Source organism: Halichoeres trimaculatus, unplaced genomic scaffold (genome assembly GCF_033239565.1).
Source record: "Halichoeres trimaculatus isolate MK-OKI-2021-1 unplaced genomic scaffold, fHalTri1.1 fHalTri1_scaffold_8, whole genome shotgun sequence".
Taxonomy (NCBI): Eukaryota; Metazoa; Chordata; class Actinopteri; order Labriformes; family Labridae; genus Halichoeres; species Halichoeres trimaculatus.
Window position 1 is genome coordinate 22,864,226 of NW_027437186.1, and position 241,596 is coordinate 23,105,821.

The 241,596-nt window shown below is 40.4% G+C and overlaps 12 protein-coding genes across 21 annotated transcripts; 9 read left to right on the top strand and 3 right to left on the bottom strand.

Annotated features, from left to right (window-relative positions):
* Positions 1–10,893: 10,893 nt before the first annotated feature.
* Positions 10,894–65,231, bottom strand: ccser2a (coiled-coil serine-rich protein 2a). 5 transcript variants are annotated; one of them, XM_074675570.1, is made up of 12 exons: positions 64,409–65,231; positions 49,029–50,535; positions 48,744–48,955; positions 37,853–37,946; positions 34,806–34,914; positions 34,487–34,667; positions 32,780–32,845; positions 32,558–32,677; positions 29,507–29,653; positions 20,202–20,286; positions 18,170–18,209; positions 15,159–15,368 (listed from the first exon to the last, which is right to left on the bottom strand). In XM_074675570.1, exons 2-12 carry the CDS (start codon positions 50,491–50,493, stop codon positions 15,305–15,307), a joined length of 2,583 nt encoding a protein of 860 aa, XP_074531671.1. In that variant the 5' UTR covers positions 50,494–50,535; positions 64,409–65,231; the 3' UTR covers positions 15,159–15,304. The 5 variants fall into 5 exon arrangements, with proteins under 5 accessions (XP_074531669.1, XP_074531668.1, XP_074531670.1 ...); XM_074675568.1 differs by lacking the exons at positions 18,170–18,209; positions 20,202–20,286 and having other exon boundaries at positions 10,894–15,368; positions 64,409–64,558; positions 64,682–65,231; XM_074675571.1 differs by lacking the exon at positions 18,170–18,209 and having other exon boundaries at positions 15,137–15,368.
* A 2,204-nt stretch (positions 65,232–67,435) lies between these two features.
* sparcl2 (SPARC-like 2) lies at positions 67,436–77,795 on the top strand. Its single transcript, XM_074676255.1, has 9 exons — positions 67,436–67,552; positions 67,975–68,071; positions 68,927–68,999; positions 70,886–70,997; positions 71,234–71,352; positions 71,447–71,601; positions 73,044–73,156; positions 74,525–74,619; positions 77,033–77,795. Exons 2-9 carry the CDS (start codon positions 68,009–68,011, stop codon positions 77,086–77,088), a joined length of 786 nt encoding a protein of 261 aa, XP_074532356.1. The 5' UTR covers positions 67,436–67,552; positions 67,975–68,008; the 3' UTR covers positions 77,089–77,795.
* Positions 77,796–84,767: 6,972 nt separating this feature from the next.
* On the top strand, positions 84,768–96,817 carry ndnfl (neuron-derived neurotrophic factor, like). Its single transcript, XM_074675124.1, has 4 exons — positions 84,768–85,291; positions 87,915–88,148; positions 91,034–91,158; positions 94,744–96,817. The coding sequence occupies exons 2-4, from the start codon at positions 87,982–87,984 to the stop codon at positions 96,156–96,158; spliced, it is 1,707 nt and encodes a 568-aa protein (XP_074531225.1). The 5' UTR covers positions 84,768–85,291; positions 87,915–87,981; the 3' UTR covers positions 96,159–96,817.
* Positions 96,818–98,112: 1,295 nt separating this feature from the next.
* On the top strand, positions 98,113–100,053 carry dnajc9 (DnaJ (Hsp40) homolog, subfamily C, member 9). Its single transcript, XM_074676335.1, has 5 exons — positions 98,113–98,481; positions 98,809–98,949; positions 99,139–99,393; positions 99,483–99,569; positions 99,655–100,053. Exons 1-5 carry the CDS (start codon positions 98,308–98,310, stop codon positions 99,763–99,765), a joined length of 768 nt encoding a protein of 255 aa, XP_074532436.1. The 5' UTR covers positions 98,113–98,307; the 3' UTR covers positions 99,766–100,053.
* fam149b1 (family with sequence similarity 149 member B1) lies at positions 100,002–108,213 on the bottom strand. 2 transcript variants are annotated; one of them, XM_074676333.1, is made up of 16 exons: positions 107,702–108,213; positions 107,243–107,332; positions 106,633–106,777; positions 105,871–106,019; positions 105,602–105,745; positions 104,900–105,052; positions 104,604–104,782; positions 104,368–104,510; positions 103,698–103,766; positions 103,202–103,314; positions 102,744–102,968; positions 101,779–101,902; positions 101,566–101,691; positions 101,338–101,419; positions 101,057–101,194; positions 100,002–100,901 (listed from the first exon to the last, which is right to left on the bottom strand). In XM_074676333.1, exons 1-16 carry the CDS (start codon positions 107,746–107,748, stop codon positions 100,819–100,821), a joined length of 2,010 nt encoding a protein of 669 aa, XP_074532434.1. In that variant the 5' UTR covers positions 107,749–108,213; the 3' UTR covers positions 100,002–100,818. The 2 variants fall into 2 exon arrangements, with proteins under 2 accessions (XP_074532434.1, XP_074532435.1); XM_074676334.1 differs by lacking the exon at positions 103,698–103,766.
* A 218-nt stretch (positions 108,214–108,431) lies between these two features.
* ecd (ecdysoneless homolog (Drosophila)) lies at positions 108,432–113,199 on the top strand. The gene is made up of 14 exons (XM_074676622.1): positions 108,432–108,678; positions 108,790–109,018; positions 109,109–109,226; positions 109,384–109,471; positions 109,737–109,915; positions 110,054–110,246; positions 110,407–110,535; positions 110,695–110,820; positions 110,948–111,033; positions 111,143–111,246; positions 111,611–111,881; positions 112,106–112,173; positions 112,247–112,464; positions 112,558–113,199. The coding sequence occupies exons 2-14, from the start codon at positions 108,814–108,816 to the stop codon at positions 112,795–112,797; spliced, it is 2,025 nt and encodes a 674-aa protein (XP_074532723.1). The 5' UTR covers positions 108,432–108,678; positions 108,790–108,813; the 3' UTR covers positions 112,798–113,199.
* Positions 113,200–113,243: 44 nt separating this feature from the next.
* On the bottom strand, positions 113,244–117,777 carry LOC141795652 (uncharacterized). Its single transcript, XM_074676623.1, has 5 exons — positions 117,561–117,777; positions 116,014–116,079; positions 115,429–115,630; positions 114,599–114,899; positions 113,244–114,492 (listed from the first exon to the last, which is right to left on the bottom strand). Exons 2-5 carry the CDS (start codon positions 116,037–116,039, stop codon positions 114,086–114,088), a joined length of 936 nt encoding a protein of 311 aa, XP_074532724.1. The 5' UTR covers positions 116,040–116,079; positions 117,561–117,777; the 3' UTR covers positions 113,244–114,085.
* A 574-nt stretch (positions 117,778–118,351) lies between these two features.
* LOC141795444 (serine/threonine/tyrosine-interacting-like protein 1) lies at positions 118,352–121,868 on the top strand. Of its 3 annotated transcripts, none has more exons than XM_074676324.1 (6): positions 118,352–119,563; positions 119,691–119,773; positions 119,910–120,040; positions 120,140–120,308; positions 120,490–120,626; positions 121,060–121,868. In XM_074676324.1, exons 2-6 carry the CDS (start codon positions 119,703–119,705, stop codon positions 121,710–121,712), a joined length of 1,161 nt encoding a protein of 386 aa, XP_074532425.1. In that variant the 5' UTR covers positions 118,352–119,563; positions 119,691–119,702; the 3' UTR covers positions 121,713–121,868. The 3 variants fall into 3 exon arrangements, with proteins under 3 accessions (XP_074532425.1, XP_074532426.1, XP_074532424.1); XM_074676325.1 differs by having other exon boundaries at positions 118,352–119,007; XM_074676323.1 differs by having other exon boundaries at positions 118,352–119,773.
* A 1,345-nt stretch (positions 121,869–123,213) lies between these two features.
* On the top strand, positions 123,214–136,524 carry p4ha1b (prolyl 4-hydroxylase, alpha polypeptide I b). 3 transcript variants are annotated; one of them, XM_074675889.1, is made up of 15 exons: positions 123,216–123,795; positions 127,744–127,826; positions 127,932–128,028; positions 128,164–128,315; positions 128,827–128,964; positions 129,137–129,376; positions 129,722–129,939; positions 130,017–130,193; positions 131,896–131,966; positions 133,462–133,561; positions 133,712–133,765; positions 133,853–133,918; positions 135,267–135,335; positions 135,723–135,819; positions 135,970–136,524. In XM_074675889.1, the coding sequence occupies exons 1-15, from the start codon at positions 123,782–123,784 to the stop codon at positions 136,038–136,040; spliced, it is 1,647 nt and encodes a 548-aa protein (XP_074531990.1). In that variant the 5' UTR covers positions 123,216–123,781; the 3' UTR covers positions 136,041–136,524. The 3 variants fall into 3 exon arrangements, with proteins under 3 accessions (XP_074531988.1, XP_074531990.1, XP_074531989.1); XM_074675888.1 differs by lacking the exon at positions 131,896–131,966 and adding an exon at positions 131,190–131,260 and having other exon boundaries at positions 123,217–123,795; XM_074675887.1 differs by having other exon boundaries at positions 123,214–123,795; positions 133,712–133,918.
* Positions 136,525–137,355: 831 nt separating this feature from the next.
* On the top strand, positions 137,356–156,365 carry actn2b (actinin, alpha 2b). The gene is made up of 21 exons (XM_074676186.1): positions 137,356–137,679; positions 141,681–141,795; positions 141,891–142,010; positions 142,282–142,368; positions 142,624–142,711; positions 142,910–142,988; positions 145,241–145,322; positions 145,537–145,622; positions 145,828–145,920; positions 146,264–146,494; positions 146,884–147,031; positions 147,318–147,468; positions 151,603–151,711; positions 152,469–152,609; positions 152,860–153,042; positions 153,224–153,358; positions 153,624–153,803; positions 153,944–154,090; positions 155,014–155,079; positions 155,183–155,341; positions 155,518–156,365. The coding sequence occupies exons 1-21, from the start codon at positions 137,551–137,553 to the stop codon at positions 155,671–155,673; spliced, it is 2,685 nt and encodes an 894-aa protein (XP_074532287.1). The 5' UTR covers positions 137,356–137,550; the 3' UTR covers positions 155,674–156,365.
* On the top strand, positions 147,884–151,184 carry LOC141795354 (uncharacterized). Its single transcript, XM_074676197.1, has 3 exons — positions 147,884–147,971; positions 148,066–148,124; positions 148,219–151,184. Exons 1-3 carry the CDS (start codon positions 147,949–147,951, stop codon positions 151,059–151,061), a joined length of 2,925 nt encoding a protein of 974 aa, XP_074532298.1. The 5' UTR covers positions 147,884–147,948; the 3' UTR covers positions 151,062–151,184.
* A 1,327-nt stretch (positions 156,366–157,692) lies between the features above and the next one.
* Positions 157,693–221,204, top strand: ryr2b (ryanodine receptor 2b (cardiac)). The gene is made up of 104 exons (XM_074675785.1): positions 157,693–157,826; positions 159,512–159,631; positions 159,846–159,950; positions 160,980–161,054; positions 161,179–161,257; positions 161,450–161,562; positions 162,370–162,493; positions 162,677–162,773; positions 162,851–162,925; positions 163,836–163,992; positions 164,159–164,323; positions 164,461–164,582; positions 165,826–166,009; positions 166,086–166,221; positions 166,415–166,510; positions 166,665–166,783; positions 167,060–167,193; positions 168,835–169,076; positions 169,611–169,803; positions 169,892–170,111; positions 170,447–170,551; positions 170,647–170,750; positions 170,876–170,959; positions 171,093–171,252; positions 171,501–171,648; positions 171,909–172,117; positions 172,690–172,864; positions 173,031–173,239; positions 173,412–173,598; positions 173,874–174,006; positions 174,128–174,242; positions 174,504–174,664; positions 174,888–175,047; positions 175,258–175,344; positions 175,633–175,859; positions 176,151–176,364; positions 176,462–177,085; positions 177,197–177,397; positions 177,481–177,592; positions 177,726–177,866; positions 178,042–178,318; positions 178,464–178,578; positions 178,742–178,874; positions 179,379–179,482; positions 179,684–179,819; positions 180,268–180,454; positions 180,910–181,018; positions 182,302–182,422; positions 182,665–182,834; positions 183,953–184,173; positions 184,627–184,717; positions 184,803–184,931; positions 186,365–186,528; positions 186,715–186,793; positions 186,976–187,065; positions 187,334–187,471; positions 187,594–187,671; positions 188,786–188,861; positions 188,941–189,064; positions 189,375–189,490; positions 189,858–189,934; positions 190,758–190,879; positions 191,133–191,182; positions 191,382–191,442; positions 191,796–192,043; positions 192,509–192,590; positions 192,864–192,994; positions 193,135–193,455; positions 193,531–193,768; positions 193,991–194,078; positions 194,176–194,262; positions 194,415–194,576; positions 194,668–194,730; positions 195,297–195,425; positions 196,754–196,866; positions 197,613–197,709; positions 198,614–198,744; positions 199,555–199,606; positions 199,911–199,964; positions 200,337–200,436; positions 201,452–201,531; positions 202,019–202,095; positions 202,231–202,304; positions 202,568–202,648; positions 202,832–202,920; positions 203,113–203,241; positions 203,609–203,713; positions 205,604–205,685; positions 205,763–207,051; positions 207,134–207,195; positions 207,337–207,472; positions 207,582–207,668; positions 208,019–208,231; positions 208,401–208,531; positions 208,691–208,733; positions 212,201–212,337; positions 213,200–213,260; positions 213,601–213,747; positions 213,922–214,056; positions 215,404–215,560; positions 215,845–215,909; positions 217,889–217,989; positions 219,087–219,138; positions 220,931–221,204. Exons 1-104 carry the CDS (start codon positions 157,779–157,781, stop codon positions 221,024–221,026), a joined length of 14,853 nt encoding a protein of 4,950 aa, XP_074531886.1. The 5' UTR covers positions 157,693–157,778; the 3' UTR covers positions 221,027–221,204.
* Positions 221,205–241,596: the final 20,392 nt, after the last annotated feature.

Genomic DNA, 241,596 nt, shown 5'->3' on the forward strand with positions numbered 1-241,596 from the left:
GCAGATTTAAGACATAGGAGGAATTTAAGGATGGTTCCATTTGAGCTAAATGAGCAATCTGTAGTCAAACAGAATCATTTCAGAGAGCGTAAGGAAGGAGAACAAGCAAGCACGAGCAGATCAAGAGTTGAAAACCTACTTTGGGTTGGTAAATTATGTTAAAGCTTCTTTGTATTTCTGTATCTCAATTCTGTGGTTTACATTACCATAAAAATACTCATATTTAGGTTTAAGTTGTTGTTGTTGTTTTTTTAAAGAAGGGAAGCCTTATTCCAGCATTTCCTTGCACTCTGTAACCAAGTGTTCATCACAGAGACTCAAAGTCACAAAAAGTCATGCTGGGGAATCTAACCCAGGTATAAAAAGTTGGAATATCTATCAAAGGTTCTTGATGGATTGGGAGCTACCATAGACTGTAAATAAATATGGACGTCCGCTTGCTCAAAGTGAGGTCTTCACAAAAAATGCTCCCCCTGGTGGCTGGCTGCAGTATAGGTTAAAAAATCCGGCTTTCCAGCCATTCCAGATGGGCTGTGGTCAAACTTTAAAAAAATAATACACTTCGTAGAAATGTTTCTCACATCCGATTGTTGTGGTGATTTGTAGATATCATTTGGCGGTCTTGTATTCAAGTCCTCTTTTTTCTAGAAAGTTTCGTTTTCATTAGTTATACGAGGTTAAAAATGAGGTTTTAAGTAACATTTGACGATGATTGACAGCTGCCGTTCTTGTGCATTTTTTTCGGGGATTGTAAAAAATGTCAGAAGGTAGAGTCAAGAAATGATTAGACTCTCGAAAGAAAAACAATGATTATTATTTTTGTCACCCAGCTCCACTCAGATTCTCCCAGAATCCCTAAACATCCTACTGCGCAGACTCTGGCTGCAAACTGTTACAATGGCTGCACCTGTGATGGAGGAATTTTGGCTTCAAAACCGCACATGATAAATGGCGGAGCCACGCTGTCCACTCTATATACAGTCTATGGGAGCTACACTTCCACGAACACAAGCAGACTGGCTGTAAAACCCATCAATCCCTCCAAAAAAGAAGATTCACTGAAACAGAAGCACCGCTGAGCTCTGAGAATGTCCACAAAATGTGGCCTTTCTGGCAGGTGTTGATGTAACCCTGAATGTCAACACTCATCTCAGTTGCACTCGAACCCACAATGGGTTTGTTTAATCCTTCGAGCTGTCTGACACATTCTTTGCAACCGAAGGCTAACGGAGCAGCGAGCGTCTGGTTTACGATTCAGCTCTCAAGGTCTCTTTTTCTCCTAGCTCTCTTTTCCTGTTGTTTTTCTTTTTACCTGCCTATGTTCATTCAAATAGAGGAGATCTTGACACGTGCACCAGAGCACTGTCCTTAATTGGCTTTTAAATGATGAGACACAGCTAATTAGTTGGTAAGAAGAATGAGCAGTTACACAGTGCAAAGTGAGGTTGAAAAGAAATGTGGTAGGATGTTTCTGGATGTTATCTTGTTGACCATGATGGGAGATATTTGCTTCAATGAATTTAATATTTTTCCAGGTACAACTCACCTTGAGCTACTGTTTCAATGCAGAAAAAGAAACAGCGTCAAATCGTACAGAGCCAACACATGTCCTTTCAGACTCTATTTCTTTCAAACACCACCGTTACAGACACATCACTGACCACCTTGTCTGACTTCATTTTGTGTAGAGGGTGGCCGAGCCATCTGCTTTTGTCTCATCAGCCTTCTACCAGACAGGAAAAGTCTGACAAAATGAAAGGACAGACCAGTAGAAAAAAAAGCAAAGCAAGCCTGTTTTTCATGTGCTCATTATCAGAACGCCAAGAACCCGACACTCAATTACCGCCTTTTCACTCAGCCAGATATTTAACATAGACTTATGTTTTATCAATGCACACAGTATGACATAAAAGGAGAAATTATAAAGATAAGAAAAGACTACATAGTTCCAATAGAACAAGGATACTGTGGCTCTCAGGCATCATTTAAAAGTACGAGTAGGAGAGGTGAAACTAGTGGCTTCATGGACATGATTCATACAGTTCCTCTCCAAGAGAGAGTGAAAACTCAGTAGGTCAGCTAACACCCTTGAGCTGCTTTAATCTGAAATGTTTTTCAGAAGAATGATGCTGCAATTTCAAGATTAAAAAAATGAGGCACCTGGTTGTATATCACCCGCTTAATAAGTCAAACCAAGAAAAGGCAGGATACAATCTCTGAGGTGCAACATAAGGCAAATTCCGTGGTGCAAAAACTGCAGTTCCACAGGTGGCCACTGGAGGCTGGCTTTAAAATCTGGAGTTTGTCAAGTGTCTGCTTGAGGCTGGCCTCTGAAGTACTATAAGTTACATACTGTACACACCAAGCCACAAAAAGTAAGTTTCACAGTAGAAAACAACATTCACTGCCTGGTACAAACATGTGTCCCATCTTTTTTTTATCTTTGGCAGTTTAATAGACACAAAGAATGATGAGTTCACCCAATCAGAGGCACAGCTCACTTGACTGACAGGCAGGTGTCCTAAAGCTGTTGGTGTGGTGACCAAAATCCCGCCTTACCCCTAAATTCAACCGCGCACGCCGTGCAGTGCAGCGGAGTGCCACAGTCTTGCTCTGATTGTCAAACTCCACTGGAAGCAGCGCGCTGCGCCGCGCTGCGCTGCTCAATCCGGAAAGGGAGGGCTGGTCCTCGGAGAGTCACAGGCTCTCGTGTGAGTAGCGATATCACACAATCACCATTCACTCCCATAACTTTTGATATGTCAGTCCACACCTTGCCCTTTCTGCCTGTATCCTTATAAAACAATGTTTGGGATCATACAGAATGTTGAACTTATCCACTTCAGCTTCTCTTCATCCATAACATCGTGTTGCATCTGGGACCCTCTGATCGACTGTTTACCTGATGCACGTGCCACCAGATGTGACATATTAATAACATATTGGGGAAATTTACATTCAAGAGTTTGTGCATTGTTTTATTTTGAATCTTCTGGGTACTTCACACGATGACTTCCTGTCTAGTGCTTTCTTATCGACAGTGAATTTATGAGGTTTGGAAGTGGCTGTGCAGAAAAAAGACCTGAAGCATTTTTCTCGCGCCTGGGCCCGCACTGGGTGCTTCAGCAGCGCGTGCAGGAATTTAGGGGTTATTATGTAACATGTATGTAACAATGACCTGAAATGTAATAAACAGTGTAATAAAAACCAAAGTGTCTTTAGTGACCCAATGGTAACAAAATGCTGAGCCCAAAAAGTAACCAGTTGTTACATTTTGTTAGGGGGGTTACACATTTTTTTTTAACTCCTTTTCAGGTTGTTGTTACAAATCAGGCTCTAACATGCCTTGATGATTTGCTTTGAAACATTTTGCTTTTCAGAAACAGACAGGTGACACCACAGAGACTACATCCACTTGTTATACAGTCTATGGTTTTAACCTTTAGTTTAACAGAATGTGTAAAATATTTATTCCAATATGAAAAAATAACATTAACTCCACCATGAGAAGACTATCATACTGCTGTAACTGCTGTTGGTAAACCATCTAGTTAGCATCCAATGTGGCAGTCACGGGATAAAACTGCTTAGCCTTGGTGACATTTTGAAAATGAACCACTTTTCTTTCTGAGCTATCTTCGAACTCCACTTACTTGAGATGTAAGTATCAATTAATCGGGTTAGTTCTTCACCAGTCCCCAGTTTGTGTCTGCTGTGTCACTTAAATTCCCTGTGACTTTCTTTCCAGCAACCCTCTGATGCCAAAAAGCCTGAGTGCCCAGCAAAATCCCCAGCAGCAAACCTCGATAGCTTCACAACAGCCCTCCACCCATTCCCTCATCAAGCCTCTACCAGCTCCAAGTATATGACCCTTTTTTACTCAAGGGCCCCCTCTATCTGTCCTTCCCAGGGGACTGTAAGTTCCTTAGTTCCTAAAGCATCGCTTGTTTTGAACCATCAGATGTCAGATCCTTTCAGATAAATAAAACCTCTGCCCAGCATTTCATTGACAACAAGGTGAACACGGGCATCAAAACACCTACCTGCCTACATTCTGAAATCATTTTTTATAAGTCACATCCAGTGGCCACATGTCTTAGCTGGATGCTGGTGAAACTCATTAATCTCCCTGACAAGCCAGACAAAAATTGTCAGCATTTTGTAAATAAACAAAGCAGCAGAATCTCAGTGATGTGGTGACAGCTTTGTTTTCTGGTAACACGTCTCCAAAGAACTGTCATTGTGGGTTTAAGTCACCTAATCCCAATCACAAGCATTGCCACAACTGTTGACTTTTGGAAGTTTGGAAGCCAATTAGCAGGCTGATGTCAGCTGGGTTCCAGACCTGTGGGGGAAAAAAAAAAGCCTGACATTTTGCTCTTTGATATGCAAGTTTTCAAAACAAGGTTAGACAATTAACAGGGATCAAAAAGAGCCAAATCATCTGTGCCCAACTGCAAGAGCATCAGGCTGAAATAAATGAGTGAAATGAAAGCAATGACGAGTCAGACACAAACTGCCGGTATCAAAAGAGATCAGACGCATTAGGTCTATTAATGAGGTGATGATGTCTGAAGTGAACAACAGACATGACAGGTAGATAAAAAAGCATACTGGACATCAACTAATGTGGTTTTCCTCTGTGCTGAATCTGGCACTTGTTTTGAACTTTGGACCGTTTTGGAAAGAAAAATATTTTTGCATTTCCGACATTAAATGTAGCGTTGAAACATTTGACTCATCTTCCATATTCTTTACCAGTATAATTTGAACCTAAAGCATATAATCTGTTTTCTTTGTTTACTTTTTTTCGTAAAATTTTATCTTGTGGAATCACGAACCAACCACAAATCTGTCAACAAAAATAATTGGAAATGTATAAGACACATTCTACAGACAGCCTTTCATTACCTTAAAAACAGAGCTTTCAGTGGGGTTTGTTGGGTTTAATTAGCAGAATCACTTGTAAGTCATCCCCATCCACAGAGGTTGGCAGTATCGTCTTTGTTCATCGCCCACTTTATCAGTAAAGGGGATCAGTATCTCCTATTGCATTAGTGAACTTACTATTGACATGATGGCTGCTGGTGGAAATACTGTAGGTGGGGCTACACTGTGCAGTTTTTAAAGCTATCCCACTACGATTTGACACAAACTGCAGGAAACAAGTGCTTTGTGAAAAAATTATTAATTCCAAACAAAGGGGTTTCATAATTGCTCTTTGAAAATGATTTTCTATGACTGTGATTTGCAAATTCATGTTAATATTCCTGTAACACTTGTTTTCCACATTTCCAGTAAACATGATTTGATGCATTTACATCTTTTTATTTCAAGATATTACATATTTTAACAATTTTGTTAATATCAGTTGGTGTCTTTAAATAGAATTGAAATAAAAACCCACCCTCCACTTTGGATGGGCGGCATCCTGTCGCCCTCTATTGGCCAGTCACCATTGTATTGACAAGTACCCCATACAAGCCCATTAAAAAAACACCAAACTATCTTTTCATTATTGAACCAAACATTACCTATGGCTATAAATCCTCAAGCAAACCCCCTCAGGTCAGCAGTACCCCAGTGTTCCATCTTAGGTAGGGATGGGAATTGATAAGATTTTGTCAATACAGATGCCCTTTTCGATTCTGCTTCTTCTGCATCGATCTGATTCTATATCGACTCCCTTATCAAATCTTGTTGTGAATTTTCTTGGTACAAAAAGTAGCTTCTTTTCAGGTTTTCTAGTTCAACAACATTTAACTGAGTTTATTCTGTAAGTGAATACAATTTAATTGGTCCCTGAGTCTGGATATTTCTGGGCATAATTATACAGAAACAGGTAAAAATTGCCCACAATGTGAGGATATAGTGTGTTGTAATATATCAATAATTCAAGTAGGCCATCTAGTGTCTCAAAGTGGTTATAGCAATGGTTTAAGTTGTTTGGAAGCTTTCTGTAGTTAGGAAGTCAGCCATGAGCCTTTTAATTGCCTGTTAGCTTTTGACATTTGAAATTCTCAGTATTTTTTACAAAGAGTTGATGTGATGTTTCTGTGATGAAAGTTAAAATTCTATTCTGAAGCTGAAGTTATACTGATGTATGCTAACTGCTAGCATATCAACGCAGTTTCCTATCTACGTTAGCATCAAGCTTGCACTATTTTGTTATTTTGGTAAATAAGGTGATTTATACCATTTTGAATGTACTGAATATGAATCTCCTGAGAGAGAGTAATGTACATTTCTTTATGAAGTCAGTTCTTTGGTAAAACTTCAACCTGAAAATCCTGAATGAGAGTTTTCTTTGGAAATGTTACCTAACTGCTAAGCTAAGACAGCTGCAGCAGACTAGTCGACGTAAGGCCAGGCGGCTCCGGGCACAATGTAAAGAATTGATAGGCAAATCGTTAAGCACAAAGGCTTGCGATATCAGTGGATTGAAACACTTCTTATTGATTCTCGACGGGAACCGGTTGTCTAATTTGTTGTATTTTGTGCAGTGGGAGAAAAGTTACATTTTCTGGTTGACAGAAAAGATTTTTGTTAATGTCTGATTCAGCTTTCAGAAACAGGAACCAAACTGAGTTGTTAATATGTTTGTCAGGTAAGGCCTTGCCTTCTCACAGACTTAAGTATTTTATTGCAAACCTACCCAAGGCCATTATTTTTTACTTCTATATTCTGTTGTTTGCTTTCTTACTAAGCCCACAAATCTCCTCAAGAGTAGACAGTGTGAAGCAAAGACGGGTTATCTGTAGGTCATTGAAGGTGATCACTGCTGTGTTGTTCTGACTGATCAGGACAGAGATGCATAGCAATGAGAATCAGTGTGAAAATTAAAGCACGGAGTGAGAGAGCCCCATCCTGGAGGAGGCAGAAGTCAAACAGCTGTCAAGGGATCCAATTATGGTCATGTTCCTCTGCCAACCCATGGTGCGCGCTACGATGTTGTGTATTCCCCTCCAAACCCTCTATCTACACTCAAGTTAAGCCGCCTGGCCTGCAGCGTTTGTGAATATTTGAAAGTATTGCCGCAGGAAGAGAATGAGCCTGGCATTTCTCCTTCAAGAGACACGGCCGGATACCCTGGTGGCAGAAAAGACCGACAACAAGTCAAATATACAAAAGGCCTGATGTGTCTTTGTCACTGCCGAACTGTTTAAGAAACTCTCCTGCAGGCTGTCACAACATGTTTAAGATTTTAAGTAGCAGTGACAGAAAGGTGGATGAGGAGAATGAACTGAAAACACAAAAACAAATCCTTTATTAAAAGATCATCTGGCACAAACATCTGGTATTTTTCGATTCATCTCATTGGGACCCAGCACTTTAATCAACAGTGACAACTCAATGAAGATGTGAAGACGCTAGATCCTCAAATTTCATCTTTTTTGACACTGAAGTTCCCCAAGTGTGCAGAGAAATGTGTGATATGCTGAACAATGAGGCCAGGACAGATATGATTAAGATGCATGCAAAGTTTCAACAGACCTTGTATTACTGCACTAGGAAATGCAGTGAAATTTACTGGCACACATCTACCTCCCACACACCATAAAAAAGGTCCTTCAACTCAGAAAAAGAGTTAATGAGGAACAGGGGAACCTGTGGCATATACAGACAATGAGCTATATTAATGCACCTACCCTGTTAAAAATGATTGAGATGTAAAAACTCCAGCTGTCAGGTAAGGCTTCAGCAAAGGCGTTCTGCTGCAAAGTCAAGTAAACTATGAAAGTACTCATTAAGCAGAGTGTAATCCCTACATTAACCCTGATACAACACTCCAGGGACTAAAATCACAAACTGTATAATCATCATTAACAGTGTCCTGTTTACCTTTTACGCACCTCTCACTGGAAGAGACACTGTGTACAATAACAGAAACAGAAGCAGAAGAAAAGAACAAAAAGTACAATTTGATTCAGAGTTTTAGATCTTCAGAGGGGGGCAGCCCCAAAGAGTTTGGGCAGTGATGGCGAAAGCTCTGTCCCCCAAAGAGTGGAGCTCAGTCTTGGTGATGGGGGGCAGGAGGTTCATATCAGCTGATCCGAGGTTGTGAGATGGAAAGTGGGGTTTGAGAGGATTGATCAGGTATGAGAAGGAAGGGGCACTGAAGGTTTTGCAGGTGAAGTGGATTAAGTGCTGTACGGGGGAGTCAGTAAAGGTGTTCAAGAACGGATGCGAGAGGCTGCAGTTTGTGCTTGTTACACTAGAAACTCACGCAATAACTTACAAAATGTGCAAAGCCAATGTTTTGAAGGATGGCAGTAGTAGAGCTGCAGATTACAATTCAATCAGTTTAATCTAGCCTTTCACAATCATTGTGCACAAGAAAACTACTTACAGAGATCAAGACAGGAGCCAAGACACAGTTCAGTTCCAAGAGCTCAAAACTTTGTAAGAGCACACAAATGACAACAACAACTGACATCAAGGATATCCCAAGGTATTGTTAGTGCTACCGATATCAATTGCATGATTTAGATATTTGGATTGATTCTTCCCCTCAGTTCCACCAAGCGGACTTATATTCAGATATTTTGCATACTGTTTAGCTTGATGAGACTAAATCAAGCAAAACAACACTGCATCATGAGAAGTTCAGGACGTTATCTACAGGACATGTCTACCTGTCAGACAAAGATACAGGATTATTTCTCCCAAAGTAAATCCCCACTAAAATTTTTCCATCTACTGCAAACCTGAAAATGTCTGTGGGACTTGAGAAGTGTTGTGAAATGCTTTCTATTTTATTAAAAGTTACTGCTTAAGGAGAGACATGACATTTAGTCTGGCAACATTAGAGACAGTGACAGTAAAATAGCTTTCAGGTTCAATCCCAATTCACCACAACCTAAAAAGCCCTATCCCTAAATTCTGCACATGCACACACACAGTGATGGGTGAAATTTCCAAGAGCACTCCAAGACAGGCCGTTAAGGTTAAGGCGAAACCCTCAAACATTTTCACCAAATCCACTTTTAAAGATATACTTGATTAAATTTGTAGAATGCCTTTTGGACCAACCCAGACCACCTTTGACCACTAATTGGGTGCATTTTGGATGTCGTGCCCTGTATAATCTGTTCATTTAATGCATAAATTCATAAAGTAAAGACTTATTTGAGGTCATTCAGACTGAGGTTATTTCATAAAATGACATAAAAATAAAGCTATGTAGAATATAATTATTAATGTATACCCTTTAACCCACAAATGAATTAGTTAAGACTTCATGTAAACGATGACACGTTGTATAAAGGCTAAAGGCTGGTAATGGATGCAGAAACAGCTTTAACAGATGTTTAATGTGCACAAAGACCCGGTTAGCTTGATGTTAAGTTGTGCTAATATTACGAGCACATAGCAAGACATCACTGAAGTAAAGTTAAGTCAACCAGTTTAAAACCTCTGCAAACAGAAACAACAACTCAATCATGATGAGGTTCACTATAAAGCCAGAATCAGTCAACAACAATTAATCTCTAACATGAGCCCATGTAGGCTACTTACTCCCAGGAAAACTGATATGCAAGCTTGCTAAAAGCAAACTCCACACACGGTTAGATACTGGAAAACAGCAGCTAGCAGAAGCCAACAAAGCAGAGCAATACAACTGCCAGCAGCCTCACTGCAGGCAACAGAGTCCAAACATGAACACACAATGTGCAGCTTAGCACAAACGGCAGCAACTTACCTTGATGAGGTAATATCAGTGGAAACTGCTGCTGAATTGAAGATTTGTTTGAGGGCACTGAGGAGAAGATTAAAGGTGAACCAAAGTGCACAGCTAAACGTCAATTCTACTCAGAGACAGCTGAAACCACATGTTGGTGGCTGAGTTTGTGTTCAGTTAGCATTTTAGCATTCGAGCCTGTTTGCAGTCAGGTGTGTTGTGGGAAATGTAGGCTTCAGGTAACAAGGGTGTAAAAGCCATTTCTATATCTGGTGTACATTTCACAGCCATATTCATGATTCTGACAGTTTAAAGGACTGTTTGAAACACAGTCAATGCTTAAGTGCTCAATGTTAAAGAGGTCTGACATTAACAATTCACCCTTCATTAACAGCAAAAAGCTTGAATAAAGTTTGGAAAGAGCCTGTATATGAATTAACTATTTATTCTCACACTATATAAAGAAAGCATGGGAAAATCCCACTCCTAAAACTGAAAGCTACCAAGAGATGAATTTCGCAAAAGAAAACTATCAGAGAACTCATTTTAAATCATAGTCTGACTGATGAGCCGTTTGTACAATGTGACATTTTTATGTCTCTGGAGAATTTGTTCTTACTTTCCTCAGTATTCACACAATTACTCATAAAATCCTCTTTTATTTAAGAGGCAGCCTGCAGCACAGTAGCATTGGAAGAGTTAAAATCTTAATAATAATAAGTAAGACACTTTATGACTAAGGAGCCTGGCTTCCTTTCAGGAGAAAACCTTTTGCACTCCGTCTTACACTTTTCCAAGTTAATGACAGTGTCATGCGGCTCCCGCGCTCGGCTGGCTGTCATCCACCCATGGTCTCTGAAGCGCGTAACCTCATTAGGAAGTGGACTTAATGCAAGGTGTACTGAGGCTGCATGGTTTGTAATGAAGAGAGATGAATAATGCTTCCTTGTTAACGTTCATTCAACATGAGGAATGTCCCGGCTTTGAGGCTTCTGGCACAACAATTTCATATTCTTGTCGAAGCTTTTACCCGTTTTGTTATATTTTTGTGTTATCAAACAGATTTGGGGACACCTTCTATCCACTTTGGAGCCTAAACATCACTTGAACATCTCAGACATTTATGGGAAAGTATTTAATGCGGCTTTGGCGTATTAATTTAAATACAAACACATTTTTTTACATTTCTTAATCATACTTTATTTTCACATAAATACAACGAGTATACAGTGAAAACAAGAAAAACAATCTTTGAATAAGGTTTCTCTTTCATGTTGAACTGAGATCAGCAGCTTTAGAATTCAGTCATAAGCATTAGTAAGGTTATGAACAGCGACTGGTAGAGTCGTACCTCCAAACACAGGACCAGATTTACACTTGCAAATATCCTGCTTCTATTTTTTAACCTGTAACCTTAAACTTCCAGTACATTTAAAAGGAGATACACACATCAAGGTTACTTCATTAAATGTGAGTGGAGAAACAAATCAACCAAATGTGGGCAAAGTTTAAAAAGCCTCAACAAAAGGAAACATCCTCGTCTGATTTTTGGTTTGACCTTTATTGCTGTCTCACATGGCTTCCTAGAAAAATACTGCGCAAATAGACACACTGGAAAAAAAAAGATATTAACAGTTATCTCCAAGCCAAATGTTTACTAACTTTGTCTAACTTCAGTTTTTACTAACATCACATAAAGTGCATCAGATCAGAATTCACACAAAGCTCCATTTGCTTGTTTTCATTTGCATAAAAGGTCGCTAGAAATATAAGTAGCGATCCCCATCTTTTTAACAATTTTCTGGACAATATTGCACAGGATACTTGAGATAGTGCCTTACATGTGAAGCCTGTCAGTATGAAAGATTACGCTGTTGAACACTTTGCATATTAGAAGACGATGAAGGAAATGTGAAGAGCTACATTATGGTGCTAGTACTTGTGCAGTGCAGCATGATAATCTGTCAGTGTTGTAATGAATTAAAAATGATTAAGATTCTGCATTTGAATTGATTTATGTTGCTGTAGAAAGTTCTTGGTTGTGGTTTTGTTATCGTGCAGCAAGCAGCTAGGAATGAGTGAGTGATTGGCTAGACGGCTAAACTGAGCAGGGACATTGATTTTGAGATAGGGATTACAGCGCGGGGAGAGAAGGATGGCGCTGCCCTGCTTTCCCTGGCATGGCTTTGACTTTGGCCTGTGGGCAGCTACATCTCTCACACTCTTTCTTGCACACACACACACACACACACACACACACACACACACACACACACACACACACACACACACACACACACACACACACACACACACACACAACACACACACTTCCTGGCAGGCAGAGGTGTCTGGAGATGCACATACACACTCACAAAAGAGATACACAAACACATTCAGCAGCGGGCAACATTGATTTCCTGTTTGGCATTACAAAGCATTGAGTGGCACAGCTGAGGGGATCAGGCCAAAGTGCACGCAAACAAACATGTTAGGTATTCGTAGTCCCTCTCCTCTCTTAGACACACCTGCTTGACATTTTGTGGACAAACATTCAGAGAAAATCTGCAGAAAAACAGCTGGTCACAACAGCGGCTTCTTCACAATTCCATCTCTACATCTCTTATTTGTTTTTGCTCTTGCTTCCTGCAGCGCCTTATTGTTTTTCCCTCTGCGTCTTCCTCCTCTGTATCTATCTCTCTGTCTCGTTTCCGTTTTCATCAGTGTTATTTTTTGTCCTTGTGCTTGCTTCACACAGTGGTGTTGAATGCTTGGCTGATTTGGCACAATGTTAAACCGGCTCACAGGTAAACACATTTTATCAGCCACATGGATCCACAATCACAACATGGACTAGACTAGCAATTTCCAGAGAGAATAAGAGACGGCTATCTTCTTCTTTTTCTTCTTTTATTTGGCCACAGAAAACTCTGAAAACTCAAAAAAATACCCACACTTTCATGGACTTTGTTATAAAATTCAAAGTCAGTGTGTGTTTGTGTTTGTGTGTGTGTGTGTGTGAGTCGGTGGACTTCTGTGGCCACTGAGAAGTGAGAAGTGATGTGTGTGTTCACTCTGAGTTTCGTGTCTCTTTGAGTTTTGTCTGAGTTCCCATGCATGTGTGTCCGTGTAACTCTTGTGTCCGGATGTCTGCTTGTTGTGTGTGTGTGTGTGTGTTTCTCTCTCTTTCACTCTGTCTATGTAGGGTGCATTATTGGACGCAGTAGACCGGACAGTGCCAGAGGCGTACACCAAGCGGTCACGCGGCGTGACAGAGAGGAGAACAGAGTTGCTGTCAGAAGGCCTTTTTAACACACTGCTGCTCTCCATTCGGGGACATTTCGGGAGTGTTTGACTGCAAAAGGGGCTCGGCGAAGAGAAGATAAACACAATCCTCCAAAAGTCCCACAGAAACACGGCTAAACCCCCCCAAGGCTGCCTACCTGAAAATACCGTGCTAATACCTTTGATGTTGCCGAGGAGATGTGCAAGAGAGCGCGAGCGGGGTGAGAGAGAAAAACGGGGTGGGGGAAAAGAACAACTCAGACAGTCAAATACACACAGAAACACACACACACACACACACATCAGGCAGCAGCTTTGCTTCTTTAATGAACCCCTGTTAGCTGACGTTTCTCTGTGTGGGTCATTGAGGGAGAGGAAAATCAGTGCACTTGATAAAAATTTCCCTATTTACAAGTTATTACATTAACTTTTCACCATTTTTTTATTTTCATCTAACTCTAACACTCAAGTTTTAATCACTGATATTTGTTTTTGTGTTTTTCTGTCTGATAAAGGAATTAAATTAGCCATGTTATACAGTCTCCTCTTCCACATTATACTTTCTTTTCCTCTTTACTGTTACCGCACAAAGTGACCCTGAAATACCAGTTTCCAGAGCGCCTGAGTACATCCTGTGTGCTTGTCTATAGCTATGATTTATACACTGTGTCCGAGTACACCTAAGTATCTGAGTGCTTCATCGCAGAGCTCTTCAACACTGCATTATGAATCTTAGCTCCCAACTTGAGTGCCATATCTGTTAATTGTATACATGATTTCCATCAGCAGTATGTTTCTGTCTGCGTAAGTCTGTCTCGGTTTGAGATGAACTCAAGTCAGTGACCCCTTTAGCTCATATGTACTGGACTCAAAGGTTCACAGGATGCAAGTACAGCAGACTAGGAACACGGACACATCTAGAAAATGAAGTGCTGTTCTTTTCGTGCCTCGTCTCTCACTTGCACACAGACACACACACACACACACACATACACACTCGTGCAAATATTTTTTTCTGGACGTGTGACAGCTCCAGAGCACTTCAACGCATTTGCTTCTCAGTCTCCAGCCACCACCACCACACTTCTGCTGCTTTTTTTTCCCCTCCCCGTCTCTTTCCCACTTCTTATTCTTGCCTCTCTCTTCCCCTGGGCTTTCTAATACGCGGGAAATGTCACATTCATGTCACCTCTGTGTTTAAAACCAAATGCACCTGTGTGTCAGAGGGCACAGCTGTGTGAGGAAAAGTGAACTCGGACTTTAGAACGTGATAACAGCCTGAGGGTATTACAAAAGGACACAGAAAGTGGACTTCTCTGAACAGGAACACTCTCTGCTTTACTTTTGCAGTTTTCGTGTTAGGCTGGAGAACTGGACATTTACTCTCCAATAGTTGCCCCTTAATCTGGAAATGTATAAACTGCGACGGGCTGTTATGAAGCAAAGATTCTGCTACATGCTTTATTTCTATGGGTCAGTCAGGCTGGAGTGGTAGACTCAGTTTTAATAACAGGAGCAGTCCCTGAATGTTCATGTGTGTGAATGAGCTCTATGCTGTGTCCCTAAGACACTCAATAAGTAAAACAATCATCCTGTGTTGTGGCTACAGAGGCAAACAGATGAGTTTGCATGTCAGAGTAATTCCGGTTTTAAGATTTAAAGTGTTGACTGAAGCTCCTCACGGGATCTTTGGCTTGGGAAGGCACGAGCGACTCAAAGGGATCAGGATCTTAGCTGACCCAGGGTTTTTAAGCTCCCCCTGTTCAGGCTCCTCCTGGCAGGAGTTGGTTCTCTGTTGATCCCTGCAAGGCTCTGATGCTCGGCGAGGCTGAAGCAGTGAAGTGCGACAAAGACTTGGGGTATGCGCCTGAAGTCCGGCGTTAAAGCAAGGAAGGCCTCTGGTCGGAGGGGGCAGCTGTTTGCCGTGTTTAGCCAGCGGGCCTGAGGGACATCCTGAGCTGCCAGTGCCTCCTGGCTTGAGTGCTGGGAGAGACATGCGCTTGTGAAGGCGAGGAGGCTGCAGCATGCGAGGGCACGTCGAACCAGCAGCAGGTCTGGGAGTGATAGAGTTCGGCAGTCTCGCAGTGGGAGCTCTCCGCTCATGCTGCGCTGCAGACTGAGCTCCTGTTACTGGACTGTCTCTGTTTGTCACCCCCCGTGGAGCCTCAGAGTCCAGGCAGTGCTGGTGGGTGCCGAGCTGATGACTCAACTCATCTGGGTCTGCTGGCCCGGACATGTCCACCATAAGTTCTTCAAGAGGACGGTCGGCATCTTTCTGGTTTGCTTCTTCAGATCTGCTGGGTTTGCAGTCACTGCGGCCCTCTGTGCGGGGAGCTTTTAGAAGTTTTGCCTGGTGGAGGTGCTCGCTGAGGCAGGGGCTGGAGGGCTGTAGTATTTGAGGCTGGTGAGAGAAAAAAAAGATGAATCAATATTTTTACAAAATGGTACAAAAAAAATCAAAGTAAGAGTTTTGATAGAGCAGGACTTGCTTTTATCATTTTTTATGATTCACTCATTTTTAAAAGTTTCCTTTTTTAGCCTCTTTGATCCCATCGGATCTGGGCTTTTGAATAATTTTGCAGCTGCAGAGAAAAATCTGAACCATAAACCCATTTGAAAAATTCTGCTTCTCTTTGACTTGTTTATTTACTCTTTAATATCAAAGCCTGTTCCCTCTGCCTGCCGCTGAACTACTCCCAGAATTGGAGAGGCAAAGTCACAGAGGAAGCCCCTGATTCAGCACTTAAAAACAAGCATAGGAGAATAACCTTGCCATGCGAGCGTCTGAAATCTACTGAAGTCTTTGAGTCACTGTGTGATCGCTGTTAGCAGAGAGGCTTCAAAACATCCAAACCGAGCGCTACGATGCCTGGTGCCAGCATAAGAGCGTGCTGAGCGGTTAACAGCATGAAACGGAGACCAACCACGGTGTCGTCCTCCACTGGGGGACATACTGTACTGGGTATAAACACAAAAACATCAACACCTGATGCAATCCCATTACAACCCAGCAATAAATACTGTTCAAGTAAGACTTGAGGTGCTCCATGTGCGCGTCCAAGAACTGCTTCTGACAAGAGAACAAACTAAAACGTCTAATGAGTTAAATCAACACTCTTATAAGCGTCAATAAAATGTCTTGTATTTCACAAGAGTAGATGTTTTTATGCAGTCTGAAAAGGTCGAGATAGTACAAGTGTTTATTACGTGTCTCCTGTCTTCCCACTCATTTTATTTTAAATTAAATGAATCACACATTTGAAATACTTTCTGCTTAAAGCACCAATTTAAAAGAAGGGATGCTAAAGTTTGTCCATACACCATGCACTACTGCAAGCCAGGATAATAAAAGACGCCAAAAGATAACTTTTCAACAACTATTTTGGACGGCATTTCCAGATATGCAGAATACAAGATTAACTTTCATTATTGTTTCAAACATTGATTCAGTACAAGGGAGCGATTTCTGAAGAGCTTATAAACTCAACATCCATAAAAACCCTCGATACTGATGCTTCTGTCAGTTTGAGACTTATTCTGTGAGGCAGGCTCATCACAGTGTAGTCACTTTGTAGCATCATTTATCAAAAGCCGTGTTTACTTTCATCCAGGAAGATCACAAAACACAAGAATTTACACAAACCTCCTCTTTAGCAAGAGCATAAAGGCTGGAGAATAAATGGCCTAAGATGATGTGAATATATTTAGTTGAGGAGGTCATGCTGCTTTGCCTGTTTTCACCATCAGTCACTAAAGCAGTGAGGGGGAGGATATTCGAGGCCACAGCTCCATCTCCTGGTGCCCTGCCACACTGCATCCACTGGCCCCTTATAAAACCCTTGTCCTCATCTCACCACTAGGTCTTTTTTGTATTTTTCTTGAAGCATGAAGTACTTTTTTTATTATTTCAAAGTTTGACTTCAAAAATATTCCTAAATAGGACTATCTTTCCGCTTCTTTTAAAAGCTGTGATTAGTCTGCCACTCAAATCATGAGCATGTTATTAAGCCTTTTCTTAGCACTGACGTATAACGTCTCATTACTGATGACTCAGTGTGTAAAACTAAAGAAAGAAGGAACAAATTACAGGTGTGAAGGTAGATCAACAAAAAAGGCATCAAAAAGTCCAAGTGTCATTTTTCACAAGACTTGTTTTCCAATAATAAAGTAACCCAAAGACCTAAAAACAAGGCTTACCATAAGTGCATGAACTGAAGTTAGCTCAGCTTTAAGTGAGAGTAACATGTGGCATCAATAATAAAGTCCCTGCAACAATTATTCACACCAACAGCTGTCAGCTACAGATACTAATAATTATCAGCAATCATTCTGAGCCCTGCTTTGCATTGCTGAGGAGTAAATGCCTCTGCTCAATACAGGAAGCAATCACTTTAACGCAAAGTCTAACCAAGAAACAGCAATTATGAGCACCTGGCAGGTGTCAGAGCTCAAACTACTAATCTCATTGTCAGCCTCTCTCACTGTGAAAAGTGACGGTGTGATCAGAACATGTTGTAGACGCTGGAATAGGGTGTGAATGATCCCCATTATGTGTGCTGGAGGAGGAAACAAGCTATTCAGATCATATTTACATGAACTGAATCTGAAGAGATGTTCGATTCTACATATTTTTCTTTTGCTTGCTCTGCTTGAACATTTTAGAAAGCCGAGTTGGAACAAGGACAACCGAACAGGACAGCAATATGCATTCACGTCCAACAGCAGAAGGGCAATCTCTAAATGCTCTTTCAAAACACCTCACATCCAAATCCTTCAAGGCAGACAACTCAATAATAAAATGGCCGTTTGATGAATAAAACATAAAACGATAAATCCACACGGAGAGATTTACCACTGCATGCATATCACTTCTTACGCACTTAGTTTGATGGTATGGGAAGAAGAAACACAACTCAAAGTGAGAAAAACAAAAACACCAGAATAAATGAATTAAACAAGCATACAGAAGATGAAGTAATGAAAATGTGACAAAGGTGGCTTTTTCATGAAAACAGAGTCAAAAACGATGAACACATCAAAGTTCAAATTAAAGATTCATGAGCTAAAAATCAAAAGTAGAGGCATGCAACCGCACATGTCCAAAAGCATGCTTCTGTCATGCCACATGACGCCAAACCACAGCCCATCGTGCAGGAGTGTCAGGCTTCATATTGACTTCATGTTAAGAGAGTGTTACTGTACCACGCTGTGTCATAGAAGTACACCACTAGGTGCTCCACTCCTTGCAAATAGGCATTGATTGTGAGGAGCCAAAGGTACAAGAGAGAGAACATTTGAGAGTTTCTGTGAGCAATGGAGCGAAGCAACGAGATAAACAGAATAGAGGGCCAGAGGACAGGAAGCTACTGGAGGAAAGGATGGAAAATTAGAGCATACAAACCTGTGAAACTGTCTCTTGTTGAGGTCATGTACTTTAAAATGTAGAAAAACCAATGCTTTCAGAAAACATCAGACAGGAGACCAATAAACGAACCAATTCATGTTAAATAAATGACTTGTGCCAAGATGTTCTATGTGAGAGCACTTTAACTCTGGCAAGAACACTTAACTGGTTTGTTTACAGCCCCAGCTCCCAGTGGGTGGTCAAATCATCAAAGGGTCCAATGCCATCCAGTATCAAAATATGACTGCATACATTCCTCTTTCACTTACTTAATTGTACATCGTAAGAGAAAAGGAAAAAGTGCACTTTTAACTAAAAACTGAGCTTTCCTAACAAAGTTGGCTAAATTGTTGACAAACACAAAAGTATTCGATGGTGAAATAACAAGAAATGCACAAACAGAAATACACCTGTGCCACATTTTTCACCTTCCCTGCTGATACAAAACTGAGCCCCGCTGGGATAGATATCACAGGAACAATGCCTGGGTTTCTTTCTTTATGTTTCTGCTCTGCACTTTCTCACAAATGTGCCTTCACTGAGGTCTATTTACTTGTCATCATTCTCTCTACCTGCCTCCTCTGATATCTCCCCTTGACGTTACACTGTGGGGCAAAAGCTTTGTTGTGTGATTCACTGAGATAGGCAGGCTTGTTGTGATTGCGCTGTCATTATTTATGCACTCATATCTGGCTCAAAGATTTCAGTGAATCATCCGCTTACAGAATACAAAAAAAATGTTGTTTATTCCACTACTTTTTTTGTATCCAAAGCCAAGACCTGGTTATACCACTGTTTGTTGTGAAAATAGAGATATGACCTCTGTCATCACACGTTTACACATCATACACCTCAACTTCCCCACTGCAAATAGAAGAAGGTTTATATATGTCGGGGGCAGGAGTGCAGAGGTAACACCAGACTGGTGTGCATCTATCTCCCCACCGTTGATGTTGCACTCTCATTTATCATTTCACAACAGCTACATGTCCACCATGTAAGGGACTTCCGAACAGCTGGAGTCATGAGGCTGAGGACTTCCTGCACTTCCTACCACAAATAATGAGTCTCACCTTGCTCATGTTAAGCTTTAAAACCTCAAACCTGTTGATTCCAGGCCTGGCTTCACTCATTAAAACAATTTGTTGTTGTTGTAGAGTGAAATAAGAGCTGATGACACATTTTACTTCATTTTGAAAGACAACCGGATGTTTCAGTGTGGTTTCAGTCCCCATCTTCCTGTTTCACTCAGTCTGCTCAGTGCAAATTGATGCTTTGTAGCTCTGGCGTTCTGTAATAACTGAAATCCTGTGTATCTGATCTGAAATGTTCCAACCTGCTGGATCAGATATACAGCTGCAACGGAGCCAGTGTGAGTTGGCACATTGACTTTATTTGAAACCTGTCTGACTAGATGAAGCAATGGAGCAGAGATGGATTACGAGTGATTACTAGTGTGTTTCCTTTTACTTAAAAGAATGGCTCATTTATTGTGACAAACATCTAAAGGGGTTTTGTGAGGATAAGAGCTGAGGTATCTGCAGCTTTTGGGAAGTATTTAAAAAAAACTGATGCAGTAGTACGTAAGCACATAAAAAAAGAGTCAATCCAATTCATTGTAGAGAGTCACAGTACTAGATCAGATCATCTTTTTCTAAAATAAAAAGAAACAAAAAGCTTCAATACTCCCTTGAATACTGCAAAGTGGAACACATTTCAGTAGTTTTAATAAAAGGAGAAGCAAGTCCATCTCATGCCAACTGGCACTACCTTGATATGTTGTGTTATGAAAAGATGCAGAAGAGGCAGCAAAAGATGTTAGTGACTCACTCTGTCTGCGCTGGGGCATGCTGGTACGGGTCAAGCCCTGGTGCTGTGCCTGCCATGGGGACAGCAGCGGGGCGGGGAGCACACCCTACGCAGAGAGAAACACAAAGGACAAAAGGCATGACATACCCCCACACGCACACGAGAAGCATGCTGACATGGAGAACACACTCACAGGCATTCATAGAGTCGTTGTTAATGAGAATGGATAGCCCAATTAACACAGACAGCACACAGGCGAACATGCTCAGGCATAGAGACACAGAGAAACATACACTATCCATCTGTTCCATTCTTAAATATCAATACATGTTACAGAGGGAAAATAAAGACCTCACTAGCAACACTTCCTTTCTCCTGCCAAAAATGGGTGAAAAATCCATCTCCTCCCACACTGTTTAATTGTCCCTTTTGTTCATTGATATTTTTACCGAGTGAAATATTGAACCCTGGGTCCCAGTTTTTCAAGGTAACACAACGCTCTTAAATAAAAATGTGCTGCACATTCACTGCATGTTTCTGCAACCATCTCTGAAAAGAACATTCAGACAGATTTCCTGTCATGGCACACAGAGTGGCTCTTTACAAGTTTCAAGAAAAGCACCATGATGATCTATGATGGCGTTCAATTCCAACATAGTTAATCACAAGACACAGGAGTACTGTGTTTGATGTTCAGGTTAAGAAAGTCGTTCAAATGGGTTTCAAAATGCTTCGGCCTGACTGTTAACTTGTTTAAGAAAATTGATTGCATGACTCCAATCCTGACTTCCTAGCATTGACTCCCAGTATTGATTTTAAAACTGCACAACTAACTTTTAAAGCACTGCATGATCAGAATCCTCAATATAACCCTGACCTTCTTACCTCTGTAAGCCCACATGCCTTCTCAGATCAGCTGGAATTGGTTATTTTAGCTGCACCCTGAGACCATTAAAAGACTACTGCACTTTAGCAGTCCTGCTTCCAAACTCTGAAAAGATCTATCCGCTGCAATAAGAGATTTTTTTTTCAAACATTCCTTTTCAAAAAAGTGTGATATCTGAGTAAACTTGTATCTTTTCCTGTTTCTGTATGAAAATAGAACGATCTGAAGAACCAAGTTAGGTAACACTTTATATTAACTACACCATGTTTAGCATAGGTTTAGCATTAGTTAACATTAGTTAACACTCAACTCATCATCTGTAAAGTGTGGTTTATACATTAATACTCATTTTTACATCATGTGCAAACAAAGTTTTAAATGTTTTACTGCTGATTACTATGACCCTCTTTAATGTATTAACTAATGCAGCCAAACTTTGTAAATAATTGATTCAACGATTTCAAATGAGCTGGTCTTTATGAACCAGTTATAAGCCATTTACAAATTTTGATTCTACCATTCAGTAAGGGTTAGTGAACACCTAGTTACAGAACAAATCATGATTAATTAAGGGAGTCACTATCTGTTCAATTGATACCTAATATTTGATTTGAGTTTTGCCACTTAAAGTTTGAGAGATTTTTTTTGTTGTACAGTGCCTTAAGTTTATATGAAGAGTTATTGTGATAAACAGTTTTATACAGAGGCTATTTCCTTTTAATAAATACAAGCTTAATTGTGTGTTGTGTCTACGCCCTTATTCTGTTTAACTGATATCTGTGACTTCTGGGTTTTAGAGCGCTGCTGGTCTTAAATCTCATTAATAAATTCTTTGGAAAGTCCTTCCTTTAGATCAGCTTACAAAACAATGCAGAAAAGCTTATAAAGCCTTTGTGACGACCTTAATTAATCATGATTTGGTCTGTAACTGGGTGTTCACCAACTCTTGCTAAATGATAGAATCAAAATTTGTAAATGGCTTATAACTGGTGCATAATGACCATAATAGCTCATTTGTAATTGTTGAATCAATTGTTTACAGAGTATGAACAAAGAGTTAACACATTGAAGAGGCTCATATTAATCACTAATAAAAACATTTATAAATGTGTTTGTACATGACACACAAATGAGTATTAATATATGAACAATGCTTTACAGATAATGAGTTAACTAATGCTTAACTAATACTTAACTAATGCTTAACAGGGTATAGTTAATATAAAGTGTTACCCAAAGTTCTCACCAGTGAACTGACTGAACTGACTGCCACATAGTTTCTTCAGTCAGTTCACTTTAAAAGTTGTGTCTTGTTCCATAAGATGTGTTTTAGTCTTGTTTTTCCACAGCAAGACTATTTGCTTTTATGACAAAATAACAGGTTATAATTATTTTCAGAAAAAGGTGTTTCAACCAAAGCCTGACGCGACAGCTTGCATTAGTCTCCACTTATCTCATTGTGTCTGTTCTATACATTATATTTTCCACCTACTCTCTGAATGCTCTGCTTTCTCTTTTTGCTGCCTTCAGGTGCCTTTGAATTTCTTTAGCTTCCACCTGTGTGCACAAACACAACCTGAAAGACTACAAGCCCTTTTCTTGACACCAAACCAATCTTCAGGTTAGGCAATTCAAAGATCCAAGACCCCCCACTGGAGAGGCAAAGTGAAGGGGCGGCAGGTCCATCACGATGAGCACACAGAAAGACTAAAACCTTATCAAATGCTACTTTTACCCCTCAGCTGTGTAGAGGACAGCCGCACAAAGGGGGCTCTGTATAGAAGAGAGGGGTGCTGAATCTGTAAAAGGGGATGAAGAAAACCAGAAAGTAGACGGAGGGGAAGGTAGTAAGTTCCCAGCAGGACCAGCCCAGGCTATTTCAGAGCCCTCCTAGTGAGACTGCTAGAGGAGGAGAGGAATGAGTTTCCCTGATCTGCTCTCACCCATGTCCTTCCCTGAGCAGCAACATCTGTTTCAGCAGGAGGTCTGCGCTAAAGCCTCCCGTCGAGGCGTCATTTACAGAGAGGAAAACCTTAGGCAATGAGAACAAGAGGGCACGTTGGACGGCTCTCGGATAATTCTGTCAGTCAGGCAGCTTTATTAGAACTCAGCAGCAACTTAGCCTGTCAGTTTTTACAGTTTTTCACTGCAAAGACCCTCGAATGAAGGGCTGACAGAGCTTCTTGAGGGCAGTGAGACAGAAATTGGGAAATATAAAAAGTTTTCATATCCATCAATTTCAACAAAACTTCTTACTTGTCTTGGTCACTTGCACAGAAACCCTGGGCTAGAGGAACCACAGTTTTGAAGTGTTCAGCGAAGGGGGGAAAGTACAATTCTGGTTGGTGCAATCGAGACTCCTTTTGGTTGTCAGTTTCTGCAAAATGGGGGATAAACAGCCTGTTTCTCATAATTGTATTTATTTCATTTTTCTGTAAATATTCCAAATTTTTTATTAATATTTCTATTCTATTTTGTTCTATTTATTATCATTATTATTATTACTGTTACATATATATATATATATATATATATATATATATATATATATATATATATATATATATATATATATATATATATACATATATATATATATATATATATATATATATACATATATATATATATATATATATATATATATATATATATATATATATATATATATATATATATATATATATATATATATATATGTATAATTTATATCTTAACTTTTTCCATATTCCATCTTGCACTTTAATTATTTTCTTGTTGACTGTTAGCAGCAACACACCAACACAAAAATCCTCGTATGTGCAAATGTTCCTGGCAATAAAACCTGATTCTGATTCCAATTTTAAAACATTTGTGTATCGTACCCTACTGGTTCCAAGCAGTCGTCCAAATTCACAAACTCTACAATTAACCCGAAGTTGAATATCTCACAATTTTTTTAATTTTAAAGTATTTCAAAATAAGTCATTGCTAAAACAGTGGTGTATCTTTAAACAAAGGGATAATCAGACTTGTGCCCCAAATAACCTTTGAGTGATTGAAGAGAAGGATAATTACAGTCAGAATTATGAGCTTAGCCACTAGGTTGAAGAAAATGAGCTCCTTTTCTGTTTTCCTTTTTTTCAACCTATCATTAAAAAGGTGTGTGTTTATAAAGTTAAATTGGATGAAACTTTGTGAAGAAAACAAAGGAATAAAAGGAAAGTACAATACTGAATAAAAATGAAACAGAGCAGCTGCGTTTGAGTTATCATTCTCCATAGAAATAACAGCCATACCAGTAATGGTAGTGGCAGTTTGTTCACAAGAGGCCCATTTTGTAATAAAACGGACTCTCAGGATTCGTTAAGCTACTTCGTCTGTGCAGAGCCCCAACAGCAGATGGTGAAACTTGGCAAACTAGGACGAGAATGTAAAAGTCAAGTAAAAGTTGTTCTTTTTCCCATCCTGAAACCTTTTTCGTCAAATAACAACAGCATTTGGAGGAGAGACCAAGATACTGTGCCCCTAAAACAGCCTCTCCCTGCTTGAATCCCCTAATCCACTTCCCAGAGCTCCTTGTGGTCCAATACACCTAATACCTCAAGTCTAACCGCGATGTCTCATTTCACTGACTTTAGCGATTAAATCCTCACCTGTCCAAGATCACTCTGCTGTGTGTTGTGTGTTAATGAGTGTGTATGTGTTGGTAAGTGTGTGACAGTGTGTGTGTGATGCAAGGGGGCAGACAGGGAATGTGGGTGGAGAAGTAAAGCCAGGATCTGAGAGTGGAAAACTTGTTCTTTCAACGGACAGCTTAACACCGATCACTAACCTTCAATCCCTCTTACTCCTTCCTCCCTGTCCTCTCTTTTTCTCTCTCTTTTCCCTTTTTCTCTCTCCTTGGAAGAAAATTGATCTAATTACATTTGAGGTAAGACGTGGAGAGGTTATATCAAAGAAAAAGAGACAGAAACCAATCACTGGGGCAAGACGAAAAGAAAAAAAATTAGCACATTGGGCAAGCATGAATGATGAAAAGACAGGGAGGAGGAGTGAAGGAAAAGAGGATGTTTTAAAAGGCAAAGAGGGAGTAGGAGGGGAGCTGTAATTATCTTTTCTGTCTGCTACTGATGAAACACTGCCTTTTGTGTTGCCATTGCTGCACCGCTACAGCTCATCTGTTTTTGTTTGTTTATCTGGGTTATTAAGAAGGTCGGCTCCCCAGTCCTCAGTCTGCTGAACTCATTGTTCAGTCACGCTGAGTGTGCCCTGCACTTCAGTACAAAAGATGCATGTGGCACATCCCACTCACACGCACACATACAATCAGCGTCTCCCACTCTCACACAAACACAGAACAAAAACATAAAAACATACACACACAAATTTAGTGTGCTTTTCAATTTCTACATCTGAAATTACTTAAATTGTACCGCTCATATTTATTTGTTGTGAAAGGAAGAAAGAGGAAGAGAAAACATTCCTGCTGCTATGATTGCTCTGGGGATCTATTCAAAAAGATTATTTTCCTGCAAGTGAAATTCAAGTATTTTCTTCTGTCACACTAAGTATACATCTCACCGCAACAAGTGCGCCCCATATATACACATCTTTATCTTGAGCATTGGAAGTCATAAACAATATTGCGAGGCTTTCATTTTTTTAGCATGCTCCCGGACTCAAATTGAATCGAACGCAGATTAAGAAGAGAAAGCTGTAGGAGCTGATGCCCAAAGCAGTTGGTTGGGATATGTTGCCAAAGCCTTCCTACAGACTGTGGAGACTAGCAGATAAGCTCAACAACGCTATACCAAAAAGAAATATGTCAAAGCAGACTTTAGAGAGCTAGCCCACAGTGCTTTTGTATCTAGGTTAAAGAAAAACAAAGATAAAAAGAATGTCTTGTTTATGGGAAATGCATTAGCCTTGTAAAATTTTAAACTGCCAAACAAGGGGTATATTTCCTTGAATTTCCAAGGATCAAAGGCCACAAGGGTGCTCTTTTGTATCCTCTTAATCTGAGTTCAATGCATGGTAAAATTTCCCCTGAAGTTCATGTTCAAGTTGTTGGCAGAGCTAAGCCAGAGCCTCACCTCTAGACCTCACAGAGTCAGTGAGTAAAGTTTACCCTCAAGGCTACTGATAAGGAAACGAGATAGCAGCTTTAAAGCTTAGAGGAAAAAAAGAATAAAAAAAGACTTCAGCTTTTGGCCTCTGACATCAAAATTATTCTTGGCTGATCCTTTCAGCTTAGTGCACAAAAATACTATCATAGGGCAAGAGGCACTCCAGAGCTCTGATACAGCCGCACTTTAAATGTCAGAGAAGAGGAAAATCAACAGAAAAGGGCATTTTGAAGAGCAGGAGGGAAGGAAACTATAATGATGACACTAGATTATGAATTTGAGTGTCTGTGTTTCTGTCCGAACTAAAAAAAATTAGATGAAAAGTGTCAGATTCAAGACGTGGTAGAAGAAAAAAAAGACATTCATACACAAATTGGAGGAGTTGGAGAGCATCAAAGGAAAAAAAGTTGTGCAGCACTGTATGAGAAACACTGTGAACCTGAGCTTGCTGTGGGTGCCAAACCTGTCAGAGTGACACCAGCAGCTTTGATAGCATCTAAGAGTAAGAAAAACAGGGTAAACACAGCCCTTTCTCTTTGTTATTTGTTTACCTGCTGCTCTCTTCTCTTGTTGGCTTGTCAAAATCTGAAAACAAAGAAACCCGCAGCAGAGCAACTGCATGCCCTGCAAAGTAAAAGGTAGCTAACATAATGTGTTTGTGCTTACAAAGCTTCAGAAGAGAGTGCAGGAAATAACCTCGACTCCGGTGATGGAACAGGAAAGTAAAGGGGAATAGAAAGATGGTGGTAAGACGAGTAAAAAGAGAAAAGAAAAGAGATATGGAGAGATGAGACAGAACAGCTCACGAATACAGTATTAATGTTTTTTTCATGTTTAAGAGTTTTCCAACAGTGAAAGTACTCACAGCGCTTCACTTTTTCTGCATTTTGTGTTACAGCCTCATTCCAAAATAGGATCAATTCATTTTTTCCTCACAATTCTACACACAACACCTTAAAATGGCAATGAGAAAATAGCTATTTTGATTTTTTTGTAAACTTATTAAAAAATAAAAAAAACAAAGAATGAAATATTCACAGCCTTTGCCATGAAGCTCAAAATTGAGCTCAGGTGGGTCCTACTTCATCATCCTTGAGATGTTTCACAGATTTACGGGGAGTCCACCTGTGGTAAGTTCAGTTGATTGGACAGGATGTGGAAAGGCGCACACCTGTCTATATAAGGTCCCACAGGTGACAGTGCATGTCAAAGCAGAAGCCAAGCATGAAGTCAAAGGAACTGTCTGCAGACCTCTGAGGCAGGATTGTCTCGAGCCCCAAATCTGGGGGAGGGTACAGAGAAAATTCTGGAGCTCCCAAAGAGCACAGTGGCCTCCTTCATCTGTAAATCCGAGAAGTTCAGCACCACCAGGACTCTTCCTAGAGCTAGACACACATCTAAACTGAGCAATTGGGGAGAAAAGCCTTAGTCAGGGAGGTGACCAAGAAAACCAATGGTCACTCTGTCAGAGCTGCAGCAGTTTTCTGTGGAGAGAAAATAACCTTCCAGAAGAATACACTGTGCAAACCACTAATTAGTCCTGTATGCTAGAGTGGCCAGAGAGAATCCACTCTTTAGTAAAAGACACATAGCAGCTCACCTGGTGTTTGCCAAAAGCCACCTGAAGGACTCTCAGACCATGAAAAACAAAACTCTCTGCTCTGATGAGGCAAAGATTGAACTCTTTAGTGTGAATGCCAGGTGTCATGTTTGGAGGAAACCAGGCACTGCTCATCACCTGGCCAACACCACCCCTACAGTGAAGCATGGTGGTGACAGCGTCGTGCTGTGGCGATGTTTTTCAGAGGAGATCAGTCAGGGTTAGAGGAAAGTTGAAAGCAGCAGTGTACACAGACATCCTGGATCAAATCCTGCTATAGAGTGCTTTGATCTCAGACTGGGTTGACCGTTCATCTATAGGCAGGACAAATTTCCTAAGCACACAGCCAAGATATCAGAGAAGTAGCTTCAGGATGACTCTGAATGTTTTTGAGTGGCCCAGCCTGAGCCCAGGTTTGAATCCAATCAAACATCTCTGGAGAGATCTGAATGTGCACCAGCATTCCCCATCCAACCTGATGGAGTTTTTCGAGGGACTGCAAAAAGGAATGGGCCAAATTGCCCAAAGATAGGTGTGCCAAGCTTGTGGCATCATATTAAAAAAAAAGTTTTGGGCTGTAATTGGTGCCAAAGGTGCATCAACAAAGTGTTGAGCAAAGGCTTACGTTACAAGTGATTTCTTTCTTCTTTCTTTTTTATTTTTAATAAGTTTGCAAAAAATTCAAACATACTTTTTTCACATTGTTATTATGAAGTTTTGTATGTAGAATTTTGGGGGGGGAATAAGTTTATTCTGTTTTGGAATGAGGCTGTAACAAAACAAAACATTAAAAAAGTGGAGCGCTGTGAATACTTTCCGGATGCACTGTACGGATCAGGAACAAGAGGTCAGGGGTAGATGTTCGCTCTGTGGAGAAGATGATTCTCATCCAGAGACAGCTAGCCTTGCTTTGCTGGTAACCATAGCAACTGTTAAACCATATGTCTTGTGGTAAGCAGCAGTCTGCTGTAGTTAGATGTGCACTACATTTAAACCTATTTCTGACCCGTACCTTTCCAACACATCTGATACACCCTACTGACCAGGCTTGTTTTTAACATTGATTATCATAATTCAATGAATAAAAACAAAGCATCCCTACAGTTTAATTTATTTATTCCTCCTCTATTCTCTCTGTAATCTCCTCATACAGCTTGTGTCTACCTCTTTGTGAGAGTGCGAGTGCTTGGAGCTGAGAGCAGGTCAATTACGGGAGTGTTTACTAGGCACCCTGCCTGTGGCACTCCTGCCATTGAATCAATACTTGGCTGCCACACAGCACGCTATTATGGCATGATACCGAACACATTGAACACAAATCTACCCATCTCCCACCTTCTCTCTGCCTTTGTCTCTCTACTTCCTCTCCAACAGTTCTCCTGGGCTTCTCTCCTTTCTGTATCACTCCAGCATTTACTCCAGACTCTGTTTGGAATTGTGTGTGAGACAAGCTTACTGAAAACCTCATGAACTGTATTCCAAAGAAAAGAGATGGTGCAGTCTTAAAAGAGATAGACTAGACAGCACGAAAACCAAGAAGTGGATAACTTAATTATGTGGAATGAGTCGACAAAGCATTGCTTGTGTCCTTCACAAGTGTGTTCTGTTTCATAACTTTTCGTGGTTGCAGGAAAAAAAAAGGTGAAAGACAAAAATTTGCTGCTCCACAACTTTCAAAAGCCCTGGTCTGGTCAGGTGTGTTGTTATAGATGTTGTGTATGTTTGGACTCACAGCATGGCTTGCTGGTCTCCAGTACGTCTGGGTGGTCTTGTCATATTGATTCTGCAAACGTTTGTCCATCTGTCTGTCATTCTGCCGCAGTGAGGAGGGAGCCCTCTGCTGGTGACACTGGCACCTGAACTGTCGACCCTGAGCAGGCTGAGAGAAAAAAATGAATGAATGAGAGAAACTTTATTCAGCTAATTTTGCACAGCCCTGAAATGGCTGCCCTCATTTGGAAGACAGCAGAGACTCATGCAGGTTGTAATATAACAAGCATTACAGCAAAATCCGAGAAAATTCAGCCCAGGTAATGAAGAGCTAAAATTACCTTTAAATGGTTCAGCGGTAAATTAAACTAGCTGGCATTTACTTTAAGCAGACATTCACTCAATATTCCCTCCGTTTTCGTAGAGTAAATCAACTTCGACTGACTACTACATTCAAGTTATTAACTTTCCTCAAACTATTACCTCAATCAAATATTGAACCAGAATGTCAGAGCAGGTAATGATGTGCCTTCACTGAAGAATTCGCTGCTAACTCTCATACATTCCCTCTTATAGCACAGCAACTTGTACTTGGCTGCTAGGACCGAAGCAGAATCTGACAGAAATTGGTTCTTTTTGCCAGCCTTGGCGAAAACTTCAATAAAGCTCAAACAAGCAGAGCGCATAATCATGAGCAGTCTGCCCCGACAGCGGTGGAAGCAGCATCCCAAAACTGCATTCTGTCTAGGAAGACAGAGAAATCAGTTTTCTCTCTTTGATAGCTCCACTATTTTTCCTCTTCCATTACTTCATTTTCCATTCTCTCCTCCCAGCCCTAAATACAAACACAAATGCTGCCTATAGCTTGAACTTTTCTCTGCCTCACACACACAGAGCCTGTGTATTGTTTTTTCATTACTCCACTATGTTCAGCTCAGTCAACAGTTCTCACCGTTCTGTCTCTCAGCGTTTTTTTGTCGGACACTTTCCCTCTCTCTGTTTAATTGACTCTTTACTAGTGATATTATTTTCTAATTGGTTTCAAGTACAAATAAAACTTCTCGGATACTACATGAAGCAGATGACTGGCAGTGTCCTGATTGCTACTTTTAAGCAGAAGAGCTAAGTATGCTTGTTTTTGGGCTTCATTGTTATGCCGTCCTGTGCTGCAGGGACGTAACAGGCCAGGGGAACAAACCATCCTCTGCATTGCTCTAACTTAACTCTGGTGCCCACATAGTGCTTCAACACAAAGTCAACCCAGTTAAAACTGTTTTCTTCTTATCTTCCTTTTTACGTCCCACAGTGTCTCTCCACTCATTAATGTCAGCTGCAGAACTGAAAACATACCCTGGCTCTTTTTTGGACTCTCTTTGCTTGTCAGGGGCACGAGTGCAACAATATTTTGCAGGACCGCAGAACCTCCTGTGGGTGGGTGCTAATTCTAATTGGAGAGACATTATGCAGCAGGGTGGCTGGCGAACAGGACTCCCTTTGACATTTTGGTATTTCTCAATACAGCAAGGATTTGAATAATGTCAGAGAAGCGCACGGCTGTTTGGATAACAAGGGGGCTATGTCAAGGCACTAATGAATGTTAGAGTGGAGATGGAGCAAACTTAAAGCAAACAGAATGGGACAGTGCTAGTAGGTAGTAGAAGCAGCAGAGTAGAAACTTAACTCCTTCTCTAATGGTGAAAAGAACTGTATGTCTTGACTGGTCACGCGTAAGCAAAACGGTGTGAAACTTGCCTTCTGCATGGTGTGTTTTCTATCAATCATCCATTGTCTTTACTTGCCTTGAAGCACAATGCTACAACATAGATTATGAAAATCAATTTCTTCTGTTTTCCCTCTTCCCTTTCCCTTTCATGCTTTTGCTGTGAGATCTGATAAACCTAAAATTTTAATCAACAAAAGAAAAAAGGACGTTATATCCCTTGGTATGTGTTTAAGATCAGTCTCAAAGAACAGAGCGCTCACAGGGAAAGCTACATGCCAACAGCATATGAAAGGTACATGAAAGCAATATGTACTCATGTGCACAGGATTCATTACAGCCTTCGAGGAGTCTACACAATGCATATGCCTTGATCCTTCACTCCCTTACATATATGAGCCTCTCCATCACATCTGACTTCTTTCATAGGTTCAGTACTTAGAGTTAAGAGGCTCTCAGAGTATGTACCATATTTCCAATCTCATTACAAAGAGAAAGCTGCTATCTTCACAATACAGGAGCTCGCTGATGAAAGACCTGCAACACTTTCTGTGGAGTTAACTAAAGAGCAAAGTATGATTGTGTTGTTTCTCTATGTCTTTTCTGATCAACACTGTAGAAAATTTAAAGAGCATGTCAACACTTAGAGAGTCTATTAATGTCATCTTGTTTCTTCATCATGTAATAGCCTCACTGTCCTTTTCTGTCTGGGTTGTGTATGATACAGCCCTAAATGGATGTCAACCTCATTCACCTCCCTGAGATTTCTACACCTTTTATTTTCCTTTGCTTATAAAGGCACTTGTTTTAAAAAAAGGTGTTAAATATTCTCCTCTTTCAGGTAAACTTGTGGTTTTTTAAAGCTTCCATTCCTTCTAGCAATTAACCCTGTCTGTGTCTCATGTCACGTCTGAATCATTATTTACTTGCCTTTTTTGCTTTTACCTTTCAGGATGTGTCTCAAAAACACTTTAGTTGATGAAACACTTAACTATAATTCTGTCTGGTTCCAAACAAGACAAAAGATCTGCTTAATATAATGACATTTTTCAGAACATTTCCATTTATCACTGTAATGTTTTGATCAAACAGAGACCTTCACTAGTGACCATGAAACTTGTTTGACAATAGTCAAATTTGCTGTGTGTTTCATTGAGCTGGTAGCTATTATTGCAAAGTGCAGATCTATTGTGTGGCTTGTTGTTTTCAGATCCAGCACTTGTAAAAGTTTCACAATTTTTAGCAAAGTCTCAAACAAAAGAGCTGAATGACAAAGCTTTATCTATGCATCCCAAGAGTATAACATGAATATAACATGATATAACATGTATGAGTCCTGTTCAAACTACTGACCATTGGCTCCCGCTGATGTTGTTGTAGTTGCTGGCACTGCAGTGTGAGCTGAGCGATGGTCTTGTCTCGTATTCTCAGCTCTTCTTTTAGCACCTGCACTTCCTTAATCAGCTCCCCCAACTAAAAGCACAATCACACACAGAAGGTGTAAGTTGTAGCGGACTACCTCAAACACACACAACCGATCAATCATCGCTGTAAAGCTGGGGCAGAGTTTCATACTTGTGTTGCAGTGGTATTGTCTTCAATGTCCTCAGGAACTTCAGTTGGTGAGTCGGTATCCTCAAGCTAGAAGCAAACACACACACAAACACACCCGCAGAAAGCAGCAGGCACACACACAGACAGAAAACATTGAGAGCAAAATCAATGACAAATGCCTCTGGCAAGACTGAAAAGTAAATTTCACTACGATGGGAGAGGTTTGCTCTTAAGCACAAACACACTGCTGACCATGAACTAGCACACAGTGTTAGAGACCCGAAGCAGAGTTGTTGAGCATATTCTTTAACATCAAATATATTTACTACTTCAAGTTCATACTTTCAGAGGATTTATATTGAAGTGCATCACTGGTGTTGTATTTTTCCCAAAGCAGGCCAAGATTTCAATTTGCTCAGACAGAATGTTTGATAAAACAACTGATGAAAGTCTAAAATTAAAGTTAAAATTATACACACACTCAGCTAGATCTAGAGACTGGTTCTGAGCTGTGTATAACAAGTTACACAAGCATTTCAATTTTTTAATTGTGTTCAACTTTTTGCACTGTAATTGTGCTAAATCTTTATTTTTGTCACAACAACCAAATTTAAACCTGCTACCAATTCAAGTCAGGTAGATCATACCTGTTCAAATCAGCATGACTTAACAGAGTTGCTTTGGATGTCTGACTGACATGAAATAAAGCAAAGATTGATCAATTAGGATTCAGCAAGGCTGGAGGCTCATTGCACAAACAGTGCCTGGAGCCCAACAACCAATAAGAACAAAGTTACAAATGAGCTAACAAAATATTTCCCCACCTGGAGCTAAGCAGCTGGAGTGTTTGGCTAATTGCAGAGAGCAAATCGACTACATCTGAAGGAGATTCAATTTAAATGCAGCAGCAAAATTTTATAACACAGAGCATGAAGTGTGAATTGCATGTGCTTTGTGCACCTGAATAGTTTTCTAGATTTGAATGAGTGTAGGTTTTGTGCGTTCATGTTTTGTTTGTCTGAAGGTACAAATTTCTATAGTAGGTGTCGCTTCTTCTTAACCTTCCATCTCTTATTTAGATTTAATGCTTCTCTCAAGCTGGCAGAGAAACATTTGTTCAGTGATACGTTTCACAAAAGCACAAATATGTTGTGTTTTAAAGACCAACATGCAAGCACAAAAGCACAATGAATTAAGTGTTGTGCAGGAACCAATGAATTTGACAACACAGTTGCCATAGTCTGCAGTCCACCTCTAAACATCTGCACCTTCATGTATTTTTGCACAGTGTAAACAGCAACACGTTTTAAACATACATAAAACGTCAACACATTACAGAGATGAAGTGCCAGCAGGTGTTTTTTAATCTTACTCCCCACTGGGCAAAAAAGCACCCCTCATCTCAAGGGAAATGCTGTTGGGCCAACTACAGTAGAACTATCTCTGATGAGTCCCCATTGTACGGTTAAAATAAAAGCATAAGGCTCCTACATGTCACACGCATTTTACATAAGCTGATGCTACCTCAGCAGAATAATAGCTGAGGCATTTATGGGTCCATGCATAATGCATACATTTTTTGTTTTTAATGTCGCTGTTTATGCATCTGCAAATGTAATGCATGAGCTCTGTCTGCATCTGTATGGGCTGCAGCCATGTGCAAGTATAAGTAAGTGCAAGCATGCAAGTTTATGTCGAATTACATCTCCTTTTCAATACGAGCCAAACCTGCAGTAATGTTTTGAGCCTGAGCAGCTGGTTCTTCAGGGAGCTGCAGTCCTGACTCATATGTCTGAGAGTGATTTCATCCAGAGCCGACACGTAGCTGTGCTGCCTGTCTTCAGAGGGGACCGACTGAGAAGAGATTCTTGAAGCCTTGTGACCATCATAGTGCTGGAAGACGTTGGCCCTGAGACAGAGACAAAAAGTCAGTGAGAGAAGAAGTCACAGCGGGTAAACAGACAGAAAGGAGGTTGATGTTTATACTCCTGAATTTCATTTTTTGCTCCTTTCTTGCACCATTTTTCATCTTTACCGCCCTACCAACCTGCTGTCATTGTGGAAGTGTTCCGGTCCACTCCATCGGTGATGTTTACGTCGCTGTCCCTGCCGACCAGCTCTCTCTGAGCGTTCAATGTGGGACATCCTGTCAAGGTCTACAGAGAGAGAATTATACAGTAAGCCAAAGTGAAGAAACTAAATGTTTGACACACAGAAAATGGAAGTTTTTAAATCTGGTCTTTGTGACACACTATAGGGGCAGCATAGAGGATGAAAGCCCCACTTCTGTTTCTGCTTTTCTTGTAGAAAACCAAATGCATTCTTGTGGTTGAAGATCAACAGTATTTTCCAAAGGTTACAATTTACTTTTTTTTCCATATTTTTCTCTGCCTGCCTTCTGCCAACACTCACACAGTAAATAGAAAAACGATGAATCAATATTTCATATCTCGTGGCAATGAATACTTCTGTGTATATTCTAAATATATCTGAAGTATCTGCATATAAATCAGGATCTGATTCATCTCATTCCCTATTTCTCGCAACTCCTGCACCCTTTAAATGCAAACACAGGCTCCACACAGTGACGGGCCATTTCATTTTCAAGGGGCTAAAAGGACACAGTACTTGGCGACACTCAATAGCATATAGCTGTGAAATGAACCAGGACGGCAACAGAATTGACAACTATCAGAGCGCAACCCTTCCGGAAATCAAAAGGACCCTTGAGTTTTATACGCCGGACAGTCTTTGTAATGGCTGGAAAAGGGGGAAAAATGAGGAAATAAAGAGAAATAAACAAAGAAAAGAAGAGCCCCAATAAAGGGCATGCGGCAAAAGTGGTTCAAATACTTTACCCTGAGTGTCAACATATGGCACAGTAGCTGGAGCAGTTACATTCCTGGAATAACTTCTTTCACTTCGAGAGGAGTCATCTAAAAAGTAACATTCCGGCTGGAAAAAAGTACATCCATAAAGGAAGACACGCTCAGACGGAGAGCAGAGAGAAATGATCCCTTGTCCAGTCAGCTGGTGAGCAGTTAAAGGGGCCAGAGTGAGTTCTCAGCTCCAACACTGCCTGGGTCTGTCTTTGTTGACAGCCTTGTTTTTGTGGATACTCCCTAGGAACTGGAACTGGGGAGAGATGACTGTGGTGGGAGAGCAGCTGAGGTGGCTGGTTTGTTTCCAAGCTAAAGAGTCACCAGCTGAGGCAGGCATGGGAGAAAAACTGGGGCCTCTTTCCCATCACGGGGTCTGACAACTGGATGAAAATGTCCAATGAGGCCCCTTCAACCCTCCATCTTTTTTTTTTTAAACTCTTCTTCTCCCCTTACTTTCTTCCTGCTTTGTGGCAGCGTCAGGATGTCTTTGGAAGGAAGGAAACACCCTTCCGTATCCCATTTCTCAGAGCCTGCCCTGTGGGCTGGGTCTAACCGGACACTCTGTCATGTCTTGCTTTCACTGGAGCCTTGTGACACTTACTCCAGCCATGACATAGAGTGCTAAAAATATGACCACTTCCCAAAAAGGAGCAGGAAGCTACGAGGCTCCAATTCACATTCCTTTGGTGTGAACATTCCTCTCTCTCTGCCTCTCTCTCAATCTCTGTGCCTCCTCTCAGAAACAAGGAGATCAATGTTTACACACAGAGGAATTACACCAGAGGTGTAAACCTGCCTCACTAACATATACCCACCTGAGAGTTTATTACTTACACCCATCTCAAGCTAATGCTGCCTAAGCAACAGCCACAAGGTAAATTCCTCTTTTTATGATGGTTGTAATGTTCAATATTTGAGAGTTGGTTCAACTTTATGGTCCTTTTGACAGCTGCAGTTTTTATCAATCAGGGTTGACTGGATATTAAAAAACATCTCAGAGTGAATCAGATTGAAACAGCGATACATGCTCCAAAATGACCATAAAGTTAAATCAACACCTCTCTAAAATCCTTTCAATGATAACTGAACATTACAGCCTCTATAAATTTGGGGCTGCTGCAGGAGGACTGTTGCACTCGCCTGCTTTGTAAAGTGAAAGATGTTACTGTGCAATTACATGTGTCCACAGAAGCAAATGGAGCCTGGGCATGTAACATTATGCGGTGTTTGTTGCTTCATAGCAAGCCTGTCAGGGGGAGAACCACCCCATATTACCTCACATTAGCCAGGACTGCTACCCTGATAGAGCTGCCGTCCTGACTGACAAGAGAAAAATTCTCTTCCTGGAATTCATTATATTTCACGACAGGTGAGGTCAACATTCCTCCCCCCTTTTTTCTCCATCTTTCCTCCCTCTCCCTGTTATGTGCACAACTCCCACTATCTGATGAATCCGTAATAACCTTGTCAACACTATCATTATGTGGAAATAATGTGACCTGATTACCTTAAACTCCCTACAAAGAAGCCATTTTACTGATTGGTAATTGATTGCTTTTTAAGAAGTGAGGAGAGATGACAGAGAAAACTCGCAATGCTTCAATAGATACGTTATCAAGATGAGAGTGGGTGGCTTCATGTGGAATAGAAAAGCTATTAAACTAATCATGCTATCACCATACTGCTGTTGTCAAGCCAATCAAATGTAAACCCTGCTCCTGGTGCTGGTAGCACTCCAAACGGAGTTAGACAGCTGGCTTCAAGTTACTGCAAAGCTATTATTCAAGGTCAGTTTGTGTGACAGTGTCGAAGCTGTAATTGAATATCTCTTCAGCAACTAAATATTAAAAAAAACAGCAGCAAATAATGTGAAATAACATGTCCATTAAAAGCTGTAAATGGATGTTGCAATGAAATAAAAAAAAAATCTGCCGCCAAAGGCAAGGCAGGATTCAATTTATTCAAGTCATTATATGCCATATGAGGATTTTTCTGGGAATAGTGTGCTCAGACCTTGGTAACACATTAATTTACAATTATGATCAGGGCCGGAGGTGTCTGCTTATAGAAAAATAATGGACAGCCTCCAGCCTATGAAACTGAAGCATTTGTCATGGCCATAGAATAACCTTACAAATTTGAATCCAGTGCAGAAAAAGTGCTGTTACATAAAATGTAATGCATGTGTGTGTGTGTGAGTGTGTGTGCTGACCAGGCAGTCCATCCTCAGGCAGGTCTACATCCAGCATGAGGTCATCATCGTCCAATTCCCCATTCCCCTGGGGGTCCAGGTTGTTCAGGATATCCTGAGAACCACAACAATAATCACAGGTAAAGCCAACTTCATTGTAAGGCATTAGATAACAAAACTGGCACATTATAGAAACATTACGAGTGCATTAGAGTCATTTTATCATTTTGCCTCGGGGAGAAAGTGTTTTTCTCTGTTAGACCAACTGCTGGGAGTGAAATATCCAGACCTCAGGGACCAGATACATCAAACTGTGAATAGGTTCAGGAACAAAATGAGCACACAATGCACATAACCACAAAATACACCAACACACTGTTTCTCGGCACAATAAAACCCTGAAAGGATATTTTTTTTACATTGTGTACACAAATATGAATCCCACTTCACCAATTAACTGCAAATGCACAGTGGCATACCCCTGTTATATCTTGTTTTGGCATATTTTGGTATCCTTCTGTTAGTCTGGCTTCAGAAATATTCTCCAGCATAGCTTTTAGAGATATGAAACACTACTTAACACAGGAATTGAATATGACAGAAGGAATAAACTACCCTAATGTAGGAAAAAATAATCACAAGTTTAAACCAAGACATGTTCAATAAAGTTACTAGCATTTCCACTAAAAGACTTTGATTTTAACTTGTTGCATTTTAATGAAATTGTTGGCACTCTGACTGTAGTTTTCTTTGCTCTTTATTTACTAATATTTTCTAAGATTACCTGAAATTAATTACTTTTGGTGTTCAGAGCAATTATCAATAAAGCATTGCCATTTACCTTTCAAGAAACTATCTGATTTTCTCCCTCCAGCAGCAAGTGTTTCCACATAAAAACTACCTTGGGAACTTTTATTTTATCTTAAATTTCTTAAAGAACACAACAAAACCATTCTCACAACAGCCCCTGAGTACACAGCTAGTCTGTCTGCTAAGCTGCGGTCTACCAAATAATTCAAAGCATACCCAAAAGAAATGATGAATTGAATGAATCAATAGTTCTCAGCTTTATTTTTCAAGGCAATTTAGTGCTTCACGAAACCAAATTGTCAGGGCTTTGACAGGAAGACACAAACATAAAATAACTCATTATAGAAATACTCACATGTTGCGCAATTACCGACTGCTACTCAAAGTTTCAGGCTTTAAAAAGGAAAAGATAATGAAGGGAAAAGAACAAACAAAAATCTTCTGCTTTCCCTTCGAATGCTCACAACCAGGATGTGGGTGGAATCTTTGTTTGTACACATCAACCTGTCTCATCAGTTTTATTATTGCCAGATTTCTGTCTCCCCTCTCCCACATTCCTTAGCTCTTTTTCCTCTAACCTTGTAAATCCCGTCTTCAGATGTTCAAGATTTTAATAGAGGAGGTCAAACAAATATTTGATGAGCTTTTTTTAAGAATATTGCTTCAAGCAGAGTGCTCTCACAAGGCTGGATGCTCTTTCTTTATTCAGAAATGTCTAAACAGCTCTGGTAAAATTATAAATATATACTAGCACTGAAATTCAGCATCCTTGGATCCAGACATTTGAAGTCTAAAACTTTTTCAGCTGTTTGTGGCTCACCTGTATACGTGTTTAAAGGACCTGCAGCCTCTTTTCAGTAAACCAAACATATCATAAAAGCTGTTCAACAGCAGCTGCTCCAAGTCCTCCATCAGTGTCTACTCTGTGTTTGTTCAGCCAGTGAACTGATGTGCACTTTGGGTGTTTGAAAAAACTCACAGCTCTGTTCAAAATCATACACCTAGGCGTGTGAGTGGAAAACTCTAAAAGGCTCTTCAGGTCACACTTCTGCACATTAGCAGGTGCAAGGTTGGTGAAGATAGCTGCTGCAGCCAGTAAATGAAATCATTTGAGTAAACCCAGCACCCAAGACTGTGTGTGTGTGTGTGTGTGTGTGTGTGTGTGTGTGTGTGTGTGTGTGTGTGTGTGTGTGTGTGTGTGTGTGTGTGTGTGTGTGTGTGTGTGTGTGTGTGTGTGTGTGTGTGTGTGTATATCATCTCTATTTTGTGGAAAAAAGTAATTCTTACTTTTTGTGCCTCAACAAACCTACAGTTTTAACACATCCTGTTCACATAAAAAGCGTAAACTTGGTATTGGAGCTCAAGGTTTCTTTTAACAAGTGAACACAAGGAGCCAGAGACTGAAACGAACAGCACACTTGGACACCTGAGCAGCAGCCAGCCTTATCCTCGTAGCTATGTCTCGTCTGTGTCTTTTGTTACAGTGTGTCGATCGTCTGAAGAGCTACACTGGCAGGACACAACAGCTCGGAGCGTCTAATTCTGGATAATCTCTCAGAGACGTGAACAACTCAGTTTGTGTGTGTGTGTGTGTGTTTACATGACAGAAAATGTTTGGAGGGAAAGTCTGTGAGTGTTAGGACAGAATACAATGGGACAGAATGCAATAGGATATGATAGGAAATATGATAGAATAAACCATGATAATGTATGGTACAACACAATACGATAGTATATAGTACAGTACAAAAATTACAGTACAGTACAATACCATACATTACTATGTACTATCATGAAAACTGATGTAATATGAAATGATGGAAATGATAGGACACTATCAGATGTGATGCAATACAAGAGGAAATGACAGGATACATTATAATATGCATCTTTATCTTGCTCTGCTGTTTGTATTTTGCTGCTTCAACAGAATTATTCACAAATAAGATAAATGAATCAAAAAATAATGTTTCATATAAAAGCACCATGACAATACCAGATCATCTATTTGGCCATAAAAGAATTAAGGCACAAATGAGGATTAAATTGATATACTGATTACTCGGTTGGCTGATTAAAAGCATTTTGAAATAATTGCTTACCTTAATATCAACCCTGTCCCAAAATCTTAAATGTGACCTACTGTTTTTTTTGTTCTTTTTTTATTAAATCCATCCACACACTCATGTTTCCACCTATGATAACAATCTATATATTGGACTGTAATGTGCATGGAATATTGGTATAAAAAGTAACTGGGTTTTTTTTCTATTTTCATCCACATATTAACCTTTATTTCCATTGCAATAGCTATGGATGGCAGACAAAAATCCAGAGGTCCCTTGTAGCACACACATTTTTTTAATAAACAACAGCATGAAGTCAGTGTTGTATTGGCCAGTAATGGACCTATCTCTCTACTCCAGTGAACACATGTATTCAGCCAACCTCTAGGTTTTATAACAGTTCAGTTTACATTTAGCAGCTATATATTGCCTGCAAGACCGTAGGAGCAAACATTTTGTGTCTTGTGCATTTCACTTCTTCTTTTCTAAGAGCTGCTGACCAAGATGTTCACCATACATACTTTACTGCAATGTATTGTTTTTAGTGTGCCTACAGTTTGATACCTTATCAAGACAAACCAATCTCTTGTTCAACTCTTCATAAGTGAAATTACAGTTTTAGTAATCAACAAATTCCCAAATTTTCACAAGCTGAGGAAGATGGGTTACGTTTTTGATGTCGACAAGTGGTGTCATCATTATGCATCATAACAGCAGCTCTGAGAAAACCAAATTGTAGCTGTTGTTTTTGTTCTCACTGAAGAGATAACGATTTAGCGAGTAACAGAGCATGAATCTGACACATGACATGAACATTATTGATTTATCTAAGACACCCAGAAGTGCCATATCAATCCAAACCCTGCAGCAGGAGCAGTATCTGGATTTGGAGCAGTAATGAGAGGGTCTGTTTCATGGCATCTACTCTGCTCCTACGTGGCACCGGCTGAGTAATCCAGCAAACATGGCTGGATCAAACACTGATTAACACCTTTGAGTCACTGGGAAGTTTTGATGCTGAACTCTTCTCACTCTGACTGTTTGCCCCAGAATGATTTTGGCAATAGCACAACAGACTTGCAAACTGAAATAGCTCATTACTTGAAAAACCTCAATTCTTGCTTTCTTTGTGAGAAACTTTTTGAAATTGGCTTTTCATGGGTTGAATAAAAATGAGTGACATGGCGCACATCTGGGAAAAGAGAAAGTAGGTAGCTCATTTTCAATTCAAAAAGAACTTCCCCCCTTTTTTTAGAGTTTAAAATCAATAAATGCCAGAGAGAAGTTTAGACTCCCTGCGCTTCTTTTGCAGACATCCTCCATCTTTCATTATCTTTTTCCTTGGTCTCACATGAAGCAAGACACTTTTTCCTTTTCCATTGGTTTGGACTGAAATCTCAGTCGAGCTCCTCTTTCAATGTAGAGGGCGAGATATCACAAAATACTTTTTCGCTGGGTAATTTATTTCTTGAAGGTCAGAGGCTTCAAAAATAATGTTCTGAGAAAAACAGAAATAAAATGTGATAGCTGAAGCAGTGTCTTTACACAGAAATGTACCGGCAATGGGGGGTGAGGTGCTCTTTTACCACTGCTGAGTGTGTGTGAGTGCATAGAGAATGTATCTCTTGTGAGACATTTGCACCCCTACTTAACAGGATAATTCTTTAAACTCTGTATCCAAGGACTCGGTGTTGGGTTTGATGGAGGGTATGTCCTCTGCCTGACATCATTCCTACACGCCATTATAATCCATTTGCCCGACTCATTTGCAGCTCTTGAACTGGGACTGTTTTCAACAAAAAAGTCCATTTTCAGCCTCTGTCTCATCATTGTAAGACGTGTGCAATGTAGGATAATCTTAATCTACACCCACTGTAAAAGACTGGATGGTCTTATTGGCTTTTACAGGGATAATGAGGTGTGAGCTTTGAGCACTCATTGTTTAAGAAATGTTTGAGGACATTCAAAGAACTAGACCCAATTATAGGTTCACAAAGAAAAATACAGAATGTCATAAAATCTTAAATTAAAAAGCACTTCCTTTTACATTGATTCTTCTTTTATTCTCTTTCCTTTACCCTTGTGAATGAGTAGGCATTATGTCAGTAAAGACTGGTAAGCTTTGGGGAAGGAAAGCAACGACAACAGGTTAATAGCATACTGAAAACTGTCAACAAAGCCTGGTACTGGAATGCAAAGGACTACAAACCAATAAAGACTCAAGAGAAATGTGTAGGAGGCAAAAGAGGCACTGCTTCCGTTCCTGCATAACACCATCAAGCCATATGAATCACTCTATAGCTGTGCTATATTCTAAGGCTGACACAGTTACCGATCGATTCTGATGATCTACTCAATGTAACATCATGTTAATAAACCTCCAGGCTTGCAGTTGTTTAACCAAAGTCTTTAAATAAAGGAAAAACATCCACTAGTGAAAGGCAGGTCAGCTCTACTAGTGAGACTTACTGAGAAAATGTTGACTAGACTTAAAAGGTTTACAAAACTGGAGATAAGAGCCTGTCTCAATCATTTGATCATAACCTCTCTTAAACAATAATAGCCTGTCTCTTCAGGTGAGTCCCTGTTGAAGGAGAATTTGTAGTAAAGGGTCATGTTTCATTACTTCTGTATTTGTTCACACTCCACTTCACTGCGTGACTTCTTGACACTTGTTGCTCATTTTTATTGCAGCTCTTGCTGTGGTTAAAGTTTAATTACGCTTGCTTCGTGTTGAACCAGGAAAATGGTATAAATATATTATTTCCATAAGGATATCTGCTGGTACTGCTGTGCAGAGCTTACATCAGGGGAAAACACAGAGGCGGTTTGGTGGGGCTAATAAAGTAAGAGGACCCTAAAATCAGTCGGATGTTTTCCAGAGCGTATAACCGACAACTGGTATTTTTTTGGCTATCTGGCTCCACCAACCCTAACACCTTGCTTAGAAATCACACATAACTGGTTGTTAACTAGGGTTCCCATAAGCACATTTGCCCTAAAAAGAGGAGAGATAACAACATGTGACAAATCACAGACATGAACAAATCTCTCCAGAAGATCATATTTCAAGAAGAGTACACTTGGATATGAGAAATATAAAAGATTAACAAACTGACAGGTAAAGAAAAACAGCCCAGTGTTAACATAAACATTAAATCTTCTGTTTCTTTTCCATGGTGCACAAAACATTCAACCATGACATGAGCATGAAGCTGTATCAAAGCTCATCAAAGAGCTCTGTGATCAAGAGAATTGACTGGTCGGTAAGCAGAGAGTTCTGGAAACAGATCTCATAACATGATTATTACTTGTGCTGAAGCTTTCCCAGTATTAGATTTCAAAATGATTGATATCTGTATTAAAATAGTGAGTGCATCAGAATCAGATCTTAATGAAGAAGAGATCAAGTATCAATAAAAGACCAGGCACTGAGTTGCATCAGCTCAGTTGAATATCATGATGGGTGGCTACAGTTACCAACATATCGATCTCCTATGTCTACTCTCTGTAATATTCATAAGGCTACTTATAAAATACCACTGTTTATTTTATTTATCTGAGTAAAGGCATTTTTTGTAAAAAGAAAAGCTTTCTCTCCTGTTTTGTTAAACTTCCTGCAGCTTACCTGAAAGTTTGTGCAGGGACTACAGGGACAGGGTGTTCTTTTTGTAGGGAAATAGCTTTTACAAGTACGAACTAAAATGAAGCTTTACCGTGAAACAGCGCAATGAAATTCAGCTATAGTTGTCATTTTTAACAGGATCTAATACCTTGAAGCAACAATACGCTATGAGCAAACTAATATGTTATTTATTTCATCCTTCACCAGAGGGTCAGTCAGGGAAACTTTCAAATACGGGAGGTCCAAATGAGGAACATCACTGGTACCAAAAGAGAGCAATTTTCTGTAGCAAAATACCCAGTCAAGTCTGTAGTCGGAAATCAAAGGCAGCTATGGTGGATAATTATATAGATGAAAACAGCTGTAATTTCAGCTATAACTCAGGCTACACTCTTAACAAGGAGTAACTTGTGTTGTGTGTCTGTGTAATGGTCTCTAATGAAAGTTCCGTATGCACCAAAAGAGGTGCACAAAAACAGTGTTTACCTTGAAGAGCTGTTGTGGTCTGTTTAAAATCAAGACCAACAAAAGCAGCAGAGCTACAAGCCTCATTAATGCAGCAGCATCACCGCTTCACTGGCAGCATGTTCTATAAATGGATAGGCACTCTGCAGACAAAAGGCTTAAGCACCTCACTCATTTAAACACTAATGAATTGACCTGTCTTCACCTGGCTTCACAAAAGCCTAAAATTAGAGGCAAAACAAACAAATCAGGGATAAGAAGCTGTGGTACCGCCGCAGCTTTGGGGAAGCAAAGGGAGAGAAACCAAAGGATTAAAGATCCGGCAGGATTTTGTTTGTTGAAGAAGGCATAAAGAAGACAGAATAATAAGAAGACACAGGTAAACATTCAGGCTTTTTTAAGGAAAGTTTCAGGCAGCACAGAGGGATATGAGGCTGTTTTTGAAGGGAAATTCATTCCTTTTAATAAGGGGAACTGAATGGATAATAAAATCAACACAACAGCTCTAAAGGAACCAGGTCCATGAGAAAACACACCATATCACTTCAATTTAAAGGGCTCGATCTCTTTTTAAGGAACCATAACATTTGAGTTCTGAGGATGAAACCTGGAACCTGGTGCAAAATGTGACAGACACTATAATGGAGTACAACATAGTGGCCCTGCAAAACTAACAAAAATTGAGCTTGTACTGTTGACTGAACTCTATGATTGTTTTAAAACATTGGTTTCTTCAATATCATAGTTTTATCACTGGGGCTCCTATGTTTTGTTACTCCTTGTATTTAAGGGTAAATAAAAAAGTAGAGGAAAAACAAATTGGAACATATAGTTGAAAAAAACAACACAGACTCCCAAATCCTTTCCTCTTTAGACACAGAAAGCTTCACTTCAATGTATTTGTCTCACAGGTAATACCCAGCACAAATGGGTCTATTCTTCCACTTTAAGTTCTCTACCGTGTTCTGTGACGCCCTGGTTGCCTGTAGGCTGCCCAACAAAATAAAAGAAGTTCTCTAAAATACTTAAACCATTTAAATTTTGCCTTGTTGCACAGCATGATGAATTGCACTGAGGCCAGGGAAACATTAACAGTCACTTTGAGAAGTGGCCCTCTATTTCACACCACTAATTTTGTAAAGCTGGTACAGTACCAAGCTGCACGGTGCATTATGGGGATGTTATTATCAGCCCAGGTAGCCCGCTTCTTGATTTTGCACCGAGACATAAGAATGCGGATGGTGCCATATATAGCTAGGAAAACACTGGGACACACAAGCTGGGGAGGCTTTGGCCGGCACATGCACATTGTGATGTCTTGAGGATGCATAGTGCCTCCAAGTGGACTGAGCTAGGCACTGCAGGATGGAGAGCATAACCCTGCTAGCCACTGAGTACATCACTGATACACCAATTCTAATGAGTTACATGATTCAACTTAAAAATGAGGCTTTAATTTACAGAGTGATGCACATTGTTTGATGTCCCAGTCTGTCTCTGCTGACTCAAGTCTCTCAGTGGGATAAATCCTAAAGAATAACTAATTATTTTGGACACAGAAGCCGCTTTGTGACAGGATTATACTCATGGTTTTTCTTTCACGATCATGACACACGATTAACTCAGTAAACAAGGGAAGAATATTTAAGAGAGAGATGCAAATAAATGGAATGACAGCAAAAAACACAGCAGAAACAGGGGCAGGATAAAGAGAGCTCAGTACATCCAATTACAGTATAAGTGGACTCATTTCCTCTAATCAAACAGCTCAGACTAATATCTGAAAGGCAGGTTCCCCAAAGAGCTGATCTTCACACATCAGCAATCAGTCACTAAGTCCCTCTCATCTCTTTCTGCTTTCGCCCTTTTCCTCTCTGCTCCTCTAACTCTCATACACAGGTCTTTAGACCTTTCCTCCTTTGACAGTAAGACCTGTCATGATAGCTCAGACAAGACATCAGACTGTAATGAATGTTATGCTCCTCAATGCATATATTCAAGGAGATCTTTTTTCACAGAGAGGGTACACTCAAGCCTAGAAACATGTATCAGTCATTTCTTTTTCACAGACTTTAAGTGGTTTTGTTGCACCAGCCAAAGACAAGAATAGCGGCTGCCACTGCTGCTTTTAGTATGTGGATTCCTATACATGACTGGACTGTTATTCTTTGACAAAGTTGTGTAATATTATAAAGACATTTTCAGGAGTCTCCAGGTAAACATGGTAAACACATGCTTTCACTGGCCATATCATAAGGAAACACACACATGTACACATACACACACAAAGGGCTCTTTCCTCCTGCTTTTAGTGCTCTGGTAGTTTCTATAGATCAACTCTGTAGGATAAACATTAAAATGTCAGTGACTGGAACCTTGTGTCAACATCACATGGCAAAAGTGGTAAACACATTAAGCTCATTTTTCTTCTAATCCGGCTCATTTTAAGCTCTTTGCAAATTCCGGGGCTCAGATGCCTTGGTACTGGAATACAGAAAACCAAAGCAAGGCCAGCGATGCAATTAACACACGGTTGGTGGCCAGGTCAGCATTCCTCTCAGGGAGAGAGGGGCCTTGGCATCAAAGTGGTAGTAAGAGCTGGCAGAGAACTACAGACAATTTTACTCTCCCTTTCAGCCTTTGTTCTGCTCATTTAATCCCTAATTATAGAAGGAAAGAGGAATTATTTAAAAGGAGCACTGGTTAATGGACTAAAGAGTACAGTGCAAAATGCTAAAAGGCTATAAGTTGTGACCGGGAGCTTTGTCTGAGCCCTGCAAGTGTTTTATGTTGTATGAGCTTGGTAATGACCAAAGAGTATATGAGGTGAATAAACTTACACAAACTTGTAAGGCACTTCTACGGCTTTAAAGTACGCACACACTTTGTTACTGTATGTAGCACATAGAGCACTTTAAGGTACCAATTCTAGAGGATGGTTTGTTTTTTTTTGATAGAGAAAAAGAGAAAGATCTTAATGGAATGAATATACCATAAACTTGTTACCAGTGATGCATGGCCATAGAATCTCTCTGTAGCCCAACAATCCAGACTCTTTTTTAAGGTGTTATTTGTGCACTGTTGTCAAAAAAAAATTCTCTACAAACCGGCATCAAGTTGTGGAGGAATGTAAAGGCTTTCAAGCTAATTAGTTTCCACTGTAATTCCTGTATGTGTTTCTTCTTTTTGTACAAAAAGTAGGGGTGTGATGAAATAAAGTGCCACTAGATCTCATTTTATTTAAGTGTGACAACATTTCTCATCTCATGAGGGTTTTTCTTGCATATCAAACAACTGGCTGCTTAGGTCTAATTTCTATTTTCCATACTGCCCCCAGCCCTCATCAAAATCTGAGGCTGAGGTACACCACTGTGCTAAAATGTTGACAGGGCTGTATCAAAATGAGTCCAGTTCAGAGAGAGGGAAGCTGCCAAAATTTTCAAAGAAGATTTGAAGTAAAATCTTTTCTGCAAAAGACATCTTGTGTATGGTACAGGCAAGCGCGTCCCAGTAAATAACTGTGGTCAGGAATGAAAATTAAATACACTAATCGCTGAATGCATGTGCAATCTGCAGAGGAATCATTTATATGCGACAGCTGTCAGCATTTGTTTTCAGTTCATATCTTCACATACAGTTTTCCTAGCTATTGTGTTCTCTTTCTTTCTCTCAGTGTAACACAGTACCCTTCCTCAGCACCCAAGATGTAAGCTTACATCATGGTTGTAACAGATGAGACAGCATATGTTACAAGAAGAAAAAAAGAACATAGTGTAACAGGAAGTGATTGTTTTTGCTGCCAATCAATAAGGTCAAAAAAATTCTGGAAACCTTGGTTAAGTTCTTTTTAGAAACACTAATTTCAGCACTAAATAAAATCATTTTGTTTCTTCAAATAGTGTGTGTCTGTTTCTCAGTTCAGTTCAGCTGCAAAGGCAGGACTCACCATGCTGTTGATCTCTGAGTCATCATAGCTGTCACATGGAAGTGTCCCTGGCCCTCCCAGGGGTTCTAGACCATCCTCATCCCACATGTAGGTTCCACCAGAGCTGTTAGAGGGTGACAGCTCCAAAGAAGAAGCCTGAAGCCCATCAGCACGCTCTGAAGACAGCCCCAGTGGTCCCTGCGAGTCCTGCATGGGGCTCTCATCTTTGTGTCCTACATAAATCAGATAAACAGTTGAATACCTGAAGCAAGAGTGGCATAAAATTATTTGAAACAGATTTCATACCTTCAATATCCATTGAGTCCCAGTCAAGAGTTTCATTGAGGAAGCTGTGCAGGCTGGTTTGAGTCGTCTTGCCAATTTTCCTGTCATCAGGCAGGTCCCCATCACTGAACATGTCTCCCACACTGTCAAAGTCATCTAGAAACTCTTCACTGATGTCAACTCTTTCTAAAGACGAGGCAGATGATAAAGACATGTCCTCCAAAGTCTCACCTACTCCCTGACCAGCGTTCTGCATAGGCACCCCATTCTCTCCTCCTTTATCTCCTTCATCTCCGAAGCATCCATCACTGTCACTCTGCGGATCTTCTTTATCAACCTCACCAGTCAGCTTATTGCCTGCTCCTTTTTCTACAAGCCCTCCACTTTCAGGGGCTGCTGGAGTTTTGATATCACCTTTGACTTTACCCGGAAAAAGAGGCTTCTGCTGCTTGACCTGCCCAGAACGAGCCAGCCTGTAGCCCAAAGACCCCCCAGTGGTGCTCAGTGGCTTAGTCAGGACACAACTTGGGAGCAGAGGCTTCCTCAGAGCTCTGGGAGTACTGGGGTTGCTGGGTGCTGGAGGGATGGAGAGGGTGGGCAGAGAGGAGGCAGATGGAGGGGTTCTACTATACTGAAATCCTCCAAGTCCTCCACTTCCTGAGCCTCCATGGTTGCCATTCATGCCTCCAATTCCTACACTCACTCTTCCGTTGCTCAGCTGAGGGGGTTTGAGGAAACTACTCCTTCGAGGTCGCAGCTGAGTGTTTGCCAGAGGCTTGGCTAACTCCACAGCCCGGTTGAAGGAAAAGGAGCGTTTCATAGGTTGGCTGGTGGGTGAGGGAATCTGCTTGAAGTGAGTGAAGCTGTTTGAGCGAACCATGTTGTCCAGTGCTAGAGTCTTCAGGCTGTCACTCGACTGGGACAGGCTGTCCTGAGAGCTGCTTCTAGCAGAGTTGGAGCCTAAAGTTGGAGATAAGAGGTGGGATTCTGACCCTGTTCTTGCAGAAATGCTGGAGCCATTGAGGCCCATTTTAGGGCCTCCATTCAATGGACTTTGGCCTGGCTTGGTCCCCGCTTTGGAACTCATCTTTAAGGATTGCTTTGGAGTAGTGGTTGGACTAGAGACAGCCACAGACAGAGAACTGGACCTTGGTATCTTGGGTGTTCCTGGAGCGCTATTTCTCACCTCTTTTGTCACAGGGGGATGCTGTTTTGAAGCCTTATCCTCTACACCATCCACTGGGGTGATGGGGGTAGAGGGGCTGGGGGTTGTTGGCCCCTCTTCTTTCTTCCATTTCATGGAAAATTGAGATGCACGGATCACGCCATTCAGGCGTGTCCCTGGCGGAGTGGTCTTACCATCCTGTGCAGTGGTGGGCTGTGTAGAGCCATTGGGCAAGGGGCTTGAGCCACTACTTGAAGAACGTCCACCAAACTTAGGCAATCTGGACACCATAGTAGACCTGATGGGTGCTTTATCTTCCATTAGACGCCAACAAAGGCATGGGGAACATGGAATCACACACAACTGTGAAAACAGAGAGATGAAAAGTTTTAGTGTCGGTGTCCTTTAAAGCTAGCTGACAACTACATCTGGCACCTTCTTAACACTACATTAAACTGTAGATCAAACGAAGATCAAAAGAACAAACCGATGCACCTTACCATAGTCATACTCTTTCCAGGACAGTTGTTCAGCGTGAGCTTTATGTTTGAATACAAAGAAGTAATACAAGCTAACATCTCTCAATCAGCCTGTTGGACCAGTCAAATATGCTACACTGTCCAGATATGGAGTTCTGGACAAAGAGTCTATCATACCACCACACACATTTGTAATAACTAAGAGCTGCCCGTTACAATGCTACAGGTAGTGGCTTGTCTGTCTCTTTTCAAAGATCAGTGACTATAAGGAGCATTGCGGATTTATCGAACAAGCTTAAGGGGTGACTTGAGGCTTCGTCACAGCAGGTTTGTCTTGTAGTCATGTGAGAGACACAAAGGCTACATAAGCCTCTGTCTTTGTGTGACTGGAACATGGCTTAACAGCTACAAAGTTCAATCACTCATTACAAATCTGACGTCTTTCCCCTACTGTTAGTAATTTAGGCATGTGCCTGTCCTCCAAGCAGAAAGAAAAACTTACTAAACTAAACAAATAAGGCAATAGGTCATAAGAATGACGTATATGAAAGTGTAGTGGAAAAAACATCATGAATGTGAGATTCTCTCAAAGACTCTCAAACAAAACACAACTGGCGTAGCGCTTTAGAGGATATGGTGCCAATACAAAATAGGCAAACAAATAGACAATGCCTGGGGAACAAGGGGAAACCAGTGCTGGGAAGGTTGCCAGTACAATGTGAATAGTGAATAGTGGATGTACAACATGTAGAACCAATGGAGTGAGAACACAAGGCTGTTTTTTGCACTCATTGTTAGATTAATTCAATTGCAATCGCCCATGTGACAAGTGTACATGTGTTGCTGGTGCACCTGTGTGTTGCATCCATCTGGCCTTTTCTGGAAGATTATGAATAGAAAAGTTGCTGAGCTCCAGATGGCTTGTGCAGTGAGCACAAAAAAGAAAAAGACTTGTCTACATGAAGCATCAGTTATTAAAAAGTGTCAGCAGATATGTCCCAAGAGAAAAATAACCTATTGTTGTGTCAATTATCATCAATGCTCACAGATACTAATGAGCTTTTGAGAGGTGGCAGCTAATACAGCTGGCTGATCAATAGATCAAGCAGTTTGTCCCATGTGAGTCGAATCCATTGATTAACCAGTACAGAGACACAAAGACAGATACAAGAGCGATGATCTATTCAACTTTTCAGGAGAAGGGGGTGGGGTGTTTTGTCAGAATGTGGGTCTCCTTCACCACGTTGCCCCACATTCCCATGCACAGACACACGTGTCTACAATCAAAGAGACACACTCATTGCTGCCTCTGAAGTGTTTGGCTCTGCCACCATCTTAATCTGCTTCATAAACACACATTGGTACGAACACAAAAAACACACACTTCTTTACTCACAAAATCAGGTCAGCATGTGCAGGCATGGCAACCAAAGCCTCTTTGCCCGAGGGAGGGGGTGGTGACTGTGTCTCTATGTGTGTTTAATAGGCAGCAATTAGATAAAGGTTTATTCACCACTGTCAACAGTCCCAGAACCTCTCAAATCTAATTCATATCCAGCGTAGGGGATCACTGTTACAAAGGAGTAAATCAACACACTGCTGCGAGGAATGGTTCTTCATGTGGGTCATCTCACACATCACCAGGTCACGAGAAGTAATCTGTCTGCAGTTCTGATGTTGTTTTTTTTGTTTTGTTTTTTTTACTTGAGTCACTGTTGAGAAATTCCACATGTAGAGCTTGACTTCTAGTGTTATAAATACTGTTACTCATCTGATTGTTGCAAATAAATCTAACAAGAGAATTGTTCAAGACTTTATAGTTTAAATCAGGCTATTAAAGCCAAAATTATTTAAGCATTTTCATGTCTGAAAATTACATTCTGCGCAGCTTTAAAACATAAACAAAGGTGAATAATGTGGTACTCCAGTGAGCTAGTTGAAAGCTCAGTAGCTGTATTGATTTGTCTACACCAGTTCCAGTTCACTAATCACATTTTTGTACCTGTGCCAAGATGTTTTATATACCTTATATTTCTGAGTATGAACAAACTGGCCACTAAAATGTATTCCAATTGCTAAAATAAGCTTAAAACACATGATAGGAAAACAATCTTTGACCATGTGGCACAATTAAATCCCTAAATCTACTGCTGTTGTTTCCTGGTGCAACCTCATGATTGTTATCCCCCTGTTCCTAATGCTGGAACAAAAACACAGGTCAGCCAGAGAGGTCCACCAATAAATAACAAGATCCCAGCAGACTGACACACATTCAGAGGTAGGGCAGTAAACCATGCAGGCCATCTGTCAAAGACTCATCTGAAATCCTGCCCCTCCCCCCAGAGTTGGTACTGTAAATAAATACCCCACAGCTGCATAACATTGAATACAAGCCCACGTTAACCCAGGTGACAATCTTCTTTCTATGGCTCATGGATGTTTGTGAAACAGCACACAAAACCTTGATAGTGAAGGATTAAACCATGTGACAATAACAGACCAGGTGGACCACTTTTATCAGGCTGGCAATGGAAATACAGAAAGTGACTTAAGAACACTGCACCAACCAGAGAAACCCTAAAGAAGTCTTAGTTTAGCTGATCTGATTTTAATGTAGGAGAAACATATGACCATGCACTTTTAATTACTGAAAGAAGAGAGAGAGAGAGAGAACGAGAGTGAGTCAAGACTTAAAGCCTGCTTCTTCTGCAATACCCACAGCTTAGCAGTGATCCCAGTGAGTGAAATGAGCAGGAAACTAAGATGACATCCTTTCCTGCTCTATCTTAAAGGGAATGGGAGCTTTCTGTCTGCCAAGAAGGCTATTTGGGATCACTTTATTTCTGACTCAGAGGACAGAGAGACAGAAAGCACCTGGCAGGCAAGCAGGAGGGCTGAAAAATCCGATTTGAGAGACTGAGGTTGTTCATAACTCTTCTGGCAAAGCTTTCACTTTCGAGCTGCATGGGCACACTCACTACAGAGAGGTGCATTCTTCGGGGGTAACAGGATGGATGCGGATAGGATGCGACAGCCGGGGGGCGATGATCTATTGGGTCATTGGGGTTACGCATGAATGGAAGTGCTCCACTACACACAGTAAATCTCTGATCATACTGTTTAACCTCACAGACGGTCTGGCCCTAATTCCCACTGCTCGTAGACGCCTATCGCCACTGAGCCTCAACAACATCTCTCAGTGTAAGTGTCAGGATACACCGAATCCTTCATCTTGGTTTCAAAAAACTGAAAGGAGCAATCTTATCAATTTTATCTTTCACCCAAAAAAACCCATACCTCAAAATCCAAACATACCACTGAACCTTGCCTTAGTAACACAGTGAGTTTCTTTTTAATTGTTTTCTAAGTTTTGTTGTGGGGATTTTAAACTAAAAGAACAGATGGAAAATAGTGCGACCCTTAAGGAATTGGGAAAACAAAGAGACAATAGCGTTTTTCAAAAAAGGAACTTTGTTTTTCACACTTCAAGAGTCATTTGCTGAGGCAGACTTTTGTTTGACTACCATCAACAAACTATTCTCTGGTAGCATCCTTTGCAAAAACCTTTTTACTGGCGTTACCCCTTTTTGTTTCAGACACATATTATGCCACTTTGACTGTCCATTTCTTTATGAAAAGTTGTGCTACTATGGCTAAAACTGCTAGAAAAGTGTGTATTGGTTCAGTAAGAAAGATAGGTCATTCTCCAGTGCCCATGCGTAAGAGCAGTAGAATCTGAGCAAGGACCTGCAGATGATGACTTGGTCCCCTGATTGGATTGAGCATGTGTGAGAAGTGCTGGAAGTCTGTTCTATTGAGGCCCCAACCAACTACTTTCAGGACTTGACTGCTGCTAACTTCATGGATCCAGATACTACAGCACACCTTCAGAGGTTTACGAGATGTTTCATTAGGTCAGGGTTGTATTGGTCCAACACTAATGGGGGGGCTTTTCTAGTGTAGATGGGACCAGTATTGTTTGGCCCTTCTTACTTAATCGATGAAAAAAATCAACAGAAATAAAAATAATAATAAACATGATTTTTTTTTTTTTTTTTTCTGAAAACTTTGAAATATGACGAAGTCGATAATGCTATGAGGCTAACAGTTTGATTGAGAAGCTTGGTGCTAAATTTTTTTCTGTGTATTCACTAGGGCTGCAGCTATTGAATATTTCAGTATTCGAGTATTCTACTGAAAATCCCATCGATTAATCGAGTAATCGGATAAAAAACATTTTTGTTTAGTTAAAGAGCAGTTATTTTTCAAATGATTTTTTTTCTCTTTAAGAAGTAGAATTTTCTGATACAGCATGTCAGTAAGAGCACTTGCTTTGGTAGCTCCAAAATTTGTAAACACACTTTGACACATTTTTTGTGCCTTGTACATCTCATCAAATGTTGCGGACCCAAATGGCACCCGTTTCGCAGAATGACCCATTAGTCTCCAAACTCCAGAAAAGAAGCTAGATTTGTTGCTAGGTGCTATTTTGTATAAGAGGTAGCTTGAGGGGTCTGAAAACTCTCTTAATATGGCCCCAGCTCTATTTGAAATACCACTCTTTGATCTTTTTTAAAATTAAACGATTCCTCAAGGCAGAGAAAATTACTAGAGTATTTTTTGTAATCGATTACCTCGAATCATTCGAGGAATCGTTTCAGCTCTAGTATTCACATTCTCTTTTGTCCTCAAAGAAAGCTCTACAAAAAGCTAAACAGACTTTTTATAGCCTGCAAGCTAATCTAGGCAAACACCTTGATGGTGATAGCAGTTTCCCTGTTATCACCATCCAAAATCATACAACCAACAACTGACAGTTTTAGTTATTTAGGTAAAAGTTTTGATGGAGCCACTCATACCTTAGGACCAGCAGAAAATCTTAGACATTTTGAAACTGGCTTTTTTCAACACGCAGCACACCTTGTAACCGGTAACCAGCCCATGCCTTCATTAAAATCAAATGAAAAAGCTCACAGACAAATGAGGCAGATGGGAGAACAGCCTAAAAACATAATGCCTCCACCCATAGCTGACACCAGCTGTCACCAGCACTGGGCCATAAAGAAAGGATATCTGAGATCCACATGAACTGAGCTTAAGCTGCCTCCTGAAGAGAATTTATGAAAGGAACATGATGCTAAAAAGTGAAAGTAGAGCTAAGAGGCTGACTTCCATCAGCAGGATATAAGTTTGATAGGCATCAAACCACCACACATTTCAAAATCTACTATCTCAGAGCAGTTCCCCTTTGACAGAGTTCTGAAATGGATCCAAGGGCCGCTGTTGTAAGGCCACAGCAGAGATCAATCTCAAAAAGTGCATTGAATCTGTGCGGCCTCATTTGCATATTGACAGATCCCAGTGTCTCTGTGGAGTAATAAGTAGGCCAGTCATCTGGACAGGGCAGTAGTGGGCCATGGCTCTCTCCCTGAAGAGATTAACAGAGTGCCATTAGAGCAGGCTAATAGAATAAGACAGGGATGAAAGCAACACTGACGCTAGGCTAATGTGTATTGAGTGAAAGCAATACTGTGCTGAGCTGCACTGATGCTAGGAGATGCTAATCCAATGAGACAGCATGGATGGTTTAGTAATGCTGTATACTAACTGTGCTAGATCAGATGACAAAAACAAGAGAGGGAACAGTTAGTAGAAGGAAAGTTAAGGCGTGGCAGCATGCTACATTATGAACTGTGAATAAAGATACTGTATGGTGCATCTAGTATAAGACAGAAGCACCAAAAGCACAGGCACAAGTACACACACAACAGCAGATTTAAGAAATCATTACCTTAACTCAGTGAACTTATGCTGATTAGTCCAACCACTTTCATCCCACAGTCAATCATTAGGATAAGAGCTGCATCCTGCCAAGTCACTCTGCAATTTGTTTCCTTCATCATCTTTACTGAAAGTAAGGTAACGCCCTGAAGAGAGAGCAAGAGGGGAGAGTACAGGAACAGGAAGACACTCTTCTGAGGTTGATCTGTCTACTCTCTCTCCTTGCATGTGTGTGTGTGTGTGTGTGATGTGACGTGTGGGGTGTGTGGTGATGGGTGTGTGGGCGGGGATAACAGAGCCTTCATGGGTGCGTTTAATATTTGATGGGGCGACTCTTTAAGGAGCCCTGTTTCATTTGTGCAAGAGAAGTGAAGAAGGGAAGAGGAGATGCTTTTGGGAAAGAGCCAAAAAAGAAAAAGAGGACAACGTTACAAAGACTTGGAGATTATTTGCAGTAGGAAAAATCTGTTTATTTATCCACAATATGGTTCAAAGTCTAAATACTAAGGCTATGTAATCCCTATGACACATTAAATGTATCTACAAGCAAAAGTAGCAAATATCATTTTGCAAGCTGCTGTCCAATGAGATCACAAGTGAGGATGAATATGTTGTGGCTTTCATTTGCATTTAGGGTGAATCTGAAATCCTATACTCATTTCACAGTTGACAGCCTGCTGGTCAAACTTAGTCAAATATTTCTGCTTACTGCTGGCAGTAAAACAATTGATATTTCTCCATCATCAGCTGTTTGTAGTCATATGGCTTCATAAATCACAGCATGGAGTTGAAACCTAAAAGGCAAAAACAATGGGTTTTAAGGGAGATTAAAGCTTTTTTTAATAGTTTTACTACAACAAACTGCTCAGCATGTGATATTTCTGAATTGGATTCAGCGCCAAATTATTATTTTTTTTTTTTTTACATTTCAAATGGTATGAAGAAAAATGTGCATTAAGTCAGAAAATGTTTGCAGAACTTAGATAGTGAGAGAAAAGGTATGAGCCAAAATGAGTCATCCTAGCGACCAGTCACGACATCGAAACACCCTTAAAATGTTCCCATCATCCTCCCTGAGTCATCCAAAAGAATAATCCTGCTGCTTCACTTCTGAGGTGTGAAACTGAGCAGCAGACGCCCTGCTACAAGACTTATATAAATCCAATTATTCTGACTGTTATATAAACCCAGATTTCCACACTCCTCTCATCGTAATCACATTTTTCTTCACACCCTCTTCTCTGCTTCCTTTTTTAAGAGTTTAATGGGTATCTGTGTGAATGACATGTCAGACATGTGACTATCTGTTCCGGCTCTAATTCGTATGACCTTCACTTGAACTACACTGTGTGAGCCTGCGATGTGTTTGACAGTCCCGTTTTATTCTCACCTCCTGATTGGCCACAAGGGCTGACAAAGGATGATGAGTGTCGTCGAGCGGCAGCAGAAGTGTCAATCACTGCCAGCGATGTCATTAGATCCATTTTTAAAGATGGGATCCAAAAGCAGGGTGGAAAAAGCTGCCCAAGGCTTGCTTTTCTCTCTGAATGATAATCACTCTTCACAGGAGCCACCGTATGTGGGATTATTGATTTATCACAGGGGGGTGACGTCAGACAAGTTCTGCTGTCGGTGATCCAATTTCCCCATCAAAGCATCAAATTTAATGGCAGTAGAACCAACCTTTACAGGTGCTAACTGCAGGATTACTTCATCTGGGCTGTTTAAAGGATGGCAGGCAGCGGATGCTGTGCTTTTGCGTTACTGGTTAAGTCGAAATTAGGGCTGCAGCTGTCGAATATTTTAGTAATCAAGTATTCTACTGAAAATCCCATTGATTAATCGAGTAATCGGATAAAATACATTTTTGTTCAGTTAAAGAGCAGTTATTTTTCAAATGAATTTTTTTCTCTTTAAGAAGTAGAATTTTCTGTTACAGCATGTCAGCAAGAGCACTTGCTTTGGTAGCTCCAAAATGTGTAAACACACTTTGACACATTTTTTGTGCCTTGTACATCTCATCAAATGTTGAGGACCCAAATGGCACCCGTTTTGTAGAATGACCCATTAGTCTCCAAACTCCAGAAAAGAAGCTAGATTTGTTGCTAGTTGCTATTTTGTATAAGAGGTAGCTTGAGGGGTCTGAAAACTCTCTTAATATGGCCTCAGCTCTATTTGAAATACTACTCTTTGATCTCTTTTAAAATTAAACGATTCCTTGAGGCGGAGAAAATAACTCAAGTAATTTTTGTAATCGAGTACCTCGAATCATTCGAGGAATTGTTTCAGCTCTAGTCGAAATATGAAAAGAGATTTAATATCTAAGGGTTAAATGAAACCTTTGGAAAGTACAGCGATGTCAAGATAAAAAGTGAATGAAGATTTAGGAGACACTTAATTTTTCCAATTTTGTGGCTGTTTATGTAGAGTTCACATGTGCAATTCGAATTTGGTAAATAGGGATTTTTCACTAAGTTACCTGGACATATGACATATTCCAGTTTTTGGCAGTCATGCATGCAGCTAACACTACGACCAAATGGGCCACTCCACAAACAGCATCTTATGACTAATAGTTCTGTTTGTGTCACAATTGGACAAGCATATGCACTGCAAAAACTGAAATCTTATCAAGTGTTTTTGTCTTATTTTCAGTAGAAAATTCCTTTTTAGACTCAATATGAGCCAAATTCACATGACCAATCCAGAAAAATGTCTTGTTTAAAGTTCTTTAAGGACAAAAATGAGGTCTGAATTGCTCGTAACCAGTAAAAAAATCTGCCAATGGAACAAGAGAAAAGTTACTTGTATTAAGACATTATTCTAGTCTCCAGGAAATTTTCAAGCAATTTTTTCATGTTCCATTGGCAGATTTATTTACTGGTTACAAGCGAATCAAACCTCATTTTTGTACTCTGATAACTTGAAACAAGACATTTTTCTGGATTGATAAGTTGAAAGTGGCTCATATCGAGTATAATAAGACAATTTTTACTTAAAAAAAGACAAAAACAGTTGATAAGATGTCAGTTTTTTGCAGTGTGGGCCCAGGAAATGCTTTGCTTTGTTTTTTTTTTTTGTGACAGCATAGAAATATAATTTTCAGACCTCCATCAACTTCTACATTTGGCTGCTAATCTTCCTGGTGTTCACAGAATTCAACATCATGGGACAAGGCTTGTTGTGGTTTGGCAGATTTCATGAGACAATCTCAAACAGCCATGAATTATCACAACAATGCATTTCAAAACAAAGTGTCTTTGGCATAAATATGAGGCCTCTTCACTTACAAGGTGTTCAACTTTCTTTCACTGAAAGTTCTTTCTCCCTGCTTTCAGCTTTTTCAAGCTGGACAGGATAGCATTAAACGATTTGTGTGCACGCGCTCATGATCTGGATTTATGAGTTCTCATGTTAAGATTTATTGGTTTGTAGGTCAGGCAAACACCAGAAGTAGGTTAAAAGTGGCTGGGAGCTGCAAAGAAATTCAAAGTGGATGTTGGTTTTTGGAGGTTTAGTAGCACAAGTAGCACATTTAACATCAAGAAGAGTCTTTGAAGCAGTAACAACTCATCACAATAACAGTATAACGTCAACTGGCAGAACTCTGATCAGTCAGGCTAATCACATGAGATAATAAAACCTGAGGCAGTCATTTTTCACAAATCATTATAGAGTCATAAAATGTTAACAGGGTCTTCAACAAAAATATGACGTCTTTTCAGGTGCCATGTGATATGACAGTAAGGTACTCTGGCCTATCCCAAAACAAGCAGAGGTTGAAGATTTACTTCATCACATTTCTCTGTGGCTTGTAAAGAAAAACTTCAGAGTAACATTACTTCAATAATATAAATGAGTTTTATTTTTTACAAAAAGACTCGGTGTTACTGGTAAGTTTATAATAAATCATGTTCCCTAGTGGATTTATCCGCTGTGAATGGACAAAACACTATGATTAGGTCAACTTCCTCTCTCCCTCTTTTCCTGTGCCTCCTTCCTTCCCACTCTACCAGGCTGTTACTCTCAAAATACACTCCTCTGGATCTTTGCTTTATCTTTAGGCAGCACATTATTGTACTGTAACCAAGATACAGTCTCACTGGGAGAACAAGGCCTCCCCACATCCAATAAGGCCACAGTGGGAAGTTAACATTCATCAAGTACCGTGTCTTTGAGTCTATTTTTTCCAGGGTTCAGAGCTGTTCGGTCAACTGATTTAAGCAGATGGGAACCTATCCAAAAGAGGGTCAGATACAGTAGAGTACACTTCTATTCACCTTAGGAGCCCTGAGGGATTAACAGACTCACTGCTAGGTTTCGTCCAGGCATACATCTGCTGTTTAAACTGCTGTAAACACAGGGAGGCAGCATAAGACAGTAACGTGGTGAGTGATCTAGGATCCTGCACTTGAGCCTGCCATGCAAATCCAATATTTGGGTATCAACATCATGTCTGAGCTGGAGATGACATGAAGTGACACTATGGAAAGCATGTGGTTATGAGCTTCAAACAGGAAACAAGTAAAGAGCAAAAAAAAACAACTAGAATAATCCAGATCAAGGAGTTAAAGTTGAGAATGACTCAGCGCTTTTTGCCTAGTTATATGTTAGAAGTTAACTTTAGCCTAAAGCAGACACATGGCCAATGTCTGATCCCCTAAAGAACATACAGACCATTATATCACATGACTCAAAGCCAGGAGGGATTACTGACTTAGAGTAAGGGTTCTAAAGGAAAGTGACCCTGTGACCTGGTGAAGTAGAAGCTTAATGGAGTTAAATCACCTGTAGCTGAAGAGACACGAAAGAGTTTAATTAAGTGCACTGGGTAGTATGGTGCATTCTGTATGAACCACGGGTACAGTTGCTGAAAAGCAGACACATTACACAACGTACAGTCTGTAAAAAAATCATCTGCTTTGAATTTAGGAATATATCTTTTATCATCCTTTCTCCACAATCTCACAGGTGTTTTCTCTTAGAGCTACGTAGGCCACTGTTCAGATGGTGGGCTGAGCAATCTAATCAGGAAAATGTAAAACACCTGTTTGAATGAATAATTTTATGGAGGAGCTTTGTATTATGCAAATTGTTGTTCCTAACATTTTACCTACTGCAGTAGCACTGGGGCTATATCTATATTTACCTTGGCTGGAGGGTTGTTACCATAGCTCTGGTACAGTTTGTTCAATCAGAAAATTCAAACAGCATCAAAAACCTAAGAATTTGCCCATTTGTTAATATATGATTATAATTATAACCATAAGCATGTGACATAGCAAAACAAAGCAAAACACACAAAAATGCTGTAACTGCTTGAGATTTTTATCCAATCAAAAAAATTCCAACGCTGACAGAGAGCTGAAAAGCTGTGCCTTTTCAAAAAGCATTTTCAAAATATGTCAAGGCAGCTAGTTCTAGCCTCAGTAGGTAAGGGTTTAAACATAGCAGCTGACTGCCTTTAAAAGAAATATTTCATACCTTAAAACACTACTCTAACATATTTAAGGCTACTGTTAAAGTGTTTTTGCTGTAAGTGGCTAATGAAGAATCCATATTCCACTAAGCTGCTTCAAATTCAAGTTCATGGTGCTCTTAATCTTAGCTCACAGTTTAGACTACGTAACTTGTACAGCCATGAGTTTTTTCCTGCCATGACAAGTTAAAAAGCACAGGTGCAGGCAAAGTTTTCATGTTGAGTCAAAAGTTTCAGACCTTTATGCAGCTGCTCATTGTGCCTTGACAATAAATGCCATCATCCAGGCACTAAAGACACATGCTTGCTGCTGTCACCCTGCATTGTGTTTGTGCAGACACCTGTGCAAACACACAGGGCAGAAGAGTATATATGCACTTACAAAAACACTTGACCTATTTTAAACATCTTTCTTTAATCTTATCACCATGCAAATGAGGCTATTGTGAATGATTCTGTAATGAAGATGTTTAATAAAAAGATTCAGGATGAAACTAAGAGCTTTTGTGGCATATTTAACTTTGTAACGCGCAAAGGAAGGGATGTGCTGTTTATTTTTTTTGCTGAACAGCTTTTTAATTTCCTGTTCCCTTCACCTGCTTTTAGTTAAGTTTCCTTACCTGATGCAGCACTGTAATATATACCCTGAGTGTCATGGACATGAAAATCAACTGTGAAGACAATCTGAATGATTTAACATCCTTTACTTCAAAGCATCTCTTTGACCTCAAAGGGTGTTTCACAATATCTCTACAGGCCGCTGTTTCCCCAAGTGATGCTCGGTTTCTGACCCTGTGCGAGTGCACCTGTGATCCCGTATCTCCACTCTGCTACACACTAAGCTATTCTGAGCGCTAAAACATCTGCGGTCTTACCAAGGCAGTGACAGAACTGATAAGCGTGGCTAAGTATAGCTCTAATGATAGACCACATACAGAGAGACTGAGAGAGAGACAGAGAGACTGAGGGGAGGGCAAGGAGGATCAGAGAAAAGTCAAAGTCAAATCGAGTCACTTGGCTCCACAACGACACCACAACACGCACATGAAAGCAACCACAATGCACCGCGAAGAATGAGCTCATCTCCAGGCATTTTAAATACTCAGTAATTTGATGCCCCATTGATTATGAGGTAGGGCAGAGTGTGTGCAAACAAAGTAAAAATAGAGAGGAAATGGGATGAAGTGCCCTTTTTACACGATTCAGGAGAGATGAGAAAGAAACAGTAATAGAATACACTTCTAAACCAAGAGATTTTAAACATGTAACATGCTCTACTACGACTTTATCAGCCTGAGATTTCTGCCATTGTGATACAAACAACTTGTCAGGGGCAAAATATTTGCTTTTAGTATCATTCAAGCATGTTTATTTCTTATCTATGGGTCTCAAGGTTTCCCTTACGGAGCCTTTCAGTGTCTAGGAATGACTAAGATGCAAGTATAAAATGTGTATCTCCCTCCACACAAGGCTAGATTATGTGCTTCTGCAGTCAGACAGTCAGGAATGACACAGGGAAAAACCCCAACAACTACAATTAGGGGGGTCCTCTGCAGACAGATGCACATTTGAGACATTCAGCTGTTGTTGGGGGGGAATCAGATTGTAAACACACCCTCAGCCAAGGTGGCGCTCCAAGACCCACAAGAACAGGTGCCCAAGGAACACACACATTGATTTGCTTGTTGTGTGTGTGTGACTGCAACCCCACCCATACACCAGCTAAGCATCTATCTCACTTACACTAAAGGTAATAAGTCATGCCTTGTCCCAATGTGTAATGGTGTGTTGATGTCATGTGTTTATCACCTTCTGGGCTCTAATAGATCAGCAGCCATGATGGTACAAGCATGCTCACATAGTTGTGTGACATGACAGACAGGAACTCCAGTTGTGGTATAAAAATATGATTATTTGATACTGCAATGTATGGTATTAAAACCTTGGTTAAATTTGAACTCCAGTCAAACAGGAGCAGGAGGGTGTGTGTCATCTAAAGTTATCATTTAATCCTTTCATGGGCATGAGGAAGTCATGTTTCTTCAGAGTAATTTAAACAAATCTGAGTCCTGTCAGATTGTCATGTGATTGTCCTGAAAGGATGGGACGAGTTTAACTTCTTGAATCACAAGATCAGTGTTAAAAATGCATATCAGTCCCACATGTTATATAAGAAGATGTTATTTTATATACTGTCAAACTACATAACGGCATGACCATCCTTATTTATGGTCCACTGACTTTTTCCAGTGCATCTTATGACTGTGTGAGGGGGATGATGCTGTGACGTCAAAAAACATGGCGTTTTCAGGTCACAGAGGAAGCAGCATTAACAACATTAAACCTCTGTTGGATTGTTTTTTTCTGTAGCCATGCTTTGTAACAACACATGATCAATAAAAAAAAACCCCACACAGATTCTTTATGAAGATTTTGTGCAAACACAGTAACTTAATAGGAAGGCTTGTTTATATCGGTGAAATGAGACTTTTCTTACCTGAATTATGCCTTTAAGAGCATTTTACAGCTCCCACGATGGGTCAAACAGACAGTCCACTTGTTTGTCTTGTAGATGACAATACGTTGTAAAGTAAGCGGCCAAGTGGAGGTACGGTTTCACTTTCCCGTCGTATCAGTCCTGTGCACCCTTATACGTAAAGATTCATTCATAAAGTGACAGCTCGACGCAAAAGTACTGAAGAAAGCGTTACGCTTTATAATATACAGTCATGTAGCCTATAGTAAATGAGACTGGAAATAGCCTACTCACACTTCATATCTGGTGGTTTCTCATATAACCTCTTAAACATAGAAAACAATCATAAGTCGAAGCAAAAGAATGAGCCGCTATTTTTCCGCCGTACGGTGTCAACTCCAACCCACTGATGATCCCGAGCGTTACTTACTGAAAAAAACGACCCATGCAGCAGCTGGGAATCCTCCGACAAAATGTAACCATACATTGGTTTTCAAAAAGCTCACATGGAACAGTAACACATGTTGTCGATAAACCACAACAGTCGCCCACACGGTTCGAGACTGACTTCCCACAGCAGTTTATCATTCCGACATCGTCCTCTCGCTTCCAGCTAGGCGGAGCGAGTACATGTCACCTGGGTCTCAAAGGGTAACACTGCATGCGAATCTCTGAGTGCTCCCAATTCTTGCCCCCTTAGCTTATTCTTTTTATTTCCCAATATGTTTATCAGAAATTAAACTACTTTATCAGAGAGAAGCCGTATTTTGACCTTATCGCTCCGTTCGATGCGGTTCACTGACTGCAAACTAGCTAGAAAACTACATCCTCCCCACAAGCTTAATGTGTGACGTCACACTTTGATGAGCGTGCCTTGTTGTGCCCATGTGTGCACGCGACGGTGCTTACTTGAACGGGAGGTGATCTTGTTACTTTGTACCTAACTCAAGGCAAAATCGCTCGCATGTATGTCCAGTGAGTTGCTTGGAGTGAAAGCTGTTGTGGAGTGATGTAGTGGACAGTAGGCTGCTTGGATCCTTTATTTAAAGTAACCTAAAATACCGAACCAAATGTTAAAGAAGGCCTGGAATAGTGGAGCAATAAGTGCAATAAAAAAAAAGTCAAAGTGCATCCTCAGAATATTATATGAAGAAACAAATATAAGGTCATATCATAATTGTGAAGTTAATTTAATGTGAGAACAGTATTAACTCTCCAGCTTTCAAATGCACTTTACTTTTTTAATTGATCACTTTAAGCCTATAGGCTTCACTATCTTTCCTTGAACTTTTAAGCGTGGTGTAAAACAGTTTATTAAAATGTATTCCAAAATGCCGTAAAACATCAAAAAGCATAGATAACAAATGAGTTGGGAAGGAGAACCCTGAATTAGAGTAAAACCAACTCCATACAGCTAGAGATGGTTTCACTAAGGATTTTTTCAAAGCTTTGTAACCTATAAAACGTTTTATTTCTTCCTTTTTCAAAGGGGGTGGGGGGGTAATGATGCTACAAGGGCTATTAGCTGTCACCTTAAAGTGCCTTTCAAATGGGAAAATAGTGTGCAAGTACTCTTTGAGCTTTATACCTCTCTAAAGCAATCTGTTGTGCTGCCATATGTGCTATGTAGCTTTTTACCATTATCTTGGACGACTTTATACTTCAGGATAACTTTTTGACATGATTATCCAATAGAAAATGTTGAGGCTGTAAAAGTTTACCAGTACTTTGCATTTCAGAATTCTGGCAACTGAGTTGGTGTAAATCATTCCAATGTAGTAAATCCTGTATGATCAACCTGAGTTACCCCTTAATCCAATAACTGATAATCCCAAGTGTCCTTTTAAGTAAAAGTCCCAAAACCAACTATTGATCTGATGTGATCTATTGAGCTCTTATATTTCTCACGTTATTTCCTTGTTCCTTGTTCCTTGTTCCTTGTCTGCACCAATACACCAAGTCATATTCTTTGTATGTGCAAATGTGCTTGGCAATAAAACCCAATTCTGATTCTGGACCAGTGGTCATTTGTGGGACAAGTTGTCAAGATAAGTGAAAGCAGGATCTGCCCTAAGGCTACTACTTAATCTAATGAAGGGATATGAAGGTGTGTGTAAACAAACAAACAAACAAACAAACAAACGTGTAGGGCACAAATCTTTTAACATGAACCCACAACAGGGCTTAAAAGGCCCTTGAGGGACAGGAAGCAGTTGCTAGCTCAGCACAGTCTGCAATCCATACTTGACTATGTTACCCGTATAACAGTAAACATGAAGCAGAGATTCAGCAACACACTGCTCCTCAATAATATATCTATTTAATCATCTTGAAACTTGTATTATTCATGTGTTTTGCTTTGTGTTTTCTCCCCTTGCCTTAAAATTTAATGTTTCTTCCATATCACCAGAGGAGCTTACTCAGGAAAATTGTTAGAACTGCTCCATTAAATATTTCATGAAAGGAATGAGTCAAAATGCCAAAATTAAATCCAAGTGTTTTTGCAAAATTATTAATTATATTTTGTGAGTTACATTTGTCAGCTCTAGGTGCCGGTGAAACTGTTATTAATCATTATCCCCACCAGAGGGCAGCCTTTTCCATGTTGTTGTCTGTGGAAGTTAGTAGTTTAGGGAGGCATCACTTCTAGAGAGAGAGAGAGAGAGATGAATGTAACAGGGAGAAGAAATGTGACCACATGCTTTTACTGGCTCGTAAATCTTTCTGTGGGTCTGGGCCAACTTCAGTGAAAACCATTGTCTCCCCCCAAAACTCATCCCCTCCCTCCTCTTCTTCAACATCTCTCCCATATATTTGTCCCATATTTATCATCTCAGCAACACTCAATAGCTCAGTGTCTTGTGGGATCACTGAAGCCAGGTACCTGTGCTCTCTTGCAATCTACAATAAGCTAATGTGAGGGAAAGAAAAGTGATACAGACAGACTGGAGAAGGCAGGGAGGAGGGGTTAGATAAGGGAAGAATGTAAAAATAGATGGATCAAATAAAAAGATAAAGTAAAGACTGCTGGAGAGGGCTGTAAGAAGAGTACACCCTCACAGGCGCCGGTGAGACTGGAAAAGAAAAGTATCCTGCAACAAGGAGAAGACAGAGAGCTCTAACAGGGGAATTAAGCAACAGAGGAAAGCAGTGACAGAAACCCTGGTAAGATGTTTCCTTTTTTTGACAGACACAAATGGAGATAGAAAACGTTAGACTATAATAACTTCCTCAGCTAGTAGTTGAATATCCTTCTAGTGAAATTCAAACCTCTATTTCCTCTGTGATGAAGACTCATTCTTTCCTAAGACTCAATAAAGGGCATTGTTTTTCACTATATAAAGGGGTGATTGGAAATATGGCATATTACACTACAGACGACAGAAGAAAAAAACACTTTAACTAAGTTACTCCTATACTAAATTATTCCATGAAAGTAAAAGGATTGTAATATTGACTTAAACTGCATTTTCGTTTGATTATCATTATATGGTCTCATATGGTATGTTTACAAATGGAAGAAACACAAGCTATGTTCACAGGATCAGAGTGATGTGCTCATTTATTCCACTGCTTCCCACTTTCAGGATTCTTCCTGAAAGCCTTCTGGATGTTTCAACCATGAACATGAGCTTGACCTTTGACCTGTTTCTGTGTCTGAGTCTTTACATTTGGGCAGCCGAAGTGAGTCCAACTTTCCTCCATATTTTTCCTTTAATTTGATGAGCAACAGATATAAATTCATGTCAGAATAAAGCAAAGGGAAATACATTGAAAAACATCCACTTTCTATGTGCAAATCTTCATAACTGTAAATGACCCAAGGTTTTTCTAAGACTGGGCTTTTGACTGCGCATACACCACATGTTTTGTGAAATACTTTGCGCAGTCTTCCCTCACCTGTTTGCCGTTACAGTCATCAGAATTGTTCTGTATGAAGTGTTAAACTCACCATTCCTGAACTATGGAAGCGTGGCTTATTTTGGGTCAGCTCTGCACCTGTTTCCCATCTGATCTTGGAGGTCTTTGAGGGCAGATGTGGAGCTGGCTCAAACTACAAAGTTAGAAATATAAGTTTGGAAATTGGAGTGCATGAAAGGAGAGTGATGTTATGTACTATAGAATGCATGCCATTTTGGTTTCCCAGTTTGCACAATGAAATGGTTATACCATGAAAGACAATACAAAGACTTGGAAAAGTTTTCATTCTTGATTGTTTACACTGAAGAGCCATATGAGGATCTTCATCTGTGATGCATCACACTGATTTCAATCATGTGTATACACATCATGATCTAAAGCATGGGACAAAGCTTTGAAATAACTGACATGTTTTTACATGAGTTTGGTGCATGCCTTCGGAATTACATGAAAAGAAAAGCATATGATTGTTTCATTCTCTCAGCCCTGCCAAGAAAAAATTCAGAGCTCTATATCCATGTGTGTGTGTGTGTGTGTGTGTGTGTGTGTGTGTGTGTGTGTGTGTGTGTGTGTGTGTGTGTGTGTGTGTGTGTGTGTGTGTGTGTGTGTGTGTATCAGGGAGGCAGAGCCCAGCGCAAACAGCGACAAGCAGAGGAGAGCTTAAGACCGTACATTGGCAGGGTGGATCCAGGTAAGACTTATATCTAAAGTAGAGACTTGCAGACCCCTGACAGCATGCCTGTAAATATCTGTTGTAGATAAAACAGGTTTCGTCTACAAGTATAAGACATCACTCAACCTTTGGAGAGAAAAAAAATGCACATTTGCTGCAACTAAAACAGATTTTAAACAACCAATATAGCAAAATACACTGATCAGCCATAACATTTTGACCACTGACAGGTGATGTGAGTACTGTGTTTTCTCTTCACAACTTCACCTGTCAGTGGGTGGGATATGTATGGGATATATGTTGTATTATTTTTTTCCACATTGATACTTGTTGAAAGCGTGAAAAATGTGTCAGTGCATGAATGTGGCCAACTCTGACAAGGCTCAATCTATGGAGATGCATTGAAAACTGGGTCAGAGTGTCTCCAAAACTGCTGCTCTTATGGGATGTCCCGGGTGGGCAGAGATCAGTACCAGCCTGAAATGGTCCAAGGAAGGAAAATCAGTAAACTGCCATTAGGGTCATAGGCATCCAAGGCCCAATGATGTGTGTGGGGAGTGAAGGCTGACCTGTGTTCTTTTAACAGAAGAGTAATTTAACAGCTTAAAAAGTTATTGCTGGTTCTGACAGAAAGGTGTCAGAACATTTAGTGCATCACAGTTTGTTGTGCGTGAAGGTGTGTGGTCCCATGGTGTCCACACTGACACATGTCCACCACTGAAAACCCCCACATTGGACACAAGAGCCTCAGAGCTGGACCATGGAGGAATGGAGGAAGGCTGTCTGAGGGAACTGGATCCCCAGATCTCAGGTCTACTGACCATCTTAGGATGGGATGGGATGGATGGGATGAGATAAGATGCAATGGGATTACATGGGATGGGATGGAAAGAATGTGATGGCATGAGATGAAATGGGATAGGATTAGATAGCATAACATGGCATGAGATGAGATGAGATGAGATGCGATGCAATGAGATGCGATGAGATGAGATGAGATGAGATGAGATGAGATGAGATGAGATGAGATTAGATTAGATTAGATTAGATTAGATATAATGGTTTGGGATGGGATGGGATGCGATGCGATGCAATGAGATGCGATGAGATGAGATGAGATGAGATGAGATGAGATGAGATGAGATGAGATGAGATGAGATGAGAAGGGATGAGAAGGGATGAGAAGGGATGAGAAGGGATGAAAAGGGATGAGATGAGATGAGATGAGATGAGATGAGATGAGATGAGATGAGATGAGATGAGATGAGCGGGATGAGATATAATGGCTTGAGGTGGGATGGGATGGAATTGTGAGTATAAGATGAGATGGGATGAGATAGCATAGAAAGACAGGATGAGAAAGGATGGGATTTGATGGGATATAACAGTATAAGATGAGATGAAATGAGATTAGATGAATTTAAATGAGATGGAATGGTATAAGAGGAATAACCAAGTTCAATCCATGAAGACCACATTTCAAATTCCACAGCACACTTCCAGAGGTCTGGAGTCAATGTCATGTTAGGTGAGGGTTGTTGTCTTTTAAAAGCAAAATCAAATTCCAAGAAATGTCTCCTACTGTGGGCATGTACTTCCCCTTTTGGTCACACATGTGCACAACATGCATTCTGAAGCATAAACAGGGTGTTAAGCAATCATTGAAATAGAGTTTGTGGTCTTGGTCCATTGGGTCAACCTTTTTCACTCTTATAGTTTTTATCTGCTTCTTTGTGCAATGCCATTATCCTAAATGAACCCTTTTACATATGATTCTGTCATCCCCAAAAAAACTGTAATCTGTAAAAAACTGTAATCTCATTAGAGCAGGCCTGTAATCAGGTGAGGAAAATGATTTAAAATTTGGGGGGCATACGTGGTAAGATGGATCCTTTATGTTTCAGAAAAGCTTTGTGAGCTGCTGAAATGCCATAGTCCAGTGGGATCTTGGTGCCAGGTCATTCAGGAAAATGGTGTCCTCATCCCAAAGTGTGTGTGTCCTCAGTCCTGTTCACGGTAAACAACTCTTGCATGCAAACCAAGCACATTGGACTTCAAACATTTTCCTTTCCAGCACAGGAAATGTACATCAATTTAGCTTGTGAAAAATGTTTGTTGTCTTTGACTTCTCAACAACAGGAGGATATGAATTCTTGCATAAATCATTTCAAGTACAGTAGTTATTAAATACAGCTGTGTTCACTGTGGGATCTGTGGTCTCTTTCTGTACGGGCACTGGCTCATGCTTTCAGGCAGAGGGCACCAGTGTGCAGCGTTCTGGGAAAAACCTATGGGAATGAGTGCTTGCTGCATAAAGAAGCCTGCAGAAAGAGACATCGAATCGGACTGGCACACTCGGGACCCTGTCTGGGTAAACACACACACACACACAGCATATGATATTACAAACTCATTTCACCGTGCCATTCAGCTTGCCAAAAAGCTCTGGTATCCCTCTTGATCAGTCCCAGGGGCTAAATGCACTGAAGAGGAGTTCAACCAGTTTCCATATCGTCTCCTCGACTGGTTTCTGCTCTTGAGTCGTATGGGGGAATCTTACGCACCTGCTCCCCCACCCCAGAGCTGCCTCAGCCACGCCCAGAGGACACAGCTGGCACAGGTAACCAACACTTCACACTTTGAGTGTGCCTACGGAGTAGACCAACTGAGACAAAAAGACCATTCAAAGAGAGAAGATGATTTAAGCTTTAAAACATCAATCTTATCCAGAATGACCTCAGCTGATAATGCTACAAATGAAACCAATACCTACAACACAAAGTGTCGTAAAAAGAGACTTCAGCCTAAAGAAAAATACACAGAGGGATCACTTTCACTCTCAGCGTAATCTTACACTGAACACATAAGTTGTTTTTGATACCAGACACCACCATCGTGCTAACATACAAACTGCTCTGCACGGACTGTCTGGAGAGAAATCAATATTAACAACCTACTGTAAGTGGCAAGTTCTTGTGTTGCTTGCGGTGTGGTCATCCACAAAATGAGACAGTGTATCTGAAGAACACCACGTATAAATAGGAACTGGTCAATAATCACTGAATTATTTAATGAGGCGGTGAATGGAATGATAACTTAATATGCTGCTGCCACTCACCTTGACCTCCTCACTCCATGAATTAAAAGGACTCATGTATTATTTTGATGCTATGAAATGGAATACAACCTACAGTGTATAAAATAAAACACTTCTAAGGGTACTTGATAAGCCTAAACCACCTCTAGCACAATTTTATAGATATTATGTTTGAACAATGATAGCAATAGCAAGGAAACTCGTGCTTATGAGCAGTAACAGAAATAGCTGCTAATATTAGCATGCTAACTTTCTCATGATCATGACGCCAACTCCTTTTTAGAAGTTACTGCTGAGAATGCTACATTGTGTAAATTAGCACTCCTGACTGATTTTAAATGCAGACATCTTGAGGCTGGTCAAATAAGAGTGGGGTTAGTGTTATTGATGTCCTAAAACCAAAATACGCTTAAAAAGAAATAGAAAGATAAACTAAAACCAGATAAAACAGCAAAGATCCTTCAGTCTGGTGCAGTCTGCAGGTCTACAGCCTTTTGTGCTGGTTTGAAGGCAACATGCATGCTCTTGAAGACATCATGTAACTATTTAAAGCAAAATGTATCAGAAAAATAAGGACTTCAACAACAAAACTATGCTAAAAATAGCTGTAAAGACAGAGACCATATTTAATAATAATAAAATAATGTAGTTTTGGATTTCCTGGTTTGACTCATATCCCATTTGTTCACGAGGTAGCAAAGTAGATGGCAAACTGAGGCTGAGACAAACTGTGAGGGTGCTAAGATTGTTTTGGCTTCACTTTTGGGGAGCTAACATGCAGTTTGTTTGCCATATTTTTAAAAGAGAATATGCTTCTTATGGTAATTGAAAAAACATATCATTATTTAATTGCCATTTCTGATAGCTCGCAGTGTATGCTACTGTCATGTTTTGGGATGAAACAACCCCAACAAAAGTGCAACTGCATGAATAATAAACTCATATTTTATTTCTCTCTTATGTAGCAAAGATTTACTCTACTGGACAAGAACAAGGACAGCAAGTTGAGCCGCAGGGACCTGAGAAAGTTGCATTACAAGAAGATGCCTCTGGAGCACTGTGCTGCTGAGTTCTTTAAGTGAGTGCTCTCCTAGTTGCTAGTGCTAAGGGTTAGCAGGTTATGACAAAAATTTGAGCCACGAGAAACGGAAGCATATTCTTCTGTCTAAGTTTACTTAGATTTGAATGAATACAGATGCAAAATAGTTTTCACATACAGTGCATGTAAATTGATGACCCAAAGTTTGGTTTTATGGTTGCATGCATTTTCATTAACCCAGTAATGGGAGGCAAAACTCTTTCCAACTTCATGGTATTTTAGATTGGTAGGTAAATTCCTATTAACATTAACTCAGAGACATCTACCTGAATGTCTTGTTTTTTTCACACATAGCTCTCACAATCAGTTTCAAAATAAGCTCAAATGTGTCAGACGATGGCAGATGGCTTCAGAGAACTGTCATATTTCAGGCATTTCTACCAATACATTACGCTTCTTTTGCTCTCTGCATGGGTTACTTTCCTGCATGCAGGCTGCCAAAGCCTAATACTATTCAGAATTTAAAGTAAAGCGTAACAACAAATGAAAACAATATTCTTAAAATAACAAATCTTATCCCTGCACTCTGCAGTCATTTGCAGATATTTGTATTGTAGAGATTAACTATAAAGTGACCAAGTGATCCATCTGGGAAGGACTGTAGCTCAGCATGCTCATACCACCATCACCGTATGCCACACATAGGGTCCATAAGGTCAACCTTCTGTCTCCTGCAGTACATTATTTTTCAGCTAATTACTGAAGCACCAAGGGTTAAAAATGTCACTCCAAGGTTTGTTTCGCATCCGCTCTGTGACCAAGATGCACCTCCCACCATGCTGCTCTCTCTGCACGCCATCCATCCATTCACCCTCCATGCCAATACCCACTTCCTGTGTCCTCCTCCCCTCAGATCTCATGACCACACCATCTCTCCATCATCTTTCTCCTCCTCCATGCTGAAGCACCTCTCCTCCCCATCTGTGCTTCCTACTTTACCACAAATAGACCTACCCTCAGGCTCGCTTTCTGTCAATCCCTCCTTCATTTCCACTCTTATCGCATTCTTTTATTCGTCCATTTCCCCCTTTTTTCTCTACCATCCATTTCCCCACCCAACCCCCCTTTTCCCCTGCCAGTCTGCAGTGACAGGTTTTGTGGGAGCAGGGCTGGCTGTGTCAATGTCAAGCCATTCCCAGCAATGATAATGTTTATTACCCACTGTGCCTCCCGCTGCCCATGGATTAACACAAATTGAAGGAATACCCTTCAGAGATAACACTGCAGGGTGAACTGAAAGACGATGAGTGTTATAGAGACACAATGCAGTTTTTAACATGCAAGCATGTAACAAGTGAGTGGATGCACATGTTTCACCATTCTTTTTAATATCTGCTTTATTTACAGGTCATGTGACCTTAACAGGAACAGGAAGGTGACCCTGCAGGAGTGGACAACCTGTCTGGTGGATCGTTCCGAGTCTTGGTTCTTCCATTTTATGTGTACGTAACAAACTTTGCCAAATGTTACTATAATATCCTATGACAGAGGTTATTTTCAGATGGACTACAGAAAGTGAAAGTCCTGTATTGTATTTATACAAAGACCTACCTTAGCTTGCACCATATAATGCATATTTTTTAAGGATCATCCACCGTCCTTCAGCACTGAAAAAAGTTTGAAACATGACCCTTTTTCCTCCAAAAATAATTTCCTGATGATAATTACCTTATTCATTAAAAGGGCGATTAAATATTACACACTCATAAAATTGATGGACTAAAATGTGAGGTGGTAAAATAACCCAAGTGATCAAAGTAGCTGCAGTGCAGGCCAAGATGCTCTGACTCTGACCAACTTCAGGCAAATTAATCTTCATGTTATTACTAAGGTTTCATTTTCACAGGCCCAAATGTCAGCTAAATTACTGTGTCTTTTCACAGTATCTTTCCTTAGGAAATGACTCAGACACTTACCTGTCAGTCTTAAATTTCAGTCTACAAATTTGACCAATGAGATGGGAGAAGACTAGAGATCTTTCAAAGTTAATAATTTCCCAGCTGTGCTGACTAACAAACTAGGCTGAAGGTAAGAAACTCAGAAAATAGTCAATACACACAATTTATTTACTCTGGTAACCATTAGATTACAGGGTGGCTACGAGCAGAGCTAGGACTACCATCCTGCTGTCTTCCCTGGTTACACATTGCTGTGGTTGATAGATTTGTTTGCTAGTTTTTACTAGCCAAGACACAGCTTTGTCTTCAGTTTTTAGTTTTAAATGCTGCCTAACAGCCCTGCACTACACACTTGTAGCTTTAACAAAACATATGTCAAACAATCCTTGTGTAGACCAGGGAGTATGACAACATGTGATCATGTAGTCAACTGAACATGCACTTACTTAGTCAAGACCCAGAGAAACTTATCGAATTATAACATCTTCAGTCTGGGAAAATAAGAAGTTTGGAGTTTTTGACTTCTTCAGTATCACTCTGACTTTGAGTCCTGAGAATAACCTTGAGTTAAGATTAGGTGTTCAAAACAGCAGAGTTTATTACTCGTCATTAGGGATGATTACATTGACAACAAAGAAACACCAATCAGAGTTAAGATGCAGAGTTAAATACCTTTATTTGGAAGGGTTATTGGAAGGGTTCATATTATTGGAAGGGTTCATATAAACACTTTATCAGATCAGTTTGTCCCCACTGAGGTTAAAACAAGCCTTATTGCACGCCTTTTGTTATAATTCAAAAAATATTCAATATTTTGCTGATATTCAATGTGTCGTTATTTTACAACTCATTTAGCTGAGTATAGATACCAATATTTTTTCTGCACACCTAAATTCAGGGGTCATCGACTCTCTTCTGTACTGGAGGCAGCTTTAGCCACGTTTCCACCAAGCAGTCCAGTTCGGTTCGTCTCGGTACAGCACACATTTTACGGAGTTTCCACTGACTTATTCCGGGACAGATCCCTAAACAACCGAGACGAGCCATCCCACTTTTTGGGACCCACCCGTATGGGTGCCAAGTCTGCTGAGTCAGTAGCCTTTTCAAAATCAATTCATTTATTGCTATTTATTACAGACTGCTGCATAAATTCAAATTTAACTTGAACAGGAGCCAAACATGTGAACAATCAATCTGCACTTTGTAAACAAAATCCCATAAAGTGCAAAAAATATCTGCAGCTTCAGTTCTTAACCAGAACATAAACAAATAGATGGACTTTTTCCAACACTGTGTAACAGAGAGGTAATGCGCAAACAATAGAAAAATACAAACACATTAGCAGGAGCTTCCATTCATGGTGCTGAGGTTGGGCAATGAACCAAGTGAGCAGTAACCCATTATTTTATCAGTTTGTTTAATAGTAGATATCAGCTTATTGGTTGATATCAATATCTGGAGATACAAATAATGTGCTGATAATATTGTGCATCCCCAGAAGGAAACACTATGAGGGCCAAGAAACCTTTTTTCTTTTTTGGCCAACAACTTTGATTCTCAGATGTGAGGAAGGAGGGGAATGAATTTAACATCAGCTGTGCTTCATTTGTTTTTTGTTTTGTTTAAGTTGTAAGGGTTCAAACCCATTGACAAGTGGCCAGTCCCCCTAAAGATGTTTACCCAGCTCCAGGCTTCACTTCTTCTTCAAAGCTGCAGAGACTTGTCAGTCTAACCCATACTCACTCTAGTTGGTTTATTTTCTTGTTAGTATACCACTGTTTAGATATTTTTTACAAAAAAAAAAAACTAAACAGAAACCTTTAAGAGTTTGAATATTTGGAAAGAACTTGTTAAAAGTAAGCCTTTTACAAGTCAATACAACCTTCTTTATACCTTTTTCTCACTTTTATCCAAGGTAATTATAAACCAAATTGATTTTTTTCCATTTTATCCTCAGCAATGAAAATGGGCTCCCGCAAGCTGTGTCCTACAATCAAAGACAACAACCTCTGACATGGAAGAAAAAAAAAACATCAAGGAACTCCTGAAGGTCTTTAGCTCTGCACACGATACACTGCACACAAGTTATCTGATTCAAAAGCTACAAGACAGCATCTTTACTGCCCTCCCATTCAATCTCCAACTGTAGTTCACTCCACGTTGTAGTGTGATGAAGTGATATATCTGCTTATCAAAGAGGGGTGTGCTGGTAATCTGTGCACTCATGTGTTCTTTAAATGAGACAATAAATGTCTGGATGGACTGACCACTGCAGTGTTAATGACATTAGCTGACATTTGTACATTTGTGCTGTAAAAGAGCTGAAGCAATAGTTAACACGGAGAAGTTAATTGCATGGCATGCTTTGAATGACCAATTAAAACAGTGTAGACAGAAAGGGTGACGTATGCTGAATGATAATTGGAATTAAATACAAGGAAGAAAGAGATCCTGGGCATTGGATGACGTGACCGGGGAAGAGACAAAGAGATAATAAAGAGGGAGGGGGAGAAGGAGAAAAGAGGAGTAAAGTGTCATGATGCACTGGAGGAGAGCAAAGTGACTAAAAGGAAGACGAGAGGAGGATAAAGTGTGTTTGTGGAAGGAGGAGGAAGGAGGTAATGCACTGCAAATGGGAGTTGAGAGTGATGGAGTAATGCATAAAAAATGGATCAGAAATGAGGGAAAGACTGAGATCGGAGAGGGGGGGAAGGGATGGCTGGGGGGAATTGAGGAGAAGAAGTAGTGCAAGAAAAATAAAAGGTTTTGATGCCGTATAAGATTTCCTTTACATTCTTAACTCTGCTGAGGTCAAAGAACTTGAATGCCTTTTTGTATGTTTGCACCATCTATTATAAATGCTGCGATAAAAACTTGTTTGTTTGCCTCTGTTTTGCGTGTGATTTGTGTGTGTATGTCTGTGTATTTACTGGTAAAAGATCAATAAGAGGATGAGTGCCTGTGGCCCGGGGTGGCTTCTTTTGGTTCGACTGGATTCTCTGGACTAATTAGCCTTCAAATTTAGCCTGCCTGAAGGACAAAATGAAGAAGACACTGGGAAAAAGATGTAGAAAAAGAGAGTGAGAATTTAGTCGTCAATACAAGATGCAAATTCATACAAGACTGAGGCTGTTTGCTCTTCATGCCATGCGAAAAGAAAAAAAAGATGTTCTTAATCTGGTGGAATTTCACTCAAAAGTTTTGATGAAGTCGACTGGTTCACTGGAGGGCTGCGCTGTGAAAAACAAGTCCAAACTAGGAGGAGGAAAAAAGGGAAGCAGACACCAAGTCGGGAGCTTTGCTGTACTGTATGTTGAAACTGTATTTGCTAATGATGAGTGACCTGTGGATGGCAACTTGTTAGTGCTGTCTCTTCTCAAAACATAAAAGTATTGCTCTGAATTCAGAGTCTAACCCCTGCCTGCCTCCACCAACATATGCTCCCTTTCTAACCCAGGAGTTAAGAAAATAATATGCGCTGCCAGGGCCACCCCTGAAGGTCCAGCATTACACACCTCCTCCTCATCCTCCTCCTCTTTCTTTGTGTCTTTAGCCCCCCTCGTCTCTGCTAATAGATTCCCTCTCATTACCTCTGGACCACCACCTTCCTTCCCTCCCCCCATCCAAACACAGAGTTGTACATTGATCCGCCTAATCCTGCTTTACCTTCCCACACACACAGATCACCTCTACTCCCACTCATCTTCCTCTGTCACACCCACTTTGGATATCACAGGAGGGATGGAGGTATCCATGGGCCACCCATCTCTCTAACCTTGCTCTCTCCTCTTCTCCTCCTCCCTCCTTTGGGTTGTGATCAGTGATCTGATCTGTGAAGGCTCCTTCTCTCTTCTCTTACACTCTCTTATACATTTGCACATACACACACTTACCACACACACACACACACACTCCCAAGGGACTCTGACAGCACAGGAGCAGATGGGCGGCTGTTGATGACATGGTGTTAAAAATAAAGATTCCTGTTAACCCGTTGTCAGCTAGCACACCCTCTCCCTCCCTCTTGTCCCCCTTATTTCACCCTCCATCTCTCTGTGTCAATCTCTCTCTGTTGCTTCCTCTCACTGTCTGTCCCTCTTTGTCCTTTTGCTTTTACAACGCAGTGCATGAAAGCTATTACTCCACACCAAAGCCAACTAAGTGTGGCAGTGAAAGCACGCAGCCAAAGACCCCCCGACCCATGATATTTAATACATGGTTGTCATAAAGATGGCCCTCCTTGCATTATGCATGGCTTGTAAGCAGACATCAATAATAGATGAAAGGGCCAGTTTTGCACTTTCCTTTTCATGTAATTATACCAACTGAAATTTTTACCCTGTCGCTTTCTGTGCAGATGGAGTTTGTCCGGTCACTGTATGTATGTGAGGATAAATTATTAAACGACAGGCAACACAAGAGGAGAGAGGAGCTGTGGGATCAAAAGAAATATTCAGGCCAGTCACGACGACAGTGAAACAGACAGAGAGGATGTGTGCGTGTTAAAGTGTCAAGGGATGTGCATCAATTCCAGGGTTGACACATGTCCGACAGATGTCTTGAAGAAAAGTCTTACCGTGATTCTCAAATCAAATCCTGCCCCTTGAAAAACAGTTTGTTACGTCGTAGCTTACCCGTACACAAAGTTTTATGTGAGCAGTAATCTCTCTAAGGTTAATCACCACCCAATCTTCAAAAAGCAGCAGCCGTATCGAGCTCTGCCAGATTGCCGACTTTCAGAACTTCTTAGGGACTGTAAAGTGGGCCAGCGAATGCAGAGAGAGGAAGACTGGTGGCTTTGAAAGAGAGTCCAGCCGCAGCAAAGGGTCCTCACTCATAAAAAAAGACCAGTTGCGGCCAGTGAAGTGATACATTTATTAATAGCGCTCATGTGCCACATTTTTATTCCTCTTTGAAGTGATTTTGCATGAGCTGAGACAGGCAGGCTAAGATGGAGAAGGAAAGAGAGAAAAAGGAGGGGGGGTCTCTCAGATTTCAGCCTGCAGTCGGACAATATTCCCTCTGGGTGGAGTGGGTCCCATTCAGAGCGACCTCAATAGTCCTACACTGAAGTACCTGCTGAATATGTGAAAAAGGCCCCACTCCAGAGGGGGAAAAGGGGGACTTAGCGTACAATGTAGTGGGTCTCTTTCTATTTTTCTCATGATATTGATTAAAGCGCCCAGAAGAGAGAGCACCATACATGAGGCCCACCATTCAGTGGAGATGAGAGGGCTGGGTGGGGTATGAGAGCCACTGATATGAATGTCCAACCCCCTAATCCCCTGAGATCTACACTTGACCTATAGGTGGAGGACATAAAGGCCTCAAAATGGGCGGCTGTATACATACTTACATATAGTCTCTTTCCGGTAGGCGTCTGTTTCATTACATCCTGCCCTCACCATAACATGCAGGGTCAAGGTTTTTAATTTTAGCTTCCAAACAAGGGGAATCACTCTGAAACAAAGCCTGAGGCAGCACGTACAAGCTAGCTACTCAGTATGCTAGCTTGAATGCAACAATTTCCCCAGCTTTAACAAGACTTAAGGTATGGACAGAAGGGCTCATGAGAGGAGAATATGCAGACAGGAGATGCAGAGCTGAAGAAAGGTGATTCAAGATGTGAAAGTGAAGCTACAGCCAGTTAGCACAGCATAGAACAATAATAAAAAGTAGAAAAACTCAATTAACTTGACTCTGTCACTTCCTGCAAGACACTGTCCCATCTATAAACCTTACATTTTATAAGTTTGTTGAAATTGAGCCAACAAGAGCAGATGTTTCGTACAGAACAGCTTTCATACTATGGGCCAAGTGTCATATTTGCAGCACAAGTTCAAAGTGCTAATTTCTGTCTGTTTATTAAAGGGATGGAATCCCTGACATCACCTTTCTAATGATTCAGACAAGATACGTTTTTTTGTACCAGACTGTAAATATGTTTATTTCTGCAGTAAAAACAACTTTTTTTCACTTGGTGTGTATGACACTTCTGCTTCTTCCCGAGCCAGCCTCAAGCAGACACTGAAGAAACAGACGATTTTAGCACTTCTGCATTTTCTTAATTTTTTAGATCGGAGGTTGCCACGTGATTATGACATGCCTTTTTTTTTTTTGCTTTGCTTTTGAACAAATAACTCAGACGTAATTACAGAGCATACAATATGTTCTGCTTTTGGGTGTTAAAACCAGCAAAAGTTTGTCTGTCCCAGCAATGGAGGACCACATACAGAAGCAGTTGCTTGTTATTACAACTTGTCAGCTAAAGTTAGTGATAATTTATTTATCCCAACTTTTTCACATTGGATTGCTTCAGTCTTGAGGAACAACAAAAGCTGGATGCTTCAACACTGACCCTCATTAAAAAAAAAAAGATCTTTACCAACTGTTCATGACACCAGGAGTGATTTATTAGTGAGTGTCCCCACTTCATGATAATATTTACAGATTATTTCAAGAAAAAAGAAAAAGAAAACAGGGACGTGTTAGAAACAGTTAACCATTATAAGGCAACAAAGGTACATTTTAAGGAAATGGGAATATTAGTAATGTCTAATTGTGGTCTAAAACTTGTTCTGTGAAAAACTTCTATCAAGGCCCCAGGCTTGGCTAAGAGGTTATGTTGTGTGAACAACCTGAGGCCCTTCTCCTGTATGTTATTTCCCCAGTCTCTCTAAGTCTCCTGCTCTATCCAGCGGATTGCTCTCTTAACAGAAAAGAACTTTTATGTACTTCTTCTTTGACTTCTTGTCTTCTTGGTCTGCCAGCAGCTGACTGTCCAGCAGCCACTGACAAAACACAGAAACAGGTAATTGACTAGTCTGTCCACTCTGAGCTATTGTAGAAACACAGTGGTGAGAGATGGCTGCCTCCTTGGAAATAGCTGTGTCCCAACTCAGGGTCTGCAGCCCATGAAGGCCTTCGTAGCATGCGTAGACCGCAAAGGCCGAACTGAACTGAGACGGTCTGGTTAACAGAACATTTCCTTTTTGTCACTTTCAACGTCACACAGTGCCACCCTCACCTGTCAGGCTTACATTACTAACATCACATCTTTTAAACACAAGTAAACCAAAATCTTACATTTAAAACAGGATGGGGATCTTGACCACTACTGTTTTTACTATCTTACTTTATATTTTCTTATTTATTTTTTATCAATAGAGTATAGAACCACAGTCATATCATAAAATAAAGTTAAGTGAGGTCGTACATTTTCAATTCTTGAACAAGTGCCAGGGAAGTTATTATATCAAATCCAAAAAATTGTACAGAGTGCAAGCTGTTACAGTTTATATTGCTTTTTTTCAGAGCGCTGAATTGATTGAATGTATTGTTTGAATTCCCTGTTTAAAAAAAAGGAAGTTTTTTCTGGAGAATTTACATTTATGAACATAGAATTTGGCCTTAATGAGAAGATTTATAAAGAAGTGTTTCTTGGAACCCAAACAACACATTTTACCACAGTAAAATAAAAAACATCAATGTTTTCAGAAATAAAATCACAGTTTTTGTCTGAAATCCTCTTAAACTGGACAATACAAGAGTTGAGCCGAGTCCATCATCTTTGCAGGATTTACCGATTCCATCTTTTTGCGGCACCTTATTCATCAGCCACATTTTGGAGGAGCCTTCAAAATAGGACAGCCTTTAAAAGACTGCTGTGACGTAATCGGTCTTCAAATTCAGTCTTCGTAGGCTTTATGGGTCGTTCACTCCCCTCCTAGTTTCCCAGTCTGGCTCGTCCAATACTAGATATATTTATGGCATGTAGACACCTCCATGACATCCATGGCAGATGTTTGAGAGTGACTAGAGAGATCTGTGTTTTTCTCTGCTAAAAATAATTTCTTGGATGCATTTTCTAATAATGCCGGCCACTAGTGCTAAACTATTGAAAGAGAAAAAGGACAGAAAAGCAGAAGAAAGATAAACAGGAGAGTAATAGAGCACAGGCCAAAACATGGGATAGAGGCTAAAACATGGACTAAACTGTGATAATGTTCATTTCAGCCCACATACAGCAGTTATTCTGCAGTGGCCTGTTTAAACTTGAGAGTCTATCAATAAAAGGAAGAGTGAGGTTACATTAACTCTGAATGGTAAAATTGGAGTTGGTAGTTGAGCACTGGTAGGACATAACCAGGATTCACCGACGTTACATGTTATTGACACATTTGTCACATTTCAAGCACCAGCTCTACATAACTGTTACCTCATCACTTTGTATCCAGTAAAAAGTTGCTTGAACATAGAAAAGCCGTGTTGAAAAGATCTGATCTCCCTTCATTTGTTTCCAATCAAACGAACACCTTGGTAAGAGTCAGGTGATCACAACAGTGGGTGCAAGTGCTCATGGGAAATAGAGTCTTTATCCTGGAAAAACACTAGCTTTCCAAGATAGGTATCATAGCCCCTTTAATCCAGCAATCACTTTTATTGAAACGGTTACATACACCCAAAAGTAAGTACAGCAAGAGAAACAAGAGAAAGTGGCACAAACGGCTTCAAGTCCAGTCAGAACAGAAGTTGTATAAACAGTTACCCAAGGACAAATGGGACAGTGTCTCACTATTTTTATTAACTTATAAACACAAGAATACAACAATCCTTATTCAGCTTGACATATGTAATCTCCTAAAACCAGCTCCCTTAAATTCACAAATGATGTGTCGTCCACAGTTTTCTCTGCTCTGTTTCTCCCCTTTGTTACCTCTGCCAAGGAGGTTATGTTTTTAGGAGTTTGTCTGTTTGTCAGTGAACAACATGTTTAAAAAAGTTACCTACAGTTCTTGATTAAATTTTCAGGAAATGTTCAAAATGGGGTAAGGAAGAAGGGATTTAATTTTGGAGGTGATCTGGGTCACCACCTGGAAACGGGATTTATCAAAGGATTCTTTATCATTGTGAGATAGGGCTGTTTTCACCACATGTGTATGTAACTCCACAATAAATGGTTGGATTGCTTTGCAAAAGAATACAAGACAAGGTCACCATAATTGCTGACAGATGTAAAAGTACAGTCCAGATCCTGGCAATATTCTGGATACAAAGATCCAGAATATGAAATATGTACTGGGTCATCATAATTTTCAACGCTGTCAGGTAACAGATTATCATACAGACCTGCAACTAACACCAAATGGTTACATTCTGACACAAACATCACACAATCTCAGCATATTTTAATCAGAATTCTAACATCAATGTTCAGAATTTATATTTTTCATACCACAAGAAAAGGAGTACAACATTAAAGTAGGACTTAGCTGAGAATCGCAATGTGCTTTCTGGAGGTCTGCGCTCTCTGAGTGCCTTTCTGGTTCAACACGGTACAGTTTTTTAATTTGTGTAAAGCCAGAAAGCACACAAAATATTTGCATAAATCCATTATGTGCCTGAGAGGCCGCTCTTCCATTTAAACACGTTCATTTAGAGTCAGACTGAGCACCTGATTGAACAGGCGATAAGGCCACAAAGGCAGTGTAACCTCTAACACACTGTCTGCAGCCTGCTCCTAATACAGATGTTATCAGAGCAGCCACAGAATGGTTAATGTATTTAACTTTTACATCACCTCCCCTTTAGTCTCCCCACCTCCCTCCCTCTCTGTCTCTATCCTCATCACCACCCCCATTCAGCAACCTCACTAACCAGCCCCCTCACAACCCACTCCTTCACTCTCAGATTGCACATACGGATACACAAACACACATACACACTCACACACACTCACACATGAGCCTATTTGAATTGCAAGTGAGCTGCGTTCACTACCGGAGAAGGAGGAGGAAGTAAACAGAGGGAGAAGAAGAGAAGGAAGGAATAACAGAGGAGAAAACAAGTGAAGAAGAAGAAGGAGACCGGATGACATTCACACAGTGTTGAGCAGGACAAACCTCCACGTGTGAAGGACTAAGAGAGACGGAGAGGAAGAGTGAGAAGAGCGCCTGAGGGGGTAGGGAGATCGAAGAGGTGACGGGACAACCCTGAAGGGACACCTGAGCCCTGAAAGAAACACCTCCTGAAGTATCAGGGAGTGAGCAGCACCCCATGGGAGACAGAGTCAGAGGAACACCCGACAACAACCTGCTGTCGCTCCTCCTCCTCCCTCTCCCTCTCCTCCTCCTCCTGCTCCATCCTCACTTCCTCTCTCATCTGATCCCATCCCTCACTCCCTGCGCAGGAGTGGGAGAGCGTGCACGGAGAGGAGGTAAGGGGGATATGCATGCATGCATGTTGTTGTCCTTGCAGAGCATGTGAGCGTGTGCGTAAGAGTATCAGATTTCAACTCAATGTGGGGGTCAGCAACTTGTTTCTTTGGTTCACTTCTTTTCTTTTGCTTGTGTGTGTTTGAGTGGTCTCTGGAGGGTGAGACGGATGCGGAGTACTTTTTTATTTCTTGCAGGATTGCCAGTGTCACAACTTTGCACCTTTAAATGCTGTACTAAAGAGTTTTCTGTATATTTAAAACCCTCATTTTGTGCATTTGAAGTTGCAGATTTCAGCTTATTTCCTTCTCATGTAGGAACATGAGTGTAGAGTGGGACAGGGATCACATGGATGAAGCAGACATAAAGTGTGTGTAGAAAAGTGTTTCCAGGGGCAATGCAAGGGAAGTAGACAGGAAACCACTCTATATATTCCAACATGCACATGGGAGGTGGAAAATCAGCCAGAAAATCCTATCAACTTCCATGGTCACTGCATGTTAGAAATGCCATCATCTCATCAATCCCATCCAAGAACCAAGGCTGATTTTTTTTTCCCTGAGCATGTTTCGGGTGGGGGGGTGCAGTGGATCCTACAGGGACCACCCCATGCCATTTAATCTGTCCCTACCCTCAGAAAACAGAAGGCAGATGGTCCTGCCAGAGAGATGCAAGATAGTGAATACAATGTGCAGACAGAGAGCGCACACAGCACTCAACCTGTCCCTCTGAAACTGAGCCGCTTGTAACTTCTAATAAGACGGCGGAATGGAAAGAAAAGCAGACAGGAAAAGAAAGTGGAGAGAGGCAAAGAGAGGGGGGAAAGAGAAACACAATGTCTTTAATTAAAACCCAAGCAGAATCCAGGATAAACGCAGTCAGCTGACAGTCTGGGATAAACATAACGGAAAGAGGAAACTCATCCAGAAGAAGAAAAACAGAGCAGAGACTGAGCTGGACCATCAAAGTCGTGTTTAAAGAGGAGTGTGTATTTATTTATAGAGGCCGGTAGTTAAGTTCACCAGGCTTCCTCGCTCACTGAGACCCAGCCTTTTTTTTTCTCATGCCTTATGAAAATTCAATCGGCCGTAATTTGCTGAGGAGCCGTATGCATATTTTATCAGCAGGGCCCGGTTTGAAGAAGCAAGCCCGCCAAGCTTCTTTTTCCTCTGAGTGTGTATGTGTGTGTGTGTGTCCTCATCTTTATCAAGATTGAATGAGGGGGCGTGTGAGAAAAAGGTTGTGTGCTACCGTCTGGTGATATGTGGCACATTAGATTCCATTCGCCATGGGGGCTAAAGTAAACACCAATCAGCTGCATGTGGAGCTGAAACACCAAAACAAATTCATTTGAACCTCGTGGCTCTGAGAGTTTTATTTCCACCCCAGATTCACTTTCTTCTCCTTTCTCTCCGTCATCTCTTGCTTCTAATTACTCCAGAATCCAACATCCTCTTCTTCTTCTTCTTCTTCTTCTTCTTCTTTTGCTTCCTCCTCTGCCTCCCCCCTTCCTCCCCTCCTGTTTCAATCTGCCGCTCTCGCCCTGCTGCATGTCTCTCAGTTAAAGCTTTATGGGTCGTTCACTCCCCTCCGCTCTTTGCAAGGATAATGAGCAGGCGACTTTGTAGCTGCGCGTCGGGGTTTGCGAGTTTGGATGTGGGAGCGTCCCGGAGCCCCGAAAGACTCAGATGTGCCTTCTGTAGCCGCCTTCGTGGTTCCACTGTGATTGTCATCTGATCTATAGGGCACAGTGCTGACATAATACACCTTGTTAGAGGAAGGCGGGGAGTGTGTGTGTGTGTGTGTGTGTGTGTGTGTGTGTGTGTGTGTGTGTGTGTGTGTGTGTGTGTGTGTGTGTGTGTGTGTGTGTGTGTGTGTGTGTGTGTGTGTGTGTGTGTGTGGAGACCGGGTGACTTTGAACAAATGGGCTTTCTCTGGGGAGTAGGAAGAACAGTGAAACCTGTAATCATTCTTGCTGCTATCACTTAAACACAACCACACATGTGCAGCCGTAAAGAAGACACAAAGAAGAAAACGCTAACAGAGTAGTGAAACGAAAAACCAAGAATAAGGAGAATCTGATACAAGCTCCTCCAGCTGTGAAGTAGGATGATTGGTTTTGACTTCACAGGAGCGCCTCCAGGTGTTGTTTGTGTACGCCCCACACATCAGCATGGCGTCACTTTCCCCTGATAAAATGGCCGCCAAATTCCCCATGATGAAAGATATTTGGAGAACAGACCCATTTGAACTCCCCGGACTAAAAATAGAAATGTAGATGTAAAGGCATCGACTTCAGAGTGATATTAGCAGCCCACTTCACACTTTGAAAAATAGTGCAATTGGTGATTTTTTTTACAGCGAGTGTCAAGCTGTTCCACACATACACACATACACACACAGAGTAATATAACATGGCAATTTCTTTCCCCTCCTGCATGAATAATTCTGTCTGAATAGAATCGGATGATTCTTCATATCAATGAATCATCAGCTGCTACAGCTCTTTAGTGTCTGTGTGAATGGTGCTGTAGAAATTCAACTAAGTGTGTTTCAGTGTGTTACAGTCTGTGTGTGTGTGGGTAGATGAGATCTGATTGATGTTCCTGACCTTTCCACCATTAGAGCCGAGGACGTATCCAAGACGTGGTGACTGAAGGACAGTTAAAGAGAGGAAGAGAAGAAACCAGAGATGGCGCTCACGTCCCTGTCTTGGTGTCTCAGTGCAGCTCTGGTGCTGTTCTGGCCCCAGACACACTCTGCTCTGGCCCCTGAGAACGAAGTGCCGCTTCGGCCGACCACCTGGTTACCAGAGGGGAAGCTCACAGTGATTACTCTGCCCAAAGGACGGACTCGCAGGTACAGAAACACATGGGGGGGTCATCACCAGGCAAGTCAAAAGTTGTGCATTCTGATGTTTACTTGGTGTAGTTGTAAAAAGTGACATTACATGACGTCTTTCCTATCAGCCTCCTAGTATGATATCAGGGCGAAGTTAGGTTAAGCTGTAGGAAATCTGGTAAATTCACTGCAAGTGAGCTTTTTCCTAAAAAAAAATGCTGCCGCTGGTTTCAGTAACCAGTTTCTGTTAAGAATTGAGTAAAAATGGTTTGATCCATCAACATCATTAGCCTTTATGCTTAATGATTCCCAGTTTATTCTTCCCGTTACACCAGAGCAGCCAGACAGTATGTCAACATCACGACATGCCACATGTCAATCACACTCATCAGTCATCAGCATAGACTGTATAAAACATGGACGTAGCCTCCGTAACGTCACCCACCTGTTCCTGAAGCCATAAATGAAGCCAATCCGCGGATGCAACCATATCTGCTTTGATGCCGGCTGTGACTTTCCTTTTGAACAGCTACAAGGCACACTTCAGCCACGTGACCTGGGCTGTGTCTCTGATTGGACAATCAAACCATCTTAATAAATTCTAAACTCCCGAGTTAGAAACACATTCACTCACTGTACAGTGTGTGCCGATAGAGAAATCAGTGTTTAAGACCCAAGTCTAAAAGTCTGTTTTTATGGCTGGGTGTGTATGTGACTCCTGGTCTTTCTGCAGCCAGCCTCAAGTGGATTCTCAATGAACAGCAACTTTAAGCACTTCTGCATAGGCTTCATTTTTACTGACTGTACAGGTGGCAACATCACCAACATGTTAAAACATTTGTCACACAGGGTTCAGTACCAAGAGTGTCATGTCATATCTATTTACTTTCTAAAGAAAATGTTGACTCAGAAAATCTGTGAAGCCTACTTTTTGTACACAAAAAAAAAACCCCAAAGGGAATTGACAAAGAATCATTGATAAGCAGAAACAATACTGGGACTGGTATCAATAAGATCTCAAGTCTCAGTACATCAACTTACTTTATTCGATAACATCACTCTCTGGGTTAATACTGTCATGAGTTTGGGGAACACTTAGTGGGCTCTTATGTTTTGCCAGTTCAAGTTTGGATATTTTCACCCCTGTAACACCGTGCCTAAAATGAGTAATGTCTAAAGGTAGGACGGTGGTGGTGGAAAAGTCATTCCACCATCAGATGCAGTACCAGATGACGAACAGATTAGAAAGTTTCAGAGTTCAGTGTTTAAGTTCAGAGGCATTTTACCAGAAGCTGTTGTGAAACTGCTGTGTTCAAGCCACTGGTGACCAAAACAGTTTACTGGATATGTGAAAGTACAAATATGCCAGATAAACACTGAAGATCGGCTGTTTTAGTACTGAACCAGATTGTACAACTAACACTGTGAAGACAGCAGCATCTATTTTACATCACTTCCAGGCTCCTCCTTAGTCTGACTGGGAAGATTTCACACCGTGAGGAAACATGTGTGAACAATTCTGAAAGCAGAGCCTCTGGCATTTTCTAGAAAATTATCATGTCTGAAAACAGTTTAGTAAATCAGCAAAGAGGAGAAAAACGATATCAGGAAGCAGCAGTGTTTTAGGAGTTGAACTAGTCGTAATAGAATCATGACAAGTAGATGTGATCAAGGAGAACCAGAGCTCATCTGTTCGATGGAGGGGTTATCAAAGTACAACAAAAGAGGTTTGGGATAATAAGAACTAAAGTCAATTTCTGTAAATTCTTCTCTGATTGAAGGTTGAAACATCACCAAAAGCCCAGACGATCACATCAAGTGTGTTAAATTCTAGTCTGAAACAGAGAGGATGATCCTGCCAGAGCACTTTTGGAATAACTTGATTTGCCCTTGTTACTTCCACTCCAATAACAAGCCACCAGCCCTCTACCATCCACCTTGGTAGACAGAGCCTGCTTCCAGCACCACTGTAGAGCAAGCGAGAGGAAGTGGAGCCCATTTGGCCTGAACCTCACACACCGGTGCCAGTGCTCGCTTTCTGAAACCAGGAGCTGAAAATTGCGATCTGCATCTCCCTGCGTGCTGCAGTCTGTCCACCGGCACGGTCACGCAGTAACACAACAGCAAATAAAACGCAGAGAAAACACTGGTTCAGAAATTAATCACTCTGTTAAAATAAGCTGCAAAGCGCCCTTGAGAATGACAGTGTCGCACATCTGTTTGGAAACAAGCGCCATCTGCACAGAATCATGAATAATGATGTTTGTGAGGAGGGTAAACAAATATTGATTAATAAATAACAATGCAGTTGCTTAATTTTAATGAGGGGTAACTGGCTGTGAAAAGATGGCGTGCGACAGGACAGTTTAAAAAGACAGACTTTATCAACTCAAATCCCTTTTTTGGGCTAAAAAAGTTAAAGAATGTAATCATGAGTTCATTTAGTGTGATTATATGAATAAATCTGAGACAGAGCCCTCAGACTGAATGTGAAAGTTCCTTAAATCCTGTCTCATTTTCATCTACGTGATTAAACATGCACTTTGAAACACACAAAAAGGACATTTCTATGATTTGCACGATCCCAGATAGAGCAAACAGCATATATCAATCAAACACCGTCAGTGCAGCCTTACCATGTGACTCCCAGGTCACCCCTCCTGATCAACTGTCTGATCAGCATGAAGGCAAATGCAGGGCCAGGTGTGTGAAGGAGCTGTAAAGTTTCTAAGCGGTGGGACGGAAAATTATCTGTAAATCATCCAACGGAGTGAAAGGATGTTGCACAGTCTGCACCGCCCGATATCGTCTCATTCATCCGTCGCTATCAAACGAGATGTTATCTTTGCGACTTTTCCTGAGATAAATCAGACAACTTCTCGTGGTTATCTTTCTGCACACAGGCTGTACTTCACGCTGAAGAAGAAGACTCCCGGGATGTCAGTGACAGTCAGCCCATGTGACCTCCCCATCGAGTGGAGCCTGGCCGCGCGCACCCTGAAGGACAAACCCCTGAAGAGCCTGCAGTGTAAGTGAGCAGTAAGACCACGTGTGCATCTGTAGAAACACACGCCATCATGAGGAGTAGCCTGTTACTTCATGACACTAAAGCGAAACAATTATTCAGTATTACTCCTATGGGCAGGATTTGGAGGGGGATAAAGAGCTTCCAACTGTTTTTAGGGTAGAGCTCAGCTTTTTCAATAGAAAGGAATAACCTTAAAAATAATAATAATAATAACAAATAAATAATAAAAAATAAAATAATAATAATAACAATAATAATAATAATAATAATAATAATAATAATAATAATAAACAGGTAAAAAGTTCCTTACATGGGCTGTTTAATTTAATTTAATCTAATTTAATTCAATTTAATTTAATTTATTTGATTTACAGGGACAATGCATATTGATGGACATTTGCAGTAAATATGCCAGAGTTAGCAAAAAGGCTAATTTTCATCTGTAGTCCCCAGCCAGATGTTAAAATGGGCAACCCAAAAAACACAAGATGAAATAAAACAGAGCAGAATAAAAGAATGCAGAGTTAGTTATTTAAAAAAAAAAAAAAAAATCACACCTTAAAGTTAAATAGTACCAGGATCTGAGAGAGAAGGAGCGAGAGACACACAGAGAGAAAGAGAATTAAAATAAAAAAATTATAATACATAAGGGTAAATAACCACATATATGAAACCTATGCGAGATTAAGCTGCATAAAGTAAATTTCCAAATCATGCAAAGCATATAAAGAAACAACAGAAAAACACAAAATACAAGGCCATGCAGGTAAGACATAAGGTATACTAAGGTATTGTTAACACTGGACAGATCTATATAAAAGCACATGATTATTAAAATAGCTGTTCACATCACAGCTCTCACATTTTGACCCCAAACCTTCAGATGGATAAAATACTAGCTAGTTTTGTTTATTTACAAAACACTTGCTAATTGTACAAACATAGTTCAGATTTTCAGACTTCCTGGAATGCATTCAAGATGATCGATCTAAATTTAATGTCCAGCTCTCATCAAACAACCATTTTAAAGGTTGATTTTCCTCCACTGAGGACAGAAAAACTTAACTTTTACCACTCTGAATCATGTATGGTGTTATTTCAGAGAGCTTAGGATACATTTATTGCAAGTAAAATCACATAAAAATGGTTTATTTTTCAAGATCATACCACTAAAGTTAGCCAGAGTAAAGGGTCCGTGTAATCTCCTATTAACAATGACACCTACTAGAAACCGATGTTTTGCAGCTACCTCTGGAGGTGCATGATCAAGAGGGAATCTCTGGTCTAGAAATCTGAAGTCTATGCGAAACTGCCAAAAACAAACATCTCACAGCCTTGTTCTTAAAAGTTTGGCTCTTTGAAAATATTTTTTGTATCAACACACAGTGTATAGGGGTATATATTTTTTTATAACTCCTTTTTTAGGATAGATTTTTTCCCTTACAAGTGTTGTCTGTACAAGGCGATAGCTGACCTGACTGACAAAAAGTACCCTGCAAAGAAGACAAAGCTACACCATGTTTAGCATTTCCATTATGACCCATGGATGGGCTTCTAACCTCTGTATCAGAAACAAATGGGTGACATCATAGACTACTTGTGCATACTTACAGTCTATGCACTGCCACTTCTCAGTTTGCTAACTGGCAAAACAGATTCCAAGATTGATTAAAGCAAGCAGCACAGGAAATGTTATCCCTCTTAAACAACTTCAACCACCTCTGACAAGAAGAGAGACAGATATCATGGTCATATCTTGCTGCAAAGTTGTCAAAAGTTTAATAGAAATGTGTTTTGGATTATAAAATTTCATAAAACACTCGCAGTAATTTAAACAGCTCTGTTCTTGATTTTAAAAAATCCTAAGTTAAGAGGAATAAACAGAGCAGCCAAATGAACTGAAAGATGGGAAATGAGCGCTGAAAGTAAACCAGTAAATCAAAGTAAGCAGACATTAAAGAAAAAGTGTGCCCTGGAGTCTGTATGGGCTCTCTTTCAGGTGAACCTAACAAGCTTCTTCACTTGGTAAAATAACTTTGTGGAGTTGTAACATGACACATGAATCATTTAGACTGTGAGTGCGCGTGTCTCCATCACCAACCTGAATTATGCACTTTGATTCTTTAACATTTGGACTCATTTGGAGAGCATTTCTCATTTCAAGGAGAGATGAACTGTGTAGCAGTGTATTAGCATTTTCTTTGATTTGTTTGTTGTTGTTGTTGTTGTTGTTGTTTTTTTTGCTTGTTTGCTTAATGTGTCCCTTAAGTGAAGTGTGCACTTCAACTTGATAGCTTGTTAGGTATGAATGAAAAAAAAAACAAAAACATAACTATTTTGAAAGTGGCACCTGTTTGATTTACCTGCTTGTTAGAGTAACAAGTAATATACATTTTTAATGTTAAAGAAGCAATTTTTGTGTCCTCAGTTGCCCTTTGTTTGACTTAGATTTGAGTTCTCTTTGGGAAACAGGGTAACTCATTTTGGAAACAATATTAATAGACTGTCACAATGCAAGAAGGCTTTTTAAGGTCCTTAAAGGTTCAGTAAGTGTTTTGATGTTACCACGATACCATGACCATAAGGTCATAACATTTTTCACCCCTTAAAAAATATGACAATTCCAACAAAGAGTTTTGGCCACAGATTTAATTTACCAGATTTAGTAGAAATATGGTAGTAATGTACAAGACTAAAGTTACATCAAAATTGTGATTTTACAATAGTAAAGTCAATTTTTCAAGATTAAAGTCATAAAAGACAATGATATGATATAATACATCAAACAGCCCCATGCTCTAAAATACAGGACATGGATCGTCTTGGGAAGATAAATCTAACATCTGCAGATGAAGAGTTGTTGTTGAAGTGGACCCAGAATACCTGTTAGCTCACCTGTCTTCATAACATTATAACTGACTAGGTTCAGACCTAATTTCCTCCAAATTTCAATGCTGAAATCCTGATTCTTACTGGATATGAGTGAGAGTTTTGTTACAAATGTGGCAACAGTATATGGTTTTTAAGGTAATGAGAGGTAAGTGTTGTCCACAAGGTGTGCCAAAATTGACACACATCATAGTAGCTTTTTGATTACAGCGCATTGCTGCATACAGGATGAAGAACTTTCTTCAGCTCAAGTTTTAACAGTTGAAACACTAAATATCTAGTTTTGCTATTCTTGAACATCTTAAAAGCCCATTAACACCTCAATTATAAAGTTATATTGAAATTTGGCATATATTACCTTCATGGCCATATGGATAAAAACTCCTTCTAGCTAAATATAGAGGGATGGCTTGGAGATATCTGCTATCACAAAGGCTGGCAGCCAGCTGGCCCTGTTCAAAACTCAAATATAGCTTAAAAACACATGCTCTGTCTTTTTTTGTTTAATCTTTACATAACAGAGATTCAAATAAAACTCTTTGGCTTAAACGAGAAGTTCAACGTTGCATTTATTGGCATGCAGCTCCCTGAGGTCTGTTCGGTAACCTCACAGTGAGAACAGAACTGATGCCATCAAAGTTTTTGATCATTGTGAGGCTTTGCAAATAAACAGCATGTTCTCTTTTTTTTTCACAGGGAGTACCAAAAAGAGTGTGCCTGAGGTTTGGTGGCGAGGACCTGGTACAGAGGAGAAAATTCACAGCTACACAGGCAGCGCAATGGATGCCTACAGGGGTCCTTCCTATCCTCATACATCTGTGTACATCCTGAGGCTTCGCTCCAAACAGAAGAACAGCAGAGCTACAGTGTTCCTCCACGGAGGCCTGGGACCTTCAGGCACCTTCCCTCTGCTCCCAGCTGACCCTCGAGTTCACACGTTGGGTGTCGGTATGACCAGTGTCACCCTCAGCTGGGCTCCCAGTGCCTCCATCACCAGCCTCCCACCCACGCAGAAAAGTTACGAATACTGTGTCCTCACCAACTCTCAGCAAAACTACCCCAGTGTGTGTGCTGCACAACAGAGTGTGAGGAAAGAGAAGGATCAGAAGCAGGAGAAGAAGGAGAGGAAGAGAAGGGTGACAGCATGGCCCATTTTGAAGGAGTGGTGGTGGCAGCAGTGGGACTCTGAATCCCAGAGTGCACCTTCCTCCCTGGTTGATGAGTTTGCTGATCTGCAGTGCGCTTGTCAGGGGACAGAGAGCGTCTGCACTGTCTCCGAGCTCCTCCCTGAAACCCAGTATTACTTTGATGTCTTTGTGATCGACAGGGTGAATGGGACAAGTTCAGCCTACAAGGGAACATATGCTCGGACACACGAGGAGGCCCGGCCGGCCATCACCACCCTGAGAGATGGAGAGTTAAGGTGGGTGACCTTCCAAGACAGGGGCTCCCGCTCAGAGCAGTTCTTCAGTTTCCGTCCTCGGGGTTTGCAGCAGAGCGGCCTCCTAACCATGCAGAGCTGCGGCAAAGGTGAGAAAGTCAAAGTAACTGTTTCAAGTAAGGGGCAGGTTCTTACCTCCAAAGCTGTGGGGGGAGATCTGGAGCACATTTGGCTCCAGGGAAGTCCTTCTTATCTAATCCACCTAGAGAGAGAAGGAACCATGACAGAGCCAGTTCTACCTGGAGGTCTGACTGCTTCAGTTAAACTGCAGACATCCTCAGCCTACCACCGCAGAGGGGTCCCATCTCTACCCTCCACACTGCAGATTAAGTCATTTAACCGGTTACGAGGCTGCAACAGTGTCACCCTGGCCTGGATGGGGACAGAGGAAAGAAGCCTGTATTGTGTGTATCGAAGAAAGCTAGGGAACAGCGAAGCAGAGACCGGGGCTGTGACTGCACCCTGTCTGGGGCCAGAGTCCCGCTCTGACACCGAAAGAGTCCTCTGCAAGTATTTCCAGGAGCTGAATCCTCGGAGGGCCGTCACTACAGCTGTGATCGGGGGCCTGGAGCCAGGGATGGCCTACGTGTTTGATGTCTATCTAATGAGACGCTGGGGGATCCCTATCAAGTATGCCAGCAAGATGGTGAAGACCAGGAAGGAGTGCTGAGCTGCTGCCCCCTACAGGAGGTTTTAAGACTGTCCCAGTTAAAAGGGGAATGCATCGGCCATGGACATGATGTAAAGACTGACCATGAGAATGAAGCCGTTTGACTGTTGTGGAGAGACTGATACCAGAATAAGGAAATAATTCCTCTGGAGGAGCGATGGATGGGGCCAGAATATACTTGCACTGCTCATGCAAGTGGGTGGAAAGCATACGAGAAAGATCTGCACACCAGCAAAAGTTCATAACATTTACAATCCAACTCTTGTGTTTTTGTCATTTTGTTTTCCATTGTTGATCATGGTAATGATGTGCCAGTTGTCCAAGTGCTTATTCTGTGTGTGAGTACAAAGGACAGACAAGGTTTTTGATGACAGAGAGTCAATACGAAAACAACAACAGAGACTGTGCCAAATATGCAACAGAAACAGATGGGGGCAATAATTGGATAACATCTGAGACAGGGGGTTTGCAGTGTATATCTCCAGTGCTGCATATTGTACAGGCTTATAAACACAGATGGGTGCAATCTACAGAAGCTTAGTTCAAAGTCAGTGTGTATCTTTGTGTTCTGCTTTCGCATGAAGCAGTGAAAAATACTTAGTGACTTGCCTCATTGTCTTTGATGTATTCTTGTGCTGCTTCAAATGCACCAATAAATACTGGAGTATCTGTGGGTTTGTGACTGATCAATGCTAAATTTATGTTTAAAAAAAAAAAAAAAAAAAAAAAAAAAAAGCTTTTATTGCAAGCAAATCATTTTGAGGTGGCATCTTCTACTGCTGTCAGAGATAATCCTTGTGCTATTGGTTACTTCTGATTAAGGACTTAAATTTGAAGAAAAAAATTAAGACATTTATTTTGGTAACTACTTCACAGGAAAGAAAGTCAAATATAGTTTTCTTGTTGCAGTCTGCATTGTCAGACTGCAACAAGGACAAATAATGGTAAAAAAAAATTCAGACAAGAAAACATTGGTTATATTTTCCAAGAAAGCATCGTACAGAATTCAGCCTAGGACAGCATAGTATTTTATTTCATCCCCTGATGACGAGTTCCTTTCAGTTGCTTTCCTCAAGATCTCAACTTTTGTATCTCATTATCTCAAGATAATGCCTGGTTTCCTCTGATAGCACCGAATAATTTATGTTTAACAGAATAAACTACAAATTGTCTTAGGCAACCTTGAATACGAAAAATACATTGGTAATTGTGATTGGCCAAACCATGACACAGATGAGGTAAGTTAAGTTTGTTTTTATTTTTGTTTTGTGCTTTTGCAACTCTTGGGATGCAAGTGAAGGTGAACAGATGAATGTGCATTTAGGGCTTCATTAAGAGATAGATAACAGATGGATAAGAGGGTCAAGAGGAAAGACAGAGGTTGCTTGATAGCTGTGGCTCATTGGTAGAGTTATGATTTCTCAGTCAGAAGGTCCATCTCCAGTTGTCACAGTGTAAGATATCAGATATCTTGCCTGCAATTACTGGTGTGTTCTCACTTCAGTTATTTTTAGGTGATAAACCAATAAAATGAAAATTTAGGATTAGTCTAATGCAGCTAGGGATAGGTTAAAATAAATTAACTAGACATTATAATACATGGTTAATTTACTACAATTAAACAATAGCTAAATTGTAGTAAATTAACCAGGAATTAAACAATAGTTTCATTGTAGGCTGTTTTGGAGCAATACATTCTCCAAACTTTATTCACGCACGAGAAATAGCGCTGTTACTTACATTTTAACTAAATAAGTATTTTAATTAATACTTTTGTTTAAAAAAGTTAGGGTTTAAAGGATACGTGCTGGTTTTTTTTTGTTTGTTTGTTTTTTTCTTTCTTTTTTTCTGAGGATACGTGCTGTCAAAGGTCAAAACCGGATATTATAAGTCATTACATACTCTGACGAATACGAAGGTGAGAACCAATGAGAAGGCGTTTGAGACTGTAACGTAAGTACGTCACCCTACGTAAGGAAGTTTGTGACAGTCCAGCGCGCCAAATCGACATAACCAACAAAGACGAGGCAGATCGTCGGGCTTGACCAACTTCTGAACAATAAAACCACAAAACTAACCTAAATTGACATTCACGGGTCAATATTTTACCAATCAAATCCCTACGTCGAGTCAGAGCACCGTCAAGAGGATGGGTTTGCTCGAGCAGTGTCAGGAGCTCTTCAAGACTCAAAGCCTGTATGAGGTGCTGGGTATCAACAAAGAGGCAACCGAGGCAGACATCCGGAGGAGCTACTACAAAGTGTCTCTCAAAGTCCATCCTGACCGGGCTCCTGAAGATCCACAGGCCACGGAGAAATTCCAGGTTAGCTGCTTTAGCTGTTAGCTCGCTGAGTACACATATACACAAGAGTTGCATAAGCAACACGCTAACACGGACAAGCTAGGTAAAGAAGAATGAATTACCTGTTATCGCAGTTCTTGCGGTGATTGTTGTGATATTACGAGAGACCTCGTCGTGCAACTGTGCTGTCAAAGTGTCAGCGTTTCCCCACTGTTACTCTAGCAAGAGCACGTTATTCGGTGTTGTAATAAATCCTGCTCAAATGTAGCTAGCTGCAAAATGCAATGACAATAATGAGGTCATTTTCTTACCGTTCTCTCTCTCTTTTTTTTTTTTTTTTACCTCCAGGTGTTGGGAAAGCTGTATGCAGTGCTCAGTGATAAGGAACAGAGAGCTGTGTATGACGAGCAGGGGGTGGTGGATGAGGAGTCTGACGTCTTGAGTCAGGATCGCTGCTGGGAAGACTACTGGAGGCTGCTCTTCCCTAAGGTATTGCAGTAGAGCAGGTGTTGCCTTGTTCATTTATTAACATGACTCAATAATGAGTCACACATTTCTGTGATTTACATATGATGATGTGACGAGGGAGGGTGACACATTTCTTTTCCGGGAACTGTATTTGGATAATAAACTATTTTTGTTTTTTTCTTGTTTTCTGTCTGTCTCATCATCTCCAAGATCACAGTGCAGGACATCCTTGAGTTCGAGAAGAAATACAAGGGTTCTGAAGAGGAGCAGCAGGATGTGATCAAGCTGTATGTGCAGCACCAAGGAGACATGGACGCCATCACAGCTTCAGCTTTGTGCTGCTCCCAGGAGGATGAGCCCAGACTCTGCAGCATCATCCAGGCGGCCATCAAGAGTGGAGAAGTCACAGCTTTCCCAGCATTTACGCAGGAGAATGAAAAGAAGAAGAGGGCTCGTAGGAAGAGGGTGAGAAATGTGTTATGTTGTTTACATTTCTATATCTACACCTATCTTTAGAACATATCCCGTTTCAGTTGTCGCTTTTGACCTTCTAGGCTGATCGAGAGCGACAAGAAGCAGAAGAAATGCAGAAAGAGATGGGTCTCGGGGATGAGGACGACAGTCTTGTGATGATGCTTAAGGTAACAAGCGTTCACATGTGGCATGTGCTAATGTGTAAAAGTGGCGTTTCTCTCTTACTAACTATCCTTACTTTTTATTTTCCAGCAAAGACAACAGTCAAGAGAGAAGAACTTTAACAGTTTCCTATCTGATCTTGAGGCAAAATACTCAAAAAAGAGTGAGAAACCCCAAAAAGGTAAAAAAGGAAAAAAGTAAAGAAGACAAGTTCTGGTTTTAGTGGATGAGATGTACATAAATCTTCATTTGTTCAGACACCTTTAAAGATAGATGGGCTGGTTAACTGCTCTTTTATGTTTCTGTGGAATAACCCAACTAGAGAAGTTTCATGTAGTGCTTAATTCAGAATGTAAATGCATGTTTTATTTCTTGTCATGTATGTTGCTGTCGTGTTAAACACAAATAAATTCATATTTATGCATTGATTGTATACAGGTTTTTATTGTTTTGTATCAAAGTGAATAAAAGACTGAGAAATGCTTTGAATTCAAGCTTTGTAGCATGGCTTTCTGATAAATTCTCTGAATAAAAAATGACGGTAAAACTACCCTGATGTGACTTGTCAAAGCAACCCTGCTTGGCTTTGCTAAGGTGAGGGGGAAAAATGACCACAGAATGAGGTTACTTACTTCAACCCTCAATGACAGTTTCCTATTATTTCTTACTCCCTTTTACACAACATCGAAGTGCAAATTCAGTCAGTGCTTATCCAGGACGTTCCTGCTTAAGATATTATTTCAGTGGATTTATTCCAGGGGTAAAAGGCAAACAGCGTTCAGGCTTTGAGCCAGTTTATATATTACACTGCTTGAATATGAGTGCCCCTATAAAAAGATACAGTACTGAACCCTCTGTTGCAATATCAGAGAGAGAAAAGAGTGCTTTTTGTCCTTTGTATCCCTGTCCTGGTGGATGTGTTATTCCCTGCATAGGCATTTATAAGCACAACAACACACCACAGAGGATAATGTACAGTACATTCATAAATAAATAGATATTTACACATTCAGATCATTCACATATTCTAACAACACATCCATAAAGTCATGGATTTGGTGTTGTATGACTGTTAATTGTGTTTGGCAGCTGGATTAGCTGATTTACTAAATACAAAAACTTCACCAAAGCAGCGTGATGTGAAAAAATCTGCTACTTCCATTAAAAAAAAAAAAAAAAAGAAGTTTGGTGGGCACAAGTGCCGCAGAGAGTTGCGTTGTATAAAGGTGACTGGCGAATGAGTCCGGAGACAAACTACAAACCAGGTCTCTTTGCTCTTGATGAGATTCCTCCCCTGGAGTAGGAACGAGATGGTACTGACACAGGCACCAGTGGAGCTGCAGAGAGGGGACGCGGTAAATATTACGGAAGATAATGAACGTTTCAAAATACAGACTGAAAATAAGAACTAGGTTTTCCAGACGCTGTGATTCAGAGCTCATCTAAATCACCAAAACTGGCTGAGTTTCAACAGCCTCTTTAATCCACTGACCTGGGACCGGGGCTTGTGGGTCTGGCTCCTCTTCATCTTTGATGGTCAAATGCCCCAAAGGATGATGGGAATACGAGTCCAAGAAAGATGAGCTGCTGATGCCAAGACTGATGCCAGTCACACCAATGCCAAGAGAATCTGGTGGAGTAATGAATAATAACAGAGTAATGAGTACAAGGTTGGATAATGAGGTGCTTGAACTGAGGGAAAAATTCCACCATGCACAGGTTTTTTTCAAATATTTCTGCAATTTTTTTTATTAATATTGTGAAAGTTCTGACCTGCAGCCACAGAGGCTCTGCCTGGACGACCCTGTCCAATGTTGTCCAACACTGTGAAGGAACGACGGTACGGAGTGTCTGACTGAAAACAAAAGAAGGGCTCAAACTTTAAGTTTCTAACAGAAGTAACACTATCATAAATAATTATTAGCCATGTCACAGTATTTACAGCTTTACAAGTTTACAGTTGCTTTAGAGAGGATTCTGCGATGACACAGAGCATCTTACCCTGTATGTGTGAGTGGTGTTAGGGCGAGAGAAGGTGTCCAGCAGGTGGTGACGATCCCTCAGTATTGAACTGCCAGCTTTGTCATTAATAGCACTGTGAGCACGGCTGGATGTGCCTTTCTGTCGCTGCAGAAAATAGAGACTCATGAAAACTGTTTGATGCTTTCTGAAGAGTTTCAGTGTCAGCATGTTTCACTAAGCGTTAAATTTAACCTGTGAAAGTTTAGACCGCTGCCCTGGATGAGCAGACTCTGGTTCTCCAGCGCTGATGGGGGGCAGGAGAGTGTTCCTTTTCATTGGAGACAGCGGAGATGCCAGATGATCACTGGCTGTGATTCTGTAGAAAACCACAAACATTTGCACCTACTAACTAAAATTGACTTTTTTTTTAAGGAAATGGGAGCAGTAAAAAATCACAGTAAAGGAGGGAGGAAAATTCAAGATTTTGATTCAACTTCTTGTGATTGTAAAGACATTCTTGATGTTTTTATAACAAAGTCGATGACTGCCCTGCAAGAAATGAGATCTAGGCAATTGTTTGCCTCATTTTAAAAAGAAAGTGTCGATAAAACTTAATAAAAGCAACATTCACCTGACAGGTGTCCAGAAAAATGTCTCATTTTATGCTAATAAAAGACAAAAATGATTTCTTAATTGCTTGTAAAGAGGAAAAAATCTGCCTATGGGGGAAAAATGGGGGAACATGCTCCTTATATTTCTTATTTATAAGTTTTGTCTCAGTTGTTGGAGCTCTACAAGAGCGATAGCTAACAAAAATAAGTTTTAGCATCAAATATAAAGTATTATTTCATAACCAGGCCCAGTAACTTCCTAAAGTTGAGTCTCGCGCTGTCTCAAACACTTTGTTCATCTGTTCATAGAGAATACTGTAGTATTCTGCAGAAGACTTGACATTCACATAAAAGCCAAACATTGTGGCACATTTAATAAAAATTACCCCTCTCCCAGCAGTTCATGAGAAGTTCATCTGTGAAGTTGGTTTCATACATGACACCTCTATCATAACTCTGCTGCACACAACCCGGAGGCGTGAGTTGAAAGTGAGTTTCGTCAAAGTAATCTAACTCTGCCTGAAGGAAGGTTCAGAGACCGCAGGGAAAAAATGAGAGAGAGTTAAAAGTGGGATTTATGTTTGGGTGGAGTTGGCACAAACTCACAGACGTGTCCCTCTGATGACCTCATCCATGGATCCCGCTGCGATGGACTGGCTCGGGCTGGCAACCAGTGGCAGGAGATTTCGGGGATGAGGGTTTCTGCGTTGGGCAGACAGCGCCAGGCGGGATAGCGAGGAAGTGCTCTGCTCCAGGGTTCTACGTGGACGAGGTTTGCTGGAGGGGCCTACGCTGGAGCACGGTCTGTAGGAAGCCCGCTCCTCTGGCTCCCTGCACGAGAAGAGAGCACAATAGTGCATTTTTTACTGTTGCCAAATGACTTTGTCAATCAGTGTGTTCAGACCAGGGACAAAGACCTGGCATCAGGGAGGCTATGTTAATGTGTTAGCTTGTGTATGGAAAGAAAGAACTACAAGACACCCATGCCACTTTTGGTCCCATGTGTGGTGGATGTGATTGTGCTTTCTTTCTCAATTTGGAAACAAAAGAAACTGTGTCCATACTGGTTTCTGTCCAACACAGCCAGGTTCCTCTGCTGCAGGGGGATGCTGTGGATCATAATGAGGTCGTTCAGGTTGTGCTGGGTGGCTGCTGCTCCTACTGGTGCCCGGCCAGCCTGAGGAAGAGTATGAGAGAAGAAACTGGGTATATAAGGATTATAGACAAATTGAAATAAGACAGGACTGGACAGAAGATATGGTGAGTTATGGACGCCATAATGTCAATTTCTTAGACACAGCCAACTGTCAAGGGAACAGCTATCTATCATGCATTTAGGACATCCCACAGTAACATAAACATCACTCACAGTGCAACACAAGCAATAAAAAGCAAACTAAGCATTCCAATATTCTGGTTATTGAAAAAAAATCTAAAGGAGCACAATCAAACATTTGCAAAAAGTTGCAGTTAATCCAAAAGATAAACGTGTTAATCAACAGGCACAAGCACATTTATTCTACAAATGCCATTTCAGCTCTTAGGTGGGTAGTTACATACACTGGGAGGCCTTTTCTGCTTTTTGGATTTCCGTCTGGTCTTGTGCTTTGAGCCCCTTGACTTTGTGTTCTTTGAAAGGAAAAGGGCACAACCAACCGAAGAAAGTGGGAGGAAGAAATATAGAGAAGGAAAACAAAAAGAGGGGAAATAGACCAAAAAATTAGGGTTAAGAACTTGAAGGGCAGAGAGTGAAGAGGGGGTAAAAGGAAACAAGTTAAAGATGGACTGAAAGAGTGACAGGCAGGAGGAGGGAAAAGGTGACATTAGGTGTGTACTGTGGAACAGTTAGAAATGCTGAGGGAGGGTTATCTGTTTTTTTGATCTTAACAGATGAAGAAATAAATCCACTGAACAGTGTGTACAAAAATATTTTCTTTAACCAAACTGTAACCAACTTTTACAGTCATTAAGGAGTTGACTTTCTCACACTTCTCCACTGCTTTTGTTTTCCAATGCCTGAAGCAGCTGCTTGGTTAAAATGTCACTATTATTGTCTTCACTGAATTTGTTTCATTCTAACAGACAAAAAGCAAAGTAGATTTATTTTAAGAAAGAAAAGAGGGAGAAAGAGATCTCTGAATTAATATCCTAAATTACTAGTTGGAAAATTTAAATGGGACTTCTCCCTAAGAGGCACCCAACTGCCCCTCAGTCCCCTCAGACCACTGACCTGGATCTGCAGGCCAGCAGTGAGGGGGGGCACCCTGCCCTGGCCTGGTTTTGACAGCACTGTGGGCAGCATGGAGAGCAGCATAAAGGGATTCTGGGAGTCTTGCAGCACAGGGCTAAGGTTTCCAGAAATCTTGTCATCATCTGAAATTTAGAGATAGAATCAATTCAAACTCTGTGCTTGAGAACCAACCTATGATTACATCTGAGGCACAAAATATACAAATCAATAATCACTTGAGGTACAGCATTCCCAGTGGCGTTGAACCAGCTCTTTCATCCAGCCGACTAGCTGCCGCCACACATCATCAAACAGCAGGTCCAGAATGGCTTGACGGCGACACCGATATGGTGAGACTGGAGGCAAACAGTGGTGCCTTCGACTTGACCCAGAATCCTGCTCCCACTCGTCCTCCCTGGAGAAGACAAATGACTTAAACAAAACTCACAGCAGCAAAGGTTGAGTTTAAATCATTGGCTTTAATCATTGGATTAGAACATAAAGGTGAAGCAGAGGAAAGAGTGTAACTCACAAATCCCTGCTATCAAATGCCAGGTATTCCTCCATCTGACCCTCCACCTCAATTAATCTTGGCTTGTCGTGGCTGCTGGAGGGGTTAGGAGTCTCTTCCATGTCTGTTGAGGAGGACTTGGTGAGAGCTGCTCTTCTTCCCTGCACATTCAACCTGTAACCCAACATGAAGGAACATTTAATCAATACAGAAGCCCAGAAATACACTGTATGCCTTCTACACTTAAATCTATCTCCACATAGCACCAAGAATGGCAGCCTTGATTCTGTCTGGCATGACTGTGGCCTACAAAAATCATTAACAAGCCAAAGCATCTAGGTCACAAAACCACAGACTCCTCTATAATTAATGCAACAACCAGAGTCCTCTGGACAGCCAGCCAACAGCCTTTCAAAATGCAGACATATTATTTCGAGCCAAGTAAGAGAAATTACATATAGATGTGTTTGCAATGATTTAATAAAGTGACCCAGTCTGTTTCTAAGCCAGAGCCGCAGAGATCACAACAAATGGATTAAAAAATTGACAGCAGACCATCACCCCAGAAATATTTCAAGAAAATAACAGACATTTTTCATCCCAAAATGTAAGGCAAAAAAAGAGGAAATGTTTATTACATGAAGGAAAGTGTTTTCACAGGTGAGTTTTAACCTTGCTTGTCTTCCTTCTGTCAACAAGTGCATCTGTGAGGTTAGGACTTACTCTGTGCCGCCCTTATCTTTCTCCGAGGACTTCCCACTGCTCTCTCTTCCTGCTGATGGGCTGTTGGCAGAGCTGCTTACACCTGAAGTCGCATACCACTGGAAGCCTTCATCACTGGGACACACCAGCTGACTCCCAAGAATCCTAAGAGACCAACGGTGAATAAGTAGGCTAAAAGAATTGTGTTTTCATCCAGGCTTTTCTTTCAAATCAGTATTAATCTTTGATCCCACTGTCGCTTTGTTGGTAGAAGACTTTGGATAGCGTACCGAAGATGAGGGAAACGTGTGGCCCACTGCTGACATTCATCCTGCAGCCCCTGGAGTATCCCTCCTCCGCTGCCTCTCCCCTCATACAGCTCTTTGTCGATCTCCTCAAACATTTGCTGCACCTGCCGTGAAGCTGCTTTGTCGAACTCCTGCGGGACAGAAAAACAGAAAGAGTCAGAAACACAAGGAGGAAAGCTTGTCATTCTTCTACTGTTCTGCTCTGGCTCTGTAGGAGAAAGCTGTGACTTCTTCCACAGAGCCTGGAATTCTTCTTCCTTTTTAAAATCTAACCACAAGCTTCATCATGCATACCAATTAGCTCCTACAGCTTTTTGGGATGAGTACATGTATTTGTGGTCAGGCTGGACACTCTAGCGTTGTAATGAAACAAATTAGATTCTTCATATAACTGAAGATTTGAGAATTTCTCTGTTTCAGAAGCAGCTCACAGGGACCAAACTTTTATATAACTGAATCAGGGAGTTGGACCAGCTGAGGTTAGAAAACTCTGGACTAACACAAAGTTATTCACAGAGGGATGTGGATCTTCCTATAGAAGAAGCTGCAGGCAAATAAGATCTCTACTGTTCACTGCAATGATTGGTCTGTGGTTTTCCTCTTAGTTGCCAAACAGGGACAAGTCTTAAAGAGACATTGAGAAGTACATGAAAGTTTGTCCTCTGTGTCTCTTATTTGGGTCCACAACAGAACAACAGAAAAGAAAAATTACATTGTGTTTGATATTGTTGCTTCACAACTCACATCGTAGCCCCAAGAGAAGACAGAGCTTCTTTCTGTAGAGATACCAGTGCCAGTGGAGCTGTGGATACCTGACCAGGACTGGCTGGAGTCTACTGAGATGACAGTGGGGCAGTCGGAGTGACCTGATGCAGCTGACGTGTCAGAGCTACACAGACCAATGAAAAAGGTGGAGTTAGATTTATGTACAATGGAAAAGCATTTAGCTTACTCTTCTATGTTTCAACTGCAAACCCAAAATTTAAAGAGCCTCTGTGGTAAAAAAAGAAAAAAAAATCTCACTTGTTTTTTTTGTCTCTGACATTATCATGGGTAGAATTTCAAAGTGGAAAACACAAGGCAAAAGTCAAGGTAATTCAATATTCTAACAGGCCACCTCATTATTTATTCTTTTAAGTGCAAATCTGAAGAAGGCAATGTGATATCAATTAATGAACTGCTTCTAGGTGTCTCGTTTCCCGTAGCTGGATCTCAGAGAATCAACCATCCACTTGGGAAGGTGTAACATTACAATTGCACATGCAGGAGAATGCTTGTGTGCCAGTTAAGAAGGGTACTTTGATCTTTGCCTTCTTCTAGCTAGTCCAGGGTTCTTCAAGCAGGACTAGGTTACCTGTTGTGAGCAGAGACGGCTTCCTGGAGGTAGTGTTCAGGGGTTTGGTAATCATCTGCTTCCTCTGGGAGGGGATGAGACAACCCACGACTACAAACCAAAACATAATTTAAAAAGGCATTATCAAAGATGCATTTTTTTAATCATAGTTTGAAAATAGCAATGTAAATATACATTGTACACACTTCATTTTCACACCTATGTGGGACAATAAAACTAATAATATCAATAATAATAACAATAATAACAATAATGCTCCTTCCATTAGACTGGCTTGGTATTTAATACTTTATTACATTACTCAACTGATCTTGATGCAACAGATGTACTGTCTGGATCAGTGAAGTATTACTCTACACTGTAATTTGTTCGTGATGGAGTAATCAGTCACTCATTTTCCCTTGAGTAGAAAAACAGCACTCAGCTCCTCATAGCTGGGGAAATCTTACTATTACTCACATCTCAAGCTTGTGTGATACAGGTCTTCTGTTGTATCGTGAAATCATCTCCTTTCTCTGTTTTTATAGCCTCGTGCCTTCGTCTCTCATTCTAGCCTCCGCGTCCTGGGAACACTTCAGGTGGAGGTCTAACATTTCCTCTGATGTGCAGATGAGTGTAACACCCTCCTCTGTGTAAGGACACAGGACAGGGCATTGGCTACAGATGCTAACGTTATTTTAAACAGCTGCAGCTAATATTAGGAGGATGCTACAACTGGCTAACTGGTTACAGTAACGGACTGATGAAGCACGAAAACATTGTGTGCGTCGTCATAAGACAACTTGATAGTCTGAACCTGTTACGCAAATTTGGCATCTTGGGTGCTCCAACAATTTCTCGTGAATTTTTTTAAAATATTAAAATAGCATTAGTCTATCACGATGGCTGAGCTAGCCAACTGAGGATTTTCTAAGCTACAGCTAGCAGCAACAACAATAACGCGGCTGTCATGGAGACGCAGCTTCGTGACTCCGTGGTCTCATGGGAAATAGAGTTTCAATCAAGTCAAAGGCGGTGTAATGTGCTGCGTTGTAGTACTACAAGTCCCAGCATTCATTGCCGCAACTTGGTTGCCTTTACAAACAAGTCCGTTTGCAGTGGGTTTTGCTATGGTCTAAAGTTGAAGTGTGCAGTTTTGTTTGATACCAACCGACTTTAATAAAAATCCTGCTGGTTATATTTTTAATTTTAGACAACATGTGTTTTTTGATTTATGTTTTTTGTTTGTTAATAATAAAATATGGCTTTTAAAAAACGTAGGAACTATCTTTGCAATACAGTTTAGGTAGTCGAGCCGTATTCTGTGTGAGACCCAAACAGTGACAGATGGCGTGAGAGCAACGTACGGCCAGATAATTTAAGTTTTCTATTTCCTCCCCCCTTTTGTATCATTTTGACCGCTTGATAATAACACGACACTGTTTAAAATCGAAAAGGTGAGTTTGACAGAAACGTTTAAGAGACTTGTACAAACGTGGGTGATTATGCCCATCTTCAACACATGTATGTATGGCTGTACAGCTTACTGACCTGTTGTGTTTCTGCAGATCTTAGATAGAAAAACTGCCACGATGGATGCCCTGCAGAGGAGAGTGATTCAGGAGGATACGGCTCAGTACAAACTCTTCTTGGTCAAGCCGGATGCTTTATCTTCCCAGCAGATTGAGGAGCGTCTTACACAACTAGTGGAAGAGATTTTGGCAAAAGTTGCTCCCCTCTTGATACAGTACATCTGGCAGCATCAGCCTTTCAACCTCAAGTATTATACTGAGAAAGGTATTGTGTGTGAAAACCCAAGAGACCACTTCATATAAATATTTAGGACAATTTACTGTATTTGTTTCATCTATTGTTTCTCTTTTACAGGTGGTACCCCTGCTCATATTGGAGGAAGTACTCAGTTTGGGGACAATGTGGAGGATGAGTGGTTTATTGTTTACCTCTTGCAGCAAATCACAGATTCTTTTCCAGAGCTTGTTGCCAGGTAAGACAAATTAGGGTATATTTATTTTTCAACATAAATAAATAGTGAAAAGATGTGTATGTTTTTTGTTGTTGTTGTTTTTTTTTACCTTAAATTACAAAAGCACATGACACTTGCCTTCGCACTTCTGACTTCCACTTCATGTTTGTCTTAAAAGAGTTGAAGACAATGATGGAGAGTTTCTTCTGATTGAAGCAGCAGATTATCTCCCCAAGTGGTTAAATCCTGACACCAGTGAAAACAGAGTAAGTCAACCACATGACCATATCTGATAGTGAGGGTTTTTTTTATTCATCACAAAAGTTAATCAGTCACTGCTGACAAAACTGTTTAGCCCCCCCAGTTGACATGTTGAAGAGCTTCAGAACTTCTTAACATGATTTCGAAAACGTGGTTAACATCAGTGTTACGATATCGCAATCTTTTCTTCACTTTTTATTTAATTAAGTTTCTCCTTTTTTGTTGACATATTCTTTAATCTTTGATTCCCTTACTATTGTCTCTTTGTAGGTTTTCTTCTTTAGAGGAGAACTACACATTCTTCCCTGTCCTACCAAGTCCTGTCTAGTAGGGATCTCAAAAGAAGTGGTACCAAGTGTGACACAAGCTTTGGAGCTGCTCTGTAGCCACCCAGAAGCATGTAAGGCAAGCCCAAAGATTTGCTCAATCCTGAGGAAGCGACTAGAAGGGTGAGGATCATGATGTCCTGTGTTCAACATACAACTCACAAGTACAGGATTCTGTTCATACGGGTTTCTCAAATTCAAGAACATCAGTGTCTGCTGCCAAAATATTAAGAGTATGAATGCTACATTTTGTCCATTTAGGTACCCAGAGAAGATTCAAACCAACCTCCATAGAGCCCACTGCTTCATACCTGCAGGGATTGCCACAGTGTTAGCACAGCGTCCTGACCTGGTGGCCCCTGCAGTTTTAGCCTTTTACCTGCGTGATACAGTTGATCTGCAGGCGTGTCGGAGTTTCAAAACCTTCCCTGCTGATACAAGGGTCCTCTCAATGGTAAACACATGCATTTCGCTGCCCAAGGAGCAAGTGGCAGTCTGCATTTATGATACTATTGCTCTAATTTGATTTTCCATGCAATGAAATTCAACTGTTTGTAAGTATGTAAAGATTCTCTGTAATGTTTCACAGCTAACACAAGCAATTTATCTCCCAGGTGACATTCACACGCTGCCTGTATGCTCAGCTTCAGCAGCAACAGTTCACTCCTGACAGGAGGAGTGGCTTCATCCTGCCTCCTCGCTCTCATCAGCAGTACAAAGCACATGAGCTTGGCATGAAACTGGTATGCAACTATAGTCTACTCCTATTTTGACCTCTTTCTCATAGATGAATCAGAACCTGCTTTTTGTGCATTAAGTATAGTGTAAGCTGGTCTGTAATCTGTAATCGTTTTGTTTCTGGTTGTAACTCCTTGCTATGGATGTTTGTGTTTTGCTCCAAGGCCCATGGTTTTGAGATCCTGTGCTCTAAGTGCAGGCTGCCCTCTTCAGAGCCCGATGCCCCTGTTAGCTGTAACCCACAGTGGAAAAGTTTTATGAACAGTTTGAAAAAGAATGACTACTTCAGGGTGAGTCATGCTCTCCAAAAGCTAATGTATAGAAGAAGGGATGATATTCACTCAAAGCAGGAACCAGGCAGACATTTTTGAAGTATTTTTCTGTTGTAAGAAGAGTTTACTGTGTTTTCAAACACAGGGAGAGCTGGAGGGTTCGGCCCGTTACAGGGAACTGACGAAATCTGCAGAAAACTTCTTCAAACAGTCTGTCGCTTCCAAATCCAGGTGAGGACTTTGCGCCTGTGCTCCTGTGTGTTTACAAATTTATACCTCCTTTGAAATTGAAATGCACCTGTCTGAATGTCCCTAATGTATATTGTATTTCTTGTCTCAGTGTTTCGTCCCCAGGAGAGGAGGTTCTCCAGCTGCTGCACAGCTGCAAACCATTTGACTTGGAGGAGCTGAAGAAACTGATGTCACAGCTCCCCCCAGAGGACAGTGAGTGAAAAAAAATAATTTGACTGCAACACTCAGGATCTCAAGACTTGAGAAGCACCTAGTCAAAAGCACGCATCAGTCCCAGGGAGGTGTTGTCTGCCAAGTTTGTTATTTTAGAGGTATCGGAAATTCCTAAAATTCCAAATTCAGAAACCATAGCTGCAGCAGAATTTATTGAATAATAAGCCTGCATGTAGAGATTTATATTTTGATTATTTTACCAAACTAACCTCAAATAATCCTAGATAGTTGGACTTCAACCTTGGACTTCTCCTTTCAGTTTCTGTCCTTCAGCGTCCACCAGTCACCCTGTGTTCCCTTTTTCTACAGTTTCCCATAATGAGTCTGTCTTTGTTGTCTCCAGGTGACAGCTGGCTGGATATCACAGCTCAGGACTTGGAGCGCATGCTGCAGGACCAGAGAGGGGGGAGAGCTGATGTTGGCAGTCAGAAGTCCAGCTCCACAAAACAAACACAGCATGCGGGGCACACAGAGGAGAGGAGAAAGGAGACAAAGGACAGCAGGGAGGAGGAGAAGGAGGAGGAGGAACAAGGTTACAGTCTGGTTGCTGTCAGTCAGGGGATGAAGAACTTCCTAAATGCGATGTCATCTCATGAGGGAGCTGAACTGCCCTGGTGCGAGAATGCCTTTCCAATACATGTCTAGACTGTAGATAAAAAAGGCTCCTGTTTAGCCCCGTAAATCAAAAGATTTTAATGTTTTTGTGTCTTTTTGGATTGTATGTTAAAATTGAGCATTAAAAGGAAAGCTACATGTAGTTGGAAGTACAGTTAATCTCAGCCTGGTAAGAAGTACAGTGCATTGGTGTGTAAATTTGTCCTTTTGCTTTGTATTTTAGGAGCAGTTCAACTCAGTCTTTTAGTTTTGACCCTGATTCTATGGCCAACGCACTGGACAGACTTCTAGGTATGTTGCCACAATGAAAGACAGTGTTACACCTCCTGTGATATACTAATCTATTTTCTTGTACTTTCTGTAGGAAGCAAAGAAGAAGAACTGGACTCAGATGATCTTGATGATGATGATGATGATGATGATGATGATGATGATGATGGTGAAGAGGAAGAAGGGGTGGAGGAAGTGGGAGCAGAAGGGATATCCGGTGAGGCAGAGACCCTGGATGGTCTCAGGAGATACATGGATCAAATGGACCAGGAGCTGATGAGCACAAATATAGGCCAAAGCTTCAACCAGACGGTAAAAAGTCTATGTATTCCTGTGTGCCTCCTTCTCACTAAACCTTTGGATATCGTTGAACATGAACTATTCCTGAATCTGTCCTCTCTGCAGAGTTACAACAACCCAGGAGTCGACAATGGCTACCAACATCCCTCCGCCAAAGTCAAGTCACCAATGCAAGGCGGTTCAGAAGATGCCGAAGAGGAGGAGATTCAGCCTCTTGATGTCGACCTCAACCTAGTCACAAACCTGCTGGAGTCCCTCAGCTGCCAGGCCGGACTGGCTGGACCAGCTTCTAACCTACTGCAGAGTCTAGGATTACACCTACCACCAGACTCAGATCCTTCATGAGGACAGAAGGTAGATCCCGAGGCGTTACTGAGGAATTCATAACTTTTCTGACAAAGCACTCAAAGAGGTTTCACCTTAAGTGATTTTATTTTCAATAAGAATGATACTGTGTACAATCAGTTTTTTGTGACAAAAACATCATTTGTACTGTAAGTCTGTATTTTCAGGAAGAACAAACACTCTTGGAGCTTTTTCTGCATCGTGAAACAAGAAAAAACATTTTTCAGAAAATAAGTGTTAATACTGATTAATTTCATGCTTGTGTGGTCTGTAGTCCTGCAAACCAAGTCTCTGGCAGTCTAAAATAACCTAGAGACATATTATTTAGGCTTAATAGCAGGATAAACCTGAGCCACACTGCAAAACACTTAAAGGCAACTGCAAGTTATAAGCAGGGAGTTTTAATATGCTGCTTTATATGTTAGTGCTGATGTGACTGCACTTAAATCAGATGTTTGAAAAAGAATAAATATTTTTGCAACAAGCTTTTATGTCAGTTTCATTATAGTTTTTTAAACATTGATCCCTGTGCTGCACTATCATTTGATAGTTTGTAATATTTTTGGCAGGTGAAGAAGTAAAATGTTAACGTACAATCATAATTCAACAGTGGAAATTAACTCAAAATAGCATCTGAACTTCTAACGAGCTGAAATCCCTTTCATCTGACTTTGGAAGTCAGACTCATTCAGGGGAAACCGCTTCAACCTATGGTTAAAGATTCATTCCGTTAGGAATCTGAGCTCAGACACTTTAAGCTGTTAAGTGATGAAAGTGGCTACGTAGTTTGTATTCAGTGCAGATAACCCACACTTCATCATGAGTAGTAGAAGGTCTCGGACCTTTAAGTTACTTATGAGTAGAAATAACACTTTAAAAACAACCTGTTTCAAGAAAAAATGTCAAAGTTCGGTAAAAGCATCAAAATTTGTAGGTAGAAAAAGAGTCCATAGTCTGGAGCAACCTATTTGAAAGTCTTATTTTGGTGTTGGATGCTTATAAATATGTTATTGAACAAAATATCATAAAACATGTAAAAACTGTCCTTTGAACTCACTAGCTTCTCATGCATTCAGCATTATGTTGACAGAGGTAAAATGACTATCACTATGCCCCGCCTCTGACTTTCCTTTAACCTCAGTTGGCAAGATTACAAAGGCAAAGAGCTCCAGGAGCATAGGTTCTATGAACAAGAAGTTTCTTTCACAGGGTTAAATAAATGAAAGAGGAAACGTTGCATGAATATTATGAATAACAGACCAAGTTTTCTTCATCCTCCAAAGTGATCCTACAAAAGCTGCAGGTATGGTTGCACCACCTGTCTGGCTGAGTGTAGCAGAGCAGCAGCGATAGGTGACACACACAGAGCTGTTACACCCACTAGAAAGTTCAGCACCATTCCCAGTAAGAGAACAGCGAGCAGGTACCCATGAAAAAGCAAACTGTGCCAGCTGCTCTTACTCAACACATGCCATGGACTGTCAGGGTGCAGCAGCCACAGGAGGCCCAGCACCCAGCCCTGGTTCACCAGCTGGGTGTAGTAGATGTCAAAAATGGTTGCTTGAGAATCAGGAGGGAGGCGGTGCTCTGTTTCTGACACTTTAGCCAACCAAGTGAGAGACAGACTGTGGAGGAGTAAAGCAAGAGGTGCATATATGTACACCAACGGCACAGCACTTGCCACACCCTGCGAGGCTAGAAAGAGAGATAGAGGAAGCTCATGTTAATGATTAACGTTGAGTGAAGAATCATAAGGTACACCTTCAGATAACGTCCGCTTTTTTTTTTTTTTTTTTTTTACCTGTGATGACAAATGATGCCCCACACAGAAGGGAACTCAGAACAAAGAAATGGAGACATGGGGGAGAAGCCAGCTTCAGGCAGAAACTAAAGCCAACTGTTACAATGGGAAGTAGAGGCAGAGTGGTGGAGAAGAGACCATTGTATGTGCTGTTAGCTTTAGCCCATGTAACCAGCACAGCATAGGTGCTGCTGCAGATGGAGGGCACTAGAACTTTTTCACCCAAGGACCTGGAGTAACGCTTCAGAGGCACTAGATTCACAAGGTGGAGGAGATTTAGGACAACGAGAGAGACCAGAACCTGGACAAGAAAGGGGGAAAGAGGAGTTAGAGATTGTATGTCAGTACTAAATTGATGCAGTATAGATAAAAGTGATAAGCAATCAGAAATCAGATAAACATCAGGGCATGGCACTTAAGTTCAACATTCTCAAAGCTCAGTCTTAGCTAGTTTCAACCTTTGAACGAGACCACATTGGATGTCAACCCTTTAGTTAAACATCTATCATGAGATTGGTATTTAACTACACTGAGCCCCTTCTTCCTGTGACAGGACCACATGATCTACCCTTCAAGCTAGCACACACAGACACAGCAAACTGACACAGTTACAGTAGCCACCAGCAACACTTCATTGTGTTGTTGTGGAGTTAACTGCACTAATGATTAACAAAAAAAGTAAAAGTTCTCCTTTTTCTTAGAAGTAATGTAGGTAGTTATGCTTTACCTTTGTTAGCATATCATACACAACATGTTGATGGTAATTATACTGACAATTAATATTGATTAATTTAAATTCAAGGGTAAATCATCATCAGAGAAGCACCAACCTGAGCAAAGCAGAGGGCTACTGAATACGGGTAGTGATACTGGGGGACAAAGATGCCAGCCACAAAGTTTCTGAGTTTGTCAGCCAATCCATAAATGACCACAACCAGCAGGCAGAGGGCGGGGAGCAGTGGCTTCAGTGCATGATTAGACGAAAGACTCTTTATCACTGAGTGGCACCATCCTTTACTCCATGTCCCTGAACTGCACATAGAAACAGACATGAGTCATGCGGTAACATTGTGAGTCCGTGTGTAACTTCTTTCTATATAATAATAATAACAGTTTGGTCCTAAAAACATTTTTGAGAGGAAATAACAAATCAAATAAGGAAGGAACCAAAGGCAACATTTTCTCCAAGCTAAATATGTTACAAAGTTCACTAAATAAGGACTGCTTTGTTCATCAGAGAGGTAACACTCTCATAGAGGCAGCAATAGAGGAGAGGTTTACATGCCTGCTGAAATATCTGACAGTATTTCACTGCACATGCAAATAAATTTTGCATATCTAAAAGCAGTTTTTCTCATCTGTCTGGTGCAGAAACATGAAGTAAATGATAATTCATAAAAGCAAGCAGGTTTTACCTTTTACCCGTACAACATGCAGTCATTCTGTGCAAATGTTGCTGCCAGGGAGGCAGAGATCTGTGTCTGGAGTCAAGAGAAGCAAAAGAAGGTAGAAAAGGAATATTACATCATACAATTATCACAACTTCAATACTGCCAGGTTAATTTTTGTTTGTTTCCTTTTTAACAGGTTTGATTCTTCTAAATTCAAGACTTGAGTGAATTTGAAATACTTGAGTAAAATACGTCACAGGCTACTAGAAAACTATAATTTCACAAATTCATATTTTAAGAGAGGGAAAAAACTGAATGACTTTTAAAATGTTTCACTGACATTATTTAGCTAATTTATATATTTAGCTTTTACACATGTAGTTTATTAATTTACATTAAGACCCAATGTTGCCTTCTGAAGCTTTGTCATGGGACCAGCCAGGGATGATTTGTCTTATGGAAACATACCCCATTTTAATAGAAGTAACATTCCATCAGGCAATGGCACTTCATGTAGGGAAGACCAGGGTTGGTAGTCCATTATATAACACTACCAAACCAAAGGACACTGTGTCATCACATTTATATCAAGCATTTTATGTATCAAGGGGATTAATCATTTAATATTCAAAAGCATTTTGGAAAAAGGAGGTTGAAAGCTTTGTTATAAGCCTTGTTTCAGGTACCTAGCTTAAGGCACGTAGTAGCGTGCACAAAATCTTTGTCAAGAGATCAGGTGGAGCTGGTTGTCAAAAATCTAAGTTGTGCTACTTTTCAAATAAAATCAAAGTGTATGCTGCGTGGCTGTTAGGTTTTAATTTAACCTGTAGAAATCTCTGTTTCCCACACACCTCCCATTTAAATACTTGTATCATGGAAAAAAAAAAAGCAAAAGGAATGAGAAGCGTTTAGAGGTTTTTTTTTTTTCTTCTATTTTAGAACTAATCTAGAGTCTATATCTTGATAAAAAATGTGAAGGGATTAGTTGTCACAGTGTGCCAATTTGTCTTTAAAGGGTTTTGTAACTTTCTGTTAAACTGATTTACAAAAATATACAGGATGCTTATTCAAGAGAGGACCTCAAAGTCTGTCCAATCTTGGAGGGACCAGTGTAAAGTGAATTTACTATGAGTAATTCCCTTGAGAGTTTTTTAAGTGTGACAACCAACCTCGGTCTCCCCTATACTTTATGAAGACAACTGTCGTGGAAAAGTAAATCAAGTGAGCCAAAACAAAAAGTCGGGTCACGTGCTGAAGCAAACCTGGTTATGAGTCTGGGTGTGAGAATTAATGTAAAAACAAAAATTGTGCCACACCACCAAATAGTTACCTTCCGTAAAATTTCAGTAAACTATATAATTCGTAATAATATATTACGAAATTAAGTGCCTGATGTATCATAAACGTAGCTAAATGTGACAAATTCGAGTGACATGTTTATATCGAGTTATGTCCTGTCATGCACTGTTAAGGACTAATCCTTATAACAGTGACGGATCTTCTCTCCGTTTAGGCTTTTTCAAACGGAGTCAGTAAACTGTTGTAAAGTTAGAAAAATATGCCTTACTCACCATCTGAAAGTCCTCATAAAGTCATGTACCATCCTTACTCTCCATTCTCTCATAGCACTTCAAATAAATGATCCAATTACAAAGGTGTCACCATTTCAGAGTGTCTCTTCAGCCGTCGACCTCTGCTGCAGGTGCTTACTTCGTGTAAGTGCCTTCTCGTGTGCTGGTGGACTTTGGTCCTGGTGTGTTTATTGTGCAGTAATCAAAGCAATGTAGTATGACAGCTGTCTAAACTCGGCCAAAGCAAATAACACCTGCACTATCCATTAAGATAGATGTTTGCTGACACATTTATTACACACTGTGGAAGATAGAGGGAGATGTAGCCTTAATAGACGAATTTCATCGACTAGAGTGGCTTACGTGCGCTACCAAATTATTATAAGTTTTATCATTATTGTTCACTATGATCAGGAATATGTTAGTCTTTCTGTTTAGCTTTGGTTTCGAAAATCCTGACAGTTCTTCGCATTTTTTTTGTTTGAATCTTTGTACCTGTATGCAGCCCAGAAAGCATCATGGAGTCTACCAGCCACATGGCAGCATGAAAGGGGCGGTCTGATAAAGGAAACAAACTTGTCACTCAATGAACTTACTCAATATGACAACAGGAGGCAGTAGTATTCAAATGTTATGGTGGTGGAGCCTATCTTGTCCCATCAAGCTTTAGACAAAGATAAGCATGGGGGAGAAGAAAACACACCTTTTCCTTAAGTGGTTGTGTTCATCATTTTATTTTTTATCCCTTTCATTACATTTATTCAAGTGCTGCACGGACACACAATTTCAAAATGCTAACATTTTCTTGAAATGTTCCTGTGTAAGCTAACATTTACTCATACTCCATAACATGATTTTGTATTTTTACTCCATTACACTTATTTTGCAGGGGTTACTTGACACTTTCTAGACAAAAGCACTGACTCTATCATATGTCCATGTTTCTGTCCAGCCCCATCCCATCAGTCAGTTTTTTGTTTACCGAAGACCCTTTTTACTGCTCTGAACTTATTTAACAGATACTGTTTTGGCTTTACCGCCTTCTCCCTATGACTCACCGTACCAACAAATTACACAATTTTTCTTGTTTTCTTCTTTCTCCTCTATTTTACCAAATCTCGTTTCCTCGTGAAGCACACATCTGTTAGTCTCCCTGTGTTGCTTGCTTGTGTCATTTTGCAGTGTTTTCATGTCTTTTTTAACCCTGTTTTACATTTTCACACTTTCATTTTTCCCTTCCTCTCCTGAATTATGTTTTCTCTGGTGTGACTTTCTCCTGGCTCAACATTCTCTGAGAGATATTACCCAAGCTTCCACTCAGCTGATCAGCCTGCAAGTAACCCTCCAGAGTCAGTCTGCTTATGTCCTGCCTGTCTCCATAAACCAGCCATTTCCATCATTCATCCTCCTTTGTTGTCCACCTTCACCTCCACTGAGGTAACAACAGGTAATGTAAAGTGCCCCATCTTCTATTTCTATTACCAGCCTCCTGAGATGTCCCAAAACTGTCATGTTCATCCAGGTCTTCCTCCTGGATGCTCTTGAGACCCCATTCCCTTTGTCCATTGATCAACTCTCAGGCCACTTGCCTCTCATTCAGAGGTCTTCCACCCACTGGTCTGTCAAGGAAAATAGACACTAACTGAAGCACATTCAACCAAAAAAAAGTGTCTCTAAGCATAAATGGGTATATTTTGTAAGCTTCTGCTGCACACCATTTCAAATATTTCACTGTGAAAGGGTTTTCAACCTGAAAGCCTTAGAGAACTCAGAACCAATGTTGAAAATAGAGTAATCCCAAGAGTAAGAAAATTGACCATTTTTGAGGAAGCCTTTCATGACTGAATGACCAAATAAACCGCAATAGTTGGGAGTTAATTTGGGTGAAGTAGGTCTCTCCTATGTCAGCTGTCAGAGCCAGCTACCATGTGGCCCTCTAGAGCTCTTATGTGTTACTGTGTTTCCAAGACCACCAGCTGAATAGGGGCAGGCTGACGCAGGGAGTGAGGCAGAGTTGCAGCTTTGCTACAAATACATTTTTTTCTATTTTACACTTTTTCTGAATCTTAATTTGCCATTGGTTTGTTGAAACATTTTTGTAGTTTTTAATATGGACTGTTTTTGGTACAGCATGTTCTTCTGATGAGGTGCTGTTGGGGGGAGCTAATGCATCTGCCAAATGATGTAAACGAGATGGGTGTTGTACTGTCCAGGTAAAAAGTTCTGCTTCTTTTCTGAAAAGTTAAGCCTAAATACTCATTTATAATCATGTTGAGCCTCCTATGATGTTGCTGTATACCTGTCTTGACATTTTACTTCTCTGTATTGATATTTGTGGGGACATGCCAGAGTGAATAACAGCTGTAACACGGCCCCTAGAGAACCTGTCAACACATCCCAAACAGTGAGCAGCATCTGTGACAGGGAGGTCAATAGTACAAACAGTGACCATTCCTCCATCATACCAATCAAGAACAAAGGTAAAGGCTGTATTTTAACTGCTCCTTCTGTCTTCAAGACATACCGCAAACACAACTTCAAACAAACTGTGCTTTCTGTATTTCTTGGGCTTTGATCAGTATGTGAACCAGAGGAGGTGCTGGTGCCTGCTCTTCCAGAATTAGCTTGTGTAGAGCGAGGGTATATCACCCCACTGCAAGTGTACAACCTGCTGAATGCTGAGGACGGTCAACCTGCCTTATATGATCCTTACTATATGCTCATCTTGGACTGTCGCAGTGCAGAAAGGTAATCAGATGCTATATCATACATGTTAATGTTATCACATACGCACAAGTTTGTTTCACCATTTATTGGAAGTACACTATTTTTAACGATGAGCTTCTTATAGTCAACAATTGTTCTGTTTTGTCTGTTTTCGCTACATAAATCTATTTGTGTCTCCAATTTATGAATGGATGTGTATTAGGTACAAGGACAGCCATGTGGTGACAGCAAGGGCTGCTGTGACTGTGATCCATCCTGAACTGGGCTGTCTAATCAGCTGTATAGAGCTGCAGAAGTACTCTATAATACTGCTGTATGCAGAGGAAGGATGTAGCCCAGGTCAGCACTCTAAGTTTAATCTGCATACTGCATGAAAGATGGACAATACAACAACCTCCCAAAAAATGAAGCAAAAAGATATAGAGCTCCCCCACAGACTGGCTGCTGTAGAGGTCATTGAGTACAGCTCCTCTAGAGATGGTACATGGGTTTAACCTTAGGCATAGAACACACTCACATGATGTTTTGTGTTAACGTAAGACCTAAGCACTACGGCTCTGGGAGTCAATCCCTATTCTCAGTCTCCAAACGCAGACAGATGTCAGAGCTTGTCACAGGATATTTTGACTTAAACTGTGAACAAGAGAAGTAAGTGATGCACTGTCCATCTATTTATACAGTACATTGTTCATTCTGCTTTGCATCATCATGGAACTATACTTACTGTGTTTGATTACACTGAGTTCTTAGTTTATCTTTGTTTTATTTTCAGTTGGAAGTGTGAAAGCCAGGGCAGACTCCCCAGACCTCCAACGTTGTTTCTTTCAGCTCAGTGATTTAGGAATGGACCCTATCATCCTGCTCGGGGGATTCTCAGCCTTCTCTGCCCTCTATCCTTTCCTCTGCACATCACGTATGGTCCTTCTGGAACCTGAACGCTACACCCTCACCATCTACCCCTCAGAAATCTTGGAAGGAGCCCTCTACCAGGGCTCTGCATCACAGGCCTCTGACTACCGCATCATCAAGAATCTGCACATCACACATGTGGTTAACGCAACTGCTAACAGCCCAGATGCCTTCCCCAACATATTGTCCTACCTAAGGCTGCGTCTGAGTGATGATGCACAGCAGGACCTGGTGAAAGCACTACCACTGGCATCCAGTTTTATTAACACAGCGCTTAAGGGTGAGCCTGCCGGTCGTGTTTTGGTGCACTGTAGTATGGGTAAGAGTCGGAGCTCTGCACTAACTCTGGCCTTCCTCATGGAGCATCGGCACTGGTCTCTGCTTCATGCTCTGCGCTGGTTGAAGGAGAGGAGAGCATGCACGGCACCCAACATAAACTTCCTGCAGCAGCTGCTGACTTATGAGGAGCTGCTTTTTGGGAGCAGACTCACCTCGCTGGATGAAATCCGCAGATGACTTGACATTTCCTACAGTTACAGTAAAAATGTAAATAATCCTTTTTTTAAACAGTGTACTTAAAAATGTAAAACTGTCATAGATTAAAGTTCTTTCTGCACAAATTAGATGTTAACTTCCAGCCTTCACACAGTATTATTTATTATGCTATGCCTCCGTCACAACAGTAAAATTATAATGTAATCATTGACATGACATTTGTCCAACAGTTGGTATAACATCAACATTGATGAAGTGTATGAATAATATTTTGCATTAAAGGCTATTTTTCATTTATTTTCAATGAGGTGGTGATCTGATATGTCGAGCCATGCCACCTGTTTAACAGTATCTGTATGAAGCTGTATTTACACAGTGAATAGTGCACTGGATGCATATTGTACTGTAGAGCAAGGTTATAATAGTTTTGGATTTGTCATTATAGTTTAGTTTTAGTTAGTTTTGATTTTTTTTTTTCCATTACGGTTTAGTTAAAATTAGTTTTAGAGCAGGCATTCTAGTTTTTATTTAGTTTTGATTTTTGTAACAAGGCTTAGTTGAGTTTAGTTTCAGCTTAGTTTTAGTTTTTCATACCTAACCAGGTGCAGGATTCAAAAAGGTCAGAGTATATATTTTTTAATACTGTTCAAGTCCAACATAGTGCTCACTGCTCAGTTAATGCTGATACTGAACTGTTGGCTGCTGCCTTCAACACACACACAAAAAAATTAAACTTAATTTAAAAAATATATACATAAATTATATAAAAATAATGTTAACATAAATTACATAAAATTAATATAAACTAAAACTATATAAAACAATATGATAATGAGCTTAAATATTTAGAAACTTTGACTCTAACAAGAAAGACGGACTTACATACAATTAAAGTCAGACTCACATGCAATTAAACTATTACAGATGCTCTGATTCATTGCTTCACCACGTTTCGTTGCAGCCATAGAGGTTGCAGCACAGCGCACAGCCAGTCAGTGCAGTAAACAAGCACGTCCCAGTACGTCCTATGATGGTGCCGTACGGCACTGACAACTGCCTAATACTGTCCTAAAATTGGTTGGGAAAATGTGTCAGATTAATTTAAATACTAAAGGCTGTTAACATTTTCAGAAACTAAAACTAAGGGCATTTTCTCTATAATTTTAGTTAGTTTCATTTAGCTTTGTGAACACAAGATACAGTTTTAGTTTACTTATCGTTTTTGTTTTCTTTTTTAGTTTTTATTAGTTAGAGTTAACTGCAATGTTTTTTAAATTTTAGTTTTCGTTTTTAGTTCCGTTTTAGTTAACTATTATAACCTTGCTGTAGAGTTTATATTGACCATGCAATTAAGATTGAGCAAATGTACTTTTTTTATGTCTGGCAATAAGATGTGTAACAGTAGCCTCACAGCTTGCTTGCGCCCTCTACACTCACAGTCACACTCTTAGCTCCACCCTGTTAAACTCAGAAGCCTCCAGAAGAGAATTCCCTCCCTCCAGTCATAGATTCAAGCTGTGAGGAGTTGTTTTCTAGAATGTTGGAGAAATAGGAAGGTGACTGCAGGTGAAATGAAAGAAACTAGACCAAGAAGCCAAATCATGGAAAAAGATTTACAACAACCCTCAAAAAAGTGTGAGCCAGGCGTTAGGGTGCACATGGTGAAGCCTATTAATTTTGAGACACAATTGAGTCCTGATCCGTAACTGCAGCGCTGGGTTGCATTATGTTTTGCACAATTGTAGCCTACTGTGTGGCAGTAGTTAATTTAACTTCAACGCAGATTTAGCCCCAAAACTGTGACTTCTGTCTGTCTGTCTCTGACTCACCACGGGTCAAGACAAACAGACACCTCCCATTGCAATTTAGGAACGACAGCCCCCTGAAGTTTTACAGGAGGCTGAATGCATGTGAGAATCTGCACGTAGCATTCAGAGAGACCTCCAAAAATCCAGCCCTTTCCACCAGATGGCTAGGAGCAGTGTGCCGAAACATCACACATAGAGTCACTCCTCACCTTCTTACCGTGGACTGCACTAATTCTCCGGCTTCAGAAAGCCCGACTACCGGGGACACATTTATGCTTCAGGATGCTCTCGTTTAGGTAAGTATTACCACAGATGGAATTCAGAAAAACTACTCTACTGTCACTTTATTTTTTGTTATCTTTTTGGCATCGACCTGTACATTTGAGCTAAAATTTCCCAGTGTGGTGTTTAGTGTATACGATTGCAAACTTCTCTCGAACTCTTCCATCATTCCTGATTTTCACTACAGCTGGAGCTAGCTTGGTTAGCTCAACACCAGCTAACCCGGATGAAACTTTGATTTATGAGATAGTTTTCGGCAGTTGGAACGGATAAAACAGCATAAAAGTGAAAAATGGAAAGCATATCATGCGAAATTAATTGAGCTTAAGCCGTATAGGGCGAGAATAGAGAACCAAGTTTGCAATTTGCTTATAAAACTAGCGTTTGTTGTTGAATTCCAGTGCAATGCAGCGTGGGATGCTGCTGCCGTTCCCAACACTAAAATGTGCGCAGATTTAATTCATCACGACCTTTAGAGGCTCATCATCTTCTGATACGCCAAAGTGATAAGGTGAAGGTTGTTTTGCTATATAAAGGTACAGGCGAATATGGATGGAATTCATTTGGAGTTAAGTTTACGTTCTCATTTGGATAACTAATGTTGAAAAAAGCAGCACGACTTCGCTTAAAGAAGTCAACTCCTCGCCTTCTTTTGTCGGTTAATAGGGGTTACTGACAGGTTATTGCAGGTAAAGTCAGTTCAGACTCCGCAGGGCAGTGTGTGCAGTCTTCACATGAGCAGACCCGGTGGGGAGGGGCGAAGACGTGGCAGTCCTCTTCCATCCATATCCTGTGTTATATGACTCCTCAGCCTCCGTCCGTAAAACTGGGAAAGGATAGTCAATGAAGGCCAAGAAACTTCCAGAATGATTTGAATACTTCAGACTTTTTGCTGTTAAGTTGTTGTCAAACTTTAGTGAGTACATGGAGCAGATAAAATATTTTGAATAAGCGATATTTATTGATTATCCCTAAGGGTCTTGAACATTTGAACAGAACTGTTAGTTAATACTCTATGCTTTAAGTGTTATGGTAATGACAGCAGTTGGGTTATTTTTGATAACTTTGGTTTGTTTATGTGTCTGTTGAGCAAGTTTTCTTCCAACATTACTCTGCATCTTTCAAATATCAAATTTGAATGAGGGTTGCATTCTTAATCTCAGAAGAAATACTTCCCTATGTGCAAGTATTTCTTTTTCTTTTGCCGTTTTTCTCTTCCTTGACTTAAAGTAAACGCGTCAGCTAACACAGGAGAGCACAAGTAACAAGAAAATAGAAAGAAACAGTTTATTTACCTTTTTTTCTGAGATTCATTTTAACCAAGTTCCCTCCACGTGTCTAGTTGGAGGAATGTCACTGGCCATAAAGAATGTTTCAGATCTTGCACTTTTGCACTCACACTCTCACTTCTGTTTGCTTTAAAATTTGGCACGACACATGGATATAAATCATACTTGTCATACTAACAGCTTTAATCTTCGCATTTCAGTTCAACATGATTTAAACAAGGGGGCTCAGAAAGTGTCTCCCCCTCATTATAGTAATCACAGAGTAGTGAGTTGAAATCAGGAAATCTAAGTGGCAGAGGCATTTTTATGGAATCAAGGACCACATGGGAGCCTAAACTTAGGGTACACACTAGTAGCAGTAAAGGGAAAATGGTTAAAACCCTTTTTTGCAGTTTTTTTCTGAGTATTCCTTTGATATGAATTAAATTAATTTAACATTTTCTTAAATGTTCATAGAGCTTTGAAAAATTTCTCCTCCCTCTGTACTGATGGCAGCTGCAGCACTTAATTGAATCACCATATAAAGTTGTTGTTTTACTTTGAAGGATTGCCTCGGAGGCAGGGTCAGAGCCTGTCTGAGCCTGCTGTCTGCTGCCTGTGAAAGGAATGACTGATCTGCATCGATGAACCTTTCATGCATGACCTTTGCTTTGCCGCTAGGTGTATGTATGTGCACTGTTTTTGTGTGGATAGGAAGCTTGAATGTGTCTGCTAGGTTACTACTGTTGTCATATAACCTACTTTTGTACACACAAGAAATATGTTCATATTCCACTCCTGCTAATATTTCCATCAGTCGCGGACTGAATGTTTTTTTTTTTTTGTTTTTTTTAAACAACACTTTTTATTGTATTATTTGGATAAAGATTTCCCCAAAACATAAATATGTTAAACTATCAGATAAGACAAAAACAAAAGCAAGGGCACTGATTGTCGTAATAATTTAAGTTTACGGAAGCTATAGCCCCTGCTGCACTGGTTGAAATACTTTGCTGCATGTCTCCCCAACATCTCCTGTTCTTCTTCAACTCTCCTATGAATAAAGCCAAAAATTCCATAGCTTTAAAAGACTTATCTTCTGAAAGCATTAAACAGGAGCTGATAATTTTTTAATGGGTGAGAACAGTTGACTAGTCTCAACTTGTGATAAAGGTTATTCTTTCTCAGCAAGAAATGCTTCGTGAAGTGGTGTAGTGTGAGAAATTGTCTAGAAGCGACCTCGTCTGACGTGTCAGAACCTTCCTTGAATTTCCAAAGAACACAAGAGGGCCTCTGGCAAGTCAAGAGAAGCCCTACTTGGCTCATATTTAATTATGTTAACCAATTCCTAACCCGTTAACACATTCATGGATCTCTGCTGCATCAGTTACAAGTTAACATTCTCCTAAAACAGTACGAATTGAAAGATCTTCACACAGCCTCTGACTTTTTGCACATGATTCTGAAAGATTATTTTTCTGTTGGGGTTATGTCTTTCCACTGCTTTCCTCCTCCACTCCTCTGGTCTGTGGTGCCATTTCAAACACAGTGTGCGGCACAGATGTGTTGTAGGTGTATTTTCAACCCCATTTGTTCGCCAATTCATTGATAGGATTTCCAAGGGACAACAAGTGAATTGCTCAGGGTGAAAATATGGAAAAAGATGTCTAATCCAGGACCTTTTGTTTTTTTTTCCAATTATTTTTTGGGTGCTTTTTGTGCCTTTAATCAGAGAGGAGAGGACAGTGGATAGAGAAGGGAAGGGGGTGAGAGTGGGGTGTGACATATGCAGGAAACAGGCCACAGGCTAGATTCAAATCCAGGCCACCCGCTCAAGGACGAACCTCATGGAGTGCGACCTGTACCCTCTGAGAATTAAAGGCAAATTATCACGAGACTTTTAAGACGATGCTACTTTTGTCAATATTTCCTGCAACAGTTCCAACAGGTGTCCACTTTAAACACCATTTAGGAAAGATACTGTGTTGTACCACCTTGCTTTCTGCATACTCTTTTTCCTCTGCATTCTCTTATAACCTTTGTCTGGGTAAAATGATCACAGTGCCACTCCTCACAGGCCCTGTGTAGGCATGACCATGCCAAGTCCAAAGCCAGACCGGACACAGCGGCAGCCACCACAGACTTATATTTGACTCTCTGTGGTGGCTGTAAGGCCACACTTCTGAAAGAATTAACACACTTCCCTGAGGTTTGTAGGTCAAGGCTCCATTACCTTTTCAGGAAACTGCCACTGGTGCTTTTCACAAATAATCCCAACAATCCACAGACCTCGCTTACAATTGCTTTCTGTTAAACTGTCCTCAATATGTCTGTCTTTTATATTCTGCTTTACAGGGTGCAAACAACCAGGTTTTAAATTCAGCAAGAACAAAAAATGTTCCTTAGAAAGGCAACAATTTGATAACCCTAAATGGTTTAGGACTACAGGCAAGTAGTTCTCTGAATTAGTAGTTCAGTCTGGAATGTTTGATGTGGCTCTCTGGGAGGGAGCTCAAGTAATCCACGCAGGAGGTGACGAAGACATCTGCCCTTTTAAAGATGTTAGAGTATGGCAGCCTCTAAAATCAAGTTGTGCTTTTGACAGGAGTCTGATGTCAGGGCTAGTTTGAACGCCTGTTAAGTTATCTTGTGAAGAAGAATACATCCAATGCTTTCTTTCCTCTCATCCCTCAGGATGGAGCTACCGTGTTGGTGTTTGTTATTGCTGAGCTGCCTACAGTCACTCTCTGCCCACAATGATTTCTTCACCTCTATTGGTAAAAAACAAAAACATGTTGTACTTGCTGCATCCTGAAATAATCAGATAACATGGTAATGTATCACCGCAGTATTAAGAGGGAAATGTTTTATTTTCTCTTTAGGCCAGATGACAGATCTGTTATACACAGAAAAAGACCTTGTCACCTCTCTGAAGGACTACATCAAAGCAGAGGAGAACAAGCTGGAGCAGGTCAAAAAGTGAGTAGATTCACACAGTTCTGCATTTATATAAAGACACTTAAAGGTTATGTTATAACTTATATAAACTATTTAGGCTGTCCTACATATGATTTGCTCATGCATTAAAAAAAAAAACCAACATCTTTCTTTCAGGTGGGCTGATAAGTTGGACTCGTTGTCAGCAACAGCTACACAGGACCCTGAGGGTTTTCTGGGGCATCCTGTCAATGCCTTCAAACTGATGAAGAGGCTGAACACAGAGTGGGGGGACTTGGAGAGCCTTGTACTCAGTGACACCACTGATGGTATGATAAAAAGAGACTTTTTAGAATCATCTTTATGCACAAGCTCCACATTCTTACACTAGCTTAGAGGATGGGTTTACCAGACTCTACAAGCACTTACCTTTTTGTAAAAATAGAAAGTACTTCATAAGGTCTTAGCCTTTATTCCTACAGTGTTTTCATACATTTCAAGTCTGGAGTTTCCAAGAATCTCATCTTGTGACATTAATGTCTCCTATTTTTTTTATATGCCAACCAGAAATACACACAAAGCTTTTAAAACACACCTCTTCATGTTTGAAAAGCTTTTCATGCTAGCCTCTTTTCTCTGTCACTGTAATGCTCATTAAATCTGACACTTTTCACTTGCTATCAATCATCACTTTCAAACACTTATACATGATTTAATGGAGTAGAAGAGAACATTGCTCCGTAATCTTTTAGAACTAACTCTTTATGCATTCTCGCCAGCATGCTGTTCTGAATCCCTACAGAGTAATTTACCTTACCTCTCCTTTTGCGTCTGTCTCAGGATTTATCTCCAACCTGACTATCCAAAGGCAGTACTTCCCCACTGATGAAGACCAGACTGGAGCTGCTAAAGCTCTCCTTCGGTTACAAGACACCTATAGACTTGATGCCAACACCATTTCAACTGGAAACCTACCAGGTGAGAGCCTAAAATCTGGATGCAGCATCACCCTATCTGCCTGACATGACATTTGCATAGCTGTTTTACATAACTAACCTGCATGTTTTTTTCTGTTTGGTGGTTTCTGTGCTTCTTTTCGCAACGTTCACTCTTTGATTACCCCTCCTCCTTGTGTCCTCTTCACCACCAGGAGTGAAGCACAAAAGCAAGATGACTGTGGAGGACTGTTACGAGCTGGGAAAAATTGCCTACTCTGAGGTTGATTACTACCACACCGAACTGTGGATGGCTCAAGCTCTGAAGCAGCTTGATGAAGGAGAGGAGTCGACGATAGACAAGGTGACTGTGCTCGACTACCTCAGCTACTCCATCTACCAACAGGGGGAGATAGAGCGTGCACTGGTGTACACCAAGAGGCTGCTTGAACTGGGTGAGTTCCTGCACACTATAAGCAACTTCTCATAGTGTTTCTGATCATTGTTTCATGGTTTTTATCTTCTGAATGACATAACAAGGAATAATGGAGAAAGTTTATGTTGAGCATGAAACTTAATGCACACAAGAGATAAAGATAAGACAGTTTTGCTGTTGCACAACTAACCTGGCCATAAGAAAGATAATTCAAAAACTTGATTGAGGCAGGCACAAGTGAAAATATGAAATTCTGATGACTGAATTACTTTGATTGTAGATATTTTTAGGAAACCTCACTACTGTCATCGTTATTTGTAATTACTGCTACTATTTCTGTTGGATTTTTATTTTGTGCTCTCAGATCCAGAGCACCAGCGTGCCAAGGGCAACGTGAAGTACTTCGAGTTCCAGCTGGAGAAGCAGAAAAAAGCTGCAGAAGAAAAAGCTGAGAAAGAGAAGCAGCGTGGCAAAAGGGAAACCCCTGAAAAAACAAAGAAGCCCAAAAAGAAGGTCCCCAATACGCTGCTCCCAGAGAGGAAGAAGTACGAGATGCTTTGTCGTGGCGAGGGCAACAAACTGGTAAGGGCGACAAAGCGAAAAACTTCACATCATACTAAGATTATTTCTATTACATAGTTTTTTCTTCTCTTTATCAGACTCCCCGTAGGCAGAGTCGTCTTTTCTGTCGATACTACGATAACAACCGCAACCCCAAGTACATTCTGGCACCTGCCAAACAGCAAGATGAGTGGGACCGCCCCTACATTGTCCGCTACCTTGACATCATCTCTGACAAAGAAATCGAGAGGATTAAGCAGCTGGCAAAGCCCCGAGTAAGTGACTCTTTGGGATACAATATGATACATGCACAGGGTACACTACTAACTTTACAATTTACTGTTATTATTTGGGAAGTCTGCTCAGTTTGTGAGGGATGTACAATGAAGTGAGCGCTACGTTACCAGACTTTCTCAGATTAAGCCAGCTGAAAAAAGTCTATAACTTGACTTTGTTTGATGAGAGATGAGTAAACCTGATGCGTATATGAAAGTAGTCATAAAAATCTGCTACATTTGATTTTACCTTATGCACTGAGTTCTTGCCATTTATTACCTCCGCCAAGGAGATTATGTTTTTGGGAGAGGTGTCTGTTTGTCTGTGAACAAAATAACTTGAAAAATAATGGATCATCATGAAATCTTCAGGAAATGTTCAAAATGGGATAAGGAAGAAGGGATTTAATTTTGCAGGTGATCTGGATCACCACCTGGGTCCAGGACTTTTTTTTTAAGGGAGTTTTTATCATTGTGAGATAGGGCTGTTTTCACCATATGAGTATATAACTCCATGATAAATGGTTGGATTGCTTTGCAAAAGAATGCAAGACAAGGTTAATGTTTCTTTTAATTTTCAACATTTTCAGTCAACAAATTATCATACAAACCTGCAACTAATACCAAATTGTAGCACACAGTCTGCTGGGAGTATAACATTAAAGTCGGACTACAGTTTTGGGTGACAATCACAACATGCTTGGGAGAAGTCTGTGCTCTTTAAGTGCTTTTCTAGTTTCTAAAGTGTTAACTCCATCCAGCACAGCTCTTAAACTTTCATACTGATGGACAAGTTTTTAGCCGTACTGGCAGAAACTGTGAGTTCTTGCTTCTGGGTACATCCCTCCATTTTGCAGTTGGTGTATTGAGGGGGTCGGGGGTCAAAGCTGTGAGGCTGGCTGATGTGATGCTGCCAGTTATGCAAGCACAAAGACGTGCACACATCTTTGTATGTGTGTCGCTGTGTGTGGGTAAATCATGTCCCTGGCTTCACAGCTACGCAGGGCCACCATCTCCAACCCCATCACTGGAGTGCTGGAAACAGCTTCATACCGGATCAGCAAAAGGTAAGGCAGAGGCAGGAGACGCCATAGAGTTGAGAGGGAAAGGGAGATTTCGTCCTCCTTTTGCCCTCTGTGACTCATCCCATTTCTCCTCTGCCATTCTTCTGCATAACCTTTCTCCGCCCTGAAAAAGATTAAAGGCTCCTGAGCTGAAACACTTGATATTTAAATACTTGTAAAAGTGTTATCTTATAATGAAACATGAGCATTTAAAAAGGGAAGGATTTTTGGCAAAAGGGGAAAATTTGTATTCATCCTGATTGTGTTTAGCATTTTCTGCTCAGGAGTCTGTAACACCCACAGGCAGAGGAGAACCAAGACGTGTTACTTCTCTACAAACTATTAACATAGTTGCTTTTCAGGAGCCAGGAAGTGTATCAGAGGCACGTGGTCAAATCCCAGCTGGTCAATTTCCAAATTCTGAAAATTAGTCCCAGAATTGCCTCATGAAACACTCCCTCAGCCCTCCCTAAAAAATGCCATTGACGACTAGTGACTGGATCTGCCTCTCTTTTCTCCTCCTTTTCTTCCCTTACTTTTTGTATGTCCTCTTGTGTGTGTCACTTTCTGCTCTTTTTTTTCCCCAAATCTCCTTATCCTCATCCTCTGTGTCCCTCTGCTGCGGACTACTACTATAGTTAAGGCGAGCCACGGTGCATGACCCTCAAACTGGGAAACTTACAACGGCCCAATACAGAGTCTCCAAGAGGTAAGGGGTGACAGGTGACCTGGGGCGTCACAACGCCCTCTTTGTAGCCTCAGTCCATTGCTTCAGCTTGATTTCTGCATCCTGAATTGAAATCTGTGGCTGGTAAACACCATCAAAAATATAATATTTATGTACTCTTGAAAAACACTCAGTAAGGTTTTTAAATCAATCTGTTGTTTTTCATTGAAGCTGAAAATTGTTTGTTCTTTCGCTTTACATGAAAATTTAGCCACTTTCACAGATCTGTAGTCGTGACAAGCTATTTCCTTTCCCCAGCCACCTTTCCCAGGCTACTACAGATCAAGAGCTCTGAACCTCTATTACCCATAATGCTTTATATGAATGAATCTCTACAGTGTTTTTAAATGAGCTCATTACAGCTGCTGCAGCTCTTCTTTGCCTCTTTGACTTCCCAATCAGCGTGCAAGATCTGTCACGGAAAGTTGCTTGTGTCTCCATTTAAGATGTGCCACAATGTAGAGCAAGAATTGTGAAACTTCCAACCAAACCTAAAAATAGGAGGCTTACCAGGCAACCAAAACCCTAAATCTCTTTGATTTAACTCTTCTTGGTAGTTAATGTGAGTGTGTGTTGGTGAAAGGGTGTGGTGAGTGTTTGATGTTTTTTGTGTGTACGTGTTAGTCAGCATGGATTCCAAGTTTCAGTGGATGTTTGTTAAAAGATTGAACAGACGCATAGACTGATGGTTTTCATATGACAAATCTGAACTCTGATCAACCGGCATTCTGTCTCATGATTTGTAAAGCATCCTTTTCAAAATGTGACCTATTATCAACAGAAAGTCTAAATGAAAAGCACGACTCATCTCACTTACACAAACATATCACTAAGTAAATCTGCAGCAAATCTCTGGATCACTTCCATTAGACACTGGAGGAGGATGCATTCCCTTAGGGCCTGTGACAACAGAAATCCCCTAAATTCCAGACAGTGTTGAGAGCGATTGAGTCCGTTTTGTCTGTAATATTGTTGGTGGTCTATTTGAATTGTGTTTCCAATTCTCCAGTTTTTTTTTAATTGGATGTAAATATAATGGTACATTACAACATTGTCCAGACAAAACTCCAGTATAAACTCTGTGATGTGGCAAGCAGAGCTCCAGCTGCTCATGTTTATCTTAGGGCTTCCCCTTAAACTGAGGAGTGAGTGTGAAAGGCAGGCAGTGTGTCGGCTGTTAAATTCATGAAAATATCTTGCCCTCCTGAACTAGCCAAACATCCACGTTACATTCTGCCCCTACCCTGTACCCTGAGCTGATTGGAGATTCTGAATTCTGGGCCAGTCTTTTTATTCTGTATGATCTTCACACCTTTAACCTCCACTCTGAGTTTTTAACAGAAAGCTTTCAGCATAGCATGGCTCTCTTTTACCTGCTTCTTTGTCGCCATCTGGTGGACAAAATTGTATCTTGCTGCCACATTTAAGAGAAAGATCTGTTTTTCTTAAGTGTTGTGCTCTCTGTGCTGTGTTCCAGTGCTTGGCTCACTGGTTATGAAGACCCAATGATTGAGACGATCAACCAGAGGATTGAAGATCTCACAGGGCTGGAAATGGACACCGCAGAGGAGCTGCAGGTAAAAAGAATTTCATCTTTGTAGCTCAAAGTTACTGACATTAAATCAATTCTCCTATATGATTCAGTTTTCCAACATACTCTAACATACGTTGATGTACCTTCAGGTAGCCTCTGTTATTGCACTTTTGAACCATTTTAATCTCCTCAGGTTGCAAATTATGGTGTTGGAGGTCAGTACGAGCCTCACTTTGACTTTGGAAGGGTAAGACCTGTGTCTTTAGGTTCATTTCAAATAGATATGTGTGTTAATGACCGTCCACTTCAACTGATATTCTCTCTTTCTCCACAGAAAGATGAGCCAGACGCCTTTAAAGAGCTGGGCACTGGGAACCGCATAGCAACATGGCTCTTCTATGTGAGTATGCTGAAAACTCTGAACCACAATTACCTAAATAATAAAAAATAAAAGTCTGTAACAGTCCTTACAAATGCTTTAAATGTGGACAGTTATCTTTTAAAGATGTCTTTATGAGCCGTCTGTTTGGAATTGATGAAACCATAAAACAAGGCATTATGGGCTTTAAATTGCTCAGTCATTTTCTGAATAATTGGCCCATGAAAGAAAATGCCGGAGTGTGAATTAAATGACTTGTGTCCAATTTAAGCTAATGATGCTAATAATTCATAAGATTAAGATCCATTGTCAGACATATATGATAATTTCAGTTCTTAGTCAGCCACACACACTTTACTTACAGATATGAAGGTTTCATGAATTCATTTTTGGATGTGTGTTTGATATGAGATGAGATGTAAATATGAGACTTCATTGCTTACCAGGGTGCAGTTTCATTTATTGCAGCATCACATGAACAAAGTGGAAAAATTGAGCACGGTGAAATACAATACATTAAAATTTAACGAAATCAAATAAAATTGAACAAAATAAGTTGAATAAATGAAAACATACAGATAATAAATTTCACAAATCAAAAATAGTGTAAACTAAACACAAAGTTTTGACAAACACCAGTGTGATTTAAAAAGGTAGTTGTTCCATGAATGATATGGTAGATTGCCCTGAGTTGCTGGTAGGGGGCAAAGTCTTTATCTGTGTTAAACCTGGCTTTACTTGTAAACCTCTCTCTTTTGTCCAATAAAGAAAAAACATGTCCAAAAGATAAACAAATAAAAGATAAGGTAGTTGAAAGAAACAAGCTAAAGAAATACCCAGAACTTTGCTTGCTCTGATAAAACAGGCTAATACAAACAGAATAAATGAGTGGAGTATTCATCTGTAGGGGTTTGTTTTGTAAGTTGGCACTGTAGTTGGCACTGTTTTTTTTTTTTTTTGGACAATAAGCAGGCAAGGGAATGAACTCCACCACCCATGCAGTGTGGAGTGAAATTTAATCCTTCTGATTTAAAGAGCTGCTAAGGATCTGAGCTGAGGATGATTTGGGTGAACGAGACTCACCATAAATTCTCATCTTTGGTTTTGCTCGAGGGAGACACCCTGGTATTACACATCCAGGACCATTTATCATTTATGGTTCTTGTCTTTTTTTTTAACCATCTATCACAACTCTGTTGCAAGAAGGAGGCTGTTTTAAAAATACAACTACTGATCATTTATGTAGATGGCACTGTTAAATGTTGTTAAAATATAATGTGAAATGGTTAGATTCTTAATTGTCTCACAGACTTACATTGTTACAGCAGACTTAGACTGATCTCTCTTTGCCTTTCTGTTCATGCTGTAGATGAGTGATGTAGCAGCTGGTGGGGCCACAGTATTCCCAGATGTTGGTGCCGCTGTGTGGCCCCAAAAGGTATCTACTTATCTTTTCATTCTTGTTGAAATAAATTCTGTTGCTGCATCTGAATTGGTAAAATTGTGTAGCTAAATAAAGGACTTGTTGTTTTTGTTTGTTCCAGAAATATTAATCAGAAACAAATTGAATTATGCAGTTTTGTTGGAGGCAGTACAGATTATTTTACACATAAACAGATAAAAAATGCTAATTGGTAACGTTTCTATGCTCTGAAAGCAAATACTAATTTGTTTATTCCTGTAAGAGAATATTTTCTTATAGCCTCAGTATCTTCCTCAGGGATTATTTTCCGGACCCAGTGCTGGCATTTTTAGTCTCCTTACTAACCTTGGAGCCTTCACAGCACAGCTAATCTCTGTTTTCTGTCATGTGTTTGTGTTTTAGGGCACTGCAGTGTTCTGGTACAATCTGTTTGCCAGTGGAGAGGGAGACTACAGCACCAGACATGCGGCATGTCCTGTGTTGGTTGGCAACAAGTGGGGTGAGCCTTTGTTTGTCTGTTTGATAGAAAAGAAAATTTAATAACCCTGTGTTGTAAAAAGAGTCTGACAAGAGTAAACATTTGTACTAAATATCAAGTAATAACATTGCTGGATTGCAGCTGGATTTATTATCTTTCTTTTGTTTTTAGTATCAAACAAGTGGATCCACGAACGAGGCCAGGAGTGGCGGCGGCCTTGCGGCTTAAATGAAACAGATTGATTTAAAAAGATTCCTCCCCATCAGCTCCCCTGTTCCTCTTTCCTCTTCCTTGTGAGCCACCCAGGACCACAGAACACTGCTGCACTCACAGATAATACATGCTTTACATACACAGGGAGCTGAAACGTCTCTCTTTCTCACTCAAAGCCCTGATGTCGTTTTGGTTGACTTCAGTCCCCTGGATAGTATAAGCATTTTTGTGTCAGATTAAGTCTGTTGAATGGTTTTAAGAAACACTTGTGCCCTCTCTCATGTGTCCTTCTTTGCACTCTGTTTAAACTCTGTGGTCATGTTATCCCTCACTATTGTCTGTCAGAACCAACTTTGTCGCCGTCAGTTGACCTCAAAGGTACTTTTGTTTCGTTATTTAAGGATTTGGGCCTGTGGTTTTGTAAAACTTTAAGATTTTACAGCTTATTTTACAGACTGCAGCTGTATGATTTCAGTGGACCAAGACTGGTTGTTTTTCTTAAGCTAGTGTATTTTTTATTAGACTTTCCTGGTCTAAGTCTGTACTTTCACAGGTTTTCTGTATACATGAGGTTTGATATTTTTTAAACAACTTCTTGTCAAAACCAAAGCAGAATAGAACTCAGCACATAAAGTTGTCAGATATCCAAAGATCTGACTATGCCCTCTAAAACATAAGTACAAAGCTACATCTATATCTGTGCTGCACACTTCTAAAAACACTACTTACCTTGCCAGTCTGCCTCAAAGTAATTACTTTTACTGATTTTTCTTCATTCAAATTGTGACGATATGTTTACCAAAAATTGTCTGAATTGTAGTACCAAAACAAGCTAAACATGTTGACATACCTTGACACAGACATAGCACACAAGTCCCTATCTGCATCAAATGTGTTTTATTTCTTAACAATTCATTCTTGTTAGTTTTGAGCATTTAAGTGTTTTCTCTAGACCTGCACTGAATTTGTAAGCAAAGCAATTAATACACAACAAAATTGGAATTAACTAGATGTACCACAGTGTGCCTCGGGAGATTTTATAAAACTTTCTGGTTGAATGTCTGGGCTGGCTAACGTTTGTTGTAAAAGAAATGTATTTTCCAAGGAAGAAAATTTCTATTTATATGTCCCTGGCAGTTCTTGTCTCGTTTCTTTTTTAAAGTTGAAGTCTGAAATTGTTTTTTCTACAATAAAGACTGTTTTATTGATATCAAGTCAGTAAATTGTCCTGCTGCAATGTGAGTGGGAGGTGCGTGTGTGTCGGTGATGGGGATTTTAGGGGAAGGTATGCAGGCATCACGTGACTCTCCGGTACTAATGATACAGTTGCTTGTTCATCTGTGGCAACCGGGGCCAGACGTCTGTCAGGTCGAGAGGACAAGGGCAAGCGTGACGGAGTGAAAGAAGACAGAAGCAGCAGCTCGAAGAAAGAAAAGTCAGAGAACTGTCGAGTTCTCAGAGACACCGTCAATCCAACTCGGTCATCAAGAGCAACAAACAGTTCATTTTTTAGAGGGAACAGAAAGAACCGGCACAGTGATGATGATGACCCAGGTGGAGACCACCGTGCACTATGATAACGGCTATGAGGATCAGTACATGATGCAGGAGGATGAGTGGGACAGGGACATGCTACTGGACCCTGCCTGGGAACAACAGCAAAGGAAAGTAAGTCAGAGACACCTCTTAAACTAAATCTGCATTCATGTGCAGAGTGATTGTGGGAAAATGTAAGTATGTTATAAAAAAAATCAACATTTTGTACAGTCTTGGTGGCAAGTGTATAGCTGATATACAAATATTCTATATGTATATATATAAAAATCTTTATCAAGGAATTGTCAGAGTAATGCCAAGTTAACCGCAGTATGAAGCAGAACATCCGGTTGACCCTTTCAAAATAATACACTGGCTGGCAAACAACATAGTACTGTGAAAGTTAACGTAAAAATAGAAAATATGTACATTCTAAATAAAAGCGGTGTTCCCACGAGAGACAAAAAGTTCACTATGCACCTATCTTAATACACCGGCCGTTAATGGTGGTGTAAAATCTTGTTTAGCGTAACAACGTCCAGAAAGTACCTATAAACCCGTTATACGTCTCAACGACTTCCACTGTTTTTTTTTTTTTTTTTTTTTTTTTTTTTTTGTTGATACCAGTAAAGTATCAAACTACTCTAACCATGACGTTACAGCTCAAACTAGCAAGATTGAAAGATGGTTCAAATTTTCCAAAGCTATTAGATATGTTTACACAAAACAAGGATTCGAGGCCTTTGTGGCTCGCGCATTAATTTTCAACGAACTATATTTTTAATCTAAAATGCTTATGAGTTTTTCATTTTAATTGAAGCACCCTTGCATTTCCGTCATGGTGTATGTTTCTAGCTTGACGCAGCCCAGGTTCTGGGCTCTGTGGTGGCAGTCTTGACGGACGGATGTGGTGGGTACCAGCTAACAATAGCTCTACCTTCTAGCGGCTCTCCAGACTGTTGCCTCTCCGCTGATACGCGCGGAATGCGAGCTGTCAACAGATGCTTCTAACACATGATGACGCTCTTGGGATTAGAATGGACGCTACATCTAATTTTAACCTCTGGACCAAAAGGCATTATAGTAGGGTTAATCCAGTGTCCTTGGTTTGGAATTCTTTTGTTTATAGAAACCATGCAGAAATATACCAGAGCAATCTCATCTCAATATAGCCCCGACATCCCGCACTGTCAGTTGGGTTTAGGGCTTTAAAAGTTGGCCTGGGCATTAAACTGCAGCTCTTTGCACAACTGGAGACCATCAACTTTATGACTTTAACCTCCTGTGGCCTCCACAGGGATGACCAAACTGTATATTTTCAGCAACACAGGACGGCAAAACTGCAGTCATGTCTCAAATCCATACACACACCTACATTTCCAAACTATGATTTCATGGGGAAACACTGGTTTAATATTTCTGTTCCCATAAGCCTTTAATCACCATAGACCTCTGTAACTGTAACTGCTCAAACCTTTCTCTACCACACCAGCAGGTTAGTGGTACAGTATTTTGTTCATTGTGATAACTTCTTGTAAACACAAAAGTGTGACTAGATATAGCTCCCAAAAAATGAAAACAAACAAACAAAAAAAAGCCAACTTTAAGTTCCATCAAAGGTGAAAATTTGAAAACAAAGCATGCATGACTACTTAATTTGGAAATAATGTAAAATAAAAGTTTCAGATTAAGTGTGTATCTTCCATCAAATGTAATGGTGCAGTTGATTTACATCAAATACCAGAAGCTATGATGGCTTCTATTCATTGGATATTAATCTCATGATGCTTCTGGATATTTTGGAGCTATTATCTGACACATACATGGTTCATGAAGGACACTATTCAAGCTTTCAGAACCACAGGGTCAAATCTGTGATGAAATCTTGCTGTGTTTCTATAAGTAGTTATGCAGAAGTATAAAATGTAATCACTCATTTAGAGTTAATTTTCATTACAAAACAAGAATGATATAAATGTTTTCTCCATTTATAAGGCTGGGTCAAACTGCATTAGGCTATAGCCTCTGACCCAGCAAGGCCTTATGGGCCATAGCCACTTTATAGAGAGGGTTGGTCCTCCCTGGATGTGATTCATAAATATTTTTAGCTTTAATCGTCACTGGTCAGTTGTGCCTGAGTGGCAAGTGAGAGTGGTGGTGGCTGGAAAGTGGCTGACAGGGTTCTAGCACTATGGCTCAGTCAAAACTTAAGGAATAATAGGCTACAGCTTTAACAAAAAAGACAGCCATTTAATGTCACATAGACACTGAGTGTAGCATGCAGTGGTCTTTGAAATAAGAAAATGTTGCAACTCATCTTTTTAAAATTCTGATTGGATAAAAACAACAACTCCAAACAATTTTTTTTCTGAAATGGCAAGATAGACTCTCAAAAATTAAAAGGCTAGCCAAAAAAAAACCCACCCACCAAAAAATAAATAAAAAAATAAAAGATTAAGTTACTTTAGAGTATAAGGGCCTGAAGATATTTTACTAGTTCAGTCTGAATGTAGCCCATCAGAGTGCTTTTTTTTAAATTTACAGTAGTAGGAGTTTACCCAAAGATACTCTGACAGACCAATCCATTCATCCTGGTGGTTCACCCTTCAAATGATTTAGATTTCTAACTATGTCCCCATCCTGTATCCATTCCTGCCTGTCTTCATACCTCAGCAGAGTAACAAGTGTGACCTGGAAGAGCTGCATTCATGTTCTGTGATAAAGTTGTCGCCTTGCAGCTGTAACCAATCACATCATAAGTGACAAAGAGTGACGTGAAGGGAAAACTTGCTCTGCATCCATGTGACATTTCCGTTCATGTTGACATGGCGGGACGTTTTGACGTTTTCCCTCCTGGCCTCTTATCGTGAGGCACAGCAGAGCAGTCTAAATTTAACGGCTTATATCGGTCGGAATGTGCTCAGCGGTCGGCTCCCAGCTTTCATCTGCACTGTGCTGAGCGCCCGTGAACTCTGCTAGTGGCTATTGAAAGGCTTTATAAAAATAGGAGAAGACAATGATCCTGTCTTAACGTGATTTACAGTATTTCAGTGCCTGGCATAAAGTTAGTTGTCAGTTATAGAAGAAGGAAAAGTTGCAACTTGACACTGATGGGTCACTGAAGGTTAATCTGAAAATGTCACACGGAACATAGAGGTCAACATTTATTTGGTATACTCTTGCTTGTTAAGACGTGTTAAGCTGGTCGCTTTTGCAGTTCTTTTAGGTCTCCTACGGAGATGCACATTATTTTGTGTAAAGAAAAACGAGAACGAACTTTCATATATCATTGTCTTTGTATGGCAAGTGAGTGAAGAAGTGGTTCCCTGACTTCCATAAGGAGACCTTTGCTGTCTGTTTTGGTTGCAGAAATCAGTATGTGGACTGATTAACAGAAAATCCCAAGGATGTCACCTCTATGTGTTAGCAGAGAGCTAACAACAACTAACAACTTATCCCCTCTACAACACAAGCAGAAAGAAGAAACATCACCTTTGTCTGATTTCTTAGATCACTTTTGGATACAGGAACACAATGCCTTCCAAATTACCAATTTGAAGAAAATTACTTTGGAATAGACTACTATAATTGAATTTCAAGGTTTCAGACTCCGTGATTAGCATATAGGCTATGTACTTGTTCTGGGAAGTGCGTGTCAAAAAACAAAAACATGGGTAAAAAGTATGCTCTTTCTAAATCTAAATAAAGCCTTGCATACTTTCTGAAAAAGTATTGTTTATCTTGGGTGAATTCAAAAAATAAAAACAATAGAAATGTAGTGTTTCAAAGCAGCTTAACTAACTTAAGTGAATGCTAGTGACGTTGTATCCTTGCGTTCACTGTTTTGATGGTGGTTTAAAAAGATGGCTAGCATCCCCAGTGGACACATTGACAAGAGGATGCAGATGCAGATGCAGTTCTCTTTACCACCAATAGTGCCGCTTAAATGATTTTCTGATTATGCATAGTACCTTGGTAACCTAAACTCAATAAGTAGGTTTGTTGTGAACGTTTTGTGAGAAATATGGAAAAAAATAACGTAAATGCTCCTTCACATAAAGTATATAATCATTGGTATGCCTGCATTTTATCAAAACCCATGTCACATGACCTGCACCTTCCTTTCCCATCAGACATTCACAGCCTGGTGTAACTCCCACCTGAGGAAAGCTGGCACTCAAATCGATAACATTGAGGAGGACTTCAGAAATGGACTGAAACTCATGCTGCTTCTGGAAGTTATTTCAGGTATGTCAATTCAAAGAAAGCGTTTCTCTTTAAAAAATCTTCATTTTTTTGTTTAAAACTGTGCATAAAAATGTGACATGATGTTCTGTTTGCAGGAGAAAGGTTACCCAAGCCAGACAGAGGGAAGATGCGGTTTCATAAGATTGCTAATGTCAACAAAGCGCTGGACTTCATCACAAGCAAAGGAGTGAAACTGGTCTCCATTGGAGCTGAAGGTAAAAAATACCTTTGGGTGTTCACAAATGCAATTGCAGCCCCAAAGGTTCCTTAGACCATCAGACAAACAGAACTGATTCTTCTGTAGTTCTGAAGTAGACACTCACATAGCTTTATGACCTTTACTTCAGTCACTAGGTGGAGCTCTATAAAATCTATCTTCATATATAATGCTTTTATTCTTTTGATTATGTATAGTGAACTTTAAAACAAAAGTTACTATTGAAGTTAATTATTGGAAATGATTTTAAAAGTTATTTTTCCTTTCAGAGATTGTGGACGGTAACGTTAAGATGACCCTTGGAATGATCTGGACTATCATCCTCCGCTTTGCCATTCAGGACATTTCTGTGGAAGGTGAAATTACAAAGCTTGACATTTTTCTATGACATAGTGTCCACTTACTGTGTACATAAATGTAAATGAGTCTGACAATTTAGACACAGGCTCCATATATAGAAGATATTGTTCTTGTCACAGTGGTTCAACTTTTGGTTCAACTCTCTTCAGCTGTCCTTACCATTAAAGACAAATGCCCCAAAATAAATAAATAAAACATCACAAGTTGGAAGTTTACCACTTAACACCAGCAACATTTAATTCTCCCCTCAGAAACATCTGCTAAGGAGGGTCTTCTTCTGTGGTGTCAGAGAAAGACCGCACCCTACAGGAATGTCAATGTCCAAAACTTCCATGTCAGGTAAGAGGTCCACATAACTTTTTTACTGATATGTCATGCTGCTCGGCTTTAGCGACAGTTTATGTCGTAAAAGATTATCCAAACATTAAGCTTGACTGTGAAGAATAATGTAAAGTCTGGACTCCAGCTGTCATTGCGGTTAGCCTGTTTCCTCTTTGACCTGACATGTTGGTTCTCTTTGCTCATTGGCCGGTGTAGCTGGAAGGATGGCCTGGCCTTCTGCGCCCTGATTCATAGACACAGACCTGACCTCCTCGACTACTCTAAACTCAACAAGGTGTCGTGTGGTTTCACTTGTAACCAGGATGCCGTGTTTATCACTAACAGAGTGATTTCCACAAAAATTAACACTGATGATGTCATCAAAATAAACAGAGGAGGAAAGACAGACAAAGCAAGATCTCAGATAAAGGCTGGCTTAATGATAAGCTGTGAAACTTTGCTGATATCTACAGCTGGATGTTTTTCTGAACTATTATGGTACTTTCAAGTATGTGATCTTTTAAAGGGAACACACTTTTTGTTCACAGTGTAATAGTCTGGGTTGATTTCAGGTGAATGTTTGGTGTAGATAAACAGTGTATGACTGTATGACTGTTTGAGACAATTCTATGGTTGTTTCTTCCCTCAAGCAGAATTAGATTAGTCTCACATCACGCCTCATTATTTCTAACCAAAGCTGTGACTTGGCCCACAGTTTCAGCATAAGTAGCGTAAAAAGGAGTGTTGCTTCATTTTTTAGGTCTGTTTATATTTTTGCACCTTTCTGTGCCCATTATAAAATTGGATTACACAGTGCAGGTTTGTTGCCTGGTGTGTATTAGGAAAAACCTGAAGTGATAAATATGCAAACCCAGGGACATCTGCGTTTAAAGTAAGACGAATGATACCCTAGCACACCGGTGTATTTGCTTCTTCAGCTCACTTATTTTTGAATGCTCATTTAAATATTGTTTTTTTTGTGGATGTCAGGTTTTTTGTACAAACAGGTGAGGGCCTCAGTGAGCCGTGGTGCTTATTATTTCAGTTAGATAGCACAAGTGACAACCTTTATGCTTTTTTAGAGCAACGATAACCTACACATAATGCACCCTTTCCATTCTAAAGGAGACAGTCTAATTTGGGATTTCTCGTCTCACTGTGGTTACTTCTGAGGAGTGACGTTTCATTTGTTTTGGAAACAGAAGAATGACTCCCCGTCCTGACTTGGAGTTGACCCTGAATAGGCACAGAAACACGAGCTGAGTCCCCGCAGAGCTCAGGCTTAAGCTTTGCTGCTGCTATTGTCACGTAGTGTTCCCCGTTTAGAGACTCCCAGGCTCAAAAAAACTGTGAAGATGTCCATGATGAAACGATTTCCACGTTTAGAAAGGGGGACTCAAAAGAATAATAAAGAAGATGAGCTAACCAACACATGGTCCACCATCAGAAGTCGATCAACCGGAAGATTCAAAGGCACAGTTTATTCCTTTGATCTGCTTTTTCTCACTCTTTCAATCTATCTGACACACATATTCACACATCCAGTCACACCTCCACTTCTCAGTTCTGCTTATGCTGCCAAGAGACAGATTCACAGTGAGCCAGTCAGCTGTTGAGTCTGGCTCCAGGTGAGCGCATTTGTTAAGCTTGCTGAGACACAGCCTGCTCAGACAGATCTGGTCAGAGGGTGCACACACACTCACATACACACACAGGCCTTGGGGTATCCTTCTATCCATCCATCCCTCCATCCCGTCATCAATTTACCACCCTATTCATCCACGTCTCTGTCCTGCTCCTGCTCTGGATCTGTGAGCAGCTGGCCCTGTCATGTAGTGAATCCCCGCCCCTCCCTCCGCTGCTATGGAACAGCGGTACAGAGAGAGACAATTGCAAAGGCAGCAGCATGATAGCATGATCCCTTTACCCCACTGTCCTCACTCACCTCACTGACTGTCCCATTAGCAGGGGGAGACTTCACTGTCAGCTGTTGGCTTAATGCACCACTCCCTCTCTGTTAAACCCCCCCTTCAGGAAAGCTAATTTTTTAAAAGTTCTTTTCAAAACATGTGCATATCTGACATTTTATTTTATAAGGGTGGGGTTTTGCAAGTGAAACTTAACAGAAATCTAATAAGTCAGGTTTGTTGAGAAAGTTTCATCACTGCAATGTGACAGGCTTAAAGATGGATTACTCAATTTGATAGATGTAAGAGCTGTACACTTTTGAGTATCTTATTTGTATAAAATCAGAATCAGAAATTTAACTTATTTAAACAGTTTCAAAATAAAAGTGACTTAGCCAATTTGACAGATTTCCCAGGACTCATATAAATGTGAACATCAACATGTAAAGCTTCCAATAGACACCCCTCACTGTATGAAATCAGTGTTGGGTTTTAATGCAGCAGCTCTCTCAGAAATAAATGTAAAGTGAGTAGGTGATCAGGGAGTATGATGTGTCCACCATAGCATGGAGGTCAGCGTGGTGGCATTTTAAGTCCAACATTGCTGCTCAGTGATGTAGAATTGTGTTTCTGTATTTAGGATGATCCTCTGGGGAACTTGAACCTGGCTTTTGACATAGCTGAGAAACACCTGGACATTCCCAAAATGCTGGATGCAGAAGGTAATTTTTTATGGAATAGACGCCCTTTTTTTAACTCCCCTATGTTTTTATGAGAATAATTTATCCATTTCAGGTGTCACATCAGATTTTAAGAACAGCTAAAGTGACTGCACAAATGTTTCTCCTTTTCTCCTCCAGAGGGATTTGACGCATTTAGATTTTTGTACTATCCTCATTGTCTTTCCGTAACCTTTCTTCTCTCTCAATGCAACAGATATCATCAACACCCCCAAACCTGACGAGAGGGCTATCATGACCTATGTGTCCTGCTTTTATCACGCTTTTGCGGGAGCAGAGCAGGTAGCCTAACCAAAACTATTTCCTTCCTGTTTCAGAGTTGGACATCCTTAGTAGTCATTTTTATTTTGAGCAGAGTCAAGTTCACAAACAAGAGTTAAACTCTGACAGCATGACAGACAAATTGATTATGAGATATCAGCAGTAGCATGACCCACTGTGTTACTCTGTCTGTGAAATTATGTGCCTTTTTGATCTGTGGCTTCAGGCTGAGACAGCTGCCAACAGGATCTGTAAGGTGCTTGGTGTAAACCAGGAGAATGAGAAAATGATGGAGGAGTATGAGAGACTTGCCAGTGAGGTAAGCAGAAATATGCTGAAGGCTCTCTTCTTGTGAAACGATGGTACTTTGTGTTATAAAACCTTTGATGTTTCAAAGCAAAATTGAGTTAACCTTATTGTGTAAATGTTTGTACAGTACAAAAGATATAAAACTTTGTTCTCTGACTCTAACATGATGAAAGACGTTCAAAGCAGAAGCACAGACACTTTCCTTCACCCACTCATGTACCCCACTGCTGCGACGAGCTAAGATCCATCTGCTCAAAAATTAATAATTCATCACAGTCTTCCTGACACTGTTATCTTTGCATAGAGGAACTTTTGCTTTCTATTCCTTCCCATGTTATCCTTGTGTTTGCCAGCTGCTGGAGTGGATCCGCCGGACCACTCCCTGGCTGGAAAACCGCACCCCGGAGAAGACTATGGCGGAGATGCAACGAAAGCTGGAGGACTTCAGGGACTACAGGCGCCAGCACAAGCCCCCCAAGGTGCAGGAGAAGTGCCAGCTGGAAATTAACTTCAACACTCTGCAGACCAAGTTGCGCATCAGCAATCGACCCGCCTTCATGCCCTCTGAGGGGAAGATGGTGTCTGTAAGTGGCGATGTGGAATTCTCCCTCTGCTTGTTAGCGTGCAGGATAAGTTTCATGACAAAGGCAAATCTTACAGAACTGACTAAGAATCAAAGGTTCTAACTGTCTAACAGTCGATATGGATTCATTAAACTTTTCTGCTACTTACTTTCCTACTCTGCTTTCAATCTCCTGGATTTTACGCTCATTTACCTTATTATTTTGCACACCTATATTTTTAGACTATGCAGAAATATTCCATGATCTCCTTTGTTACTCATAATTTGTACTAAGATACTGCAGCAGTCTAACTCATAGATATCCATTGGGATTGAATAATTTCATGTCTTATATTTTCTCCTCTTTATTTTTCCTTATAAATTAAAACATCTTTTTCCATGTGCACACAGGACATAGCAAGTGCATGGCAGGGCCTTGAGCAGGCAGAGAAAGGCTATGAGGAGTGGCTCCTGACTGAGATACGCAGGCTGGAGAGGTTAGACCACCTGGCTGAGAAGTTCCGTCAGAAAGCCACCAATCACGAGAACTGGGCCAGTGGTCAGTTATAGTTTTGTTGTTGATGTGTTTATCATGACTTGTTAGCTCATTATTTATGGTCAGGCATCTGTGTTTCAGCTTAAAGTGTTTCTCTTAATCATTTAGGGATTTTAAAACTCTTAGTTAAGACTTTCTAATTTGATATGATTGAAGGTTTTTGAACCAGTCCAACATAGTCAACATGAAGCAGACTGTGTAGTGACCAAATATGGCATTGTTAATCGTGTGTCTGTTCCTCTCTCTGACCTCTAACCTCTGGCTGTCTCTGCATGTGCTTGATTTCCAGGCAAAGAACTGATGCTGTCCCAGAAGGACTATGAAACAGCCACCCTGACAGAAATCAGAGCATTGCTTCGAAAACACGAGGCCTTCGAGAGCGACTTGGCAGCTCACCAGGACAGAGTGGAGCAGATTGCAGCTATTGCTCAGGAGCTAAAGTACGCACTCCCTTGGCAGACATTTGCATGTGTCATGTGCCGCGGAGGCCCAGAAGAGTGTTTTTATACCTGCCAAAACCAGGCAGAGAGGAGAGGAGAATCTTGTGGAGAAATCAATTAAAACAGTCTGCTTCTTTTTTGTTGTATTAAATCAGTTTAGTTTGAAATGCAAGCAAAAAATCCCATGCAGGGGAGCAAAAGTGAAAGTGCATAAAGCAATTCCATGAAAAGTCCCATTTGTCTAAATTGAATCTCTTTCAAAACGTCTTCCCCCTGCTTTCTTGGCTCTCAATACAAAACTGAAGGATGTGGTTTACCGGCATGCTGAAGTTCAATCACTAGTCAATGACGAACACCTGTGCCAATCAGGAGCACCTGCTGGGTGTTGCCTCCATAGTGTGATTGGCTGCATAGGTTCTCCTGCTTCATATTTAACCTAGACTCTGAGAGAAGAAGATATCATTTCAGCTGAGAAGCAAAATGGCCTCTCTATTACCTATAAGGTATGTTATATGTCAAATATTTTAGTATGCTTTTACAGTTTGTGTGTGATATTCTTTTAACCAAAGTTTTAACCCTGCTGCTTTTGTCTTTCAGTCTGTTGCTCCTTGTTGCACTTTTAAGCTGGAATGTCTACTGCTTTCCTGCCATGAGAGGTAATAGTAACCATTTTAAAATCATAATTTTTGCTGGAATATAATTTTATCACATTCTGCTTGCTAATTTTTTACCATTTTTCTCCCCACCTAGGCTTGAGCCAGAAAGAATCTGGTGAGGGGAGTAAAAATGTTGCGGCACCTCGTGCCCTCCACTATAGCTCACCCCAGAATGCTCCTGCTCAGCCTGCTGTTGTGAACAGCCCTGCCTCGTATGTGCAAAAACCACCAACAGCAATTAGCGCTGCAATCTCCACCCCAACAATGCACAATGCTGCTCCTACTGGGGCTAATACTGGAAGGTCTTCTGCTCATGCTGTGGCTCAGCCCCTGCTTTCCCCAAGAATTGCTTCCTCTCAGCCATCCTACCATGGAGGGGACCTTGACAACTACGTAGGAAGATATGAGCATGGAGCCTCAGGCCGTCAGACAGAGCAGCTGGGCAATCAAGCTGCTCCTTCAGGACCCAATTACCAAGGTGGCGATCTTGACAACTACGTAGGAAGATATGAGCATGGCGCCTCGGGCCGTCAAACAGAGGAACTAGGTCATCTTTCAACTCCTTCTGGACCCCACTACCAGGGTGGTGATCTTGACAACTATGTTGGAAGGTATGAGCATGGCGCCTCAGGCCGTCAAACAGAGGAGCTTGGCCATCACTCTGCTCCTTCAGGACCTGTTTACCAAGGTGGTGATCTTGACAACTATGTAGGAAGGTATGAGCATGGTGCCTCGGGGCGTCAAACAGAGGAACTGGGTCATCTTTCAACTCCTTCTGGACCCCACTACCAGGGTGGTGATCTTGACAACTACTTGGGAAGATATGAACATGGTGGTTCTGAACGAGAGACTAAAGAACTGGGTCATCAGTCAACCCCTTCAGGACCAGCGTACCAAGGTGGTGACCTGGACAACTATGCGGGAAGATATGAGCATGGTGGATCTGAGAAGGAAACTGAAGAGCTGGGCCATCAAGCCACTCCGAGGGGACCCCACTACCAAGGTGGTGATCTTGACAACTATGAGGGACGCTTTGAGCATGGAGGGTCTCAGAGAGAAACTGAAGAACTAGGTCATCAGTCAACCCCTTCAGGACCAGCATACCAAGGTGGTGACCTCGACAACTACGAGGGACGCTTTGAGCATGGAGGATCTGAGAGAGAAACTGAAGAACTAGGTCATCAGTCAACCCCTTCAGGACCAGTGTACCAAGGTGGTGACCTGGACAACTATGAGGGAAGATTTGAGCATGGAGGGTCTGAGAAGGAAACTGAAGAGCTGGGCCATCAAGCCACTCCGAGGGGACCCCACTACCAGGGTGGTGATCTTGACAACTATGAGGGACGCTTTGAGCATGGAGGCTCTGAGAGGGAAACTGAAGAACTGGGTCATCAGTCAACCCCTTCAGGACCAGTCTACCAGGGTGGTGACCTAGACAACTATGAAGGAAGGTATGAGCATGGTGGGTCTGAGAAGGAAACTGAAGAGCTGGGCCATCAAGCTACTCCAAGGGGACCTCACTACCAGGGTGGTGATCTTGACAACTATGAGGGGCGCTTTGAGCATGGAGGCTCTGAGAGGGAAACTGAAGAACTGGGTCATCAGTCAACTCCAACTGGACCAGTCTACCAAGGTGGTGACCTCGACAACTATGAAGGCCGCTTTGAGCATGGAGGCTCTGAGAAGGAAACTGAGGAGCTGGGTCATCAAGCCACTCCTAGAGGACCTCACTACCAGGGTGGTGATCTTGACAACTATGAGGGACGCTTTGAGCATGGAGGCTCTGAGAGGGAAACTGAAGAACTGGGTCATCAGTCAACTCCAACTGGACCAGTCTACCAAGGTGGTGACCTCGACAACTATGAAGGCCGCTTTGAACATGGTGGTTCTGAGAAGGAAACTGAAGAACTGGGTCATCAGTCAACTCCAACTGGACCAGTCTACCAAGGTGGTGACCTCGACAACTATGAAGGCCGCTTTGAGCATGGAGGCTCTGAGAGAGAAACTGAGGAGCTTGGCCATCAATCAACTCCAACTGGACCAGTTTACCAGGGCGGTGATCTGGACAACTACGAGGGACGCTTTGAGCATGGAGGCTCTGAGAGGGAAACTGAAGAACTGGGTCATCAGTCAACTCCAACTGGACCAGTCTACCAAGGTGGTGACCTCGACAACTATGAAGGGCGCTTTGAGCATGGAGGGTCTGAGCAGGAAACTGAGGAGCTGGGCCATCAAGCTACTCCTAGAGGACCTCATTACCAGGGTGGTGATCTTGACAACTATGAGGGACGCTTTGAGCATGGTGGCTCAGAACAAGAAACTGAGGAGCTTGGCCATCAATCAACTCCAACTGGACCAGTCTACCAGGGTGGTGATCTTGATAACTATGAAGGCCGCTTTGAACATGGCGGGTCTGAGCAGGAAACTGAGGAGCTGGGTCATCATTCAACCCCTTCAGGACCTGTTTACCAGGGTGGTGACTTAAGTCATTATGAAGCTGTGCTTGAGCATGGATCAGGAGAGAGGGAAACAGAAGATTTTGGCCACATGATTCAGCAGTCTGCCCGGTATCAACAAGGACCTGAGCTAATTTATCCTGGTAATGCCAACCTTGGAACTGGTATGTCAACTGTAATAACATCTGGAGGCCCTGAGCAGCTAGTTTCATCATCAGACCTACCAATTCTGAGACCAGACCAGTTCTTCCTCTTCCTGACTGGCCAGCTTCCTCCTGGTACGGTCTCTCACTACCAATCAGGCTTTGAAGTTGGTAAAGACCAATTGGATCAAGTCCATTATGAGAGGTACCACATCCCCCTGGTTGAATACGAACCCATACCAATTGTTCAACAAGAACCTGTAATCCAAGAGCCCACAAAGACCAAAGGAGTTGCCAATGATCAGGTGTTTCAGAGGCCCCAGGACAAGAAAATTTAAGCAGGATCAAGTTTGGGAACCAACTTGAGGATCTGGGTAAAGGCGGCTGTACCCATGCAGTTTACTCACGTTAAGTTGTTCAAGTTGCTTGTTCTGAAATTTAAATAAAATGTGAAAAATGAAGCTGTTGTGATGGTTTTATCTTTGGTATGCAGTGGTTATGACTTTGAAGTTTATAGGGACAGTATTTTAAACTGTCAACATTTCTGCTGTTTAGCAGTCCTAACCTTGAAGTTTTTTTTTTTTTTCCAACCACAGTTGAAGTCAAAAAGGCATTTGCACAAAAAACAGAATTACACTATTTGCCTCTGGCACAAACTGATATATGGTTTTAAATTTACCAGTCTTTGGAACTTTAAAATTATTTTGGGCTAGTGTACCTTTTTAAAGTGTAAAATATTGTGGAAATTCTAATTAAGAAACTCCTACATCAAGTTAAGTTGCTTTCTACTTCTATCCAGCTAATTTACCTTAAAGTCTCAAGACAACTTGATTTACATTCCTGAATTGATTTTTTTATTTATTTTTTGTTCTCCTATAGTGAGTTGGACTACCATGATGTAGCTGCTGTGAACCAACGCTGCCAGAGCATCTGTGACCTGTGGGACAAGCTGGGTACCCTGACCCAGAAGCGGAGGGAGTCACTGGAGGTGAAAGCAACATTCAAATATCCTTCTGAAATTGGACTTTAATTTACAGCAGACTAATCATTATACCCATTTGAGCTGTTGAAACTTGCAGGATCAGTTTTTCTCCCTTTTCATAGGGCTTTGGGTTACTTTCCACAAGAGTGTGCTAATGTTCCACATTGGACCACAGTAGATGCAGGATGAAGTCACAGCAAAGACAAACTTAATCAAAATGTCAGTGTAAGCACATTTGAGTGTCTGTCACTGATTTTTGAGCAGCGAGGACACAAGTGATTAATGAGGAGGAATTATTGAATCCCCCTTTTAAAATCTGTGACCCAGATAGAATGGTAAAACAGGAAGGGTGAAAGGGGTAAAGGAGAGAAGAGTCCTGTGTAGAGTGACTGGCTGAATGCCCACCAGCCACTTCCTCTGATCCATGCTGCCTATTCCAGACCTGCAAATGTGTGAGGGCCTGGGAAAAGAGCCAAGGATTAAGTCTGAATGACTGGGACAGAGGTCTGTGTTCTGTCTATCTTCCACTCCCTGATGTCCCCTGCTGAGGTGGAGTGACTCTGCTGGGTACAACCAAGCCAGGGTTGAGGGTTAACAAGGCCACACCAATGTTATTCAGCCTGGGATTAGTTCTTAAAAACAGGTGGTGGGATGTTTGAGATATATGAATATGAAGAGTCCTTTACAGTTCAGGGAAAAAGTATGCTAAGTTTCTCAGGATTGAAAAATGCACGACAAATATGATATCTTGTGCTCCTCTCAGCGGACAGAAAAGTTGCTGGAGACTATTGATCAGTTGTTCCTGGAGTTTGCAAAGAGGTCTGCTCCTTTCAACAATTGGATGGAAGGAGCCATGGAAGATTTGCAGGACATGTTCATAGTGCATACTACCGATGAAGTCCAGGTAAGTTCGATTACAGTCCTCTCACGTACTTATTACAAATTCTAACCTCATTTCACAGCATTTCTGAAGTTAAGAAGCCCTGTTAGGATTAACCCTGCTTCCAATTTCCCTTTGATTCTTCGATTTTTGATATTACATAGAGAGCAGTATTTGCAGGTGACATTTGAAAGAAAGAAGCATAAAACCTTATCACTCCTGACAAGTTTTTAAATTTTAATAACATTTCAGGACTTCCCCTTTCCCCTTCCAGAGTCTAATCTCAGCTCATGAGCAGTTCAAAGCAACTCTACCTGAGGCAGACGCAGAGAGACAGGCCATCTTGGGAATCCAAAATGAGGTGCTGAAAATTTCCCAGAGCTACGGGATCAAGGCCGACATTACCAACCCTTACAGCACCCTCACAATTGAAGAGCTCCTCAACAAGTGGGAAAATGTAACTAAAAACTCATTCATCAAATTCATGCAGACACATTGGCATTACTTTGATAAAAGCAGTCAATGTGAATACGAATCAGTACCCAATGAGAATGTAGAATTTACAGTGTAATTTAATCTACTACAAGTAAATGACTGTAGTTACAAATAAGCTCTTTATGTGTGTGTGTGTTTTCTAGGTGAAGAAACTGGTTCCTCAGAGAGATGGTGCCCTCCAGGAAGAGATGGCTCGTCAGCATGCCAACGAAAGGCTGAGGCGGCAGTTTGCTGCCCAGGCTAATCTCATCGGCCCCTGGATACAGACCAGGATGGAGGTTAGACACGCAGGCAGGCCTAATGAGCAATATGGCAGCTTCTCTATCTCATCAAATGAAAACTGAAAGTGGGGGATAATTATGTTCAAATGCAATGCGTATAAGGGAGGTACAATGATGATGGCTTTCCTTATAATAAGTGAATAATGCAAAAGATAACCATAGTACATTGTGCATATTTTTTAGGCAAATGACTCATTGCAGGCATGGCATTGTTTGACTGTAACCCAACCACATATCTAGTTAACCGCTTTTATCCTAACAGGAAATCGGACGCTGCTCCCTGGAGATCGGGGGCACCTTGGAGGACCAGATGACCCAGCTGAAGCAAGTTGAACATGTCATTGTTGCTTACAAGCCCAACATTGACAAGCTGGAGGGAGACCACCAGCTCATCCAAGAGTCGCTGGTGTTTGATAATAAACATACCAACTACACCATGGAGGTACTAAGACAATGCTCATGTTTGGACACACATTCAAAGCTTTTGAACTAAATACAATGCTCATTACTTGTGATTCTCTGTTCAATTTATTTTTTATTTGTTTTATATTTTGTCTGTCTTCACTGTCAACACATCAACAGCACATCCGTGTCGGCTGGGAGCTGCTCCTCACAACCATCGCCCGCACCATCAACGAGATTGAGACCCAGATCCTGACCCGTGACGCCAAAGGAATCAGCCAGCAGCAGATGAACGAATTCAGATCCTCTTTCAACCACTTTGACAGGGTACAGCTTGACACCCCCCTCCCATAACTGAGCTCTTTCATCCTGATCTCTGTGTCTCAGGGTAATAAGCAGCAGAGCAGAGGTACAGTTGTGGTGTTGTATTTAGAGATGGCATGGTGACCTACATGTCCCCCTTATAGAAGAGCTTTTACCAGACCCAGGAGCACTGTGCAGTCACTGAACTTTAACCTGAAGTGATTTCCTTGTGGAGGGATGGAGTAAAATTTCAACAATTTTACTCCTTTGGCCTTTGCAGATAACCACACATAGTGTATTATTAGCTGTAGCTGCTTTCCTGCTGCTAAAAAATTGGCTGTATTTAGTTTCATTTTTGGGTCTCACACTGCATCTCGCAGGGAATGGCTTTTTTTACATTTGTAGGAATTACCCATAGGGACTGTATTCACCATGCCAGGGTAACAGCAACACACCAGCCACATTCATACACCTTTGCATAAGTGAAAACATGGTGCTGTCTATTCATATTCCATATAAAGAACACTAATGTACTCAACTTTTATGTGCACAATATAAGTCTGTTTATGCAAGTTAGTTGAATATAACTGAGTCACTACTTTTAATGAGTTTTTAAGCTCTCATATCTCCTTTAATATGACTCCAACTTATCACAATGCTAAATCACAGCAAAGCTGATTAAAGATTAAAAGCTGGAAGCATTCATCCAGAGTTATGTATCTTATTATAGTTCAAAACATTCCATCGTCAAAGTCAGATCTTGGTAATCTTTGAAAACATGTCTCTAATCTTAAAACCTGACAGCAGTAGTTTGACAGTATGTAGTGCTTTACTTTTGTGAGTTAGCTTGTGCTCCTGTTATGCTTCATTCATAATCTCTCCCGACTTCTGTCTCCTTTCTCTTCCTTCTCTGTTTGTTGAACCCCAAATCTGGCCTCTGACTTTAGAAGAAAAATGGAGCCATGGAGACTGATGACTTCAGAGCCTGCCTCATCTCCATGGGTTATGACTTGGTATGGTAATCCTTAAGTGGTTGGGTTGTTGGCATGACCTTATCAGTTGCTCTGTAACATTTTGAATATGCAATACAATCCTTTCTCATTCTCCATTTCTCAGGGCGAGGTGGAGTTTGCCCGCATAATGATGCTTGTGGACCCCAATGCGACTGGAAACGTCTCTTTTCAGTCTTTCATTGACTTTATGACCAGAGAGACAGCTGACACAGACACTGCAGAACAGGTTGTGGCATCCTTCCGAATCCTGGCAGCTGACAAGGTATATAAGTGTGTTTCAGTGGGTGTGTAGTTTGTTTTTAGCTGGGTTACTGGCAAATGTATTTGATGTTTTTAGGCAACTTTAACAATTTCCAAGCATTTCCATAAATAAGAAGGATAAAGGTATGAATCTAATTGGAAACATGTTTAACCTGCATTGTCTGTGTGCCACTACAGCCCTATATACTAGTGGAGGAGCTGAGGAGAGAACTTCCCCCTGAACAAGCAGAGTACTGCATCTCGAGGATGCCGCCGGCTGGCTCTGGAGCACCACCTGGTGCATTGGACTACACTGCCTTCTCCACCGCCCTCTATGGAGAGAGTGACCTTTAACCCACTTGACTTGCCAACTTCATTTACTGACCATTTATCTAACCATCCCCTGTCCGTCCCAGCCTTTGATCTACTCATGATTTAAGGAATCCAAAAGAAAGTTGGATTTAATATGTTTAATAAAATGTGTTATGAACCATACTAGTTTTTTGTTTCTTTGTTTTGAAAAACATTACACTGTCCATGATCATGCTGAGCACAGTCATGTCATGTATCTTAGTATCCTTTTGGTGCCTGTTGGAAAATAAAATTCCCCCGAATGAGTAGAAGTTGTCATCATCAAATTATATGAGCAATAATGCATTGTATATTTTATCCTGTGTTATATTGTGTGCAGGAAAAATGCTGTGTGAAAACATGAAATTAATTTCACATACATGCTGATTTTGGTGCCACAAAATTTCACAGTTTGTGGACATGATTCAGCCCAAAATATACTGGCTATGCACACGTCCATAACACATGATGCAAACTGGATGCAAATGACTTTCTGTTATGTAACACTCAAACGATGCTAAATCAGACATTTTGTGTTCTTAATTTCACATTCAGTGGCAGCTTGTGAACCATGCAAGAGTGCTATAACACTGTGGAAGTTATCAAAGTAATGTGTTTTTCTGTGAAAAGGATAAACAGCCATTTCACACACTTGGCACTATGGCACACTATTATTTTAACACTCATACAGATGATTCCCTTCAAACAAGGCTTAATTTTACTGCAATGAGTGCACGGTACCCAATAAAGCACTAATACCTCAAGGTGCAAGAAATATCTGTTTTGATGAAAGCTTGGTTTCTTTTCTCTTTTTTTTTGAATAAAAAAATGATACTCAGGCAGTACTGTCATCTTGAAGAAATTTGCAATTTGCCTTGTTATAGATGAATTCAAAGAGTAACACTTTGTATTTGAGGGTATTGGATTAATTAAATAAACTTTGTGACCTGTTCAAACATTTAGTTGAAACTGGAAATCAACGCTTGGTCTTTTTATTTTGTCATATAGTTAAAATTATTTATTTATTTATTTATTTATTTATTTTTTTAACACAAACTCATGTGCAGACTTGTAGAAACAGGTGATATCAGTTGAGTATGTAATCTTCATTTTCACTTGTTTTATACTGCTGGGAATGTCTCCTTCACCTGTGAGTTTGAGTAGGAACTTTGAATGAGGTTTTCAACATAGTCTTTTACAATCCCACAATTGGGAAAGGCTATCAAAATCCACAACCTCCTGTACAGCACTATTCTACTGAAATAAAGTAAATGGCATACTTTTTAGGTATTGAAATTGTGTAAAACTAAGAGATACGTTTATGATCTAGATTTGATAAAATTTGTGTGAAAATCTGAATATATCCTGTCAGGGGCAATTTTAGAATCAGACTTTTAGGGGTGCTCAGCTCCTTGAAAGGTTTCTTGCAAAAGTTCAAACCTACTTTTTAAAGGCACTCATTCACTTCACGTGAATGAGTGCCTTAATGAATATGAATATGAAAAGTCCCGTCAAATTTCAATAGTTACCAAATTATTTGTTTTACACTACCACAACAAAGTAAATAACGTTTTTTTGTGCATGGTTTAGGTAAAATGACCTTCTCAATTTAAATAAGTATTAAGTGTCTACAGATTATTTAAATTCTAAATAATTATATAAAATTCTTTATCTGCTGAATAAATAATAAGGTTGGGTACCTCTGTTTTTTGGGGGCGTTGGTACTGGGAGAACACTTGGGGGTGCTTCACAGCACATCCTGTAGAGTAGACAATACCTGAAGCTAGTTTTTGGGTGGAACAAAACACCTTTAAACAACAAAGTTACACTTATTAAACAATTAAAACTTGTTTTTCGTTTTTTAAAGAGAAAATTGTAACCATATGTATTTTTTGGGTACGACTCATAAGACCCCGCTTGATCCTTGCGAGGTTTTACTCCCGCCAAAACAAAGTTTGCGTAGTGGGAGGCCCGGATGCACAGCAGGCTCCGCCCACATAGCTTCAACTGATCACCTTCTGGCTTCAGTCGGCTCAAACATTTCCTACACTGTTTACTTTGATGTGCCAGTGCTGTCAAAAAATAATGTGGCCCTATTAGTTCCTAAAATGACAGACCCTGGAGAGGACGACGAAGAATATCACTTTCTACGAACGGTGAGTCCTCAATGTATTAAAACTAATGTAAACCATCTCAGGTCGAATGAATTAATACTATCTTACTTAACCTGGCCGTGGAGCAGTCGGCTACGTAACTTTGCTCTTGGGGTGAGCCATTTATATTTATTTATTTTTTGTTGTTATTGAAACACCTTTTAAAGTGAACTTTACCATTTTTTAAATGTCTGGAGAGGGTTCTGAATGTCTGACAAAGTAGCTCCACAATAATGAGTACGAGGTACTAACAGAAGATGCCTTACATTTTTATAAACTATGTCTTTTTTTTAATTAAACCAAAGACTACCTCGAAGATATTTTCTTTTATTAGCACATCATCCAATTTTGCTATTGTCTGTTTTAGATGAGAATTTTTTAAAAGACTTAGTTACTCATGAGCATGAATCCATGAATTTGACCTCATGATTCATTGCTGAAAGCAGCTTTTCCAATCAAAGTTTACTTGAGTTCCTCTCCAATTTAAGAAGATTAAAGTAACACACACACACACACACACACACACACACACACACACACACACACACACACACACACACACACACACACACACACACACACACAAACAAAGAAAAGAACAGTTTTGAAATTAATATTCAAAATTATAATATTTTAATTTCTCAGCAAAGTGCCTCAGTGTTACTGTTTTTGGGTGGTTATTGACCGTAAAGAAAGGCCACTAATGGCTCTGTCCTCAACAGAAGATTCTGTCATTGCTCCTCAGTCAGTAACTGTCTCACAGGGTGTTATCCTTGCCTTCTGATAAGGACATGTCACTGAGAGAGTGTCTTGTACGGATATGACACAAACATGCATGCTTACACGGGCAGTGGTGTAGAAAACTCAGAATCTTAACAGGCAGGGACACTTTCACTTCTGATGTCTGTGTCATGCAGTATCAAACTAAACTAAATGTTTCCAGGAACCACTTCTCATGAAAGGTCAATGTTTTAAAAGGTGTTTTTGTATGTTATGGGAGGGATTTTTGTTGGTGGTTAAGGGGTCCACTTTGATTAACAAAAGACAAGAGGAAGCCTTCTTCAAAATCCACAGCAGCAGTGTGTTTCTACTTTTCAAATGCACTCAGAAAATAGCTGACACCTCCAGCCACCTTGAATGCCACACAGTGCCCCACAGTTGGACAGTGTGTTTGACTGATTGCAGACTACTGCTGATATGAAGAGTGGAAAGAAGGGTGGATCAGGGGTCAGACAGTGAAGTATCTTCCCAATATGGAGGTATGCAGCCTGGGTACAGAGAGGTGTTTGGAGACCAGATGTCGGATATCTTTCCCTACAGTCCCTTAAATAGATGTTAATGCCTAATTCCTGTAGAAGTTGGTATCTAAGTCAAGATAAGATTAATTTAAAGAGACAGATCAACTGTATGTGAGTTCGGTGTAGAGTTAAACTGTGTTTTGCTGATGTTCAAGCAGGTTTATTTTTACAAATAAAGAATATAAGCTACAAGAGAAAGAAAAGGCTACATAGGGGTAAATTTGTCGATATAATTGATACAAAAGCATTATGTTTGACACATTGTTAGTTTATATTTTTATGTCTACCATAACTTTGTGACAAATTTCAGTGTTACTCCTACACTCAGAGGAATTGCACTTCCTGCTGTCATCCTTGTTTTGTATTTTATTTTCTTTTATTTTTTTTCAGGGAGATGACGTGGTTTTGCAGAGCATCTTCAGCTCCCACGAGGAACATGTGAAGCTTTGTCTTGCTGCCGAGGGATTTGGCAGCAGACTCTGCAGACTTGAGGCCACTTCTAACTGCAAGGTAGAGATCTTGACGCTAAGGATGGCAAAGCTTTTCTTCATTTATTGATCACACACTTCATCACTCTTTATTTGGATTAATGAAGAAGATGTATAAAATCAACCCTGTTCTCAGATTGATTCATGTTTCTGCTAATTGCATCGTTGGTTTGTGACGAAAGTTGACATGGAGCTGACTCAGTTATGTTGCTCTTTTCTCCTTTAATTCCTAACAGAACGTTCCACCAGACTTGTCCATATGTGGCTTTGTCCTGGCCCAGTGTCTCTCTGTGAGAGCGCTGCAGGAGATGCTAGCCCACAGTGAGCACCTGGCTGCAGAGGTGAGAGAGTCCTTCTCTTCTTTTCTCTTCACTCTATCTCTCTATGCTCAGTGCAGTTTAATAATAACACAGGAGACAGGTATGACCTGAAGGGTGTCGGAATCAAGGTGATATTTGTTGTGTAATTCAACCAATCAAACAGAGTGTATAAGTTAAACTGACCTTGTATCAGCCTCATTTTCAAGTAAAAGTGAAACACATATGAACTAGAAAAGCACTCAGAGAGCACAGACCTTCACCAAGCATATTGTGATTGTCACGTAACACTTTAGTCCTACTTTAATGTTATACTCCCTGTCAGCAGACTGTCTGCTACAATTTGGTGTTAGTTGCAGGTTTGTATGATATTTGTTACTTGATAGTGTTGAAAATTATACTGACCCAGTGCATATCTCATATTCTGGATCTTAGTATCCAGAATATTGCCAGGATGTGGATCATACTTAAACATCTGTGAGAAATTATTGTTTACCTTACCTTGTCTTGTATTGTTTTGCAAAGCAATCCGACCATTTATCGTGGAGTTATATACACATATTGTGGAAACGGCCTTATCTCACAATGATAAAAAATCCTGGATCCAGACGGTGATCCAGATCACCTCCAAAAATAATCTTTCTTTTCCCATTTTGAACACTTCCTGAAAATCTCATCAAGATCCATTTGTTAGTTTTTGAGTTAAATTGTTCACAGACAAACAAACAGATAAACTCTCCAAAAAACATAACCTCCTTGGCGGAGGTAATAAATGAAGTAAGCTGTTGACTACTGAATCAAAAACCATGATTCTGTCAGAGGCTTTCTCAAAGGGGGGAGGACTGCTATACAGTTTTTTCCAATGTAAAAGTAAATCAGCACATCTCTCCATAAAACACAAAGCAAGATTTTAATGATGTTTTTTTTGTTTGTTTCTCTCGTCATGTTTCAATTGATCTTTTTTCTCAGTAGGACTCTTTTCTGTGCATTTTCCTTTTCTACCCCACTGTTTTTGTTTACTTTACCATGAGCACTTTGTGTTCATGACTGCAGGTGGGATCCGGAGGAAGCCAACGCACCCTCCTGTATGGCCAGGCAGTTTTGTTTCTTCACTCTTACAGTGGCATGGTAAGTCATCTTATTATCGTGCAAAGATAATTCAAGAAGTTTCAGTCCTTTCTTTCACTTTCTGACAGAATACATTTCAAATCAAATTAAAAGGAAGATGTTCATTTGAAATTATGATCCCCAGTATCTTAGCTGCTTGTCCTCGTCTCAATCTTCAACTGATAAGCTGGCGTTTGATGTCGGTCTGCAGGAGGATAAAGCAGGTGATTAGTGCTGGGTGTTTTAAACATTTTGTAACTTTTCCATCAATGGATCCATTTTTTTTGTTAATATCAAACTTATCTACAAAGCTCTTTACTCTCTCACAATTATGAACTTGATTGATACATTTCAGTGTGAGTTTGTTACATGCGAAACATCAAAAACTCAGTTTTGTGTTTTTTCTCTGTGCCCAGGTGAAGCATGTTGGTGGACTGTCCATCCAGCCTCCAGACAAAGGTCAGAGGGTGAAAAAGTGCGAGTTGGAGATGACCTCATACTGGTCAACGTGTCCTCAGAGAGATATTTGGTGAGTCAGGGTTTTATTTCAGATTAATTTCAGATGATAAAAACAAATTATGTATTTTTTTTAACTATATGGAATCTCAAAAAACTCCGATCTATTCTCAGTTCAATTGAAAGCTCAAAATCAAGTTAACAAACACTAACAAAGGTTAATCTTGTGGTTCATTTACCATTATCTTCTTTATTTTTCCACAAAGCTTTGCAGGTTCAAGCTTTGTTTGTATTTCAGGGGTTTCATTATCTTTGATTAAATGGCGTAACTGGCATTCTTCATTTTTCCTGCCTCTGATGACTTGTTTAGCATAATTGCTGTGATAACAGCAATTTGTGTAAATCAGGATAAAGATCACAAGCTCTATTCATTGTTTATTTGCCCGTTTATGTCATGTATTGGGTGTAGAATAAATATCTTTGAATCAAAGAACATACAACTCAGGCATGCTTTTTTTATTATTAGAACTATTTAATGTTCAACAATATTCCAACAACACTGGATGCATTGCTTGCCTCTAATGATCATCCTCAGTTTCTTTGTCAGACCCTTGTTGCCTTCTTCCTCCATTGCATAATTCCCAGGAGGTGGTGCTTCAGACAAGATCCAACATTTTCTATTGGCAGTCACGTTTCTGTCTGTTAGGTGATTAGGAAGAATATTGAAGAATATCTAAAAGTTTCCTATGGAATCTTTAATTATCTAACAAAACTTGGGTTTATAATGAAGAGACAGGCTGAGTATTTCAACTAGATCCTTCAATATGTAGCTGTTTGTTAGTTTATGCCTGCTTTTATGAATTTCATTTTGTTTTCCCAGCATCTGTCCCCTGGCACTGTTTTTGACAACAAAAGCTTGAGTGACAGCCTGATTGTTAATGCAGCCTTCCAGCAGACTCTCTGGAGTGTTGCTCCCATCTGCTCTGGAGGTGGAGTTGCTCAAGGCAAGTTTCTTTCTCCTTCCTTCTGGTTTTTGAGCACATTTAAAGCAAAATCTCTCTACAACTTTAGAATACAACTAAGAGTAAAAATCTTAGAAAACTGATTGGTCAAAGAGGTATTCCAACATCTTAAAACATCTCATATTTAAATGAGTCTTACTTTGGGTATATCTGTTCTGGTTCTAGGATTCCTGAAGGGTGGAGACACTCTGCGACTACTCCACAACCACAGTGACGCATGTCTGACTATTCCATCCGCAGAACAAGGAGAGGAGCTGCAGAGGTCAGCTGGAAACATCCTCATGTCAACTAAACAAATCATCTATTACTTCTGTGAACACGTCTGTTTTCTGAATTTAGGATAATGCACTATGAGAGTGGATCAGTGTCCAGACATGCGCGCTCTCTTTGGAGGCTGGAGATTCTGCGTGTCGTGTGAGTAGAAGGAATGCTAATCGAAACTTAGCTGAAAAAGTATTATGGTAGCAGAAGTCATTGAAATTGTTTGAAAAAATACATTTTATTCCATCCAACAATTTATTTCTGTGCTATGCCCTTTCTGATTTAAATCCTAAGATTCACTTACAGTACAGATTCACATCAGGGATGCCCCTATCCAACTTTTCATGTCCCGATAATGATACTGATACCTGGGTTTTATACTGATACTGATACTGATACTGATTCGATACCAGCGTTAAATGATAACTTGCATGCCCTCCTGTGGGAAAAGACAGGGAATGTTTTGAGTAAAAGAAAAAAAATGTTTATATATATATAATTACTGGAGTTGATATTTGTTGAAACTATAAGTGTTTAAATGTTAAATAGTAGTTTGGTAAAAACAGTGCTTCAGAACTTACAGAAATGACTATTTAATTGTGAATTTTTGTATACTAAATCATAGTTTAGCCTTGGTGTCAAGTTCAGACCGATCCTTTCCCACTGCTACCTGATCCAGCTTTTTTGGGCTGTATCGGGGCCGATACCCGATATCAGGATCCGATCGGTGCATCTCTAATTCACATTAAGCACTACAGTACACAAACACTTTGATTGTTGATGAGACCATGGAGGGACTCTTTATCACTGCTGCCTCCTGGTCACTCTAAGTACAGGGACCAGAATTTCTGAGTCTTTTTTCCCCACAAAAACTCTGTCCAGAGTTATTTGAAACAAACTCAATATCAGTGGCCCAGAATGGATTTCTCTCTGTGTCCCTTGCTTGCTCCCCTGCTGGTTCAAAAACCAAACCAAAACACACAAAATGTTAACTGCTCCACTTACTTCAAAGGAAAACAAGCACAGCAACAGAAAAAACCCACAGTGTTTTGATTTTCCTCAGTTGGAGTGGTAGGCACACATGCTGGGGGCAGCCTTTCCGACTCTGCCATATGACCACTGGGAGGTATCTGGGTCTGACTGAGGAGAAAGGCTTGCATCTGGTTGATCGGGGAAAGGCTGACATCAACACGACCTCCTTCTGCTTTAGATCTTCTAAGGTCAGGAATCAGGAAATGCACAGTTTGAACTTTTTAGGCCTTTAGTAATCAGTTTTTATACAGACTGAAGTCTTAAAGTACACCGTATGATACGAATAAAAAAATCATATCAGTTTGTTAGCAGAGGAACACACTTGGGTGTTTAACAAAAGATTTTGATTTGCAGGAGAAGCCTGACATCAACAAAAGGACTCAGATGGAAGGCATGGGCACCCCTGAGATCAAGTATGGAGACTCTGTTTGTTTTTTACAGCATGTGAAGTCTGGACTCTGGCTCACCTACCAAGCTATTGATCCCAAATGTACACGCATGGGAGGAGCCCAGAGGAAGGTAAACCTTTGAGGCAGGATCTATTCTTGTCAAACAAAATCTTGAAGCTCATTTTATTTATGGGCTATTTTTTAGATGGTGAATTTCACTCAAACAAAGGAATCAATCTAAAACAATGACAAATGATGTGTTTCCAGGCCATTTTGCACAGCGAGGGTCACATGGATGATGGACTGACGCTGTCTCGTTCTCAGAAGGAAGAATCTCACACAGCCAGACTCATTCGAAGTGCCATTTTTTTCTTCACTTGCTTCATCAGGTACTGGATGCCAAGCTGTCATCTTTGTACATTACCACAGAGTGTTTTTGAAATACCAGAGGAATCCAGCACAGCTTGTTGATGCTACCATGCCTCTGAAAGTTTTGGTTGTAAAAAGTTTTCTCTCCTTTACTGAGTGAGATTTTTGGAATAACTTTTGGCTGAAATACGCCAAACTTGATACTGTTTTCTTTTAAAAATGAAAAGAAAAAAACAGTGAGATGTTCACAGTTGTATAGAAATTGTGCTTGATAGGGCCACAAACAGACTGTGAAGCCCTCCAAGGCTTTGTACACATGTAACCAGCATTTTTAGAAATACCCCCACCCTCATTTGTTGTTAAAAATACTTTCATCCACATGCAGCAGGCAAATCCACTGAAAAGTGCGGCTTGAGGCACACCAAACCTATATTTGGTAGTGTTTTCTAGATTTAAAACCAAGCGGCAACCTCTGGTCTGAGAATATGAGACAATGCGGAAGTGCTAAAATCTGCTGTTTCTCCATTGCTTGCTTGAGGCTGGTTCCAGAAGTAGCGGAAGTCACATACACACTAAGCCAAAAAAAGCCATTTTCAAAGCAGAAATTAACCGATTTACAGCCTGGTTCAAAAAACGTCTCCTGAAAAGTCGCTGATTTTACTACCAGCACCCACTGTACGGGGGTTGATTTTTTTTCTAACGCGGCCGTTCAGAGGATATTAAGATTGCGAGCTCCCCCAATAAGAGGCACAGCTGAGGGTCACGTGACAGCCGGCGCCCTATGGCTGGAGGCAAAGCCCTTGCCACTACCAATATGGCCGCTATAGCTGATGTGCTTCATTTTCCGTTTCAGAAACAGACGGGTGACGTCGGCGAGACTACGTCCATGTTTTATACAGTCTATGTTTAAAACCCATGCCAGCCAATCAGAATAAGCCCCTGTAATTCAGCTGTGACGTTTGAAAACCGAAAACTGTTTAACGGCGTCTACACAAAACCATGAAACCAGAGTTCTCAGAAAACAACATTTTTTGGTGATGCTGCAGTTCCTGTGGATGACAGGCGTAAACGTTTAAAAATATATTTGGTTTCCTACGTGTATCTGGGAAACTGATAGTTGATAGGACCTGTCATAGCCAGCTCTTCCTTATGATTGCCAAAAGTTTACAAAGTTCTGGTCGGAATCAACTTTCACTAATAAACAATGTATAGTTGCTTAACTCTCTCAACTCATCTTTTTTATTTATTTATTTCATCCCACAGGAAACTTGATGGTTCTAGTCAAAAAGACAACCTGACACCTTTCAGTCTTCCCATGGAGAAAGTTACACACAGCCTGCAGGATCTGATTGACTATCTCCAACCTCCATCCGAGGGGCTGAATCATGAGGCTAAACAGAACAACTTGGCAGCACTAAGAAATCGACAAAACATGTTTCAGGAGGAGGTAAACTTAAATACATGAATGAACTCACGGCTGTGGTTTCATTTCCATGAGTATATTTTCTCTTTTCTTTCCTCAGGGCGTGATAGATCTGGTCCTGGATTGTATCGACCGTTTGCACCAGTATAGTAACGCTTCTCATTTTGCTGAGACTGCTCAGATTGACGCAGGAGACGATTGGGAGATGATCCTCAGTCGTTTCTATGAGCTGTTAGGTGAGAATTGGTGGTCAGTGCTTCTTTTACATTTGTGATACTGACACAACAACTTTGATTTTCAACTGACGCAAAGACTGAATGGATACAGGTTTTTTGACTGCACACTAGTTTCTGAATTGACTAAAAACATGATTTAACTTCTTTCAATAGTTCTGAATTCTCTTTTGTCACTTTTCTTTTCCTTTTTCAGGTGCACTGATCAAAGAAAACCGTGTGAACTGTGCCCATTTTTCAGCTTCTCTTGACTGGCTCATTAGCAAGCTAGATCGACTGGAGGCCTCCTCTGGTCGGTTGATTTTGTGGCATTTCGTCAATTTTTTCTATTTTGTTTTACATATTTTTGGTTTACCTTTTTGAATACTTTTCACCTCATTATTTAATTTTTCCACTGAACACTTTTGTCTCTCAGTAAATAAGTGTTTGTGTGTTTTCTTGTATAGGAGTCTTGGAGGTTCTGCTGTGTGTCTTAGTAGAAAGTCCTGAAGCTCTAAATGTCATCAAAGAAAAGCACATTCATTCAATTATCTCCTTCTTGGACAAGCATGGATGCAACCACAAGGTAGTGTTTGTTCCTTTGTGTTTGTGTGAAAGAAAAACTAGATGTGCATAATCAAGCACAGTAGAAAATGAAAGCTGTTGTGATATTTCTGTTCTGAAATGTTTTAGCACATAAGTGCAAATTTGCTGATGAAATGAACAGTCATTGGTTTACTACTCCAGAATAAAATTAAAGCAGGTCTTCTGCTGCAGTTTTTTGTTTCTGATCCCCTTGATGTGAGATCACATGAGCTTATATAGCTGTAGCTGCATGAAGTGCTGACAGGTTGTGTTACAGGTGCTGGAGGTGCTGAGCTCTCTGTGTGTGTGTCATGGTGTGGCTGTGCGGTCGAATCAAAACCTCATCTGTGACAACCTGCTGCCAGACCGAGACCTGCTGCTCCAAACACGTCTGGTTAATCAGGTCACCAGGTACAGCTTCAAAATTATTTCACTCTAAAGGACTCCTCTGTTTTCTGTAGCATGTTCTTTACATATAGATTTTTTTCTTACATTAATTGTGTCATCACTCAACACACAATTAGACTCATAATCTGCCATAACAAGAGATTATGTGCAAACTAAGTCTATGATGTGTGTGCTTGTATTTACATCGGCTATGATTCATGAGGACTTCCAGTAAGTTATCATTCAGTACGCTTGGTGCTGGTAGAGCACCAGTCCTTGGTCTCCTTTCCCGAGTTCACTGTCTGTTATTTCATCAACATTCTTTATTCTTCAGATTCCCCTTGTTCGCCCTCCATTTGCCGCACTAGTTCTTTTTGTCCAAACAGATCTGACTAAAATGTCACAGCATTTATTTCTGACATCTTTACCAGCCACAATCAGTGCTGTTGTCATTTCCAGACTGATTTTAATGAAAAAAAAAACTCTCTTATAACATTTAGAAAGGTTGAACTTAAATCCTGTTTGAACTCCTTTTGGCAGGAAAGTGTATTTGAAATTAATTATTTGAATACTACTTTGAAAAAGTTGTCTCCAGTCCGAGGAAGTAAAGCTCAACATGCTCAGTCTTTTGATACATTTTTTGGCAGTTTCATCATATTCCATGTTCTTTTTCAGTCTCTCAATATTCTTGCCCACTGCGCCAGTCTGATGTTGTACGTACTTTCCATTTCTTTTTTCCTTTGAGCCTTTTTTCTTTTTTTTCCCTCTCTACCTGCCTTTCCTCCACAGCAGCGATGTCCTTTTATCATGCTTTTCTCTCCCAGTATGCCCGCTGTCTCTTTCTGGTCTTATGGCTTACTTTGTTTCATATTCTGCACACCTGCTCAGTTAATTTTTCCTGCCCTCTCTTTCTTCTTGGGTCATTTTTCATTCCATTACTCTAACTTTATGTTCAACAAATGCTCTATTAGAATATCTGTTTTTATTTGTATTTCCTTTTTGTCATCAGTTTTCTTGTCCTCCATCTTTTACTGCATGCACACAGCAATCTGTCAAATCTTAAACACACTTTTCCTCTCTCTTATCATTTTCCTTACCTTTGTTTTTTTTGACAAATCCTACCATCTTTTCCAAGTTTTCTCTTTGTACTGCTCTTTGTGTAGTTAACTATCCCCTCATTTCCTCTCCTCCTCCTTTGTTTCCTCATGTAATGAGAGCTTTGTCTGTTTTAGTCTGACTCAGTCCTGGCAGAATATTAGTGATTGTGTTTTTCTCATACCTTCCTCTTTTATTTTTTTTTTCATCACGTTGTTCTAAATGATTTCTGGTAATTTAATTCCAGCATTGTAACTAAAGGATGAGATAACAGCCTTCTCTTAGAGCCAAGCTTTGTATCTGCTTTTTGATTTGGTAACAACACACAGTTTTTTATGTGAGCACAGAATGCTCTGCATGCAGTGCATGGTAACTTGTAGTTATGCTCTCCCCATCCTATTTTTCAAACATAGCTCCTACGTCTTAGTCGCCAGGATTGCTGAGGAGAATTGATGCATTGAAATAAATTTCAAAGACCCCTTCCATGTCTTTTAAATAGATAAATACTTTATTCTATTTAAATGAATGTTTGTTAATGTTTACTTCTCTCTGCTCACTCCTCTGCCACAGTATGAGACCAAACATCTTCTTAGCTATGGGGGAAGATTCAGCCCAGCCCCGGAGGTGGTACTTCGAACTGGTTGTGGATCACGTAGACTTCTTCCTCACATCTGAGCCCACACACCTTCGTGTTGGCTGGGCATGCACTGAAGGTTACCAGCCCAGGCCCACAGGAGGTGAAGGCTGGGGAGGCAACGGGGTGGGAGATGACCTGTCCTCCTATGGCTTCGACGGACTTTATCTCTGGTCAGGTGAGGATTAGATCAAACAAGAAAAAGGAAAAACAAAAGGGAAAAAAAAACACTCAGCTACAATAGATCAGGAGACTGGTAGATGGAGTGGAGTGTGAAGAGTGAAGAGGGCTGCGGGCTGAAGTCAAACTCCACTCATCACAGGGAAAACATCCTGTTCAAAAACCCATATGCAGCAGTCATGTTGTGAAGGATGGAATAAAGAATGTGGTTTTTGAGAGTCAGCCCCATCATTAAACTACTAATTTACCAACCTTTTGAATGTTTCAAATTCAGATTAAATATTTATTGGGTGCTTTTCTTTAGTGCTATAAAAAGTTTACAGAGGGATCATAGCTGTGCAGAGGGGCAGAAACTTATCCCTAAAAATGTATGGTGGCATAATATTAGCCTCAGCTTTACAGGGAATAACACAAATGTGCGTTTTTTTACGTTAAAGTTTTTGGTTTTCATTTGATATTGATTCGTTTCTCATTAATTTCTCAGCTGTTCATGCCACAGTTGACTTTGCTGGCTGTGTCTCCTGTTTTTCAGGCTGCGTGGGCCGCAGAGTGAGCTCCCCATTCCCTCACCTTCTCAAAGATGATGATATCATCAGCTGCTGTCTTGACCTCAGCACTCCCTGCATCTCCTTCCGAGTCAATGGTCTTCCTGTGCAGGGCATGTTTGAAAATTTCAGCGCTGATGGACTTCTTCATCCTGTTGTCAGCTTTTCTGCAGGAGTCACGTCAGTTGTGAAAATATCTTTTCTGCCCATCTTTTCCAGGGAGAGTCATTTGTGTCACTAAAAGCTGACTTCTGTTTCTGGCTGTCAGGGTTCGTTTTTTGTTTGGAGGAAGGCATGGAGAGTTTCGCTTCCTGCCCCCACCAGGCTTTTCCCCGTGCTCTGAAGCTCTGCTCCCAAAAGTCAAGCTTAGAGTAGAGCCGTGTCAAACGTACATTTTGGATCATGGAGGTGGGAAACAGGAGCTAATTGGCTCCTTAGCACCTGCTACTCCGGTCACCTTTACTCCCACTACAGCTGACATAAGCAAGGTAAGAATCAGCATGGATTCAATTGTCAGTGCTTTTAAACTTTAAAGGTTTAAGAGACTGTCTCCTGTCTTCTATCTAGAGACATCTTAATTTGTTTACAGACAGGTTATACCTGTAGCCAACTTGAAATACTTTCTTTCTGCTGGAATATACTACATCGTTACATTATGTTTACATTTGCATTTTATGATCTAGTCATTCAGAGGCCCAACAAGAGACAAGAGTTGGAAAATAGCACTTGATATAAACTGTCAGGTTAATGCCTTGTTATGAACTATATTAAACTGCCTTGTCCCAATCAAATAAATAATTTCAAGACATTATGATCCCAATAGGTGGCTTTTCCTCTACAACTTGAGGATATCCGAGAGAAACTGGCAGAAAACATCCATGAACTCCGGTCAATGGACAAGATTGATCATGGATGGACACATGGACCTGTAAGACAAGGAACAATTCGACGTGAAGCCTGAGACTTATCTCTCACCCTTATTTTAGTTTCACTTCTAGTTTTAAACACAAATTTGTCCATCAGGTGAGAGATGAAGTTAAGAGACATGATCCCTGCTTGGTGGAGTTCGCCAGACTGCCAGAGCAGGAGAGGAACCAGAACCTGCAGATGGCTCAGGACACCTTAAAGTGAGATTTACTTTGCGTTGAACAACACACCACCAGTTTTCTAGCCAGTTAGATTTCTTCACTATCTTTTGCACTTATACAGTTCAGTATTCTTTGTTGTAAAAAGCTGTTTTTTTCTATTTCAGGACCATTCTTGCCTTTGGTTTCCACATAGGTCTGACTGATCTCAATGCAGAGGAAAGAGTCAAATACATTAGAGTTGCTGCCAAGTATGTATTTTTCATACTCATAAAGAAAACATGAATGAAGTTATGCTTTGTGTGATAATGTCAGTCTTGTTGCGGCCACTCTTTTGCGTTAAACTCTGTCACATGAACTCACTGTTTCTGTTTCCTCCTTCAGGTATGAGCAGCCCAGTGGTTATAAACCTGCACCACTAGACCTGAGCCAGGTTTTTCTGAACCCTGCCCATGAGGAATTGGTGAAACTAATGGCAGAGAATGATCACAACGTATGGGCTCGAGAGCGAATCAAGCAAGGATGGACTTATGGAGCCCAGCAGGTTCTTGTTTTCTGTTGTATTCATGCATTTGGGAATGCCTCCAGAGAGAAATTGCATCCACTTTCTATCAAAACATTGTTTTTAGGTAGTTTTCAGAGTAAGGTGACTGCATGAGCCTTTTGTTTTTGCCTTCTCACAACAGAGGAAAGCTGATGGCAACAACAGTCTTGTATCCAAAACATAGATTTTACTCTTAAAGGAAAAACGTATCTGTTACTGCAATTTAAATATGTATTTCTTTTTTATAGGATGTGAAAGCAAAGCGGAGCCCTTACCTTGTGCCATACAGCCTTCTTGATGAAAGGAGTAGAAAAGGGGGCATGGAGAGTGTTAGGGAGGCTGTCTGTACCCTGCTGGCCTATGGTTACAGTCTGGAGACCCTCAACCAGGAACAGAGTATGTTTCAAAGCCTTGTTATTCATAAGTTCAAGCTGTGTTCTGTCGACTATTATTAATACAAACAAACATAGGATAATGAATGTATGTTTATGTAAGATAAGACTCTGTAAATAGCTATACCAATGCCATTTGCAACATTTACAAAATATTTCCTGATTTGTAAACTTTGTTTTGCAAAGATAGACTCTGTGGGACTTGAATGCAAATCTATTTTTATGAAAGCAGATAACCAATTTCTCTATTTCTTGGGTTTACAGCCATGTTATCAAGTCCATGTCTTTTCTCTGTGGAGAAAGGCAGAGTGTTTCGGCCAGATAAATCATATGCTGTAACCCAGGGGAAGTGGTACTTTGAATTTGAAACAGTGACAGCGGGGGAAATGAGAGTGGGCTGGGCCCGACCGAGCTGTTCCCCTGATAAAGAGCTCGGCTCGGATGACCAGGCATACGTCTTCGATGGATTTGAGGTGAGACGTTCAAATCTCCATGTTGTTACTGTTCCATCAGTGAAACAAACTTTTTTTGGTTTTAATGAGACAAAAATATGTGTGAGTTTGTTGTATCCCTCATAAAGATTCCTTAACTAGAAAACTTTTCTGGTGGAAAACATTGCTCTTTGTGACCACTGTTTGTACTCCTTCCCCCCTGCAGACACAAAAGTTAGCATGTGACTGGATCTACTGAAAAGGCCAGATTTGTAAAAAGCTGTCTTACTCTGACTATAATCATAGTGACGCCAGAGGATATTTTTCAGAGTACAAAGAGACAGAACTTTGGCTATATTTTAATTGGGCAGAAATTCTCCAACAGTAAATTTATATTTATATCTATCTGTGGTTTGGGCCAACACACAAATTCACAATCAGAGCAAAAAGGGTACTTTGTCATTATTAAGACATAAATGCTCGGAAATAATTTGTATTTCCTCCATTATTGTAATTGGTTGCAGAATGATATTGTTTCCTATGACTTGTTTACTTATTTTTCTGTTTCTCTGTGAGGGTTTTACTCTGAGTCTCTGTCTGCGCGTATCTTTCAGGCTCAGTGGTACCATCAGGGTGTTGAGCCCCTGGGACGTCCATGGCAGAGAGGTGATGTGGTGGGCTGCCTGGTGGACATGACTGAACGCACCATGATGGTCACACTGAATGGAGAGATGCTGTTTAATGACAGAGGATCTGAACTGGCTGCCAAGGACTTTGATGTCAAAGAAGGTTTGTATGAGTTTGGACTTGAAGCAGTGTAAAGATACTGATTCTGAATAATAGATCAGGTTTTCTTTTTGTTAAATGCGACACCAAAATCATCTCATAAGAAAATCTAACTCACATGATTTATTCAGTGATTGGCTTTCTGCTTACCTCCCCCCTGTATTTCCAGGCCTGTTGCCTGTGGTCAGTGTCGGGGTGAACCAGATGGGAAAGCTGAATCTCGGCCGCCAAGTAGCCTCCCTGCAATACTTCGACGTGTGTGGCCTGCAGGAGGGTTATGAACCCTTTGCTGCTCAAATGTCTCGAGATCCAGCACTTTGGATGAGTTGGAGACAACCTCAGTTTACCTCCATAAAACAAGATGATCACAACTTACAGGTTAGTCAATAAGACTGTGGCCTCTTATTTGAGGCCTGCAACTTGTGAATATTTCTCAAGCCCGTAGCATGATGTAGAGTTTGCTCAGTATTTCAGTGCAGGCCTCGGCCACTTGGGATAGGGGTTAATTGACAGCTCTGATCCTAAAACCCTTGTTCAAATCTCATTCAAGGTCACCAGAGTCAGTGGCTCAACAGATTCCCTATCCAGCCTGAGGGTTTCTCAGCGATTGTTTGCACACCACGGTGGAGGCAGTGAGTTGGGCTTTTACCGGCTCAGCATGTCCATTGAATGTGCAGCCATTTTAAAGAGTCCCGCTGGCGGTGTGCTTCCAGTGGCTTCCAACTCTCTCTCCCCAGGTTCAGGTTCAGATATTGCATCATACACAGCATCCCTGGGTTTGCTTATGTCCAATGTGCTCACACACAAAGTTACTATAAATCTTGTTAGAAAACACTGATGAATTGTAAAGGATGAATAACAGGTAAAATACGTTGTCGCAGATAGTTGTTCATAACAGTTATCCAGATTATACACCATCACAATTACTGATATTCCTCCACTATGCCCTTGATGAGTTACACAGCTTAATCTCCCTAGGGCCCTTTGTAATTAATTCTTGTCGTCCTTTCAGGAAGGAAAGAGCAGGAGGAGGTGGACTCTGACTTTGAAGTTTTGATGAAGTCAGCCCACAGCTTTGCCGGCTCTAGAGATGAGCTCAACCATAAGGATCATAGTCACGACAAAACGTCCAAACTGAAACAACGGTACACAGTAGACTGGTGAAATCAAAATTTAGGTTTTCATAAGTTACATGCTTATTTATTTACTAAATAGAAACACAAAAATGTTTCTCCTCCTTTGATCGCGGTTTTTCTTCTCTATAAGGTTTTTGCTCAAGAGAACCAAACCAGGTCTTGTCAGCAGCAACTCATCTGCACGGCTTCTTGAGGATGTTCTAGTCGACAAAGATAATCATGATCACCTCATTCACAGCTCCAGGGTAAAGATTACATCATCTCATCTCGATAACTACAGATTGAATAAATCAACACTTGAAGGAGAACTTCAGATTTTGCTTGGGTTCTTTTTTCTGAATGTTGCTCATCAATAACAAAGGGAAACACAAGGTGCACTTGAATGCAGCTTGTCTGGAGTGCAACAAATTCACCAATTTTCACAACAGGGTTCTTTGAATGTCATAACTTGACACTATAATTTCAAACAGTATGCCAGACAATGACATTCAACCTCTCCCCCTCAGTATTACTACTCAGTGAGGGTGCTTCCAGGACAGGAGCCGTTCAACGTGTGGGTTGGCTGGGTGACCTCTAACTTTCATCAACATGACATAACCTTTGACCCAGAGAATGTCCACACTGTGACTGTCACCCTTGGTGATGAGAGTGGCAAAGTTCAGGAAAGGTTTGTATTTATTGCAGTTGAATATGTAACTGAAATTGTTTCTACATTATTTGCAGATGAAGTAATGACAATCTTTTCTATAGCAGTATTACCAATGAAGTTTCTTGATTGTCACTACACTTCAATGCCAAATTAGCTGATGAAAAACAACACGCACTGCTGTTTCTTTCCCTTGACAGATTTAAAAAGCAAGCTGATTAAACATTCCTTTCCTCTTTCTCAGTGTGAAGCGCTGTAACTGTTACATGGTGTGTGCTGGAGAGGCAACCGGTCTCTCTCAGAGTCGGAGAAGTTCAGGACTCGAAATCGGCTGTTTAATCGACACAGCCACTGGACTGCTCACCTTCACCTCTAGTGGAGTGGAAATGTCCACCTTCTACCAAGTGGGTTAAACAGGAACTAATCTGATTTGTTTGGGTTAATTGGTATTTTTCTTCTGATTCATTTTTAATATGATACATGAAAACTAATTTAAGTTTAATATACATTAAATTTTATTGTCATGCCTGGAAGGATAACTTATTTCAGTAATTAAAGCGAACAAAGCTTTATTGGAAGCAGAGTGATGTTAAATGTCTTTTATTGCTGATCAGGTGGAAGCTGGTACAAAGCTGTTTCCTGCTGTTTTTGTGAAGCCCACCACCTGCAACATGTTTCAGTTTGAACTGGGACAGATTAAGGTATTTGCACCAAAATTTTCAATCACTGAAATAATTAAAAGTCTGTTCTTTCCTGCTTGTCAGCATTACAAATGGAAGCTAAATATTCGTAAAAGCTGGATGAATTGGTGTTGACAGAGTGGATCATTTATTAATTAGATTACAGCCTGCTAAGTCAGTTAAAATTTATTTACCAACAAACACTGTATTCTGTCATTTTTTCAATTAGTGTTTCAGCCTGTTTTATTTCTCATAAATGTTCAGAATCTGTTTCACAGTTTCATGTGTTTCCTCCCATCTCGTGCCCAGAATGTGATGCCACTGTCAGCAGGTTTGCTTCGCAGCCTAAGAAGAAACACAACCCCACAGTGTCCTCCGAGGTTTCAGGTGCAGAAGCTCAGCCCAGTTTTGTGGACCAGAATACCAGACCGTGCGCTAAAAGTGATGGTGGATCGGCCGGATGAGTGCCATGGATGGAGAGTCCACTGCACTGAGCCTCTGCAAGCCATGTCCCTTCAGATCCCTGATGAAAACAGGTTTAAGAACATAAGCAAATAGTTTTTTTTCGAGTTTGGCTTGTAGATAAAGGTGCTCAGTAAGTGAAACATGTTTTATTGTAATGTTGCTGCCAGCTCTTATGTTTCCTGTTTTGCCTTTATCTTCAAGCACCAGACAGCTCACACATTTAAATGTGTGTAAAATTGTGGGAATTGCAACAGACTGTGGCTGCATTTTATTCTGTTGCTGAGTGCTACGATAAAGATATCAACAGCAGCTTCGATTTGCATGTGACGCTTGTGTTGTGCTTTTTGGTGGCATGTGTCCAGGTGTGTTGACATTTTGGAGCTGTCAGAGCGCGAAGACCTCTTGACATTTCACCACCACACTCTACTTCTCTACTGCTCTTTATGCGCACTTGGAAACACCAGAGTCTGTCATGCCCTCTGCAGTCACATGGACCAATCTCAGATCCTTCATGCCATTCAGGATCCTCACCTCCCTGGCCAGCTCCGCTCAGCTTTTTACCAGCTGCTTATCCAGGTGATTGCTTGTTAGAGCATGTTTATCTGCAGTCACTGCAATAGAAGGAGTCATTTTGGCTTTGGAGTGAAATTTAATGTGTTTTCTTGCATTTCAGGTCCACCTCAGCAGCCAATCAACTGCATGTCTCATGATGCACCAAGAATACGTTGTGCCAATGACTGACCAGACCAGAAACATAACCCTTTATCCCAGTCCTGTGATTGGTGCTGATGTGGTTATTGCTCAACCTCTGGAAAGCATTCCCAGCACCCGTTTTAACACATCCCTCAAACCACAAATGCATTCCTCCTCTCCTTGTTTTGTCAGGAGTGATGGTTTAGAGGCAGATCATGCATGTGAAGTATCCAGCACAGACAGCCCGGAAATCCCTCTGGACATATTGACGAATCTGACTGTAGAGATGCTGACTGCTGGAGTGTGTGCTGTGGGTCTGGGTGTGAGGGATCCTGTAGGAGGCAGCATTGAGCTTCTGCTGGTGCCTTTAATTAGGCTTTTCTACACCCTGCTGGTCATGGGGGTAGTTGAGGATGAGGACCTGGGGAAAGTTCTTAGATTGATAGAGCCAGGCGTCTTTTCCATGAATGCTGAAACCCCTGAGGAAGGAGAGGAAGAGGAGGAAATGAGTGATGATGAAAATGAATGGGAAAGGGGAAAAAACAGTGAAAGTCTGAAACAGGGACTTCTTCAAATGAAGCTTCCAGAAGCTGTCAAACTTGAGGTGAATGAAAAAATAAAGTACTTTGACATATCTCCTCCTATTGGATTTATCATTGTGATAGCCAAAGACAGTGTCTTATTTAATTTTATTTTTCAACATCTCTCTCTCCAGCTTTGCCATCTTCTGTCCTTCCTGTGTGACTGCCAGGTGCGACACAGGGTGGAAGCGGTGGTTGCTTTCTCTGACAGCTTTGTGGGTCAGCTGCAGGAGAACCAACGCTTTCGCTACAATGAGGTCATGCAAGCACTTAACATGTCTGCTGCTTTGACTGCCCGCAAGACCAAGGAGTTTCGCTCACCTCCACAGGAGCAGGTCAGGAAATCATATTCTGAACTCATCACTAAAAGGATAAAAACACATATTGATCTAAGTCTGTTTTAATGTCCCGTCTTTAGATCAACATGCTCTTGAGCTTCAGAGATGATGAGCAGCAGAAGAACTGTCCCTGCCCAGTGGAAATCCAGCAACTCCTGCAAGACTTTCACCACCTCCTCAAAACACACTGTGGTTAGAGCGCTTCTTTTTATCTTTGTATTATTCATAATTAATCCTTATGGGACCAGGGAGCCGTGGAAAAAGCTTTGAGAAGGCTCCTGCTGTCATTACCACTCAGGAAATCTACTCTTATTGGCTGTTACAGGCATTGAATTGGACAGTGAAGCAGAGGATGAAGAGGTGGCTGAGATGTCGGTAAAAGAGCGACTTCTCAGTCTCGCGTCGAGCGTCATTGGGTTGAAGAGGACACACATAGAAGCGGAGGAGCACAGGCTGCAGAGTGCCAGTAAGTGAATCTGTGGTGGTAAAGCGTCTTCTTTTGTAATTACTTGCAGTACTTCCTGTATGGTTGCGTTTGATCTCTTCTGCATGGCTTGTTACAACAAAATTATTATACAACACAGGAGAGTTTCTCTCTTCTCCTTTTTTTCTCTACTTTCCAATTGTTGCTACTTTCTCAGAGTCCCTGAAAGAGCTAATCTCCAAAACCATGGTGCACTGGGCCCAAGAGACTGAGATAGAAGACCCTGAACTAGTGAGGGCCGTCTTCACATTGCTGCACCGCCAGTATCAGGACCTTGGGGGCCAAATAGCCGAACACCTCTGCAGAGCTTATACTATCAGCCAGACTTCTGTAGAGGACACCATGGCTCTTCTGTCCTCACTGAGCCAAATCCGCTCTCTGCTTAGTGTACGCATGGGGAAAGAAGAGGAGAGGCTGATGATCAATAAACTGGGGTAGGAGAGATTTGGATGCAGCACAGGTTTCCTTTTCTTTGGCGGCACTTGACATTCTGCTTTTGTTGTATTACTCAAATACTCTTAAAATGTGTATTGAAACATTGTTTTTTAATATTTTGTCAATTTCCTTTTTTATATAAAGAGACATCATGAATAATAAAGTCTTCTACCAGCACCCTAACCTAATGAGGGCATTGGGGATGCATGAGACAGTGATGGAAGTGATGGTAAATGTCCTGGGAGAAGGTGAATCAAAGGTGAGAGATCAATAAAGTCCTGAATGATAATAGGGAGTAAATGTGTGTAGTCTAGAACCTAAAGATCTTTTCCAGGGTAATCCTCCTTACAGGACTTTTGGTTTGTCCTGTGCATGCTGCCTTTACATTCCGTTACATTCATGTATGAATTTTCTTTCGTAAGGAAATCACATTTCCCAAGATGGTGGCCAGCTGCTGTCGATTCCTGTGTTACTTCTGCCGCATTAGCCGCCACAACCAAGGAGCCCTGTTTGATCACCTCAGCTACCTGCTGGAAAACAGCAATGTTGGACTTGGTGATTTTTTATTTTTTTACTTTGCTTTGTTCATGTGTGAGTGCTGGGAAAAGTGACAGAACCTCCGAAGACTGTAAGATGACGTTTTACAACACAGTGACTCCTTAACCGCAGAATGCAGTTGGTAGAGTATGAATTCATCTCTGAGGAAACTTAGGTTTTAATCAGTGCTTTTCTAAGACCCAGCAATGGATTTGAAATGTGGTATGTCAAAAATTTCAACGTGGTAGCTCAGTAAGTCAGAAAATATCTATGTAATATCTGTTGAATTGAATAGCACAAATCAATTTATTTTGGTCTCACACATATTCACAGGACATAGCCTTACATACAGAAACCAAAAAGATGGTTATTTTCCAAATTCTTTTGTGGATAATCTAATTTAAGGAATTTAATATCTTTGTGCTTCTTGTCTGAGTCACAATAACCAAGCACCTCTCAAATATCCAGGGCTTTTACTGAGATAATTTAATGTTCATGCTGTATTCCCTGAATGTCTCTTAGCTTCCCCATCAATGCGAGGGGCCACTCCTCTGGATGTGGCAGCAGCCTCTGTTATGGATAATAATGAACTGGCTCTAGCACTGAGGGAGCATGACCTGGAAAAGGTAGGTTGATAATCTGTGCTCAGTATTTTGTACCATCACTCCCACCTCGCCACCTTGCTCATTTTTAAAATACATCCTGTTTATGAATTCATTTTTTTAAAGTGACATGATGTTAAGGCAGCAGATACTCATGCATTTTTCATTCTTTTTTCCTGTAGCCTGTTTGCTGTTAATTTAGAACTAATCTAATCCTTTACCCAGGTGGTGCAGTACCTTGCTGACTGTGGTCTCCAAAGTTGTCAGATGCTGGTGGCCAAAGGCTACCCTGATATTGGATGGAATCCCGTGGAGGGCGAGCGTTATGTAGATTTTCTACGTTTCACCGTCTTCTGCAATGGTAACCTATTTAGGGCTTTCATTATTCTTTAACTGCTTCTCTAATGCCGAGGGTTTGCACAGTGCGTGCAAGTTATAAGGTTGAAAAGGCCCAAAGGGTTGCATCATTTTGTGGCCCCGATTAAGAAAGGTGTCGGTGATGGAGGTAATTAACTCTGATTCTTCAGGTATTGATTTTTCAAACTCTACCCTGAAGGCAACAGTTCTGACTGCCCTTGACCTTGAGGGTGAAGACAGTTCAGCTGTGGCACTCCATACCAAGTGCAAGATTTTGAGCATACCTCTATGAATTCTTCTGTTAATGACCTGCGGATCTTAACTTGATTCGATTTTTTAGAAATTAGCAGACAAACTTTCTGTGTAACAAAAAAAAAAAAAAGAAAAATTCTCACACACAAACTTTGTTTACGCCAACTTCACATATCATGGATTTTTTCCTTGACCTGCAGGTGAGAGTGTGGAGGAGAATGCTTACGTGGTGTTGAGGCTGCTGATTCGTCGGCCTGAGTGTTTTGGCCCGGCTCTGCGAGGTGATGGTGGAAATGGTCTCCTTGCAGCTATGGAGGAAGCCATAAGGATCTCACAGGACCCTTCAATGGATGGACCTTGCACCACATACCAGTCCAACAGAACGCTGTCAGTATGAGATGTTTGACTGATGCATCCTTTTTTTGAAGGTGCAAGCCTGTACAGCTCTGTTTTTATGTCTTACTGTGACAACTCTCAGGAGCTTTTCTTATGGCTTCTGTGAGTTTTTGGCTGAAACACAGCTTCAGTGCTCAGCCAGCCTTTTGTTAATCAAGGTTAAATTAGTCAATTAATTTCAGTTTAATGACACTGATTGGTTTTGGGTTGTGTTATTCAAGACTTCCTCAAAGTGAGACCTGAGCTTTTTCAGTCTGCATCTCTTTTGATTTTTGCTATCAGGATGTTTCATTACAACCTTGAAATTCAGAGGAGAGAGCCTCTCTTGCTCTGCTAATCAGCTGCTTCATTTAGCTAAATCAATACTTTGATTCTGCTTATAATCTCTAACAGTTTTTTTTGGTCCATTGCAAACAGCTGACCATTACCATTGTTTCCTGTAACAGAGATGTGCTTCAGGACAATGATGATGACTTCATTCACATGGGACACGCCATCATGACCTTCTACTCAGCCCTTATCGACTTGTTGGGCCGCTGCGCTCCTGAGATGCATGTGAGTGTTTTCCCTGACTTAAGCGGGCCCTCAGCATCGATATTTACTGAAGTCTCAAACTAGGAGGCAGAAAAGAGAAGGACTAGAAACTGCTTTTTGAAGAAAGTTTTTGTTTTTTGTTCAGTGTTTGGACAGAAAACTAAATCATTTTTGTTTTATGGTTATGATGGAGGAATTGATCTGATATCTGTTAAAACAGTATCCACCTGATAAAACTGGATAATGTCAAAAAGGAGGGACCTACTCAGTTTTCTTCAGGCACTATAACTAGAGTTAAATAATTCATGGTATAACTTATTAGAGCACCACAACCAGGAAAATTTGCGAAGCAGTTTTGACCCACATGGAGTTCTCATCTGGGCGTTGCGGAAAAACAGAAACAGATTGACATCATCTAGATTTTAAGAGTTACTCCTTGGCTCAGGCAAGTGTGACTGAAGAGTATCAAAGAGTGTTGTATTCCAGCAGTTTCATTTTTATTCTTTATAAAACTTTGACTTCAAATTCACCACTTATGCAATGGTAAATCCGGTTTTTCCTCAAGATCTGAATAAATTTAAACTTTCTTGTTCAATATATGGTTTAACATAGAAAAAATACTTGGTCTGATGTAAGATTTACAGTGCGTTACGAGCCCTGTATGTTGTCACCCAAATTTGAACATCTGGGTTCTGGTGTCAATCAACAGTTTAACCATCTTTATTTACAAGCAAGTGACAGAGTAATTGGCTTAAGCCTGTCAGGATTTGTGTGAGACTCTCAGCAGAGAAATCTCAGACTAGGCCAGCTTTGGGGCTGAGCATGCATGTGTGCCTTACTGTCAGCATAAGCTGATGAAAAAAAGCTTCACAAAGGACTGTTTTTTTTTGCCGAGTACAGTGGCATTGAAAGAAAAATAAAGCAAGCTTTTCTTGTGCAGCATTTTTCACACACAAAGACGTTTTGAAAATGCTGTACAGAAGTCAGAGAATGCATCAGACCCTTCAAAAGATCAGGGGAAAAAAAAGCAGAATTGTAAAAAGATCATTGTCATAAGACAAAATAACAAGCAGGAAATATTTCAGCAAGCCCTAACACAAAGCAGTGTTTCAGATAAATCATGAAATGGTCCCTTCAGAGCATCTCACCTTTGATGTAAATGAAATTGACACATGAAATAATGGACAGATGCAGTAAAACCGAACAGAGCAATGTGTCAGAGTAACATTTATGTGACTATCATTTTCTGTTACATCATTTTTGTAAATGATTGACTGCTGATGATGTTCTCAATTGTTGTGCAGTTGATTCAAGGAGGCAAAGGAGAAGCCATCCGCATCAGGGCCATTCTGAGGTCGCTCATCCCCACCCAGGACCTGGAGGGAGTCATCAGCATCCCCTTTGAAATCCCTTCTGTGTCGAAAGGTGAAATGAGCCTTTCAGTCAACCGGACATCGATCCTGATTGAAATCATGAATGTTTTATCTTTGAGATCAGAGTCTTTCAAAGTGACACTTTGCTTTTTCATTCCCTTGTCGTGTCACCATCTGTTATGTCAGTGTGGACAAAGGTTCCACAAGGATCACCAAACTTAGAGTTTATAAAAACAGAGTATCACGCTTTTTCTTTCCTTTCTATAAACTTTAACTTTTCACTTTTTTTTTTAGAATGTCCAGTGGTTGAGCCAGACCTCTCTACGATGTTCTCTCCTGACCACAAGGCAGCGATGGTTCTGTTCCTGGACCGAGTGTATGGCATTGAGAACCAGACGTTTCTTCTCCACCTCCTGGAAGTTGGCTTTCTCCCTGACCTTCAGGCAGCCGTGTCTTTGGACACTGTGAGGAGAGATAATTGTGTTTTGTTGCCCTCTTCACCTGCGTGTGACACCCTGTACAGCATCATAGGAATGACCTGTGGCTCTGTATTAATCCGAGCTGCATCCTGTCACCAATGACAAATACCCACCACCTGTAGGGCAGCAAGAGTGCAGTTCACAAAGATATTTTTAAAAGAACTTAGTTCTTTGTTTTGTGTGGGAATGTATCTGAATCATTCTAAAAGCCAAGTTTAAACTGCAAAAAGTGGTGGCAAAATACAAGTTTCCAAATCAAAATTTTTGAATTAAAATACCTCAAAACAAACTGAAAAACAAGCCTGAAGCACAATTAAAAGTGAGTCATAAAAAGTCATGTTTCAGTCTTACTCTTATCTTAATTTTAGCTGATGAATGCCTGGGGACAAGAACATATCACTAAGAGTTGGACTCCTTTTCTATTGCAAATAAAATGTTTGTGCCAAAAATATATAGTTTTTGTGAAATTAGTGCCCATAAAATGGCCCTTAGGGTGTGTAACTGTATCGGGTATTGTGGTTTTGGTTTCTCCTACACTGTTTGCAGAAGTTTGAGCTGTTCAGTAGATTAAAATCTGCTTTCAAATGATGCATTTTGTGCAAGTCACTCAAATAATTAAGGGCGTTGCTGAATCTTGAAACAATCAGAATCAGAAATACCTAATTGGCCCAGGGGGGTAATTTGGTAACAAGTTTTACTTTAATGAGACTTTAGGTGGAAGAATTGATTTAGCTGTTTTTTTTTAATTTATAAGAACTCTTGACTTGCTCTGACAATAAAAAAAAAATATATGGTCATGCTCAATTTAAGATTACTGTAAACTCAAAGATAAAAAAAAAAACTTTAAACAAGGTCAGAATACAAGGATTTTAAACAGAGCAAATATTGAATAATTTGCTGTGTATTTTATGGTGTGATGAGTAAATGAAAACATTGAAATTACTCTGAATATGATGTCTTTAGGTTATGTTTTCCTCATTTTGTGCAGTCTTGTTCTGTACATCTTAGATCATGCTCCCTTTCCTCTCGCTGCCTGAAAACTCAATATGATCTGTTCAGTTAATTAAATTGTTAAACTGTAACCTCTTCTCTTTTTATTGCAGGCTAACTTAGGATCTACTGACGTGGCCCTGGCCCTCAACCGGTACTTGTGTTCATCTGTTCTGCCCTTGCTCACTAAATATTCAGCTCTCTTCTGTGCTTTGGAGGACCATACCTCGCTGGTGGATTCTCTTATCCAAGCAATCTACAACCTCTCCAGGGCTCTTAGCCTGACCAAGGCTCAGAGAGACACTATTGAGGATTGTGTGTTGGCAGTATGCAGGTAAGAGTGCAAGTAATAGAAAAAGCTGTTGCTGTCTGGGGATGTTGTTTTTGATTTTGTTTTTCATTTAAGAATAATGATACAAACATTCATACATCCAGCCTTACTTCACCTTTGCATTTCCAGTTTTTCATCTCTATTCTCATCACATAATTCTGTCACACACAACACATCCCACCAACTAATGCTGTCACATCAGGGTATTCTTGGTCTCACTCATTATACTCAGTGAATCACTTTAAAGTCTGATTTTTCCTCATTCAGATCTAATTTCCTCAAATTCAATCAAAATGTTAAATTAATTAACATCCTGCCCAGGGCATTTTCTCTGTTATTTGTGTGGTGTTTCCGGGTGATTCTAATCACTCACAACATTATTCATGCATATATCTGCTGCTGGATTTGGTGCATCTCTGCTCATGTGAGTAATTCTGTACTCACTGATGTCCTCAGTAAACTCCAACCATCTATGATGCAGCCTCTCCTAAGACGCCTTGTATTCGATGTTCCCCAGCTCACAGACTGCAGCAAGATGCCATTAAAGGTGGATACAAAAGATATAAAAGTGTTTCATCTCACTGGATTATGATGATGAGTTTATTAACTTAAGTGTGTGCTTTATGTTAAAGCTCTTGACCCATCACTATGAGCAGAGGTGGAAGTATTACTCGCAGGGGGACCAGACTTCTGCCTCTGAGGAGGAACTCCATCTTTCAAGGAGGTTGTTCTGGGGTGTCTTTAAGGCTCTGAAAGAGAAGGTGAAAAATATATTTTTCAAATGCACCAAGCTTTTTTTTTTTTAACAGAGTCATCTGAAGTTTGATTCAAAGCACCTTTTCTTTCCTCTTTATTTTTTAATCAGAAACAGAAAAATGCATACTTGATTTACCTCTTCAGTGTACTTCTAAAATGAGAGATGTGAAGGAAGATGTGACACTCTTGAGATTGGGAATTAAATTTTTCATATCCTTGTGTGAAACCCTTCATCTGAAAGAGAGATGTTGGAAATGTGGGACATTAGCAAAAACTGAACCCTTTCTCAGTTTGCTGTAAGCAGGTTTCTGACACACTGATGCAGAACATGAAAACATCCAAGAGTTCACAAGGTTGCTCCATTCCCACTTGTGGCGCTCATCAAACACCCTTAGAAACTGAGCCTCCAGTCAGCAGCGGTGTAGATAACTGTGCAGCTCATTCAGGAAAAATTATTAAAATAGTGCACTTTTTAACTTCCTCTGCTGTAGCTAACAGATTATTGTGGTGCTTTGCATACTTATAGTTTATTGGTTACAGTGAAACATAAAACATAATGCAAACAATTAAAATTACATCATCAAAGGAAAACTATGAGAATAAAACTAAAAGTATTAACTGAGCTTGCCTTTCAAAAAAGTTCTTTAATAAGAATAAGTTATCCCCCACGTATTTCATTTTAATTAAAGATTATAAAAAGATTATTGTTAACTTTTTTCCTTTGCCTGTATTTCCCTTTCTTTTGCAGGGGTAGGGACTCTAAGGCAAACCATTGGACTAAGTTTCAAAGAAGGATTTTACATGGCTACTTTCCTCCATGGGGATGGTTTAATTCAGTGGATGCTTGTATTTCAGCCCCAGCATCAAAGTGCTAGCATCCAAAATAATTAATTCCAATTCTGAATTTAACAAGTTGGTTTCCTTCACCAAAATTTGCTCTGGTTGTACAATTCAGAATTTTTCTCACATTTTAAGGACCCTGACCTAGACTTAACTGAAATCTTGCAGTTGCGTACAGACCCAGTGCCAGGTTGACTGTCATCTGTGCCAAATTTGGTAAACAAGCTTCTTATAAACAAGGCTTTTGAGAGCACCAAGAAATTACAACGCATTAGCCCGGCATAACCAGATCCATCAGTCGGCTAATTGTTGAGGCAACATGAGGCATTTTTACTTGTTCTGAAACTTTTTGCCTTTTTATTTGTCCTTGTGGTCTTGTTAATCCATGATGGGTTGGTACTGTAAGAAGAAAACAATATCACAGTGTTGATTTAAGCATAATGAGAGCTCTGTTTCAACAACACACATCCCTCTGCTTTTGGTTTTATTTTATTGTACTGCTAAACTTTACTGTCATCATGACTGCTTTTATGCTGCCCCTTTTTTCGTCTCCCACTCACAGTTTTCTAAAACTCATTTTCCTTTCTAATCTCGTCAGCCCTATGAGGCTCAGTTATTCAGGCTTTGTGTCCAGTGCCTTGCTGCAGTGGCAAAGGCCCTGCCTCCTGACCATACAGACTCGAGCTGCATGTCCCATATTGACAGAAAAACCTCCATGGACATTGAAGGGCACTTTGACCCTCAGCCTATTGATACATCCAAGTAAGTTATTCTCTGCTCTTCTAAAACATATACTTTACTTTGTTTGACAGCATTAATTTTGAGGAAAAAAAGTCAACTTGCACATTTACCTTGATGCCCTGGATCTTTGCTTTCATAATAACCAGAATATCCACATGTATCAGAGCTGTACAGATGAGTATTGTGAAATATATCTTTTGTTCATAGTGTATCAGTGCCAGAGAGACTGGAGTTTGTAGTGAACAAGTATGCAGAGCACACTCATGAGAAGTGGTCCCTGGATAAGGTAATATCTCAGTTATTACTCCTTAAATCTGAATAGCCTGTTAAAATTGACAGAGTAGCGCTGGGGTTCAAGAGTGAACCAATAAAACCCACTGGTCTCTGTGCCGTGGTTGAGCCAGTGTGTTATTGTCCAATGTATTTCTTCTTTTTTCCTTTTTTCATCTCTGTCTTATCTCTTGTCAGTTTGCCAATGGCTGGGTTCACGGGGAGCAGCTCTGTGAGAACACAAAGGTTCATCCTCTCCTCAAACCATACAGGGCTTTGGCTGAGAAGGTAGACTGAGAAGTCAGTTTTATTGTGTGTGTGAGTGTACGTCAGAAAGAAAGCAGCACACTGACAAATCCCAGAGATCCCCCTTGCATAACAAATGTGGTCTATGTAATATAAAAGATTAAAATGCTTTGGTCCGTAGTGAATGGATGGACAACTTTACAAGTTTTTGACATCAAAATAGTTCAGACAAGTTTCTCTGTGTTGTCCTGCAATGACCCGCTCAGTTCAGTCTGACCTCAGAGTTTCTCTGTATTTCTGAGTTTTTCAGGAGAAGGAAGCATACCGCTGGGCCATTAAGGAGACAATAAAGAGCATGCTGGCCTTTGGATGGACAATAGTAAGGACTAAAGAGGGAGATGCATTTGGGACACAAACCTGCTCACGCAGAGTCTCTCAGTCTGGGCAGGTATGTGTACTCAGAGGACCAGGGTCACTTTATCTCTGAGTGTCTTTTAGTAAAGGCGCTCTCATTTACAAATTCTTCTTTCCCCAGCTGGGCTTTACATGTTCCTTTGTTTTGTGTCCTAGCTGTCATTTGAAGGAGCTTCGACTTTCAGCCCCAAACCTTTGGACATGAGCAGCATCACCTTATCATGGGACCAATGTGTAAGCACTTGAAGGCTTTTTAGCCTTATTGACCAATAAAGTAGAGACAAAGTGATTTTACTTTTAAACCTGGAACTTGCCTTCAGAGGTATCAGGGCTGGCCAGCTGTAGATAACACAAAGAGGAATTTCAGGTTTAGCTCAGCTTGTAGAACAGGCGCTTAATAATCAGAGGCTATTATCCCTCATCACCACCCTTTTCTGAATGTCTCATTCCCTACCTTCTCCTCACATGCCCTGTCTCTTTAGTTGTGTTATCTAATAAAAGCAAAGGAGCTATTATTTGTGGTGTACTTCCAAATTATCCAACACATTTTTTACACATAAAGTTTTTGAGTTTTCAGATTGTGAAACTCATCTGAATTTTTTCAATTAATGCATTTTAGTAACAAAAAATACTCAGTTGTACACTGACTTGCTCTTCTCCAGAAATCGCAATAAGTACCCCCGTTACTACAATTTCCGCAATCCAAAGCTTCCTTGTTACTGTTTCTCACACACATCACGCACATCAGGGGCATGTTTACCCACTCTCATGGTCTGCATCCTGCATTAGGTTGACATATTTGACACTGGCAGAAATACATTGTTATAGCGTCTCAGCCTGCCCTGTGAGACCCTGAGTCTTCTAACAGATGGCCCGAGCTGGAACTGTACACACTGTGATGCTGGATCAGACAAATTTTCTGTGCCCGACTGATAATAGACTGCTGATTGCTTTGAGTGGTGGCTATTTTTTAACCTCCATGACTTTCAGAGCAGACAGGAGACCAACCAGACTGTTTTCTCACCTTTTATAAGAGCTTTCAACACTGCATGACAAAATAGTTGCATTAACCTTAGTTAAACTTCACTTTCCATCAGTCTGTGTGGAAAAAAATACATTGCAACTACTTTATAAGATACAGGGCATATTTTCCTGAAGACACAGAGACTGTCCTCCTGAATTTTTGAAACTCTGTCTGTGGCTGAAAAGGAAGTGAAAGGAGCTGGTGTTATTAACTGTTATTGGAACCCCTTTAGAATTACTACACCTTAAAAAAGGCAGAAAAATTTACAAGCCAGAGATCAAAAAGTAAATCCTTTTTTCTCCCCCGTTCTTTTCTTATCTGCAGGCTATGGCTGAACAGCTGGCTGAGAACTATCACAATGCATGGGCTAAGAGGAAGAAATTAGAGCTCGAGAGTAAAGGTGCCATACCTTGGTGTCGGCAGCTGTTACATTTTTTTTTTTTTTAAGTGCGATGTATTCATCTCATCTCTGCTCTCAGAAGGGGGTGGCCATTCCATGCTGGTACCATATGACACCCTGACTGCCAAAGAGAAAACTAAGTTCAGAGACAGAGCCCAGGACGTCCTCAAGTTCCTTCAGCTTAATGGCTACACTGTGTGGAGGTGAGTGTAGAATGAGCGCATGATTGCATGAAGGCAATATGATTACAGTGTGTTCGAGATGGATAGCAAATGAGTTTCATTTTCATGTTGCAGAGCAATCACAGAAATACGACTCCACCAGTCTCTCTTTTTCCTTCAAATACAGGTCACAGCCTGATATAGAGCATAAGAAGTAAATTGGAAGATGGCAATGCCTCTTTATTTTTTATAGCACAGCATTATCTCCTCTATGGTCCTGATTACATAACTGTTAAGGATTCAGTCCTCTGTCTTTTTGAGGAGTCATCATTTCATTCTAATTCTTCCACAGGGATCCTAAGACTGTGGAGTTGGATTTTCCTTCTGTTGCCAGCTGCTTTGGCTACACTCTTCTTCAGCACCTTATGTCTCATACTGAGGATGCACAAGAACACATGTTGGAGCTAGGTAACATCCTGGTGTTCATTACTATAAAGTCCAATTGGTTATAATGACGTAACTGAAGGTTTTTGATTTTACATATTTACATCAATCTAATTCTGTAAGATTTGAACTAGTTTTGGCCTGGTGAACTGCCTTGAATAGTAATTTCTGCAACTTCATTTCTTATAATAATCAAGTCTGCATCAGAATAGGTTTGTTTTAAACTGTTTCAAACAAATCATTTCAGGTCTATGTATTTAATACTTACTAAATTGTATAAAAAAAAAAGAAAAGAAATGTGTTTTAGTTTAGTCACATGTAAGTCGCTGATGAAAAATATTCCATATTTCATTGTTTCGTTTGTTTTTGTGTATGTGTTTTTGTACTCCAGAGGTGATGCAAGCCAGAGGACAGATGTCTAAAAGCGAGATAGCTCCACACCAGCAACCTTTACATTTCTATCCCAAGGTCTGTCTCAAGTCAATACAGCTGAAATCCACTCCCTGACATGGAATCTCCAACACTGATGGATCCCCTTTCCAATCAAGTCTTCCCAGTGTTGCCTGCTATGCTTTTCCTTGCCTTTTCTTTTTCATTTCAGTATTCTAATTGGCTTTGTTAGAGGGTTGCTGCGGGCACCCCTTCCGAGTAAAACCCCTTCGTGGCAGCATAATTTATTTAACCATTTTGGAAATCCATGTGGGCGTGTCAATTGCCGCCAGGACATTGATTAAAGCTTCCCACACAGTTCTGGCTCCAAGGAGCCGACGTGTGAAAGGGGCTTATTTCTCATTGATGGGACTCCCTGAGTCAGACCCAGTCAGCCAAGACTGAGAACAGTCATGCCTCAGATCTCTACACCCCTCACCCCGCACTCAATTTCACACTCACAAACGCGCCTGTCTCTGTCCATGCATCTATCTGTACGTCTGTGTGTTTGTCAATGAACTGCTTGTGCTGTATAAGAAGAGCTAATGGAGGGCAAAACATTTAACATCCTTGCCCTTGGGGTCAGTGTTGAGTATCTGTGAAGTCCATTTAATCAGGCTGGTGTAGCTCAAACCAAGGGAGAAGCTTATAAAAAGCACTTTGACCACTTGATAACAAGAGGTTCAAATCAGCCCAAGTATTTTATTTTAAGTTTTAAACTGATAGAAAAGATCTCCAAAGTTTGCTACTTGAATCAGCATCTACTGCCATTAAAATTGTTTATTTGGATAAAAGAGGAAAAGATGAGACGAACGGAGTATATTCTGATTTTTAATGTCGTCATTGCCTGTTAATTCAACAGGTCATCCTTCCTCTTTTGGAACAATATGTGGAGAGCCACCGTCTGTATTTTCTGTCTACTTCCCATCCCCTGAGCTGTAATCAAAGCTATGCCACCAAAAGAGAAAAAGAGATGATTGCAAGGTATGTATCATCCAGAAATCAAAACATGCAGTCTTATCTTGATTACACAAGCAGTGTTACAAAATTTTCCTGTGCTCACTCAGATTGTGGTACTATAGGAACAAACGATGGACATGTTTTGCATAAGAAGTGAAGAGTTTTTATCAGAGCAAGCCTCATTGTTCTGTGCTGCCATTCTTCTTATTTCACGTCTGGTTATTAGTTTTCCCACTCCCCACTCTTCATCACTCTTGTCTTTTCTGCTCATATCCAGCCTCTTTTGTAAGCTTGCGGCTCTAGTGAGACACAGGATTTCACTCTTTGGTAAGGATGGTGTGGAATAAAAACTATTTTCCTAACTTTTCTGGTTTTGGTTGTCCGTTGCATTTACAATCTTTGTGTTGTACTTTTTTTTTAATCATTAAAGCTTTATTTAATCACATTAGTCTTTATGCACGATCACTGCAACAGCCATGTTTCTCTGTGTCTGACATTGTTTTTCCCCCTGTGTGTGTTTGCCCAGGTAACGAAGCCTCACAAGTTGCAAGCTGCCTCCGTGTTTTGGCTCAGGCTCTGGATGCCAGGTAGCTAGATGGCACTAAAGTCACATTCTGCCTGAATCAATCTTTTTCGCTCTGCCTGTGGTCACATCACCCCCGTCTGAAGATGAGATGACTGGTGTAATTGAGGCACTGATACACTGATACTATCAAATTGTGGTTGATATCACTTTTACTCTCAAGGGACAATGGCTCTGATGTATGATACTAAAAGTAAAAACATGGCTCTGCAGAGATTGATTTTGTTTTGATCTTTCTGATACATCTCATTAAAGGCCATTACTTTATATCATTGATTGTTAGAATTAATTAGTAAAATCTATTTTAAGTTTATTGCTCATTCCCAACAAACATTTTCTTTCCACCTCTGGTCCTAGGTCGTTGATGAACTCAGCTCCAGAGTCCATCCAAGCCTCTCTGCATTCATTTTTTGAGGCAGCTGCAGCTGATTTGGAGATGACGGTGGAAAACCTCTCTGTCACTTTGGTCTGTTTGCCTCAGAGCAGGAGTCAACAGGCTAGAGGAGTGGCAAAGGTCCTCAGCTATACCACCTCCATTCTCATCCCAACCCTCACGTCTCTCTTCCAGCATCTTGGCATCCAAAACTACGGCGCAGACCTCCTCCGTAAGAGAAGTTGAATTTAAGACACCATAATGCAAAGTAAGGCACACAGCTGTGGATTTAGCTGGATAAGGTCCCTCTCTGTATTCTCTCACCACAGCCAAGCTCAAACTGTCAGCACGTTTTCAGTAGTCTGCTGTAATCCCCTCCGTATGTCACAATGCTGGATGAACAGCTGGTTTTCACACCCCTGCAGCCGCTCAAGGATACCCTCCCCTCTACTCCCTACCTGCCTCATCTTTTGAAACCGGCTCTCATTAAGCATCTCTGTCATGGCCACAGAGCAGCAGGAGCATATTGTCCCTCTCACTAATGTCACTCATATCCTGACCCGCCTGGAATCATTCATTATCACAGTCCATAGCTAGCCGATGTTTCTGTGATTGTATGCTGTCGACTGATTCTACTTGGTGTCCTGAGTTAAACCTTGGATGGATCCCAGTTCTGAGCGTCGCTTTGTCTTTCCAGTGGGGAGCATCCAGGTGTCCTGTTATAGGATCCTCAACAGCCTGTACTCACTGGGCACCAGCAGCAGCATCTACATGGAGGGGTACTGCCTTTGTTACAATGAGATTGCTCAAATTACATGACTTTCTTTTTAAAATGGCTGCACTTCTGTTTTATTTGCATATGCTTTGGGGTTACAGCAAACACACACATATAAGCAAGTTGATTTTCTAACCCAAAAATCCAATTAATTAATTATCCAGCTATTAATCATCTTGCACAATTTAACTTACACTGGGCAAGAATTGTCAGATACTGATGCTAAGCTGGTATATTATCAGTGCACTACGCGCCATAACACAAAATTTCCCTTCAGGCAGAGGCCAGCCGCAGGCGCTTGTCTGGCAGCCCTGACTGGGACCTTCCCTGTATGCTTTCTGGAGCCTTCCTTTAATCCAAACAACCCCTGCTCCATTTACAACACCATGAGTGCTACTGAGAGAGAAGGTAATAAAAAGATCTCATTGCATACACGCTGTCATTTATCGCTTTTTCTCCATTTAATCTCAGGCCTGTTTGAAAGCTCGTAGACTCACACTCGACCTTTCTCTTCTCTCCATCTCATTTTTCTTTACTGCTTCTTACAGACCTGGGGCTGCCCGAGCAGGTGGAGGACATGTGTCCCCTCCTGCCATCTCTGGAGCAGGCCTTGAGGGAAGTGAGGGAGTTGGCAGGCGCTGGTGCTGGAGCTCGCCAGGCCCCCTACGTCCACATCACTGAGGTCACCTTGCCCATGCTGTGCAGCTACTTGTCCCTCTGGTGGAGCTGGGGCCCTGAGGGACAGCCAGACAGCCCAATCTGTACCTCTGTCACTCCTCAGCATGCTAGTGACCTGCTTGGTCACATTCTCCGTATAATCCACAACCATGTGGGTGCTAGCCAGGGTGACTGGATGAAACAGTTGGCGGGTATTATGATCATTCACACTACTGATGCCTATCATTCTACCTCTTTTCTCCTTTAACCCCTGCCGTGCCTTTCAGTTTTTTCTCAGCCAATCATATGCAAAGCCCACTCTGGGCTGCTGAAGAGCCACTTCCTGCCGTTGATGGAGAAGTTGAGGAAGAGGGCTGAATGTGTTCTGCTGGAGGAAGAGCAAATAAAAGCTGAAGGGTGTGATACCTCTGAAGCAGAGCTGCAAATTCAGGAGAAGTTTGCCGTTCTGGTGCGAGACCTTTATGCCTTCTACCCTCTGCTCATCCCATTTGTGGATTCTAATCGGTAAGGCATGCAACCGAGGGGCTTAGATGAGCGAGTTTATTTATTGAGGCCAAGAACAGCAGGTCTTAAGTTTTATGGACTGTGAAAGTTAGTTTATTGTCACTTGGCCTGTGTAATCCAGTGTGTTATGTAAAAACTCCTTCATTTTTTGTTTTCAGGCCGATGTCTAACTTTGAAGGGATAAATTGTGAAATATTAATATTTGGGTTCATCTTGTCTCAGAGCCAGCTGGCTGAAGGAGCCAAACCCTGATGCTGAGCAGCTGTTTAGCATGGTGGCAGAGGTCTTTATATTCTGGGCCAAATCTCATGTGAGGATGTCACACAGAAGTGCTGTTTTGTTTTCATCTTTCAGGTTTATGTCTAAGTTAAATTATGGTTTTGATTCATCTTTATTTGGTGTGACAGAATTTCAAATGGGATGAGCAGAACTACGTGGTCCAAAATGAAATAAACAACTTGGCTTTCCTCGTCAACAAAGACAACTTGTCCAAGGTCAGCAAGGTTCTGATATTGCTTTAGTCACATGTTGCTTTAGATATTCTTATCTCTTTACTGTAGGCATTATTGGTAGTTCCATTTTAGTGACAGAGAAGTTTCTTAAGATGAAGAAAAACTTGTTGAAATTCACATTTTTCAACTGTCAGTTTGACCATGAGAAAAGGAGGATGAAGAGGAAGGGGGATCGTTATTCAACTCACACCTCTCTCATTGTGGCTTCCATGAAGAGACTGCTCCCTGTGGGACTGAGGGTTTGTCTTCTTAGTGACCAGAGCCTCATTATGTTGGCCAAGAAAGGCTTCACTCAGGTTGGTAGTTCAGGAACATGGACTTTCCTGTCAGAAACTCTGAAAATTTCTCTGTAAGAGTTTAACTTGAGCCAATATTTGTCTTCCACAGAAGAGCACAGAGGATGAGATTAGAGAGAATGTTTCTGAATGCCTAACACAGCTCCACAACCAGGTAATCATGACTGTCAATACATTATTGTCTCTGTTTCGTTAACAGTTTATAGTTTAAAGTTGATTTAACCAAAAGGAAGTTAGAATTGTATCACTTTCCTGCACCAACACCTTAACCATTTTTTACAACATAACAAAAATCTCTTTTAAAACTGACACTGAAGAAATTTCTTTATTTTGACCCTTACGAGAGCAGAAGAGTAAAACATCTCTTTACTTCCTCATCATGTAAATATGTAACTTATTTATTGATGTGGTGAAGAATGCTCTGTTAGTCCAGATTATCCAACACTGTTCTTTTGATAAAATAATTTTGGACTGTGATTCACTAGACACAACAGAGAAAGGGAAACAACTCAATTCTTTGATAACGTTTGTCCGTCTGCTCGTTTCAGAACATGCTCATTCATTTAGTCTGTGATACTGAACTGCTAATTTGTTTCCTCTTTATCCTTTAAACCTATTTGGACTTATACCTCTCCTGAAATTGTTCTAGAGAATAATTTATTCAGTAGAAATATCGTCAACAAAAATAAATACTTGGGACATTCTTTCTTCTTGGAACAGGCAATGAACAGCTTGAAACATGAGAGCCTTAACACAGAACACCCACAGCAGCTTGGGGCCATCGCAGACACTCAGAGGACTGTGGACAGGATTTTGGAAATAGCTCGAGTGCTGTATCACCTGGACCAGGTGAGATATATTATTATTATTATTATTATTATTATTATTATTATTATTATTATTATTATTATTATTATTATTATTTTATTTATTTTTTTAGTTCACTAGACTGTAAAGTCTATCAAAAAAAAAAACGGACTGTACCGAAAGTCTGTTAAAGAAAAAGACCATAAAAATGGCTCAATATGTATAAAATGCAGTTTATATTTTATGTCAGCTAAAAAGGACTTTGTAATGTTTAAAAAGTTAAGAAAGTATTTTTTGTACCTAATGTACCTTTAAACAGTCATCATTTTGTTTTATTACCATCTTAACTCTGTGTATGGTTTCAATATTCTAAAGCAGGGATGGCCAACCTGTGGCTCGCAACCCACATGTGGCTCTTTGCCTTTCAGTATGCGGCACTTCGATCCATTCATGAAAAATATATATGGATATATTTAGTGTTATGAGTAGTGGTGCGCTGATTAATCTAAAATATTGATGCCTATGTTGAGATCAGTATTGATCAATACTTGGGTGATGAGATTGATACTTAAGTTTCGATTTCTCTTCATGTGCTCCTCTCAATCGCTCATGTGCTCATTGCTATCCAGATGGATAGATGGATGGATGGAAATGTATTGCTTTTCATTTTATGTCATTTGGTTTATGTGTGAGAGGAAGTGTGTTTGTAAGACCACATGTGTGATGTGGCTCTTTGTAGTACCACGGTAATTTTGTGGCTTTGGGTTTCTGACTGGTTGGCCACCCCTGTTCTAAAGTGAAAGTAGTGTTAGACTTATCAGTGTTGCTGTGATTTTGTATGATTTCTAAAAAGATGTCAGGGGACTCAGGTTGAGTCATTGTCCAGAGCTGCTCTGATAGTTATGTTTCACAGAAAAAATACTTTTGTGTCAAATGCAATTTAGCTTCCTGGGAATTCTACTTTTCATGTAACATGCTCTGGACTGTTACCTGCTCCATTCAGGCCAGGTAATGTCTGGATAAATTCAGAAGTGCAGCTCTGCATAAAAGTATTTTGGTTGTTCGAGTTTCAGGCCCCCGGGCTACACTGATTTTTTTATTAATTCCTTGAAGCTTTTGATAATTAACTTTCTTGTGTGCTGTTTGATATTACAATGCCTTTGATAAGGGATAAGAAAATGGGTATTCTTGTTCCAAACACTTATTTAATTTGAATATATTATGATCAAGGGTAAAGCCTGCAGTCCCAATGCATGATAAGTACAAGGCAAGTCCATGAAGAGGAACCCTGACAAGTAACTGTGAGGAGCCTTGGGCAGTTAAGGTTCATGTGCACTTATTAATTTCCAAGTCTTTGGTTTCTGATTAAGGTGGAGCACCCTCAGAAAAGTAAAAAACCTGCCTGGCACAAGGTCCTATCCAAACAGAGGAAACGAGCAGTGGTGGCCTGCTTGAGGATGGTCCCCCTCTACAATCTGCCCAGGTAAACTCATGTGTTGAAGTGCTGTTAATGTTCTTCCTGACTGTTGATGGAATATTTGTGACACACCGTGCACTGAATGAATGAACCCTGTAAGGAAGAAAGAATTGTCTAATAACACACCTTTTAAGCTTTATTTGATCTTTCACCTTCTGTAAAGGTGTGTGCACTATTAAAACAGTTAAGCTTAAAATGGAGGGTAAAAATAATAAAAGGAGGGCCAATGCAGAGCTTTTCTCTTTTAAGAAAACTCTTCAAAAAAGGGAAAATCAGCCTCATCACATTTTACTCAACCTCAGGCAAAGAGAGGATGAATACTCTGAAGAACTTTTACAGTAGCACCTTAGGACTGCAGACCTTTTCAGGTGTGTAAATGGCAACTCTGCATTATGCAGGTGACACTCCTGTGATGGAGCGGTAATGTAAAACCTAATTAGGCACAGACATGTCAGATCCAGAGGGAGCAAGCTCATTAGCATATAAAAGCGTGTTGGCTGCTTGTGGTTTGTAGGTGATATGAGATTTGTGTTTTGGTGCTTGTGGAATATAGCTGAGGAGTGGCTCCTTTTTTTACACTCAGGGAATTTAACCATCATCACCTTGAGCTGACGTAAAAACTTTGAGTAACAGGTGAATGTGGATTACCATCATAGGGCTTTGAAATAGTTTCCTGTCTACTATTCTTGTCTTATTTAAATTCATATAAAGGTGTGTTGTGCCTTCTTCTCTACACTCCTCTTCCTCCTCAGGCACAGGGCTGTCAACCTGTTTCTCCAAGGCTACAATAAATCCTGGATATCTGCTGAGGAACACAGCTTTGAGGAGAAGCTTGTGGAGGATTTAGCTGTGAGTGGCAAAAGAAGCCATATCAAGATTTGATGGTTTGGAATAAATGTGAAACAACCAAGAGTAACATATTTTTAAGGATGTTTTTCTTCACATTGTATCATCAAAAACAGACAAGGATTTCATTGTGTCTGAATCTTGTCTCTCTAAGTGCACATACTTCTAAAAAAAATTGGAAGGGTCATGTGGCTACTTAGACATTTGGAAAACAGATCAAACCTCTTTTATTTTCATAGTTTGAAACAAGATGTTACCCAAATGTTTGTTTATGATTTTACAATAATAGATGTAACATGCAATTAAAAATAGTGTGACCCCCCTTTTTGGGATTCATTGGTTAAAAGCCCCTTACAAACATGTAATAGTATAAATATAACTAATAATGTATTTTGATTAAGGCTAAAATGAAGAAATGTCTGTTGTTTAATGTGTCAGAGTCATATCACCACCAGTTTGGCCTTTATCACAAAGTTTGTTTTGTTTTTCTGAAATCTTGTTTTTTAATGTGAACCTGAGCAAAGACTTCACACTATAGCACAGAGTTTGGACTGGGGTTCACAGGATGATGGAGCAGTTACAGCATGCAGTCAGCACTGCCTACAGGGCGCACTTCCTGGCAGGAAAGTCTCTTAAATATTTAACGTTACAGAGAAAGTAAAACATAAGCAAGGCCTTTTGCTTGTGTGTACATGAATCTCAAGTTTCAGATAAAAATGTTTGTCTTCGTTGTGCACACAAACACAATCATGACGATATATTTGTGTATCCTGTCAAGGTTGTGTAAACCATAGTCTGGCACCAGTAGAAGGCCAGTGTGTGACTTAATGTAAGAAAACACAGTAGCAGCTTTGCTTTCTCCCTCTCTGTCTGTCCCTTTCTTTCTTTGTCCTGCTTTGTCCTTTAGAGGGGAGAAGTGATGGAGCTGTGTGGAGGCAACAAAGAGGAAGAAAAGGATGTGAAAGATGGTGCCAAACCAATCGATCCTCTCCTACAACTCATTACACTCTTCAGTCGAAGCGCCTTGACAGAAAGAAGGTGTGTGTGTGTAGATTATAAAAGATTACATGCAATAAAAAACCTATTCTACTTTTATTACAGCTCTGATCTGTCACCAAGACAGGGGATACTGGCATAGTTTTTGTTTTTGTCCTTCAGCTTTAGTAATTATTTCATGAAACCCTACAACCTGTGATATGTTACAATTATACAGAGGTTTAACCTGGAGATATGTGTACTTTTGCTTTTCTCATAGACTCTTTTTATATAGTTTAAAACAAATAAAAGACAAAAACAAAAAGTTTCCTCAAGGTTTTCAGTTTTTCTGAAATTCTCTGATATCATTTCACTGCGCCCATAGTACCCCTTAAGTACTTTGAGGAGCCGTGTTTCGCTGGTCTCTGAACACTCAGGCCCTTCTCCACTTTCACATCTCAGTACCAACTCAGGGATCAAAAGAAACTGACGGTCAACAGAGGATGTTTTCAGACTTCCTCATTTCTTATCTAGCCTTGGAGCATATCAGATGAGTTGATGAGGATCTTTATTCGTAGCACAGACCTCAGGTGAACTGTAGTGGTCAATAAAAATGTTCTGTGCCACTGAGCAGTCTCATGGGTATAATGGTCACACCTCCTGCTCCACAATGAGCTCCAGGGCGTTTCAAGGTGATGCTGCACTCAACCTTGTAAACAAGGGGATCATGTTCAGGGACTGTGAATAGATCTGCTGAGGATCACATACATATTGGCCTTGACATCTGTCATTGACCATCTATTTTTAGAGCGCTGCATCTGTGCATACAATGACACGCACTAATATGATTTCATCTATCTTCCCTGTTTACAGTAAGCTCAGAAATGACAGCCTGTATCAGTCCTACGCTGCTATTATGGCAAAGGTAAAAGAAGACAGAAAGTTGTTTTCATTTCATGCATTGCATTGTTTACTAAATCATGCACACATTAATGAAGGTTAACTGGCTATTGTGTTGAATGCTTATTATAACTCATGTTGTCTTGACTTTAAAAGGAAGATAAACCTTGTACTGAAGATAAAAAATAACTTTTTATGAGATGATAATACTTTTATCTTTTTTATTTTTGTCATTGTGTCACATCATTATCAGCATGTATCGAATGAAAGCTTTGTGCTGTTTTCTTCCCCTTTTATTCTCATTCTGTGTTAAATATTTGCTTTGGCAGAGCTGCCACAGAGAGGATGCTGGTGATGAAGAGCAGGAGGCTGAAAGCTTTGAAGTGGGTTATTATGATAGATTTTTTTGTGCTATTCTAACTTTTTACATCCAGATAATATTTTACATCCCCACCACCCCGCAGGTCATGTTGACCTTTTTAGACAACTTAGGATGCTGAGAAATTTTGTGTGATTGTCCAAATGTTCCATAATTAGGTGTGTTCTGACTGTGCAAGGCCACAGGAGTAGAGAAAATTTTGACAGATTAGAGCGGTCATCTGTGCTGGACAGTTAACAATCACTGCTAAGATTCTAAAGAAAATGACTCGAGTGTGCAAGGAAAATTTTGCTTTAACAACCTATATATGATTAAAGATGTTGATTTAAAAATTTGATAGCTTTATTAGTTGAGACATGACTCTTCTTCTGTGCAGGAGAAAGAGATGGAGAAACAGAAGTTACTTTACCAACAGGCCAGACTGCACCATCGTGGAGCCTCCGAGATGGTCCTACGAACCATCAGTGCCAGTAAAGGTAGGAAAGGACCAACTGTTTTATCATATTGACAAGTTACTGATTACAAGAGACTCCTGAACTACAAATTAAAGCTTTTTTGTGCTTTGCATTTTTTCTTTAAAGGTATAATTGGTAGTTTGATTGAGATACACTTTTTGTTACACTGGTTAAAATGGTCCATATGTCCTGATGGCAAGCAATACATGATGTGTTCTTAAATAAGAGCGAGTAATATCTGCTATTTACAGCAGGAGAAAACCCAGGAAAACATCAGCCAATCACATCAATTAGGATCCAATCTGTTAAACCAATCAAATCCCATCTTGCCGTTTTTTCCCGAGTTTAGCGGTGTACACGTTCACACTTAGCAGAAGAATGGCAGAGAAACTACCCATACCCCGATTACTGGTAACCGCTCCTCCGGCTAACCAAAGCAAGAAAAAAAAGTCAAAGGCTTTCTTTTCTTTTTCTGTTCCCCTGCCTCTAACTACTGCCCCTCTCGCTCGACCCCAGGCCTGTCCCCTCTGACCCGGTGAGGTACGTGGCTCTGGGTTGTAGTATGGATCAGAGTCTAATAAACTCTCAGCACAAGGGCTCTGACAAGCAAAAAAAAATGTGATATTTAGTATGTTTCAGCGAAAATGTGCAAGTACTATTTATATTATAGCTTTACTCCTGATATTGTGTCACAGGTAAAAGTGGAAAAGTCATGTTTGTTAATTTGTTTTTAAACTTTTGGTTTTAACGTTTTGGTGTTTCCTTACCTCTAAATAAGACTTGACTCGACGTAGTGCCAAACATAAAATGATGTGTTGAGTCCGTCTTTCAGTCATTCACAATCATAGTAGCCAATCAGCGGCGCACGTGCATGTAAGCGGGGGCGTTGCTTTGAGGAAGCACCAAGTGGAGGGGGAGGAGGGGCTAGGCGGAGTCCTGTTGAGATGCTACATTCAAATTCATGCCAGTTTTTCAGGACTGCCAACCCTGCCTTTAAGTGTATAATATGATTATGATCCATTTGACATCTCATCAGGGTCCATGGGCACCATGATTGCTCCCACATTGAAGCTGGGAATTTCTGTTCTCAATGGAGGGAATGCTGTTGTTCAACAGGTACCACACATGCTGCACAGACTTTTCACCCAAAATGCTCTACAACTTGTTTGTCCTGGGATCCTTAAGATGTTTTTTTGTATATTCCTGAATGATTTCATACCACGTAAGATGCACTGTATTATACACATAAAAGATAAACAGGTGAAATCTGATTGGCTAACACTTTAAGTAACAATGTGTGGGTTGCGCCTGAGAAAAAGTTCCCAGATCTTCTCTGCCAATGTCAAACGGCTCATTCTGACACTGGCTCTTGTTTGGGGTCGTTAAGTCATTCCACAAATGCCACATCAATTGGCTCAAATTAACAGCTTTTCCTTTTACCAATTCAGATCGTGTTACTTTAAGATTCTTTGTTGTCTTAACACTGAGCCCTGACACTCTGCAACAAAGCTTGCATATTGAAAAATGTTTTAACCACATCATACCAGCTTCAGATGAGCCCCCCTCCCTTTATCAGACTGTCTTTGATGCTTTTGTTGGATAGAAAATGCTGGATTATCTGAGAGAGAGACGAGATGTTGGCTTCTTTCAGAGCATGGCTGGACTCATGCTGTCATGTAGGTGAGTGAGTATAGGAAAATTCTCGGTCAGATGTCACCAACATCGGCCGGCTTCATCTTCTGTGTGATAAAAAACAGTGTGTGCTGAGTGCTGAAGCTTCCCTGTCCTTTTATGTGCGTGCTTTTTGCTTTCCAGTGTTCTAGATCTGAATGCATTTGAGAGGCAGAACAAAGCTGAAGGATTAGGCATGGCCATGGATGAGAGATCAGGTACTGTATTTATATGGATTCCAAAAAATATATTTCTCTGTGTATGTGTAAAGCCATGTCAGTAGAGGAGCCTGCTGTGAGATCTCTGGTCTTGAACACAATCTAAATTCCCACTCTGAATTCATTCTTTTCCTCTGCCTTATTCACTTTGACCAACCTCTGTCTACTTTAATGTGCCTCTACCTTACATTCCATTCATTCAGAACTGCTCCATCTCTCTACCTGCAACCTTATGTTCCCTACCCTGCTTATCTTTTTCTCAGGAGAGAAGGTGATGCCTGACAAAACCATAACCTGCGACCTGTTCCGCTTTTTACAGCTGCTGTGTGAAGGACACAACTCAGGTTATTTGTCGAAAAGATATAGCAAACCCCACATTACATCGATATCTGTCTTTACAAGGCACCACACACATTGCATTTACTCTTGCTTATATCCATTTCTAATAAAATGCTCTACACAGAAGCGGGATGCACAATTCAGTTTTGTTCTGTTTGACATGCTCATACTTTCTTTTCATGTGTTAGATTTCCAGAATTATTTGAGAACCCAAACTGGAAACAACACCACTGTCAACATCATCATATCTACTGTTGATTATTTACTGAGAGTGCAGGTACAGTTAAATGATGTCCACTGTCACTGAGATTTAATCATTAAACTTAATTAAACTAACATCCTGCTTTGATGCTAACTGCAAATCTTTATTAGAGTATTTATTAAGTTGTAAATTCATCATAAAATAAGATTGCCTGTGGTCACAATGCTGGATTATCATTTTAGAATCTTCCACTTTGCTTCTCTGCAGGAGTCAATCAGTGACTTTTACTGGTATTACTCAGGGAAAGATGTGATTGATGCACACGGCCAACAAAACTTCTCAAAGGCCATTGAAGTGGCCAAACAAGTCTTCAACACACTCACGGAGTACATACAGGTCAGTGAGTTTCCATCACAATGCTTGCCTGAATAAACACTCACAAACCACTTCATTAGTTGTGCCTTTTCAGCGTAATTACATCGGATGCTGCACTCCTGCAAAGCATCCTTCCTTTCACAAGGATTCTAATTTGTGAGTCTTTGTTTACACTGTAAGAAAGCTGAGATTTTCCTCCTCTGTTCATATCCTGGTCTGATGGTGGTATACTGAAGTGAAGGTTTATAATAATCTGCCCTTCTCTCCTTCATAACTGCAAATAATAACAAGATCAATAATGGTTTATGTATTATTCAAAAACCAGCTTTCCACTCATTTCAGTGGTCAATATAATGATGTAGCTCACTGTGTCATGGTGTTTGTTTAGGGCCCTTGTACTGGGAACCAGCAGAGTCTCGCTCACAGTCGCCTGTGGGATGCTGTTGTGGGATTCCTCCACGTCTTTGCCCACATGCAGATGAAGCTCTCTAAGGTATGAGACATTGATTCACGAACATTAATTTGCTTATTTCCCCCTAGAATTATGCAGAAACTTGCAATCTCTGACTCTTAAGGTCGTGCTGCACTGTTGTGGCCGCTAATGGCACCAAGAATTGTGCATTCCCTTGTTAGCTGCTCCACAAAACATGTTGTGTAGCAAGCGTCAGTTTTATTGTCTACTTGTGGTTGAAACAAGCTCTGTTTCTAAAAGCTGCCTTGTTTGCTCTGATTCTGACAGTAGCTGGGTTTCCATTACACCTTTTTGCAAAAAAAAAGCAAAATTTCTGAAAATTTAAGCACAATTGTACCTTGCTAGTAGAAGTGTAGTCAAAATATCTGTATGGCAATATATCACAATACTTTGACCTCTTACAGTATTGATATTTTAGCTCCTAATATTGATATTGGGGCTGCACGGTGGCACAATGGTTTGCGCTGCAGCCTCTCAGCAAGAAGGTCACCGGTTGGAATCCCAGCTTGGTCGGCGGACCTTACTGTGTTCTCTCCGGGTACTCCGGCCTCCTCCCACAGCCCAAAAACATGCTCATCTGGTTAATTGAACACTCTAAGTTGTCCATAGGTGTGAGTGAATGGTTGTCTGTCTATATGTCAGCCCTGTGATTGACTGGCGACCAGTCCAGGGTGAACCCCGCCTTTCGCCAGTGACAGCTGGGATAGGCTCCAGCCACCCTCGACCCTGAACAGGATATGTGATTCAGGAAATAAATGAATATTGATATTTTTGTAAAAGCAAAAATTCATATTTTAGCTGAATTAGAAGTAAGAAGACTTCTGCACTTCCACGGTGTTAGATGGTGCTGAAGAGCAACTACCCAATATGTTGCCAATAGCTTGTATAATAAATATCGCAAAGTATATTTAAAATTATCAATTCCAAATTTTGATGATGTTTTTTTTTTTTTGTATTGAGCAAGTCAGTAATGTTTTGAATTTGCATAAACATCATCTCTATTTTTTTCTTAACAGCAGAATATTGCAATATACCACAATATTGTGATCTCATGATACTACTACTATTGTATCATGACACAAGTATTGTAATGTTTATTGTATCGGGAGGTTCTTGCCAATACTCACCCCTGCTTGCCTGTGTTTCCATTACAACTATAGTTGAACATTAGTGTTTTTATATTCTGGCCAAACTGTCAGCTTTGAACACACCAACTCAAAACAGGCACGAACAAAACATTGAATGAAAACTATAATTTCCAGCTTGCCTACTCTCTCACTCACACACACACACCTCCGCCCCTCCCTCCCGCTGCACTCTGACCCACTCACAGCTTTCCTGATGCCTTCACTACGGACAGTCAAAAATGCAAACATCTGCACTGAACACATAACTTACAGCAGAGCTCTTAGAATATGAACACTGGTCCATGGAGTCCATATGTGTGGCAGTGGACATGAACTAGAGACTTTTGGTAGAGGATCATGACTGGGGAGGTGAGGGAGGTGCGTTGTTATGACAGCGTGACATGTTTCTGCTAATAAGGTGCTTCTGCTGCAATTTTGCGATAAACTTCAAAATCAAAACTTCTGAATAACTTACTCATGAGAGTGAAAAACTTTTATTAAAATTTGAGTTTTTTTTTAATTTGGCGTTTCCATTATCATTTCTATTGCGGTATTTAGTTTGCGCAATTTTAGGTAAAATTGGAAACGCAGCAACTGCTAATTTCTATTCACACTTCTATTCTGCATATTCACTATACATTTATTCAAAGTCTTATTGTGCAAATTGGATGTTGTTAACTCCTGGTTATGGGTTTTATAATTATATGATGTAGATATAGGATGGAATATAGAATAAAAATCAAATTTTCTAAAAGTGAAGCTTTTACTATCCTGTCTTTTATAGGATTCACGGCAGATTGAACTCCTCAAAGAGCTCATGGATCTACAAAAAGACATGGTTGTTTTTCTGCTGTCCATGTTAGAGGGTGAGATTTCAACGTACATGTGTTTTTCCTGTTTTTGAAACAAAGTTTCCAAGTTAATGTTGCTTCGTCTTCTGCAGGAAATGTTGTGAATGGAACCATTGGAAAGCAGATGGTGGACATGTTGGTGGAATCATCAGGCAATGTTGAGATGATCCTGAAGTTTTTTGACATGTTCCTCAAACTCAAAGACCTCACATCCTCTGATGCCTTCAGAGAGTACGACCCTGATCGGAAGGGCTGCATCTCCAGAAAAGATTTCCAGAAAGCGATGGAGAACTGCAAACGCTTTTCCCCAACTGAAATCCACTTCCTGCTCTCCTGCTCAGAGGCCGGTGACAGTGACATCGTCTATTACGAGGCCTTTGTGGATGGCTTCCATGAGCCAGCCAAAGACATTGGTTTTAGCATCGCTGTGCTCCTTACCAATTTATCTGAACATATGCCAAACGATTCAAGACTGAAGACATTCCTGGAACTAGCAGATTGTATCCTGAAGTACTTTCAGCCCTATTTGGGATGCATAGAGATCCTTGGCAGCGGCAAGCGCATTGAGCGTGTCTACTTTGAAATCAGTGAATCCAGCCGCACCCAGTGGGAGAAGCCTCAGGTCAAAGAGTCCAAAAGGCAGTTCATCTTCGATGTGGTTAATGAGGGCGGAGAAAAGGAGAAAATGGAGATGTTTGTTAATTTCTGTGAGGACACCATCTTCGAGATGCAGCTTGCTGCTCAGATATCTGGCTCCGACACTGGAGAGAGGTGTGCCGAAAAAGAAGAAGATGAAGGACGTGAAGAGGAAGATCATGACAACAAAGGGAGATTCTTCATTTTCCACTGGATGTTACTGTTGATTTCTGTAGTTTCGGTCAAAAACCTGAAATCGCTGATGAAAATGACCACGAAGGATGTCCTCCTGTCAGCTGTGCTCCTCCTCAGATGCATAGTTTTGGCTCAGGTCCGGTGTATTTGTGTCATATTTCGCAGCATCCTGTATGTGCTGTACATAGCCTTTGTGAGTGGTGGGCTCATAGAGGGAGCCAAACGGATGAGGATATTAGACTTGCTGGGTGGGATCCCGGAACCAACTCTTGATGAGGTCATGGAGGTGCCAAGTGGTGTGGATCAGCTGAGGAAGTACTCTGCCAGCTCGTCTCCCCAGAGAGAATTGAAGGAGATTGGGCAGGAGGCAGCTGTGACCTCCCCGAGGGAGCTGGATGTACTGTCAAACATATTTGGCCTTAAAGTGAAGAAAGAGGGAGGTCAGTACAGACTTCTAACACAAGACCTCACTGCCAGTCTCACTGACCTGTTCAACGCAGCCTCCAGAACAATTTCCACCGTAGATTTGTCAGGGAAACATCAGAGAATGGTATGAAATCATTTGTATTTTTTTAGTAACAGACATCATAACTGGTTTTAAATCTTTAACGCTCAGTGTTTTATTTTTACAGCAACCTGAGGCTCACACTGCAGCAGAAGAAAATATAGATGATGAGAAAACACTCTCAGGAAAGTGGGTGTCTTGCTCTTCTTTTTAAGTATTTTGATTACATAAAACTATACTTCCATGTGCAGTACTGTTTTCTCTAAAGTTTGATTCCTTGTCACAGTAAAGCTTTTTAACCTTCCCTATTTTGGCCTGTCCTGTTTACAGAGGGAAGGACTCTGAAAAGAACGAGCCAACAGAGGCAGAATCAAGAGCCAAAAAGTGCTCTAACAATTTAGAAGAGCTGGAGAGCCAACGCTCTGCTCTCTTGGAGACGATAGGCACTCAGAACAAGAGTCTTCTGGTATTATATGCACATTTTGTACAATTGCTTTGCATACACCAGCAAAAGCATTCTTGAGAGAGACAAAAAACACACAAAAATCACCAGTGTCTTTTCTTTTTTTCTTCAGAATTACTTTGCAAGGAATTTTTACAATATGCGCCTGCTGGCTTTGTTTGTTGCCTTTGCAATCAATTTCATCCTCCTCTTCTACAAGGTGAGTGCTGTGGGAGATGTTCTAAATAACACCACTTTTATTGTGGCGTGAAAGAGAATTAAGTGCACTCACTCAGATATTATAGCTGGGGCAATTTTAAGGTGCTTTAGTTTCAGAGTATGGAACCTTTTACTGTGAAAAATGTACATGGAAAGCCAGTATTATCCACAAGAGCTGCTGAACTCAGACACATAACCAGATCAGCTCATCTAATCTATTAAAACTAAAATCAAATCTTCTTAACACTTGATAAAGCATATTAAACTGATCACACTCGGTTCAGTGCATTTGAATAGCATTGGCACTGTATTTGTTGAAATCACTTTGACTTTATCCCCATTTTTCCCCAGGTCTCATTCTTGCCTGCCTCACAAGAAGAGGGAGAGGTGATCACATCCGATGACACAGAGGAGCTGAGCCATGCTGCTGAAGATGACAACAAGAGCAGAGTTTATTTTGTGCTGGAGGAGAGCAGTGGATACATGGAGCCGTCGCTTCATTTCCTGGCTGTAGCACACACAGTCATCTCCTTCTGTTGTATTATTGGATACTACTGCCTAAAGGTACATCACATGCACTCATGCTGATTTTTGGTGAACTCATTTTACTTTTGAATCACTGCTTCCCATCAGATAGATGGTATCTATCTCCAAATAATATTGTTGCTTCTCTGAATTTCTGTCCCTTTTAATGAAAAAGATGAGCAACCACTGTCATTGATGTGACTGGCAGGTGCCGTTAGTGATCTTCAAACGTGAGAAAGAAGTGGCACGGAGGCTTGAGTTTGACGGGCTGTATATTACACAGCAGCCGCCTGAGGAGGACATCAAAGGGCAATGGGACCGACTCATTATTAACACACCGTATGTTCATAGTCACACAGTCCACAAGGCTCATCACATGTTGATGTTTAAACAAAGAAAACATCTTGTACACTTTTGGTTGAAAAAGTCTTTGATGCCTAAAGTCATGTAGAAATATTTCACTCTTTGGTTACAGATGCTTGGTACTTTCTTTTTCAGCTCATTTCCAAGATTCTACTGGGATAAATTTGTGAAGAGAAAGGTAAGATCTATAAAGCGGTGAGTTTTTATGCTTAAAAAAAATTATGCGTTCTGTTCCTGATGTGCTCAACCATGCCTGTAGCAGAGGGCATATATCACTCAGTGATGCCGCATCAGGAGCTAAATGAAGTTTAATGAACCGTTTAATGGCATGTGTAATCATTCTCAGGTATCAAAAATGATTTGATTCTTTTCTTCACTCAAGAGACACTGCCACTCTTTCCACTTTCCACTTCTGGTTTTATCTGCTGACAAATGAGAGATTAAATTATTCCTAAATTCCAGGAACTCCATATTGGTCTTTTGAAAGCACATTATAGTTGGATGAAGTATTGAAATACTCTGAATCAGAACAAGAAACTGTAACCCATTTTAGCTCACAGATTAAAGTGTTAAATCAGGAGAAGCAGACATTAAAACAATTAAAACCCTGAAGCCTTCAAATGTCGTCAAAGAAGCATTTTCCGGGTCAATTTCCTAAAGTGAAGGCATTGAAGAAGCATCTCATCAATCCCAATGGTCTGGAAAGAGGAGATGGCCAAAAGGATGACCATGTATGTTTTTTACTTCCTGGTGCTTCTGGGATAAAAATACAAAAACAGAACACAGCATAATGCTCCTTATAGAGAAAGAGAAGTCACTTTAATGCACAGAAAGTTTTTTTTAAGTCAGTGATACTTTGATACCACACTGGGGGAATCTCTTGATATTTCCTAAAAAATGAAACTTTGTTTAAGGACAAGTGACCTTATGGGAACCCTAACAGTCACTCAAACAAACTTCAGTATTAGCTTCTCTTTTAGCCCCAATATATATTAAGCAAACCGGTTGTTGGCACTTACTCGCATGTTTGAAAATGTCAACGTTCTGATAAGGTTGCTAATTTATTGGTTTATTGTCTTATTGCCGGCTTGTATGTTTATATTCTACCTCTCATGGAGAACCTCTTGGCAGTAGTTGCTTACGCTTAAGACTGCTGAGCAACAGTATCTCATTCATCCGTCATGGGCATGGATTTGTGCCCGTTTATGGAGAGTGAACTCCCCAGCCATGGAGAGTGGTGATGCATCACTTGTTGTGTGGTATTTGAAGACAGCAGTTAAGGGTTTGGGGCCCACCTTGTCAACCCAGCACCCCATCGCATGTTTTTAAAAGATTAGGGCAATTGTTGGGCAGTTTTGGTCATGGAGAAAATGTAGGGAGTTGTTTACATCAGCTGCATATAACAGCTGGAAAGTGATTAACTGCAGGAGGCTACAAGGGCTCAAAACGCCATTAGTAGGAATGGGACTGCACTTTTCTATTTCTTACATAACAAGCATGTCAGCATGTAACTCATCAAAACAGCATTAGAATTCCTCACTGAACAAGTGTTAGATTCCACAAAGGTGCCCTCAAGCAGTGGTCTCCAACAGGTAGCTAGGAAGCTACTGGTACCCCACGAGCCCTCAATAAGTGTCTCGCCAAGCTTATGGAAAATGTAAATATCTGTGAAAGAATAAGGAAGAAATAACACAACTCTATCTACTTACAACTCTGTATCTATCCAGCTTCCCCTCCCCCATCCCACAAAGATTATCAGCCAATCACATTCATATTTATGACTTTATTACCTGTCTCAATGAGCAGTAGCAAGTGTGTGGACTCGGTTGCTGGCTACAGTTGTTTTCGAGATAAACAATGAGTGAACAAGGTCCTTCAGAAAAAAACAAAATAAATTACGAGGCTCTGTTTAACGGCATGCAGTGTCAAACATCATATAAACCACAGAAGTGAAAGAAATAAGCTATAAAAGTATAGAAATTATTGATTTATTAATTGTACAGCATTTATACAAATATGTGTGAAGGTCTTTAGATTTATAGATTTGGGCTGATAAGGCTGTTTTGAACTTAGAAACAGGATAAATGGTCTTTAAAATGCCAACATTGGTAACAAGTTCTGTGCTTACTATTAACTGTCTCATTTTTTTTGTGTTAGATTTAGCCTCACACATAAAATGCATGGTTATGTGGTAATCACAAGCATCTGAGCCAAAATGGCTCTTGATGAAAAGTGAGGATTACCAGAAATGTAATCATTGCTTAAATGTGAGCCTATTGAGCAAACTTAGAAGGCCTCGCTCTCAGGAGGCTCTGCAGGACTTTGGAGAAATACACAAAATGACCCTTAAGAAATCACCAAAAACGTGTAGCTATATAACTTACTACTTAATGGCACAAATAGTCGAACAATGATCAACTAAGGACTAAATCATAACAAAACATCCCCTTAGATATGAAAGGCGGCAGCCACTGCTACAAATTCATCATCACTACTGTAGGCAGCAGTGAGCCTTCAAATACCCAAGACCAGGTGAATCTTGTTGTCTTAATTAGATCACCTGCAGGGAGAAAGGGGACACAGAACACACCATCATAACACTAATATTAATTAAAAGACAATTGATCTTGGAATGCTGAGAACTGTTAGGGAATTAGGGGCATTGATTTGGCACGCTGCTTTATCAGCAGAGCCACAACCTGAGTGTGGGTTTATTTTTGACTCACCTGTAAATGAAGATAAACTCTTTTCAGAACTCAGCAAACCTTTGCCACACTAAAGAACTCTGTCGAAGCAAGGTAGTTCAGGAATCTGTTTGAAACTAACGCACACTTTCGAGGCACTTCCTTGGAGCTACAGGTGCTCACACAGCAGCACCAAGCTGTCATTAATGACTTTGTCTCATAATACTGTTTAACATTATCCTCAGCCTTTTTGCCTCCAGGTTTGCCTCTTGCTTTGCTTAAAAGTTTGTCCAGCACTGCCATGTTGTATTTTATAGCCTTTACTGCATCAGTTTAAGAGCTAGTAGTAAAAGAAATGGCATAGTGCCTTAAAGAGCTTCTGGTAATCCACTTTTGAGTTTGGAAGAAGTAGATACTACTTTCCATACATTGCTAATGTTTATCATAAAAAGTGGCACTTTAATAAAGCTTGACTTTGTGTTTGGCGTTTGATTTTGGTCAATAAAGCAAGAGACATAAAGTTCTAAACTCTATATGAACAAACTTTGCTCCTTCATAGCCGTAGTTTAGCTTACATATGCATTTCAGTGTGGAGATGGAGACTGTGATATAAGCAGAGATCAATACGCATAATTTATATGCTGTATGATAGCTGAAAAAAAGGAAAAAAAAAACATTGCAGACCAGAAGGACCTGAGTCATTTGCACACATACCACTGCATGAGTAGGGAGATGTGGTCTTAATGTCCTTGTACAGCATGCATCAGCAGTACAGGTTTCTGAAAATCCTGAACTTTCTGTTCAGTATTCATTATCAGCACCTTCTCTCTGTCAGCAGAACTGAGCTGCCACCTCACTAGGCACAGATGGTGCAGAATAATTCCCCCATGTAATTGGTTATTCAGATGAAAAGACTCCGAAAGGGCTTGTTGTTTAAGTCACTATTATTTCATCCTGTCAGGTGATGGATAAGTATGGCGACTTCTATGGCTGTGAGAAGATCAGTGAACTCCTGGGTCTGGACCAAGCCGCTTTCGACTTCAGCTCCAAGAGCAAGGAAAGGAAGAGGCTCAGGAGAGACACAGCCTGGGGTGCTCTGTGAGTAGAGACACATAAGTCATGCCGTTCAGCCGTCATAAGGGATTCAGGGGGAACGTTAACCACCCAGTCTGTCACTTCTTTTGTCTTTTGTGCACTAGTGAACAATAGCACGGCAGGGTATTGACTCAAAAAAAAAGAATTTTATATTGATTTTGTTTGTTTATATATTCAAAGGCAAAGTGCAGCAATGGAAAAGAACTCAATGGATTTATGAATAGTGTTTTTATTCTTGTATAGTGTATACATCATGTCATAAATTATAAATCATCCAGCCTTTCATTGGTGATCCAGTGCTCAGGGAGCAGGTGGCTGCACAAACAGCAGCTTGTTCTTTGGAGGATTGCCTCTTGTATGTTTTATACCAGGAACAAGGTATTGATTGAAAAGGAAAGTAATTTAAATAAGGTAATCAATACTTTTCTTTCTCTTTAATTTGTTTCACAGCAGAGGTGATTATGAATCCTAGTTAAGTGCCACTCACACACATGAACACCACAGCTTTATTTACTGTTGTGCTCTTGTTGCTATACTCAAGCTAGTTGGTTATTTATAACCTTTGCCATAATGCGTAGTCATTTGGCTAATATTGTGTGCGTGTGTGTGTGTGTGTGTGTGTGAGAGAGAGAAAGAGAGAGTAAGGTTGTGTTTGTTGCCTAAATGTGGACAAAAGAAGGTCCTGGAGGAACATTATGTTATACTTGAGGAAGAACAGGACATTCTGAGATTTGGCCACAGAACAGACCAGCATCCCAAGAAGAGACACTGTTGCGATAGGGTCTGATTTTAGCTGTGGACATTTTGACCTTATTTTCCCTGTTCTTGCCATCATGTATCTTTGTGATGCCGCTGTTTATTTCAGATATAACTCTGTTGACGTGAAGTACCAGGTCTGGAAACTTGGAGTTGTTTTCACTGATAATGTAAGTTTGGCTTGACCAAAATAGATTTTTTTTTATCCCATTTCTGTTTCTCTGTTTCTCCAAAGACAAGATAAAAGTGTCACTCTTTATAATTAATGTTAACAGATAATAAAATATGATTGGTGTGTGAGAAGTGTATCTGATATGGCACGACTCATGCTTAATTAGCTCTGTCCTGCTAACATTTAGCTTGATTCTGAGTTAATTGCATATGCTGGGGGAGTGACAGCAGTAATATCCTGTGGTTCAGCCTTATCTAAAATCCACAGTGTCTCTCTATCTGTCTGTGTAATCTATATTTCCTGTCTTAATGTGTGCATATCCATCTCCATGTATTTAGTCCTTCTTGTACTTGGCCTGGTACATGACCATGTCCATTTTGGGTCATTACAACAACTTCTTCTTCGCTGCCCACCTTTTGGACATCGCTATGGGCTTTAAAACACTCCGCACTATCCTTTCCTCCGTCACACACAATGGAAAACAGGTGTATTATCTCTCTTTGATCCCTGGTTTTTAATGGGTGTTCAGAAGTGTTTGCATGCTTGTTATGTTTGCTTTCATGCTGTACGGTTATATTAGGGGTGTTCTCAAAATGAAGAGTCATATTACAGCCCATCTGGCTCTCTAAATCCTTCTGTAATTATGTGTGTGTCCTCAGTTGGTCCTGACTGTTGGCCTCTTGGCGGTAGTCGTGTATCTCTACACGGTCGTAGCCTTTAACTTCTTCAGGAAGTTCTACAACAAAAGCGATGACAGCGACACCCAGGATATGAAGTGCAATGACATGCTCACTGTAAGTGAAGTGTGCACACACACCCAGTAGTTATTCCCTCTTCATTCTTTATCTTCCATTATCTCTCCTCTCTGTTTATCTTTCTTGCACAAATGCAGCTGCACACCTCATTGCCAACCTTCTCAGAGCATAAGAGGAAGAGCAGGATTCTGACAGTGATCCCCACAGTTGAGAAGGGAGCAGCTTCTTCTCTTAGTCCTTCTGCCACGTTTCCATAAAATGATGGACACATGGATAAAAAACAGCTCCTCAAGCCTCAGCACAGCGCTTTGTTTGGCCATTCGCAACATTAACACCCCAACCGCCTGCTTTATTCTAATATGGACTTAGCTGCCACTCACACAAGCAGGCGGATGGTCAGGGAGAGTATTTGAATAAAATCCTCCTTGTATGATTCACGGAAAGAGATCATGTTAAAGTTAATCCGGGTTCACACAGACTGTTTTGTGACGCCTTTTTGTATAAAGTGCAATTTTCCAATTCTTTTTCAGACACCTGTAGTCTGAAATTGAAAGTTTATGTGTCCTAAGATAAGCAGAAAACATCTTGTTCTCTGGGGTTTCATCTCTCTAAGAAATAAGAGAGAGAAAAAGACCACAAAAACAGATACTGCTGTAAAGATTGGTGCACTTCTGGTACACCTTTGTCATCTCAAATTGAGAGCTGTGTCCTATTCACTAGTGTCAGGTTGGCAATAATGGAACAGAGCTACACATCTGCATAGAAACTGCACATTACTGAACTACAGATAATGAAATGTTTGTTAATATGCATTGTTACTTTAAACAGATAAAAATAAGTTGATGCTTGCATGCAAGACAATAGTTGAAAATACTCCCCCCGACAACCCTATAAATGCATACTCATAGTAGAGAAGTCCTCTATACCAGCACTGCTCATATTTTGGTTAAATGTTTATTTCATTTTTTGTCAAAATCCCTCCAAAAAATATCATTGGCACCTTGCTTCACTTTCCTGAATTCACTTTGCCACATATTCTAACAGAAAACTCTTGTGGGGACACCGTCTTTGTGTAACAATACAGTTTCCAAAGGTCCTCACCTGCTCTGTATAAGTGTGTCAAAATTCACTCTCTTTGAAACTTCAAAATGGCCCCAGAAAGCAGCCTGGAGGGAGACAGGCATGAAAAAGCATAAAATAAATTCTGGAGACAGTGAGACACACAGATACTGTAGCCCTCTGTGGATACTTTGCATATTCCCCCATGTCTCTTCCCTTGGCAGAGATAGCCAGAGAGAAAGGAGTCAGGCATGAGTAGTTTGAGGAAAGAATGTCCTCACTCTCCAGCTGAAGGCACATTATGAATGAAAATGTTTCTCTTTTCAGTGCTACATGTTCCACATGTATGTGGGAGTGCGAGCCGGCGGGGGGATAGGAGACGAGATTGAGGACCCTGCTGGAGATGAGTTTGAAGTGGAACGCATTGTCTTTGACATCACGTTTTTCTTCTTTGTCATCGTCATCCTGCTGGCTATCATCCAGGGTGCGTCACACACATTTAATTTGTTTTAGGAGTTCGCCTCAGCTCAAGGAAATGCAAACGTGCATTATCATGCACACCACACAAATACATATTATACACCTTGTTGACTAGAGGAGATTTGATGAATTTTTCATGCATGACTAGAGATGGAACGGAGTATCTGTTTATCCCCCTTGAGTCCTAGAAGTTTGCAAACACCTGTTATTCAGAGACAAGCACAGCCATGCACATGCCAATCTCTACATAAACAGAGAGCCAGACGCACAATCTTCTCTCTTTTTCAGGCTTGATAATTGATGCCTTTGGGGAGCTGCGTGACCAGCAGGAGCAGGTGAAAGAGGATATGGAGGTGAGATTTGGCACTATTTTTTAGACTTACAAATTTTCTACTAATACGAGTGACATCACAATGAGACTCATCCAAATACATTAAATAAATTGTGTTGATTAAAGATGTATGATTATTAATGTGGCGTCAGATTTTCAAGGATAATGAAGGATGAAAAGTTGAAGTTAAGAAACCCAAAATAAGTTTTTTTGTTTGAGTGATACTTCATATTCCTGATATTTGAAGTATTCAAAACAGTTTTTACACTTAGATTATGTTACAGTGAGATAAGAATAACTCTGTTTACTTCTGGTTTCTGTGCCACTGATATGATCAGACACATTGACGCAGTCCCTGTACATTGTACCGTTTGTTAAAAAGCTACTAAAAAAGAACATAAATTTAGTCATATATCGATTACGTATTGCTGTGGAAATCATTTTTTGATATAAAATGATAATCTTCAATTTTTCAGTAAACAAACTTTTCTCAGTAACTGTCAAAGTCTGTTGACAGCCTGTTTTTAATCAGCTCTTCAGTACTGTCACAGCCTACACCATGTCTGTTTATTTCATGTGCTGTCTTTTTAAATCTTTGTTTTCTTGCTCTTTGTCTCTTTTGACCATTCCTGTGCTGCTTTATTTCCAAATTTTCCACATACTTTCTCATTCTTGCACAGTATCAGTAAGATCTTGGATACATTTTTGTAAACAAGTTGATAAAATGTACTGAGACATTTTGATCTAGATTGATGCTATGAGACTTTAATCTGATGAATCAGACCTGCTCAGATACCTCTGATTTGTCATACAGTGGTTTTAAACAAATATATCAGATTGAAAAAAATCCCTTTTCTCTTTCCTTTCACTGACACCTGTTTTGAAAGTCATTTCTTGAAAACGCTTGGTCTCTTAGTCACTCAGACAATCAGGGTTCCTCTGGTTCTAAGAGAATCTAAGTTTCCTTGAAGAAATTCCCCACAACTGAGTGAAGTGTTTATTTTGTGGGAGCTTGTCATGTGGCTGAATCAAGCAGCTACTCACAGGCAGACATCCCTCCATCAGTCTCCCTCTCAAAGCAGCAACAGGTGTGAACAGCATCCTGTCACAGCACACTGTGAAGGTAGGACAAGGCAGGTTAATGTAGACTTTCTTATCTAGTCAAGCAGGCTGACGATAAGCAGCGGGGCTGTAATCAGAACAAACATCCAAAGGTGTAGGAGCAGCAGGAACATAATCAAACGCAGGACTCCTGAGACAACAAGGCAGCCCAGGGATCTGACAAACAGTGTCGAGCTGCCCTCTCTAATATGAAGGGTACACATGTGATCTCACTGGACACATAATTGATACAGCCACTATCGCTTCAGTGGCAAACACATTGCTGAGTTGAGTGTCTGCCTCTGTACATCCACAGTGAGAAACATCTCAGAGCTGCTGTGCAGTTGACATCAGGACAGTGACAGAGGGAAGAAAGGGAAGCAAATAGTCATGGGCTGATGACAACTGAAGCCAACAGGGCTGTGAAGCAGATATGGCTGTTGGTAGAGCAGATCATTTTCTTCTAAGTCATTATCTTTTAATGTGTTATGGTTTTTTTGTCCACTGTAGTGTATATCCCACAGTGTGTATCCTAAGAGATGCATAATGTGTGAACTCTTAAACACAAATTTCTTCACATTAAGTAAAGGGCCTTTATATGACTTCTCAGTAAATATGAAATAAGATGATTTGACTGTTGAACACCCCCCTGTACGATGCAAATTTGCTCCCGAGGGGCCTATGAAAACCTGGCAGTGACTTTTAAGATGCTGTTATCTACATAAAACTGCCTTTTGTGGCCAGACTTAAGAGCTGCTGTTGCTAAAACGCGCTGTTAAGTTGCACAACACAGTTTTCTCAGGCTTTTGAGGTTTGCATTTCACTTGATTTCTCTGAAAGGACTCTAGAGAGCATCATGTTTCTTCATCTGTCTGTGCATCTCTTAAATCTCTCCTGCAGACCAAATGTTTCATATGTGGGATAGGAAGTGAGTACTTTGATAAGGTCCCTCATGGCTTCGAGATCCACACTCTCCAGGAGCACAACCTATCCAACTATCTGTGAGTGGATTCATGCTCTTCACTCTGGTACCTTGGGTTTCCAGTTTCTCAGACTAAAACTATTTTGCAGATATGATGAGAAAAGGTTTGCATGTTCCACTTTTGATTTATTTTTAACTGAAAGAACAGCAGCATTTAAAAACAACAATAACACCTCACCAGTCCTTGTGCTGACACTGAGTTCCTGTAACCAGTGCACAACCTTGATCAATCATGCTCAATCCGTTTTGCTTTTGGTTTGACCCTGATGTCCCTTGTGTTTGCATTTCTCTCCCAGTTTCAGAACACTAACTGGAATTTAATTAACATTTTACTAATGTGCAAAGACGTCATGAATCCTTTGAGGTTTCCAGTGACAATCAGGTCACAGGATGTGAATGCCACAGTATGTGATAAAAATGCTAACAGTGTGGGCTGTGAGATAGCAAAAACACAATTTTACATGTTTATAACATGTATGTCTATTTATAAGACATGAAATATATACACAAGTAGAGCAAGCTGGAGCCTGACTCTATTAAAAAATGTGAACACAAATAAGAGGATGTTTTTCTGTCTTCAAAAGCTGAAAATGACATGGCAAATATGACTTACAACACAATTTGGTTCAATTTCTCACTTTGGCACTCAAACAGCATACATCACATGTGTGAATGCACAGCTGATCAGAGTTAATTTTCCACCGTTTCCTCAGTGGTGGTGGTGAAGACATGGTTATTTGGGAGATGCTGTAGCATTTCAGAGTGTTGCCAGATCAATAATTGCCATTGGCAGAAGCTCATTGAGCGTAATTATTATGGATTATTCAGCTTGTGTTTGCATCCTCTGACTGAGGGAAGTCTTTCTGCTCATTTCTCTCTGAATATTTGATCTTTCATGCAGTATTTTAACACAAAATTATGAGATTGCAAAAAATAAAAAAGGAACCAAACCTGATACTTATACCAGGACTAACCACTGTTTGTATAACCACTCCATACCTGGACTTATCTTAATTTGACGCTCCAATAGGAGTGACGCTCTCTCTACACTGAATCTAAATACCTGTGGGGGTTGTATGTGGGCTGCTCCATGAATGTTTTTCCTTTTCCCTACAGATTCTTTCTGATGTACCTTATTAACAAGGATGAAACTGAACACACTGGACAGGTATAATACTCATCTGTTTCAGTCCATAAATCAAATCAAAGTAAGAAAGTGATGTGCTCTTATTAAGCTGGGCTTTTCTGTCAATTTCAAACTCCACATGCCTTTGTACACCCATCCACGGCAGTTCTCGCTTGTCTCAGTGACCTTTTAAATTCCAGCATTTGCCATGTCTGTGACAAAGCTGTAGTGTAACCTTTCCAATGAGGAGAGGATCGGTATTCACACTGTCTCTCAAAAGCCCTATCAGTACCAACACCCACAATTTATGATAATACACATGCCAGGCATTCCTCTTGATTGCAATTGCTGGTTTTACTCATAGATGGATGCCTGTGTGGGAGGCTGGAGTTTTTGTGTAGCAAGTGGACAAACTTTGATCCACCCGTCTGCACAACTTTGTGTGAAGCTATTTTTAAGTGGTCTTCTGCCAGAGGAGCAAAGAAGAGAGCTGTTAATCGGCTGCTCTTTCTATCTTCTCTCACACTTAATGTGACTCTTTGCTCAGATCAGAATCAACAAGAATCAGCTTATTAACTGTGCCAAAACACTGCCAAAACTGATTCTCATTAGGATTATTTGGCTTCTCCTTTGTGACACATTATGCACTTTGAGCGCGATGCCTTCAATTTAAAAAAATGATTTTTTTTTTATTTTTTTATCAGCCTTAAGCATTTTAGACAAGTGGGTGCAATTTCAGATTTCAGCAGAGTCCTGTGACTCATTCTTTCTAATGCAGTGAATTTCTTCGGATCTCCTCTTTTTCTCCTTGTTTTGTAATTTAGCTGTTGATAATGAGGGAACTGTGTGTTGGAATGTGGAAAACTTTCTCATCTGAGCCAGAAAAATGTGGAAGGAACTTAAAGGCACCGTTAAGACTTACTAAATAATCTTGAAATAGTTTCACTTTTGAAATATTTGCCTGTTCATAATCCACTATTGTAAATGAGATTATCAGCTCCAAAAATGATATTTCATGTCATGTGCACCAAAAGTCTCTGTGCCAGCCAGCAAAGTTTGAGAAGCAAGATCTGGCCTTTTCCTTGAACCTGGTTTTGTATCCCCTTGGATAATGTTGTTTCGAACCAAGAAAAAATAGTGTTATCATAGGATCCACTCTTCATTCTTTTGCAAGGGTCATGTCCTTACAACAACAGGTGATGGTGCTCATGGGAAACTGAGTCTAAATCACAGAAAGACACTACCTATTCTGGCCAAAGGTGTCACTGCAATTAACGTCTAGTGGATAGACCTCACAGTACCTTAAGCTTTAAATCTATTTAATTATAGTGCTGTTACTACTGTTATTTTCAGGATTCATACAAATTTTTGGATTACTTAATTCAAACCTTTTACGCTTCAAAGCTGGGAGAGGCATAAGTTTAAAGTATACTGTGTCGAAAATGCTAGATTTTTGACACAATTATTTGTAAAAGTAGAACAAAAATATGTATATTCGGGGTAAACAATTCTGTTATTTGAGTAGATTTAGATTGACAGACATAGCTTTTGAAATGAAGAAGAGTTATATTTAATTATAGTCTAATTTTTAAACTTTATAAATCTCTGGTATTCACATCCATCTCATTTTTCCATATATAGATTAATATTTCTTAATTAGAGGTTATGATAAAAGATCTGCTGACCTTTAAAGCTCGGCACTTAGAAAGTGCTTGAATGTAACTTTCGGAACCATTCATGCATTTCTCTGATCAGGCTCATGGAAAACAGACACCACTGGCATTACTAATGACCCCATGGTTAAACACCCCCTCCTCCCTGTTGTCTTTGGCAGGAATCCTATGTGTGGAAAATGTACCAGGAGCGTTCCTGGGAATTCTTCCCTGTGGGAGACTGTTTCCGTAAGCAATATGAGGATCAACTGGGATGAAAAGAAATCTGAACGATCTAAAGCCTCCCTCGATAATTCCATCACAGAGAATTGATTTTGATTGACTGCCTTTGACCCACTGAATTACCTTGAGTTTAATGTCTGCACCACATTTGGATTTTTGAGCAATTTTCTACACTTGATACATGTATTGCACTTGCATTTTCCACACTAACACATGCCAGTATTTCTAAATTATTTATTAAATCATTTGGAACCCAAAGGAAAAAAAACCCATTTGTTTGTTTGTAGACAGAAAGTCAATATGCTTTGTATTCTGTGAGACTCAGGGGCCTGATGTGTCTCATTCCTGTGGTTTCTTAAGTCTACAAGAAAAGGACTCAGTGATGCGACAGTTTTCTGTTTACACGTCATTATCTCCAGCACTCAAAACTGACAGACCAAATTCAACTGAACTGTCAGGATGTGTCTCTGTGCAGCTCATGTTTTCTTGAATTAAGTGATTTGTCTTTCTAATCACAGCATCCCATCCCTCTCCCCTGTGTGACACCAGATAAACACACTCCCTCCAGCTTTTGTTCTTTTTACCCTCCTCTCGCTTGTTTTTGAGGCTTTTTATTGTCTGCTGTGCTCATCTCACCAGGATCCTCCTCTTCATGCACTCACTTCTTTTTTCTCTTTCACCTTTTTACTCTCCTTTCATATTTTTCTGTAATCTTAAGCTCCTCTTCCTACTCATTAACGGTTACTGTGTAGCATAACAACAGGCCTTCCAGTGCTCAAAACTGCCAAAGAAGTGGATCACCAAACTCAGTGACACAACTGACCGCTGTATCCATTGTCCCAGAAAATCTCAGGGGATCCTCTGGTGTAACTCAATGACTAAAGAAGTGTGGCAGGTGTTATTTAAGTGATAAAAACTGTCTGTGCTTGTGTGTATGTGTGTGTGTGTAGAGCCCAACAGCAGGATGACAGGCATGGGAGGGCCGCCTACAGATATTGTCCTCATTATGGAAAGGTCAAACACCAAGCTTTCCTGGTCTACTTCTGGGATATATTCATGCTGTCTTTGAGTAATGGCATTGTTGCTTATCAATTTATCAGAAAAAAAAGATTACAGTAAATTAGATATGCAAATTCTGCTTTAGCTACAAGTTTTAAAAGTGGAAAGGCCAATGGTGAAAAAATCAGGCTTTGATGCGTTAGTTTGACTCTTTGAATAAAACCTGGAGCAATTTGATTTTTTATCTTTTCACAGAGATTTTAAAAAGGGGGGCTGTGCAGAGTGACTATACAGCGGTGCCTTGACTTAAGAGCTAAATTTGTTCCTTGACCAAGCTCGTAACTCAAGGTGTGTGTAAAATCAGTTTTACCCATTGAAAGGAATTGAGATGCCTTTAACCTAGACCCTTACAGAAACGCTGCAATTTTTTTTTTTACATGGTTTTAAAAAATGGATGTGCTTATAAATAACTAACACTGTATAAAATGCAATACAATAGGATGTACTGCAATACACTGTTTTTACGAATTATTATGTACAACATTTACCTTGGAGATCAGACCTCATGAAGATGCTGACAGAGGTAGGAGAAAGGCTGAACTAAGTAACAGAATCTTATCCACAGCTCTTTGTCCTTTTTCCCACGTGTCTTCACTTTTATCTGCAGGTCTTTTTGATGAAAACCTATCTAATGAGGTCTGTTTCATCCTCCGTTCTACAAAGTTTCAAAAATAAGCTAGCAAAGTGTAATTTAATGGCACTGTCGCACCCCCAGCTGCAACTTTTTCAGGTGTTTCAACACTGATTCTTTTACTGGAAGCTCACTGCTGAAAGAGAAATGACATGGTATGTTAGGTGAATGTCGTGGCATTCACTGTGACGTTCACCATAAGGTCTGCCCTGCCAGCCGCGGGGTGTCTGAAACCTGAATGTTACACTTGTAGAGTCAAGGCACCACTGTACTTAGTAGGGATGTTAGATGCCGCTTTTTTTTCAGGCTGATACCAATACAAGTACTCACCAGTACAGAGTACCGATACCACTAGTACTTTTGATACTTAAATTTAAATTCACAGTGACACATCATTTTGATCAAAAACAGCACAGTCACTCTGCCATTAAGTCCAAAAGAAAACACAATAACTTTCTCGGTTTACAGTTTGATTTTAGATAAATTAACCAATTGCAAAATAAAACTAATGACTGGCAGAGTTTAGGCATTTTTTAAAACAAATTGAAGTGCAAAATGAAACAGCTTAACTGTTAACTCTTCCTGGTCCATTCATGTTGTCTGAACAGGACCTGACGCATATTTGTTGCAGTGTTAAACCGCAGTAAGTAGTAGCAACTAGCAAGGAGAACTTACTCAATATAAGATTTTTTGGCTTGAGTATCAGCTGCTGGTATCAACAGTCTTCACGAGTACTGATACCTTGAAATAAGGCTGGTATTGGCCTGATACCCGATACTGACACCAGTTCTCGCCCATCCCCAGTTTTTAGTGTGAAGAAGTGTGACTTTGATAATGATTACCAAAGGCTCTGAAAACTTCTGGAATCAGCATCTAGAACCAATAAAATCTTTTTTTGTTGTTTGTTTGTAGTTTTCACACCTTAACTTTATTTTAGTAAATTGTTCTTAAAGTGACAGGGACGTGTTGGAAAATAATTGTATCACATTGGAATTCACAAGACTTTCTGTTTATAATTCACACCAATATTAGATGACAGATCAGACAGGAATCCCATCAAATCATTTTCACACTCCACTGATGGAGAAGCAAGCTTGATTAAAGGGTCTGAAAACTTAAATGTTGATCACTGGAGATGTTGTTCCTTTAACTTTAAATTTGGCTGTTGCTTAATGAATATTTGATTTTGCAGAGAGAGATTTTAGGTTTAAGCTGACAGTGGCCAAATGTACTGATACTAAGGGCTGCCTGATTTTTTTTTTCTTTTTATCACATGTAAAGATGTTGTTATGAAACCAGATCAGTATGTGTTTCCGTTGGGTGGGTGCTCTAAATATTGGAGCTCTGTAAACCTGAGGAGAATCATTTCAAACCACCTGTCATTTGATACTTTTAATCTTATTATGTCAACATACAAAGTCTGACCAGAGGTATTTTTTCAGACACTGTTTTGGCAAACTGAAAGAGAAAAATGAAGGATGAATTTTTGCACAAACACTTAGTTGCTTCTATCTCTGGTGTGTAACCACTATCTAGTATTTAGTGATCAAAGTATCATAGTTCTATCTTATGCTTAAAAATATTCAAAATGAAAGCCATCTTTCTTTTTTTATCTTAGTTAACTACTGTATTAAAAACAAAGGGGAAACTAGAAATCTTCTCTAAACATGAATAAAACATTTTAAAACAGCACCAGGAGCCTTTTTTTTATATCTGTACAATATTTCATACTGCAGATATCTTGGTGTAGGTGGACTTTAAGACTTAGTTCTTGTTGAAAATATATAAATCCAGCTCCTGAGCTGCCACTGACTGGAAAACCAGACTCCAGAGGTCAAGAAATGAGCAAAACCTCTCATCAAAAGCCCATTTCATTTGGAATTTTATACCTTGCTGGTGTGTATAAAAATCAATCATACAGGCATACCACCAAACCCACAGACATCCAGCCTCCATTTTCAGTTTTCTCATACTCACACAGGGGAACAGTTCTAAAAGAGGTTTAGTAAATGCACAAGAATGTTGTGTATTTGTAGCAAAACCACCTCAAAACAAGCTAAAGTAAATATAGTCACTGTCCACAAAATAGGTGCTGCTTCAGTGATGTTATGAAGAAGATGGATGTTTGACTCCAAGCTTTCGACTGAAGTTCTCTTGATCTTTTTAATCCATTGAAGGATTCTGAGGCCTGGAGGTCTGGTTGTTGCTTGGTTTTACGGGTTGGTGCAATCGACAATAAGTATGTGCAGCAAAACAAAGAAACATTAACATAGTTCAGGTTCAAATTTGGGTTAATGTCTAACCAAAGAATTATGTGTGGTGAGTAGGATGTTATGGTAGGGTTATGAAACCCTTATGGACCCTGACATGAAGCTGAGGGGGTCTCATCTCACTCTGATGGAGTTCTTTTACTATAACAACCTATTCACAACACGATCCTGCTTATTTCATAATAATCAAAAAACTATTGACAACAGCATATTTAATCTATTATTGTAAAAATCTAAAAAGGGGGTTCAATTTTAGATAAAACCATTGAAGCAGATTTTGTTTGACCTGTTTTCAGCATTTCTTTGTTGCCGCCAAAAGACAATGGTATCAGTGGCCACAGATGAATTGAGGAATTAGCAACATGCTCACATAGGTAGGCTATATTGATTTTAAGGAGTTTTTTTTTATTAAAATTCTTTTACTGAAAATAGTCCGATACACCCACATTTAAAGCTGCAACATCACTGTTTTACTCATCAACATCCTGTTATGGGGAAGCAGAGATTGCTAGTTCTATGCTCTGTCACTGCTGTATTTTCTGTTTCTCTTCAGCTGTCCTGTAAAAAAAAATCTCCCTAAAAATGAACATCTTAGCTGATGGACCACATGAATGAGCAATGCACCTGGTTGTGTTTTTCTGCTTTGATGCTGTCAGTCTGTTGACATTTTCATTTCTGTGCATCAAACTTCCTGTTCCTTGTTTACAAAATGTACACAATATTCAATTATGAAGATTTCCCCCTTGTAGCCTACATGTTTTTGTATTTAACCCTTTACTGACTTCTATTTTTGCTTCTTTTTTTGGTTTGTCACTTTTAAAAAACAATGAGTTAACAGGAATTCTGTCTGTCTGATTTGAGCCACTTTCACTGGAAAAGATTCTTCTTCATATCACTAAGCAGACCTTTGATAAAAATGATCAACTCTGTTCTAAACTTTCCCAAACTTCTGCCCAGATCTGTTCTGTTTGCATTAAAGTGATACTCCGGGATGGAGCAAGTTGGGTCCTATCACAAGGTTTAGGGCAGAAATTACCCCTACAGCAGTGTTTTTGTGCAGCAGAAGCCCAGGGCGCTCGCACAAAAGAGCTCCTCCCTGCTCCTCTGCACTCAGACGGGGCCATATTTTACTTGACCAAAAACACAAATAAACGGACTCCCACTGAAAAAAACTGATATCGGTCTGCATTCATGCTTTATTTAAAGAATTTTTCAGCGCGCTACATTCACACAAAAACACCGCTGAATAAGGCTCTAGTTCTCATCGTGTCGTAAAACGGCGCTACCTCCGCTGCAGAGCCACAGCTGGCTACGAGGCGCTCGCCGCTTAGTGTATCAGTCCGAGCATGCGGCGTGCCAGATATAAACAAACGCAGGTAGTCTGCCAAGATGAAGAGACACGATGAGAACTAGAGCCTTATTTAGCGGTGTTTTTGTGTGAAAGTAACGCGCTGAAAATTCTCTAAAGTGTGAATGCAGACCGATATCAGATTTTTTTGGTGGGTGTCTGTTTATTTGTGTTTTTGGTCAAGTAAAATATGGCCCCGTCTGAGTGCAGAGGAAACCGGCAGAGGAGCAGGGAGGGAGTCTTTGGTGAGGGCGCCCTGGGCTTCTGCTGCACAAAAACACTGCTGTAGGGGTAATTTCTGCCCTAAACCTTGTGATAAGACCCCTTGTGGTAAGACTTGTTCCATCCCGGAGTATCACTTCAAGGAACCAGATATTTCCTTTCTTAAATCAAAGGTACTAACTTGAATGTGCAAACCTAAAAAGAAAAAGTATCTCAGTATGAAAATATCAGATTATAGATACAGTTTTCAACCTGGTGAAGGCTGACTACACCATAAATTAATGAAAAGAACAGCTGTAAGTAGAAGGTGAACAAGAGTGTAAAGATTTTATTCACTTTGCCCACAGAGTGAAAGTGTAGAAGTGTTCTGCTCACCAAGGTCACTGCAGTTTCTGCAGTTTTTATCTGTACTCACGGCTGAGTAGTCCGTTAAAGTAACTCCCCTTTTCTCATTTTATCAATACAAAATATGCAGAGCTGTACAGACATGAATATCATTCAGCGAAAGCTTTGGTGTGATTTCCCCAAAGCTGTCGTAGCACAGGGTTACTCAAGTCCATTGATGTCACAGAGCCCATGAGGAAAAAGTCCAAAGAAATTATATAAACTGATGTGACCTGGTGACATGTTATTAAAATGTACGCAGTGACTAATAGACCCAGCTATATTTCTCATATTTCCTCAATGGGAAATCAATGAGATATAGAATCCATCATGCTTGGCCCTCAGGTCTACATGGTTTAAAGACACTGTGCTGAGGTAAAGAATGTATTGGCAAACACAGGGAATGTAGAAATTATGCATGGGCAGATGGCTTCAGGTTGGCATACAGCAGCTGTGTGCACATACAGGGCATTGTAAAATGATTATGCATGTGCAGGCATGTGGTGGGATCATTCTGAATATTACCTCAGATGCTCAGGGTTGTTTGTGAGATGATGTCTCTGCTGCCGGATATTTCATGGAAATGTAATCTGAGCTGTAAATCAATAAAAGATGGGAAAAAAATTGAAAGAAGGCATGGAATGATGAGAGCAAAGGTGTGAGTTTACTTATACCTGAATCCAGCCACGGGATATTAGACATGACTCGGCCTCTGATTTCACTTTCGGGGCTATACTGCGACTTCTTTTTGCTCTAAGGATTCTGTTGCAATCCTGTAATAGTCATTTATTGATTGGATTATAATACTTGGCAGTGCTTTTTTGCTTGCTTATTTATTCAGTCTCATAAAAAATGTATTCATTCAGAGTGCTTGGATCTCTGCATGCTACTTTAGTTTCCGTATATATTCAGTGATGTAACCAAATGATCAATGATTTCATCTGCGCTCATGCATGATATCCATTTGCGTGGGTAATAGTTCATTCCAGACATGGCAATAGTCCATATTTCATCCCCAGACGCTCCTTCGAAAGTCTTTCTTCAGTTGTTCCCTTTCTCTCGATTTCACTCACCTGTCAGCAGACATACTCACGGCCCCCCTTTGTTTGCAGCCTGTGAGGGCTTCTTAGGGAGAAATATAGGCTCAGTCTTGGTCATGCATTCACAATGAGGCAAAAAAAAATCTTCTTTAAGGTCAGAAACAATGGATGAAAAATGACTCGTATTGCTTGTATTTGCAGAAAATACACCAAGCATTATTTATGAAAACACCCTCCACCCTTGATGCTTCTTCTGGCCCTTAGTGTGTTTATCACCTGTGTTGTCATGAGTCAGTCAGTAATGTTCATCAGGACAGCCTCTTAAGTGACGTGCTGCGCTGTGATGCAGCACCATGACGCATGATCAGGGTGCAATTAACAGTGAGCTACAGGATTGCCTAAATTTGTAACTTATCTTTCTGTTTCTACAAAATAGCAATATGTTTCAACTTTTTGAATTTGGGGAATTTGGAGTTTTGTAACCAGCTTTAAAACAACTTTCTGAGTTTTGCCACCAGAAACAGTTATGCTTTGACATTTAATGCGACTCAGTAATTCTCCCGAGTAAAACCAACAGAAAGCATGATTGAAAAAAAAAAAAGTTAAAATTAGATTTTTCAGGTTATTTTTGCCATTATTCGGAGAGCGCAGGACAGTTGATAGACCAGGAAACAGGGTGAGAGTGGAAGGTGATGATCGGGGAAAAAGGCTGTACACTAAATATGAACCTGGGCTTGCTTCATCGCGTGTACAACCTAAACCACTGACTTATAACAGCATCCCTGATTGCATTTCGTTTTAAACAGGATTTTGGCCCTGAAACCTTCTACAGACTGAGCTCACCCTTTTTTTCTTAAAACTTATCATTAACTATATTACACATGTGACAAATATAAACATATATTAAAACAACAACGACAAAAAGCAGCACCTTTCTATCTTTCATGGTGAGAGTGCCATCGTCTTGAATATTAAAAGCTGTGACAACATTTGGTGGGTTGGCTTCCTGGAGCTGATGAGAGACCCCCCACATCACTGAGTGAGATAAATGAGAGACAAGAAAATGAACGATGGAGACTGGTGAGCCAAAAGAGAAGAGAGGACAAAAGGGGGGACATGACTGTACTGCTTCTTGGTGTGAATATGGGTGTACCTGCTTTTTTAATTCTTAACCCTTTAATTCTTAAACATGATATCACATTTAGGTTTCCTTGAAATAAAAACCACAGAGGTGAGGAAAATCTTTGCTTATTTTTTCATTTGGCATTTGGGTTTTACATGGTAAACAGAGATGAAATTTGTGGTACAGATCCTCATACAGACCATCAAGCTTTAAGATCTGTATCATTTTGTTATTTCTTAAGATCGCAACTTATTTTTCTCGATTTAAAAAAGCTTTGTTTTCTCAAGATCTTGACTTTGTTCTCTCAAAATGATAGGATAATGTATCTGATAATGCAGTACTTAATCCCATCTTTTAAAATAAAGCTTTTTTGGGGGGGGATCATTTTCCAGAAATGTTAAAATAAAACCAAAAGTTACTTCTTTTCAGAGGACAGCAAAAGCCCAAAGAAGTAGAAATAAAACCCTCACCATCCAGCAGTAGAAAGTCAGCGTTGCACGCAGTCTTCTGGCAAATGATAGGGTTCAACTAACTGATTTGAGTTTAAGATCACCAGAAAATGATCTCATTATTTTGGAAAAAACAAGCTTTGTTTTCTTAAAATAAGATCATTTTTATGATCATTTTCTAGGTCTACCAAAATTCCTCCTGCTCTTCTCATTTCTCCTGAACTGTTTTTTTTTTTATCTCCATGTACTCTTTCTGTGAGATCTCTTACATTTTTACCCTTTTATATATGTGGGTGATGGCAAGGAAGCAACCCAGACAGGTCACATCCATCAGAGCTAATACTGTAGGAATAAATAATTGTACCTGAAGCCACTGAACGGGCTCAAATACTTCTACCTCTCCTGTTTTCTGAAAATTGGATGAAGCAGAGCACCTGTGGGGAAACACAGGTAAACAGATGCATTCAGAAAGAGAATCATTGATGAGTTGAAGAATCATCTGTTCAGGGAACACCTAGGCACTCCAGCTGACCCTTCTTCTCTTTGTAGAAAAAGTCAGAAAGTCTCAGACCCAGCACTAAGTGAATATTTAGCACTGATCATTGAATGTTATTGAAGGTTAAACTATTTTGTTGCAGTAAACTGTGGTTACTTACGTTATATTATTCAGAATCTGAATTTTTGCTTGGGTTGTACGTTGCTTTGGACAAAAGTGTCTGCTTAATAAAATTGTAGAATCGTAGAAAGAAAGGGAGAAAGACAGGTGTATATTCAAGCTTTTTTTAAAAGATTTGGACTGTCATGCTTTGGGTAGTATGCGGAGTGCTCCAGAAGAGATTCAAGCTTTTGACATGTATTGTCTCATGACAGTCGACAGAGCTCTGCCTCCTCATTACAACTCTAATTTTTGTACGGAGTGACCATCTTCCAGTAAACAAGTATTACCACTGGTGACAAGAGGAGAGCCTTCAAAATTACCATTTAGATTGGTCCATGCCAAGAGAAAGCCAATTACTCAATAAGGCTTTAGTGGAGAAAAATGGGAAGAGAAGGCCGGTGAGTGAATAGATATCTCAGCAGATGAGGTCTGTTTGCATCAGGATTCAAAGGCGATACAGGATTCGCCTTTGAATCCTGTATCACACCAACATCTTCTTTCATTTCTCTGGCTGTTACTTTGAAATCTGCAGACAGAGTGGATTTTGTCTCTGCAGGGCTGAGCACACAGTCATCTGAGCCACTGGAATTTGAAAGGAGACAGGTGCTGCCTTTAATAATTGAAACGGGCAAATTGGCTCACTCAAAGGTAGACTCGAGCAGTTGGGGAAATTACCTATTTTCTAGCCAAGTGGAATTATGTGTGTTTCAGAAAGTTGAGTTTAAAGAGCTCTTACTTATTGGCAGGAATTAGTAGGAGCTCCACATTCATTTGGTCTTTATAGTTTAACATCAATAGTGAATCCTAATAATGGCTTCAATCATCATTGTACCCAATTGAATCCAGAGTCCCAGGCCTGGATAGTCTGAGGCCTGGCTCATGTTTGGAGAAGAGACTTCAGAACTGTTTTTGTATCCACAGCTGTGTGGACATCTGCCTGTTCAGCTGTTGTCCTCAATATTTAAGTATGTGCATGTACACGTGCTGAGAACAACTCTGGTAGAAGTGCCACAGCATTTTACTCTGACTTGTAGTTGCTCTGATGTAATTTAAGGGTCTTATATTTTGTTGGTTTAACAAATAATTTAGGACGTCAGATCAATATGTGCCACCCTTTTGTTTTCCGCTTAGATTTTACTACCTCAGATATGCTACAATGAGTATCCTGCACCCTGTGATAAAAGGTGGCATTCTGTTAGTGGGGCTATCTAAAGAGATTGCTGCAATGTTTTATTGAGAACTCAAACCATGGTTTATGCCATATTAAATTTAAACTTTTTTTTTCAACCAGACTACAAATGTTACACACCTGATCAAAATTCTAAAGCCAAAAGATTGCAAAAATTTACATTTTCCTCTATCAATTCTTGGGTCTTAAGAAGGTTCCAAGTTAACTCTCAGGATGTAAAAAGAAGTGAGAGTGAGACAAAAAAAGGGGGTAAGCAATTTACTACAAATGTCAATTAAACTGAAATAGGCTGTTTATCATTAGATCTAAAGTAAAGTTGTAAATATGCGACTTTATAAGCTGGTAATTGTTCCAGTTCAAAAAGTTGTTAATTTGTGACTTAAACTCAAAACTTTTGAGTTTAATTTCTTGAAGGTTTGTTTTTTATTTCTCTAAGTGGCACCATAGACTGTATATAGAGTGGACATCGTGGCTCCACCATTTATCATTGTTTGGTTTTGAAGCCAAAATACCCCCATCACAGGCGCCACCATTGGCAGCAGTTTGCAGCCAGAGTCTGCGCAGTAGAGACGATGAGGGATTCTGGGAGAATCTGAGTGAAGCTGGGTGACAAAAATAATATACATATATATTTTTTTCTTTCGAGAGTCTAATCACTTCTTGACTCTACCAATATATTTTGCAACCCCCGAAAAAAATACACTAGAACGGCATCTGTCAATCATCGTTAAATAATAATAATATAAGACCTTGTTTTTAACCTCGTGTAACTAATGAAAATGAAACTTTCAGAAAAAAGAGGACTTGAATAAAAGACAGCCAAATGATCTCTTCAAATCAACACAAAATTCCGGCGTGAGAAACATTTGTACGAGGAGTATTAATTTTTTAAAGTTTGACCACAGCCCATCTGGAATGGTTGGAAAGCCGCATTTTTTACCTATACTGCAGCCAGCCACCAGGGGAAGCAGATTTTGTAGAGACCTCACTCCGATCAGAGCAAGCAGACGTCCATTTTTATTTTACAGTCTATGAGTGGCACTAATACGCCATCATAGTTTCACTCCCATTTCATCTTTATGCATTTGAAGATCTGCTGGGAACCTTCTTAGTATCCAACATTGCAAAAAGTAAATTTCTTCAATATTTCAACCAATCTTTAATTTTGATAAGTTGTGTATGATTATGGATTCCAGACTGAGCTGCTGTACCCTTGAGACGAATGTCTACCAGTAAAGAGAGCTGAAGTTTTGCATACATTACACCTCACACTGACAGGTGGATAAAAGTTTAAAATTAGCAAAGTTCCTGCGGAAGAAAAGCTGAAAAATTCACTGACCTGATTTTCATGTTTACGAAGAAAAGCATGATTTGTGATTTATTTTTATTGTCTGCACACAGTGTGCAGAGTGTACTTTTTCTCTTGGATCAGCTATTGTTCATCCTCTTCTGTATTTGTTCTTCTTCACTGGTTTTAATTTACTTTTGTGCAAAAACCATTCATGCTTAGCCTCCTACCAAAGCTAATCTCATATAGCAGTGATGGCTTCCCTTTCTTCTAGTTTATATTTTGGACAAAACAACTTTTTTCAGATTTGATTCAGAGCATAATGTGGAGTATTTTTTGCAATGCCACTGGCAACTTTGCAATGTAACGGTTTGTTTGTTTCTCTCAAAAATCCTTTCAATAAACTCAAGCTGTGGCAATATTTTAGGCATCAAAGAACTTGGGAAATACTTTGCAGGATACTGGATTCTGAGGCGGACAAACACAAGTCATAAAAGCTTGAGATATTCCTCAAAAGCTTGCTTTGTTTGGCCATTATGCTGTCAAATCCAGGACTATAATGGAAAAAAGAACACATTTTGACCAAAAGGCTTTCGCTTCAGTTTTTTTTTTTGCTTACTATTACAGTGCATTTCAAGTTTAAGTTGCACTTTTTACACTCTATTTGTCATCATAAAGTACTGTGTGTTTATACACCAGTGTAAAACTCAACAATTTAATCTATTTTGCAACTGTCTTTTACCAAAAACTCGCACTCCAAGTTGCAAGTGGCCAGTGGCTTCACAAAGCATGCAACAGTAGTGTAGTGTTCTGGCAAAATTACACTAGTTGCATCTCCGGTCTGGCTGCATGGCACCAGATCAGATAGGTTTCTATACAAGTCAATGTGTCATCACACTGAATCCACTCAGTTGCGGTCTGGCTGCATCCCTGCTCCAGCAGGGCGCAGCAGAGCTGTGAAGCATCAGTTTGCCTTAGGATAAGTCAAGTGTGACAGAAAGTCATGCATAGAAACTACTCAGAAAGAGCAAGAGACTTTCAAAATAAAACAAACTATCAAAACCAGAAGTTGATTACATCAACAACAGGTCTGAGGTTTTAAGCCCAACATGAATTAAGAGAGGCTCATTAATGGAGTGGGGAGTGCAGGAATGTCTCAGTCTTGCGACTCCTGTTGTCTGGTGTCCTGCAACGCAGCTGGTGTGAATTGACAGATGAGAGAGCATGCAGTCGGTTTTACAGATGTGTCTGGTGGGTGTATCCCTGGTGTTAAACGTTGTTAAGTGCTGGTTGAATTCAAAAGACTTCACAATGTGAGACAAGTGACCAAAAGAGGTGGGTGTGCCACCTCTTGAGTCTCTATAAGTTGTTAAAAACTTTTTCCAGAAAGAGTTTCACGGCTGCACAGAAACTGCATATTGCAGCATCCAGTGGAAATTGTCAAAGTGAAAATTCCTTTGGAACTCTTTCCCTCCAACACTCCAAAATTCATCAACATTTACAGTTGCAACTGGATTGGAGATGGGCTGAATATTGTCTTCTGATTTATGTTTTTTAAGGCCTTTTCATGCCTTTATTTAGAGAGGACAGGACAGTGGATAAAACAGGAAACAGGGCAGGAGTGGGAGGTGATATACGGGAAACCTGAGCCAACAGCTAGAGGGCTACAGTCTCTCTTGTGAGGTGTTACCCAGACGTTGGTCTGAATATTTTTGCAACTAATCAGCAATTTCATCAACTGTTTTATCACTTTCTTTACTTTATTACTGTCTTTGATAACAACAAAAGCACCTACTAGATTAGATTGTATATGCTTGGTATCTATTAGCCAGCTTTCCATTTTCTCTAGTACTTTACCCCCATCTCTGCTTTCATGTTATAGTGGTCAATAAGGTAATAATCTTGCCAATATAGTGCCGCTTCTGCAAATCCCTCTCTGATTGACAGCAATGGTGGTTGTAGCAAAATGATACAGATCTTTAAGCTTGATGGTCCATTCTGTCAGATTTGATAGCCAGATAACGTTCGCAATTACCATTCCTGGTTTTTCAGGTGGAAAAGCAGAAATAGGGACAGGACTGTGTTTCATTCTGAACAGAATGCTTGGAAATGTTTCAAATGTGTGACAGGGATCTTGCCTCATAGCACACATGGATGAAGAAGCACTTCACTTCATTATGTCCTGAGGTTCAGTTTTGCATAGAAATGTGACAAATGCGGCTTACATCTGAAAAACCGATGCCTTTACTGCTCCTTCATGAAATGCAATCCCTTTTGTGAGGCTGTCAGTGTAACTAAGAGAAAGAGAATGTATATTAGGTTTGAGGCACAGCACAAAAAAATGAGGTTGCAGAAATTGAATTTTTAAAACAGAGGATTTCTCAGGGTCTGGAAATAAATGATAGGCGTGAAGTGATTCTTCCCGTGTATACATGGTCCGTGTGTGCTGCAGGGTGGCAGATGGCTTTGGCCGGCTTTGATGGAAACACAGTCGAATAAGGGCAAATGTGATGTGTGAATGGCCTCACCGCTGGCAAACGAGCTTGTTTCCTGTCACCCTAAATAACCCAGGTATTGCCAAGGGAATCTCACATGTGCAGACAGTCATAATTAGGCTGAGGGAAACAACTAACTATACAAACAACATTTTTACATGGAACACTGCAAAGCATACACTCACTGGCTGCTGTTTTAGGTGCACCTGTTCAACCGCCCGTAAACTCGCAGTATTCACTTCAACATAAATCTTTTTTTTTTCAGAAGGGAGTATTTTATTCATGACCTCAACTTGAACACTTGCTTGAGATGATTGTCGAGAAAGGAAAAGGATTTCTCTTGCTGTGCGCACACACACACACAGACGAACCGGGGCACAAAAGACGTCTGCCTCCTTGACAAGGTCAGGAACAGACCCTTTCCCTACCAAAAGAAGAGAAAGAGCGACCGGAGGTTATCACATAGATGTTATCACATGCTGCTGACAGACTAGACTCGTCTACTGACTGACACTAATCTCCAGCACTTTTCCTCAGGGGTCAGAGGTCAGGCTGGTTGCCATGAGATGTAAGCGCTTGTCTGATTAGTGGCTTCAATTTAAAGCTTCTAATCAAGCAAAAAACTTTTTCTTATTTTTGTTTTTTAATTAACTAATTTTCTCACAATCTTTACTTCAAACTGCTATCTGAATAGTTTTCATCTTTACAGTCAACATGTTCTGAAAAAGGTGGCGAGCTTTACTCATGTTTATGGAGTGTTATTGTTTTGTTCAGGCTCAGTGAATTTATATTCACGAAAGCGCGTCAGATTGACCTCAAATGACAAAATAGATGGATGCTACATCATCCTCCCCTAAAATTTGTTTCCACTTGTGTTAGTACAGAACAAAAGCCTCATCACCATCAGTTCAATGCACCGAGGACAAGTCATTGTCACGGTCAATCTGGACCGCTCTCGCTTGTGCAGATGATCCACTCTTGAAAGTCTCGCAATCAAATCCGCCTCTTGATTAAGCTGTGTGTGTCCTGAGGAGGTTTCTGAATATAAATTCTAGCTCATTGTTTTGCCTTAGGATTTGGATGGATGAGTACTGCAGTCTTTCCCTCTTGCTTATCTTTGTCATTATTCTCTGATCATTAAGGCTACCTTCCTCTGAGACAGTGTAAAATTGATAGTTATCATGGAGAGCTTTGTACTAAAGGTACTTTGATCAGGTGGCAGCAGTCTGAAAATCCATTTTCATTTACTTCAACTCAGTCCGTCTCTCACTCACTGACTAATGCCGTGTGAAAGTGAGGATGTGCCACTGCCAGTAATGCCAGATTACAATCTGTGTACTGGTGGCCATATCCCATCAACAACCCTTTGTTCTATGAGTCACATTGATTAGAGGTGACTTCAACATATTAGTCACTCTGGCATTGAACAAGTCGTTAGAGGAAGAAATTTGGAAATAAATTATCACTGGAGGAAAAGAAAAAGCTCCCAGCTGACGTCAAGAAACACATTATCACTGTCTGCCAGATGGCAAGGGCATGATTTAACTTGATACAGTCCATTTTAAATCAGAGATGATGCTCATTGGGAGGTGTATTGCTCAGCAGTGGTGCCACTTGAGGCCATTATTGATCTTCTGAATAACAGACTGAAAAGTTTTAAATGTTCAGTGCTGTGATACAAAATATAAAGGTGGTGTGTTTTGGACTAGGACTGTAGTTAGTGGTGGGTAGGGAGAAAAAAATACATTTACTGTAGTAAGTACATGTCCAAGATTTCTTTGTGAAGAAACATATTCCTTTCACTCAACTATATCTTAAACAACAAATATAGTACTTATTTATTTTCCTTTTTCAAATATGATCCCAAAGATGATAAACTTTGTGTAGTCTGAGTGTATTTTGTTAAAGCTGTTTCTATATGTTTATTTTCTTTTCAGAGCTGCAAATTAGTAAACCTGTAGTAAATTAGTTTAAAGAGGGGGTATTGTATTTTTTTTTCTTTTTTTTGGATTTATTCTGTACTTTGGTACACCTGTAGTAGTCCTACACAATTTATTTTAAAAATCCCCCTTTTTTTCTCCCTGGGTGTTTAAGAAAACCTTTTATTCAACCTCTGTCTGAAACGCTCTGTTCAAGCCGCTGTCTCTTTAAGGCTCTCCACTCCAGAAACCCCCTTCCCTCTAATTGGCCAGCCCTTTGGAGGCCTGTCAGGGTAGGGCTATGGATGAACTTTGCTCGATGTCATATTTCAAACAACAGTGCTGTGTAACTGTACTGATAAATACCTTATACTGGTGAGTTTCATCCGGTAAAAGTTGTCTTAAACAAAGAAAGTTTGTTCCAAAACAAACAGTGTGCATGAGAGACCGGGCCAGACGGTGGCTAGGCACTCCAATTAAAACAAATCCTCCTCATAGCATCTTTAATATCACATTATTTTTTAGAATGGGCTGCTTTCCGATTGAGGGATTTCTACATCATGAAAATATTCAGTCATGTGAATAAATTTATTCTGCACATGTTTAGTATGAACATCCAGCACTGTTATTTTACATCCATGTTTGACAAGGGAGCAAATATCCCCCCTTTAAAGAGTATAGTGGAATTTACACCTGTGAATTGACATGCAGAGTAGCCTCTTCATATTCTTGGTACATTTATGACCAGCTCAGTATACTTGCTAAGAATGTAGCTCTTCTTTTATAAGTATGTGATTTCTTCTTAAGAAAGATGAACAAGTGTGAAATCTGTACTCACTCTGCGCCCCTCTGCTCATGATCAGAGACAGATGTCAGCTGTTCTGTCTCAATGAATATGATTCTTCTATCATTGTTTTAGTCATTTTGGGCTCTGAGTAGCTGAAGATATTATTCTGCAGCCTCTTAAGTTTTGTTTCCTCATTAGAAACAAGACTCTTGTGATCCCTTTCATTTCTGGTGTCGTTGAGTTGTTGCATTGGCTCAAATTTGATGACTGCATGATCCAATCTGTTGCATGTAATTAACTCACTGATTGTCTGAAGTACGTTTCTCCAAAAGTGTAGGGTCTGTTTTGTGCTTAATAAACTCTACAGCCTCTTAAAAGTCCTCTTCACTACTCCTGACAGTTTTTAATCTTGGGAGCCCTGCTTCAAGAGCAAAGCTTGGTTTCTGCATCCACGCTGACTCTGAGCAGTTGTTGCCAAGATATCTTGAGCACTCCATACTTCTGAGCCGGTGTGTCATAGAGCAGCTATTACATGGAAGCATAAATAGCAGGCATTAAAATGTGCGACCTATTAGCATTTTGTATGATTTAAAAAAGGCTGTAAATACAGGAAACAGGATTCTGCTCAAATCAATGATGGGTCATGTGATTTTAGTCGTTTTGACACGTAGTTACATTTTGGCGGAGGTGTATGTCAGATTACTTACATATGTATGTAGACTTCATAGTGCCTCTTAGACCTAAATTACTGAATAACTATTGAATTGATAATAAAGGATTAACCAGGCCTAACTTTTATCTTTACCCTTTTGACTTCACTTCAGTAGGAAACTCTTATGGACGTTGTGATTCTCACCTCTCCAGTTTTTTTTACCACCTCAGTCCAGCCCCATTTTTGACTCATTAAATTTTTTTTGTAATGAAACTAAACTAAATTCTCAGTCCTTCTTCATCACAAGCCACCATTAAATACTATGTTTTTCAGCATCTGCATACAGCAAAAACCTCTTCAAATTGCGTGAACTTTCACAGCTCCGGCAGAATGTGCCATCAACCACATTTAGGCCTACTATCTCCTCCCCAGATCCCTCCTTCAATGCTCAGGGGATAAGAAAAGTGATGTACCTCACTGATTGCATGCAAAATGATTTGAAGTGCCAGCACATAAATGATGAATAATCAGCAAGTATTTAAGCGCAAGTGAATCTGGTGTGAAGTGCAAAAGGTTTCACAAACCAACCAGGAAAGCACTCAGAGAGCACAGACCTCTGCAAAGCATATAGTGATTGTCATGCAACACTTGAGTCCTACTTTAATGTTATACTCTCTTTCAGCAGACTGTCTCCTACAATTTGGTGTTAGTTGGAGGTTTGCACAATAATTTGCTACCTGACAGTGTTGAAAATTGTGATGACCCAGTACATATTTCATATTCTAGATTTTAGAATCCAGAATATTGCCAGGATGTGGATCGTACTTTTACATCTGTTAGAAATTATCGTGACCTTGTCTGGTATCGTTTTGCAAACCAATCGGACCCTTTATCATGGAGTTATATACACATGGTGAAAACGACCCTATCTCACAATGATAAAGAATCCTTTAAAAAAGTCCTGGATTCAGACTGTGATCTGGATCACCTCAAAAATTAAATCACTTCTTCCTTTTCCCATTTTGAACATTTCCTGAAAATTTCATCTAAATCCGTTTGTTAGTTTTTGAGTTTTGCTGTTCACAGACAAACAAGAAAAAACGACAGACAGACAGACAAACTCTCCCAAAAACATAACCTCCTTGGCAGAGGTAATTAAGATAAATAAAGGTGAACATCTTCATGTACCTGATGATTTAAGAGCCGAATGATAGTTTTTACCCCTTGTTTCCAATTTATAAAAGCAGGTTGTATGAAAAAGCTTCAAAATATACTTTTTCAGTTGCTACAGAGAAATCACTTCAATTTTGGGGGGTTTTCAACCCAAAGGCCCAAGGCTGCTCCATTTTAAGTTTTTGTACCTCTGAGAGGATTTATAGTTATGAGGAGTGAGGCGGTGCAGCTCAACACTACAAATATGTTTTGAAGGAGCAGGGAAAAGTTTCGATATGTTTTTGCCGCGTCAGGGATGCTGTGGGATGTACAACTCAGAACATTTTGTGGCTGTGATAAGAATGTGTTGCCATTGTTGGACACAGTGTTCCCAGACAACCGTAGTTGCTAGCTTGGTCTCAGTCAATTGGTGTGTGCGTCTGTCTATCTCTCTGACTCCGTCCACTCCCTCAGATGATGAAGAACGTTCAGACTCAGGGGGGAGAGTGCATCTGCTGCACTCCGTTTATCTGTCAGGTCTGGTTAAAAATGCTGTGACATTGCCCTCCTCTAAATCCTTTGACTCTGTAGATTAGGACAGACATGATGTGCCAAATTTGTATTCTGTGCATCTCCCTCTCTGTCTGCAAGTGGAGGCTTTGGCCATGTTTGGGCTGGTTAGAAAGTCGCTGATTTCCCTATTTGGTTTCAAAGAACTATCAAGCCAAAGGGGGACTTAGTTTTGACTTTTAACAGGAAGAGCCTGATCCTTATTGCTCACAATGAGCATGGTTGCATTTTTTTCACATGAACACAACTTAGATTTGCTAATTAGGTTGTGAATGTTCCAATGCTAAACAGCTAAAATCTTTAAAAATCAACCCCAAGCTGAAAAGATTCAAACAGGTCATTAAGCAAGGTTTTAAAAAGAACAAATCTCACAGTTTGTGACAGCATGTATCAGGGACTACCCAAGTAAGTTGGTTGCATCTTATGGCAGTTATATGCTTTCAAAATTCAGTGGTTTTCTAATGATCATGTGAACCGATAATGCCCTGAACATACAATCTCACCTGAAGAGGAAATGTGAATTAAGCTGCTGGTGGTTCAAGAAAAACCTTGAGTTTTTGGCATCCATTCTCTGGATAAACACATTCTTGGTATTGAAATTGGAAAAATTGAATAATAATGATATTAAAAAATGTTGTTCTTCATAACAACAAACCTAAAAGGCCTACTTAAATAGTTCACTTGAAGGAGAAGTAGCCGCAGCTGGATGTTGAGTTTCATGGTTTCCATTCAGTGGACATTTCAAAAAGCAGAAAAGTTGTCAAAACAACGGAGAATCTAAATCAGCTCTCAGCAAAATCCCTGCTGTTTAACACATAAAGACCCTCAATTTACTGAGGTAGATGACCAATGATATTTTTGTAATCTCCATTACCTTGCAGATGTATGTCTTCCACTGATTGTACAAAACATAGGCGTTGTCTCAGCAATATCACCCGTTGGTCTCTGAGGGGCAATTTCGGGGCCGATCAGCGTCAGCAGCTACCATGCTGGAAACACAAACTCAGCCTAACTCTAGGTGGACCTTGCAAGAGGCGAAAAAGCTGGAGTCTGTGGCAGGTCTTTGGCCTCCTTATTGACAGCTACAGTCAACCTGATTATGCAAACTTAGATACCTTCCAACTTTTTTTAGAGGCGAAAAATCTTGCGACTCTTCTGAAGTTTGGAGAATCTGAGGTTAAAGCGTGTTTTGATCTCCTCCATTGACAGCCTGTGGTATCGTGAGCCCCTCCCTTATCCAAAACACAGAGACAGCCTCCTCACTCGCAGCAGATGAAAACATGCAAGTGCATGTCTCATTATGGTCACTTATGCCTGTCCCCAGCCCAGATAAAGGAGGAGGGTTGATATTTTGACATTAAAAATGAAA

Bases quoted from the DNA above. Each gene is read 5' to 3' on its own strand.
- ccser2a (XM_074675568.1), bottom strand. From the start codon at position 50,493: ATGGAAGATAAAGCACCCATCAGGTCTACTATGGTGTCCAGATTGCCT. The intron at 34,668-34,805 runs GTTGGTAGGGCG...TCTCTGTCTCAG, and splicing joins CACTTCCACAATGACAGCAG to GGCCAACGTCTTCCAGCACT. The intron at 15,369-29,506 runs GTGAGTCCAAAC...TTCTCTCACCAG, and splicing joins GGAGACCAGCAAGCCATGCT to CCTCAAATACTACAGCCCTC.
- sparcl2 (XM_074676255.1), top strand. From the start codon at position 68,009: ATGAACATGAGCTTGACCTTTGACCTGTTTCTGTGTCTGAGTCTTTAC. The intron at 69,000-70,885 runs GTAAGACTTATA...TTTATGTTTCAG, and splicing joins CATTGGCAGGGTGGATCCAG to AAAAGCTTTGTGAGCTGCTG. The intron at 71,353-71,446 runs GTAAACACACAC...CCTCTTGATCAG, and splicing joins ACACTCGGGACCCTGTCTGG to TCCCAGGGGCTAAATGCACT.
- ndnfl (XM_074675124.1), top strand. From the start codon at position 87,982: ATGGCGCTCACGTCCCTGTCTTGGTGTCTCAGTGCAGCTCTGGTGCTG. The intron at 88,149-91,033 runs GTACAGAAACAC...TTCTGCACACAG, and splicing joins CCCAAAGGACGGACTCGCAG to GCTGTACTTCACGCTGAAGA. The intron at 91,159-94,743 runs GTAAGTGAGCAG...TTTTTTTCACAG, and splicing joins ACCCCTGAAGAGCCTGCAGT to GGAGTACCAAAAAGAGTGTG.
- dnajc9 (XM_074676335.1), top strand. From the start codon at position 98,308: ATGGGTTTGCTCGAGCAGTGTCAGGAGCTCTTCAAGACTCAAAGCCTG. The intron at 98,482-98,808 runs GTTAGCTGCTTT...TTTTACCTCCAG, and splicing joins AGGCCACGGAGAAATTCCAG to GTGTTGGGAAAGCTGTATGC. The intron at 98,950-99,138 runs GTATTGCAGTAG...ATCATCTCCAAG, and splicing joins GGAGGCTGCTCTTCCCTAAG to ATCACAGTGCAGGACATCCT.
- fam149b1 (XM_074676333.1), bottom strand. From the start codon at position 107,748: ATGATTTCACGATACAACAGAAGACCTGTATCACACAAGCTTGAGAT. The intron at 104,511-104,603 runs GTGATTATTGAT...TCTAAATTTCAG, and splicing joins CTGGGAATGCTGTACCTCAA to ATGATGACAAGATTTCTGGA. The intron at 100,902-101,056 runs GTCAGTGGATTA...CCCTCTCTGCAG, and splicing joins CCCACAAGCCCCGGTCCCAG to CTCCACTGGTGCCTGTGTCA.
- ecd (XM_074676622.1), top strand. From the start codon at position 108,814: ATGGATGCCCTGCAGAGGAGAGTGATTCAGGAGGATACGGCTCAGTAC. The intron at 110,247-110,406 runs GTAAACACATGC...TTTATCTCCCAG, and splicing joins ATACAAGGGTCCTCTCAATG to GTGACATTCACACGCTGCCT. The intron at 110,821-110,947 runs GTGAGTCATGCT...TTTCAAACACAG, and splicing joins AAAAGAATGACTACTTCAGG to GGAGAGCTGGAGGGTTCGGC.
- LOC141795652 (XM_074676623.1), bottom strand. From the start codon at position 116,039: ATGACTGCATGTTGTACGGGTAAAAG. The intron at 115,631-116,013 runs GTAAAACCTGCT...TTCTATGTGCAG, and splicing joins GCATGTTGTACGGGTAAAAG to TTCAGGGACATGGAGTAAAG. The intron at 114,493-114,598 runs GTAAAAAAAAAA...CTCTCTTTCTAG, and splicing joins GGCATCATTTGTCATCACAG to CCTCGCAGGGTGTGGCAAGT.
- LOC141795444 (XM_074676323.1), top strand. From the start codon at position 119,703: ATGAGGTGCTGTTGGGGGGAGCTAATGCATCTGCCAAATGATGTAAAC. The intron at 120,041-120,139 runs GTAAAGGCTGTA...GGCTTTGATCAG, and splicing joins CATACCAATCAAGAACAAAG to TATGTGAACCAGAGGAGGTG. The intron at 120,309-120,489 runs GTAATCAGATGC...GATGTGTATTAG, and splicing joins GACTGTCGCAGTGCAGAAAG to GTACAAGGACAGCCATGTGG.
- p4ha1b (XM_074675887.1), top strand. The intron at 129,940-130,016 runs GTAAGGGCGACA...TCTCTTTATCAG, and splicing joins GTGGCGAGGGCAACAAACTG to ACTCCCCGTAGGCAGAGTCG. The intron at 135,820-135,969 runs GTGAGCCTTTGT...TTTTGTTTTTAG, and splicing joins GTTGGTTGGCAACAAGTGGG to TATCAAACAAGTGGATCCAC.
- actn2b (XM_074676186.1), top strand. From the start codon at position 137,551: ATGATGATGACCCAGGTGGAGACCACCGTGCACTATGATAACGGCTAT. The intron at 137,680-141,680 runs GTAAGTCAGAGA...CTTTCCCATCAG, and splicing joins GGGAACAACAGCAAAGGAAA to ACATTCACAGCCTGGTGTAA. The intron at 153,359-153,623 runs GTTAGACACGCA...TTATCCTAACAG, and splicing joins GGATACAGACCAGGATGGAG to GAAATCGGACGCTGCTCCCT.
- LOC141795354 (XM_074676197.1), top strand. From the start codon at position 147,949: ATGGCCTCTCTATTACCTATAAG. The intron at 147,972-148,065 runs GTATGTTATATG...TTTGTCTTTCAG, and splicing joins GCCTCTCTATTACCTATAAG to TCTGTTGCTCCTTGTTGCAC. The intron at 148,125-148,218 runs GTAATAGTAACC...CTCCCCACCTAG, and splicing joins CTGCTTTCCTGCCATGAGAG to GCTTGAGCCAGAAAGAATCT.
- ryr2b (XM_074675785.1), top strand. From the start codon at position 157,779: ATGACAGACCCTGGAGAGGACGACGAAGAATATCACTTTCTACGAACG. The intron at 159,951-160,979 runs GTGAGAGAGTCC...TCATGACTGCAG, and splicing joins GTGAGCACCTGGCTGCAGAG to GTGGGATCCGGAGGAAGCCA. The intron at 213,261-213,600 runs GTAAGTTTGGCT...CCATGTATTTAG, and splicing joins GAGTTGTTTTCACTGATAAT to TCCTTCTTGTACTTGGCCTG.